This window comes from Rhamphochromis sp. 'chilingali', assembly GCF_963969265.1.
Source record: "Rhamphochromis sp. 'chilingali' genome assembly, chromosome: 6".
In the NCBI taxonomy this organism is placed as follows: domain Eukaryota; kingdom Metazoa; phylum Chordata; class Actinopteri; order Cichliformes; family Cichlidae; genus Rhamphochromis; species Rhamphochromis sp. 'chilingali'.
Genome location: NC_137933.1, coordinates 15,975,040 through 16,263,397, shown reverse-complemented (window position 1 = coordinate 16,263,397; position 288,358 = coordinate 15,975,040). Strand labels below are relative to the sequence as shown.

General features: G+C 40.6%; 9 protein-coding genes and 2 long non-coding RNA genes across 20 annotated transcripts; 4 read left to right on the top strand and 7 right to left on the bottom strand.

The window, feature by feature from the left end:
* Positions 1 to 104,029: 104,029 nt before the first annotated feature.
* pou4f1 (POU class 4 homeobox 1) lies at positions 104,030 to 107,639 on the bottom strand. Its single transcript, XM_080885423.1, has 2 exons — positions 106,755 to 107,639; positions 104,030 to 106,295 (listed from the first exon to the last, which is right to left on the bottom strand). Exons 1-2 carry the CDS (start codon positions 106,875 to 106,877, stop codon positions 105,312 to 105,314), a joined length of 1,107 nt encoding a protein of 368 aa, XP_080741549.1. The 5' UTR covers positions 106,878 to 107,639; the 3' UTR covers positions 104,030 to 105,311.
* A 503-nt stretch (positions 107,640 to 108,142) lies between these two features.
* obi1 (ORC ubiquitin ligase 1) lies at positions 108,143 to 114,984 on the bottom strand. The gene is made up of 6 exons (XM_080885421.1): positions 114,822 to 114,984; positions 114,528 to 114,663; positions 112,153 to 112,244; positions 111,761 to 111,982; positions 110,934 to 111,022; positions 108,143 to 109,901 (listed from the first exon to the last, which is right to left on the bottom strand). The coding sequence occupies exons 1-6, from the start codon at positions 114,891 to 114,893 to the stop codon at positions 108,566 to 108,568; spliced, it is 1,947 nt and encodes a 648-aa protein (XP_080741547.1). The 5' UTR covers positions 114,894 to 114,984; the 3' UTR covers positions 108,143 to 108,565.
* LOC308398674 lies at positions 114,901 to 156,824 on the top strand. 3 transcript variants are annotated; one of them, XR_013972000.1, is made up of 7 exons: positions 114,901 to 115,020; positions 121,534 to 121,681; positions 122,345 to 122,540; positions 136,080 to 136,196; positions 136,899 to 137,014; positions 145,599 to 148,665; positions 152,110 to 156,824. It is a non-coding gene; the product is annotated as an uncharacterized lncRNA (long non-coding RNA). The 3 variants fall into 3 exon arrangements; XR_013972001.1 differs by lacking the exons at positions 114,901 to 115,020; positions 121,534 to 121,681 and having other exon boundaries at positions 122,159 to 122,540; XR_013972002.1 differs by lacking the exons at positions 114,901 to 115,020; positions 121,534 to 121,681; positions 136,899 to 137,014 and having other exon boundaries at positions 122,160 to 122,540.
* Positions 156,825 to 166,590: 9,766 nt separating this feature from the next.
* Positions 166,591 to 176,909, bottom strand: rbm26 (RNA binding motif protein 26). Of its 2 annotated transcripts, none has more exons than XM_080885417.1 (22): positions 176,405 to 176,909; positions 175,365 to 175,483; positions 175,136 to 175,254; positions 174,914 to 175,005; positions 174,544 to 174,803; positions 173,927 to 174,205; positions 173,561 to 173,803; positions 173,198 to 173,338; positions 172,947 to 173,087; positions 172,683 to 172,794; positions 172,318 to 172,474; positions 171,086 to 171,268; positions 170,510 to 170,611; positions 170,321 to 170,389; positions 170,131 to 170,235; positions 169,970 to 170,044; positions 169,619 to 169,786; positions 169,246 to 169,350; positions 168,875 to 169,078; positions 168,405 to 168,491; positions 168,132 to 168,245; positions 166,591 to 167,372 (listed from the first exon to the last, which is right to left on the bottom strand). In XM_080885417.1, exons 1-22 carry the CDS (start codon positions 176,461 to 176,463, stop codon positions 167,283 to 167,285), a joined length of 3,024 nt encoding a protein of 1,007 aa, XP_080741543.1. In that variant the 5' UTR covers positions 176,464 to 176,909; the 3' UTR covers positions 166,591 to 167,282. The 2 variants fall into 2 exon arrangements, with proteins under 2 accessions (XP_080741543.1, XP_080741544.1); XM_080885418.1 differs by having other exon boundaries at positions 172,683 to 172,791; positions 176,405 to 176,908.
* Positions 176,910 to 179,341: 2,432 nt separating this feature from the next.
* On the bottom strand, positions 179,342 to 187,881 carry cyp27c1 (cytochrome P450, family 27, subfamily C, polypeptide 1). The gene is made up of 9 exons (XM_080885422.1): positions 187,399 to 187,881; positions 186,107 to 186,297; positions 185,584 to 185,783; positions 185,047 to 185,256; positions 184,316 to 184,479; positions 182,017 to 182,183; positions 181,824 to 181,902; positions 181,385 to 181,588; positions 179,342 to 180,511 (listed from the first exon to the last, which is right to left on the bottom strand). The coding sequence occupies exons 1-9, from the start codon at positions 187,687 to 187,689 to the stop codon at positions 180,374 to 180,376; spliced, it is 1,644 nt and encodes a 547-aa protein (XP_080741548.1). The 5' UTR covers positions 187,690 to 187,881; the 3' UTR covers positions 179,342 to 180,373.
* A 1,257-nt stretch (positions 187,882 to 189,138) lies between these two features.
* On the bottom strand, positions 189,139 to 197,442 carry ercc3 (excision repair cross-complementation group 3). 2 transcript variants are annotated; one of them, XM_080885419.1, is made up of 15 exons: positions 197,277 to 197,442; positions 196,756 to 196,955; positions 196,390 to 196,626; positions 196,230 to 196,279; positions 196,009 to 196,144; positions 195,696 to 195,866; positions 195,153 to 195,357; positions 194,647 to 194,961; positions 194,325 to 194,509; positions 193,582 to 193,784; positions 193,405 to 193,501; positions 192,863 to 192,980; positions 192,661 to 192,779; positions 190,238 to 190,387; positions 189,139 to 189,887 (listed from the first exon to the last, which is right to left on the bottom strand). In XM_080885419.1, exons 1-15 carry the CDS (start codon positions 197,302 to 197,304, stop codon positions 189,750 to 189,752), a joined length of 2,352 nt encoding a protein of 783 aa, XP_080741545.1. In that variant the 5' UTR covers positions 197,305 to 197,442; the 3' UTR covers positions 189,139 to 189,749. The 2 variants fall into 2 exon arrangements, with proteins under 2 accessions (XP_080741545.1, XP_080741546.1); XM_080885420.1 differs by lacking the exon at positions 189,139 to 189,887 and having other exon boundaries at positions 190,250 to 190,387; positions 192,661 to 192,781; positions 192,864 to 192,980.
* Positions 197,443 to 197,839: 397 nt separating this feature from the next.
* gpalpp1 (GPALPP motifs containing 1) lies at positions 197,840 to 200,710 on the top strand. The gene is made up of 7 exons (XM_080885424.1): positions 197,840 to 198,028; positions 198,142 to 198,268; positions 198,348 to 198,428; positions 198,537 to 198,786; positions 199,190 to 199,354; positions 199,437 to 199,538; positions 199,655 to 200,710. Exons 1-7 carry the CDS (start codon positions 197,944 to 197,946, stop codon positions 199,871 to 199,873), a joined length of 1,029 nt encoding a protein of 342 aa, XP_080741550.1. The 5' UTR covers positions 197,840 to 197,943; the 3' UTR covers positions 199,874 to 200,710.
* Positions 200,711 to 204,398: 3,688 nt separating this feature from the next.
* Positions 204,399 to 217,654, top strand: LOC308398672 (general transcription factor IIF subunit 2-like). Of its 3 annotated transcripts, none has more exons than XM_080885425.1 (9): positions 204,399 to 204,533; positions 205,004 to 205,077; positions 205,308 to 205,332; positions 211,961 to 212,099; positions 213,288 to 213,347; positions 215,409 to 215,490; positions 215,656 to 215,755; positions 216,802 to 216,945; positions 217,063 to 217,654. In XM_080885425.1, exons 1-9 carry the CDS (start codon positions 204,468 to 204,470, stop codon positions 217,183 to 217,185), a joined length of 813 nt encoding a protein of 270 aa, XP_080741551.1. In that variant the 5' UTR covers positions 204,399 to 204,467; the 3' UTR covers positions 217,186 to 217,654. The 3 variants fall into 3 exon arrangements, with proteins under 3 accessions (XP_080741551.1, XP_080741552.1, XP_080741553.1); XM_080885426.1 differs by having other exon boundaries at positions 205,308 to 205,385; XM_080885427.1 differs by lacking the exon at positions 213,288 to 213,347.
* Positions 217,655 to 218,699: 1,045 nt separating this feature from the next.
* On the bottom strand, positions 218,700 to 220,494 carry LOC308398673. 2 transcript variants are annotated; one of them, XR_013971998.1, is made up of 4 exons: positions 220,347 to 220,494; positions 219,761 to 219,896; positions 219,382 to 219,468; positions 218,700 to 218,925 (listed from the first exon to the last, which is right to left on the bottom strand). It is a non-coding gene; the product is annotated as an uncharacterized lncRNA (long non-coding RNA). The 2 variants fall into 2 exon arrangements; XR_013971999.1 differs by having other exon boundaries at positions 219,761 to 219,893; positions 220,347 to 220,489.
* A 767-nt stretch (positions 220,495 to 221,261) lies between these two features.
* Positions 221,262 to 269,329, top strand: LOC308398665 (protein TANC1-like). Its single transcript, XM_080885416.1, has 28 exons — positions 221,262 to 221,365; positions 222,690 to 222,893; positions 226,098 to 226,190; positions 227,742 to 227,872; positions 229,810 to 230,110; positions 230,822 to 231,103; positions 241,277 to 241,393; positions 244,855 to 245,145; positions 245,933 to 246,060; positions 249,230 to 249,461; positions 250,218 to 250,384; positions 253,026 to 253,334; positions 256,379 to 256,579; positions 256,737 to 256,840; positions 257,569 to 257,677; positions 258,009 to 258,131; positions 258,224 to 258,460; positions 258,753 to 258,962; positions 259,172 to 259,253; positions 261,265 to 261,398; positions 261,476 to 261,599; positions 261,694 to 261,869; positions 262,277 to 262,406; positions 264,507 to 264,536; positions 264,628 to 264,719; positions 264,809 to 264,955; positions 265,981 to 266,081; positions 266,210 to 269,329. The coding sequence occupies exons 1-28, from the start codon at positions 221,290 to 221,292 to the stop codon at positions 267,561 to 267,563; spliced, it is 5,685 nt and encodes a 1,894-aa protein (XP_080741542.1). The 5' UTR covers positions 221,262 to 221,289; the 3' UTR covers positions 267,564 to 269,329.
* Positions 269,330 to 269,387: 58 nt separating this feature from the next.
* LOC308398407 (WD repeat, SAM and U-box domain-containing protein 1-like) lies at positions 269,388 to 282,150 on the bottom strand. Of its 3 annotated transcripts, XM_080885024.1 has the most exons (14): positions 280,948 to 282,150; positions 280,081 to 280,185; positions 278,928 to 279,339; positions 278,262 to 278,449; positions 277,731 to 277,817; positions 277,116 to 277,209; positions 276,470 to 276,503; positions 276,308 to 276,348; positions 272,639 to 272,745; positions 272,493 to 272,510; positions 272,019 to 272,045; positions 271,549 to 271,728; positions 270,133 to 270,267; positions 269,388 to 270,048 (listed from the first exon to the last, which is right to left on the bottom strand). In XM_080885024.1, exons 3-14 carry the CDS (start codon positions 279,323 to 279,325, stop codon positions 269,897 to 269,899), a joined length of 1,461 nt encoding a protein of 486 aa, XP_080741150.1. In that variant the 5' UTR covers positions 279,326 to 279,339; positions 280,081 to 280,185; positions 280,948 to 282,150; the 3' UTR covers positions 269,388 to 269,896. The 3 variants fall into 3 exon arrangements, with proteins under 3 accessions (XP_080741150.1, XP_080741152.1, XP_080741151.1); XM_080885026.1 differs by lacking the exon at positions 272,493 to 272,510; XM_080885025.1 differs by lacking the exon at positions 280,081 to 280,185.
* Positions 282,151 to 288,358: the final 6,208 nt, after the last annotated feature.

The following is a 288,358-nucleotide window of genomic DNA, read 5'->3' as shown; positions in this document are numbered from 1 at the left end:
TTTGTTAAAGCGGTTGCTTTTTGAAAGCGGATAAATTAGAAAATGCAGGGTTTTTCTAGCATTAGATGCCCCCACTATATCATTGCCACCCACACTTAGATTCCCTGGCACTTTTAATCTTTACGCCCTCTGAGACCAATCAACTGTACGTGTAATTAAGGTAATGGTGAAGTAACTACGGTGCTTACCCACATAAAACATAATCCTGTTCAGCTTAATGATATAGCCATCAATAAAAGGAAAGAAAAAAATGCTGAAAATTACAATTCTTGGATGACACAACTTGTGATCAGCATAATGGTCTATAGTGTAATTATAATTAGACTATTTTCAGAAATTAACTTCAATCTATATCAGCTACTTAGATGAACTCACAGAAAACGTAGCGATAAAAAAAGTATAGAAATTATCTTTCAGACTCTTTATGCATTTGCATTTCCCAATTTTCCAGTTGAAATCTATGGAAGCCCATTTCCGCCACTAAAAAAAAACATTTCCTTGTTACCCAGAAGGATATGGCGCAAAGGGGTGCGCACTCAAAACTGGATCGTGTCGTGAGCTACTGTATAACAACAAATTGGCACCAGGTTCTTCAGTTTTGAATGCTTTCCCACAAATGATAATTGGATAAAAGGTATACAACAACGGTGTGACCGATTGTTACACACAAAGTTGACTAGAATGCAACGTGAGGGTTAACCAAAGGTACCTACAAGGTTTCTGTTACACGCTAATGACACCTGTTACGTCTGGTGAAACTTATTTAAGACGATGTTTTGCTGAAAGCGTGCGTAAATAATAAGTGTACAGCACTGTATAAAAATCACAAATCACCCAAAACAGGGAATATGACTGAAAACTCCATAAATAAGGAACAAAACCAATAAAAATGCAACCAGACAACTGAGAAAATGTGGGATTGACTGTATTGTGATGCAGATTGTAGTTACAGTGCAAATGGACACTTAAAAATGCAATTCCTACTTCTCCACCATAGCTCATAAAGTAGGCCCAGATACTTTGATGATAATATGGTGGCTTTATAATAGGTCATTTTAATTTACATCCTTTCTTACAGCATGGGAGACTTGATGGAATTCTTGAAACAAAGAGAAATCTCTGAGGAAATTATACAGACCTTGGAGAATGAGAAGGTACTTAATTCCAACAAGATACTGGTTGAAATGCAACTTTTCCTCATTGTTTTTAAGTTAAAAACAGGATTGTATTATCAAGGCTGGTTGTTTTAATAAATTAAATTATTTTTCCATCTTTAGATTGATGCCAGTGTCATAAGTCCAGTGTAGGGACTAATGCGTTATTAAGTAACGTGTTACAGTAACTACGTTATTATTGTGGTAACGAGCACGGTAACTAGTTATTATCCAAAATCAGGAACGTGTTAATCGTTACTGGGATTTAGATAGGGTCGTTATTCGCTACTTCTTGCGGTGGCTATCGCGGAGCTTCCACAGATTCAGTAACATTAGCAAGTGGTGGAGGCCAGCAGGTGGATGAGGGAAAGGGGAGGCAGGAGGAGCAGAGACCCGAGGCTGGGCCGGTCCGATTGCCAGGCGAACTGAACTTCAGGTAAGAAGTTATGACCTGCAGTCTATCTGGGTCAGATATAAACCAAGTTTAGGTGTAGTTTATTTTCGTTATGCTGACTTTTTCGTACTGGGTACTGGCTAGCATGACGGAGTTTCTAGACAGCTGGGTCTTCAGCTGCAATGAAAAAAAAACACAAAGCTGGAGTTATTCTGTGCCTTTGCTGCACAGCTGCCTCTTCTTCTCTCATTTTCTCCACTCCCGCTCCTGTTTCTACTTCAATCATGAAACTGAAACACCGTGGACCAAGAACAACTTGTAGACATACTTGATAACCACAGCTGCAGAAAGATACCAACAGCCTACAATGCCACTGAAGTCCTACTGGAGCTTGCACACGAAACACTTGTCCAAGAGCCTGCCTATGTTATTGAACAGTGGGCAAGAACACTCAGCACTGCATGGGAAAGCCTTTGTGATCTATCTTCAGTTTATGAAACCCTCCGACCAAATGTGAGAAAAGTTCTCAAGTGTCTCACTTTCCCTGAAACAATGGCAGCTCACCAGAAGCTGATTCAGAAATATCTAACTACATATGTGAAGAATGCTGAGAAGGAACATTTGTGTTTGTTCCTCAGGTTTTTCACAGGTTCAGATTTACATCTTGGAAAGAACATTATCATTGGGTTTAACGAACTTAAAGGTTTTCAGAGACGGCCTGTGGCACACACATGTGGATGTGTACTGGAGCTGTCGATAAATTATGACAGCTATCCTGACTTCAGATCGGAGATGAACAGTGTGTTGGAATCAATGTGGGTCATGGACATTAAACTGAGTTCCAATAAAGACTCTTTGGTGAAATACCACTGTAATCCAATTTGAGGTACTTCTTTGTGTTTGTGTGTTTTCTTATTACAACTGAGGCAATATCTTTCTAAACACTTACATATACATACAGATCCACTGTATGAAACACATCATCTGAGAAGTCCAGTCCCAAATGGCTACAGCTTATCGTAGCCGTCGATATGCCACACATAGTTGGGGCCTCTGCTATGATACACTCGCCTCCGCAGTCGTCTACATGACCTCAAATCCACACCTTCTCCATCGAATAAACGGAGCAGAAGACGAACGGTTTCTCTGTCAGTAACAATGCCATTCATCCAACACCTCTGGTGCATCCAACGATACCCATGACGCTGTCCTGAGGTTGGCAATTGTGCTTGTATAAAAGCTGCCACCTCTCCCACCTCTGTTTTGTTCTTTCTGCGGCAAAGTTGGTTGTTGTGTAAAATCCTTTGAAGTGTATGAAAGCTGATAGTAATGCCATGTGATTCAGCTAATAATGCAAGAATCTCCTCATTTTTGAAGCCACGCTGAAAATACTCAGCAATTTGTGAATTCATGATGTGGAATTTATTTCCTTCTTAGTGGTGTTGGGACCATCAGTTATGTTGTGCAGAAGTCAGGTTGTTACACAGCTGACAGCCCTGTCTGACAACAAAAACCATTGAGCGCTATGATGAAACTGGCTCACATAAGGACTGCCCCAGGAAGGAAGACCAAGAGTTACTTCTGCTGCTGAGGATAAATTCATCCGAGTCACCAGCTACCAGAATCGCAAGTCAACAGCACTTCAAATTAGAGTCCAGATAAATGCCACACAGAGTTCAAGTAGCAGACACATCTCTACATCAACTGTTCAGAGTCGACTGCACCAATCAGGCTTTTATGGTCAAATAGCTGCTAAGAAACCACCACAGGGCAACAAAGCAACAAGCAGAAGAGATTCATTTGGGCAAAGAAACACAAGAAATGGACATTAAACCAGTGAAAAACTGTGCTTTGGTTTGATGAGTCCAAATGTGAGATCTTTGGTTCCACCCATCGTATCTTTGTGCGACACAAAAGAGGTGAACAGATGGTGTCTACATACATGGTTCCCACTGTGAAGAATAGAGGAGGTGTGATTGTGTGGGGGTGCTTTGCTGGTGACACTCTTGGGGATTTATTCAAAGTTGAAGGCACACTGAACCAGGATGGCTACCACAGCATCCTGCAGCAACATGCCATCCCATCCGGTTTGCATTTATTTGGACCATCATTTATTTTTCAACAGGACAATGACCCCAAACACACCTCCAGGTTGTGTAAGGGCTATTTGACCAAGAAGTGATAAACAACAACGTAAATACTCATTAAAATAAAGAAAAAAACATTAAATGAGAAGGTGTTTCAAAACTTTTGACTGGTAGTGTACATCAAAACTGGTTTAGGAATTGATAAAGCAGGCTTCACAAAAGCCAACCTCAACCCTGTTGAAAATTTCAGGACTAAACTTAAACACCAGGTCTGTGAAAGGAAACCAACCAATTTAAATTTACTCTACCACTTCTGTCAAGAAGAGTGGTCAAATATCAAGCCAGAATTATGGCATAAGCTTGTTGATGGTTACAAAAAGCATGTGGTCAAGGTGTGACTTGCTAAGAGACAGTTAAACAAATATTAGTGTGGGTGTATGTATATTTGACTCTTTGTGGATTACAGAAAACAGAAAATCAATTTAATCCATACATGGTCAGAAGAAAAATCCAAATCAAACAAAGTTACAAAAATATTTACAGGCATGTGAGTTGGTGTGACTGCAAGCTGTTGTTTGTCTGTTACTGTTACTTAGCTAACATAAACTTTTTTAGCACTCAAGCAATATTTGAATAAAAACTTTAAGTTTGCACTTGTAGTTAGAATTCTAACTAAGTAGAGACAAAGACAAAGACTATCACAACGTTTCCCAACCAGAAGCCGTGGGTGGATAAAACCATCCGCAACGCTCTGAGATCCCGCACCGCTGCCTACAACACGGGACTCACAACGGGGGACATGGACCCGTACAAAGCCGCGTCATATAACGTGCGGAGGGCGGTGAAAGAGGCGAAGCAGCGCTACGGGAGGAAACTAGAGTCACAACTCCAACAGAGTGACTCTAGGAGCCTGTGGCGGGGACTAAGGACAATAACGGACTATAAAGCACCAACAACCGGTATGACGAACGCGGCCGTGACTCTGGCAGACGAGCTGAACACTTTCTATGCTCGCTTCGAGGCTGCAGCTAAGGACTCCAACAATGCTAGTGCTAGCGGCGCTAACGGCTGCAGACAGGAAGATACTGCCAGCACTGGAAACGTGCTCGTCATCTCCGAGCATGAAGTAAGGAGAGCCTTCAAAAGAGTGAACACCAGGAAAGCAGCAGGACCAGACGGCATCCCAGGTCGTATCCTAAGAGACTGCGCATACCAGCTAGCTCCTGTGTTCACTGAGATATTCAACATCTCTTTATCTCAGTCGGTGATCCCCACATGCTTCAAAGAGTCCATCATTGTTCCTGTCCCGAAGAAACCCCACCCTGCTTCTCTCAATGACTATCGCCCTGTAGCCCTCACCTCAGTAGTGATGAAGTGCTTTGAACGCCTGGTCAGAGACTTCATCATTTCTTCACTACCAGACACACTGGACCCACTACAGTTCGCTTACCGTCCAAATCGTTCCACAGACGATGCCATCTCTCATCTCCTCCACACATCACTCACTCACTTGGACACTAGAAGGGGGAATTATGTTAAAATGCTCTTCATAGACTACAGCTCTGCATTTAATACCATAATTCCCTCCACACTCACCACCAAGCTGGAGCATCTGGGACTCAGCTCATCTATGTGTCAGTGGATCTCCAACTTCCTAACTGGCAGACCACAGGCAGTAAGGATGGGCGGACATGTCTCAGCCTCCACCACTCTCAGCACTGGAGCCCCCCAGGGGTGTGTTCTGAGCCCCCTGCTGTACTCTTTGTACACATATGACTGTGTGGCCACTACCAGCTCCACCACCATCATCAAGTTTGCTGACGACACCGTCGTGGTGGGCCTGATCTCTGATAACAACGAGACGGCCTACCTGAAGGAGATTAGGAATCTGGAGAACTGGTGCCAGAGGAACAACCTCCTTCTAAACGTCAGTAAGACAAAGGAGCTGATAGTGGACTTCAGCACTAAGCAGGAGAGGAACTACCAGACCCCCGTCATCAACGAGTGCCCAGTGGAGAGAGTGGACAGCTTCAAATACCTCGGAGTTCACATCACGCAGGACCTGTCATGGTCCTGTCACATCAACACCGTGGTGAAAAAAGCCCGACAGTGTCTCTACCACCTCAGACGCTTGAGAGACTTCCAACTGCCCTCCAAGGTGCTCAGGAACTTTTACTCGTGCACCACAGAGAGCATCCTGGCGGGAAACATCTTAACCTGGTTCGGGAACAGCACCATGCAGGACAGACGAGCTCTACAGAGGGTTGTGCGGTCAGCTGAGCGCACCATCCGCTCCGAGCTCCCTGACCTGCACTAAATCTACAGCAGGCGGTGCCGGACCAAGGCCAGGAAGATCGTGAAGGACCTCAGCCATCCCAACAACAGACTGTTCTCTCTGCTGAGGTCAGGAAAGCGATTCCGCTCCCTGAAGACCAACACAGAGAGACTGAGGAGGAGCTTCTTCCCGCAGGCGATACGGTCTCTCAATCACACCACCACACAGTACTGACCCACACATACAGTTCTTACACACACACTGGACTTTCTGGACATTGTTTTTGCACACATTGTTTTTTTGCACAACACTGGTCACTATATTCTTCATTTCCGGTTAATACTTGTACAGCTGCTGTTATTGTGTATATATTTATTTATATTTAGATTTCTTCATACATTCTTATATAGTTCTATATTGTGTATTTTGTTGTACAGTTATTTTATTTTCAACTTTAATTTATATATTTTATCTTATTCTTCCCAGTTAAATTTACCCTTCATTCTAATTTGTGTTGTACAGTTATTTCATTTTTAACCTTAATTTATATTTTATTCCTTCTTAGTTAAATTTACCCTTTTTAATTTTTCATATTTATTTCCTATCTTATTCATAGCCTTTTCCTTTTTTTGTTTTCTTTAGGTCACGAGCAGTTGTCCAAGCATTTCACTACATATCGTACTGTGTATGACTGTGTACGTGACAAATAAAATTTGAATTTTTTTTTTTTTTGAGCAGGCTAGGCTTGGTTTTAGTTTTAGCATATGCTTTAATTTCATAGATCCTTTAGCTGAGATGTTTGTTTTTTGTTTTTGTTTTTACTATTTTTGCCTCTGATTATGGTTGACACAGTTGTTTGGCAAGTAGAAGGTAAATGGTTTGATTCCAAATGGAGGGAGTAGCTAAAGGTTGATTTTTCAGTTCATGTATTATCACGGAGTTGTCATACCCTAAATTGTACCTATCTGGTTACATTAGTGGTTACAATTAAAGTGCATGACCATCTAACACTTTGACATGCTCACACGTGTTGTAGATTTTTTTTTATTTCCCACTTTACTGTAAGCATATGACTGTTTTCTGGTGTATTTTGGTGTCACTTCTATCTCATAGCCAGCTCTGGATTTAAAAAAATGATTTAATCCTATTACAATGAACAGTTATTCATATGGTTCTATGAAATGTGAGCAGCAACATAGCCTTGAGAGGGAGGAAAGTTATCTAAAGGCAAAACACGACCCTGAAAATTCAGAAGCATGAAAACTAGCTTAGTAATTAGATGCTAAATTAGTCCATGTGGACCAATTAGGCAAGACAAGACATGGGGGCTCTGTAATGCTTTGTCAACAGAAATGAAACCAGTACAAGGAGACAGACGGGTTGAGGATGAACAAGTCTGAATGAGAGACAGAAAAGGGAGGGTGGCATGAGAGCATGTACCCTGATTAAAGGGGAGAGGAGGATCAAAGAGATTTTATTTGGCATGTGTGTGAAGATTAAACAAACCTTTAGAAGAAAAAAGGGTCCCATCATTTCCTGTATTAAGTTTGAATTAAATTTTAATACAGAAACATTGCTTGATCTCTTTTACAAATGATGATGCTTTGATTTGGATGCTTTAAACGTAAGTGGAGTCCCATAGCCCAGTGCTGGCTTGCTAGAACTTCTTTACATTTCTTTCTACTCTCTTCTCCAAACTTGCCAATGTTTTTCTGCTTTTTAATTAGTGAGTGATGCTGTGTTTGGAAATTCAACAAATGATAAAAGTGAAATGTTGGTTCATCCAAATTACACAAAAAAAGACTAATGACTGAATGCCTGATGAATGAAAGGTTATTTGCTTACAGAAATAAACTCCCTCCATCCGATTTCTGCTGCTTATCTGTTGACGGGTTGCGGGGACAGCAGTCTGAGCTGGGAAGTCCAGATTTCCTCCACTCCCACCACCTCCTTCAGCTCATCATTGAGGGTGGGGGTGCACACATGCCGAGGTGTTCCCAAGCAACAACAAGTAACCTACAACCTAAAATTTTATTGCATCCAAAAATAGTTTCTGTGCAAATGGTCCAGAGTGAGGCTTGTGGATTATTCAGATTTACAGAGGTCCTGATTTGGGGGAAAGACTGGGAGGAGTCTAGATACATGGCTTAAGGTTGTCTGTTGATTTGTCTGACATCACTTTGGTCCAGACTTGATCGTAAAAAAATATTGACAGCTATTAGATGACTTTCTATTTAAAAACTTTAAAAAAAAAAATACATTTAATAAAAGAATGAAAAGGTGGATGTGAGTGAGCAGACTTCAGGTTAATGATGAAATACTTGCAAATTAATGGCAAAAATTGACTAAACCGAGATAGTAAGGAAGGCAAATATCAGCAAAAAACAAATATTTGCATTTTTATTTACTTATATGAATTGCAACTATCTACTTACACCAAATACAAACACAAACCTTGTGCTGAAAACATAGTGCTTAAATATTTAGTAGCATGAGTTTGTATGTATCTTTTTTAAAAAAAAATCAAATTTCATTAAACTTTCATATCTACAAACAAACATATCTACTCCAAGATGGTTATAAACGAAAACAATATAGGTACAGCGAATTCCACATTGTTTACACCACACTCATGCCCCTGTGCTTTTTAATAAAGCAACAATTATACCATTTTAATTTATTCTGCGATATTTTAAATGTCGGTTTCTTATCTATCTTAAGTTGATCACCTGATTACCGCTACATGGATGCTGCACTAGGCCATAAAACCTTGATTGGTATGTGCAGGCTGTTTTCGTTGTGTTGGTGCACCTGCAAGGAGAAGATAAGGGCACTGATGATAACAACCTGTCTGCATTCTGACATTATTCTGGACACTCAGCAATGAGCTGCTGGCCACAACTCTGTGAAAAGGACGGAGAACCACAGTTTGAGAGGATAAAATAGGGCTTTGTCACCTATGCCTTTGCAAAATGGAAAGCAACACATACTAAAAATGTAATGCCTATTTTGCTTTGGAAGGCACGTTATGGATTTGCTCAACAAAATTATAATACACAGCAAGCAAATGCTTGCACTTAATCAACAACAGCAGAAATGAGAAATACTAAACTATATTATGTATGCTCTACAAAAAATAATGAAATAAATGTTGATTAAGAAATTATTATTTGACAGTACATTCACTCACCTCATTTAAATTTGCATGTTAAACAAGACCCATAATGAATTTAATTGCTCAACTAAATGTAAATGTCACTTTAAAAGATATTGCTGTTCAGCTCTAATCTATTAAATGTTTCATTTACACCTAATTAAACACTTTGGATGCATGATGCAATTCTGCAAAATCTGTTACATTTTAAACATTTTAGAAATGAGGGGAAAAAACTTAACTCGGCCTCAATCATATAACAACTGACAAAGTAGTGCATGTGACAGGTGTGGTGACAAATATCCTAAAATTCTCAAAATTGCTTCCTTATGAAAAGGTGAGTAAATAAATTTGATAAATAAACAGCAATAAAAGTTTTGTTCTAAGATGGATACAGGTTCCCGGTCTGTTGTTTTTAATATAGCATTACTCCAACTTGCTTAAGAAGTACACGCTAAACATTTGGTAATGTTTGTAACCGATTTCCTGTTAGCTCTGTAGGGAAAAATAAGAAAACATTCAGTGTATGTCACTTTTGGAGTAAATACACATTATAAACCTGTTGCTGACCTTTTGCTACGTGGTCTCAAAGTGCAGAAGTACACAAACAGCACAAGATAAATACAGTTGGGTTTGATTTCTACATTAAAAAAAAAAAAAAAATTTGATGACACCGTTTTGTAACATCAATCCTGGCCTATGACATCCGTCTGCAGTGTGCCAGCCATGTTGAATTATGTGAGTTGGAGGTGTTTACATTAATTTCAGGTCAGGTCTTGACATTTACAAGGTGAGAATTTCCCAGAAGTATTTTTGGTAGAATTGTGCAGTATTGGCAATGTTTTCCTCTACAAGTGCAGATTTATTATTGCCTTGCATTAGACTGTCAAGGAAGGTGATAAATGTATTGAGTCATCAATTACAAATAGAGGTCTATGCCAATGAAAACAGAACAATATGTATGTTTTACAAATGAAAGATAAAAGATCAAAGAAAGAAATTAATAAGTGTAAACTGATCGAACAAAAAATAAAGCAGTGAATCATAAAAGTTGTAAGAAATGTAAACCTTTAAATAAGATGGAAAACGGTCAATTGAAAACTTTTTCTAAATGCAGAATGAATACGTCCATATTTATTTGCTGAATCTAACTTGTCAACATGAGTAAAGCAATTGAAATTAATGACTATCCCACTAAGCACTAGCATTGAAACAGCATTCACCAAACCTTGGATGGTAGCTGTCATAAATGTACGTGTCCACCAATACCACAGTTGGGATTAAAGAAAAATTAAGGAATACAGATACTCACAAAAGTAAAATGAAATGACTTACACCTTGGGAATAACTGCCCAAGTTTATCCTCCTCACTACTAAAACTTCCAATGTGAATAACAATGACTGTGATTATATGAATGTTAATTGTTAGAATTATTCAGGTGAGGTATAATCACCTTGAATGCTCCTGGGTTACTACACCGCTGTCTTCTTTCCAGCCCAGTTGCCAAAGAAGATAAGAAAGCAAGCATTGAAGCACCTGCTCTTATCATCGAGATAATTTGACCAGCTCTTATCATTTCTGTCACTTAGAGAGTTCCAGGCAATTTCACTCAGGAATCTTTCTAAGCAAAAAGAGAGACAACCAGACTGTCTCAGTGGATAGGCAGGTGAAGTTTCAGTCGCTCTATTTCTAACCTAAAGCCAAGTTGAGTCATAGCAAAAAGTGCTTCCACTGGTTTAGTCTAATATACATTCAACAGACATTTCAGTAGTCACAACTTGCTGGTACTTTGCTAGACCCATTTCTGCTTTCAGTCTCAGTTCTTTGTAGCGTAGATTCAACATGGTGCTGGATACATTCCTCAGATATTTTATGATAGAATGAGATTTGGTGACTGTGGATGGAATTCAGAGTACAGTGAACTTATTATACTAGTCAGGAAACCAGTTTGAGATGATTTGAGCTTTATAACATGATGTGTTATCCTGCTGGAAACAACTAACAAATAGGTACACTGTGGAAATATATATAAGTTTCATTACTGTATTGCAACTCTGGAGTATAGAGTCTCTGCAAAGAGTAGCCTTTTCTTTTGCTTATTGGAACAAATTTGCTACACCTTAAATATGTTACATTAAGACAAAAACTGGACTTCATTGCTAAACCCTGGTTACAAACCTGCTTGAGAACATATATTCATGGGTTTTATAGGCAAATATATTCCTATGGTAAACTCTACTTGCTTCTTTTATGAATGCAAGTAGTATGAAAGTAATTTTCAGCTGGCTTACATCCCTGTTTCAACATTACATCACACAATAAATTGCCACGATTTCTAAAACAATATAGTGATAATGCGATCTGCTGCAATTTAAGCAAACAGAGCATTTGTCTGGGTCCACCAAGCTCAGTCTTAGATCCAGCTATCTAATAATTCCTCGAATCCTGGAACAACTTCCAGACTCTGCCAGAGCCCTCTTTGTACTGGCTGGCATTTTGCGTAGTAAAAGGGGCTCCATTATGATTGATCAGCATATAGAGAGAGCAGCTGTCCTTTTGTGTTTCTGCAGCTACCTTGGGGGCTGTAGGCATGTGTAAGAAATAAAAGACATTTATTGCATCATCTTAAAGCATCATTTCACAGGGGCATACCTAGTGAAACTGCAAAACCATTTAATTACTGTGGGTCTGTGGAGCTTTTGTGCAGATGTGCACTTCATTCTTTTAGGGAACGGATCTTGAGGACACAGTTTTATTACTGCTGGTAAGCAATTTAATGTGCTTATGGATTTCTTTTATTTTTAGACATTTGATATGCTAGGTCCTTTCAAGAGCATCAATCAATCAGTCAATCTTTCCATCTATTTAACTTGATCTGTCTGTTGGTGTACATGCATGTCTAATGTTTGTATCTCTTGATGAAAAACAACTACTTGATAAGACAGCCATTCCTCGCTTCTGGCATGGCACGGAGAGTGGCACTGACAAATTTTAATACCACCTAGAGTATGTAAAATGAAAAGTGAAATGCAATATTCATGTATCATGATTTCATAGTAAATGGAAGAATAGAGTGGCATGCTGTTCCATAGCACTGGATTTTTAAGGATGAAATTAGCCCAGTAGCAGTCCATTATCTTACACAGCATGGTGTACATATATTTTTACTTATTTATTTATTTATTTTGTTCAGACATCAGTCAAGGTGACCTTCCTATTTCACTGGTGTGGCCTCCAGCCTACATAATATCAGTGCAGTAATCTAATGGAGGTGGAGTGTCAGGGCCAAAAATAAGCACTGGGGATAGTAATCGTGCATTTTATCCCACATGGGGTGACATGATGAAATACAGTTGACGGGGAGTCTGAGAGGCCTTGCTGCCAATGTGACAACATTGGACACAGACTTTACTGCACCCACACAAATTTTGGTCTGACCAGCTAAAGAAAAATGGACTTTAAAAAGTCTTATTCATGTTTATTTTATTTTGTTTGGAGGCAGGGGTGATTTTTCCTGTTACGTGTGGCTGAATTAGGAAGTCGTTACATGTAGATTTAAAAATAAAAGCGTCTCTAAAATATAAAGATGCACTGATAACAACTGCACTTTTGAGGCAAATCAGCAAGTCCAAAGTCTTCTTACTGCTAATTAAAATAGGGTAATTGCTTGCTGTAAGCTTAGGTGTCGATTACCTGTTTCTTCATCAGTTAACATTATACAGGGAGTGCAGAATTATTAGGCAAGTTGTATTTTTGAGGAATAATTTTATTATTGAACAATAACCATGTTCTCAATCTACCCAAAAAACTCATTAATATCAAAGCTGAATGTTTTTGGAAGTAGTTTTTAGTTTATTTTTAGTTTTAGCTATTTTAGGGGGATATCTGTGTATGCAGGTGACTATTACTGTGCATAATTATTAGGCAACTTAACAAAAAACAAATATATACCCATTTCAATTATTTATTTTTCCCAGTGAAACCAATATAACATCTCCACATTCACAAATATACATCTCTGACATTCAAAAACAAAACAAAAACAAATCAGCGACCAATATAGCCACCTTTCTTTGCAAGGACACTCAAAAGCCTGCCATCCATGGATTCTGTCAGTGTTTTGATCTGTTCACCATCAACATTGCGTGCAGCAGCAACCACAGCCTCCCAGACACTGTTCAGAGAGGTGTACTGTTTTCCCTCCTTGTAAATCTCACATTTGATGATGGACCACAGGTTCTCAATGGGGTTCAGATCAGGTGAACAAGGAGGCCATGTCATTAGTTTTTCTTCTTTTATACCCTGTCTTGCCAGCCACGCTGTGGAGTACTTGGACGCGTGTGATGGAGCATTGTCCTGCATGAAAATCATGTTTTTCTTGAAGGATGCAGACTTCTTCCTGTACCACTGCTTGAAGAAGGTGTCTTCCAGAAACTGGCAGTAGGACTGGGAGTTGAGCTTGACTCCATCCTCAACCCGAAAAGGCCCCACAAGCTCATCTTTGATGATACCAGCCCAAACCAGTACTCCACCTCCACCTTGCTGGCGTCTGAGTCGGACTGGAGCTCTCTGCCCTTTACCAATCCAGCCACGGGCCCATCCATCTGGCCCATCAAGACTCACTCTCATTTCATCAGTCCATAAAACCTTAGAAAAACCAGTCTTGAGATATTTCTTGGCCCAGTCTTGACGTTTCAGCTTGTGTGTCTTGTTCAGTGGTGGTCGTCTTTCAGCCTTTCTTACCTTGGCCATGTCTCTGAGTATTGCACACCTTGTGCTTTTGGGCACTCCAGTGATGTTGCAGCTCTGAAATATGGCCAAACTGGTGGCAAGTGGCATCTTGGCAGCTGCACGCTTGACTTTTCTCAGTTCATGGGCAGTTATTTTGCGCCTTGGTTTGTCCACACGCTTCTTGCGACCCTGTTGACTATTTTGAATGAAACACTTGATTGTTCGATGATCACGCTTCAGAAGCTTTGCAATTTTGAGACTGCTGCATCCCTCTGCAAGATATCTCACTATTTTTGACTTTTCTGAGCCTGTCAAGTCCTTCTTTTGACCCATTTTGCCAAAAGAAAGGACGTTGCCTAATAATTATGCACACCTGATATAGGGTGTTGATGTCATTAGACCACATCCCTTCTCATTACAGGGATGCACATCACCTAATATGCTTAATTGGTAGTAGGCTTTCGAGCCTATACAGCTTGGAGTAAGACAACATGCATGAAGAGGATGATGTGGACAAAATACTCATTTGCCTAATAATTCTGCACTCCCTGTAGTTGTTGGATAGTGATAATCAAGTCCAGCACTTAGTAGACAGTAAAGTCATTTCATTTGTATTTATATAGCACCAAGTCAGAACAACAGTCACATTAAGGTCCTTTATGTTGTAAATTAATTCCAGGACAATACTTAGATTTACATCTGATTTGTTAGTCATTTGTAGCTGTATCTACACCAACAGTGCCATCTTCATCTAGCTGAACACACATTTTCACATTACACCTCTGCAGACAGGCATGCAAACAACCACTTCCTTCAAGCTGAACATTTATTGATGTTCACACCACTGAAGAATACTTTTTGACAAACCTTGACAGGTCAGCAAAGCTCTTGTTTCAATGAAACTGAAGTATTAAATGTTATTTTAAATATCAATGTGGTGTCTACGTACACAAATGTTAGCCAGTAGGCTGTTACTCAGTGGATACATTAGCTGTAAGCTATGATTAAGGCATTTCCATATACAGTATATCCACAGTGTAGTGGTTAACACATTTGCCTAACAAGTTGAAACCCTGGAGAAGACCCAAATCCCAGGGAGGGTTGCATCCGGTGAAAAGTCTGTGCCAAGTCAAATATGCAGATTCATCTGCTGTGGTGACCCCTTGCGAATAAATGAGCAGTGGAAGTACGCACATTGTCATATTGAACTTAGGTTACTTCACAAAGTGCAAATATATTTTACATATGAAAGAAAAAAAAAGAGTATGCTGTCTTTGCTATATTATTTCTTCTAATACATTTTTATCTATAAAAAAGTAACCAGTGGGTGTCATGAGCTATTTTCATAGGAGGTATATCTCTGTAGAGAGAAAGTGAGAGAGCAAGAAAGACAAGCAGAGCAAAAACTATGTCTGCTAAAGAAACTGCTTCTGTTTAAAAAGAACCTAAAGTGGATTATTTAACTACTGTGGAGTTTGGATATTATTGCAGAATAGTTGCAGCAAATTTTAAGCAGTAGGGTGATCTTTGGAGTCCTTTTACATTTTGACATATATTTTAATAACAGTCATAAAAGTGCTCTTACTAATGCTCTGTTGTTATCTGTTTATCCTTTCATTTATAGATTTTGTTACCTACCCCAAAGATTTCTTAGAATAAAGCCTGGAGCACAAGTCTTTTTCTTTGTTGCTGTTTTAATTATTTTTATAAAGCAGACAGCACACCAATTAATTTTTCTTCCTTTAGCAGGACTCACAGTTAGCATATGACTACATGTTCCATATTCTGACAGCATGCTTTTAATCCTGCTTACTCAAAGGTGGAAAAACTCACTATAAAAAAGCTTCAGAAATATCTCAGTAAAATAAATAATATATTTTTTTATTATTGTCGAACTGCCATTGGTGAATGACTATTCTGTAAATGGAGAAAGAAAAAAAAAGTTTAGTCCTGGCCAAAGGGTTCACTTTACTCTGAAGGGTGCACTTCACTCTGAGTGCATCTCCTACTGTGTGCACAATATATTTCATTAAGAGATAGAAATCCATGCAGGTCAGGGGTTCTATTAATGCCTCCACTTCCCTGAAGACTAACAACCACGTACAGCTTACTTGGAAAATGCTGTTTAGTGCCCACCTACGCTGAAAGAAAGAGGAATTAGGGACCTATTAATGCAATGCACAATAGCACGGCATGGTACAACTTTGATTCCCCTGACTCATTACTCTTTCCTCTCTTTCTGTCTTCATCTTTAGCCATCACTCAGGAGAACATGAAATTATGGACATCACGTGTACATGTACAATTTGTATTTATTATTAGCATATGGGCATATGGGCAACATAGATCCCTATGTTAAAATGCTGCAGAGGAAATGCTGTGATCACAGTATTACTCCATGGCAACTTTTTTTTCAATCTGAATGATCTGTTTGATTTAGCGTGAAGAGCCGGCAAAAGAGGCAAGCAATCAAAAGCCATATATATATATATATATATATATATATATATATATATATATATATATATATATATATATATATATATATATTCTTATTGTAATTGTAAGTGTCATGAACAGCACCAGGCTTTAACGACTTCCTCCATGGAGACTGTAAAAATTAACAGTTGCTAACAGGCCAAAATAAAACCTGGCTATTGTTGGTTTTGTGTGCCAGCTGCAGTTTGCATTCTAGCAAGAACTGTTAATGTGTTGAAGAAGAAGAAGAAGAATTTAGTAGAAGACTGTACACCACCGTACACTTGCAAGGCCAAAAAAGAGTGTTTCTCAGGTAAGTTAAACAACTCAAACAGCGTGAGGCTCCTTCTCTGCATTTGAATATCACAGTTTCAGGAGCAACGTTCCTTCCAATTGAACTTTCATTAATGTAATATCAATCATTTAAGATTGTAAACACTTTAAACCACGGACTTTGATAATCTAAACAAGCAGCTCATAAAAATTTGGTGTGTCAAATTTAGAAGGCTACAGCTGTCGTGTTGGCTCAGCAGTAATCTGTATAAACAGATAACTGGGACCGGATTTTTGGTACTGGAAGCTTTGTGGTTTCTATTTGTCTGCTTGTAGTCTTTCCATGTTCAGTGAAAAAAAAAAGGAAATTGCATTTGCCAGAAACAATCTTGAAAGTAGTTTAAAGTTGGTTTAGCTTTTTATCCTCTCTTTTAATAATTTGTCTCCATTTGTAAAGATATGCCTCACTTACTCCTGGTGCAAGTTTCCTAATGGTTACACTACATGGCAATCAGATTGAGAGCATTGTTAACATTTATTTAGAGTCATGTTATGGTTACCTGCCATCTTCTGCCTACATACCTTAAAATTATTTCAGAGATCCTAGTAAATTGTCCAAAAAAAGTTTTGTTGATATTGTATTTAAACTTGTAAAAATCTTGTTGTTATTGTGAATGTATGTGCTTCAGGATCTTCTCAAAAGACATCATTACATGGATCCCAACAGTAGTGCATGATGGCTGCACAATCAGCCTGCACAGACTGATACATTTAGTTTTTAAAAGGTTTTTAGAATTAGAATTAGAATTAGAATTCAACTTTATTGTCATTGCACATGCACAGGTACAGGGCAACGAAATGCAGTTTGCATCCATCCAGAAGTGCTTTAGTGATATAGATATATTACAATATATATTAGCAATAATATAGATATGTAAGCACCCCCTACCCCTAACAATTTGATGTCACTAAATGTAAATACTAATATTCCCCCGATTACTGAATCTCATTAGAATTTTTATTTTACCAAACATACATTTCCTGTTTGCATGTCAAATGCTGTTGGTTGGTTATTGTCTCGTCATAAAGAAGAGAGCATAAACATAAAACATAATACCCCAGTCCTTACCTCCTGCACTGCCTCTGCTTTAAACACTAAATTGAATTCCAAGTTTTACTACAGATTTTTAAAGCCCTGCATGTTCTTGGACCTGTTTACAATACAGATCCACATACACCCTATAGTACCATTAGCCTCGTATCCTCCAACCTGTTAACTCGTAACAGTCTCATATAAAGGTTCTGATATCAGAGTGAAAATATTAGACTGATTTGTACATTTATTTTTTACTAGTTGTCTCAAGATCTATTTTGTAATCTGCTTTAGTTGGTTATTGATTTTATTGAACTCCTAAAAATTACACTGAACAGCACAGTTGTTTTCTTCTTCTTGTTGGGTTTTTTTAAATATTCTTGTGACTTTTTGTGGTTTGAGTCAACAGTATCACGGAGATCAAATAAGGACATGCAACAAAAGTGGTACAATTCAAACTGCAAGGCTTGTGTTCATGGTCAGGATTTTAAATCTTTAAACTGTTATGTATTAGCACAGGGAAATGCAGGTGATGCTGTCCTCTTTGTTCTCTCTTTTATGAGGTTCACTAAATCCTATTTATGTTTCTTAAAATGTTGAGGGTAAAACTCCGTACTTCCATTTCACTGTCAACAAATCTATGAGCCACAGGTTAAATTTTTAACATGTGATTTCGGTTTACGAGAGTTCAACATAATGCGCAGTCATAATATTAATAATTTCAGTGTGTAACAATAGCTTTCCTGATATTTAATAAAGCAAACCGAGATTGCCAATGCATGCACTGCCCCTAAAACGCTACCTTGTGCATTTATCTAAAAATTACAATATAAAGGACCAGTGAACACAATAAAGCGAGATCCTGAAATATAAATTGAAAACATCTGTGGCATTTGCTGTCCCTGTTCCCTATTGGTGCACAGAAAATTGAATACGAAAATAAGCATTTATACCTTGAACCAAGGGAAACAAGCTGTCAAGCAACACAATATTTATTTCTCTTCAAAGCATTACAGGAGGTTTCATGACATGGAGAGGACTAACTGAATATATTTTTGAAACTCAGAGCAACATTTGTCCCTTATTACCACATATTTTGCTTTTTAAACAAGAACAAATAAACAAGAAATTATAATAATTCTGTCTGATCCAGACAGTTTTGACACATCTTACTCGTGTAAGCATCCAAGATGTTTCTCTTCAAATTTTTAGGTGTCATTACTGAGCCGTGTTATTACTTTTTTTTTTTTTTTTCCTTTGGGATTTGGGTTATTTGAGTGTTAGTGAATGTGTCTTTTTGCTGCACAAAGCAAGCGTCTTTTCATTTCGACTCTAATTTTTGTAACCACAGTGTTTGCGGTTTGTACTGTATTGATAAGGGGCTGATTCACACTTTCCATTATTGTTGTGGACTGCACAGCGAGTTCTTCAAGGAGGTCTATATCAAGGTTCATGGCACTACTTAATAGAGCTTTGCATTTAATAGACTCCCAAGCTGCTTGGCTGAGATGTTGCCAACATTTTATAGATTTTTTTTTAAATTCCACACAAAGAAGGACAGTCACAAATCAGCTTGTTGGAAGTATATCTATAACCACACCATGTTTTAAAATGTGACTATGTGAACTTTAGTAAGGTATGTACAATGCAAAATGACTGGTGGAAATATGGATCACTTCACATAGTATTGGGCTAACTTAAACACTGTCTGACATCATGGAAACAGATGCATTGCTGAAAACAGCCTACTTTAAGAGACACTACTTCAGCCTCTCAGTAATGTCTGCTGCAGCTGCGGACTTCATCACCAGAACCAAGAACGCTGCCCCTAATGTATCTATAACGCAATTACAGTATGCTCCGAGGACTAATGAATACAACTTGCTGTTTTGTTTTGCTCTGGGTTTTTTTTCTTCCTCATTAGATCAACCCAGCTATTAGTCATAATGCTTCAGAATTTGATAAGATTCATCTTGCACCATGGCATGCACCCGAGTATTAAATAGTTTTCAAAGGATGAAAAATAACCCAGGAAGACACACCCGGTCATAGACTTTTGTAAAGCACCATCTTTTGGATGAGAAAATATGTTTTTAGTGGTGACACTGATTACTACATGAGATGCGTTTGTGAAAAAGGCGAGCACTGATAGCTGGCAATCACACATTTACACTAAAATAAACCAAAATAAAAGCTGTTTAAGTACTTTTCATGATTTTTGCAGTGGTACAAATTTGTATCAATTACATTAAGCTTGATGTCGTTCATTGCCACTATAGACACACAAAGACTGGGTTTTCATGGGCAGAACAATCCAAAATGTACTTACAGAGCGATGCTGTGGATAACTATTATGGGATATGGTTGTCTTCTTGAATGTCTCACTTAACGACTTCTACTGCCGTTTTGACGAGCCATCAGGCAGCCTTCACACCTCCAACGGCCCCAACAATAGAGACACTTTGGACACTAATTCCCCCACCTCTCCCCCCTCCATAGAGCCATCACCACCTTCAAACCGTTCACCTACAACACCCCCCTCCTCACCCCACACAAAAGAGGATTTCACACCACCTCCTCCCACCACAACTCTTCATATTCACGAAGCAGATGTGAGGAAGCAGTTTAAGAACCTGAATGCTCGGAAAGCTCCCGGCCCAGACGGTGTGTCTCCTGCCACCCTCAGACACTGTGCAAACGAGCTGGCCCCAGTGTTTTCTGGCATTTTCAACTCCTCACTGCAGGCATGTCATGTGCCTGCCTGCTTCAAGTCCTCCACCATAATCCCTGTCCCCAAGAAACCTAGGATCACTGGACTAAATGACTACAGACCCGTGGCTCTGACATCTGTGGTCATGAAGTCTTTTGAGCGCCTAGTTCTCTCCCATCTCAGGACCCTCACGGCCCCCCTCCTGGACCCCCTGCAGTTTGCATATAGAGCCAACAGGTCTGTAGACGACGCCATCAACATGGCCCTACACTTCATCCTGCAGCATCTGGACTCCCCAGGAACCTACGCCAGGATCCTGTTTGTGGACTTCAGCTCTGCCTTCAACACCATCCTTCCAGACCATCTCCGAGACAAGCTTTCCCAGATGAATGTGCCTGATCCCATCTGCCGGTGGATCACTGACTTCCTGACGGACAGGAAGCAGCACGTGAGGCTGGGAAAGAATGTCTCGGACTCCCGGACCATCAGCACCGGCTCCCCTCAGGGCTGTGTTCTTTCTCCTCTGCTCTTCTCCCTGTACACCAACTGCTGCACCTCCACCCACCAGTCTGTCAAGCTAATCAAGTTTGCAGATGACACCACCGTTATTGGACTCATCTCGGACGGGGACGAGTCTGCCTACAAGGAGGGAGGTTGAACGTCTGGTGTCCTGGTGCAGCCACAACAACCTGGTGCTGAATGCCCAGAAGACAGTGGAGATTATTGTGGACTTCAGGAAGCACACAGCCCCACTCCCCCCCATCATCCTGACTGACACCCCCATCACCTCTGTGGACTCATTCCGCTTCCTGGGTACCACCATCACCCAGGACCTGAAGTGGGAGCCCACCATCACCTCCGTCATCAAGAAAGCCCAGCAGAGGATGTACTTCCTGAGGCAGCTGAAGAAATTCAACCTGCCAACACGGACGATGATGCAGTTCTACACTGCAATCATCGAGTCCATCCTCACCTCCTCCATCACCGTGTGGTACGCTGGAGCCACTATCAGGGACAAACAGAGACTGCAGCGTGTTGTGCGCTCTGCTGAGAAGGTGATTGGCTGCAGACTCCCATCTTTGCAGGACCTGTACACCTCCAGGACATTGCGGCGTGCAGCTCGGATCTCAGCTGACCCTTCTCACCCTGGACACAGTCTGTTTGACCTGCTCCCCTCAGGCAGGAGGCTCCGGTCCATTCGCACCAGAACCTCTCGCCATAAGAACAGTTTCTTCCCCTCTGCTGTTGGACACATGAACAATAACCATATGACTGTACCCGCCACTAACACATGACCCTACGCTGTGTCACTGCATCATTCCATGTTTGGCACTGATCACCACCTGCACTCATGTATATATCTTTCAACGTAGCACTCTTAATTCTTATTCTCATGTATATATCTCATGTATATCTCATGCACATATCTTTCCACGTAGCACTTTTAATTCTTATCCCTACTTTTATTTTTTTCCATGTCTATTTAAGTGCTATTTATGACACTATGTTTGCACTGAAGCACCGCAGCAATTTCCTAATGTTGTAAACCTGCTCAACATTTGGCAATAAACCCCATTCTGATTCTGATTCTGATTCTGATTAATGCAGGAACTAATTTTATCCCTTTTCACACATAACTTCCGTTGTTGACTGTCATTTGAACATATGCTGCATTTTAAGGACACCACAATGCATGTGCTACGTTTGACTTCTCCCAGTTTTTAGTATCTCTGCATGGAAGGGAGTTAATATATCTCATGCCATGGGAGTTAACAGAGTGACTCCAGTTTTTGAAACTTCACATAAATTGTCCTCACTGTTTAAAGCTGCAGCAGCCTCGGCTGCTGATGTGTGAATAGAGGTCTCACACTCCTCATGAGCTTTGCTTCTGGGATGTCTAGAATCCAAATAATTTCCTTTTTCCTGCATTATGTGCTCCATTGCTTGACACTGAACTGCATTTCAAGCAGTCCGGTAACGAGGAAGCAGGATCTCAGTAGAGAGGCCAGGATTTTTTGAGTGGACTGATTTTTCAAATTATACACTGACTTGATTGAATAATCACTTGCTGCAATGTGATTTTCAGAATAAACAAATGGATTTATGGTTAAATTTGCACAGTCAAGCTTGGCATGCTTGAGCGCTCTTAGTGCCAGATCATAAGCACGCCCTGAGTCACAAATGATAATTACAAACTTTCCCACAAATACTCAGCTGTAGCAGTAATCTGCTATCTTGTGTGCTTTATTTATGCTCATTTTACGACTGTATTTAGTTTAAACACCACTGTACGTTCACTCAGAGAAATGTGAAAGAGAAATAAAGAGGCATCAGTGATTTGTAATCCCCCAGGTATTTAGATCAAATTCTTTTGACAACACACTGTTGGCTAATGTGTTTTCTACATCAAAAGTAATTGTATAATCTGCACTGCAGTCTGGTAACCCTTGTTAATGGCCAAAACATGTAATTATTCCAAGATATTTTCTTAATGAAGACAGATGTATCATGACTGCAGTTCTCGGGTCTCCTTCTGGTGTGGTTTCAGCAGAGAGTCAAGCTGAGATTAGGGGGGTGGGGGGTGGAGGGGGGGGGGGGTGAGTTGTCAGAGAAACTTCAGAGAGAGAGGGAGACGGTCTGACAGAGACTGATGGAAGAAATTCGAATTTACGATAAGTGCCTCTCTGAACTTAGGATGTAAATTGTGATCTGTCGTGATATTCCCTCAGTATTCCATTGTTTTAAACCACAGGGTCAAAAAAGTGAAGTCAAATGAATGAATACCACTGAGAGGTGAATGAGGCCCGTTTCAATAAGACATTATTCAAGAGAACAAGGCTTGCAAATTGCTGTCATGTCGTGTCTTATAAATAGGCAGTGGTACCTTTAAAATTCCCTCAGACACAAACAAATACTTCTCTACTTGTGTTCGTCAACCATCATCTGAATAACAGTGGAACAATTTGTTTCTTTAAAGAAAGGAATCCAACCATGAATGCTCTAACACCCGTTTCATGGGAACAATTTGTGATAGTCATTATATTCAGTCCAACACTTTTCTCTTTTTGGGCATATGCACCCTAGTCACTTCCACTTCTCCTTCTGCTCAAATGCTGTACTCATTGTAAAGACATTTCAGCATCCTAACAATTTAAACAGGGCGTTGTGTTGTTTCTTCAGAATTTGTATGCATCCTGCTTAGCAAGGCAGCATAAATCAAAAATAATTAGACTTTATCTCTCCAGACAGGGCTGCTCTCTCAGAGAAATGTTTGACCTTCACATAACGATATATATGATATAGTATACATACAGTATGACTCTCATTAATTTGATAGTTTCCTGCATAAAAACAGGAAGTTCATGTCAAGCTTCTAATACTGAATCACAACAAATATTTTCCAAGATCTCTTGCTGCATGGTTCTTTATTTTACCTGTTAATAAAAGTACAGCTTTAAAACAGATTATTGGTTGTAACAAAATATAAGTAAAATACATCAAATCTAAAAGTCTGCATTTGCAAATTAATAATTTCCACCTTGCTCCTGTCCTTAAGTTTAACCTTGAATTTGATGAAACTGATCAATCTTCAGCTAAAATAAGCCAGCAACAATACTTGCTGTGTTGTGCACCTCAGCCTGCTGGTGTTGTGCTGTTTCCCCTGGATGCTACAGTGAGTATTTTCTTGCTGAGAGCAGAACTGTGAGAAATGATTTGGTCACAGTGGTGTTTGACTCTGAATTTTCAAAATTTGATAAACCTCACTGGGAAAAAAGAAAAAAAATCCCCATTCTCTGAGTGCACAAAAACATCCAGGAAGCAGCCTCTCATTATAGCTCTTTGCTAATCATTGCTTTCCATGTTGAAAATAACCGTAAGGTGAAAATAACAGTAAGGTGACAGTCACTTGGTATATCGATGATAATATCGCGATAACAGTTCAAAATAAAAGAAATTGCTACTGTTATCTATGTGCGCTATCAGCAATTTGTATTCTACCAAAAATTGTTTATAACTTAAAGAAGCAGCTAAAGTATAATCATAGGAGGAATGAGGTTTTTTTTCAGTTACCTCCAACAAACTTCAGCGCTACTTGCGCACAGCTAAACTTTTGTGAAAGTAATATCAGCAATTTAAACAAGAGCAACTTAACAATTTTGGACTGTGGACTTTTAAAGAAGCAGGTCATAAAAATGTGGCACATCAAATTTAATGGGCTACAGCTGCCATGTTAGCTTAGAAGTAAGTCTATAAAGAAACAAAATTCATGTGTTGAATCTGTAAGCAATGAAGATTTCTGGTACTGGAAACTTTCTACTGAGTTCTACTGACCAATCATGATTGAGCAGGCGCTGGACTGAACATGACACAACTGTATCCTTCCACAAACTGAAAGGCTGTTATCAAAATTTATATTTCTTAATCATCATCGTAAATCAGATCACAAACTTACAGCATCGGGACAAACCTTTGACCAAGATTAGATGACAGAACAATATCAGTATTATGTGTCAGGTCATAATTTGCATTGTTTAATATTGTATTTGTTCCTCCCTGCCTGTGGGGGGTGCTGTTAATTCTGAAAGTCAGAAAGTCTTATCTGATTGTCTTTCATCAAATGCCAAAAAATAGTAAAACACGTACCCCTTAAACATGGAAATGTTGGAAAGCTAAGCTAGCCTTTTCCCCTGTAAGCATATTTGTTTGTAGTGTTATCACTCATTATTCCAAAGTTAGAGAATAGTAATCTTCTTTTCTTTTCTTTTCTTTTCATAGAACTGGGGGAGATTAGAAAAGTCCATCCCGCTATATTCAGTAGTTACAAGACTGCTGGATTTAAACTACTGCAGCAACATGAGAATGAAATATTGACTAACCAGCTTTGCTACCACATGGTCTAAAAAAAGACAAAATAAACTAGTTTGAATTAATTTGCCATGGCACCTTGCCATTAGGTTGCAACCTGTGGCAACTAAACTATGTCAGAGTCTGCTATGGATGTGGACACAATGAATTCCTTTAGCTGCTGAAACAGATGTTACATTTTATCTTTCAGCAAAAAGAAAAAAAAACATTTAGGCCACACCGTTTTGTGTAGATGGATGGTTGGGATATGGTTGTGTTTGTTCAGGCATATGAAACCCAGCTGCAAGCTTAATAGAAAAAAAAACATTTAATGAGAGTGGTGTTTGCTGTGAAATTACTACAAACAAACCATGTAGAGCAAATGCATGCAGGCGCTAAGTTTCTTACAGACCCCCCACCTTATTTTCTGGATTATGTGGTTCTGTAAAAGACTACACCGTATTTAGTAGAGCATTAACTGAGAATTACATTTTGGGGTTTTTGTCTTAAAAAACTTTTTTATTAATTCACAATTAATTAATAAACAGGACAATTGACCTACTGTATGCTAATGTGAGAGATGCATACAGAGCCACCCCCCTCCCCCCACTAGGGAAGTCAGACCACAACCTGGTTTAACTACAGCCACAATACACACCCCTCGTCCAAAGGCAGCCGGTCACAACGCGCTCCATCCGGAGATGGACCCCAGAAAAGGAGGATGCTCTGAGGGACTGTTATGACACCACAGACTGGGATGTGCTCCTGAGCCCACATGGTGAGGACATAGAGGGGGCGACACACTGTCTTACAGACTACCTCAACTTTTGTGTGGACACGGTCGCCCCTGCTAAGACGGTACGGTGTTATCCTAATAACAAACCGTGGGTAACACAGGAAGTCAAAGCTGTCCTCAACATGAAGAAGAAGGCTTTCAGGAGCAAAGTGAAGGAGGAGATGAAAGCAGCACAGCGGGAGGTGAAACGCTGCCTGAGGGAAGCAAAGGACACCTACAGGAGGAAGGTGGAGCAGAAGTTGGAGAGGAACAATATGAGGGAGGTCTGGAATGGTGTGAAAACCATCACAGGCCACAACACCAAGAAAAGCACAGTGGGGGGGACTGTGGAGAAGGCAAACGAACTCAACAACTTCTTCAACAGGTTTGACCAGCCCACAACCCCCCCACCCTCACCCTCACCTTCACTACAGAGTCCAATCCCCACTCTCCTACCTCCCTCGCTTCCCCCCCTTCCTGACACCATGATACCCCCCTCCTCCAATCCCTCTCTCAGCAGCAAGACATCCCCCCCCCCCTCCCCTTCTCCCAAACATCTCCCAGTGTCACAGTGGATCAGGTCAGGAGACAACTGAGGAAGCTTCGCCCCAGAAAGGCAGCAGGCCCAGACAAGGTGTGTCCTAGGATGCTAAAGGCGTGTGCTGCTGAACTTGGGGAGCCGCTACAACGAGTCTTCAACCTCAGTCTGCGACTGGGGAGAGTGCCCGCCCTATGGAAGACATCCTGCATCGTCCCGGTCCCCAAAAAGAACCGGCCCAATGAGCTGAATGACTTCCGACCGGTGGCACTGACGTCACATCTTATGAAGACTCTAGAGCGGCTCTTCCTCAACCTCCTCCGACCACAGGTACAACATGCCCAGGACCCACTACAGTTTGCATACAAGGCGGGTGTCGGAGTGGAGGATGCCATCCTGTACCTCCTACACAGAGCCCACTCACACCTGGATGGGGGGAAAGGCACGGTCAGGATCCTGTTTCTTGACTTTTCCAGTGCCTTTAATACCATCCGGCCCTGTATGCTTCAAGAAAAACTGAACAGGATGGAGGTGGACCCCTGCCTGGTGGCTTGGATCTCCGACTACCTCACCGACAGACCACAGTACGTCAGGCTGAAGGACATCACGTCTGACACAGTGGTCAGCAGCACAGGAGCACCACAGGGAACTGTGCTGTCCCCTCTTCTCTTCACCCTGTACACCTCTGACTTCTGCTACAACTCTGAATTATGCCACATTCAGAAGTTTGCAGACGACACAGCCATCATGGGGTGTATCTGGGATGATCAGGAAGAGGAGTACAGAAGTCTGGTGAGGAACTTTGTCGCATGGAGTCACACAAACCACCTGCAACTCAACACCTCAAAGACTAAGGAACTGGTTGTGGACTTCGGGAGGTCTAGAGCAGGTCCACTGCCGGTTCAGATAGAGGGGGAGGAGGTGGAGGTGGTCAACAAGTACAAGTACCTCGGGCTGTGGGTGGACAATAAACTGGACTGGTCATGCAACACAGAGCACCTGTATAAAAAAGGCCAAAGCCGACTGTACTTCCTCAGGAGGCTGAGGTCTTTTAACATCTGCAGGAAGCTCCTGAGGATGTTTTACCAGTCGGTGGTTGCTGGAGTCCTTGTCTATGCTGTGGTGTGCTGGGGGAGCAGCACAGCAAAGAAGGACTCATCCAGGCTGGAGAAACTGATCAGGAAGGCTAGCTCTGTGGTCGGCATGAAGCTGGACACTCTGGTGACAGTGGCAGAGAAAAGGACATTAAAGAAACTGATGGACATTATGGACAATGCCAGGCATCGTCTGCACACGGCCATTAACAACCAGAAGAGTCTGTTCAGTGACAGGTTGCTTCTCCCCAAGACAAGAACTAACAGACTTAAAAACTCCTTTGTCCCACACGCCATCAGACTGTTTAACTCCTCTCTGGAGGGGAGAGGGAGGGGAAACAGGAGGACAAAGGAGGGGGGAACAACTAAGCTGTAGTGCCTCTTCACCTCACTGTGCAATACCTTTTGTGCAATACTTTTGTAAATAGTCAACAGTGCAATAGACCTCAATACTTGAAATGTGCAATTCACTTGTATTTTTATTTTTTATTCCTATTTATTCTATTTATCCCCTTCGTATATTTTATTTATATTGTCTCTGTATTTATATATGTGTGTGTGTGTGTGTGTGTGTGTGTGTGTGTGTGTGTGTGTGTGTGTGTGTGTGTGTGTGTGTGTGTGTGTGTGTGTGTGTGTGTGTGTGTGTGTGTGTGTATATATAATATTCTGTAACTCTGTAACTTCTGTCGGTGCTGTGCTTTTTTGGAAATCGAATTTCCCAGAGGAACCCACCCGAGGGATTAATAAAGTTCTATCTTATCTTATCTTATCTTATCTTATCTTATCTTATCTTATCTTATCTTATCTTATCTTATCTTAATTATTATTTTTTTATGATTGAACGAAAGTCAAAGCCAAAACATAAAATATGCAATTATTTATTGAAATTATAATAAATAATGGAGTACTTGTTTTCAGTTGTTGAAACCTTGATATAAAAAAAAACTTTATAGGGAGGAATTTAAGTTTTATGTTAAGTGTGTGTTATGCAGTTTGTTGACTAAAATACTGGGTCATCTACAGAAGCTCCTCGGCCATGGAAACCCATGCATTGAAGCTCCCATAACACAGTTTTTGTTTGATGTTACTGCCAGAGGATGTATGAAACTTTGCAGTTATTGAGTCAGCAGAGTGTTGGCAACTTTAATGTACTGTGTGCCTCATCACGTCCCCGTTTTGTGGCTGAGTTGCTGTGGTTCCTAAAAGCTTCCGCTTTGCAGTAATATTTTATGGAATATCTATAAGGGAAGAAATATCACAAACTTACTTATTGTAACTGTGGCATCCTATTACAGTACCACTCTCAAATTCAGTGCGGTCATTACAATGACTCTGTTTGTACTGTAAAGGCAAACTGCATCCAATTGCCTGACTTTATATATCTGTGGCAGTGAGAGTGGTGTTTGCTGTGAAAAGATCTACATTTGTCCATATAATGTAGCATTACATGAAACTCACCCACCACTGGCTAAATCTGTCAAATCAATCAGAAAGAGCACCATGGAAAAGTGCCACCATACCTCATAGTTTGAAGTGAAATTAAATAAAAGTGTCACATTTCTAGACACTGATCCTGTAAAAAAGAATCTGAAATAAATTACCTGAGAAACTTTAAAAACCATTCCCTTCGGCAGTGTTACCTTGATGCTGTTCAGTAAAGGCAGGGTATGTACTCGAGTCCCTGAACCGTAGCCTTGTTTGACAGAATACATTTAAAACTTAAGCTAGTTATGTTTACTGTGGGACTCATTCAAGTGCTCCTTGAGGTAATATCATGGCTTGATAGCTACTGTAGCTGCATAAGAAGCACTGCTTTAGACAGCTGAGAAAATGTATGTTCATATGTTTATTTCTATGAATGTTGTTATATGTGGACACATCAAACCCCTGGTATGGCTTTACAAATGACAAGAATGTTTCATTTGATATTTCTATTAGAACCATTTGTTGACTCACTGCAACAACTCAAGCAATTGTGAAATACCTTATAATTTTATATGCTAAATTTATGACTGCCTGCAGTGTGAAAAATAATTCATACATATAGTGAGTATACAGTCATCTTGCACTATTCTTCCTTACAGAGTTGTCACCGTGGTTATAAATCTCTCATCCAGCAACTGTTGTGATGTGAGCGTGTGCAGTGGTAAACAGGTATATTAATTGCCAAAATAACTGTTTAACAGCTGTTCATAAATTGTAACAAAAACAAGGGTAATTTCATCTCTTAGCAGAGAGCTATGTCACTGAAATGCCTCACTTTGAGGATTCGTTTTAGTAGCGCTTCCAACAAAGATAAAACTGAGGAAGTATCATTTGTCTATCACTAAGCCCACGGTCGAAAAAGCACAAAAGCTTTTAACCTTACAGAAATGGTAATATAAAAATGTAAGCTGCTGATAGCAAAGCAACCAGACAGGCAGATCCTAAACTTAGAGCCAACATTCTTGTCCCCTGAGTTGAAAGTAGACTGCCTAAAACCCAGTACCCTTCAGTACCCTTCCCATTGATGTGCTGACTTTGAGCATGAAAAAGTGATTTCTAAACAGAAAAACATCTTCGCAGATTCAAAGGTTTGAACTATCTAGGAAGTGTAGGAAGAACATCTGCTTCGACCTTGTGTGGCATCAAAAAGCCCATAAATATTAAAAAAGACTGTGTCAGATCCTTTGCCCTCAGCAGTGCTGGGAAAGGTCACAGCCCAATCGAGTCTAAATCTGTTTTCTAACACCAAGAATGACACCTTGTGTATAGCATGTGAGGTCTCTGCTAGAGCAATGTTATCATTATCATACTGTACAAAATAACTACAACAAGAGCTGAATCTGCACAACTGTGTTATCAAACAAAGTAGTGTCAGTGAAATAATGATAATTAAAAATCTAGTTGCACCTTAAAAACATATTCATGTTTTTTATTGTGCACAGTGTATTATTATGCATCCTCAATGGGTAGCGGGAAAGAGGCTCCTATATAAAACATCAGCTATATGGCTTTGAAAATTGCAAGACTTGGACCATAAATCATGAATGTCTGTCACCACTTGTCATAGCACATGTGCATAAATTCTTTTAAATTTCATTAGTGCAGTTTTCTTTCAAGAATTGATCTTATTCTAATCTAACACTAGCACAAGCCACTTGAGAAATTCCAGGGACATAGAAGAGAGGAAACAAATATTACGAGAAGCAGGAGCATCTAAGTCCATTGTCAAAACCAGTAAGGGCTAATAGTAATTGATCCTCACGTAGCAGCAACACTCAAGAAATCCATCCATTGATAAACACTTTGTTGAGAAAGTCACGCTGTGGCTCCAGCAGTGGGTTTTCGTTTCCATTTGCGAAAATGAGCCAGCAATTTATTTCTAATCCAAAAAATGGTGGCAATGGGCTAAACACAATAGTGTCTGCAGTGCTCTCTCAATATGATTTATGGGACAGAATCTCTGTGTATTTCTTTGGCGATAATAAGAAAATACAGCAATAAATCTGGAAATGTCAGGCAATTTTGTTATCACCTTGTTGGAATATCTGAATACATTATCTGAGGAGAAGAGGAGAGAAGAGAGGGAAGGAAAGACGAGGAAAGGAAAGGAGGAAGCATGTTAGACAGAAATCCAACCATCTATTCAGTGGGATGGATGGATGGATGGATGGATGGATGGATGGATGGATGGATGGATGGATGGATGGATGGATGGATGGATGGATGGCAAAATAAGAGTATTGTTTTTCTTGATCTTGATTACCTTTAGATTATTTTATAGACTAAATGAATAATAATTTAATTGAAGAAATAATCAATCTTTAGATTGATAATGAAAAATAACTGCTAATTGCAGCCCAAGATAAATATCTTCTTGTTACTGACGCAAAAGATTTGGTTCACAATAACAGAATCTGTTCTATTGTGCTGTATACCATCATATAATTATGTATAATTATTGTGCAATTATATAATTAGGGTTCCTGCTGGAGTGACACGGGATAGAGGCAGAGGGATTCTTGAAGAGGTGCGAGTTTTTATGAGCCTGCCTTCCTATACAGCAGCAATCAGTAATCACTTAGAGTAAATAAAACCCACATGCACAGTCTTGTTCCTGGACATGCTTGTCATTACCGCAAAGGTCATTGAAGCCGCCATCTCCCACACCTCCCCTCTGTCACTCGCTCCCTCACACGTACACACACACTCACTTGTACACACAAGGAGGAAAGAGCACACTAGGAAGGAGGTTGGTATGGAGATCACTAGCTCATTTGTCTCTTTATCAGACTGTGTCTCCCTCTCTCCAGAGGAGGTGTCTGTTTGAAGAATGTGCCACGGTTGGGAGGATGAATTTGCATGATGAACTTGGAATTTATTTATTTATTTTCCATCAGGCAGCACCCCACCATTATCCTTGCTCCTAAAACTGATTTCCATTATACTCAGGGCAGCTACAGATTCTTTGTCAGTTAAAGGGAACGTTGCAGATAATGATTGTGCCCCTTAAGCTGTCACACATGGAAAAGCAAAGATTTGTTACACTTCTGCCGACTATTCAAACATAAATTCTCAGTGTAGCTTTGTAAACCATCATAGCTTTAGAGGCAGTACGCATTAGGTTAGCTATCCACTGGCAATATCCATAAAATGTGGAAGAACATCTGAAGAATGTAATATCGTTAGCTTCATAGCATAATTGCCTAAGTCATTTGACTAAGTCAATGACTTAGGCACTTATGCTATGAAGCTAACGATATGATGTAGGGGCAGTAAGTGAGTGAGATACAATCTGATTAGATCGCACTTTGTTCCACTTTGTCGTGGGATAAACGCGTCAAATACTGGCGTCTAAGCTTAACATCTCCTACTTGCTTCATTAAAAATTGATACTGTAGATGGAAGAACATTACTCATAGAGAAATTGTTTTCATGTTCCTCTCTGAAGGCCCCTTCAGACCTTGCATGATTGCTATGGAGTTATGAGATCAACAAGGAATTACTTTGTCATAGCAACTGCAACTATAAATTTAGTCTTAAAAAATAATGACAGCAACATTTTGAGGCAATGTCAAAATCAAAGTTGAAACATAAAACACGACATTCGCACACTTAGTTTACAGCAGGGGGAGAATCTGGAATCTTAATCTTAATAATCTACTACTAGGGACATTAAAAGGCCAAAATCGCGGGACCAAAAGAATCCTGTAAAGAACCTCCAAAGATTTTTTCAGTTCTCCTGCAAAAAGGACAAAGTGAAAAATGATGCAGCAGGCTAGTCCATTTCACCAGTAGTTTGTATGGCCATCACATGTTTATATGCATGCTTGACATTGTCGCGATATGTTCCTATTGAGAGGGCAGATGGTGTCCTGGGGATCTCCTCCCAGGTCTGGATCAGGGCATCACTGGACAGCCTGACGTGCAACGTGGGGTCATCAGATGGATCGAAACACAATGTCCCAGAGGTCTTCTGTTGGATTTAGTGCAGGCAAGCATGTGGAACAGTCGATGCTTTCAGTTTCTTCAGACTTCAGGAACTTCCTGCGTACTTTTGCCACATGAGGCATTGTTATGCACCAGGAGGAACCTATAACCCACTACAGGGTCTGCAGAACCCAAGGCAGTCAGGGTGCTGTTGCATAGCCTATAGAGGTCTGTGCGTCCCTCCAGGGATATGCCTTCCCAGACCATCACTGACCCAAACCGGTCATGCTGAATGATGGTACAGGCAACATAATGATCTCTACAGCTTCTCCAGACACGTTCACGTCTGTCACATGTTCAGGGTGAACCTCGTCTCTTTGTAAAAAGCACAGGACACCAGGGGTGAAGAAGCCAATTCTGGTATTCTTTGGCAAATGCCAATCAGGCAAGAAGCAAAAGTCCCATTAGAAGACACCAGGCCCTCAAGCCACCCACATGAAGTGTGTTTCTGATTATTTGGTCAGAGACATTCACAGCAGTGGCCTGCCGGAGGTCATTTTGTATGACTCTGGCAGTGCTCATCCTGTTCCTCCTTGCACAAAAAGTGTAGTTCTTCTGATGGGTTACTGTTACATTTTTTGGTTTATTTTTTATTTAATCCTTACATACTTTTCAGGTCAAATTGTATTATTATTTATTTTAAGTGTAATAACCTTCCAAAAAAAACTAAACTAAACAAAACTTCAAATATTTTAAACTTCTAAAATGAATTAACATACAGTTGTACATGTGCTTGAATTTTTTTTTTAGACCTATTGATGTGCCTTAAACCAAGGCAAATGGTGATTTGGGGGAATTTTGAAACTGTGACACTACCATGCCTGTGTGTATTTTTTAATGAGATAGTAGACAGAGTTCTCACTGCATTTGCCCAGGTTTGTGCAGAGACAGGCACCTGCTGCTCCTTAAGGGACCATGGGGGAACCTCAGAACTGTGAAATAGTAAGGGCCCTTCACATACAGTGTAACAAGGGCATCACTGCACTTTGAAACCCATTATTTCCTGTGGCTTGCGTCAGATATAAAAAGTTTGTCACTGCACAAACACATGCACACCGTGATATACGTTTTTTGCAACCAACAGACATGTACTGGACTAGGACTGGACAGATAAAGTACACATAAAGACCACAAGCGGGTGACATAATACCTGTACATGAGATAGGACCGAGAGAACACTAGCACAATGCAAAATTTGGTCAGTTGCGCAGCCTAGCAGCGTAGAACATACCAAATTCTATGTGAATGGTGCCATCAGACTGATCGTACATGGAGTACAAAAGGAGCAGAGGTCATGCAGAGGTGAGAGGTGATCTTGAAATAGACACAAGTTTTCCACCATATATTATTTAGTCACCTGCAATATGGCAATATAATACAAAATTTAACCACACTTTTCTAAGATAAGCTGGGGGATGGGATTATACTAGTAAACAAAATAAATACTCCCCTTTGTCTCTGTAAAATGAATTAATAGTTAATCATCCATTCATTGATTGCACATAGGCTATTTATACATTTTTAATCTGCATTTCAAAATTTCATATAGACTTTTATTATAAGGGAATTCTTGTCCCAGATCCAAAATTTCCCCAGACTTTGATGTGAAGGCATGAAATATGAGCAGAATGTAAGGTTGAAGATAAATGAAAAACATTTAATGTCTCCTGAAAAGTTTCAGCTTGTATCTGTCTTGTATATTAGTAGCATGATCCTGCAATGTTAGCAGTGTATCCATTACATGAATCAACATGACATTTGTTCAAGTGTTCTGGTGGGGTGAGCCAGAGATGCTGATTGTTTGGGCACTTAGTAACGAGCCAATGAGCCATAAATGAAGCAGTAGTGTTGCAAGTGCATAGTGCAAGGATAAGCTGTGAGGAATAAACGTTATTTAAACCTTATGTTGGTGTAATGAAACGCTGTGCGGCAGGCAGGAGTTGGACCCCAAATGCAGGCACTCAGGCACGAGGTTTAAACACAAAGAACTCAGCTTTATTCACTGGCAGGAGAAAGTCGTAAAAAGCAAACTAAACCCACAGAGAGACACAGGGAGATCCACACAGCATGAGGGGCGACGCAACACTGACTCAGAGAAACACAGGGTTTAAATACACTGGGAAGTAACGAGGGGAATGAGACACAGAAGGAGGGCACAGCTGGGAGAAATCAGGACTGACGAGACAAGCAAAGCAGGCCACATTCACATAAGACACGGACCATCAAAGTAAAACAGGAAGTATCACACAGAGACACAAACTTGACACAGTGGAGACAGCAACTAAGAAACACAGAGACATAAACCATAAGGCAGAGGACTAAGAACCGAGAGACACAGAGGGGAACTCAAACATGCAGACACAGACTACACAGAACAGAGGGGACACAGAGAAACATCGGGATCGAAACTAGAAGCCATAGAATAACTCACACAAGTACAATAATACAAACATCACAAGGAACTAAAAACGCTGGGTCAGGAGACCCAGGACCGTGACAGTACCCCGCCCCCGTAAGGGCTGGCTCCAGACAGCCCAAAACCAGAAAAACAAAACCAAACAGAAAACAACCCAGGGCGGGCGGCGGGGGTCCAGGACGGAGGGCTCGGAACAGAAAACAAAAGCAGAGCACAGCAAACACCGGAGCCCAAGAAAACAGCCCAAACACAGGGCAGTTCAGGGGGCCGACCATGCGGACGGCAACGGCGGCGGGGAAACAGTTCAGGGGGCCGACCGCGCGGAAGGCAGCGGCGGCGGTGAAAGAGACGGAGCAGTTCAGGGGCCCGGCCGCGCGGAAGGCAGCGGCGGCGAAGGAGACGGAGCAGTTCAGGGGGCCGGCCGCGGCAGCGGCTCTTAAGTGTCAGGCATACTGGCCGAGGCTCAGTGGGCACAGGACCAGTCGAGGCAGGACCAGACGGGGATGACGAAGCCGAAGCGGAGGCTGGACCAGGCGACGCTGAAGCTGATGAAGCGGAAGCTGGACCAGGCGACGCCGATGAAGCTGAAGCAGAAGCTGGACCAGGCGACGCCGATGAAGTTGATGATGCTGGAGCTGGACCAGGCGACGGTGTGGGTGGAGACACGGAGGCTGCAGCTGGGGGCAGCGTGGATGACGCTGGTGGAGCAGCAGGAGGCTGAACTGGCCCCTCGGACCCTCCAGCGGAGACGAGGAGGTGCTGGCCGGGCTCACTGGAACCCCCAGCGGACGAGGTAGATGGCGGCGCGGGAGCCGCGGAGTCCTGGATGAGCTCATCCGAGCTTCCAGCAGGAGCTGATGTAGAGCCAGAGAGGATTGGGACCCCCGGCTCAATGGTAAGCTGGCTAGAAAACTGCACTGCTACGGGGAACTGGGCCAATGGTTCAGGTGCGAGCTGAGCTGCTGGACACACGGGGACCTGAGCTGCTAATGGTGGTGAAGTAGATGACTGCACGGGAGACTGAACCGAGAGCGTCTGCACTGGCACAGGGGACTGAACTGATGTCTGTAGTAACGGTGGTGGTGAGAGTAGAGTAGGTGGTGGAGTTGATGACTTCACAGGGGAATGAACTAGAGGTAGTAGTGACGGTTGTGGTGCTGGTGGTTGAGGTGGATGACTGTGCTAAGGGAGGCTGCACTGGGGACACTGGAGACTGCACTGGGGACACTGGAGACTGCACTGGGGACACTGGAGACTGCACTGGGGACACTGGAGACTGCACTGGGGAAAGCCGAGCTGCAGGAGACTGCACTAAAGACTGCAGTGATGGTTGTGGTGAGAGTGGAGTTGGTGGTTGAGTAGACGACTGAGCTAAGGTCAACTGAGGAGGTAACTGAGTGGCAGACTGAACTGAGGGAGACTGAAGTGATGGTAGGGGTGAAAACGGAGCTTGTGGTGGAGTTAAAGACTGTGCTAGCGGGGACACAGGAGACGCAGCTAGAGCTTCTGGCTGGGCAGCTGAGTGAAAACAAACGGCTCCGGAATAAACAGTCCCAAATCCAGGAAACTCTTGACTATTGTCTCTTTCTTTTACCACAGCTGGTAACTCAGAGGACTCGGGGTCCGGCTGTGGCGATGGATGTCGGCAGCGTGATCGCCGCTTCTTTTTTGATGATGGCTCCGATGGGCCGAGCAGCTCCATGTCCGGCCCTTCAGGCAGGTGGGCAGTAGCAGCTGGGGGATGAAGGTGGAGCTCATTTCGGATTAAATCCTGTTCGAGTGGGTGGAGCGCACTGAGTAGCCAAGGAAGACCAGAGATTAAACGCTGTAGTCTGGTTTCCACAGCCCCGTGAAATTCCCTCCCCTCATGTTCGAGCCACAGATGCAGGAGTCTTTCCACGGAGTAAATTATGTCCAGACGCAGTTCTTCTGGTGGGTTGGGTGCTGCTGGGTCCATGTCTGGTCGCGTCGTACTGTCATGAAACGCTGTGCGGCAGGCAGGAGTTGGACCCAAAATGCAGGCACTCAGGCACGAGGTTTAAACACAAAGAACTCAGCTTTATTCACTGGCAGGAGAAAGTCGTAAAAAGCAAACTAAACCCACAGGGAGCTCCACACAGCATGAGGGGCGACGCAACACTGACTCAGAGAAACACAGGGTTTAAATACACTGGGAAGTAACGAGGGGAATGAGACACAGAAGGAGGGCACAGCTGGGAGAAATCAGGACTGACGAGACAAGCAAAGCAGGCCACATTCACATAAGACACGGACCATCAAAGTAAAACAGGAAGTATCACACAGAGACACAAACTTGACACAGTGGAGACAGCAACTAAGAAACACAGAGACATAAACCATAAGGCAGAGGACTAAGAACCGAGAGACACAGAGGGGAACTCAAACATGCAGACACAGACTACACAGAACAGAGGGGACACAGAGAAACATCGGGATCGAAACTAGAAGCCATAGAATAACTCACACAAGTACAATAATACAAACATCACAAGGAACTAAAAACGCTGGGTCAGGAGACCCAGGACCGTGACAGTTGGAGCAAATTCACAAAAATGTGCAGTCCAAGTGAGCGTTAGATAGGGTCTCAAAACTGTAAGCTTAAAATAATTTTCCAGATTTATTAAGATGTCCCCAAGTGGAAAAAGTTGTATCAAGATGGACTTTGATAGTGCAGACTTGCTCCTTAAAGATAAATGAATGTGATAAATAAACAGTAGTTTGCTCACTCTTACATTTTAAATAGAAACTTTGCTCTATGTGGATGTGAGCTGCTGGAGAGTGACATGATATGACACAATGGGGCACACTAGCTTGAGGATTATGAGCTGAAGTCATTTGGTTTCCTTGACAACAATGTAGAATTTTAGCAAATGTGGTGACAGTGTTGGCACCAGAATTTCCTCAACTGGAGTGAGTCAAACTTTTATTTTTTTTCGCTTTTTCTTTTGTTTTGCTTTCCTTTAAAGTATGACAAATTTGATTTTTGCATTCTAGAACACCAGTTTATTCAGCTCATTGACTTGTTTACTTCTGCAAACTTTTAATCCTCAAACTAAGGGTGAAGTTGCATGTGCCGCATATGAGAAAACGTGACAGACACACCATTACACCCAAGCACAGTGTCAACATCAACTTTCATCTATTCATCTGAGGACTGACTGTGTTGTTCCTGTAAGCAGCAATAAGCAATTATAAAAAGAATTTCTCAAGGTTGTGAGTCTGTCAAAAAGCAGGTATGCACAAATAAAAAGGAAACTACAGCCTGATCGCATCATTAATGATTAATCCTTTCACATGTGCAATCCATCTGCATGTTTACATTTGCATGTGTATGCATGTCTTTCCTCATCCAAGCAATGTTGGCGTCTCATGAGACCTAATTTATAAAGCATTGGTTTGCAAAAAAATAAATAAATAAAATTCAAAATCCAGATGGCTATTTCTATGCATAAGTTATGGCTTGTAGAATTTACGGGACTTGACATTGTAATGTGTCTTATTCACAAAGTGGAAGTTGATTTGAGAACATGAAAACATTTGTGTGTGAACCACATTAGGGCAGGAATATGTATGAGATCAATGTTATTTTCGGTTTGTAGTAAAGTAAAAGGCAGCATAATGTAAATGAGAAAGTACAGCGCTTAAAACCAATACATGAAATACAAACATGAAATTGATTTGGTCTTCCATTAATTACACTATTCTAACATGCATTTTATTGCATGCATTGATTGCATATAACATGCACTGATTTACAGTATCTCTGTGTGGAATAACATCAGTGCTCAATGATTGCTTCTTAGAACAACATTTGGAAAAAATACAGTAAAAAACATTTACACATATGTTAACATAATTCTAATAATTATAATTGACATATACAGTATACCTTTACATATAAATATTACTTACATTCACGAGACACTTTATTAGGTACAGTGTATCTTGCTAGTACGTGCAAGCTTCAGAACTTGCCAGGGAACAGATTCAACAAGGTGCTGGAAACATTCCTTTGAGATTTTGGTCCATATTGACATAATATCATACGGTTGCTGCAGTTTTGTTGGCTGCATATCCATGCAAATCTCCCATTCCATCACATCCCAAAGGTGCTCTGCTGGATCTGTTGACTGTGGAGGCTATTTGAGTGCAGTGAGCTCATTGTAATATTCAGGAAACCAGTAACATCAGTAACGTCTTTCATCCTGCTTGAATCATCCATCAGAAGATGTGTACATTGTGGTCATAAAGATATGAAAATGGTCTGCACCAACACTCAGGAAGGCTGTAGAGTTTAAATTAATTGTACCCAAAGTGTGCCAATAAAATATCCCCCAGACTATTACACCAGCAACAGCAGCCTGAGCCCCTGATGTAAAGCAGGATAAATCCATGCTTTCCTGTTGTTTGCACCAAATTCTCACCCTAGTATTTACTCTCAATTTCTCACTTCTGCCTTCAAAAATTAAAAGTCTTCATACCATGCAGTCTTCTGGTGTTGTGTTTTTTAGTGAGCCGTCTGCTAATTGTAGCCTCAGTCTGGTCTTCCGTTGCTGCAGGACACCAGAAACTCTGAAAGACTGACTGACTGAGGTTTGACTGTTCGTGCATTCAGAGACACTATTCTGCATACCTTGGTTGGAATAAGTGGTTATTTAAGTTACTGCTTCTTAGCAGCTCGGAGCAGTCTGGCCAGTCTCCTTTGACCTCTGCCATCAACAAGAGAACTGCTGTTCACTGGATACTTTATCTTTTTCGGGCCATTCTCTGTAAAGCCTAGACATTGCTGTGTGGGAAAATCCCAGTAGATCAGCAGTTTCTGAAATGTCACTTAAATCACCTTTCTTTCCAAATTTTAATGCTCAGTTTGAATTTTAGGATCTCTGAGGTGCTGTCATGTGTTTGGCTAATTAGATATTTGTAGAATTAAGCTATAAGTGTGCTATTCAATAGGTGTACTTACCTAAGTGGCTGCTGAGTGACAGTTAGAGTTCTCACCAAAGTATTAGCGTCATTTCTGCATTGAAGCATCATCACTATAACCAGAGCAGCAAATATATAATCAACATGTTTTGTTTGTGTGCACAGTATAAGAACTAGAAAGACTCCGTCACTTTACTGAAAATTGGTTGCCTGGCAAGAGGTCTTCTTTACCTCAATCACATATGTGGATTATAATTATTCAAGGCCACGGTCTACTCGAATATGTGGACTTGAATGTAAAAGAATATGCTGGTGAAAAGTTTTTGATTTCTTTTTACTTTACCTACTTTATAGCTAATTCCCATTTTATAAGTAAGGTTTATCTTTGTTATAGCACAACTGCTATGAAAGCCTTATAGTGCCCAATTAGAGTTTGTATAATGGCTCTGGAGTTTTATGTTATGATAGTCTTTCTAATGTCCCTGCAATTTAAAATAAACACAACAACCCAAAGTAAGCAAAAGAAGGTCCTATTTAGATTGCACAAAATGTGACTTCAACTAAAAAGCCAGTACAATAGCTTATGTAAATTATGTACTTTATGCAAATTTGACTTATTGCTGTTCGTGTTCATGGCTGTGGTTTACTACATGGGACCAGAGTAGAAGATAATCTGTCTATTTTTGGAGGTGAGACATGTGCAGAATATCAATTACATCTTATTTATCATTTCTTTGATGCTTCTCACAATTTAATTTACTGTAACAAGTGTGATAAATGCTTATTCTCAGAAATCTATCATTTTATTAATTGTTCAGCTCCTTAGCCATATGCAGGGGGGGGGAAAATCCATATATGCTGTAACTAAAGTCTATTGTTGTCTACAGTCTATTGTTACTGCGACTGTTTCCCTTTGTGCGCCATAGCTGTCCCTTTTTTCCCGTTGAACACCTTGTTATCTTGATTGTGTGAACCTGGCCTTAGCTGAAGTCAGCTAAAACAATAATTGGACACAGAGGAAAGTTCCCATTTCTTCCGCCCATGCATTGCACACCTTTCTATTATTTATGTTCCCTTATGTGAGGAATTCCCTTTGATAGAACCAATCAATGAGCACTTTGAACACTTTCTACACTCAGATTGATGGAAAAGACAGTATTGAAAGAGCAAAAGAATAGGCAATCCTAAATTCTGTTTGTGTGAAGGTACCCGCACAAACTAAGGGGATGAAGTCTCCCTGCACTGTGAGACATAGATCTGCTGACTTTGATCCACGCTGACGTTCTTGCAGCCTGCATGTTCTCACTGTGAGGTAATGTTAAAAGATTTCACTTACAGCAGGAGTATCCAGCAGTGTTTCGCTGTAATGCTCAACTATATCTGGATCCACACAAACTATGCATTTTTAAATGGCTTTTTTCCTTTTGTCCCATTTTTACATACGGCAATAACAATCTATAAAAGAAAAAAAAACTACGACAACAGCCTGTTTCTATGATGATTCAGAAATCCTTGCTTGTTTTGATTAAATCTTGGGTCTGAAAAGCTTTAGTTACTTGAAAGTAATGCTCAGCTCTCAATATTCTGTTATTTGGACTATAGTAACCGAGGATTCAGACTCTCTATAGCCAGTTGTGTGAGTGCAGATATCAAAAATTCTCTTTTAATGTCATTTGCAAATAAAACATTCTGTTCGGTTAGTTTTGATTCCCAAGCCTCTGTGTTTCTTTCTTTAAAATGTGCTTGAACTGATACAGCCTACCCTTATTGATCATCTCACTAAAGCATTCCCTCTTGTAGCACAGCAAGGACTAGATCTCATGATTTAAGAAAAGGAATTTAGTTTTAGGCTTATTTTATGTTCCTGGGGCTGAGAAAAGTACTTTCACTGATTGATTCAAAGAGATTTCAGGGTGAAGGCTGCCCATTAACTAAACAAGTAATGGTTTAATGGTACCTGCATTCATCCCCAACATCCCCAGCCTTTACTTAACAATGGCTTTGATAGGAGCCTGTCTTCTTCATTCCACCTGTAATCCAATTACTCTAAGAGGTTTACCTCTAAATACTGCTGCAATGAAACTGAACGTACTCATGGAAATTTCACCTGGAAATTTTTGTCAGTGCGCAAGTTGTTGTCTGAAAGAATTTCATTGAACATGTATGGTGTGTTGGCCCTCCTTGGCTTTTCTGCACAGCCAGGACCTTTAACTTTTCTGCTCACACTGTACGGGTCAATTACCTGGAAACCATGTGGAGCTCAAACTAAAACACCAAGCCCATGGGCACTTTGACAATTCCAATAAGGTTATTCAAACAAGACAGCTGTGTCCAATTGTTATATCTTCACTCCGGGTTACTAGTATAACAATGATACTCGGACCACGACGTAACTTGCGGTATTTATTATAACGGAGCAACTTAACATGGAGCTAGCCCGAGCAACAGCCGAAAAGCATCATTTCCCCTAATGCATCGGGGCAAGCCCACTACGGATCCTGTTATAACCCAAAATACACAACATTTCCTCCCCTCTTACAAAGGATGTACTATGAAATAAACAGGTGATCTACTCACAAACTTCAGTCTTCACTGGCACATTACAGTAATAGCCTCACAAACATTTCACCTCTTATTAACTGTAAGGTTACAACACCAACTCTTTTAATTGCTATCTTGGGGAGTGAGGGTGGACTACCTCAACCTCCCCCATGACCCATGGGGATTATTCTGCCCCGTTCATTTGGGTCAGGTGCCATCTAATAACTCAGACGAACAGGAGGCCGCCGCTCTCTATTGGGGTATCGGCGGTCTGTGGTAACGTCAGTCTGTGTGCTCTCTTGTGGAGCCTTTGTTCCTGACACCGAAGATGTCTCAGTCTCTCTTACAGTCTCCTTTACAGGTGGAACCACTGTTCCTGATGTGGTGGAGTTCTCTACTTGTGTGTGTGAAGGGGCTGACGAGTCGATGAGTGCATTTTCAAGATCTCCGCAAGACCCTTCTGCAGACACTGGTGCGGACCGGAGTAGCTGATCCACGTGTCTTCTCCAGACTCCATCGGCCACCTGAACTGTATATGAAACTGGACCAGTTTGAGCAATGACAGTTGCAGGAACCCACTTGTGTACTCCTCGGTAGTTCCTGGCCTGCACTGACTCGCCGGTGCTGAAGACTCTGCCCTTGACCTTTTGACCCCTGTACATGATTTGTTTCTCTTGTTGTTTTTGTACAGTGTCCTTCACAGTTGAGGGTTTCAAAAGATCAAAGGTAGTGCGCAGATCTCTTTTGAACATTGCGTTGGCAGGAGATGTCCTTGTGGTCGCATGTGGACTATTCCGGTAGTTAAGCAGAAACTTGTGCAGTCTCTGATGCAGTGTTCCTTGGCCTTGTGATGTTTTCAGTGCATGTTTCATTGTCTGAACAAACCTTTCTGCAAGACCATTCGTTGCAGGATGGTATGGAGCTGACGTAATGTGCTGCACTCCATTAGCCTGTAGGAAAGCCTCCATTTCCTGTGAAACCAGTTGAGGTCCATTGTCAGAGACTATCTGAGTAGGAGATCCAAACCTACTGCACATTTCTCCTAGAGCTTCTATGGTCTTTTCAGTGGTGGCTGATTTCATGATGGTCACTTCAGGCCATTTACTGTGTGCATCAACAGCTACAAGAAACATTTTGTCCTCGTATGGACCTGCAAAGTCAATGTGTACCCGATGCCATGGCTCCTGTGGGAACTCCCAGGGATGAAGAGGAGCAAGTGGTGGGTTGTTCCGGACCATCTGACACGAAGAGCAGTTCTTAGCAATCTCCTCGATCTGTTTGTCCATATTTGGCCACCAAAAATAGCTTCTCGCTATTTCCTTCATTCTCACTATTCCACTATGTCCTGCATGCAGTTGCTTCAACAGTTTTGGTCGCAGTGACATGGGAATGATGACTCTCCTCCCCCACAGCAAACATCCCGCCTGAACAGAAAGCTCCGCCCGCTTTCCCAGGAAAGCCTTCAGGTCTACACCCTTACTTGCAGGCAGACCCTTAATGATCCAGTCCAGCACTGCTGCCAACACAGGGTCATTTCTGGACGCCTTTTTCACCTGCACAGCCGAAACAGGTGCTGTCTCTACCTCCCTGAAGTAGAGGATCTCAACTGTGTCAGAGACGGGTTTTTTAACAGGAAGGGGTAACCTGGACAACCCATCTGCATTGCAATGAGACTCCGATTTGTGATACTTGATGTCATAAGAATGTCCTGACAATATCAACGCCCACCTCTGGAGACGTGAAGCAGCAAGAGATGGAATCCCTGTATAGGGTCCCAGGATGGTTGTGAGAGGCCTATGGTCAGTAAACAGTGTAAACTTCCTACCGTACAGGTACTGGTGGAATTTCCGAACACCGAATACAATGCTCAGCGCCTCTCGTTCCAGCTGAGCATAGTTGGACTCTGCTGTGTTTAATGTCCTTGATGCGAATGCAATTGGCCTTTCTTCGCCATTTGGGAGAATGTGGGAAATCACTGCCCCCACCCCATAGGGAGAAGCATCACAAGCAAGCTGAATTGGGAACTTGGGATTGAAGTGGGTTAGCACCTCAGATGCAGTCAGTGAATCCTTTGCCTTTTGAAAGGCGTCTTGGCCGCTTGCTGTCCACTCCCATGCTTCTTCCTTGCGTAGCAGGTTGTGCAGTGGTTTCAGGAGTGATGCCAAGTTGGGTATGAACCGTCCGTAGTAGTTCAACAGCCCTAAGAAAGACTTTAACTGACTGACATTTCGTGGTGGGGGTGCATCCACGATTGCTGTGATCTTCGAAGGTGCAGTGTGAAGTCCATTTGCATCAATCACGTGCCCTAGATATTCCACAGATGACTGGAAAAAGTCACATTTCTCCTTACGGACTCTCAATCCGTATTCCTTCAGCCTCTGAAGGGTCGCATCCAAGTTGCGCAGATGCTCTTCATCATCTGCTCCTGTACACAGGATATCATCCAGATAGCATTGCACACCAGGTAATCCGCTCAGGATTTGATCAATCGCTCGTTGAAACAATGCTGGAGCTGATGTGATGCCAAAAGGCAACCTGCAAAATCTGAAAAGTCCCTTATGTGTGTTAATAGTCAACATGTCACGTGACTGCTCTTCAACGTGCATTTGCAGGTAAGCTTGGTTGAGATCTATTTTGCTGAACTTTTGTCCTCCACTCAGACCAGCAAATAAGTCATCAATCAGTGGAAGGGGATACTGCTCTGCTGTTAATACAGGATTCACGGATACCTTGAAGTCTCCGCAGATCCGGATTCCGCCGTCCTTTTTGGGAACTGGAACGATGGGCGTGGCCCACTCGCTGGTCGTAACCGGCTCCAGAACACCATTCTTGACCAATGCGTCTAAATTAGACTCCACCTTGGGCCGAATGGCGTACGGCACAGGTCTAGCCTTCATAAAGACTGGCTTGGAGTCAGGCTTGAGATGCAGCTTCACTGTAATTTTTTTCATGCTGCCCAGCTCTTCACGAAAAACCTCCTGGTGTTTTCCCAGTATGGCCTGTAGCTGAGAGGAACCATGCGACAGCTTTCTCACCTCTTGCCAGTTGAGTCTGATTGTTTTGAGCCACACACGTCCCATTATAGCAGGGCAGTTCTTCTGCGTAACATACACAGGCAGCTTAGCAGTTTGGCCATTGTATTGAACAGTCACCTCTGCCATTCCTTTCATAGGCACTCGATGTCCAGTATATCCTTTAAATACTGTGTCGGAGGGTTTGAGTGGAAGGTGCTTCAGACATGTCCTATAGACATTATATGACACTAGTGATGCTTTTGACCCAGTGTCAATCTGCATTTTTACAACATGTCCCTCCAGTTTGGGCGTGACCCAAAAGCCGTCTGAGGTTTCGTCCACCTTCAGTATTCGCACAGTATTTATTGCAGACAACACTTCTTCATCTGAGGAGTCATTTGCTCTATCCTCATGAAGCTTAACTGTGTGAACATGTCTTTCTTTTTTGAATCTTGCAGTGCCTCTTTTATTCCCAGGCTTTGAGCCCTTATCCTTGCACCTTTTGTTCCTGCATGCCCGTGCTACATGACCTTTTTTTCCACAGTTGTTGCAATCCATTTCTTTGCACCAGCAATCACTAGCAAGGTGTCCTAACTTGCCACAGCGGAAGCATGGTCCCTGTGCATTTGCTTTACCATTGTCTAGTTTGTGTACTCTGTCTGTAGCATGTAGCGCATGGGCTTCTTTTGATGCCATTTCCATGGTCACACTGATATTAATTGCCTTCTCAAGAGTCAAATCACTTTCCGTGAGCAATTTCTTCTGTGCAGCTTCATTTCTTAAACCACACACGAGTCTGTCTCTTAATGTGTCATTTAAAACATCTTTAAACTCACAGTGTTCAGCTAATTTGCGTAACGATCCAACGAACATTGTGACAGACTCACCCTCTTCTTGGTTTCGCTTGTGAAACTTGAACCGTTCAGCGATCACGAGGGGCTTGGGCGAGAAGTGTTTGGTCAGTGTGTCCACGATCTCTGTGAAACTTTTACTGCCTGGCTTTGCTGGCTGTAGCAGGCTCCTTAGCAGGGTAAAAGTCTCTGGGCCTATCACACTCAAAAAAATGGGCACCAGTTTAGCATCCTGTATGTCGTTAGCCGCAACGAAATATCCAAAACGCTCCGTATATGAGCTCCATTGCTCCGTGCTTTCGTCGAAGGGACCGATAGGGCCAGTAACTCCAGCCATTACTCGGCTCCTGGTTGAATGGCACTCTTCCCCTCACAACTGTTCCTTTTCGTAACGTCTCTTTTATCCGTTTATGTTTTGGTTAACGTCACTTACGGAGTCTGCCCTCGTCGTCCTGTCCGCTGTACATTCCTCCCCGTTTCGCTGAGGAGAAAAAAAAAAACGGCATCCACCTTCGCACACCGGTAGCGTCGTCCTACCTCCGGCGCCGTCTAACACCAGGTTAGCGCGAGGCATCAGCAGGAAAAAAAAATGTAAAACTCCAAAGCGGACTGCAGCGTCGGTCCAGACGTCCTCGTCGCCACTTTTGTTATATCTTCACTCCGGGTTACTAGTATAACAATGATACTCGGACCACGACGTAACTTGCGGTATTTATTATAACGGAGCAACTTAACATGGAGCTAGCCCGAGCAACAGCCGAAAAGCATCATTTCCCCTAATGCATCGGGGCAAGCCCACTACGGATCCTGTTATAACCCAAAATACACAACACCAATGTTGACAGAAGCAGAGAAAAGCATTACTTTGTGCTGTTCTAAAGCTGAAATTGCACTGCTGGCTTTAATTGTTCATTTGAATAAATTTCAATTATTTGTGCGTTTGTTGCAGCCTTTAACTGATTTACAAAAAAATCATTTAATCAAATATACAGTGCAGAGTCTTTTGTTACTGACAGTGCACTGCCTTTGAGTGACTTTACTCTTAAAATAAAGATTGCAGATAATTAGGCAGTTTTGAATTTTATGAGGTTTTGAAAATCCTGCTGCAATGAGCCAATAACTGCAAAGCTAATGCATATAGATAGTTACATGCCTATAAAAAAATAAAAATTGCAGAAAAGGCTTTTCTTTATCCCTTTATTTGAATGTGAAACTGAAAGTGTGTTCAAAATGTTCATTATTTCTCACAGCAAAGGAAACTTTTTGCATACACACCATTAAGTATCTTTCCATGAATCACCATGTTACTGTGGCAGTAGGAGCTTGAGTGCCTGACTCATCCTGGTAGCAATGTTTCTGGAAGAACATGCCTCTGTCAAGATCTATCAAGACAAATTTTTCCCGGGCCACGGGCAGACTAAGTGGCCTTCAAAAGACACATTTGAGAAAATGAACAAGGAACCAATTTAGTAAGGAGAAGATAGGAATGCCAGAGCCCAGCCCTGGAGCCAGGTCTGTAGGTGCCACATGTATCTGCCCTTCTGTAGGCCCACCATTGCAGATGAAGTCATAGGGGTCTGGCGCATTGTGTATGATGTGGCAGTGGAAGGCAGAGGCTTTGGCAGGCTGACCCTCAGCAGCTGGCTTGTGAACACATTGGTAACCCTCACAAAAGAGCTGGAGGCAGCAATTGGAGAGAGGGAGGTATGGGCAGCTCTTTTTAGTTTGTTGCCTGCGGCCCAAATAATTGGTAGAAAATGGACGGACTGACGGAAAGATGGATGGATGGATGGATGGATGGATGGATGGAAATAATGAAGAAATGTAGAGGATATCAATTCGTATTCATTGCATCCCCAAATTTTAGCATGGACCTCTGTATGTGAATTGCTATATTTAGCAAAAGGAATAATGGCAAAGCTACTCAGAAAGATGCATGTTTTAAAAAACTGGTGCAATTTTTCACAGTAGCACATGTATTTGAACCCTCTGTCCTAGTTTTGCATTGCAGATTTGAACTGTGGACTTTGTGTCTAACACTTTGTATTTCTGAATCACTTAACACCGCCCCCCCCCCCCCCCCCCCCCAAAAAAAAAAAAAAATCTCTGAAAAATACAAGCACTGGACAAAAAGGGAGAAACAGCCTTCTTCAAGTGGCCTCCTACCAGCAAACACTGGTCTTAGGTGATGAAACACTTTTCTCTGAAAAAGTAATAGCTCTACAAACCTAATATTGTGCCTTTGCTTTGCATGCTTGTTACAGAAAGGTTTCAGACTGCTAAGATACGCATCTGGTTTTTGTCAACCTTTACAACAGTGAAACCTGTTTAGTTAGAGGCATTGTATCTTTATATTATACCCTCTGAATTCTCATTATATTACACAACTGTGATCACGTAGGCCTTCCATTTTTTTCCTTCCTGTTATGAGAAGTTCTGATACTAGGTGCAGATACTGTATTACAAGAATATGCAGAAACATAGTCCCAAGTGTTATCTCTCCTACTCAGTGTTGTAAAAGTGTTATAAATGTTGTTTTGCCCACATCTCTTAGCACCACATTCTCTTCCCTATGTTTAGAAGCAGATCCAGGAGGACTTCAGGTGGCTTTGCTGTTGTAATCCTCATATTAGTGACACTTCATTTGAGCCCTTCTGACTAATCTCAGGTAGCGGTTACACTTAATGATTCTCCGGTGCCCTCATTCTGCTTAAGTAAATGGGAAAAGGGGAATGAGACAGACAAAGAGGCAGAGACATAGAGAGAGAAAAAAGAAGAGAGACGGTGGTGAGAGTGCTGAAGTCACTTAGCAGGGAAACAGTGCCATCTGTTGATACTCGTGGAAACAAAAAAAAGATGCAATGCACCAAAGAAACAAATTAAAGGACAACTTTTATGCATGCACCTGAAACACACTTATCAATTTTTACACAATCACAAAAGAAGCTCATTTATTTTCAGGCCTCTTCTCTGAAAACAAATGCAAGAGAAATGCACAGAAATCACATTCATCAGCTATAATGAAGCAAAGGAAAAGAGCTGCATATGGCAGAATGAAAATGAGTCACCAGTGAATTCTTTTTTAATTGATCAGTCTCTTAGCAAAGCAAAGGGAGAGGGGGAAAGAAAACAAACACTCCAGAAATGTTGATTTGAAACAGACACTTCAGAGAACAGATTAGACTATCTAATTATCATCTTTGCCTTCAGATGACGCCTTTGATGTGAATGTGACTGCAGAGTCTTTCCCTTCACTCTGTAAATAATGAGAATTCTAATTAAGGGATGGAATAATCGCAGGGCTCATGGCCTTGGTTTGCTTGTTATTAGGGCCGCTTAAATCCTGGGGGATGGACAGCGGGCATTTAGAAGGGCAATGTGGAGGGATGTTTGTTGTGTTTTTTCAAGGAATTAACAGTGTTGGCCGATTTACTGGCAGGCAGGCTTTTATGTTGTCAGTAGCTATGGAAAGGACTGTCAATCATTTTAGTTATTGAATAAAAAGGATGTTACTGTAGATTTTCAACAAAGAGACGAGGGCAGTGTTTGCACTGTGACTTGGTTTTTAAAAAGGGGGTGACTGGGACTTTGTATTCCTTCTAAGCCCTAGTTCACATGATTAGTATATCTCATTAGTGTGTACTCAAGGATTAGGGCTGTAGAAAAACACAGAAACACCAAAGTTTGTGTATAAAATGTATTTGTTGTATGCATTTACTGGGAGTCATTATTTAATCCAAAAAGAGTTACGTGCATCATTAACTTTCCTCCGATAGATTGGAATACAGTGCTCATTCAAATCCCAGGATCTGAATTGCTCCAGGTCATTTACACTATAATGAAACCTGACGATGTGGACGTGCAGTCCTGTGCAGGGAAGCTGCCGCAGGTGAGCAATATAAAACAGGTTTCACCTTCATCAACCGATTGCGTACATCATACCATTATTTCCTGCATTTGTAGGTTTTATGAATTTTATATTTAAGTGTAAAAATGTGTGATTTTCTATCTAGATAAGAATAAATGTGTGTATTTTTAGAGCAGAAATCCAGTTTTTAGTTCAAATTTATTTTTTTTCACTTTGATGACTTATCAGACTTAGAGAGGGGATTAAGGATATCACTTTTTGCATGAAACAACACAGAAAAACCTGATGTGTTCATATTTTGTTACTGAAATGAAGAGAAAAAAAACAGTGTAAAAGATAAGCAGAGTGAAATTCCATACAGGTATTGTAATGCAGTGGCACCCCTTTATTTTTCATCGTACAGGGCAGTCTGATTCAGTAGATTCACTAGCAGACCACAGGTAAAAGTGCTTTGCTGTCATCAGTGTTATGGGATAAGTAACCATGGCAACCGAGAAAATGTCACAGAAGCTTGCTGCAGATGGAAGAAGTTTGCCTTTTAACATGTCTTTTACATTGTGACAGGGTGTATTTTAACCCAAGCCATGATTGTCCTCCTAAATGTAACCGTCCAGTAGTTTTTATGTCCAAACTTAGCCACATTGCTATGAATGCATTTTATTTCATTTCTGCTATAATTTTAAAGTGTTTAATATCACACTTTGAACTGCTTGACTGATACTTTCAATGGAGTAAGGATCTGAATTCTGCTTCTTCCACTACTTGGTGGAATGTCGCATAACCTGCAAGGGAGACGAGTGTGAGTCATATGCATTAAATGAATGAACTAATGACCTGAACTAAATAAATTAACCTTAAATCAATTAACCCTGTGACCTCACTGACCTGTCATGCAATTTAGTATGTACGACATGCAGGAATTTAAATACCTGGAGCTTTTCACCATCTAGTTAATGCTAAAGAATCGTCAGTGCATCAAGAGAAGTCCAACAGGAAAGTGGCTAATTTAGTTTCAGTATGTTGAAATGACACTAATACAAATGGACAGCAAATGTGTAGTATAGTGTTGATGGGGAAAGTTAACTGATCTCAGTAGACTGGCAAACAACAGATTGTTTACTTTCAGAATGAGCCAATAGAGAAATCATTAGTTTCATCCCATGTGTATATCATATTCCAACTAAATCTGATGCTAAAACATTTTTCCCCATCAGTATTTAAGCCTGACGCTAATAACTTTGCATAGTGAGACCAGAGTGAATTTGCCTACCTTTTAACTAATTGAGGACTGTTTATTATTATACATATTATAGCAAAAACATGGACTTGTGTTTTGGAATCCCTTATACCATATTCATGATTTACTTAAAGTTTAATTATGTCAATGACATGTCAAAACTCATATAACAGGTTTTGCAACGTTGCAGAGTTCATTATAAGAATCCCTTAAAGCTACTCCCTGCTTTTTGTTATCTTACCATTTCATTCCACCTTGAAATGCATATAACTATGCTTTACTATGCATATTTATAATATAAATCACAGCTCTTGATGAATGAGAATTCATTATGTAAATAACAGTCAGCTATGAAATTTTATTCAAAACAAAGCTATGGTTTTTTGTCTCCTTTTGATTTCTGTATGTTAAATTAAATGAATAAATTATGTTTCCCCTACAGGATTTGTCAGTATGTTAACACGAATAGTTAATTGGCCAACCAGTAAATCCTGTCAGCTGTACAATATGGAAACATTATATTTGTAGTAACACCTGTTTGAATTCTTTTGATATTGTCTACCATACTGTGCTGTATAATGGTTAATTGTAAGATTTACGCACAAGCACACACACAGACAAACACACCTACACACAGTTCATTTTGAAATGAGTTCTGTAACCAATGAGCAGCTGAATGACAGAATGACATTATTAATAGTGTGTTTTCAAACAATAGTGGTGCTTTGATTTTTTTTATATAAAAATATATATAACTATAAACATTTGTACAAAAAACGTACAAAAAGGTTAATGTCATCTAAAAGAAGAAAGAAAATACACTTTTGGGAATGATGATGCAGACACCTACATTTTCTGCTTTACTGGGTCTTATCTTTTTCTCATCACATGTATATATATCTTTAATCTACATTTGTTGCCTGAAGCACCTCTCCACATGGCTGCTGGAGTGACAAAATCAATTATTGCAGGTTTAAGTAAAGCAAACTGTGGGCTGCTTCACAGTCCTGGAAGGCATTACTGTTAAAACCACAGAATTCAACAAACCACACCAGAATGTGTTTAATTCAATCCAAACAAGAAAGTGTGAACACACCCAGAAGTCTTTGGCAACTTCATTTACCAAACTGTACAACCATCTGACAGCACCCCAGCCCCCTTACAACCACCTACTTAAAGGCAGACAAAGTGTAGAAAGCATTTTACATCTTGATAAAGGTTTAGTTTAGAGTTTTGATTTTAATTTTTTTTTTTTCTTTTTTGCTAATTATTACTAAACCATTTGTTGTTCATGGTTGTTTTATGTATTTTATGAGTTCAAATACAGAAGCTACACTATGTTAACAGTGAAAATAACATCACCACCAAGCTTTTACAAAATTTTGAAAATTTTGCGCACTGTGCAAAAAGACATAACACCAGGTTTTCACAACCTATTATTGTGCTGATGTTTTGTTCTGTGGTGGTGGACAACAATTTAGAAATCCACGGCTAAGTATGTGCTCCATGTGTTCATGTGGGCCGAGATGCCAACTAAAACAGGTACCATATATACGCTATCACTCATGTTCTTCAAACAATCAAGTGACAACTCATTCTCCCAGGCAGCTGTCACCTTTGAAGTGGCTGCTCATCAAGAGTGTATGTGTCTTCATGGAGGGAAGATTGTCATTTGCACTGACTTTCCAGCTTATTACTGAGTGGAAAGTCAGTGACACCTGTCAAGATACAGGGTGAGGAGGTGGACATGGTGCAATTCTACAAGTACCTTGGGAAGCTACAACAACAGGCTGGACAGGACTAATAAAAAATTGTACAAGAGGTGGCAGGATATTGTTCTTCAAAACTATCACTTCTATCAGCGGTGGCCAGAATGCAAGGGTCTGTGAGGCAGACAACAGCATAGTGAAGGAAGGAGGTAAGATTTCTAGAAAAAGAAAGCATGTCTCAATGGAAGCTGTGCTGAAACTGTTATATCTGTAATAGCATTTTTGTATAGATTTAACTGAAATTCCCGTATGTGTGTGTGTGTGTGTGTGTGTGTGTGTGTGTGTGTGTGTGTGTGTGTGTGTGTGTGTGTGTGTGTGTGTGTGTGTGTGTGTGTGAATATGGCATTTACAGTTATCCCTGCGTATATTATTTAGCTGAGATAAAGAGTACTGTACTGTATATCTCATAAATGCTGAAATATTAAGCAATAAAATATTGGAAATCAGAACAATGTAAAACAGAAAAACATCACAGTGTTTACTAAACGTATACCAAATGTATACTATGTAGATAAAACTGTATTACTGTTATAACTCAATACTTCCAGTAAAATAATTCAGTGCAACCAGCCAAAAATAGTGGGCTGAGGTCTGTGAATGGGGTCACAGACTACACAAAGAAGCATGCTGATGCTCTACTTTATGCTGGGTTATAGCTACATGATTTCAGCAGAGAAATATCCCAATATTGATGAAGATGTAGGATGTGTTCACTAAAACTGGGGCACTGGACAACAAAAAATGTAATAGTTAATGACAATCAGTGATGAATCTTGGACTTTGCAACCAAAAGACATGTTGAAAAAAAACATGTTACTCCACAGACAACAAAAATGACGCTAAAGGATACGCAGTTCATATTGCATTCTTTGTGAGGTCCATGGACAAGTCAGCAGTAATTTCCTCTTTCCTCTCTGTCTCTATGTTTCCCTTTTTTCTTCTCTTCCAAATACAAGATTACAGTACGCTTCTCTATAACGTTTCTGGTGGTTTTTTTGGACATGGTCAATCTGAAGACTGCAAGAAGAGACTGGAAAAAGAATAAACTAAATTGCATCCTCAATAACATTTTACACCCCCTCTACAGTGATATTTTGTGTTTGCTTCAGCACCCCAAGGTGCAACATCAAGGTCTCATGGTGATCATTTTCTCCACCCACCAACAGACTACTTCCTTTCTCTTTAATCTCCACAAACTGCAAAGGTGTTGAAACAGGCAATCTGCACTGATCTAAAATTACCAAATATCCTGGATATTCACAGGAATGTGGTTGAAACAATGGCTGTACAGCCATAAACTGCTGCAATTTTCCTTTGGATTTTTTTCTACATATCATCTTCCATATTATGATCATATTTTTACTTTAAACATTTACCAATGCAGATTTTGCATAATTCCATGTTTTTAAATTCTATGATATCATAACTGAGAGCTTTTGTGAAGGTGACAGTTGGCAATCCTCAAATCTAAGCAAAAATCCAAATGCAAACAGGACAGTCTGTGAAGTTTCCGTCGGCATCTTTGGAACTGGATATTGAGTTTAGTTGTGAACTAGTATGCAGGATCTCGGAGTGTCTGTAGCATCTTATAATATTTTCTTCTGAGGAATGAATCAATTTGAATGTGAAGATGAATGTTGCGGAAATCAAGTGTGGGTCCCACTTAATGTCTGTTTTTAACTGTCCTCAGGACTAAACAAAAGTTAAGTTTTATGTACTTACCATATAAATATACATACACTAACAGAAGATACATCTCGTTAGTATCAGGATGGATGTCCTGTTGAACTTGATTGAGATTAAGATTTGGATTGAGATCTGGAGTGCAGTGAACTCACTGTAGCATTCAATACACCAGTTCAAGATGATATCAATTTTTTTTATGTTGGTCATTATCCTTCCTCAAGAAGCTAACACAAGATGGGCATCCTTTGGTCATACAGGGATAGTCAGCAACAATACAAAGGCAGGCTATCATATTGAAACAATGCTTAGTTGGTACTGAGGGGCGCAAAGTGTGCAAAGAAAATATCCCTCTAAAATTATGCCACTATCATCAGATACAAGACAAGATTGATCTGCCCTTTCATGTTGTTTACACCAAATTCTGATGTCTTAATGGATTCACCAAATGTGACGAGTTCTTCTGCTGTAGCCCAGAGGATTCAATGTGTTGTCCATTCAGAAATTCTTGTCTGCATAGTGTTGTTGTTTGAGTCACTGTTGATTTCCTATCAGGTTGAAGAAGTCTGGCCATTCTATTGTAACCTCTTTTTGACTAAAGAACTGCTGCTCACTGGATATTTTCTCTATTTCAGACTATTCTCTGTAAAATGGATACGTGGGAAATCCCACAATTCATTAGTTTCTAACCCTGACTGTCCCATCTAGCATCAACAGCCATGATACGTTCAAAGTTACTTAGACCATCTTTCTTTCTCATTCTGATACTCGATTTGAACTCCAGCAGGGTGTTGTGACCATGTCTACATGCCTAAATGACTTGAGTTGCAGCCATGTAATTGGCTGAATAGAGATTTCCATTAAGTTGAATGGGCACTCCTAATAAAGTGGTTAGTGAGTATATGTGGTTATATCATTTTCTCATGTACAAACTTCTGAATTAAGGCCCTTAAAGTAAGGATATTGTCTGTACTCAGTATGTATTTCTATATATCAATAAGGTTTCACTTTAAATAAAAGGCACTTATAAATAAAACCCCCTCCACAGTAACAAGTTTAGCCATTTTCACCACTGTCAAGACAAAAGGCATCATCCAGCAGCTGCCAGCAGTGGCAAACACTAGATTTTACTGTGTTTTCCACAATATCAGATGTTAGGCCTTGGAATGGCAAATTGGGAAATGAACTAAACAGCAGTCGAGAGATTTCTTCAAACAACTGTCATTCAGAAAGATCAAAACTGCAGTGATCCTGTAAGGAGATTGAGTTGTACAACTCCTGTTTGTCAACGCTGTGCAGCTGAAACTGAAAAGCTGTTCAGGGTTTCTGTGAAGTTAGTGTCACTTAATCCAAAGATGTGATCCTGATCTGAGTTAAGAGTTGAGGTTTTTTTCTGCTGGCTCCCAACTTTAGTTTTTGTTTCAAATGAATGACGAGTTAGAGTGAATTAAAATTTACCAGAATTAAACGTAATGTGTCCCCCGCCTGAAGTCCGTATGGACTGCCAGACACACAGCTCTAAATTTGGTTTGAAATGCTTCACAGAAACTCCATTTAGTTACACAGGAGAGTAACTTCAGAATGGACACAATTATTCTTGTGCTTTAATAATAATTTTGAATAATACCTGTGCAAACACTATGGAATATACATTTATACATCTTTAGATCTGAGTGTCATTTTTTTACATGTTTATTGGTTATGTATTTTTGTGGATTTTTCATTGCAGTTTGAGGAGTCTGTGTTTCATAAAGTTGTGACAGATAAGTTAACAGTGGCACTATAAAATACAGAGCCTGTAATGAAAGAAACTGTCCTTTCAACAAAATAACTTCCAAAGCCGGAGCTAAGGTCCAATTGATTTAAAAGGTAGGCCAGAAATTAATTAAAGCTCGCTGACATCACTAAGGGTCCATAACATTTTTAAAGATGCAATAAGTCATTTTAGCTGGAATTTTTAATCGCATTTTGAAGATGGTGACTACATCCCTGATAGGATTAGCCATCAAACTCTTAAAAGATTCATCCATCTTTCTGTCAGCCATTCTCTAGGACATCAAGACTATGATTGGATAAAAGAGGAAAAATGTTCCCTGCCCTGTTGTCATTACCAATCCAACACTGGCAGATCTATTTTTACTTCAAGTAATGAGGAAGGAAGTTGGTTAATACTGCCTTGAACCTTCTTGAAAGCCTAGCAGGGGTTTCAGCCTGTTTAAACAGGAAGTAGGGCGTCTAATGGTTTCTTTAATGTGAAGTTTAAATATCTCAGTGAGACCTTTAAAAAAAATTACTGTTGAACAAGTATGGATATTATCCTGTCATTCTTTTCAAAGCTTGAACTTATTTTTATGTGCTTAAGGGAGTAGGCTTGCTTGTGTTCTGATGCTGTTTTGTTGAGTGCACTGAATAAAATTGCTGAAATTCATTGGTTTTAAACGCTGCTCACTTCGAAGATAGCATAAAATTGCTTTTTTTTTTAATATAAATGTTACTTTAATAGTCATAATAGGGAATCAACAAATTGCACCTATTTTACTACACAGAAATCCTTCATAACATACAAACACTAAAAACAGAAAGCACAACAGTTGCCATAATATCAAGGTTTTTAACAGCCAACAAATTAATATCTCTAATTGCATATTGTTATATCTTTACCCAGTGAGTGGTCTGTCATTTTTGTAATTATATCATCTTTGCATTCTAGCTTTGTAACCAGTGGTATAGGTTCTAGAGTCTTTAATATTTGTCTGAGCTTTTATTAATTCTAGTCCTATTATGGCACCACTGTGTCTTGCACTACCTTACACTCACCTGTAAAGCACATCTAAACATTTGCCACAATTGCAATGGCAATGGGAAATAACTCTGCAATAAAAGAGGCCTTCCTGCAGGTCTGGAGCCAGGTGTTAGCTGTCGATATACCAGATCATTTGGAATGTCTGTGTAGATTCTCAGCCATCCTGCTCACCCTATCATGTGACCTGCTGAGGTCCTTAGATCCTCATTGCCTCTATTTTCCATGTTTATGCTACGTACTTACCTTGATCTCTTTGTGCCTTCAGTAACCTCGGAACTTAAACAACTCACAACTCTCACCTGCCTGTCCTCCTGCCCGCCGTCTTCTCAGGATTACAGGAAAAACCAGGTCAGAACTTCATTCCTTCACCCACCACACGAGCCAAACGCTCTCCACCTGCAAGTAAGTAGCAAATTCAGAAATCAACTTCTCACCAGTTACCACTCTCCCTGCGCTCAGATCCTAACCACACTCTCCCTCTGTTTTAATGCCTCAATGTCAGAGATTCCCTGCCACGTACCCTCTCCAAAGAAGTGTTCTACAGTGAGTGCCCTCTCCAAGGTGGAAAACCAGGTGGCTCATCTGGAAGTACTGGGATGCCCAGTCATCAGTGTATCTCTCTCTGCTGCACTGATGTGATCCAAAAAGCAAAGCGAGACATTTGGCATGAGCTTGTCTGCAGGAGCTGGAGACAGCAAGCTAGTGAAGGCATCCAGCCACCTTAGGGAGTCTATTTTCTATTCAGGTTTACCCCAAAAACCTTTCCTTGTGCCAAAAGGTGTCCACAAGTCATTGGAGCCCTGGCCTTTGGCTGCCTAATGCACCACAGCCACCCAATGATACAGTATAAATACCAACCCTCGCACGTGGTTTAGCCCACCAGCTGAAGCAGTGTACAAGACTGTACAGGGGATGGATCAGAACCAATGATCCATCCTTCCTAACAAGTAGGGTGTAAAAGAGCCCTTACACCACAATAGGGGGCTCTGGATACAAATAGTATGTAATTACCAAACCCTAACCAAAAAGAGAGCCTTAAAAGACAAACAAACAGCAAATGAACAGGATCAATAACAGTGATGAAAAACTACAGCTGAAAGAAGAGGGGTCACCAAGTCTTCATGACATTCACAATATTTCATTCACGATCATGAATCTTTATAGAAAATATAACAGTAATTTGTCCCATCACTGGCAAGATATTTTAGTGTGGGCGAAAGTGGTGATAAACTGACTAAGTGATGTTGCCATCTCCACAGCCATGCGCATACATTTCCCCATGATAACTATTTACTTGGCCCGCCACACGCTCCTAATTACATACTTCAGTTTTTGTGCTTTTTTATGGTGTGTGAGGGGGGAAATCACTAAAGCGAGACTGAGAGACAAACAGAGTGAGACAAACATTATGCATGGTGTCTCCACCCTGCAGGGTAGTAAAGCATATCAAAGGTTGGCTAGACTGCACTGGGCAGCTGCTGTGGCATAAAGATGCGCCACACTGCCAGACACACAGATGTAGAGTAATGAGTCATTATGTACTGGAATTTTGTCAAAAGCCTGCTTCTCTCTTTTCCTCTCATGTTCTTCATCTCTGTCCTGTCATCTTATGCTTTCTCCTTGTACTGTGTTTATAATTTATTAAACTTAAATTAGATTTTAATGAATGCCCAAAACTGTTTCCATTTTTAAAAAAGTGTAGTGATGTGCCTCACTTCCAGCCATGTGCTTTATAATAAAGTTTAATAAGGTCAGATTACACAAAGCAGTAACAAAGGGCAAAATTTGTAAAGGTCGCAGGCAGGGGTAGAGTGGTCTCAGCATGCAGCTCAGTTGGAGAAAAAGGCAGAATATTAAGGCAGCGATTAATAAAGGTGGAAAAGAACACAATTGCATTCATTCATTTGTGCCTTTTCTTTCCTTCCTCAGAAATTGCTTTGAGATCAAAATCATCTGTCTATTGCTCAAATAAATTAAGCATTTTATCAATTTCATTCATGCATATGTATTGCGCATATTTGCATAATCCATAATTTGGTGAAGCTTTGAGAAACACTCAATATACACTCAGTGTATAAAGTCGACAGGCAGAGAGTGAAATAATGCTGCTTAAAAGTTTGAATGCCCACAACAAAAACATACAGCAAAAGCTCTTTTCGCATACCTGTAACACTGGCAGAGTAGATCTGTGATCTCAGTATAACTTCCTGCTCACCACACGACGCTGTTGAAAGCTGCATTGGCAATTATAAATAGGAGTTTGGGTGGAAATTCAGGCGGCATATTTGAGCAAGTTCAAATCAATCAGAAGAGTGAACTCTCAGGGATCATGAGATAGATGACCTGGCAGCATCCAGTAAGGAACATTTTGCCATCTTTCAACAGGCTCAACACTTACGTGGCAGCATATTAGTAATGACTTGAGGTCTGTTGCTGGCCACAAGAGATGACAGTAAATTTGACTACACAAGCATAGGTGGGGACTCCCTAAAGAGGCTAAAGAGGATACATTCCAATGCTGTTATGCCAAGACTAGCAACGTTTGATCGGATCCTCACAACATCATGGTTAAACCTTCATATGTTTTAACATGAAAAAGGTGGGTTAGAAATCTCATTTAAGCTGCTCAGATCTCTCAAACTAAATGCATTCAAAACAACCATCTTCAAGGTTCACGTTTCACTTCAAAAATTCCAAAAGGGGAAATGTGCCTTGCATCCAGGTCCACAAATGAATCAGCGATCAAGCACGGAGGTTTCTGTCAAGCCATGCAGTTTAGCAACTGACAGAGAGTGAGAGCACCACCTGGCTGTACACAGTGCAGCTGGGTGAACAGGTCGCTGCATACCTTTCAGCTGCAGTTAATTAAATTCACTATATATGTGAGCTATAATTAGATTAATAAATAACACAGATATCAGTCTAATTAGAAAAAAAGGCATAATCATTCTTCCACAGTATTTGTAGGAATTTGTCTTCGCACAGGTGAGAAGGCGGGTCTATCTACTTCATAAGTAACAAGTTAAAAACCATGCTGGTAAGCAAACAGAATCACTAGTGTGACTTAAAAGGGGAGTGAAAACAGGCAACTCCTTCCACTTAAGATTAAGGTTATCACAATGTCTGGTCTCTGCCAGTGGGGCCGGCTTTGAAATCAGCTTTGAAATACATGGAGGAAACTTTAGAAAACTAAGCTAAGATTTGGGGCTGAGTATTAGCGTCTTAATTCTTACTGTTATCATTTGACTCTTCAGATCTGAAGGCATTGGGTTGGAGATGTGATCTAGGTGGAAGAAGGAAAGAAACTTAATGCAGAAAGAAATAATGCTGCAATGTTTTTATCTTTTTGTGGTGCTTTTTAAATGATTAATAATGTAGGAAATGTATCTGTTTCAGTCCCAGTGTTTTGATTATCATATTTTTGTTTGTTTTAAATGATTGTATTGAACATTTGACTTTTTTATTAACTTCATTGGACTAATCAATCTAAAGACCTTGAGATGTACAGTGTTTTTAATTTTCTTTCACATTTCATGGAAAAATAAGCAACTGATTAAAGGACAATGAAAATAATCTTCAGCTGCAGGCTTATACTTTATAAAATGTCTTTATAGTCACACAAAAAGCTTAATGATGAATGGGATTCTTAGCTTTGCTGTTGTCTCTTTCCACACACACGCACCTCTTTCCACTCAACAAGAGCTGTAGTTGGAGTTGCAGCAGGAGTCTGCAGCCAAGCATGTTTCAAACTCAGACAATGCAGTGTGTTATCGCTAGCTACAGTGCCATCCGCTGGCTGTCTGGACTGATGTGTGGGACTGGGATGGCTGGATGTGGAGGAGAGATAGGGCGCTCTGATAGAGCCCAGGGCTAAAAAAGAGCATTATGCGTTACAGTGTTGTCTTAGTTATGCTTCACAGAACTGGATGCTTCTTCGCAAATCGTCCAATTTCAGCTCCCCGATTCCCTCAGTGTCTTCTCTCACCCTGCCAGTTGCCTTATTTAGTAAAACAGACATGTCTGTGCGTACAGGCTTAAATAGTGGAGGTGGTTGCTGTCTCACATCCTAATGGCTGGTCTTGCTTTATTTGAGGTGTCCTTATGAGGAAAGGTCCCAAAGGACTGACTTCTGGAAGAATGTAGGAGTGAGGGGGGTGGGAGGGTTGATTGCTGGTCTGGTTCAAGTGAAGGAAATTTAAAAGTGAGTGATGCAGAAAAGATTTTTAAAGGTCGCAATAAGTCAAAAATGGAAAAGGGAAAGATGAAAAGTGCATTGATTGGATCACTCAGCAAACCATAGAAAGAGTCTGAGAGAGGAAATGGCTGAGAGATCCCAGTTTAATAGTATTCTCTCAGAAAGTGTGAATGACTTTGAGTTATCACCCCTTTTATTGTATCAAAATTGATCACATTATCTCCCATCCATCTCTGTATATTTGTCTCTGCTTAAAGTGGTTGTTCAAAGCACATAATGGACAGATTAGGAGAAAACCTCTGTTCTGGCAACACTCAATATTTTCCCATTAGTGTGGTGGCCACTGGGATTAGACCTTTGCAACACATTAAAGTTGTCAATACTGCTAATATTGTTTTTGGAAGTCCTCCACCTTCTTAGAGCTACAGCTTGTGTAACCAGATCTCTTTGATAAGATCTATCGAACAACCGTGAGAGTGGTAGCAGGAGACCTATAGGTCTTATCTATTAGAGAACGGAAGACTGCGGGATAAAATGGCCAAAGAGTATTTTTCTTCGAAGCAGTTCTCCTCAGACTTTGGGAGATTGTAGAGTCTTGATGCAAACTGTTGTCAAAATGCAATTCAGTAAAAAAGAAATACAAAATATTGCGTGACGATAGCTTGAATTCCTCATATTTGCTGCAAATACACCACGAGAATGTTCATGTAAAGAGTTTTGTCATTGCATGTTTTTGTGCAGTTTGAATGAGCCATTCAGCACAGTTTTTTTTTAACTGTGTATCTTTTTGTAAAATAACAGCAAAATTAGTACAGTAACACAGATGACAGATTGTTCTAAACAAAGGTGTAAAAAAGCACCTGCCTAATAATTTGTAGGTCTGCCAAAACTAAAGCTGCCATGCTGCCAAATCTGTTTAGTCCATCGGGGCATGGATGTCCTAAAGTGCCCTGTGGTATTTGGCACAGACACCCAGTTGGTTGTTGGGTATAGGGCCTCGATGGATTAGCTTGTTCCGGTAAATATCAAAGATGTCTAATCAGATTCTGATCTGGGGAATTTGAAGGCTGGGCTGTTACTTGGGAATCTTTGTTGTGTTTGTTGAGCCACTCTTGAGCCATTTTCGTTGTGCTGCAGGGCACAATATCCTGCCAGGGAGCCCATTGCTGTGAAGGAGTGCAGTTGCCGCAGAAATGTACTCTCAGTGTGCAAAAACGTTTAGGTGGGATGTGTGTGTCAAAGTAACATCCACATGAATGCAAGGACATTGTATTATTTACATCACTTGTCATAAGTTTACATTATTTTGGCCAATCACTATAAGTGGTGCAGTATGTGCAGAAATCATTCAGACAACTTTTACATGTTTCATGTTGCAATATTACTCTTACATCATCCAAATTCACTTTCACCCTCATTATTATGCATTTAATACTCCATAATAACAAAGCATAAAAATTTATTTTTACAGGTTTTATAAAGGCATTCAAAAGGAAAAAACCTGAAGTCATGTTGATATGCCATTTAACTCTGCACTTACTTACTTACTATAGCCTTGAGACTTCTTGTGGTTGCATGGACTGCCATTGCTTTTAAGTCTATCCAGAGATGTTTGATTAGATTCAGTTTAAGGTCCTCCCTGGGCTCTTTAAGAACAATCACAGAGCTGTCCCTAGGCTACTCCAGTCTGAGGTTTTGCAATTTGGAGCAGGTTTTAATTAAGGAAATATTCCACATTCTTTGTTCAGCTGTCCTCCAAACCAGACCTTTCACTTTTTCTGTGCTGCTAAAAAATCATCCCCATCTCACGATGCACCTACCAGCACCGGGGCAGACGATGAGCAGAGCCCGGTTTTCTCCAGATATTATGCTCAAACAATTCAATATTGGTTTCATCTTAGCAAAGAATCTTGTTTCCTCACAGTCTGCAAGTACTTTGGTTGCTTTATTTGCAAACTCCAAGCGGGATTTCATCTGTTTTTCACCTAGAAGAGGCTTCCATCTGGTCCCTCTGGCTATAAATCCCCACAGTGATGTTAGTCCTTCTAAAGTTTCTTCCATGTCCACACAGGATCTCTGTGTCTCAGGCAGTAATTGTTCAGTTTTGCTTGGTGATCATTCTCTAGGAAGAATTTCATTTTTAACCAAACTTGTGTAGGCTGCTTTGCTCTTAGAAACCTTTAATCTTTTAATATGCTAATGTGATATTTCAGTTTGGGTTTCTTTTCTTATTAAATCATTTGGAAACACTTCTATAATTCAGTCTATATTGTGTGATCACAGTGGATATTATGCATAGATTTCTGGTCTAATTAACAAAAGGCTACAACATAACTTTGTGTGAATGAGAGCACACATCTGTGTGTATTGTAATGGGGTTAAAGTAGCAGAAATGAACAACAAAAACTAGCAATGATGCTTTTTCACCACAAGAGTGCACCATTGTGCTTTCTTATAACAGAACAAGGGCACTACAGCAGGTGTGTGCCCTCACTCTGGTGTTTTGTTGACATTGGAAGATAGAAAAACCTGTCACACAACAAGATCAGCATTACCAAAAAGTCATTTAATAGAATTACTGTATTTGTGTGTACTGTTAAGGAAGGGCTGAACCAAGAATGAGGGAACAGAAAACAATTCCATCAATGCGTTTTGTTTTCTCAGTCTCAGGCTGTCAGGACTGAAGGAAAAGCTTGTAAAATTGGGGACTTTCTGCATCATGGTCTAGTTTGTTGGAGCTGGTTATTAACTGTGAAGCGGTTTGCACTGTCCTGTGTGCAATTTCAGTGGTAAATGAAAACATACACTCCTGCATGTGTGAGAACGTCCTCTTGGTGAGGCAGTGCTGAGGTCATATCCACTGGGATGGCCCGGCCGTGTGCGGACAGGATGAGGAATAGAGCCTTACTTTCTGAGTTAGATAAATACCTCCATCTGCCTTACAAGGCCATTCACCGGGGACAACACAAAGACCAAAATCAGCAATACATAAGCATCAATAATTAAGCAGCCACACACAGAGTGAGACACTGAAGGCTGGGTGGGGTCCTGGATGGTGCTCAGGGTTTAACCTAAATGCTTTTAAACGTCTGCAAAGCTTGTCATAGAGGACAGGATGGAGAAGGGTCCATTTTTTTTCTTTTCCCTAAATGACAGGGCTATAATGCACCTTAATGCTCTGTCTCATTATTTTTCCTCTCTGCCCTTTGTTGTTGTTTCATTTCCATGTGCTGTTGGTTTTCTTAGAGTTCCCTCAGACGACGAGACGTATTAGGTCAAACCTATCCTATGAACAAGTACATCCCGTGACCCAGCCTGGCTCAGCTCGCGCCTTATCATTTATTTATGAGAGCCACTATCAGAGCGACGCTGAACACAACAACAGTGATGTCATTGCTTTTATTTCTTTCAGTGCGTTGACTGACTGATACGATTCTTTTGGCCACCGGCAGCAATCGCCTGCAAAGCTGAAACTAAAACCTTTTAAAAGTTTTAAAAACTTGTCAGAAACAATGATTAAAAAAATCTATATTTGTTTCTGCTCTGCAAAGGTTGGAAAGTTTATTTGTTTAGTCATTTCTTTCCAACACACAAGGGGTGTTAGTGTGGTGAGTTCTATATGAGGATTGAGTCTGCAGGCAGTTTTATTTTGGAAGGAAAAGGGGCTTTTGGTGTCATGTTCCTGTGGGGGCTCTGAGGCGAGTAGAGGTCTAGGATTTCTTCCAGTGTCACTTTGTCCTTGTGGAGTATCCATCTCTAGCTCATTTTTTCTCCTATCTTTTGTACATCTCATTTGCCCAGAAACAGGAATGGCAGTAACTTCAGGGACTGCAATGAAAATGAGTTTGCACCGAGTCCACTGTGTGATTTATGTAAAGGCCACTAGGGGGAGAGGTAGAGCTGACACAGGAGACATGAAAGAAAGTGAAGGGTGAAAACTGGAAATATGAACACCTGAAAAGGAGGAAAGGTGAGAAGGCCCAACTGAGACTGAGAGTTGGAGACAAAAAAGGAAGATTTGAAGTGGCAGAAAAGGAATTCAAAAGAGAAATTTGTGAATTATTGTAGAAAATATGGAGGGGGGTGGGGGAGGGGGAAGGGGGGGTTAGCGATACAAAAGACAAAAAATTGTTTGGGGTTTTTTTGTGTTTGCATGCCTCAGAGAGTAACCTGTGTTCCTTTCCAGTCATCGTTGGCATTTCGCTCAGCAGTGTATTTCCATTCGAGGGGCATGGAGAGAGCAGTGACCTAAGGGATACCCTGTAATTATCCTCCGTGTCTATGACAGGCCCAGATAATCAGTCTCACTGGGAATACTGGCATACCCCGTGGATGAGTGATTCTGAAAAACCTAATCCTCAATGAAGCGTACTCATAGCTCTCACACTGGCAACTGGAGTGCTCTCACAAGATGCCTTTTTGACACACTCACGGGTCAGTGTGTGTAATCCCTCTCTTATTTTCTTCTGTCTCTGTTTAGATCATGTTATGTAGGATTTCACTGAGTTTCTTTGGTTATACAAGACCCGAGCTGTGGCCAATGGTTGTGCTGTATTCCACCAAATTTTAAAATATATGTTTTGTTGTTGTTGTTGCTTTGCAAAAGGTTTAAATACCATTTTCCCAAAGTAACTTCTCTGTTTAGCTGATGCATGCAGCTATGAGCAAAAACAGCCCTAATGTGCCTCTGGCTCCAACCCAATTATAGCTGTAGCTCTTTTGGAGAACAAAAGTTAACTGATATTGATGTTTAGAATGTATTTTCAATTAGAGCAAATGACATTTCACATCCCAGCAACCCAATGCTCTATCTATTTTTATTTATTTTTTATTTTTTAACAAAATCAACAATGAATATTTGATAGTTTAGGTCTATACGATGAGCAAATAAAACAAAATAATAAGATGCTGCATGTCACGATACACTGAGTGTTGGGGCTTCAGGTAAAAAGCAGAAAAGTAAAGGTTAACATGCACAGTTACGCTTTGAAGTACGCAAACACACACATCAGGCTCCTCACACACAAACACAATGGTTCAACATCTCATAAATCTTTCAAAGAGGCTTCAGAAAGAAGTCAGTGATTTGGCACAAGCCACAGATGCACACAGAAAACACACAGTTGTGAACACAAATAGCTTTTAAAGACACACTTTCAGTATCCGGTCAAAATGTATGCATGCATACATTTTATGTTCATATGTACATATATAATTTTCTCTATATCTACTCTCATTGTGCAACAGGAGTTCTTTCACCTCCAAAGCATCCTCATTCAGACTTTGAGATTAAATTACACTGTGGATGTATATACTCCAGAAATTTGCACTACTAGCTGTACCTCAGTATCTCATGCAGGAAGAGCAAAGCACGATTCCCACAGGCAGCCTGGGAATCAATTACAATTCTCCTGAGGCAGGGGATTGGCTACTGGGGAATGACAACATGCCAGACAGCCTCACGGTCAGGCTGTCATCATTTGATTCACACATAATCAGCTCCTAATTGTATCACATTGGTCTGCAGGTACATGTAATTTAGAACAGAACATGAATTCACAAGGGCTTTTGGAGGCAGAGCTCTGATAATGAAGGGGATGCCAGCGCTTTTATGTGCTTGGCCCCTGGTAGTCCTGTGCTGGAGACTCGGGATCCAGATTTTTGTGCTTTGACAGTTTGATTGACAGCTGACATGACCGGCTCTGGAGTTGCCAGTCAATACAATAATACTGAAAGTAGCCCCAGTGCAAGTGTCTTCTGCTCAGAAAAAACTTCAAAAGATTTTTTTCCCAATATATAGTATTGCTGTGTTCTGTCAGAGTGATCAACACCATGTTGCAACAGTATCCTCTGGACTGTGGAAGTTTGCAGTTTGGAACTATTCTTCACAAAGTTTACCGGAAGAAAAATTGTGTCACTGTTTTGCTGCGATATAATATCGGACAACTTAAATTATGAATTATGCGACACTCAGTGTGCTCTTACATTAAAAGAGACGCAATAAATCATCTTAGCCTCACAAGGAAGCAGACGCTTCGGTGTAATACGCCCTCTTTCTTAAAGCATTGTCTAAAGTTAGTCCTGTCCAGCATCCATGACATCAGAGAGAAGGCAGCAGACTCCCCTGAGCATCAAAACACAGACAGACTAAAAAAATAATCATGACTGCTCTATTAATCTACTCTATTATGGCTCTTGATCAATATATATTTTGCTCTTGTTCAACAATAACCATTCATCAAGTCAACCTCATTCTGCAAAGGCTAACCTTTTAAGATGTCAAGAGGAAAAGGGAATTCTGTTTAACATGCAGTTCATCTAAGCAGATAAAGGGGAACAAAGAGGGCACGAAGATCTGTGAACAATATGTAAGACAACATTAGTCACAATACATCATTGCTCTAGAGAGACTTGTGGGCTAAGTGTATAATTTAAGGATATATAATTAATCTTTTCTAGTTTTTTCAAAATAGGTTTGCCTACGTTACATTTTCTCATTACATATTTTGTCAATACAAATAGATAGACTGTTACGCAAAGCCATTTCAGAAATAGTTCCCCCAAAACAACCCAACAGTTTGGATCCAATAAAAGTTTCATGTCTTATGTTGTTACTGTATATTTTGTTGCTGCTGATGCGTTTTCACTTCTAAAATTTAGCCATGAAGAAATAGAAGGGTATCTTAACATGATGTATTTCGGTCAGAATCCATTCCTAAATGCAAAAATCAAATCTGTTCACAGAATTTGAAATAAATCTTTTTGACTTTGCAAAAGTGTTTTCAAGCTATCCTATCAGAATCAAGTTGTGATGAACATGGAAAATCCAGAGCCTTGTAAATCGAAACCCAGAAACCAAAAAAAAAAAAAAAAAAAGACTGTGTCGACTGTTTATTCAAGTGTTTATCTAAATATTTTTGAACTTTTTTTTTCTTTTTTCTTATTTACTATAAAACTACTTCTTGTCCATCTTTTTCTTTAAATGCATCCGGCACCATGTATCTGTTTGGGTCCTTCAAAGAGATGAAAACTGGAAGTCATTATAGGAAAATAAAAGCAATACATTCTCAGACTCTTATACACTTTCTGGCTCTTAGACTGTGGCTTACAGTATATAAATTCAATACAATTTTCAGGGTTTTACAGCACCCAGAAGGAATATTCACAAACGTGGCAGCATTTCACACATTTGCAGACCTAGCCAACGATAGAAATGCTTTTTGTAAATAACTCTCAATAGTTATAAAACCGACTACTCAATTATGTTTTCCTTTTTCATAAAAACGTATGAACAAAGTGTAAGGAGGGGGTTTGGGGGATGGTGGAACAGGCATTATAAATGTTCTCCTTTCCCAACAAATTCTGAAGAAAAAAGTCAGCAATTTGTTCATTTTGATGACAGTATGGTGTCAATACATGTGGGAATTCCAGTCATTTTCTAATCTGAGTATAAAACGCATTCTGATAAGGGTTTCAGCATTTCTTTTGTAGCCTGCAGCCTTAACCACTTTGCGCATCATAACTCATGATGGAGTCACAGTGGTGAGCAGGACACAGACATGCACCTTGGCTAAAAGGATTTATGACCCTGAGTGACTTTATTCATAAATAACTCTTTTTTTTTCTTAAATCATCAAACTATAAAATAGGATTGAAAGCAATTTAAGTCTCTTCTTAGCTGGTTGTAGCCTGCTGCAGCATTAGCTACACAGCTCAACAGAAACAAAGGCCCATATTAAAAAAAGAATCGAGGAAAGGATGTCATCTTTTTAATTTTATTAGCAGCGTTTTTATTCTATCAATTCAGTACTTCAACTATGTTGTGTGAGATTTATTTGTTATCAGCAAAATGCCACACCTTTTTCAGTTTAAGAGCCTTAAAATTGCCTTTAGAAAAAACAGAAGTTTAACATTATTTTAACATCCAAAGAGACACAAACAACCTACAAAACAGGAAGTCAGGGCAGCCAATGGCAGCTCTGAAGCCAAAAGCCACGGCAGCTACAGGTGTATCTCATTCTTTACTGCCTGACTGAGATGGATCTCAGCAATTTCTGGTGCGAGCGTTGCACTAAGTTGAATCTAAATAATTCAAGACCTGGAATGATTCTCAAATTGCTTTTATTTTGAACAGAATACAAAACAGACAATGAAAAAAAAACCTTTCCTCCCCCTTTGCTGCGGGTGTAGAAAGATTTCCCTGTCAGAAAAAGCCACGGAAAACACCATGTGCTAAATGATTTCATACATCTCTTCTCCATGCTGTTCTATACACTACACACTGTAGATTCAGACTTTTACAGAGTGCAGTGCTATTTTTTTTAAATGGCGCCTTTATTGCAGCTGTTGTATTTTTTTCTCTTTCTTTCGTTTTCAAAGAATGGTGCAGCAGCCTCGACATTAGTCAGCATTTGTGCGGTCCATAGCTGCAGCTTCTGAGAAACAAATTTACAAAGCAAGTTGTTTTGCACGCACACACACATCTACAGAACCTCACCACTTAACAACTCTCCCCCTCTGCCTTCTTTCTCCTGTGTTTTTGCAAAGTAAACAAACATCATTTCGAGTGATTCCTCACAATCCATCCTTCTGCCTCTGTAGTGTGTTTGAGCCTGCCTCGCTGTGCTTGTCAGAAGAGCTCCTTTAATCGCTCAGTGCCGTCATGTGATGTTCAAGGCCCACTCCTCCTCCCAGCCTTCTCCTTTCTTTATCTGTCAATCATCAGAGCTTGAAAAAATAAAGCCCCTATGCCTTTATTTCAAGAGGTGCCTGATCAATATCATCAATCCATCCACCTCCCCTGCTCACACCCCCCACATGTTCTTTCTCTTCATCTCTCCCCATCGTTCTCTTCTTTTACTTCACTCCCTCCCTCCCTCTCTCTCTTTCTCTCTCTCTCTTATTCTCGCTCTCTCTCACTCTCTCTCTCTCTCTCGGTTGCTGCAGCTGTATCCATTTCCTCCTGGCAAAAAGGGACTTTATGAATAAATGATACTGAATTGCTGAAGGTTCAGATACTAAATAATGAATTTCACCACCAAAAACACAACAACTTCTCCAATCATAAAATAGCTCTCCCCTTCCATATTGATTGTGCTTGTGCAACCAGATGCAGAGAGCACAGTCTGCATCCGTGCAAGGTAGAAGACCATACAGGGAGAAAATGCATAAAATGATAGGGAGCCACCTGCTTTTTTAGCTATAGATATCTGTTAAGAGAGGCTAACAGATGGGTGCCGATGGCGGGTACACTTTCTCTGAGCTCCTCTCGCATCTTTGTCGAAGCACTAAGAGCGGAGTTGGTCTGAGGGAGGTGGAGGAGAGAAGAAAAAAATCTGAAAACTTTCCTTCACGGGACATTTAAAGTAAGTGTGGTCATCTATTCTGTGCAACGGGCGATGGTGTGTTGCTCTGTTTGTGAGAGAATCTGTGTATGTGTGTGTGTGTGTGTGTGTGTGTGTGTGTGTGTGTGTGTGTGTGTGTGTGTGTGTGTGTGTGTGTGTGTGTGTGTGTGTGTGTGTGTTTGTTGCGTGGGTATACGTGCGTGTGTCTGTGTTGGAGCTGGCTTGAAGGAGAAAGAGTATTGGCTGGCGAGGCCATGATTTTTTTTTTTCCTCAGGTCATTGTTGGTTGAGGTGCAGCTGTAATAGTGAGCTGCTTCTCACTGATGAAATAATATTCTGATTAGCGATCACATTGTTTTCCTGCAGTAATAACAGCAATGAGATGGGAAAAACACCTCACAGGGGCAACAGCGTGTAAATGGAAATGTGTCTCTTGGGGTAACGGAGTTATTGTTTAAAAGCTTTTCAAATATTGTGTCCTATTCTCACCTAATATAAACATGCATATAACACATGCTAAGGGAGAGCAATTCAGTTGTAAAGGAATGCGTGTGTGTGTGTGTGTGTGTGTGTGTGTGTGTGTGTGTGTGTGTGTGTGTGTGTGTGTGTGTGTGTGTGTGTGTGTGTGTGTGCGCACAAAGGCTAAAATTGATTAATAAAAGAAAATCTTTGAATATGTTTTTATCGTTTTCTTTCACTGTTACGTTTATTTATTTTGGCTTAAACATAGTGGAAAACAATGAATTTATACATTTATACAATTAATATATTTATGTAATTACATTGTGATAATATTGTTTATGTGTTTTTATCAAGTAATTATGCAGTAACTATGAATCAACACAAATTCTCTTTATATATAATTCCTAACATAATTTAATAAATTATAATATGTTTATATAATAATAATAATTTTATATAAGTCTGTATTTTCACAGTATCCTGCTGTTATTTGGCATTTTTACATACTGATTTATTCCACTCGTCACATTATTCAGAATAATGCATATACTGCTATGTTATACAGTGTGGAGACACATACTAATGCAGCAAGTCATTGTGGCGAGGGATAAATAATTGATATCTCACTGAATATGCAAATGAGAAAGAAGGAGCAAGGGAGAGTCATAGATGATGGCGTGTGGTGTGTTCCCGGTGCACGGAGCTAAACAAAAGGCCCGTGTGATTTCCATCATCCAATTAAGAAATATTACAGCCACCATGTTGGGACTGAAACCGTTTAGAGTTGTTTGGGGTCCTGCTTTTATGCAGCTTTGTGTTGTGCTTTTGGGGGAAGCCTTTGAAGTAATTGTGTTGTGTATTTCCCCAGATAGGATTTTTATTTTTACATGGTGAGATACAGTTTAGCTCAATAGACGATAATTCAGGGAAGAGTGGGAATTTATTTTAATAATGTTGGGTCTATTAGTATGTAACAGATGGATACGGTATTCACAAATGTACAGTTCATTTCAATAGCACGTGTAGTCATCAAGAAAACAGACGTACAGGGTAAAGATTTTTTTTCCCCTCTCTTTCTCTGTGTTTTACGCAGCCACACGTTCACCTCACGTCATATTTCTTTTCCTTGTTTGCATTAGCCTTATAACCTACAGACTCTGGGAGACAAGCGCTTGTGCATCAGGAGCGTAACAACCTTTCAGCCGCAGCTCGGAGAGAAAAATTAAAATTTGATGTTAATCAAGGAGACTGGGAGCTGGAGATGACAGGTGTTTTCTACTCTACTTACCCCAGTCTCTTTCCATTTGGCATCACCACTGAATTTCAACTCAAAGTTGCCCATTTCAGTCCCATCAAATGGAACTTGCCAATCATTCACTTCATGTTTTAGGAGCATTCGTGGTTTGACCAAAGTGCACGACTGTGGCTGTGAATAATTTAAATTAAAAGTCCAGAAAAGTCATAAGAAGAAAAGGCAAGATGCGAATTTTGTGTGTTTCAGTTAAGGAAAGAAATGCAATTCATTTTAGTCATTTATATATGAGGTAATGATAATTTTAACTATATATATATATATAGAACTATATATAGAACCATCAAAAAGCAGTTTGTTTCCTATCCATTATTTTTAAAACTATGACACTAACATTAATGCATCAATATGACATGTCAGACTCATAAATCTATCACTACTTGCTTTGGTCTTTTTATCCACTGCACTTCTTACCCTTTTTTTAACATGACTGTGTTTTAGGTTATGCCCTGCCAGCACACACACATACACACACCACAAAAACACACATATGCTCATATCTCCCCCAGGGACCTGGCTCTCAGACACGAATCACAAGGTTGAGTTGGTCATTATGGAGGTCCTTGACTAGCTCAACGTAAACTTACAATCCCTAACATTGGCTTCCTACATTCCCCAGTGAGTGATACATGGAAACAAGTGTGCATGCATGTGTGCACACATGTGTGCCTGCGCGCGCGTGTATGTGTGTGTGCAACAAGGCCAAAAACCAGCCCTTTAAAATCCAAAAATCACCATATCCAGCTAACTACAATACAATATGGCATCAATAAAATTTTCCCACAAACTCCATCATGCTGTAATCTATACGGTCTGAACTTCCTTGTGCATTTGTCAGTGATTCATAACGACTAAATACGAGAGCAGAAAAAAGCTCGGAAAAGATGGATCTTCAATGCATTTTAGGGCCATTTTAAATCTTTTTTCCCTGCTTCCTGGGCAAGATCTGAAAGAGAAAAAAAGATTTCTCCTTCACTCTGTCGAGCCCCTGAATTATTAGGGGCATCAATATCTTTAGCATATTGCCAAGGGCTTCCAGACAGTATCTGCTTTCATTATTAGTGTCAGCTCAATTATAGCTCACACCCAACTGTTTCTCAACATCTAATAGCATCAATCGACAGGGATGGCTGACGAGCTCGCACTCACACACATGCACACACTCGCACACACAACCGATATTCTAACACGTGTGCGTACACGCATCCGCGCCTCACATCCGTCTGCGCGTGCTGTTGCGTTCTGTCATCTTGCTAATGTACGCGGCTGAGAGGAAGCACAGGGCTCATAATGGAGGCCATGTTCTTAGTGGCGATGAGCAGCTGATGCAGCCTGGCCCATTTTCATCAAATATTAATGGCATGGAAAAATACACCCGGACTGAGGCCTCGTCCAAAGCCAAACTGGAGAGGCTGGGGGAAAAGAGCAATGGGGAGAAAGTGCAGTGAGTGTGTTTAGAAGTGCCGTCTGATGGCCATAATTAGGGCTGCTCTAATTAAAAATTCAAAAGCCCCAGTTTATTTGAGCGCATGAATCTTCCACTCACTGCAGCATTTATTCGCCTTTTACAAAGTATTTTATTTTACAACATCAATTGAAGTGGGCTTTCCTCCCTCTGCACTCCATCCTCTGTCTCAAGCTTTCGATTTCTCGCTCACTGCCTCTTGAGTCAGAGAGCTGCTAAAAGAAGAAAAGAGAACATGCTCAGCTCTTCTTCTTTTTTTTCAGGAAACTCGTGCAAGGTTATGCAAATGATTGGCAGCCATTAAAAGAAAGGTTAAATGATAAAGACACCAACCAACAGGAACTGGTGATACTGCACTCAGTGAAGGAATGCACTTGATTTCCCTGAGATGTTTTGGATATGAAACCTAAAAATCAGGAGAAATTCTTTTTCTTTTTTTGTCTTTCTTCTCTTTCTTCTCTCTATAAGCACAAAACCATTGCTTTCAGCTCACAGTACAACCTTTGGCACGAACAAAGCCTGTAAAATGTACAGTTTTGGGCATGTGCTTTGTTTGATTATACACACAGTCACTTCACCTTTTGTGTCAGTATCACAAGGAGAAATGAGCTATGAAGAGCAGTGCAAAAAGAGCAAGACTTTGTGAAAACACTGACTTCTTTTCTTTTGTGTTTTTTCCTCTATTTACTCCCTGTGCCCTCTATCCTTTCCTCTCTATAACCCTCACTTTGCTATTTATCTCTGTTATCCCTCCGTCTTTTTACACCCCTTTCCTCTCTTTTCCATATATTCCTTCCTCCTCTCTGCCTCTCTGAGCCATGCGCACACACAAACATGACACACATTTGAGCAGTCTATTCCTCTTTTGAATAACACCTCTTTTATTAGTTTGGGTCTTTTCTCTCTAGCCTGCTTTAAACAGAGAGGGGAGATGGGATTCTAAAGAGCTGCCAGGGGCTCAGTTTGCACAGTGCTTTGATGTCACTGAGATGCTCTGAGAGCAAATGCACACACACACACACACACACACACACATACATAGAGACGAGACACCTCTACATAACCAGACAGCACTCAACACCCCCCACCCCACCCCATGCACACGCATATAAACATGCATACAGTACAATTGCGCTTGTGGCTGCAGAACCACACATGGATGTTAACATTTTCCTTCCTTTTTCTCTGTTTATTCCCTCTTGTTTTCCTCTTTCTGACCCATGGCAACATTTACTCTTTCATCTGCGCTTTTTCATGAGTAAGGTGTAGCATTTGAAGTAAGCTGGGGTTTGAAAGTAGAGGTCAACCAATTGGTTCAGGGCAGATACCAGATTATTCATATATAAAATGCCTTTATTTATCGTATTGCAACATGAATAATCACTCATCATACAGTAGTTAACTTCATATCACTACATTATATTCATGCACAAGATGGATAACTTTACATCTCTCTGCAACTTCAACTCCCTCATGTGTTGAGAAACACCTTTGAAACATAAAAAACTACAAAGTAAATGCATAGATGCAATAATGAGAAAAAGAACATTTTCATAAGACTACCTGCAGCCTTGTGAAAAACTAAATACACTCCACCATCCATTGACTTGTAAAACAACCTTTAGTAGCAATAACTGAAAGTAATAGTTTGCCGTTTGACTTTTTCAGTCTCTCACATCAGTGTGGAAGAGTTTTGACCCACTCTTCTTTACAGTGTTGTTTCAGTTCATTGAGGTTTACAAGCGTTTGTTTCTGAACAGCTCTCGTAAAACATCTGAATTGGACTGAGGTCTGGACTCGCTGGGTGACAGCTAGGTGCCCAGGTCCTGTGGCTGCAAAGGAAGCACAAATCGTCACCACTCCACCACCATGCTAGACCAGGGGTGGGGAAACTCCATGCCTCAAGGGCCGGTGTCCTGCAGGTTTTAGATTTCACCCTGGGTCAACACGCCTGAATCAAATGATTAATTCCTTACTAGGCCTCTGGAGAACTTCATGACATGCTGAGGAGGTAATTTAGCCATTTAAATCAGCTGTGTTGGATCATGGACACATCTAAAACTTGCAGGACACCAGCCCTTGAGTCCTGTAATTCCCCACCCCTGTGCTAGACAGTTGGTGGAGTCGTGGTAATCTGTGTTAGCTGTACATCACATTTGCAATGTGTATCACTTCCAAAGAAGGCTGTATACTGTGTTTTTCACAGGAGTGTATAAAGTCCCGTGAAAACTTTTTTCATATGGCTTTCATAGATATAGTGATCGCTTAGCTAATGCTAGCCAGGTAGATTATAAAGCTGCATCCATAAAGTGTATGAGTGAAATGATACAGATAATCTGTAATCAGTGATAAAAAAAAAAATAGGCTAATAAAACAGTAGATTTTCACTCTCTAAAACCGCAGCAAAAACTTCTCGGATGGTTATTAAAGGATCACACATGTAGCTTAGTGACTCTAGTTAGCAGAAGTGAGGCCTAGCAGATGTTTAAGCTGTGTGTCTGGGCTCATGTCAATAAAAACAGCTATGCCCATAACCCCAGCACGCAGATAGATTGGTTATAAACCTCCTCTATGGACTATGCTACCTGAGGTTGCTAGCATCAACCAGTAACATCAACCAGTAACCAATAATTCAGCACTCAGCCTTTCTGTCATCTTAATATGATATCTTCTTGTTCCATAGATAGATAGATAGATAGATAGATAGATAGATAGATAGATAGATAGATAGATAGATAGATAGATAGATAGATAGATAGATAGATAGATAGATAGATAGATAGATAGATAGATAGATAGATAGATAGATAGATAGATAGATAGATAGATAGATAGATAGATAGATAGATAGATAAAAATGCTAAATATTGGATTTGATCTTGAGCAAAGTCAGTAATCATTCAATTCACATTTAACAGAAAGGCCTCTAACTGCAGAGACACTTGATAATGTGATAATCATGTAAAAAAAAAATAAAGTCTTGGATTTTCTATTGGTGAATAAATTGGCATAACTCAGCTTATATACACAGTGATTCTCATCAGTTATCCTGATAGGTTAAACAGATTCTATTTATCTTCTTACTGAGAGGTCAAGAGCCCTGGGAAATTGAGGGGATAATCAGAAGTAGGGGCATGTCTTCATTATGTCCAAATGAGGTTGGGAGAGATTGGACAAATACCACACATGCGCTATCAGCACTTCATATTCATGACCCTATTAAAGTGGTCTGGAGTCATTTTCAGAGCAAATTTGATCAGACTTACCCTTGGCACTGATGCTGATAAGTGTTATTTGAACTCAAAGAAAATGAAAGAGACTGCAGAAATTAACATGTAAGATAATGTCCTTAAAAGTGATTGACACAGCGTGATTACTTTGTAAACCGAGCCTTTATGGCTGTTACTCTTTTGCTTGGTGTTTTACAACTCACAGTGTCTGCCTCATTTGCCTCTAAGTGAGAAGCAGAGCTTTATTCTGGTGTGTGTGTGTGTGGGGGGGGGGGGGGGGGGGGGGGGGGGTCGCAGAGCTTCCAACCAACCTTGACTAACAAGCATATGTTAATTATGGAGAAGATCACAGGCAGGTCATTCAGCCCTCTGCCACTAAAAAGGAGTAAGATACATTACTGGAGGATATATTTAGGGTTTGGAGAGTATAGCACCATCCTACACCACCACCTCTTTCTTATCCCAGCCTCCTTCTTTATGCAACATGTTCCTTTTCTTTTGCTGTTCCTTTAAAAACACCTGGCTTTAAAGTTTTTATTTCACTCTTTATGACAAGATGTAAGCAGACATACACAAGAAGAACTGTTATATTCCACACTTCGGGTTTTTAAAGTTTCTATCAAAAATATTGATAGAAACTTATATTGATAATATAAAGTATTTCCAATTTGTTCTAATTTGCATATTTGTAGTTTTGGCTATGGTTCTCTTAGTGATGGTACTGTAGTCTGCTAAACAAAGACGTTTTTGACATTTTACAGCACTCCACCCTTGATATACAGAAGAAGCAGAGGCAATATTATTATATCTAAGTCAGCTAAGTCAGGTTTAGTAATGAAAGTGGATTTAGCTGAAAGTGGATTTTAGTCAGTCTGAACAGACTGGCAGGCTGTGTTTAACCCCTTAATTGGGCTGGCAGTTGCACTTCTTAAAAACTGTTGGCTGTGCAGGTTGTTTGAAAGGAAGACTCTTTAACCAGTTGACCAAAATGACTTCCAATTTGACAGTGTTGTAGTGTGAGTTGGAACATCTTTGCAATGAGCACAGTTCAGTATGACTAAAGATAATGGTTCTGGTTTTGTGTAACACTAGCATAGAACTGAGTTTTCTTCATTGGGCTACATGTTATATAACCAGGAGTCACAAAAATATTCATTAGTGTTAAAACTGATTTACTATTTCTTTGCAGGGTACTTGATATTACTGTTACCTCTGCTATTGATGGCCCATCCATCCTCTTTCTTCCACTTATCCAACAGGTAGGGTGAAGCCAAATAGCAGTCAGTCAAAGGGTCAGAGGCTGGGTATACCCTGGACAGGCCACCCATCTACTGAAGGATTGACAGAGAGACACCGATAACATTTCACACTAATGGCCAATTTAGACCAGTTAATCTAACACGTATGTCTTTCGAAGAAAGTCAGAATAACCGAAGACAACCAGCATAGAGAAAGGCCCCAACCAACCAGTGGATTTAAACCCAGGACCTTATTGTTATGAGGTAATGGTGCTAACCACATACCACTGTGTTCTTGTTATTGGAAGACTGATGGGCAGATATGCATGAAAGTTGTCGAGATTTTACTAGCCCCTGCTTACCAAGTGATGAATATTTGAGTCAGTATTGATCCATATCATGAGTCAGGAATTTTGGGGGAAGGACTTTCCATTGTCACATGTGTCAAAAATGGATAAATTGTTCACGTCTTCAGAAATACGTATCAAATTGAAATGGGGTAAATTGGGGGACATTATTTTGATGTTCTCAAGACAATATCACAAATTTCAGTCTCGCTCTTGTTTTAACATTTGGAAAAAAAAAAACTCTGTAGTCTCCTTCAGTTACATGACTTTTTCTCTGTGTGGTTTAGAAGAATCCCATTTATGTCTGTAAATTAATTTTATCTTTATCATCTTTGTTTATTCACTTTAATAATAAATTGCTCCTGTTGTTTACATTTGAATTAGGTTTTTTTTTTACTCTTTGCAAAAACCTTGCAAATCCACGTAGTGACTACAATGTTGCCAGTATGCCCAGTATTGGTAACATATATTCTTTGACAAACCTTCTGTGAACAGCAGACAAACCCATTGCCTTGCATGCTTCACCCCTCCTTTCTCTACCCATCTATTGCTTCTCACTGACACCCCCTGCTACTTCCTTCCTCCCCCTCTCTCTCCCTCACACAGCCTTCTGCCCTACACCCCTACCTCCTACCCCACCCCCAGGTCTTGCCCCAGAGCACATTGATTTTGCTGTATACCTAATTACTGCTCATAATCTATTCATTTCACCATTGCCAAAGAGGGCAGCAGCTGTCACACAACACACCACCAGGGGACTGGTGCAGGGATACTTGAGCTGGGACCTAGCAGTGAGGGTGAGGATAAAAATTTGGAGAAAAGACAGCAGAGATAACAATCCCTCAATTGCTCAGAAATCATCATGCTGAACATGTTATGCTCAAATTCTCAGAAAAAATGATACAAGTTTTGATGTGTGATGGAGATTTTTTTTTTTACACCTGCGAGCTGCACTTCATTCCTCTCAGGCTGCCACTGAGTAAAAATATGCTGGTGAAGGTAAAGTGTGTTGTTTTGACAGTTAGAAGCAAAGGGGCAAACGCTCAGAGTTCAGTTTTGTTGAATGTGTTTGTTGCATGGAGACTGTTGAGAATTAATAACTCAGAACCAGATGTGCTCTGCCTGTTATTTACAACTTTTTTGTCAAGCACCTGACCATGTCTTTCCATCTTATGTGTATTGTCTAAAATAGAAAATGTACAAGAGTTAGAGTCACGTGGAGATCAGCAAATATTGGTGAGATGAAACCCTGATAACATTTGTATGCTAATTTGTATCATTGCAAATATGAAAGTCTAAGTCAGAGAGGACATTTTCCAGCTTTCATGTATTATAGCTCTGTGATAGACAGATGACCATGTGACAGCTGGGATAGGCTCCACCAAATGAATGGATGGATGGATTATACTATAGTTATTCCTTTGGAATTCTAGTACAAGAAGCTAGTTACATAGACACATAGACACAATTGCAATCTCATTGCCTTTCATATCACTGCTTCAGAATCAAGTCTGCAACCCCTCGTAGTCAGTTGAGGTCTTCAAAGCAACTTTCTATCAGCCTGCAAACAATTTGCCTGATTGAGGTTGTTGGCAATTACATGTACAGTGTGTGATACTGCAGCAATTAACTGTGATGCAAATGCAAATCTTTTTCCATCTAGGTGCACAGAAATTCACATTTCACTACTTACTTTCAGTGCAGCTAGAAAATCTTAGATTTTAAACAGAAGTTCTAAGAAATTTAGAGACTTTTAAACAAAATTATACTCAGCACTCAGCATGCAGCCACTCTTTTATTCAGGCAGCCTTTATATGGGAATATAAAATATGAAAACTCAACAGTCCAGACTGATTCAGATTTATTCAGCGTTTTATCTACTCTCCATATTCCTTACATTGTGTTGTTTGGACAACACACAGAAATGAATTGAGATGAACTCAAAATTAATTTGATTATTCTAGTTTGTTCTTATTAAAAGCCTACTAGAAAGTGGAAATGAAGCAGAAATGTGAAAAGTAGATTTCTACATAATGTAAATATCCTGAAACATTTATCCATCCGTGCACCAGTTTTCTTATCCAGCTTAAAGTTGGTGGGTGGGGACTGGAGTCTATACCAGCTGTTATAGGATAATAGACAGGATACACCTAGTATTCTACGCCAGTAGTAAAATTTATTTATTTTTTCTTCACATGGACAATAGACACATTGTTAAGCTAAGCAGACCTTATAAAGGGTGGATTTGCACCCTTTTGTCCATTTGTTTGTCAGAAAACTTGCAAAAGTACCAAGCTTAGCATGTGCAGTGGAAGAGCCCATTAAACTCTGGTGCAGATCTGGATCACTTCCCTTAAAATTTCAAAATAACATATTGTCTTTGGTGGTTCCTGTTTGTCACATCTCTTCATGAACACTATATGTAACAAATTCCCACTTCTCAGCAGGAGGCATTCTGGGAGACATTAGAAATGATTAGAAGAGGAATTTGTTCAGCAAACGAGCACCAAAAATAAACAAAATCACAAAAGAAGTGCAGTGAAGATGTCGAATTTAAATTTGTGTCAATCGGAAGAAACTGAACACATTTCAAAGAGAACAAAGCAAAGCGAGATTTGCATAATCTGTTCAACAGGACTTGTGTTTTAGTTTATTGTCCAATAATATCCAGTTAAACCGAGAGCAGAAATGACTGTGCCACCATTGTTTTCAAAATTCCTCTGCCTTGCTTGCTCTCACACACACTCTCTCTCTGCCAAGTACTTTTGCCTTACATTAAATTAAATATTTATGTCAAAAAAATGGTCCAACATCCACGCTTATATCTCCCTACAGGAGGAATCTTATTGGATTCAGTTATTTTGTGTATATTTTAGCTGCACTGTTACGCCTGAAGATTTTATGACTCAAGATGTGTGCGGTACATGACAGCTGGCACCGAATGCTCGGTCTGAACATACTCCTCATTCTTGTAGAGAGCTGCTGTATCATACATATCATGGTGTATAAACCTGTATTATTGAGTGAGATGCCGCAGAAGTCACAAGGAAACATGGCGACAATACCCAGAGAAAAGCACCTCTCAGCCCGCCCATGGGTAATCAGCATCTGTTTGTTTAATCTGCTTAATCTGCTGGTGAGCTCCACTGGGCGTGCCTAATTAGCAAAATTAATTTGTTAAGACATTAGCGTCGTTAGAGATGGCCAAATGAAGCTGCACTGTTTTATGCAAATCGGGATGTGGATTTGGCTTGCTGTGTTACCTCAATTAGTCCCTTCTTTGATATGTGCCTCTTTTTCTCTCATCCTGTGTCCCTTCTCTTTCCTCCCCTTTCATCTTTCCGTTCTCCTCATTATCACTGTCAGATTTCACTAATCATGAAATACTGCTATTGTATGACAGGGTATGAAGGGGGAGGGGGAGCAAGGCTCTGAAACTGCTAATCATCGCAAAAAAAAAAAAAACAGTGGATCAGGGTTTTCATTTAGGGCAAACACTCTGGAGCATCTACCACCACTATCTCTGTTATCATAAACTCCGCCAGCACTTAGTGGTGTGTGTTTGTGTTTGTGTGACGGGGCAGGCGCACTTCTCTCAGTCAGTTGGATAGGTAATTAGTCCTGTGAACGTCACACCCTCACAAGCCTGTTTAAGGGTTAATGAGGCCCCAGCAGCTTCCCAGCATGTGTTGAGGGGGTTATGTATGTGGGTCTGGGTTGGTACAGGCCTAGCTTCAATAAGAAACCACCCATAGGACTTCCCTTTGAAGTGTCAGAGGGTCCCCCCTTGTTCCGGGTGGCTCCTGTTTCATTTGTCTGAGTGGCAGCATAAAATATAGATGAGCTGCCAGACAACACAATCTAAGCATCTCTCCACCTAAATACCCCACCCTCACACATCACTCCAACCTCACCCTTGACATTATTCACAGATTAACCGATGCCTCCCCCGTCACCCAGTAATGACCTCCCTTTCTGCTCGCAGCTTTGAAGGGCGACAGTAAAATTAGACACACCAAGCTTTATTTGTGTGTTTTTTTAAGCCTCACCGCGGAAATAAATCAACCTATTGCCACCAGAGGGCTACTTAATGCAAACTATTATATAAGATGTGGGCGCAGATAAAGTTTACAATGTGTATCTTCTAGTTTTGCCCTGAGGTGGTGTTTTTGTAATGAGGGGTAATGCAATAGAAATGCGAGTGATACTGCAGCCTTGGGGATTTGTAGCTGTGTACTCCATTGTGGATCAACTGTATTTTATCTTTCTTGGTCCCAGTGGGCTGTCCAGCGGTCCATTTGAACCCCATCTCTAGTGGAGAGAGTGTTCCTGCCAGCTGCTTCCTCGGAAGATAAAGCCCATATAGTTCTGTGGTAAATTAAAACTGTGACAACTGAGAAGGGAATTGTTGAATTTACTAGCAATCACATCAATAATTAAATTTTGCTTTGTTTTTGTTTGTGTTTTGCATTCATCCAAAGCTTAAAATATAGACACTATTTTCTGGTGCTCTCTTATTCAACAGAGGTCACCAACGTAGGTCCCACCGCATGTTTGTTTTGGAAGATTTTTACGCTGGATGCTCGTTCCTGAGTTGCTCCTTGCTTTTATAGATTTTGAGTTTTTATACCCACATTTTCTGTGTCACATCGGTGCTGATGAAATCACAAGTTCAATGTTGTTTATCGGGATCCTTTTTATTTGTTAGCTTATCTACATTTACACTAAGGAAAACAGCAGTTGAAAACCGTGGCATGTCCAACATTACTTCAAATTTATGTGCCATAAATTTGCAATCTCACCTTTGAAATGGTTGCGTCACAGACAACTAAGGTGCTGTCTTCAAAGCAACAAGACAGTGATGTGCAAAGAGACAATCTGCAATAAGTTTGAATTGAATGGGATCAAGTTGCAATTACATGCAATCTGTGATAATATGGAGACTTAAAAACATACCACATATCTGTCGTTGTCTGCACCAAATCTGTTTCCATCAAACCACCACAGATTTTCAACACAAATTTGGACATCCCACCACAAATAAAGTAACAACCCTTAATTGTATTGTAGGAATTTAACCAAAATAAAACCAATTAGCAACCAGTTGAGTCGGGCCCCCTATTGCAACAAGATGCACCAGAGACAAGTTGAGCTTCTTGGTGCAGACTGACTCAGATTGATTGCAAAGTGCTGGCAATTTGTTTGCATTTAAAAAATTAGACAGCAATTATTTGCAAAGCTTCACCAGCCCAAGTTGAACCACGATTGTTTAGAGACAGGACATGTCCACCTGTGCCTGTCACCTTGTGATTGAAAATAGCTGTCCAGAGGTTGGTCACAGCAACTGCTGGTGTTTGGTCTCCAACAGCAAAACATTAAAAAGGTATTTTTTCCTAGCAACAAAGAGTTTGTCATCCTATTTTTACTCTAGAGCGAAAAACTCACTAGATTCAACTACTCTCTTTGGTTATAAATTATAATGAAAAACATGTTTTTGTTTAACAAAGAAAAGCATAATTAAATGTTTGCATCTCATGCAATAAAATTGTGCATAACATAACAAATCTTAATGCAAATGTTGGCCTGTCTCAGTTAATATAATTCCAAACTATAATAAGTCAATAATTGACTTCACATTCTGTCTTTTTTTTCTTTTCTTTTTTTGCTCCATAACTCTTCTCCAATCAATGACAAATCAAAAAATCAAACTCAAAAGCTATTCTGTTATCATTTTTATTAAAAGTTAATTTCACCTGCAAGTTACAGAAGATGTCAGGTTTGTTTATAAATTTAATTTTAGCTGTTCAACTCATACTTTGTCTCTTAAAATTCATAATGCAGACTGGACAGCAGTGTGCAGCTAGAGTCCTGTGATGTTTTTGCTTGTCTTTATTACTGGAGCCTTCATCAATCAAACGAAAGTTGAAGAAGAGCATTAATATATCCAAATGATGACAAACTGCATTAGAGTCACAAGACACCACATTTCATTACAGGCTACAGGGACCTCTAATTTCATTCCAGTCCACTTTGTGGAAATGACAAAATGTTATTATGTTCAGCGGGTGAATCAAACATTACACAGCTACTATTTATTTTCACTTTATTTGCATATGGGGCATCTGCAGGTAATTGTTTTAAGCTTGAGAGAATCTCGGTACATAATAAATCATCTTTTTTCTCCTCTGATCTCTAGGGAACCTTGATACTGGCCAACTTTAAATGGTTTCCTTGAAACAACTTTTCTGCAGTCAGTGTAAAACTTTCTCATCCCATTTTTTAGCAGGCTATTAGAGAAGGAGGAAGATTGCCTTGACCCTACATTTGTTCACATGTCGCCTTTAAAAGTGGAAATAGATACCTGTGTATGGCTGGGTGGTCTGATTGTCAATAACGTCTCTTGTAATTACTGCATTCTTTATGTGAAGCTTGAAAATGGTACGGTACGAGATCAAAGACAACATATCGATATTAGAAATTTCAATAGGGCTCCTTGAAAGACAGTGTTCGCTTTTTTTTCTGTATAACTTATAAAATCTTTTATTAAGGTTAGAGTAAATTTAACTTGCACTCTGGGAATAAAATATTATTATGAAATCGAATTGGAGTTTTTTAGTTGCGTGTTTTCAGAGGAACACAGAATACAAATGAGTCTTGATAAGGTTTGGTTATCGCTCTTTGACAAATGTTCAGGACATGGAGATAGGCTGTGGCTGCGCATCAGCCTATTGAGCAGCAACTACAAACATGATAACAATTTTCCTGTCTTGCTTGAACTTCAATGAGGGCATAAAAGCTGAGAGGAGGTCCAGGGATGAGCCATAAGGAGGAGGGGAGGGACGTTTTTAATCTGGAAATTATTATATCTGGACTACTGACTCTTCAAGCATTATCAGATTGCTTTTCCTGATCATTGCATTCGGTGTATGTTTGATCTCCATGATGAACAGATGATTAGTTTTTCATGAAACCGTTCAAGCAAAACACTCCAACGCAAGCTGTGGCGAGACGCTGTTGATTTAGCTGCTTGAGAGGCAGCAGAGGCCCCCTTTGCCTACCGCACACCAGCCTGAACAGGAAACCACATGGGAGTAGGAAGGGGTCAGGTAGGGTCAAGTCTATGGGTAATGATATATCACCTGCCATATATTTAAGGTTTTGCTAATTCTCCCTTCAATTATGACCATTCCTCTGCCCTGCTGGCCCACGAAGCAATGAGGCGACACATTCAATTTGAGCAGGGATATACATTTTTGGCAGAGAAATGACGCCGTCCAGATTGTGCAAATTACAGGCGGACAGCCCAGATGATCCCTACTACTGACTTGACATTCATGACTTGCTATTCCTCTGACAGATCAATAATAAATAAAAAAGAATGGTGATTTATGAAAGAACAGGAAAGAAATATTTAAGGATTGAATATCTATGATTATACACATCCCTGCAATACTACATTGGAAAAACAGTCAGGAAAATATATGGCTGGATTATAAATATAAGTAATCACTTAAAAATCACTGAGAAAATGCAAATCTTTTGTTAACTGTTCCAAAATTCATTTACAGCACCACTTCAGTCAGATATAAATAATAACTTACTTCAAATGTTCAGTATTTTTTGACGCTAACTCTTTATTTGTTTGCTGACTGACTTGCTTTCATTTAATATTAATCTAATGGGAATGCGACATACATCTATGTCACATGTTGCTCTGCAGCATTTCAAGCCATCTTTTGTTTCATGTGAACATAAATTGAAATGGAAGCACTTGAACTTTCATTATTTTTCCATGTTTCATAGACCAAAAAAATGTGCAGTACCATAATCAGCAGATTGTCAGATAATTCAGTGACTCCAGGATTTCCCAAGACTATATTAGTGGTAAACATTGTTGCATTTTAAACGGTAGAATATGTTAAATTCAAAGGGATTCTAGCGTAATTCAAGAATTCTTAACAAGCACAGTGTTTAATATCTGTTGTGCAATACTTGACTGACGTAAAGGATAAGAATTCGCCTCAGAAAAAACCCCAGAAACACTCGACATCTCAGCGTAATGGAATGACAGCTCGTGTGAGCAGATCGAGGGGGGTGAAAAGAAGGTGAAATGGCTTATTTAACCAACAGAGAGCAAAAAACTGCAGGGGGGGGTTCAGTTCAGTAACTTCATGCTTCCACAAAGCAGAAAGGAGACAGGAAGTTATGTGATCACGCCTTTGCTCTAAACACTGTTGTGTGTGTACAAGGAACACAGAAAGACGGCTGCAGATAAAGGCTTTACATCGCATTCAGGTTTGGAAGGACTGGGTTCTCAGACAGCAAATAACAGTCCTGGGCAGATTTACACTGCGCAACTAGTGAATGTCTTCAGAGCATGTGGTTTTTTTCTCTGTGACGAGGTGGGAGGTTTTATTTAGTCACAGTGGTTATAGCTGTTCCTTTAGCAGCTCTTAGTTCAGCTCTTGTTTAGTACAAGGGGGGTGCATTAATATTTTCTTTATGACTGTATAATTTGGTCATTTAGTCACCACTTCATTGAAATATTGTGTGAAATCTTAATGCATTATATTTGTATGTTGAAATAAAGTGAAGCGATTTAAGACTTAAGTTTAGTAATGTGGCTTTCACACCCTTTCAGCTTTTTGAGGGTGCTCGGGATGATATTCCTACAAATTGATCGTTTTTTGGTAGTTAGCTGTTAAAGCTAGCTGCTTAGTTAGCTTAGTTTAAAAGGTGCATTCAAATTTCATGACACTTTTTAATGGAATGCTGATTTGGTTTAAAAATAGATTTAAAACAAGATGTAAGCTATTTATTGGTGAGAGCTAAATTCAGTCCATGCATTTCAACCTTAGATTGGTGTAGCTTCTAGTTTTATAAGTGAAACAAATCCAGACATGCTTTAAAACTGCATTCTGTTTTGAGGCCACCAGGGAGGTAATATCTGTGGTTGCAAAAAAGATGTCTGCCTGGATCCCCCGAACACTTTGCTGCTGAACTTGTGCGCTCAGCAGCTACCGACTGGTGTTTGACAGTTCCACAGATGTCGAAGTTCAACAGCAACTCAGAAATTCATCACTTATCTGATCCTATAGTTTGTTACTGCTGCACAAAAGGATTGTTTAGTTCAGTTTAGTTTAGTAACTAAATCTGTGTAAAACAAAATGACTTAAGCAAGGTTGGTATCATAAATCGTGCATATTTTGTGTACTTTAAGAAAGCAGCATGCCTTCAGTGTTCTCTTACAGTTCTCTTGGACAAAATATTATTATTATTATTATATGTGTCACTGTTACTGGATGCATATCTGGTCTGTACTTAACACAGAACATCCTGTATATGCATATTTGAGTCTGGAGTGTACTTGGTTCTGCCAAAGTGATAAGCTGGAATAATACGCTACTGCTGGATTTAAGTGCCAGCTGTACAAATAAATCTTCAGTGTTGTGGCCTTGAGATTCCTTCAGTAGAGTGGAGTTTTTAAGTTTATCAGCCAAGAAGTAGAATACAAAAAGAATTCTTTCCACAGGTCAGTACCTGTGGATTTGCAGTTGATTGCATCATTGCAAAGAAACCTAAAGAACACAAAGGTTTTGCCAGCATTTGAAGAGCAAATTCAATTTTTTAAGAACCTTTTTTAAGAACTAATTAATATATACATATATATATATATATATATATATATATATACATATATATATACATATATACATATATACATATATACATATATACATATATATATATATATACATACATATATATATACATATATATATACATATATACATATATATATATATATACATATATATATACATACATATATATACATATATATACATATATATACATATATATACATATATATACATATATACACATATATATACATATATACACATATATATACATATATATACATATATACACATATATATACATATATACACATATATATACATATATATATATATACACATATATATACATATATATACACATATATATACATATATATATACATATATATATATACATATATATATACATATATATATATACATATATATATACATATATATATATACATATATATATACATATATATATATACACATATATATATACACATATATATACACATATATATATATACATATATATATATACATATATATATACATATATATATATACATATATATATATACATATATATATATACATATATATATACATATATATATATACATATATATATATACATATATATATACATATATATATATACATATATATATATACATATATATATACATATATATATACATATATATATACATATATATATACATATATATATACATATATATATATACATATATATATACATATATATATACATATATATATATATATATATATATATATATATATATATATATATATATATATATATATATATATATATATATATATATATATATATATATAGTGGCTCCAGCAGATCCCGGGAATAACATCGGAGATCTCTGTCCAGAAGAGTGCAGTCCTGGGAACAGCTAAGATACTGCGCAGGACCCTCAAGCTCCCAGGCCTCTGGTAGAGGACCCGAGCTTGAAGGATAAACCGCCCGCAGGGGCGTGCTGGGTGTTTTTTTTTTTTATATATATATATATATATCTAATAACAAGCAGATCCAGATCTATTTTATCAGGCCTCCAGCTGTCAGATAGGGTTTTTTTGTTAATGAGCTTACTATTCCTGTTTATGTGCTGTTTTTCATATGTATAATGTTACCATTATAACTATAAAAGTAAAACTGCTATTTGTTTATAGAAGCACAGCATGTTGTATTGCATTAGAGACAAACGTTTCTTCTTTGTGTCCTTCGGTTGCTCAGCTCTCTCAACGTTGTGTTTTTCATCACCAGCTCTAGTTTACATGAAATAAATGCACTGTTGTTTGAGTGAGAACTGTATTCAAGAGCTTTTTTATAGATATATACAGCATATAGTTTTTACTGGTGATATTTCATCTTTTTGTGAGTCTGGAGGCTCTCCAGCTTGTTGTTTTCATAGGAACTCTAGCAGGATGAGAAAAAAACTAACAAGCACTTGTCAGTTCTCAGCCATCACACTCTCTGACAAGCAACTGTTGTGGACTTCTCCTCTTATCTTCCCTCTCTCTCACCTTGCAGTCATCTGAGAGAGCACATTTCATTGCATTTGTATGGGTGTATAGTTTTGTGTGTATGTGTGTGTGTGTGTACATGCTTGCCTTGCCATGCATGTGGTTGTGTGTTATATGTGTGTGCTTACATGTGTCAGAAACTCGACATGATCTTGTCTCCGGTGAAGGCCTTGGATCACCCGGCCCTGCTCACTCCAGACCTGACAGTGCAGCTGAACTAATCAATATCTCTCTGCAGTCAAAGGTGGGTTCTGCCATGAGGCCGCAGGGGTGCACTAATTGATGGAAACTCACCGCCGGCTAGCTCCATGCCCTGCGGCGCTGGAAGAAGCAAGATAGGGCCTTCCACTGAAATGGAAGGGGAAATAGAGGACAGAAAAGGCCAAGATCATAATCAGGAGAGAGAAAGCTGTTTAGTTTGTGCTACTTTTGTCTGTGTTCTTATGTAGAACAGGGTTACATACATGGAGCATGCTGCTTGTTGGGTGACATATTTTACATTTTTGCAGTTTCATCTCTCTTTCCTTGTCTTCTTGTCAAGGCCAGTGATGTTCAGCATTACAGTGACCTTTCGATATACAGGTATCAAACCTGTGGTGGGATTTCAGTGAATCTATTGGTTGGGTAAGCTTGTCTTTAAAAAAATATTAACCTGTAAGACATAATAAGATAAGTCTTTTTTTAATTCTTATTTTTATTGTCAGATATCCCTCATTCCTAACTCTTTTTCTGTTTATTTACTGAAAAAAAATGCATTTCTTGTTTCAAAGGAAATAAATAAGTAGATATTTATGACAAAATAATACTTACATAATTTTTTTACTTACTAAATTAATCAACATACTGCAGGCTTCTCGGAGCAATCCTTATGCAAATTTCCTGATGTTATCAACCTTTGCTTCTTAATCGTGTCCCCTCATTTGATCATGTGACTTTGTAGCCACTAAAAAAGATCATATGCAAAAAAGGAAACAAGAAAAAAAACAACAAGAGTGGCTCATAAGGAAAAAAGATTATTTGAGAAAATGCCCACAAACTTGTTTCTTGTTAAGAATATATTGTTATGGTGCAGACTAAGCACGCCATGATAATTATCATCAATAATTGAGTAAGGGGAAATGGTAGAAAGAGCTGCATTCAGTGCTTGCTAAATGTGCCTGAGAGATGCTGAGATGGACAGTCTGGCTAGCTAGCTAATTTGGCTCCTTTTTATGTGGCACTGAAGATTATCTTTATGTTTCCACCCGCTTAGCTCTGGCTCTTATGAAACCTGGGAAGAGAACGCGTAGTGTTTCCTGTCATTGCCGTTTATCTGTTGTTTGGTGGTACATATTGATCCCGGAGAGCAACAGCACAAATAAAATGTCCTTGATAATATTTGGTTGATAGGTAACTTGCCACAGGTCGTTACAAGGGGGACTCACAAATATTATGTAGGTGGTTTAGATATTTTGCCTGAGAAATGTATATATTCCAATTAATATTTATTCATTCATTCATTTAGTCAGTCAGTCAAAAAACTCTCACTGACACTTACACCCACACCCATGTTGTAGGCTGTGTCTCCTGAAGCAAACGCTGTAGGATCAAGAGAAAGTTGCTTCATTTTCACGTGTTGAGCTCTGCGTATTATGCTGACGATTACCTTTCTAAAAATCTTGAAACTGAGATAACCTTAATGCAGAGCTAGCTGGAGGGCAGTTGTTGGCAAGAGCTTTCTGCTCCTTTCTTTAAAAGAGGAAGCTTGCCTCTGAAATGGGCCATAGATCGGTTGCAGTCCAATCATGCCCAGGAATTATGTGTTCAGCAAAAAAAAGAAAAAAAAATGGAGTCAGACTACAGAGGGAAAACCAACCTTGAAACTTACTGCCTTATTGAACTCAGGCCTCCTAACGAACATGCTTCGCTGCAGTTTATAGAAGAAAATGGAACAAACTGGCTATTATAATTAAAATGCATTAATATTTCTTAATATTCTCCTAATGCTTAGCATTTTACTACCATCCATGCAACCAGTTCATTCAAATTCACAATCTGGATTCGGACATGTGTTTTTAACAGGACACTAGCTGCATGAAAAAAAATAGCTAAGCATCCACAATGCAGCCTGTGTGTAAAGGACCGGTGAGTCATTCACAACAAAGAAAGTTCAGAGTTAGTATTGGCTGAAAATGATAGGCTGATCCCCCGGGAATAAGGTGCACTTTCCAAAATGTAAATTAGGCCTTCCCTGAGACACACAGGTCTCTTTCTCCCCTGCTGCTCGGAAAGCTTTGCCATTCACCTTTAAACAGCAGAACAATAATCAATGGAGCATTATTAATGCTGAAATCATTCATGTGCTCTCCTGTGGTACCCTGCTGAGTGTAAAGCCACTGAAGTCCTGTAGCTCATATGGATTGCATTGTAGACGTTACACACAAAAAACATCATGGCTGCAGATATTGACCTCTATATTTATCTACAAATGATATGATATGTGCAACCTTAAAGATATTTTTTAATAAACCAAATCTTACAGTTTGCACCAATTTGAGATTACCAACAAAGATGTAATCCTCATGAGGCCATTGATAGCTTCCAGTATCATGTTTTCTATTAATCCCTATTGTTTTGGGGGGTACTAGTATCAAGAATTTCAACTTTGAGACCAAAAGAAAAAAAAATCATATATGTACGTCATGTGTGCTTCAATCTTTAATAAGCCATGTTTCCTTGCCGTGTTACACACAGGCTTGTCCTCAGTCCTCTAAGATCCCGGTGTGAATTTTTCATAAACCATGTCTATGCGTCTTGTTCACGAGCTGTCTCAATACACAAAGGTCTATAGCTTCCATGTCCAGTCTGGCTTACGTATTGGACATTAGAAGAGTGCAGGCAGAGCTGCAGCAGAAGGAAGAGGAAGGAACGAGCGATCTCCTTCATTACAGGAGCTAGATATAAATCAAACTAATTATGGCGCCACTACAGTATCGAACCCATGGAGGGGAAATGAAACGATCAGAGTCAGGTCGCAGCTCAACAGAGAGGGAGTTAATGAAAATATTAATTACCTGATGATATATTGGGGATCTGGAGCGCCCCACCCATCCCTGTCTCTCCTGCACTCTCAAGCCCCCTACCACAGAGAGCATTTGTTTTAATTGAGTAATAATAAGGCTGCTACATTTGGCTGAGTCACTTGATTTGAGGGTGTAATTGACCAATAAAGGCCCATGATAGGCAATTATAAATCCAATGTACTGCTAATTACTTAGCAACTCTTAAGTGTCTAACTAACACAGTGAACATTACACTTCAGTGCAGATGGTTATTTTAAAAGTCATAAAGTGAAAGCCAAGTGAGTTCACAAAGTGAGTGTGATCCACATGGCACGCAGTAAATTAGTCACCTCCATAACTCTCTTAATGTCTGTCACACACACATGCACCACCCACCCAACATTATAGTGTAATCTGCTATTAATATCAGATTTTGGTCTTGTGATCGATTTCCTCTGTGTTTTCATTCTGAATTATTCAGTGGTACACTTTATCTCCTCACCTTTCCCTCTCCCCAGACTGCTGAACCTCTCCCCACCCCCCACCCCCGTCGCTATTTGTCACATTGGTCAATAAGTGGCTGATATTTGGATCCTGACTTTGTGGGCCAGGGTTCCTTCCAGATTCTTGATGGGGGGGGGGGGGGGGGGGGGGGGGGGGGGGGTACCCAGACGGATAATATTGCACAACAGTCAATCATGGTAATTAGAGGTGGTATCAACAGTAGTCTGGTCTGCTCAGGTTTGAGATAAAGGATGTGTTAAGGTACGTGCTAATCTTAGGATCAGTTCATCTGTTTTCTTGGATTAATTAATTTAGACATTTTTAAAATGTTCATTTGTACATGTCTAATTATATTAAATTACAATTTGACAAGGTGAACAATTTTCAATTATTACTTGTCAGTTGTCACTTGTAAGCCCCACGATGGTGTAACTGGCTCCTATATGTCATAGACTGTATACAAAAGATGGAAACGGTGCCAGTTGGTTTGTGGTATCCTAATTTAATGTCTCAAGTCTAATGTTTGTCAAATCACCATCTTGGTTTTTAGTGGCATGATCTGTGATCTGACTTTGAAACTGAGGGCCATGGGCATTTTTTTTTTATTTTACTCTTAATAAGAGCATCATTTACAAAATGATAGTTGAGTTGTATTAATGAGACTTAAAGCTTTCAGGTGAGACCCTAACCTTATTGCAAAAGTATTCACTGAATTAACCGTAGAGTAAATTGACGTAAAGTTATTTTCTCGTAGGCTTCTACAGAAGAGTCGCCCCCTGCTGGCATTTAGAAAGAATTTAAGATTAATTACAAAACATAAATATAAAAATATCAGTGACATAATTTCACATTCCATACCACATCCATCCATCCATCCATTCGCTTCCGCTTATCCTTTTCAGGGTCGCGGGGGGCGCTGGAGCCTATCCCAGCTGTCATAGGACGAGAGGCGGGGTACACCCTGGACAGGTCGTTCCATACCACATGTGGAAAAAAATTACATTTCTTTATAAATTTTAGTGCATTTTATGTACTTTAATTGGCAAAGCAATGTATTTAAACATTTTAACAAAGCTTCTTGTAAGCCTTTTTCGTGGTTTTTATATGTGTGGAGCTGTCACATCCTTTTATTAATGACTGTTCTCATGTATGCACATGTGCCTACCACATACACATGTGTAAAGAACCTGAACTAAGTGAGAAAGTTTTATGGGTTTGTCAGGTATTTGTAAAACATTCAGTCATCAAAAGACAAAAAAGCTGTATACAGCCGCATAAAAATCTGATGGGTAAAACAAAACAAACTTAAACAGTCAAGAACTGAATTTATTTTCTGCTTTCATGGAGAACTGTAGGACAAACTAATAATCCACATTGTTAATTCACTAGATAATTACACCCCATTAATTAACAAACTGGCGTATAATTACTAAAATGCCAGCAAAACTATGCAGTGAAACTCTTGCACAGATGCATCAATGTGATCGGTGCTTATAACTCAAGCATAATTAGTCATCTCTATTTATCTAGCTCAGTGACATAATGCAGTCAGTCTGCTTGCAGGAAGTGAGTGAATGAATTTTACATAGTTCGCAGCTTTCCTCCATTCAGAGTGACAGGCTAATCAGTACTTTGTCAAAGTCGACTCCAGCTCCACCTGTCAAAGCTGTCAGTCTTTTGAGGAGCCAATGAGGTCTCAGGAGTAACAAACTGGAGAGCTGATTTCACACTGTGTGACCTGCAAGGTGCGAAGTCGGGACACTGCGGACATAACAATCAATATTAGAACATGTGGTATTGATGAAAGGTATCAGAAATGGCTGGAACTTACATGTGATCCTCGAGGCATCCAGTGACTGTCTCTTGGGCCTGATGATGATTACAACCCAATGTATTGTGTGATGGGGATGTAAGGTAGTAGCGATGAGTCTATTGACTGTAGGAGAAACTTTGTGCTAAAAAGTTATCAGTTCCTGGCGAAATGCTTCATTGAGAAAAAACACCTTTACTTGCAAGCTTTTGATTCGTTTAAACTCTGCTAAAGAAGATCTGTCTTGATTTCTCATTTGAGCGACATGACCACTAGTCAGTGGTGCAGCCTTTTTCATTTTTATTCACTGCCGGCTGGTCGATCGGCGACATTCGGGTTGAGGTGCTGATCTAACAACTGTGTCATGAGTTGGATATTCCAGTAAGGGGATCCAGAGGATGATATTCCAGTCTGGGTAACAAGAGGCTAATAGGATCAGAGAAAGGCGATCAATGGCCAGTAAGCTGAGCTCTCTTTTTGTCTTTTCAGTCTTTCTCTGAGACGCTACCGCTTGCTGTCAAATGCTGACTGTTTTTGCATGGTTCTATTAAATGTCTTCTACAGCGCATGACACAGATGTATTAAACAGAAAAATACAGATACCTATTAGTGGCCTGACCAAGCATCTGTGCACATTAAAACATTTTACCTTGAGTCACTTTATTGGAATCCAGCCCTAGGTTAGCTCGGTGGTAGGTATAATAGCATTAGAACCTGAGCTCAGTCCTGAGTCAAAGTACCAAAGGTTACTACAAAATTAGTTATCTGACATTTTTCTATCTATCTATCTATCTATCTATCTATCTATGTGTACCTTTGTGTTGTCAAAACAGTTGGAAGTAAGAAAATCATGCTTTTTCTTCCTGTTATGGGAGAAGTGAGAATCAAATTGCCATCAGTCATCCAATTAGATGTCAGTTAGATGCTAAATGAGCCGTGGAACTTTGAAGTGGCACAGCTAAGTGGAGTTTTCACCTTTAGAGGCAGAGAAAACAGAGGAAAAACAAGCGTGAGCAAGGACTGTCTGAAAATGTGCTACTAGTACTACTGCAATTGTCCTATTTACATTGTCACTGGCTTTCAAGAGGATGCCTATTCAACCAATAAAGACTGTGTGTGCGTGCGTGCGTGCGTGCGTGTGTGTGTGTGTGTGTGTGTCAACATTTGCTCCCCCTCCATGCTTCCCAGTTCGAGTTCAGCAAATGAGTTGAACCAGCCTTCCTGGGCAGTCTTTCCTCTCTACTCCAACCTCTAACAACTCATGAAATATTTAACGTGCCTCACAATAACCTCTCTCACACACACACACACGCACACACACAAACACTTTTTTCTCTCTGCTCTGGCTGATGGTCAGGATAAAAACGCTTAAGCCCTGCTATATTTTAAGAGTGCCACTGATATTCCCCCACGCACACTTTGGCGTACATACACACTTTGTGAACTATTATTTCGTGGAACATTTCAGAGTGCAAATCCATTGTATTCAGCCTGGCTGAGTAGCGAGGTAGCTGGATACAAATTTGACACCCGGCCGATCGGCAGCTGCCGGCTGTTTAATCAACAGTGATGAATATTTGATGGCGTGGCGGCGGGCAAACGGTGGCCGACACTCCTCATTATCGAAGTCTATGTGTACAGAGGAAGATATTCAATATCTACCAATGGGGAACTGGCCACTCACAAGAACATGAAATACCCTCACAGCTCATGCTCGAAGAAGTAGATCTGTAAAATTTTTGATCTATGTAGGACAAAGTTTAAAAAGAAGTCTACTTCCGTTAAAATTGTGGAACACCAATTTTAACGGAAGTAGACAGTTAAAATTGAGAATTCAGAATATCATTATTGTTTTATATTGGAAACTGGAAACGTAAAGGGTAAATGCATGAACCCTAAAATAGCTCAAGCGTTTAAAAGTTTTAGCTGAACCCTGAGAAGACGAGTTAGTTCCTCGAAAGACAGCCTGTTTTAACAACTTGTGGCTTTAACCGGATGCGCAGCAATTATTTCTTCAAATAGTCTCACATTTATGAAGATGCACATTATACGATCTCCCGAAGGCGTTTGAAGTGAGCCAATTGACTACTTTGAAGACATCAGTGTCCAGTTTATTTTTCAAGCTCAGCATATTCCTAAAAAGAAAAACATGCTATTTTTCTCCAGAAAGCCTGTTGTTATTGTGGTGTTCAGCACCAAGGTCAGCGACAAATCAGTAGGATCATTTCTGTGTATTTCATTAGTACGATAAGAAGTGTTGCACTTCTCAAACCTATTTAGGCTACAAGTTCAGAGTAAACTGAAGACAATGTTTCTATAAAAGCAGTAAATACAAATAAACGAATTCAAAAACCTTTTAGGATTTTTTTTTTTTTTTTTTTGCCGTCGAAATGTCTTGTGACGAGTAAAAAAAATGCGATACGCTGTTTGTCTCTTTGTTGGATTGATGTTGGGTCAGTCAAAAAAAGCAACATATGTTTGCATTGCGGGAATATTTAACTGTGTTTCACTTTAACGATGAGCCTTTTTTTTAGTGACTAAAGACAAGAGGGGCATGAGAACCTTATCAAAAGTTACTGGCCATAAACAAATAGGCTAAAGGAACGGGTAAACATTCTTTAATGGCAAAATTATATTTTATTTTATCATTTTTACCGTATGGCAGGTTATGACAACTTGTAAAACGTTTTCGTGACTCGAGCAGTCTATTATGAAATATTTAAAACACGCGACGTCGATTTTCGCGTCATCAGAGCACTTTTTTTTTTCGAGAGTCATTCAATGCTATAAGAGGAGAACACAACCCTGACCTGAGCGCGAACCCTAACCCTTTCGCTTGTTATTCATGACTGTCGAAAAGCTTAAAATATTGTCCACTTAGAGGCATCTCAAGTAATAGGACGTCAACCGTGCTCGTGCAGGCTCTCCTTTCGTTTCCGGTCGCGCGCCCCTCTCTTTACCGCGCACTTTCTATCTGCTGCACGTGCGGGTAAAGACGAGAAGGAAAATAGGTTCAATACTAGGGTTCAAAGAGCACTCCGCCCGGGGCCATGGCGGCTCGGGAGGCAGGGATTGGGAAATAAATGGCATTTAGGTGAGGCAGATTTTGCATAAAGTGACATTTAGGTGGTAATACTTTCTGAACGAGGTGAAGAATCCCGCAACGAACCATGCAGACACTGACAAGTGTTTTGATGTTTTAGTGATGCACTTTGTCAGAATAGCTGTCAAACGCTTGGGCCAAGAAGCTACGAGGCTAAACCATATAGTCAGCTAGATTTGTGTTGGATATGCCTCTGGGTTTCACAGTCATCACTGCAGGTAATTTGTAACATTTGGAGTTATACCAAAGCTCACAAATATGACAGAAGGATCATTTTACTGTAAGGAATACAGGCTACCGTCGCTAATCTCTAAATTATAATAGGTACCAAGGTACTCGGTTTAACTTGAGCTTTTCTTGGTTATGTGCCAAAAGGTTTGGGTTGACATTTGTCTAAGTGATTTCAGGTATTTATTTTAAAGTCACGTGTACATTTTGTTGTTGTTTTTTGTTGGGGGTTTTTTTTGTTTGTTTTTTTTTGGTTTTGTTTGTTTGTTCCGGTCAACGATAACAGCGGGGCGTTTCATCTGTTACACCGTCTAATTGGTGGAAATGTGCCCATTAAGATCAGTGAGCGGGAGAAGCAGTAAATGTTTGAGCCATGATGATGAAAGGAGTGGCAGTGTGGACTCTTTTAAGCCGTTTAAAAGCCTGAGATTCCTGTTTGCTTGTTCAAAGAGTTTAATTAAGGGGTTTTAAAATTTTAGGTTACAAAAAACAAAACAAAAAGAAAAACAAGCAGACTGATTTGAAAAACCCAACACATGGTGAACTTGGACAGTGTATGAATACAATGAAAATCCCTACTGAGAGTTTTTATTTCACAACTTTGAGTCCAACAATACTAAAACTTTTCTAATGACGCTCTGTACTACCAAGACGACAATTTGGCACTCCACACAGGCCAGCTGTTCTGATTATAATGCCCCCTATAACTGAAGCCATCATACTTTTATAGCTTCCAAATTCAAATCGTTGGCAGTGTCCAAGCTGCTTTGTAACTGCGAACTTCATCTAGCTTACGTGTGTGTGTGTGTGTGTGTGTGTGTGTGTGTGTGTGTGTGTGTGTGTGTGTGTGTGTGTGTGTGTGTGTGTGTGTGTGTGTGTTTCTATTATTTTTATAGTTTGTTAAATCAAAACAAACGTTCAGTGTGTTAAATGTTTTATTTCAGAGCTATAAACACGTGATTCATAAGAAACTATGAAACTGTAAAAACTTTAACAAATATATGTTAAAAATAAATAAAAATTAGTCAGTGTCTGGACTTCTTAACTGGTTCACCTTTCGTTTCTCCTCAACACTGAAAAAAAAAAAGTTTCCGTTTTCCAACTCTAGTTTCTGACAGCAAATGCCACAATAAGTGTGTGTGTGTGTGTGTGTGTGGGGGGGGGGGGGGGGGGGGGGGGACTTTGACTGGGCGCCATACAAATATGAATCTAAATTGCGCTTTATGCTATGCAGCCTACTTGCATATCCGTGAAGCATACATAGGCTGCCCATTTTTATCTGTCAGTAGCTACATGGCAAGAGGTCAGCCCCTCAAGATCAAATATTTTTCTTACTAAATGACGGATTTATTAGACAAATAAGTTGTGCGTCTGACTCTGAACCCTCTGTGATTGAAATATACCCTTGTGTCAACAGCATTGCCTCTCAAACCAGGTCCCGGGCGATGGAGGGCTGCCACAGCGGATTACTGAGCAAATATAAGTGGGAAATGAGTGCAGATCTGGGGGATCTACGCATCCACATCCCCGGTTTGACATTTCCGTCCAAAAGGGCCTCCTTCTTGCTTATTGTTAGATCAGCGGGGTCCCTCCTTGGGAGCTCTTATCTTAGATATGTTTTACTGATGTTGTTTTAAGAAACTCTATAAACTGGGTGTAACAATGTCAAAGCAAGAACAAAGCATAAGCCAATTGGGGAAGAAAAAAGAAGAAGGAAAAAAAAGCTTAACCAACGCAGTATGTTAGAGCTTTCCATTTCCTTTAACTTTCAGCTCGAAGTGTTGTAATTCTAATGATCTAATCCATCTTAACCTGGGCGTCTAACAGCTACGATTAGGGTAGGCCCACTCCCCTCCGCTCAGAGCTATACTAAAAAGTCGTGCTCTCATAAATCTAAGCGCCTGCGTTACCATAACGTGTGGTGAAATCATTATTTGCCAACGTGGTGTCAGAGAGTCTCTCATTTCGTCTGTCAGGAATCCAATTTCCTCTTATTTACATCCACGGTATAGATTAATTACTCCCCTGACTAGAAGCCTGAAGGAATTAAGTTATGAGATCCTTTGGTAGGCTCCGTGATTAATCCATCGCTGCCTATGCAAGAATACAAAAGAGGAAAGAAAGGCGGTGATTAACACTGTTACATAATAATAATAATAATAATAATAATAATAATAATAATAATAATAATAATAATAATCTAGTTTTTCATTGTAACAAGGCTCAAACGGGACACCTGAAGTGAAATGGGACGGGATGGGGTAACTCAAACGATCTAGACACGATTATAGGAGGACGGCCCTTTTAGGCCCAGGCACTAAGGATACCTATGATCGGGCGCCGGCACGGTCGACTATTGATAGAACTTTAAGGGTTATGATATCGGTGAGGTTGCTGATGAAATATCCCCCTGATTAATAGAGGACTCTGTCGTAACGGGCTGACATATGGTAGGCGAGGCAGCTGGGGATGGTACCTCAGGCATCCCCTACGGCCATTAACATATTAGAGGCTATTGTGCAGGCAGACAGTCCGACTTCATCCAGAGCCCCTGTGCAGAGAGACAGCACCCCAGAGCTGTTTGATATAGGCTTTCAATAATGTATTACTCTTCAATCCGCCAACGGAGCTGTTCGTGGTGCTGAAATGATTGCCATGTGGCGTGTGCGGTGCTGCGCGTGGAGTATGTTCAGTGCCAGCGGTGTTGCGTTACTCTCAGTAGATAGTATGAGGTGGTGAAACTTTTAAGCCATTGTGTATACATATACACACACACACACACACACACACACACACACACACACACACATATATATATATAGATATATAGATATATATATAACAGCTGTACTATTTCGTAACAATGCAACAAAAAGGACTCTGTGATAGCGGCAACCTCTAACAGGAAATTTGCAATATCACTTAATGAGCAAATAGCTTTTTTTTTTTTTTTTTTTTTTTTTTTTTTTTTTTTTTTTACATTTCATTCATTCTTTTCTTTTTTCCTAGAAAGTCTGTGTCGCGAAAGAACAGCGTTTGGAAAAATATTCTCACAACGAAAACAAATTTCTTATTATTTTTTTCACAATTTTCCTCAATTTTTAAATTAGATTTACAAAATTATGTTTAACAGAATTGAACGAATGAAGTAGTGGAATAAGGCTAGCAGTGGGGAACGCCACGAAGCAGGCCTGTTACAATTTAAATGGGAAAGCAATTGCAGAAGAAAAAATATATATATTTTCATTCAAAATGACATACGTCTATGCTAATCTTTAAAAAAGAAAAAAAGTTACAAATGACCAACAAAATTTCTTAAAAATTCAACAAAAAAGTATTTTACTTACGTTAAGGATTCGCTGTCTTCTGTCCGTGTAGCCAAAAGCTAAAGAAAAGCAATAAAGAGCAGCTTTCTCTGCTATTTAACAGCGACTTCCTTCATCCGCCTGCTTCCCCTGAAACCCCCGAAAGCTGTCTGAAAATATTGCATTTTATATCAGCAAATCGCGATTAATATTGCATTACATGCTCTTAAAAATTCCTCTTTATGAATGCAGCCGAACGTGAAGCCCCACAAAAAAAAAATTGATATAGCCTATCTGCAAGTTAGGAGTGAACAGAAATATTTGGAGGGGGTAGAGGTCACACAGTGGTCATTTTTAAAAAGAAAATCAACTTTTCTTTTTCTTTTTCCCTCTCTCTCATTCTCTCTCTCTCTCACCCTCTTTCTCTCTCTATCATCTCTCTCGCTCTCTCTGGTGTCAGTGCTCAGTTATTCTACATTAAAACTTCATTAAATGTTGATTGTTGGGCCTGTGTCAATATAGGAAGAAAACTTTTTCCTTTAACAGCCTATTACTTATTAATTCATCCTATTTTATGTTCAGATGTTTAAATAAAAGGTAAGGACAACTAAAATACAGCCTCGCAATTTACTTACTATACCAAATAAATATTATAATATAGAAAAAATAAACAAACATTTTAAGTAAAATTTATATTAGTTTATATAATAATAATAATAATAATAATAATAATAATAATAATAATAATAATAATAATAATAATAATAATAATAGAGAAACTAACGGCGCAAAAATGTAAAATTATACGTATCTAACTTTCAAAAGTTAAACTTTAAACTTTAATATTATCCTCTAAAATTAGGCAAATGTATATACAACCATTATAATGAGTTTTATATCGCTGATTAGAATAAAGCTACGCCATTTAAAACCATACCAAACGCTTTATCACGTGGCCATAGTAATGCGTTAAACTATTGCACCAGCAGTAACATTGATAATCGTGTGCCGTGCAGGCCGAATCACAACCAGGAAAAGCACAGTTTTCTTTCTTTGATTTATTAGAAGATTGCTGGAACACACCTCCCTGTTGGATTTGGCTTACAGGATGAATAGTACCAATGAAAGTAAGAGGACAACAGAGGAGAGTGGAGAAGTTGTGAAAGAGGGAAGGAGACAGTGGGACATTTTCTCCATGATGCACATGTCGCCGCAGTTTTTGTAAACATACTTTTGTGCACAAAGTAAAATATTACTTACACAACGTTTCCGTAACAGTTAACACGACAAACAACGTGGTGATCTCAATGTGAAAACAGGCATTAAACAGTGACTTACACCATCCACAAAATAAGGTCTAGCAGTAGACAACTCTGCTGTAGGCTATGCAGTGATTCTTCTTCCAATGCATAGAGTGTTTGCACTGCAAACTGAAACACATGAAAGAACGAAAAACCCCTTTTATTGATTGCGATCTCTCCTTAATGATGTAGACAGAGCTATCATGCTCTGATCTGTCTGAAACTTTTCCCAGTGATGCCAATGGTGCAGATAGACCCCCTCCCCCTTATTAATTTTGTTTCCAGAATACAGGAGCTCACCTCTGGTAAGTGATAAAGTGATGTCTGTATATACAAACGCATTTCGACATAGCCGATCTAGAAACCTAAAGGGTCCTTTGTGCAAATTCAAAATAAATATATCTGCAGATGTGACAGCCCACACAGGCTAAATTACTTCCCGTGAATTAGGATTTCATGCAGGCCTGAAAAATTATTATTTTTCCGATAGCCATAAAAAGTTTGCAACTAAATTTCAGTTCGTAGCAGCCTCCAAATAAGAATAAATGAACGGATGAATAAATGAACAGTCATGACTTAGTCTATATCAACGACAGAAAAGATCAAACCCAAACCACATTTAACAATCAGTGAGGTAATTCGTAAATGGCTATACTTCAAAATAACAGGCCTATTCGGAGAAAATAACTCGCTATAGTATCGAGCAAATTACCTCTTTCCACAAGTTTTTTTCTTTTGTTTTCTTTTATTTAAAAGGCAATGTCGACGTCGCTAAACTTTTCCCTGGTAACATCTGAGCCAAGTTTGTGTAATCTGTTATTTGCATACTTCACATTCACCGATAACGTGAAAATAAACAGGATATATGAAGCCTCATAAAATGGGTATCTAAAGTCCATTGTGCACCAGCGTGTAAAATCGCTGGAGACAAAAGACTGAAAATGGTGTCTCGGTGTCCCTTGGTCCCCAAATTCAGTCACACAACTTTTTTTTTTTTAACTTTTTTTTTAACTTCTCTTCCTCGCCCATCAGTGAGCCGCGGAAAATTTCAACCGCTTCTGCTTCTGTCTTTGGTTACAAAACCACACTCGTACCACATTTTTTTTCAGGTCCAACTTTTCAGCTATAGCTGCTATTTTCTCAGACGACGGTCGAGGTTGTACAGCGAAGTAAGCCTCCAAAGACCTCTTTTCTGGGGCTGCTATCGAGGTCCTCTTGCGTTTCTTTTCTCCTCCGCTAAAAATGTCAGGTTTGCTCATTTTTTCCCTTTGGGCCCCCTCGGCCTCTTCTAGCCAGGCCTGGAGGATGGGTTTGAGCGCAATCATGTTGTTGTGGGAGAGAGTTAAAGACTCGAATCGACAAATTGTACTTTGGCTCAGTGATCCAACGCCGGGGATTTTGAGATTAGCCAAAGCGCTGCCCACGTCCGCCTGTGTCACCCCCAGCTTGATCCTCCGCTGTTTGAAGCGCTCCGCGAAAGCCTCCAGCTCCCTTGGGTCTGTGTCCGAGTCATTAATGGAGGGAAGTCCGTTGTTTGTGAGCCCAGGGCCGCCTTGACCTCCCCCGTGATGGCCCGGTAAGAGCCCGTGGTGGGTGAGAGGTGAGTTCATGCTCATAGCTTGGTGGGAGAGGTGACTCAAACCGTGCATGTGAGAGTGCGGGTGAGCAGAGGTGGAGATGAGCCCACCACCGCCACCTCCGCCGCCACCGCCACCTCCGCCGCCCGCCACGTCGTGCGCACTGGACATTAAGCTGAGAGATGGCGAGCTGATGTGGTCCATAATGTCCGGTGGCTCCAGGTTCTGGTGGTGGTGGTGGTGATGGTGATGATGGTGGTGGGCTAGTGGCACGGTGGATGTCGACGAGCATGGCACCGTGCTCATCGTGTGGTAGGTGGCGTCGGGCTTGAACGGGTGCGTCTTGCCCTGGGACACGGCGATGTCCACGGCCGCCAAAGCCTCAGCCCGAGCCAGCAGCGTCTCATCCAGGCTTGCAAATATGTTACTCTGTAACTGCAAGAGGGGGGGATAAAAAAAAGAAAGACAGAAAGAAAGAGAGGGGGAGAATGAAGGTTTTCAAAGTGAGTAAGAAATGGGAAAGGACGTGAAGAAAAAAGGAAGGCGACAGAAAAAAAGAAAAAAGCATAAATGAATCTGTCAGTCGGGACTTTTGGCGACACATAACAGAGTCGGAGTATTCCTTCAGAAGCGGCAAGTCATAAAAATTAATACAAAAACAGTAAAGCCCGGCGTTGCGTGAGCATGCTTTCAAAAAGATCACAGACTCTTCCAGTGATTGCTGTGGAATACATGAAAAAAACATTAAGTGCGCGTCTTGGCTGAATGTGCCTTGGAGCAGCCCTTGTTATTAGGCACAGACAGCGCTCAGTGCTGCAAGCAGCTTAGGCAAGTAACAAAAAAAGAAGAAGAAAAAAAACAAGGACAAAGCGAAAGTTTTCGGGGATGGTTTACCTGTGGAGTTTGCAGACAGGCTCTCCTTATAGCTTCCGAGCTGGAATGCAGGGTGGTATACTTGTGTTCGGGTAAAGAGGGATGCATGGCGAAGTGCGGCTGTTTGCTGTTCATGGACATCATCTTGGCGAGCTTCTCCAATTAAAGTGCACGGAAAGAAGGGGGATAACGGCTACAAGAGCTAGAAAACAATCACAGACACAGAGTGATCCTTTGCCTATCCAGTAATGACGCAGTGTAGTTCGCTGTATAGTGCGCCGAGTGCAGCCTTGAGCCCGGAGATCACAGAGATGCCTGCAGTCTCTCAGACGCACTTATCTGTCTACTGTTTCCCACTGCTGGGGATGAGAGAGGCTCTTACACCTGAGCGCCTCAGATCTCGTCAAGCCCGTGCTCGGCTGCTCTCGCGAGACATAAACTGCCAGAACAGTGAACAGGCTGACAGATAAAAACTGCTCACAGGGCAGGCAATAACATCTGGAGACTGGATGCCTGCGTTTTTTAAGGGCTCACTCCTCTCCTCCCAGCCACAGAACCTCGCCGTTCCCAGTGCCTGTAGGCCTTATCTTTTAACTGGAGGCCGAATAATATTGACTTTATGCCGCAGAATTGAGCATCTGTCTATTTTAGGCTGGACGTCTGATTTCAGAAAGTTGTTTCCAATCGAGTATTAGGGAAAATATACACACAAAAACACGAGGTCTATATTTAATATGAAATTAATAAATAAGCAATTTTAAGCTTGTAGGCATCGGTATAGACATATTAAACTATTTTAATAATGTATTTTTTGTTGTAAAAGTTGTATGGTTTTCCAGTAGTTCTTGGCCCACAGTCCCATTTCTCATATTAACCCTTGGAAATACTGACACCGCCCCCTTTATCATTAGAGCCCATCATCGCCAGATGAGCACTAAACAAATTGATTTAATACACCAGTGTAACCTTGTACACAGTCTTTACCTAAATTAATTAATCCCAATGAATTAACACTTCATTTATTCAAACCACAACGGCTCCCCAATTAAAATTTCATGCAGCGATTAGAGGTATGTGAAATATACACGATATCGTTAAATTTGCATAATAAATAAGGCGCTTTCTGCGCCAATGGATTTAGTGTGCGTGGGGTCTCTAATGTGCGTCGTTACAGGCAGCATGTTTTGCAGTGTTGGTTCCACTTTCAGTGGCGACAAATTTATTACTGGTTTAATGTGTTGCAAAATTACCAGCAAAAATAGAAAAAATATGGACAGTGTGAGGAAAAAAAACAAATGTAACTGGTACACAACATATTAATCCCCAATGTCAGTGATGAGTTACTGGACCAGGCAATGCAAACCATACAGAAAGGCAAAATTAATTTTCATAATTTTTTGACTATTTAATGCATTCCCGTTTCATTTCCTAATATACATTACAACTACTAATTCAGCAATTTTTAATGACAGTCATATTCATCTGTCTTCAGTATTACAAGCCATTAGAAAGTCCAAAGACCACATTAGCAGAATACAGAAAACAAGGCTGAAGGTATACTTGGAAAATGTCTCAGCCCCAACTACAGTAGAACAAAACAGCATGGGTTAGGACTACAATGCGATCACCAGTGTGATCAGTGTGCATTAGCACATCACTAATGAGGCCTACAAGCACACTGCACAAAAACTATGACATTCCTATCTCGTTTTAGCTTAATTCTTGTAATATTACAAGAGACAAATAACAATAAGTTACACCCTAGCATCACACAATCACCATAACACTGTACCAAGAGTAGTGCACCAGGAACACGTTTGTTTTGACATTTTTCACATGAGCTTTGAATGTTTGGTGGGACTGCTTATGGTAAAGGGACTGTGGGACTTTCTCTTTATTGGCTGACTGCTGTTCAGCGTGTGTCTGTCTCTTGTTGTGCTCACAGGCTGACCAGCAGTGTAGCCAGAGGAGGAAGAGGAGGGGTTTACAAGATCATGATCTTGTCTTGCAGGAAAGCCAGAGGGACCGGCCTTATTCTCATCCGAAGGATCAAACAGCAAATCAAAAGATAGCTCTTCGGTGTGAGAGGCCCCTCCACAGACGCCACTCTTCCTACCAGAGACTAATGCAGCACAACCTTCTTCTGCTGAACCTTTTGGAGTTTCTTTGTCGTTCAAGATGCTCTCCTTATTGTCACAAGGTTGGTGATTGTTATGCTTGTTGTGCGTCACTGGTTTACCAGCATGGCTTGACAAGGCATTAGGGAATGTTTGAGGCTCTGGAACTAGGGTGTTGTCCATATCTGTGGAAAGACAGGAATCAACAGAGAGCCCTGGACTACAGGAACTCTCACCCTCCAGCATCATGGAGTCCAACTCTGAGATTTTGTTCAGGTAGGCCACATCCATACAGGCCTCACTGGACATGTGGAAACTATCTGACTCATCAACCACAAAATTAGTGGATCCCTTGATAGAGCTTCCTTTACTTGAACCTGTACATGACTGGTCAGAGTTGGATTTGTCCCAGCCTGCCCAGAAGACAGACTTTGAGGGCTCCAAGTCATTTGGAGGCAAGCCTTTGGGGAATTTCTCAACACTGTTGAATTGGTTCTCCAGTGTGGTACTGCTCTTATCAGGACTGGGAACCTCTTCAAAATCAAGCCTCCTTAGATAAGACCCAGGTTTAAATGCAACTTTCTTCTCACGGATGCCTGGGCTTCTCAGAGTCAGGGAGCGGAAAGCAGATGATGGAGTACTGGGCAAAAAGTCAGAGGAGGTGCCTTCCGAGGCCTCGTTTTTCTGCTTTCCTGTCAGATTTTTACTGAAATCTTTGTGATCTGCGGATGGCATCAACATCAAACTGTGATTTCTAGAAAATGTGCCACATTCTGCCTCTGGATTGCTGCAGATCAACTTCCTCTCATTGTCACTCAAGCTTCTCATCATCATGTTGACTTTCTGCTGCTTTGTGAGAGTTTCCTTAGCAGCCTTGCAACTCCCACACGCTTCCTGCACTTCAAGAGATTTCTTCTCAGACACCCTGATCCGACTCTCCAGCTCATCAATGTACTGGTCACTGCGCTCAAGAGCCCTTTTCAAGTGGTCCACATCGCGCTGATACTGCTGAATTTTAGCTTCCAGTGCTGCGACTGTGTATCGGCCAAACCTGGCGACAGATCATTTAGTATTTAATTTAGAACAGAAAATTCAATACTTTTCAATATTTTTTTTTGTTAATCTTTGAAATGTAGTCTATTTAAAAAAAAAAATCAAATGTAGAAACTCAACAAAAACTGAGATATAAATAAAAACAACCTTACATTTTTCTTTTGGGGAGAAAAAGATTGTAAATGGCGATTTCACAGAAAAAAAAAGGGCATCTATGTCACATAGGAGTGACTAATGTCAGCCTGGCTCTGGCTACAACATGAATCAAAAACTCAGTATTCAACATGCAAATCCTCATTATTAAAACAGAAGTAATCATTTTAAAATCTATAATAACAACCCAGTAAGCCAAGAACACATTATTACTAGAAGATGCTCAGCAGCAAGAGTGGCTGCAAGAGTGGACCTTATCGACTAATGGCAGCAATTGAGTATTACAATGAGAAAAAAACCAAGGTTCCTCAATTGCAAAATTGACATAGAATAATATTTTTATCTTAACTGTGACTTAAGAAACCCACAAAGGTAGTTATTTACAAAACCTTGCATTGATTTGTAAGTCATCGTATCTTTAATCAAACTCCGGGCTTGGCAGATGTGAGCTTCTTGGTGGTTATGGAAAGTATTACAGTTTAGGATGCATATGTGCTCAAGCACTTCTGTCTGACTGCGCCACCTTTATACTGCAGCAGCAACTCACACCCAAGCTGCATGCTGGGCTATTTCTCAACCTACTATTTAGTCAATGGCGCAATGTGTGTTGTCCGTCTTCAGTCTGCTCTGATCTGGTCTTGCCTTCCAAAACGTTTCCTCGCCTCATTTGTACCATAGCTACTCCTAACGCGCTGGTGTTACACAAACAGAGGTGCCATCACAGTTCCAGTTGATCTGAGCTGGATTCCAAATTGACTTATTTTAACCTGCTTATGAAAGTGTGATTTTTTTGTGTGTGTGATTTTAAGACTATGCTCAAGTATAAACCTAAAAAGATTCTTAGATATTGAGGGCAAAGGTTATACATGATACTTACTTCTGAGGAGATCTGCTAGCCACCTCTGCTTTCAGTCTCATGTTTTCTTGCACAAGGTCGACATTTTGAGACCGCAATGTCTTATTTGCCTGAAGGTGGTAAAGTAAACATTATCAAAATATTTCTATTATTCCAAAAAAAACAAAAAACAGCAAGTTACATTATATGGACAAAAGTACTGGACCACACCTGTTAATCTCCATCTAATCTAATTCAAGTATTTTCAGTCCCATTGCCAGAGGTATATTTTAAAAAATACATACAAAATAAAGCACCTAGCCATGCAGACTGCCTTTACAAACATTTCTGGGGAGAGCAAGAAAATAAAAATAAATCGTAAAAAATTGAATTTGAGCGTGATACCATAACAGGATGCCACCACTGCAGGAAATCAGTTTGTGAAATTTCTTATTTCCTGCATATACAATCGGCACAAAATTTGTTTGACGTGGATTTCAATGGCTGAGCAGCTCCCACATGTGTAATATGTAGGTGGTACAGAATTTTTGTCCATATATTGTGTGGTAAAACAAGTAATCGAGCGCAATAAACTTCGAAGCAACATCCATTTAGCTTTACTTGGAATACAAGAATCAAGCAGGTAAAAAAAATAATACTACCAGAACGCTTTTCCTTATATAAAGTAATAAATCGGAATAATTACATGCAATTAATATGTCTACTTTCAACTGTTTCATTAAAACACTCTTTAGACAACTAAAATACCGAACAGTGAACTAACTGCATCTATCAGAAAACAGTGAATTCCTGCTTTAAGGGTCAATTTACTGAAACCTGTAATGTCCTAAATGTTACAGGCTTCATACCTCTTTGAGCTTATCCATGTCTTTCTTTACTTTATCACAGACATCTGTGGCTGCTCGCAGCTTGTTTGTCCACTCCTCCAGGACAAATGGAGCGACCCTTTGTTCATCCAGTTGCACTATATTAATGCTGCAGGGATCCAAAGCAGTCTTCAGTTGCTCCTCCAAGCTTTGATTTTTGGTTTTCAGCTCCTCGTTTTCTCTCATGAGCCCTTCAATTTCCTCCTGTTAGAGAGAGAGAAAAAAAATGAAAATATCATTTGGAAATAATGATATCGAGTGAGATACTAATACAGCTGTGATTATACTTTTATTAACTTTTTTTTTTCTAAACGGCTGTAAATAATAAACATAGGAAAGCATACTAAACATAACAGAGCACGTCAAACCAATACCTCATACTCGCGTAAAATTAATTCCCCTCTCGTTTTTCTGAGACATTTTCTCACAGAAGGACTATCACTGTGATCACCCTCATTTGTTCCTCCTGTAACACAAGCACACAAGTACAGTAAATGATTAACACAATAGACCACAAAACACATTTAAGTAATGTTCCAAGTAATATCAGCTGGCTTTTATGTGGCTTTGTTGTTACCTTAGCACAACATAAGAGTAATAAAGAGGCAAGCGTAAAACTGAAGAACATTCAAGGCTTGAGGTGCTGCCATGTAAAATGCAGGCAAATTTATAGTGCACAGGGAAATTGTGACTGATTTTCACAAGAGAAGACCATCATTTGTAACATTCCTTTTAATAATTTGCTTACATGTTCTCTTTTTAGCACAAAGATTGTTTATTTGGTAAATACATCTTAAAAACAAAAAAAAACAAAAAAAACAAGACCAAATTGGGTTAAAGGAAATCTCTAAAATGATTTATCTCTTTATTTTAATCTTTTCACACGTTCCTGTCTCACGTCTTTATGGTATAGCTTCAACAAGGTGCTGGAAATATTCCTCTGAGATTTTGGTCCATGTTGAAATGATAGCATCACACAGTTGCTGCAGGTTTGTTGACTGAACATCCATAATGTTAATCTCCCATTCCACCACTTCCGAAAGGCGGATTAAGATCTGGTGACTGTGAAGGCCATTTAAGTACAGTGAACTCATTGTAATCTTTGAGAAATCAGTCTGAGCTTTATGACATGGTGTGTTATCCTACTGAAAGCAGCGACCAGAAGATGAGTACTCTGTGAGTACTCAAAGTGGTGCACTTATCAGCAAAAACACTCAGGTAAGGCTGTGATGCTTAAACAATTCTCAGCTGATACTAGGAGAGTCAAAGTGTGTCAAGAAAATATCCTATGTGCATTTACACCAACGGCAGCCAGAAAACAGTTTATACAAGGCAGGATGGATCCATTCATATTGTTTTCACCAAATTCTGACCTACCATCTAAATATCAAAGCAGAAGACTCGAGACTCAGCCAACAATTTCCCAGTCTTCTGCTGTCCCGCTGTGGTGAGCCCATATCAATTGTTGCCTCAGTTACTTATTCACAGCTGATAGGAGCGGCACCTGGTGTTTCATCCGTTTCAATGTTGGACTTATTGTGCATTCAGAGATGCTCTTCTTCACACCTTAGTTGTAGCAAGTGGTTATTTGAATTACTGTTGCTTTCTTGTCAACTCTAAGCAGTCTGGTTTTTCATCTGATCTCTTGCATCATTATAGCATTTTTAATCAGGGAAAATGGGACTCACTGGATATTTTCTCTTTTTCAGACCATTCTCTATAAACCTTACAGATGTTTGCGTGGGAAAATCCCAGCAACCATGTTACATTTAAAGTCACTTAAATTACATTTTCCCCCATTCTGATGCTCTATTTGAACTTCACCAGGTTCGCTTGACCACATCTCTGAGTCTAAATGGATTGTGTTGCTCTCATGTAACTGATTAGATATAGATATATGCATTAGATAAATGCATCAACAAGTGTATCTAATCAAGTGGCCAATGATTGATATTAAAATTCCAACGGTACAGGTGAAACAACTGCAATAATAAAGTCTTTGTTTTTGCAAGAAACAGCTCCGTGAATGACTGAAACAATCAAGTCTGAATCAAGTTTTTGGGGCTAAGCTTAGCTATATGTCTGCATGTCAGTGAGTACTGTCTGGTATTGTTACAAAGAAATCCAAACTGATCTGCCAACAAAAATAGAGAGTAAACGCTGGAAAACAGCAGGGTTGTATGATTAAAACTAAATACATAAAATTCATATATTCAAATATGCCTCACACAAGTTCAAAGGAAACCTAAAACATTTATTTTTCAGTACAACTGTCTTAGATATATCACCTCGTGCTACCTTTGCCTGCATAAACTGTAGCCAGTTTGTTTTATGGATAAGGGAATACAGTTTTACAGACTGCAGGTAAGCCTGCAGTAAGAAAATCAACAGTTTTCCAATAAGCATTTGGAAAGGATGGATCCCCCAGCCCCTGTCAAACGCTTAAACACTGCAAACAATGCTTGCGTTCATAAAGGAGTTATTTTTATGCTGACTTACTCTGAAGCTGCAACAAGCAATCTCACTAAATATGATCCAACTTGCTTTATTAACTGAAATCGTCAACTTGGGGATATTGCTAACAAAACAAACGTCACGGCTCATAGAAAGTTGCCTGCAAAACTTGAGGCCGTGCTTTGTTGGGAGCACAATGAAAAGAAGACTCAGCTGTGAGATGCTGCAGGCAGGCAGATCACCTCTTCTCTTCTGCTTCAAGCCTGCTTTCCTTTGTTTGCCCGCAACTACTCACCGATGATTTCCCTGCAGGGGTTCTCTGTTGTGATGGGGACTCTGCAGGTGGGACACTGGTTAGCTTTCTTTAACCACATTTCCATGCAGGATGAACAGAACACGTGGTGGTTGGAACAAATAACCGGCTGCCTAACCTGCACCGAGAAAAACACGAGCAAATTAACCCACTAGCACAACCAAACACAACAAACAACGGTCACCTCCGTTTAACTCATGTAGGAAACAGTTTGCCTAGTTTGTTTACCAAACCATAGGCGCTAACGAGGAGGTTAAAAAATCGAACGACGCTTACCTTTCCGAGGCATATCTGGCAGGAAATTGGCAAAGTGAGAGAGAGGGTAGATGCCTGGTAGTTCAGAGCCATTTTTCATTAAAAATGTAACTCACTTCCCTGAAGAGGTACAAATCTCCCACCAAACCGCTGCGTCGCGCGCCGAGCCTCACAACTACAGAAACCCAGAGGGGTCAAAAGGCGGTACTTCGCGAAACAGGTACAGTTGCCCTTCACCCGTAATTTTATAATACTAAAATTATGTCTTCTTCACTGGGTTTGACAGTGAAGAAGACACACACAAGTATCTTGTTGTAATGTATTCTAGTCACGGCTAAACCAGGGCACAATAGCTTTATCACTTGCCAGTGTTTAAGCAAACTATTGTTATTTTAAACCGGAAATAGAAAAGCGTTAGGAGTAATGTGGACTCTATTTGATAAATGTACGTCCAATATTGATGAAGGCGATAAAACCAGACATTACACCTGTCTGTGGTTCATTCAGTATTGTATATACATACTTTATACATTTTTTAAAAAGTATTTTCCTTCTCCTGACTTTATTTTGCATATTTGTCATGCTTACATGTTTTAGATTTCAGAGACGTTTTAATATCAGACAAACATAAACTAAGTTACTACAAAATTCAGTTTTAATTGATGAGTTATTAAGGGGAAAAACTATCCAAACCTACTTGGCACTATGTGAAAAATTAACTGCCTGCTATCATAAATTAACTGTGATTAACCATTTTTTTTAAACATGCTCATGTTCAGTTTCACTAGCCACTGCCAGGCCTGAATGCTGCCAGACCTGTTAAATACACCACTTAAATGGAACCTTTCTGATAAAGTTGACCAAAAAGGCTCACACAAAGGCTCATCTCACAGTATCCAAAAATATCTTGATGATCCCCAAGACATCTGGGATAATATTTGAACTGACAGGACAACAGTTGGAAGTTTAGAAGGTTTTATGCCATTAAATGTGGCATAAAACTAACACAGCATTTCATAAAGAGAACATCACATCAACACTCTGCCTAACATGGTGGTGGTAGTGTCATGGTCTGGGACTGCTTCCAGTTCCATTGATGGAACCATGAATTCGGCTCTCTAACAAAAAACCTACAAAGAGAATGTCCATCCATCAGTTCACGCCCTGAAGTTCAAGTTCTCTTGGACAGTGATCTAAAATGCAACAAGCGGGTTGACCTCTGAATAGCTTTAAAAGAAGGTTTGGAGTGAGCTAATAAGAAGTCTGGACCCAAATCAGATTGAGATGCTTTGACAGGTCCTTGCTGCTTGAAAACCCTCCAGTGTGTTTGAATTAAAATAACTCTGCAAAGAAGAGTTGGCCAAAATTCCTCCACAGTGATGTGAAAGCTTCATTGACAGTTATTGCAGAGGCTTGATTGCAGTTCTAGGCGCCAAGGGTGGCACAATCAGTCATTAGGTTTCCGGGGGTAAATACTTTTTCACACAGAGCTAGGTAAGTTTGGATATTTTTTTTCCTTAATAAATAAAGTCATAGTTTAAAAACTATGATTTTTTATTTTTTTACACAGCTTATATTTGTCTGATATTAACCTCCTAAGACCCAAACTCTTTCATGGCATGCATATTTAATTTCTCTTTGCTTTTTGGGCTGTTTGGGACCTGATGAATTTAAAAACAAAGAATTACCAGTTGCTGTTTTTTACTTGATTTTTGTTTCTGAGAAAAATGAGATCCACATATTAAATTTCGATAGAACAGTGACAGTATAATGTCCTCGTGAGTGGATAAGAGCAAAATTTTGTATTTTGGTCTAGACATCCCAAAATGTAATGTCCACATATGTGGACACCAGATCCTAGGAGGATAAAATCTGTTCCGCAAGAAAAAGAAATAAAAAGAAATCAGTAACATGGCAAGATGGATGTGCCTTCCAGGCCTGAAAGATGAAACCACGGTTTAATAGCCTTAAACCTTTGTTGTGGCAATAAGGAGACCTCTCGTCAGGTTTTAAACGAAGTCCAGTTGTACTAAAGTCTGTGGGAAAATGACAGTTTGGGTTCTCATGTCTGTGACCCCAGTAAACACTTTCAATCACTAGTTTCAGGTCTTATTAAATACATTATCTACACTATCTACAATATGTTCCCCTTTAGAGCCAGGAGGCCTATTGCTAAGTTGAGAGCAATCTGCTGGTGCCTTGATACAGTATCTTTACTTCACATAACAGTGTGTTTAAAGGATTCTTTTAAGGTTGTACTTTATTAATTCCTTCTTTAGTTTGACATCATGGAAACCATGATGTCAAACTAAAGAAGAGAGATTTAAAAAATGCAATGTATTTTTTTTTACATATTACAAAACATGTTTTACAAATGTTTGTAAGAACTCACTGTGGAGACCCCAAGCAATGAGTCCTAATGACTTTAGGCCTAACAGAAATGCATTGATTATTGGTGCTCCAAATAGAGAGCTCATTTAAGAAAGCTTGTATGTGTTGAGGATCCATTGATGATTACAACAACAGTACTTAACTTTTTTTCACATATTATAGGTCTTCTGTCTGAATTAATACATTGGGGTTATCATCAATAATTAGTTGGGAAAGCAAACCCAATTTAACATATCATCATTTTTTTTCCATATAGTTTAAAACGTGATTTCCTATTTTCAAGTTTACTATGTTGTATTTGGGAAAGTTGCACATCACTGCATTTTGCAATGCAAATATGACCATGTGTGCATATGATGCAAACTACAACATTTTTCTTTCACAGAATACACTCCTGGATTTGATGGGCAAGGCAGCTGTATTCCCTATAAAAATCTATAAAGCTACCTTTCATCCAGGGGAATGCTGAAATTTTGGATGTATAATTTGCATGCCACAGATTATACTGGTAAATTATTTTAAAAATGAACTTCCAAAATAAAGTCCTGAAAGAGGCTTCAATGGTTCAGTGTAGTAAGAAAAATGTAATAATAAAATATTAACTTTTCATACACACAGCAGCACAACTGCTTTCTATTTGGGTTACACTGTAAACAAATATAGCTGTTCTCTAGTAAACTCACTACACATTGAACTTCTGGCAAAACTTTAAGTAAAGAATGATTAACTGGGTAGAAATTATTAAGAAAATTGGTCACTATAGGTCAATACACTCCCAGTAAAAACAAGATATTTAGCTTCGAATTTCCATCTTTATAGTTTTTGTAAAATGATAATTTACAGCAACGTACAAAGATCAAGGGGGATGCATGACAGAAACTAACTGCAAATTGAAAATCTCTTAAATAGATGCCACAAATATCTCATTCATTCAGTTAGAAAACGATTGCATTGCAATATTTTGTGATGCCTAAATGATCTAATTTATAAATAACAATACAGAGTGACCAAATATTAGCATAATATTCACTACAAGTATTTCAAATTACATCTGCCCCACAGCTTAGCCCCACAAAGCCATTACTCATATCTAAACCAACATGTCCTGTGCACATTGCATCTTAAGCCAGGACATCTTCTCAAGATCTAATATGATTAGAATTGACTGACTTCAAAATAACCTTGTACACTGATCCCAGTTTGAAAACATCACCAGTACTTGTTTGATTGTTTAGTGGTCTATTAGGTGGATCACAGGCTTCCATGTGTTCTCACTCATTTTTCATACCACCAGAGAACATTTGGAGTAAATGTACGTAATGAATATGTTTAAGTTAAATCAGTTAGAGAGCAACATCAGTGTAGAATCAATTTAAATGCCATTATTCAATGTTACTCTTCATTATCCCTAAACAATGAGAATATTTTAATGTATACAGACTTCTGAAGGAGAGGCAGCAGGAACATATTCAAATATTTTTAGTAACTGTATCCGATTGGACTGAAAAAAAAAACAATGTGGATGTTATGTGCAAGCTTTCATATAATTCTATATTAATCCCTGCATTGAAAACAACTTCAAAGTACGCCTTACACACAAGATGCTGTCAGAGGCACTTTCCAGTGTGCCACAGCAAACCTGCAAAACTGTAAAAGAAGTGGTTAATGAATTTACTTCAGGGCAACTTGTCCTAAAATAACCAATATCAGGCCAAAATGAAAGAAATACCCATTGTCCCACTGCGATTGCTTTGCTTTGCAACAGGCCGGCCATTAATTGGTGACAGTCAATTAATCACAGCCGGCACAGACGGCTGCATCTATTGATCTTGTCCCAGCACTTATTTTTCATCCCTAAATGACACCGATTGCCATATTTGACCAGCATGTGTAATGGACAGTGAAGAACCAATGACCCAAGTGTCATTCTTGTCACTGGTCGGGATCTCGATCCCTTCCCCCATCTCTGGCAAATAGCATCTTTACCATTTAGCTGGGAAAGGTTTAGACTGCCCTAAGAGCACAGCAGCGAAACAGTGTGCTCTGGTGCTCAGATGACCTTTTCTGTTTAAGGCTTAATCTCTGACAAATGCTTGCTTTAATTAGCCTGATACCCCCTGCCTAGACTGCCTCCCCACCCTCCCTCTCTCCCTCGGCATGTAGTGTTCTGCTTTTCTTTCTCTCTTTTCAATTTGACTTTTGGAAATCCTCAAACCTGAAAAACCTTCCCTCTGTGTATTGCTATTTTATTGGAAAAATATTAAGTGTCTTTTTTCAACACATAATTGTGATCATGGGATTTCAGGATATCTTTCAGGATATTATTCAGCACACTCTAGTTTATTTAGCTCAATAATACGAAATAAGTGCACATAATGAATGTCTAGGACTTGAATTTGAAAGTGTGTCCACAGAACAAAGCACAAGGAAAGCAGTAGGTTTCAGGTCAGGATTTGTTGGAGTAAAGATTAGCCAGGGCACATTAGGAGGCTTAAGATAACACACAACAGCAACCTGCATGCCTCATCTATCGATCAGGCTCTATCAGAGACGGGGAGTGTGTGTATGTGTGCAAATTCAAGAAAACGACAGATGGTTTATGCTTTCAACAACCGTAAAGTACTCGAAAGTACCCCTAAGTAATGTCATAATTTAATATAGAAATTGTGTAATATTCGTAGAAAATGAATATGTCAATTGCACAAGAAGAATCTGATGCAGAGTCTTCTGATTGTCTAGATTAAACTGGGCAAATGTTGCTGAACTGTTTATAATACTGTTGAAATCAATTCCTCTCACAGCCTCTGCTTCACCCAGAGACTGCACAAGACCATGCATCCTTTCCACTGCAGGAGCAAACACAAGAAAAAGAGATGCATGGCTACAAATCCCTGTTTTATTGGAAAGGGGCCTAATTATTAGGATGTAAGTCAGGCTGTGACTGGAGGGCCGTCTCCTTGATGCGGGCCCGGTTTATATTTATCCCCTTCTCTGCAGCTACAGCAGCAGTGCCACCATCACTACCAGCAGTGTGTGGCGCTTTTATTACATCGCCCACAGGCAGGTTCAGCCCTGTCACAGTCACACACATTCAAGCATACACTCACACACACACAGCCTGCAGGACCGGCAGCCAGTTGAGTCCCCTCCACAGCAGAGTTGCCCTGCATCCCCATGCAGAGCCCCACATGGGCCCATGGGACAGTGGAGGGAGGGAGCGGGTATTATGGTAATACTATGGCCTGCTGCTCCCTTCCCCTCTCCTGCAGCACAGCTGGGAAAGACCATCATTACAAGTATTGTAGCAATCTGTTTAAGAGGGACACATTGGAGAGATTGGGTGACAGAGAGAGGATGAGTGCTGCATACATAGATCACATAAAATATGATTTAAATGTGTGTGAGGGGACCAGGAATAAAATGCAAAACTTGTTATGAACACCTTATATCAAGTCTACTGTCAGAATGGCCAGCTGTAAATCTCTATTTTCCCCTTTTTTACTTTTTTATTTTATTAAAGGTTTCTCGTGTTGAGCTGGTCATATCTCAAGATAGGGGGCCTGTGGCACATAAGGAATAAATAGGACATAAAGTACTTGAATCTCTAATGCCTCATATAGCTTTACCAATCCATATTGTAGTGTGTCACAGGCTAGAAATCCATTAGAAAACGTCTGAAATCAAACAGCCCTGAAATGGTGCGAACACACTGCTGTTAGGGTCAAATTACCCTGATTTCATGTACAAATTCACTAACCAATTATTTAAGGACACAAATCGAGTACAGGAGGTATTCCTGTGAAGGTAACCCCTTACATCGCATATCTCACCGCATCAGTTTGAATAGCAATAGGTTAATGATTATATATCAAGGACGTCTGATCAGAATAAACAGCCTACTCCACTATTCTGGGAGAAGATTAGACCTTTGACAGAGCAGTCACTCACTGTCGGATTAGGCTGCTCAAAGCCATCCATCTACTTGTCTTGTTTTGGAGCAAAAAAGAGCAGGCTGTGAATCAGAGCCTTCCTTAGACTCCATCATCCTCACAGCATTTTTAGGAAACAGAGATATCCATTACATCCTCTTTCTCACCCCCCCTTCTTCTTCCCCCTGCCCTCCTTCTCGTTCTATTTCCAGCTCAGTTTTGAACAGAAAGTTCGATTGATAAAGCGCAGAATCTATAAGCGCACGCACAGAGGTGAAGGGTTATTGAATATTCTGAAGACGAACTATTAAAAATGCATATTATCTCATTATTCCTGCTGCCAAATAACTCGAAACTGTATATGCCAGAAGATGGAAAATGGCTCTCCTTGTCTTCTTTTCTTGACCTGACAGAGGGCGCATGAAGAGGAGACAAGGGAGGGAGCAGAATGGTCTTTTAAAAACTGCTTCACTGCACTAATGTTCCTGAAACCTGAGCTCTTATTGGATCTGAAGGGCATTATAAGACAAGGCATCCTCCACCCTCTACCCCTGTTTAAAGGTGAGTGTATTACTGACTTCCTCACAGCAGCAGTTGGTGAGAACGCGCTGTTTATTGGTGATGTCACGTTATTTTCTTTTGTAAAAACAGCCACTGAGAGGGCTGGTGAAATAATGTTCAGAAAAGACATTTGTCAGCACTTACCCTCCCCCTGCGCCTCACTCTTAGCACACACACACACATTCACATACTCTCTCTCACATGTGCACATACACACACATACACACACACCAGGAGGCCTTATTAATTATTTGTAGCCACTTGACTTCATATTGTGCTTCCAGTGGCTTGGTCAAAGATTATAATTACCACTTCCCTGTTTGTATCATTTTCCATCTCCTGTGCTTTTAGTGCAGTATTACTTCTCTTGTCCCCCTCTCTCTCCCTCTCTTCCTCCCTCTCTCCCCGTATACACAAGACCAAAAGTGCAGGCACATCATTTATTGATAAGACAAAAAGAATGTAATGAAATTATCAATGTTCTTGAATTAATTATGAACATGATTAAGAAAGCTAAAATCTCAGGAGCCAGTCTCTCATTACCCATTCACTCTTAGGGATTGCTTTCATTCAGGGAAGGAGAGGCGAAAAAGCCTTCCAGCAGAGCCCACTCCAGCTCAGCTCTTCTCCCCGTGTGCCTGTCCCCTTGTCTCTGCTTGCCAGGCCAGTTGACCAACCCTCCAACAAACCAGCCACCGGCCCGCCTGGACGGCTCGCTCGCGCCCAGGCTTGTTACTGTGAGGTAGTCAGACGCAGCTAGCTGCCTCGTGGCCTCTGACATTTGCGTGGAAAAAAAAAAAAACGAGGATGTGCTCAACTTTCCTCTCCTACACCTGCGATCGCGCTCTGGGGTCTCAAGGTAAGTGAAACTTTTGTCATTAGACTTAAACGGTTTAAGTTATCAGTTGTAGCTGTGTTTTCCACACATGTCTATGTGTCTGTTAACTGCTACAAGAAATAACTTTCACTATATCATATCAGTGAGAGTGAGTGCTTTCTTCATCTTATTTTACAGGGAAAATTAGAACAACATAACTATATTGCTAACTAAGAAAATACATTATGCATTACTTTCAGCAGACTTTCAGCAGCTTGACTAGAAAAACAGAATTTGTAGTAAATCATCACCTGTGTAAGACAATAGTAAAATAGACATTATAATGCATATTGGATATTACAAGTTAAATTAAGAATCTTTTACTTCAGTCCGTTCATTTGATTCTGTTTGATTTTGTCACACCAGTGTTACAGTGGCAGTCTGTAATGCCTTCTGCAGTGATTTAATTTAAGAGCTGTCTATTTCCACCGTGCAGTTTATGGTTGATATGAAGTGAACTGCTCTACCTCTATCACAAAACTATGCGCCCGAATAAATATGACATCCTGGTGACTAAAACAAAATGTAGTACATGTAATTTTTACCTTTTAAATAATCAATTGTATTTGCAATGATGCATTTGTGATTATGTTTGTAGAGCATGCCCACTTTGTATCAATGAGTGTAATTTCTCATGATGTTTAACTCATTTCAGCAGCTATTTATCCATTTATATTCAGTGAGAGCAACAGAAATGCTCAGCGAGAGCTACGTATATTTGGTTCACTCGAGCTTTCTTTTGCTCTGTCACACGGGACAGTATATGGGGCAATACTCCCCAAAGTATTGGGAGTTTCAAACAAAGTCTCTCTTTTCTGTCTTTCTAGCTTTCACTACATGTGCACACTCTTACACACTCTCAACTACAACCCTGCAAACACACACACACACGCTTAACCATACTGTAGATATAGAAATATAAACCTAAGCCTTTTTTTTTCTACTCACACCACAGTCCAAATAGAAATCAGACAAACCTACATATGGAAACACCACAGTATATTCACACTAATGTGCACACAGCTTATTCATCTCACAATGATTCGTGTTATTTTATGACACTCTGAAGTTAACCATTAAGTGATAACCAATTTAAGGTGAAATACAAGAGATATTCAGGCTTATACTTTTTACTGACAGCGAGAGCTTTGTGGGAAATTTTAAAAAAAATCCTAAAGTGAGATATGTGGAGCATTCCTTTTTTCTTTCTCAAGAATTAATATTATTCTTGACTTCTCTGTCAGAATTAAAAAAAAATAAAAGACCCACTTGAAGGAAAGAAAAACAAGAGAGAAAAGGAGAGACATCTTAGGGGTTAATGGCATTCCTCCTGTCCTAGCGATTGATCCAAGTATTGGATCGCCCATAAAGCTGCAGTTACTGGATATTACCCGCTATCGGCCTGCAGTGATGGCCTGGATAAGAAGTGCTTACCAAAGAGGATGCTCCTTCAGGGCAGATACAGTTTCCCAGCCCTCTGGGAACAACAACCACATGCCTGCTGCTTGCTCAGGAACTTTCTTCCTCATTGAGTAAATCCAGGGCTCTTATCAAGTTACTGGCCTAGTGAACTGCTCAAAAAAATGTTTAAACCTCCTTAAATTTTTGAGCTGTGTTGGGAAAGAGCAGTAATCAAAAGGCACCTGTGTTTCATAGATAAGGGTGTTGATTGTTTGGTTTGGTTTTTATGTCGGATGAAATGGGGGTTATCGCAGATTCAGATCTGAGCAGAATGCACTTTTGCTGATTTTTACTGGGTTCACTTGCAAAGTTGCTGAGGAACCCATTACAGAACTGTATGTACTTAAAAGAAGTTTACTTTGTTTCCACCAGACATCGTTAACCTCGTCTTTAGTAATTACTGCAGTTGGTTTAGGAAAAAAAACCCTAAAATGGGCTTCAAGAAACTAGTCCTGTCTGTTGTAGTCTTCCTCGAGACTTGTATTGTGAATAGCCGATTCCAAGTCTGTGCCAAGGTGGGCAGCACTACCCATGAGCATCTGCTGTATGTCTCTCTGTGGTATTACCCATGAAGCACCTGGCTCACACCACACACAAGCAACCAGAGCCCAGATGGCAGCTAAGCAGGCTAATTATTTCAACACAAAACTCCACTGTCCCACACCGGCACTGTGGAGCTGCTTTGGCATTCTGCATCTCTGTCTCTAGATCTGCTGAAGAGGATGTCTGCCATGGAACTATAAAGGCGTCAAGTGGGTAATAATAGTCATAGACAGGCCCCCACACAGTGCTTGGCATCCAGATGTAAGGTTGGTCATAAGTGGTCTCCTTTAGAGGAACAGAGGCATTTGGCAACGTTTGATAGTGCATTGTTTTCGCCCTCATTGTTCATTGATGCAAATTCATGCTCATAATATTCCAGAGTTGATAACAGCATAAGTTTTTTTCAGTCTTTTTTTTTTTTTTTTAAATCCACTCATAAATATAAGCACCTGGAAAATGCTGACTCGGATTCTTAACAGTATTCGATCGCAGTGGAAGCAACAGTAGCCAATTGTTTCCCCTCAAAAACATGAGCACAATAAGAATCTCTATTGTTTTGTGTATTTTCTTTTCAGCCACGAAATAACTGTGACATCTCCTTCAGCCTCCCTGTTCATTCATTTATTTACGGTTATCCACTGTGTCCCCTGGTGGCCATAGAGAGGTGCTGTGACGTCTTCAGATGCCGACACCGACCCAAAATCATTCACTTACCTCCTCTGTAATGTTGCTGTATCATCGAGGACACACTGTGTCCTTGTTTCAATTACAGCAGCACTCCCAGCGCATGCACTACATCCTGTTTGTGTATGGCATGACAGGCTTAGCGCTGTCAATTCAATTTTCAAGAATCCACTGACACTTACAAGCTCTAAACTACTGCAGGTGTAGTGCACTGCAGGCTTTAACCAAATTACAGCTGGTCTGGTAATCAAGCTGTGTCAATGTCTTTATCTAACATCAGAGGCTGCAGTTTCACTCTACATCCTCTCAGAGGTTGATGAAGTGTTGCCATTAGTGCGCATCTCCTGCCTCTTCAGCCACATCAGAGGAAGAATAGGTTGTGCTAGATAAAGCTGTCACTTAGAACAAGGTGCAGCGGCCACAGTGATAACCTACTGACTCCATCATTACAAACTCCACTAGTGGGAGGACGGCCAGTATCTTTATCTACTGGTTCTTGTTGGAGAACTATATTGCTGCCTGTAGCCATTGTGTTTTGTATTTTATAGACATGAAAAATATGGATTGACATGCAAAATAAGTAAATCAGGAGAGCGGTTAAGCTACTAGGCATCCACCACATGCTTCTCATCTCACATTATTTATTGGAAACATTAGAATTTCCTGCAAACTCTGTGCTGTGTGCTTTTTCTTATGTTTTGCAGTGTTTGAGAACTGAAATATTTATAAATGTCCAGCACAATAAAATATTTCACTATCTTCTTTAATGGCTAATACGATGTAGATATCTGGAGTTGGTTGTCAGAGAAGTCAGAACATTTACATTCAAATAAATACATTTATTGTTATGTCCAGCCACTAATTACAGTTTTTTACGTGGAAAGGAAATTGCTAAACTATTTTGTAGACTCAAACTCAGAGGCAAATTAGCTGAAGTAAAGCAATAAAGACTCTAATTTGTCCCAGTACAGTTCTATCTCATCCTTTCACCCCCCCCCCCCTCCCCCCCCCCTCCTCCTCCTCTTTCCCTCTCCCTAAAGTGTATCCCATCTGCTTTGGGGACCTCTCGCCAGCATGCGAGAGCAGGATAAGCACACCATTTCCCTGTCAATACTTTGCTATTAGCCTCTGCAGATCCATATATCACTGAGCTGTAGGGTATGAGCTGGTGTAGGTTGTGTTCTTCTTATCTGAATGGCCAAGGCTGGGGTTCTCCTCTCTGCCCTGCACTTTGATTTATCCAGTCAGTAGGTTAATGAGAGATAGACGTTGGCCCTTTACTCTTACCCTGGGTGGTGGAGGGGCATGTACATGTAGACCAGTAGGATAGAGTAAGAAAGGCACCACATAATGTATTGTAAGAGAGTTTTCAATAGCAATTGAACAGTGGCAAGAAAATGTATGTTAATCCTTGGAAATAGCTAGTTTTCTAATTGAACTTTTATTCATATTAGACCAGTTTTACTTTAATCTTAATAGCACACAAAAGCAAACATCATGTGTATCACTTAAAACGCTCATTGAAAAATTAAGTAAATTGCAAGAATCTGTGACTCAGATGTGTATTTTCCTTATAGCTCTATCTCATTTCTGCCATATTTAAAAGTTATTCTTTGCCGTTAGCCTGTACTGCGTCTTTATCTTTAGTTTTAGTCTCACTGAGCATTCTGATGTTTAATTCATTTGGACTTGTTCAAGTCCAAGATCCAAACTTTTAACCTTTTTTTTTTATTTAACAAAAGACTAAGTCAAGAGAAAAATAAATGCTTAAACGATTCAGCTGTTTTGTTTATTTGTTTGCTTTTTGTTTTGTTTTTTATGTACCATTTGTATTAACAGTTGGTTGGCTGGTTTGTTTGTTTGTTCATTCATTGGTTGATTGGTTTGTTGGGGGTTTTGTGTCATTGGTCCAGTTGTTTGTTCATTCGTTCATTCGTTTGTCTGAATGGTCTAAAGTGGAGTTTGGTGAATAGCTAAGTGTACAAGTCAACTATGATATTTGTGCTAACAACCATGATGGTACCTGCTCACTTTAAATGCTGAAAAGAGTTAATGCAAACTATATCTATAAAATGTAATAACTATATATGTTGTTTCGACAGCAGATATTGGGGCTGACAAGAGTGTGATCTATGGTGTAATTACAAGCCACCTGCAGAGAAAGGAAAATTATGGGTCTCATGACAACACCGTCTGTGGCAGCTTACACCTTAACTTAAACGCTATATTTATTCATATTCATGGACAAGATGAGTATGATAAGTAGTGCCAACCCTAAAATGAGATATGTTGCCTTTCAACACTTCCCTAGATATGTGAGTTGCATTGCCTGTTACATCAGTGAGTTTATGACCTGCAGATATTTGGCCTCAATCCAGTAAGAAACTGCCTAATGAGCAAGCTGTGTCAGTGTCTCTTACAGCTCCCTCTCAGCAGTCTGCCTGTACAGTTTGTAGTGTGTGTGTGTGTGTGTGTGTGTGTGTGTGTGTGTGTGTGTGTGTGTGTGTGTGTGTGTGTGTGTGTGTGTGTGTGTGTGTGTGTGTGTGTGTGTGTTTAAAAACAAGTGAAATTCTCTATGTTGAAGGCATTTAGCTGTGGGATAGAGGAGGAACTCAGGAACACACACACACACAAGCACAACAGGGGAAGACAAACCACTGCCAGATAAATGTCCTACTTAACTATTACAGAACATTTGAACAAGAAGACAGAACCCACCCACCCCACCCCAACACACACACACACACCTTACATGAAAATATTCAGCATATGGTTGTATGCTTCTAGCTTGTTTCCCAAGGCCAGTTTCCCAGCTGGCTCCCTGAGAGAACAGAAAAAAGAGGGGGAGAGAAACAAGGGCTCAAAAAATACAGGACAAGTGAAAGAAAAAGGAAAGAAGGAGATGTACAAAAATAAGAAGAGCAAGAATGAAAAATGCGGGGGAAATGAGAAAAAGTAGCTGAAGCACTTGCATGTGCCTCCCATCCCTACTCAGCCTCTGACAGATGTATCACAGGTTCAGACTGTTAAGTACCTGATAATTGGTTTGCCTGTGAGGCATTAGTCATTACAGTTCTGTAGCAACTAACAAGGCCCTATAGGGGATGACAGCTTTTCTCTGTGATTTATACAAGGTCTGAGAAAAGTGGTCCTACACCCTCCCAGACCTTTTTTTTAAACAGCATCAGAAGATCCCGAAAGAACTTCTAGTGTAAGAACTGTAAGTGACTGGCAGCATATTGTTGCACGTCAACTGCCAATATTGATCCTGTGAAACAGCAGTTTACTCCAAAAGCTGTGGGTTATAAAATGTGGCTCAAACTGCATTTGCACACATTTTGAAGGCCTGGACGTGCTGTATTATTCCTACTCGTCAGTGGATTGATTTGAAATGAATCGTTCTAGTTCAGGTCTTTGTAATGACCAATCCACAGGTATCTTAGTCACAGTTTGTTTAGAGTGGCACACAGGAGACAAGTGTAATATAGGTATGCTCAGTAATGCTGTTGACATCAAACACGTCTCATTAATAAATCAGGGAATCGTTTCAAGTCTGTCTCGCTGTTCTCGACTGTCAGCTTCAGACTTTGATAAGACCAGAGTAAGTACCGCGTTTAGTTTGAAGTTGTTCACATAAGCGGTGATCTTTTCGGTTTTCGCTGTTGCTAGGCGCCAGGCAGTTTTGTGACCTCATAGGCGATGTCACCAATCTCCACGTTGCCTAGCAATCCGTGTAGAGCATCATTATCTGTGATCTCACAGTTCAGATAAGAGTCAGCAGTTCAGATAGCATAGTTTATAAGTAAGCCTCTAAAAGTAAAGAGCACTAGATGTGATGTCAGATCACACCAGAGTTTAACTGCTAACAGTGACATCTGCCTTTGCTCGTGCTAACTTGCCTTTAGTAACAAGTAGTGCACTAAGATTTAAAGCATAGAAACACATATAATAGTGCAAGGGAAATCATTTCATACCAACAGAATTGATTGTTATTGTCTGTCTGGGAGAGAAAGATTTTTAGGCAGTTTAACATAAAAGACTAGAAACAATTGTAGGAATCACATTATTACAATAGGAAATAGTCTTCTTAGATCAAGGAAACTAAATTAAAAACCTTCATCTCACCCCTGACATCTAAAAAGCCCATAAGAAATCTAATAAATACATTTTCTTTACTATTTTGTTTTAAACCAATATTCCTTTTTGCCATCACTGTTCTAGATAAGAAGAATGACAATGTTGTATAAAAATATTTTTAAAAAAGACTTTTCTCTGATGAAAGTATCTGATATATATTTTGTGACTTTGTAAAAGCATTCTACACAACATTTCACAAGATAGATGTTATTACTTTCTTACAGCCTATGATATATGTTCCTGTTGTAATTTGTAACAGCTGGCGGCTTCAAGAAACCCTTCCTGGACTGATTCTCATGATCGAATGGCCCAGTGCACGTCTTCATTATTATCACGGTTGTGCTGCATTGCACTTTAACGAGCAATAACAATAATAATAGCAAAGCCACCTTGCAATCTGTCTTGAAAGGGTTAACATGACTCGCACGTGCCGCCGCCTCAACATCCATCATGGTTCTATGTAACCAAATCATAGCTTCAATCACAAGGAAGATTAGATAGTAGTCTATTAATCTCCCATATTAGGAAAGATCCATTTGTGAAAGCAAACGGCCCAGAGAGGCCATCCTTTCACTTGTTGTCTCTAAATCTGATTAGCAAGTATAACGACATGTTGCTGAGGGTCACAGGAGATATAGATTGGTCCTGCCTGCATCTTACTGGCTTGTGTGTTGGAAGAATGAACCATTTTATGTTCAAGGGCTCTTGGGATTCCTGTTGTAGACAGCATTGTATAATGGTGGTGTTTTGGAGGGGGGGGGTCATTTTGAGCAGTGTAGTATGTTTTTGGTGAATCATTTTCAATAGGTTTGTCAGTCTTTCTAAACTCTCAGATACTTTGAAATAAAATGCAAATATTTGTTCACGTCTTGGTACTTCCTGAGAGAAGACTAAGAGAGAAGACGTGTTTGATTAATAAACAAACAGCGCATATTTCCAGCATTGTCTGGACAGACTGGCTTTCCAGCTGGAGGCCTAAATAAAAGAGCAGAAGTCTGGCGTGTGAATCTGTGCTTCGACGATAAATACTTCTGTCCTTTCACAAACACCTGCTACAGTGTGAGAGCTGTGGTACAGCAGCGCAAGAAGTCACTTGTTTAATTAGAGGCGTGGAGCAATACCAAAGCATACTTTACTAAGTATAAAACATTTCAAGACCACAGAAGTCCATAAAGTACACTTCATTTTCAAAGTTAAATTGTCATATCGACTTCATAATAGTGCTACAGTAGAGCTCCTGAGGAGACATAGATCGCTGTATGTTTGATCTATGACCCTTTCAGAGGTCATAGTGTTAGTAATAACCACAATGAGGAACATGTAATGATGTCATTGGTCTTTATTTAGCCTGCTTCCCTCTGCACACACTGGAAGAGGGCTAGCAGAGTCTGTGTCTGTCAGGTATCTGGTTTCTCCTACTGTCTTGGCTGGGACGAGGAGGAGGAGGAGGAAGAAGAGGAGGAATATCCGGTTACAGCGGGGAGCAGTGAGCATGGGGACAGATCTGTTTACTTGGGGAAGTTAATTGATTGGGTGGAAAGGTGGTGAGGGGAGAGAGGAGGAAAAGTAGTTGAAGGGGCAAGGATTAGGACGATATTGATCATGTGACCGCTCCTGCCATAACCTCCAATATGCTTGTGTGCTTTTTATTGCACTGTAATGTCAAATGAGATTGTTTCTTGTAAAAACAGGACAGAAAAACAACATGTGCTCAATGAGGAGGGCAAGGCAAGACAGTGGATCGTTGATGTGAGGATCACTCATTAAAAGATCAATTTTTATTTTTTTCATTAATACTTTGGCCTAAACAAAGGGTATGTCACAGAAAATATCCATGTATACCAACTCAACAGCTCAGTAATATCTATATTTAAAATCATTAATAACACACACAAATATCTGAGATAAAGGCAGAGAGCTTGTGTATTACCTTGGAGCATGTAATAGTTTTATTGTATGCAAGCTGCTTGAGCTGCAGTTAGTGTAACGTATATTAGCTTTCTTATTAGCTTTATTAGTGTTTGTTTTGAAAATCAGTCTTTATTACTCTTAGGAAATGTTTTTGTTGTCTTTTATGAACGTGGAGCACTAGGCAGAGTGCTAAGAAGACAAACAAATATAAGCACGGTCATGCGCATTGTGTCCGTCAGGGGAAATAGAGAATGAGATGGTGAACTGCTGCCTGCATGCCATCCACTTTGTACTGGATAGACCACATTAATTATTTAACAGCAAGGCTGCTAGCTATTATTACAGAAAAACAGTGGACTGCATCTGGACCCTTTCCTGACGTTTCTATGTCAAATACACACCTTGCCCTTGTGGGCACACCAAACCGCTGTGGAGCATGCATCTTAAAACAAGGGCATGTACGAGGCATGGTGCAAAACTCGCTGTCTGCTTTGTTAACAGTTTAATAACATGAGGTGCAGTATGTCTGAATGAGACAGTAAAAGTGAAGCACTTTGTGGTGTGAGTGCCCCACCGCTACAGAAATATGCATGCCTCTGTGCAGGTTGCTTACCTGTGTTTTTGCATGTCTAAGTATGAGTGAGCCAGACAGGTGTACAACAAACGCCTGTTTAAAAGAAGCAGGAAAGCTGATGGGGGGGGGGACAGCTGCACGGATTTGTTTGCCATGACTGTACAGGCTCCTTACCGTCAGTCCGTCCTGCCTAGATGGGCATTTCTGTTATTCACTCAGAGGTTATGGTTTTAGATTGAGGGCAAAGCTTTCCAGCCTCTGGACTGTTTTGAAGGAATCCATTGTCAATAGAGATGCAGTGGGGCTAGGATTGTTTGCAGAGTTAATAGTAGTTTGATGATGTCTTTCTCAGTGACCTGAAGAGAAATTGACCCCTGTTGTGTGAGTATTTCTAAAATGTCACCCGCACAATTATGGTTGGAGTGTCCCTGGGCTGTTGTATGTAGGGCTTGTTTTATCTGAGACTGAGTCGTCCTCACAAAAATACACACACACACACACACACACACACACACACACACACACACACACACACACACACACAAGTACTGCTGCAGTTTAATTTGCTGACCCATACCTCTACATCTTCTGAAAACGTGTTCCTTGAATGTCAGTAGAAATTAGTTTCCCCGTGGTGAGGATGAAATAATTTATTCATCATCAGTGACTTAAAGTGTTTCAACACGAACCTTTTACAGATACAGTACGTATTGGTTCTTTTTAACCACAGCAAAGTGGGATATTTTCAGTTGTAGAGTTGTATGGATACATTCGTTCATTGTACAAAAAAAAAAATTAAAAGGTCTCGGTTGCATTTACACATGCAGACACAAAAAAGGAAGAGATGATGTAGATATCGACAGAGGTGTCCATGACAGGGTAGAATTGCATTCATCAGTCGCTGTTGTTACTCCCGCTCGTATGTCTTGGAAGCAGCTCGTTTAAAACCTTTTTTGCTGACTTGTAAAGTTAAACTAATTTAATCCTCATGTTGTTGTTAATTAATACAGCCAGGGAAGAAAGACGAAAAAATAAAACAGAGGTTAAGGAAAAGAGAAAGAAGGGGGACAGAGGGAAGAAAGCAAATCCTCTAGAGAGATGTATAATTCATGCTCACGACTGTGGGAGAGATTTTGTATGTGTGTGCGTGTGTGTGTGGTTCCTTCTGTTCTGAACAGTGTTTTATACTGTAGGGTGATCACTGTGTATTTGCTCAATCTCTGTCCCCGTGTCTTTGGGGTTTGGATAACCAGCACACTGAACTGAGCGCAGGCTGAGACCTGAGTAAGTCACGGTTTCTCTCTTTCTGCATCTTGATTTAAACTGTGACTTCCACTGTGTGCATGCAGTGTTCACTCTAATAGGCAGGGTTAGCAGTGATTCTACGCACCCATCATTTTTCAGTTTTTATTAGGTATGTTAGAGCTATCTTTTTTTTTTAATTTCCTGGAAAATTATTTATGAGAGGCAATAATAGTGAATCATCGTGCATGAACACTTTTGGGAATTAGCATGCATGCAATTTTTTTCTTTTATTGGTTAACTCAGTATTATTATTATTATTATTATTATTATTATTATTATTATTATTATTATTATTATTATTATTATCATTATCATTATTATTATTATTATATGTACTTATACTGTTACTTTATTCTGACGTCACAGGTTTTAGATGTTACTGTTTAAATTTCCTTTGAGTAAATTTAAAGTAACTTGCACATTAGGACTTACTGTTAGCCTCCAGCTCAAGGTAGGAACAAACGTCACTCTCTTATTTAAAAGGGGGAGATTAGTTTGATTACACAGGAATGAAGACACACCTAAGTAACTGTGGACATTGAACCTTTGGGTTGTGTTCAGAGACGTGTGATCTTTCTTTCAAGGTTTTTCCGCCAGCTGCTTTGTGTGATCAGTAGCTAAACGAGTGAAAGCTAAGCTCCAAAGAAACTGACGGAATTAACTTTCTTAAGTTTGGATGTAGCGGCTGTTACGATGTCGAGAACAAACTTTAGGGCGCGGCTGCAGTCTTCACCTCATCATAAATTATAAAAGTAGAGGATTCCCATGCGTGTGAAATGACTTTGTTCACAGTTTGTGTCACATCAGTGCATGTTCAACTAGGCAAAACAAAAGCTTTTCAATATTTTAGTGCACAGGGACCGACAGAGTGAAGAGAGACATTATTGTACTGCTGTTCCTGCCTGTCTCGTCCTTTCCTATCTGGTGTCCTGTCCTCTCCCATCCTCTGAAGTACTCTCCTCTTCTCTAAGATTACAGCACCCCCTCTCCATGTCAGACTAACTTTTGCACAGCAAGTATTGACTCACATCCATCCCTCTTCCTCATTTATCATTGCTCTCCATCTGCCCTATGTCATAGGCACCATAAGCTTCAGTACAGCCTTTTTTTTCTTGCGCAGTCAACTGAGTTTGAAGTGTGTTAATCAAATTTCCTACAGGTACATCAAGATTTTGGGTCTCAGAGGTCCAGTAAAAATGCAGAACTGTAAAAATGATCAACAGGGGAGGGGCTATTGAACAGATGTGGAAACAGAGATTCTGAGAGTAGATTACAGAATAATAGAACAGCTTCCCTTCACATTTATTTATATTTCATTCGTATTTGCAGTTAAACGAGTGGACTTTCCATCAGATCGCGAAAGTATTTTTTGGTATACTTTCACTGAGTCCATCGGGGGAAGGTTTCTACATCTCCCTACGATCCACTTTGTGTGCTTGTCCAAGGATTTGTCTGATTAGGCGCTGCCTAATTAGGTCTGACTAGGCAAGCTTTTTAGTCACATGCCATCACGCATGAGATATGGTTAAAAGATAGATGGGCAGGACATTAACTGTCAACATGGAGGAACACTGCTGGTGGGACTTTCACTTCTTGGTAGTAGTGAACTCCACCCTGCTTGTCCTGATGGGAGAAAACATTGAAACAATATTTAATTGTTTGTTTTTTGCAAAAGAGTGCAGTTGATCCTTTTGTTTTAGCAATGTCACACCTAGGATGACAAACTGAGATTCCTTTAAATGCCTCAAAAGGCCAAGTGGGCGTCATCTTTTGATTGTGGTTTACATTTTTCTGTGTATTACTGGTTAAATATATTTAAATGACACAGTACTAGGCAAGCGTTAAGCAAACTCCTCATTTATTTATGTATTTTTTATTTAATTCAACAACATAATTTTTAGGATATATCTACAGAAGCATCTTTATCAAAATGTACCATGAAGCAAGTCGTCACAGGTGCAAAGGAGCAAAGACGGGTTCATCAGTTCTTATGAATTAGGTCTTCCCACTGGTTGAATCTTTTCCCCCGCTGATGCAGCAACACTGCACAAAGCTGGAAAAGCAGCTAAAGCAGAGACACAGATAAGTGACAAAACAGCCGAGCGCTCAGATATTAATCGAGACATTTTAACTTTGTCATGAGAACATTTGCAAGCTGCAAGGCGCTCTGCTGATGTTTAGCCTGAGGCTGTGACAGACAGGAGGGGATGTTATGCTATCACAGCGTTTGATCACCGGCATCACGGGAACACAGGTATCAGAGAGAGACTCGTATCTCTCACAGCTGTTCAGATTCTGTCGTGGGGCTTGTTTAGATATTGGTGTAAATGGGATGAGGAAGATTTAACTTTGAAGATATGAGATTAATTATTTTTTCTTCCCCCTTCTGATCTCTTTCAAAAGCTGTGCGCTGTGAGTCTGAGCATTTTTTATTTTTTTTTGGCTTTTTTTTTGCTTTTTTTTAGTGAAATAAATGGTAGAGGCAAATAAATTTGCATGACTCAACAGAAAAAATATTTTCCAGAGCTCTGTGTGTTAATAGGCTTCACAGTACAATTACTTGGCCTGTACATAATGGAAGTGCAATCAATGTATGGATCCTGCCCCCTACTGTCAATGATGGAAATGGCATCTATAATCAATTAGTGGTGACTCAATGTTAGAGGGCTGCAGGCTAACAGCGATTAACAAAAACTTTCCTTTTTGGTGGGGGAGATTTGTTGTCCATTGCCGCCAATTATCTCACATGTTACAACACACTGGGGTTTGCTTTCGATATTTTGTTGCTGGTTTATTTTCAGCATGTCTGCTTCATTGTTTCAAGGAGCACAAAGCACAGATCATTTTCTTCAGTTGTAGTATTTTTATTATCAGCTCCTCATTGTTATTTCCTCTTTCTCTCATAGAAACCCCCCCACCCTGGAACCAGTGCAGGCCTCATGTTATATGCAGGGAACACAGCAACCTCTTCTGGCCAAAAGTGAACGCAGCAGAGAGTCTGTGCTGAAGCCAGAATATAACAAGTGAGTAACACCTATTATCACTGTTGACAGCGGTACTTGACAAAACTAGGTTTGCAGAAATTATGACGCCTCGGGAAATGAAGTGGCATTTTATTGTCAGTGCCACATTGTTGCCAAACAGTTAAGAGTTTGAAATGGAGCCACTGACTCTAACTGACATCTCATAGGAAATGTTAAAACCCCAGATGCCTGGTATCACATCTCAACAGATAACTGACTAGTAATTTGACTTGAGAAAAATCATATTATTGCCTGGGGAAGCATTAAAAAGTATTCCATGATCAATGTATCTGATTAGTTTGCTTTGACGGTACACTGGTGAGCTAATCAGGCCAAAGGGATCAATAGAGCACTTGACACTCTGTCTTTCATTCCTTCTGTCTTTGGATAACTACAATGTAAATGACTGGGTACTAAAGGAAACCCTACTGGGACGAATACTAAACTCTGCCTGTGCTGCATTGTGCACAGGGGAATCTCTGCAGACACTTAGCCGGTTCTTAATCAGTAGCGCGCAAAAAGTAGGTCCCTATTACACAGCCCTCTCTGAGTCTCTTATCATCATATTTGTCAGAGCTGCTTTATTCATTTCCAGATCAGTTTCCTCATACTGTAAACTTTTCAGCCTTCATAGCAAATCCTTGAGGTGCAATCCTTATTGTTCCTGATTGGCTCTGAACCTCTTTTTTCCCTCCTTTTCAGGCTCTGTGTTCCCATTTCTCTCTGTGTCAGGCACTGAGAGCTACAAGGATACCAGATGCCGTCCCAGCCTATTTGTCTTATCCGTTTTCACAGACAAACTAATTGCTATACAAAAGGTGCTGGCGTGTCCTGTCGAGGACCCTTGTAAATGCTTTACATCCACCACTCCATTCTGCCTGCCAGTAAACTGGCTAATTATAAAAGGATCACAAAAGAGTGTGATTAGGGATACAGAAGAGGGGGAGGAGGTGCGGTCCCACACCAGTGTAAATGGAGCACCTGAAACTGTTAGCTTAACATTAATGAAAACTCATTTTTGAAGCCGCCCAAATAGAAACTTAAGAGGAGAAAATAAACGTTTTATTATTGTTGGAACATTAATGTTTAGAGGTTCTAGTGCCACCTGTTAATATAAGACACACACACACACAGGTAGAGCAGATCCTTGTTTTTTTATTTCAAACACAGTGTAATAAATTATTTTAACTTAGTTTTTTTTTAATGATTTTTCCATCAGTTGAATAAAAAATTCTCAATAAAATGTCTTCAAATTCTTTGATTTTTTCAGCAACTATTAAAAAAAATATATACTGTACTAAGCAGATCTTATTATACTAAAAGCTGAAATATAGATGTACTCCATAACAAGTAAAAGTACTCATGATACAAAAAATGTGTGTTACAGTATATAAAGTGTGTCTATATATATATATATATATATATATATAGGTTTAACTAATGCATTAATGTGTAAGCAGTGATTTGCTGTTGTTTGTTGTTGGATCTTCTTTTATCCTGTTTCAGGTTTTATGAAGTGATGGTAAGTTTTTCTTGAAAAATTAACAATTAAAGAAATATGTGCATAAGAAATTTTGCATTTACAAAGCACTATCGGACAATCTTGTTGGCTCTTAATGTGCTTTTTTAAGCCCCCCCCCCCCCCCCCCCCCCCAAAAAAAAAAATATATATATATATATAAACAAAAAAAACAGCTGTGCATATTTTTAAATCCAGGCAGGTATATTATGAGCATGGAGATAAAGCGGGGAGGCTCCTTGCACTTCAGCTCAAACAGCGGTCAGCCGAGCGCGTGATTTCGGGAATTGAAATAGGTGCTGATTCGATATCTCACGACCCCCGAGTCATTAATGACCAGTTCAAATATTTCTACTCTACCCTATATCAATCAGAGGTGGGCAGTAATTCATCCGAGATCTACTCGTTTCTTGACTCGCTGGATCTTCCCAAGCTCTCTCCGGACGCTCAGTCGCCTTTGGAACAGCCGTTGTCGATTGAAGAGATAACGAACGCTATTAAATTATCTCAGACTGGAAGGTCGCCAGGTCCGGACGGTTTCCCCATGGAGTTTTACAAGGAATTCTCTTCGAAGCTCACACCTATTTTAGAATCAGTTTATGCTGAATCTTTTGCTACTGGCAATCTGCCGCAGACGCTTACCCAGGCCACGATCTCAGTCTTACTAAAGAAAGATAAAGATCCTGTACAGTGTAGCTCATACAGGCCAATAAGTCTTTTGTGCTGTGACTATAAGATCTTAACCAAAACTCTTGCACTACGGTTGGACCCTATTATTTCCACCATTATTAATGAGGACCAAACGGGCTTCATTCCCGGACGGCAGTCATTTTTTAATGTGAGACGACTGTTTAATGTGGTATTCTCCCCCCATTCGACAATACAACCGGAAGTTATTCTGAGCCTTGACGCTGAAAAGGCGTTTGATAGAATCGAATGGTCCTACCTTTTTACAGTTCTGGAGAAATTCGGCATGGGACCTACTTTTTGTAGATGGATTAAAGTCCTATATTCAACGCCTATGGCTGCAGTCAGGACAAATGGTCTGATTTCGGAATATTTTTCACTCTACAGGGGGACGAGGCAGGGCTGTTGCCTGTCACCCTTCCTGTTTGACATTGCGATCGAACCGCTGGCAATTGCTATCAGATCTGATGAGAGGATTAAAGGTATATCCAGGGGTGAGGTAACTCATAAAACTCTGCTTTATGCTGATGATCTCCTTTTGCAGATATCAGACCCAATTGGGAGTATGCCCCACCTTTTCCGCTGGCTGCGGGAGTTCAGCAACATATCGGGGTATAAGGTTAATTTATCAAAATCTTTACTGTTTCCATTGAACAATCTGGCAAAACAGACCACTTATGACGATTTGCCTTTTAAAATTGAAAATGACAAATTCACATATTTGGGACTGGAAATAGCTGGCTCGATTAAGACTATTTTCCAGTATAACTACAGGTCTATTCTGGACAGTACTAAATCTGATCTGGGTAGGTGGTCAAAACTTCCACTTTCGCTGGCAGGACGGATAAATGTGGTGAAGATGACTGTAATGCCCAGGTTTCTTTATCTATTCCAAATGATCCCCATCTTTCTCCCCAAATCCTACTTTGCCCAGCTGGATCGCTTTGTCTCTTTGTTCATATGGAACAAAAAACCTGCACGCATAAGGAGAGCAAGCCTGGAGAGAGCTAAAGCTGATGGTGGTTTGGGCTTACCTAATTTCTTATTCTATTATTGGGCTGCTAACATTGTCAAGCTGACATATTGGATAACCATGTTTGCGGATGGGGAGGGTCCAGTCTGGGCAGATATGGAACTGAGAGCTACACTCCCAATCTCTCCGATTTCGGTCTTAACTGCCCCTCTCCCACTGACTGTCAAAGCATCTGGGCTGAACTCCAATTTGGTGGTTCAAAATTCAATTAAGATCTGGGGTCAATTCAGGAAACATTTTAACTTGACAAATACTTGTAGCTTTTCTCCGATAATGTTCAACCATCTTTTTACACCATCTCAAATAGATCATTCATTTGCAGTCTGGCACAGAAACGGTCTGGTTTTCTTTCAAGATCTCTTCACTGAGGATGGCTTTGTCTCATTTAAATATTTGTGTGAAGACCATAACTTACCACAGTCTCACTACTTCAGATACCTTCAGGCTCGGAGTTTTGCTTCTAAATTTCTCCCAGGGTACCCGTCTCTGCCCTCTAAGGACCTACTGTATCTAGTTCTTAATGTGAGTCAGCCCACTAAAAGAGCAATATCGAAGATTTATGCATTGATTCTTGAAAGCTGCCCTCATACATGGGACAAACCTAAGGCGGCGTGGGAAGGGGAGGTTGGAGAACTCATGTCAGAAGACATCTGGAAGAAAGCCATACAGCGTATACATACGTCTTCTCTCTGTATTAGACATGGCCTGATTCAGTTTAAGGTCGTCCACAGGCTCCACTATTCTAATGACAGACTGTCTAAACTGTACCCTGATGTTGCACCGAATTGTCCTAGATGTGATTACTCTCCTGTTTCTTTGGGGCACATGTTTTGGTCATGTCCCTCCCTGTATGGTTTCTGGACATCAATTTTTCAATCACTGTCAGCTATATCGGGTGAAACACTGCGGCCTGACTCTTTGATAGCTATCTTCGGTGTACCTCGGGAAGAGCTGAGACTCTCTCCCCTCCACAAAAACGCAATAGCCTTTGCCTCGTTGCATGCCCGCCGTCTGATACTGCTGAGCTGGAAGGCGTCGAACCCTCCTTCCTACGTCCATTGGATTAGAGAGGTGATGTTGGGATTAGCTCTGGAAAAAATTAGGTATACCGTGCGCGGCTTGGAGAGTAAATATGACAAAACCTGGTCACGGTTCATAACTCATGTCAAGAGTCTGTCTTTTGCCTGATTTATTGTTCTTTACTTGTTGGTAATTTATGCTCTTGCTCTCTTCTCGGACTGCTGTCCATAGTTTCCTCAATGCCCGTACTTTGACTGTTGGGATTTCTTTATTCCCTTTTTCTTCTTTGTTTCTTCTCTCATGTGCCGGGGTCCGGCTGTTGGTGCTATAATGACTGTCACAGATTGGTTTGAGTGTTTCTCCCCTTTTTTTTTTTTTTTTTTTTGTGTTGTGTGTATTGTGCTTCCTGGTTGTGGGGATGCCACCTGGATGGGGGTGGGGGGTAGGGTTCGCAACTTTTGTAAGAAATTCTGGACTGTTTTGTTGGAAAACTATAAATAAAGTTGTAAAAAAAAAAAAAAAAAAAAAAAAAACAGCTGTGCACATAATATGCAGGAGCATTGAAGGCAGTCCAGTAAAATAACACTACTAACTTTGGCAAACAGATTGAAGAAGGATGTTGGGACTCACATGTAAAGTTCAGTGAATGTCTCGCATAGCTGTGCTGATCATGTTAGCATCATCTGTCCACAGACAAAGAGAAATTAACAAGAGCCTAAGCATTCTGCTCAAAACTGCCTTTGTGTTAGTTCCAGCGACTGTAGGTGCCTCCCAGATCCTGCTAAGCCATTAAGAGACGCAAAGGCAGAGTCTCGTGGCAAAAACAATGCAGATACATTGTCGCTGCTGGTAATAAAAACCTCTCTATTTGCCAAATGTCAACAGAGCTATGGACAAGCATCAGAAAGATAGTATTTCTTTCTGGGCTATTTCGTTTCATGTTGTGTTGCTGTAGAAATAAAAACATTTTTTCTAATCTGTGGTCATATAAATGCTTTGTCCTGCCTCCAGATTTGTGAAAATGTATCGAATCATCTGATGTGTTCAAGCATGTGTTTCTGTGTGTGTGTGCCCGTGTGAGCCTGTCTGTGTACAGACCGAGAAAACAGAGAGCCCTTGACTCCCCATCTTGACAAAGTTGGGTAATTAACGACAGAGCCTATTAAAGGGAGAATATTCAGCCAGTGATAAATGGCTTTAATAACAGGCCCATGTTCTCTCTAACAGAGATAGATCCTGCCGCCACAGTCTCCCTGCCCACCAGATAAAACTACCCATACTCCCATCTCACCACCCTCTTCATCTTGCCTTTTCCCATCGGCAGTCTCGCTCTTTTTCTGTTTTCTCTGGCTTTGTGGTTTCTTTCTCGCTAACTTTTAAATCATTTTTTCTTCTATCTCAAAGACTCGCATTGCTCTGTCGGACAATGCAGCTTTCCGTGAGCTCTGCTTGCAATTTCAGGCTAAAGCCACGTCAAAGCAATCGTATCAAACAAGCTCAAATGTTTTTCCTGTGCGCACAACAGGCATTCTGTGCATCCTCCACATTACGCGGAGCTCTACGATATTTAATAAGCTCAACCAGGTCATCTACCTGCATGCATGTTTGTGTTGCTGCAGTTGCGCTTATGCATGTTTGTCTTGTAAAACATCGTTAGCCTCTTTGTGTAGGGGCCATGCAAATTGGACAGTTAAAAAACGCCAGGGCCGATTTATGTTCCAGTGCAGCCCTTTAACAGGGGCTGTGCTACGGCTTTATGTGTCCTGGTGGGTTTAGGGGCAAGGACTGACCACAGGGGTCACATTCGTCAAAGCCCCCGTATTGTGAGATTGGTCCAGATGTCGGTCCTCATTAGAACAGGCCACGCTGAAAGAGAGGAAATTCAAATGGGTTAGAGTTAAGCAGTCCCACTCCCATCCACAAGGCTGAAAATGTGATGATTGTTGATTGTTTTCTATGCATTTCAGCTCCCTTTAAGTACAGAAAAAAATCATTCTTAGCCAAAAATGGATTGTACCAGTTTTGTCTGTTTTATTTGTCAACTTTTGAGATATATACCTCTGGGTGAACAGAATTTCAATTTCAAAATTGTGTTTCACAGTGCCCCTATTAGTCTGGATGATCCACATGCCTCACTCAAACTCCTTTTCCTGCAGAGGTGCTTATGAAAAAATGACAAGGTTTTGTGATTTGCACACTGTAAATGAAAGATCCTGAAAGACATAGTCTGACATAGAAGTATAAACTATTTGCCATTGAAATGAAATTTAAATATGAAAGCGATTTTAAGTGGAAATGGATGTGTTACAACTTTTTAAAAATGATCTAAATACTGAGGTTCTGTAAGGTCGAGGGAAAAGAAAAATATCATTTGGTTTAAAAAAAAATCTTCTTTTTAAAGTAATATCAACGTAAGGTCAGGAAGGTATGCATGATGCATGTATAATACTTTTAGACTCACTGGACTCTAAAAGTTTGGCTTCAGGTTTGGGTCCTGTTAAGCACACACTCCTTGTCTCTCTCTTACACACACACACAGATATTACTTGACATGTCCCTCTCCAACCTTCATACAGAGGTTGTAGCATCAGGCACTTTCTGTCTCACAGAACTAAAGGCAGCAGGTCCATTAAATACACATGAGAGTCTAATTAGGGCCCCCTTTGTGCAGCTGACTTGGAGGTAGGAGTCACTGGGGAGCGACTTTGCCAGGACCCTGACACCCAGAGAACACACTGTGCAAATTAATAGAGAATGACCAAGGAGTAGCTCTGTGACTGACTGGGACCTCTGCTTCCTTGGAGGCAAAATTGTTCAGAGCTGATTGCTCTCATTAAATTTGTTATAGTGATATAATTATGATAATATGCCTGCGAAATGTGATGACTCTTAGTGTGTGGTGAGTTTGCGTACCATGGTAAATTTGATATGAATGTTTAATATTTATATGGTCCATGTGACCTTTAAATTAAACCAGGGAGAAAATATTGTCAAACTGTGTGTTTTTAGTTTGTGGCCTCAATTTTACGAACTTTCAGTGGTCATTAAAAAAGCAACACGATAGCTTTGTTGTCTCGATGTGACTAATCGTCACCCCCTTTGAGCAAAATTAAAATAACTGATCATTTTGCCTATTTGCTCCGAAATTCAAACAGGAAAGGGGATTTAGCTAGCTTTCCTATTATAATTAGGTTGATAATAATGTTGAGTGAATTATTGCACTTTTGTTATTCAGGGGGAAAGTCTTTCCTCTGCTGTGTCACATGAGATATTGGTGTGGACATAATTCTTATTCTGGCAGCAGCACATTGACTGATATTATTTAAATTACACCTCCTTGGGCTAAGTATTCGGAAATACTTTGCAGGGAATTCATCACCAAACGGTGTTGAGAATAAAAGGGACATCGACTCTTGATTACACTGACAAAAATGGCTTTTTTTTCCAAAGGGAAATGACTAATGTTGTTAAGGACAGATGCAGGTATACTGCACACTAAACACTGGTTGAATTTAATCTATAGATGATAAATGAAAGGAAATTGAATGTGGCATTCCTGGCACAAAGCAGGAGAATAGGCCCATGATCTCAAAATAAGTGTAACATGCACACTACTTGTTTTCAAAGTATTTGCTACCCCTACATCCCTATTTCATTTAAACACCTTTAACAAGTGTAAAAAAAAATAAAAATAAGAAAAGTTTAGTGAAATTGCCCATAAAAAGCCTCACCTGATTAAATTTGGATGATCTTCCCTTTAATCTTGTCTCTAACTGCACGACTGCTATATTTCTAAAGCACACCACACCACTACACCAGTCACATCAGTTTCTGCAACCTCTGTCCCTATCCTGGGTCAGTCCAACTTTTCCTGCACCTGGCACGTCTCTCTCTCTGTGCTGTTGGTAATTTTCTTCTTAACGCCGGACTTGAGGCTGCTGTTTTTAAGGCAGAGCCTTATGAGGTCCATTTAAGTGATGACCTATACTTGTGCTTAGCTTCTGCTGAAACCTCTCTGCTAGGTCTCTGTTATCAGTCAGTGCGACTGCCTCCTAGTCTCAATTCCTAGTCATTCTCATTATTGCTTCGCTGACTCCCCTGATCCTGATGCAGGTCCCATCTGAGCTGTGTTTCCAGTACTTCTTCCCTGTCTAATACCTCCCACTTTAATACCTAATACTTTTTCACCAACATGGTGGTGATGCCAGTGTTGAGCTGGTTCTGACTTGGCGCCTTTTGAGATCTGGCTCAATTTTACTATATTTGAGAACCAACTGGATCATTTACATGCAAAGACAAATTACAGTAGACCGAATCCATTGGTTACATCTTCAAATCGTTGGTGACTTTTTTATTGTAGCACCTCCTGTGGCCAATGATGTCAGTGAGACACATCGGCTTTTTAGTTTAGGAAATATATGGAACTACCTGTACATTAGACACTACATTGGTGGAAATGAGGTACTAATAGATCAGCCCATCTCTGATCAGCCTGCCTCAGTCTGCCTTCAGGCTCAAGGCCATCAGCTGAACCAGCCTTGCATCCCTCTAGGTTGGCTTCTGGTCCTCACCTGAGCAGGCTATTCCTCATCCCTCTTCCCTGTCTTCCTGAACTTTGCATGATATCAGTTTGTTCTCTCTCAAGTCTTACTGGCATCTGCACCTGGGTTTATGTGGGGGAGGGAAATACCGTCTGGTCAGTAAAATTAACCCTGTGCATGTAGACAGCCACAGTTTCCCTCTTCAGCCAAACAGCCATGAGCTGCCAACAGAACAAAGGTTTACACCATCCCATGGAGCACCTGAGGGACCAAATCCTCCACAACCTGCATAGTCTCACTCACATCATGGGGTGACAAGATCCAGCAAAACTTCAAAGACAATGTGGGAAACATTAGTAATGTAATATCTAACTTAAAAAGTAAACATATGGAAACAATGCAGGTTACAGGTTTGCCATTTAGTGTGTATACAAATATATTTCATTTGAATTCAACTTTCCATCACTGTTTCTACAGTCAGAGGTCAAAGAAGGCTGAGGGTCAGCGGGACGAGGCCAGTCCCAGCTCCAAGTAACAGGCTCCCCACCTCCACCCCAGTGGAGTAGCCGACTAACTTCTTTCTCCCCGATCTGTCTCCACAGGTCCCGGCAGCGGTAGGCGCTGTTCCCGACCCATGGAGGGCTGCATCAGTACCATGGCAGGATTGTGATGGGAGTGTCCTTTGATGGATGTTGGCCAGGTGTTCTTCATTGCCAGGACTCCAACACCCTCTTCCTGACCAGGAGGGAAATACAGCGTACCAGAATGATGCCAACAATATGCATTGTTGGAGTCAGAGTGGGTGGTCAGTTGTGTGCATGGGGACATTCAGCGGCATCCAGTAGTGCTGCTGCAGATAACGTTTAAGGGAAAAAAACACACAGAGTAAAGGTTGCAGCCCAGCAACGTCAGGAGCTCTTGTACAACAGAGGGACTAGACTTAGGCAACTGCTCCCTTCTTTCAGCTCAAAATTACTGTTGCTGAGTGGTTGACGTCCACTATGAGGTGGTGCGGTCGGACAGGGGAGGAGCCACAGAGATATTTCACCTCAACCTCCTCAAAGCCAAAGTAGGCTGCATATGCTGCTGCCTACTTGATGCCGACATCAACTATTTTCGCTATTACCTCCTGGGACGGTCATTAACCGCATGCTCAGACCACACCCCGCTGTAGAGGCTCCATCGCTTTATGTATGGATGCCAACACCCGTATCAACCTGTGATATCTGGCTTTGCAGCCCTTTAAGTTGAAGGTAATCCATAGGCCAGGGGCACAGATTGCTCTGGCCAATTTTCTCTCCCACTGGTGGGGGGGTGAGTAGGCTTAGCCGGATGGGTCCCCAGCATCAGTAGAGGTGGAGGTGTGTGGCGAGATGTAATCTGCGGCTCCACTGCAGGGAAGGGGTGGTGCAGTGGGGTGGAGGGCCAGTGGAGGCTGGCAGGACAGCTGAAAGCAATTCATTAATTACGCTCTCCCTATTTTAGTGACGCCAAGACATGGAGGAAAAAAGAACAGGTGGAGACAGGAAGCTGTTGGGACGAGGGGCACAAATAATTGTAAATAAAAAACACTGTCACAGGTACACTGACTGTCTTAGCTCCTCACTGAGGTCACACAGTCTTTCAAAAGTCGTTTTGCAGACTTATTCAGTTGTAAAGCCTCGCCTAGAAGATTTACAGCTACATTTGACAAAATCAATCTGCCGCTTAACATTTAGCCGTACTCCAGGCAATGTGGAGTGTTCTTTTGTCTTACACAGGTGTAGCACAGTCAAGTGAAATCCTTTGACCACTGAATGAGAACTTAATGTTGTACCCAAGTGACTGAAACAGCAGTGATTTAGCTTCTGTCCACTGACATATTGAAGGGACTAAATATGAATTTTACATTTTATACTTGTACTTGTATTTCACCTTGGGGAGATGTTTTTTCACTCTGACATTAAGGGTCAGTTTTTGATTAGTCATTGCCAAAAAGAAGAGCCATTATAATATATCACTTATATATTTTGTACTGAAAAATGATTATGTGTGATATTACAGTAAATCATGAAAACCTTTAAATTAACCTTTTTTTTTAGTAAGGAGTGAGAAAGAGAGACTCGCCTGACTCACCTGTACAGCTGGCATTGAGTTCTTTGAACTCCAGCAGCCTCCCACACTTCTCTCCACTACGCTACACTTTTCTCTTCTCCTGCTGTGACAGCTTTGGCCTTTAAGCTCAGCACTGTTATCACATTTTAACAAGCGCGTCATTAACGTTGTCTCGCCGAGCTTTCTGTCGCAGTGACAGACAGCTGTTTTGACACACCCTGCCTCTTGCAGTTGCAGGGCTGACTTACAATAATGCATTACTAAAAATGTCAGTGGCTCCATTTAACTTTATTCGTTTTAAAGCCAGTGGTAAAGGTTTTTATTACCCACTTTATTGAACACCTTACGGTGAGATGGTGCTGTCTAAATTGTATTATATATTATAAACTTCTACAAGTATGTGGCAGCAGCTGCACAGGAATGTAGAGCACACATTTGCTCTTTATGGTACACAGTCCAATGGAAATGACTGTACAGATAATGTTCTTGTTCTTATTTGTGGATCACTGCGCACTCACATGTATGACCACGCTGGCCAAATGATAGTCTGCTCTGTTCACCTTTTGAATGCCAATATTTCTTAAGCATGCCTTACCTGAGCATAGAGTTACAGTGCACATTAAGTGATCTTTAACCTCAGATTTCTGGCCAACAAGCAATAATCCAACACCATCTTACTCTTTTCAGTTTCTAATGCTGTTCTATAACAGTTCCATTTCTGAACTTACTCTAATGTAATGGTAGGCTGTTAGTTTTTAACATAAAGCTACCATTCTTGCAATATTATAGCCACTTGTGCAGAAGGTTTATGTGTCTAGGCAGTTCTACACTTTTTGATAATACCCGTCCTCAATCTTGTCTGTGTGTTCCTTTTATGTAATGTAATTATGAACAGCAATACCCATCAATGTACCAGCTGTCTCACTACAATATCTCCTTAGTCTGGACTTTCTCACTGACCCTGAAGATGTCGGTAGTCTAAAAAAAAATAAGTAAGGGTAAAATGGAATCATCAAACAAAATCCTCTTTAAAAAAGCCACAAAGCATGCGTCATCCCATTTCAACAACATATTAAAGATTTTGCTATGGAGCAAACTCCGTTTCTCCAAGTACCCAAAATGAATTACATTGTGGATTATCGCGTAATTATGGATCTTTCCAAAGACTGATAGAACCGGAAAATTGAGTTCTGAATATTTCATAATGCATAGCACCATCTTTGTAGAGGAAATTATTTAGGGATAGCATGCTCATTTGCAGAATGGATAAAGGTTCATTGCGAGTCACTAGAGTGCAGTAATTGGAAAGCTCCTGTGATTCAAAGGAATCATTCAGAGATGAGCGTGTCTCCTGGATAGCTGTGTAGTACTCCATTAATCTTCAGTCACACACCCAAAACTATCAGCTACCATCCAAACCTATCAAGCTGTTGGCATATACCATATTTGTGCCGCATATAAATCACAGTTATACAACAAATGTGATAAATGTGCACTTTATCCTTTTTTTATCCCTCTGCAGATGAGCTCTGGCACCCTCCCAACCTCAGCCACCATGAACACAGCAAGGAAACGGTAACTCTTGTAACCTTACATATGACGTTTTTTTTGTAAGTCTTTATTTATTTATTTCTCTTAAGTGTGGATCCTTTTAATGCACAGACAAGTAGAATTATCACAATATCAGCATTACATTACATGAAATATCGTCATCACCAAGGACAAACCAAACAATTTAAGGTTGGATAAACTACTCACTTAGGTGAACACTCTGACTGGGATCTAAAAGGATAATTTTGTCGCCTCTAGAAAACATATGAAGAAATGCCAGTTTTGAAAAATGTCATCTTTAAAAGGCAAATCTAAATGTCAGAGAGATAGATCCTTTACACAAAGAGAGCACTGCCTTCTGGGTAGTACACAGAAAGGCTTGAGAATAATATATTTTTCCCCCCAGTTGAAATGAACTACAATTACCCATCATCAAGCATATAAAGCAGTACCCTCGCATTCACAGTCTCATAGCCTGGGGAGGAGAGTGGTCACTGTTTGCAACATTAGTCAGGGAAAAGAACAAAAGGAAAATGTGTTTTGCTTTGTCACAAAATTGACTTTGCTGTGTTGTGATGTGAAGTATGTCACTGAGATGTTATGGAATATACTGAATTCATATAATGGACCAGAGGCAGGTAGTGTTAGGTGCTGCAAAGTTTTAAATAGGATGTTAGCATAGGCTGGAGGAGCTTTAACAAAAGTTAAACAAAATAAGCTCCAAGCAAGCTTCTAATAACTGACCTCCACCTATCAGTCCTTGTAGTTATGCATTTTCTATCACCTGCCCAGGTTAGGAAGTGGGGATAAAAACTCAAGTAATCAAACAATATTTGCATTAATTGCAAAAAGACTAAAGGTGAAACTTTTTTCCTCTTCCATTCACCATAAATATGGAAACATACACTGTGCATTTGTATTTTCATCAATGTCAGTGACTGTAGCATCTCCTACCCCATTCTCCCACCCTGTGCCTGCTCAGGAAACAGTCATATATTTATGATTGGCAGCTGATTTCCAAGCAACAAAGTTAAACTGCAGAAGGAAAACAGGAAAAAATAATTAGCGAAACAGCAGCTCAGTCCAATTTAAACCTGATGACACTAACATAAAGGAAAACTCATAATCTGATCCATAATCAAGCAGAGCACTTTTAATGGGAGCAGTATGTCTGTGAAGGTTCTCAGTCATCCAGGTCATCATAGTCAAAGGAGCTTGCAAAGAAAAGCGTCTGGACTTCTTTAAGTTGCTTGAAGACGTTTCACCTCTCATCCGAGAAGCTTCTTCAGTTCTAAGGTCAAATGGTGGAGAGTCCCAGATATAAACCTAGTGGGAGTGACCCCCCACAGAGGGACAAAAGGACCCCCTGATGATCCTCTAATCGCCTGAGCCAAGGTGTGAAACTGGGTGTCGGTCCCAATCAGCCAGGGTTTCGGGTGTGTTCATTGTGAAACCTGGCCCCACCTTATCATGCGAATTCCTGAGGTCAGATGGCCCAGGATGTGAGTGGGCGTTAAGGCGTCTGGGAAGGGATCTCAAAACTGGATTATAGATGGCAGAGAGTTGGTGTCGTAAACCCCCGCCTCTGTTCAAAGATGGTCGCTCACAGTGGACATAGATGGCTTCTTTCACTCCTCTTTCAAACCATCTGTCCTCTCTGTCCAAAATGTGAACATTGGCATCCTCGAAAGAGTGACCTTTATCCTTAAGATGCAGATGGACTGCTGAGTCTTGTCCTGTGGAGGTGGCTCTTCTGTGTTGTGCCATGCGCTTGTGAAGTGGCTGTTTGGTCTCTCCAATGTAGAGGTCTGAGCATTCCTCGCTGCACTGTACAGCATACACCACATTGTTAAGTTTGTGTTTTGGCGTTTTGTCTTTCGGGTGAACCAGTTTCTGTCTGAGCATGTTGCTGGGTCTGAAATGCACCGGGATGTCATGCTTGGAGAAAACTCTCCTGAGTTTCTCTGATACACCGGCTACATAGGGGATGACAATGTTGTTGCGTCTGTCCTTCTTATCCTCCCTCGCTGGTGTCCGGTCTTCTTTTCTTTAGAAAAAGACATCCCGGTGCATTTCAGACCCAGCAACACGCTCAGACAGAAACTGGTTCACCCGAAAGACAAAACGCCAAAACACAAACTTAACAATGTGGTGTATGCTGTACAGTGCAGCGAGGAATGCTCAGACCTCTACATTGGAGAGACCAAACAGCCACTTCACAAGCGCATGGCACAACACAGAAGAGCCACCTCCACAGGACAAGACTCAGCAGTCCATCTGCATCTTAAGGATAAAGGTCACTCTTTCGAGGATGCCAATGTTCACATTTTGGACAGAGAGGACAGATGGTTTGAAAGAGGAGTGAAAGAAGCCATCTATGTCCACTGTGAGCGACCATCTTTGAACAGAGGCGGGGGTTTACGACACCAACTCTCTGCCATCTATAATCCAGTTTTGAGTTCCGTTCCCAGACGCCTTAACGCCCACTCACATCCTGGGCCATCTGACCTCAGGAATTCGCATGATAAGGTGGGGCCAGGTTTCACAATGAACTCACCCGAAACCCTGGCTGATTGGGACCCACGCCCAGTTTCACACCTTGGCTCAGGCGATTAGAGGATCATCAGGGGGTCCTTTTGTCCCTCTGTGGGGGGTTACTCCCACTAGGTTTATATCTGGGACCTTAGAACTGAAGAAGCTTCTCGGATGAGAGGTGAAACGTCTTCAAGCAACTTAAAGAAGTCCAGACGCTTTTCTTTGCAAGCTCCTTTGACTTTAATGGGAGCAGGTCACAGTAAAAAGGGGGAGGGAACAACCACTTTTGCAAACATAACACAACATTTGGCAGGATAGAGGATGAGTTTGAGATAGAGAGAAAATTAATCCCACAATACTTTGTGTAATTTCAAAAAAGAAATTGTTGTTCTAGTTTTTGAATTGCATGCATTTGTTTGATATTTAGACTGTTTGTGATCATTCTCATGTGTCTGCAGAAACAAAAGTTTTTCACAAGGCCATCTCTTAAGATTTTTTATGTAATTTTTGTTTGTTTTGGTTTGGTTATTTTTACATCCCACTCTCCTTGTAGGGTGAACAAGGAGAAGTTGCTTACAGCAACATTGCTGTGTGTTTTAAACTATAAATTAAATATTGCATTTTGATACAAAACAGAGAGTGTTGGCTTAAAGTGGTTTACATCTCTGGGCCTAACTGATTCATCAAAGTTTGCAGCTAAAATATTTCATAGTACAGAATTTTCTTTTCTAGTTTTTTCTTCTTCTTTTTTTAATCTGATGCATGAAAGCCATGTTGTGTTTCTTTTTTCTTTTCTTTGTGTATATGGTGAGGTGGGGGGGATCACAGCTCAAGCAAGCAGAGCAGCATGCCTTATTTGAGTTTATATTTTACAAATTGACAAATATACAAATGGTAAATGAATACCTGACTACATCTTTCTTTGGTCATCAGTTTCAAAGTTGGAATCCTGATACTTCTCAGTGGGAAAATATCTGAAAAGAACTGACTGTCAGTCAATGTAGGTAAGTAACTGAATGAAGATTTGGAAAAAAGGCAGAAGAAGAAAAAATGCATGAAGAAAAGAAAAGTGAGGTGCAAGTGGAGATGAAGACGGGAAAAGACTGGAGTCAAAGACTAAGACGGGAGAGATGGCGATCGAGGCGAAAGAAAGCAAGACTCTGCTCCGACTGTCCTGGGTCACATGTTTTTATATTAATGGTTGAGGTCTTGTTTCAGGTCAGGGAGAGCTAATCTTAACTCTCTTGCTGGAGGGCACCTTCAACCCATGGGGCATCTGGGTATCTCGTCAACCCAACAGTGAACCACCGGGCTCTTCTCTTAGCATGCAAATGAGACAAGAACAAATGTCCCATCACTTCTGGGGCTCCATGTCCCAAAGTGCTTAACACTCTTCCTGTCAACCCCCACCCCACCCCACTCCAGCTGCTTCAAAAAGCCCCTCCTGCACATCCTTCACTCTTTTTTTCTCCTCCCTCTGATGTTCTTTAAATGAGCTTCCCAACTCCACTTCTTTCTCACAATTCAATTTTACAAGGCCATTATCCTGGGTGTAATGTGGAGGTTAAATATATCGGGGCAGACATTATGTGAAAATAATTAGTGCTAATGAATAATGCACTCATTCAGCTGATGAAGGATGGTTGTCAGGGTAATGGAGTACAAGGGAGGGGCCCCTCTGACAAATGAAATTAAAATATTTAAACACTGTTTTACGATATTATCAGGCCCTCACACTCTTTCCCTGTTACGCACTCGCTATATGGAGCAGGCAAGCCTCCATGTGACATGATAGTTGTGCCAGTACTCACGCACAACATCTGTCTCACCAGAGGCCCTGATACAAGGCCCATGCTTTTGCAGTACCTCACACCACAGCTCATCATCCCTGCCCTGATAATCACGCTGATGGCTTTAGAGATGGCGCTCTTATTGACAGTCGATGTCACCCTGCCAGATTATATTTTCTTCACTTTATTTATTGCCACTGCACTCATTCTGCCTCTTAGGATCTCATTCTGCGCCCATCATGTGACAATGAAGGATGTAGGTTTTAAATTGCCTGGTTTACAGCGCTCTCCCAGTCAATTGGCCTGTTCCAATCAATAATGGTAGACTAAGCACTCCGTGACAGATAAATGGTAAAGCATCAACACAACCTTATTAGACATAATGGGTAGATGAAAATATAGGAAAGTGCCTTTGACAGAGGACAGAAAGTGCATGAACTAATAATATATATTGCTTATTTCTTCATGCACCAAACTCTGCTTGATGAACCTTCAAACACCTATTTCCACCTACACCTACTTGAACTTCAGCCATTCTAGCATTTTGGTTTACTCTGGTTTCAACATAAAGTCTTTAAGATTGTGGTCAGTAATCCAATATATCAGAGTCGTCAAAGGCTGACAGAAAGTGGTGTATGTTTAAATAAGACTCCAGCCTATCCCCATTGTTTTGATTTAACCATGCTCCTGTGTAGTGATGAACACATTCCCCTTAAACACAAAAGATCCCTGGTTCAAGACCAGGACAAGACGCAAACCCAATAGTATACTCCCATTGCTGGTCCCAAGACCAGAAAAATTGGAGCATTGCATCAGGAAGGGAATTTGGTATAGATCAAACTTGCAGATCCACCACTGTGGCGATTCCCTCCAGAACTATGCAACATCTGTTGTACAGTAGGTGAAAACAACAGTGGTTGCTGGTGCAACTAATGTCAGTTAGTTGTAATGGAAATGTGAATAGGCTCAGGCTGTACTTGCTGACAATGACAACACTATCATGCTGATGTGATGTGATCCCTCCTAATTTATTTTCTTTGTAAGTATGCTAAACATGTAAACATTACACAATGTAAACATCATGTCACAGAGTAACAAATTACAGATTCAAATTTGGACCTGGAGATGTTATGAGGATTCGTTCTAAAGAAAGCAGATATATTTACTGCAAAACTTTAAACCTGTGGGTGCTAAAAGTTGTTATTAAGTTCAACAGTCGAAGTGAATGGGCTTATCTGCATTCTTTCCTGTGGTCACACGTTCTTGGTGTCAACTGAAAAAAAAGATCAAGGATGTAAAAACTCACAGGTTTTCCAAACTATCAGAACATTGGAGATGTCATCAGATCATCCAGAGACAGATAGATGCCCTGGTCATGCCACACATGACAAGAAGAGCTGCTGCTGCTACATTGCAAGCCCCAATCTGAGCAGCAATGACCCTCCTGGGAGTGATGGAAAACTCACCTGCTGATGTGACGGTCCAGCTGGAACATCCACTCGACAAAGGTGTTACTTTCCTGTTGAAACACAGACAGGGAGGAAGCAACTGTTTGCTCCTCCTGTCGTACGCCAGCATGCCCTGAGCATAGCATGAGGCAAACTGTGTGTTATAACTGCATGTATGGTGTGTTTACCTTTAGCTGTGTTTAGTTTTTTCCATTCCCTGTACAACCATGGTTGGTGATCTCTGCCAGGGCTGCCATTTGTCTCTGATTCTTTTTATAACTTTTAGGACAATAATTTCTAGGTGTAGCCAAAGGGTGGAGGCTGGTTTAAGGATATGATCTCTGTTTTTCTCAGATGATGTGGTTTTGTTGGTTTTACACTGGGGCATTTTCCAGACAAATGTGAAGTATATGGGATGAGAATTAGCATCTCCAAGTCTGAAGCTATGGTTCTCTGTTGGCAACGAGTGGAGCACTGATTCAGGGTTTGAACTGCTGCCCCAAATGGAGTAGTTTAAGTAAGAGTAGTTTAAATAAGTATTACTGATGATGACACTGCGCTGGTTGGTTGTGGTGAAGAGAGAGCTGAGCACGAATGTGAATCTGGTGATTTAACAGTTGATCTGTGTTCTTGCCCGCCCCTGTGGTCACAGGTTCTGGGTATCAACTGAAAAGAAAGATCAAGGATGCAAGCAGCAGAAATGATTTTTCTCTCAAGGGTGTTGGAAATAGAGGCATTTGGCCATTTAGGAGTCACTCAGAGTAGAGCCACTACTTCTCCTCATCGAAAGGTGTTTTGGGCATGCAATGGAGGTCCCAAGTACACGCTGGAGAGATTATATGCCCAAGCTGGCCAGTTGCATATTTATTTCAGTTATTGTATATTTGACTGATATAATCCACGAATCCAAGACAAATAGTGTTTAATTGAAATTATTTTTAAAAATTGTGATACTTCAATAGACAAAAGCTAAATAAGCTGATAAATAACAATGTAGTTTGTATTTGTAAATCTGAAAGTAATATTACATAAACTGTGCAAAAATACTGGCAGATAATAAAAAAGCTACTCTTTTTTCTTCTTTAGATTACATTAATTACATAATTAATAAGACTTTAAGAAGAAATAAGGTTTGCTATTATTATTTTGGTGTTATATTTAATTTCATACAGTAAATTGTTCTTGGATACCTCCATCGGTCGTCCACGTATGTTAACTATGTCAGTAGGATGAGTGTTAACAAATTAAAGGTGGGTCTGTGGCTGAGTAGGAACAACCCACACACACCATACCCTGCTACATCTTGCAACTTTCTTTTCTTAACTCTTATTTTGCATTTTGGCAGCATATACATTTGACTTGCAAAACAGACCTAATTACAGGGCCTGCAGTATGCAAGCCACACATCAAACATTAAGTTACAGTAGAAGCCTGTGATCCCAGTCACATACTCTCTCCCTCTTTTTTTCTTCTGCCCTCCCTTGCCTCTGCACACCAGAAACACTGATTGTAACAGGGACATTAAAGGGGAATTACAGCGAAACTATTTACACTTAATGTAGCAGTCGTATGAACGGGGAAGAAAGATGGACAAAGATATAGCCGTATTAATAATACATGTTTTAATTAAGCAGCTGGGAATGCAAGGAGCAGGATCAAGGGAACAGACAGACAATGAAAGAAGAACTCGAAAGGAGGGTGAGAGAAAGACGGACGAAGAAAAAGAACTGAAAATGAGAGAGCGAATGACAGAGAAAGAGTAAAACAAAGCGGAGCATAAAAAGTAGAGGAGGGAGGAGGATTGGAATATGGTGCTGCGCGTTTCCTGCAAACCGTGATTCATGGGCAGTAAATATGCAAAGCCTGATGGCCATAAGGCAATCAGAGGAGCGCCACTCATCTACATGTTGCACAGTGGGCTATAATCCATCTGAGGGGCAAGGAATAATGATACCAGGAAGCAGGAATAAGAGCAGGGTCTGTTTATTACCTCAGACAGATCCATAATGCATACAGATGTGAGGGAGGCACACAGCTGCCTCTGGCCAGAGAACTCTATTGAAAAGTAGAGACAGTAATATTGTGTTTAGTGTAATGAAAGACAATCTGATTGAAGCACCTATTAAGGCAAATAAGACTGCTGTCGTATGAGGTTTAAGTGCCGGAGCTGTAACGATCACTGACAGGGTGGAGAAGAGCTGGGGTGGATACCAAAGGAGCAGGAGGCACCGATCCAACACCTCAAAGGCAACAGCAAGGTCACCAATAAATAACATGGGTAATGCAATATGAATGTGCACTCATGCAAAGTGAAATGTAAGGTAATAATATGGTCCAAATATGCACATTTAAGACCTTGCTCGCTGTTAAGAGCATACCAGCGCAGATAAAATGTATGACCGGCAATAAAGCAGTAATTTGAATTCTTTGGTGTCATTGTGTTTACTTTTCTTTATTTGCAAAGACACCCCCACATTCACACGCACTCTTGAACACAAAGGCCTTCTTCCCCGTCTCCTCACAGAGGACATTAACACCAGGATCCTAGTGGTGCTAGAGTAAAGTAATAAATTGTGTTGAACATTGATAAACTAATGCAATTACCTGCAGGGCAAGCCAGTCAGCTAATTTAAAGATACCAGGTTTGTTCATGGGGTGGGAGGCACCGAATAGGCCCCAAGGGTGAAAGATGGCGCCTTTATTACATCTGAGAGGTCAGCTTGGTAGCAGTGTATTAGGATTGATCTTTTGATCCCAGCCTGGAACCCACCCCCTCCAAAAAATGTACCAACCCCATATGGCTGAGGAAAAACACAGCTTATCTGGCGCAAAGGGTTAACTCTGCCAGCCAGGCAGCCTAATTGAGCGCCACACATCTCAGCTACACAGCAGAAACAGGAACCTGGAGGGTCGTAACAAGCCAGGCGTGACTTATTCACATAATAAACCAAGCAGATATCTAAATGAGCCATTGAGCCAGCCAGAGGGAGGGAGGGAGGCCATTAGGCCGCGCGGACCATGGGTACATATTTGTATATCTACAATTGCCCAATCATTTGCATATGTGGCTGGCTATAGACAGTGCTCGCACCCAAGGGCCCAATGACACAACATAAAAACTTTGTACTCATTCACAGCATCATAAACAAGTCAGAGACTCATTTGTTTTATCAAAAAAAAAAGTACACGGAATTTACAGGAGACATTAATTGAGATATTTAAAACCATCCCGGCTGCAAAATACAAAGACACGGTCTTTGTTGGTCTCTGAATGGATATTGTTTCAGTGAAGCCTTACTTCATAGAGTGATGTTTCATTTAATCTAGCAGTTAAATCTAATCTACCACTCGTGTAACTCTAGTGTTGGTTACCCTCAGATAAAAGCAGACCTAACCTGTGAGGCTCTCAGTAACTTACTGTAACATTTCCATTTCATTTCAGTTTTTTTTACCAAAACACTTAGCTTCTCGTTAAGACTTAAAATCACAGTCATAGCTCAGTCCGGCTCTACCTAAAGCCAACAAAATCCAACAATTCTGTGAACACCTCAACAGTAAGCTGCTGAAATGCATTACCAATGAGCAAACACAATGACACTGCAAGGGTCATCCTCAAACAGAGTATTTCGATTTTATAATATTAATGAATGTTGGGGATGAATGAATATTTTTTTGTGTAAAAGTACAAATACTGATAATGGTTGGGTGTCAAAGGTATCAGCAGCAAAAGTGCCCTCATGTTCTGGTGGACAGCCATGAACTGATGACACTGCATATAACCAGCAGCTTAGAGCAGCATATGAGTAAATATTGTCCACACTCCAGTGACAGGTACACACAGGCCTCTCATTCACTGTGGAAATATCTGAGTTCAGCAGTGTTACAGTTTTTTGCAAAGAAGCTGTTTCTTCATCTGCTGTGAGGGATGACCTGAAGCTTGCCTGATAAGAGGAGCACACACAGATGGTTATCAGAGTGTGTAATGCACTTAGGCACTAAAGTGTAGCAGATGTTATGTGCCCGACTGTTTCTGTTTTGGGTTGAGTTTTTTTTTTTTTCTCGCTAGTCTCACTGCTAAATTAAGCTATCCAGTCCTGATTGTGACATCAGAGCCAGACAGTTATGTTCACACAGTTGTATTGTGTGGCTTAAAACTGTGATGGTAACCAATAAATGTACATTTAATTAAAGCTGTGATTACAATTATTGAGCGATGTCTTTCATTTCAACATTTTGTGTGATGTTTATTTCTTTCAGATAATACTTTTTATGGATTCCTAAATGACAAACACAAAGAAACAGATGTAGAACAGATTTCCAAATTACCAAGCAAATGCAAGATATTCACACATACTTTTTTTTTATATAAATAATGCAACAAGCTTGTAAAACTGTATTATTCCAATGCATCCACTGTAGAGTGCTAGTAAAAAAAAAAAGTCAGACAACAAAAGCTGATAATATAACATTTGAATTCTCATTTCCTCTGAAAATCCAATTTATTGCATCACTTTACTGCGTCCTCCTACTCGCCTGTTATGTTGCTTAGTTTAAACAATAACAAAAGGTTATCACTATCATTCTTGGTAATGGGTCAAGGGGTCAGCCTTTAATATGACCTCTGACACATAATTAAATTGCCATCTTTAACCTCAGTTACAGCCTGTCACAGAGCATTGGATTACATGCTGCAAATCACTGTACTGATCAATAGCAGAAGAGAATACAGGGGGCGTGGCCTGCCCTGTCCGAAGGAGTCTGCGCAGAGATTATCTTTAATGAAGCTGAACTGTGCAGTGATCATGTTAATGTGTAGTCTTATTAGATTCTGAATGACGTACTGAAACACACAGTTATCCTTGCAGGGATGAGAAGACTGCAGGTAAGGCATCAAAGAGCAACTTGTAGTGTCCAGGCACATGACTAGCTTTCACTTTAGCTGTTAGTCATGCAACTTCTTATGTACTTATCCTTGTGTCTTAGATTTGGCCTCAAAGCATGCACTACATACAGGTTTTGAAATATGAGTATGATCAGATTACATTGTGACTGAGAGGCCTTTTCTATTGAAGGAATTAAGAAATTTCCCAGTAGGAGAAGCACAGGTTTAAATAAATTGATGACAGTGTAACATGAGGGTTCATTATATGGTACTAAATCTCTCTAAGTTATTAGAAAACAGCAAGATGAAGACCTTTCCTCTTGCTACACTTAACAACACAACCTTGTTTAGACTCCCCATGTAACTTCACTAACCAATGAGAAGCCAGGAAGTCCTACAATTAGGTAAATATGGAAAAATAAACTAGGTAGATTCAACACAATTTATTATTACTGATTTAAAATAATATGTGTAAATGTATAAATATCAAATCATTAAATATAAACGTAAATGTGTATATAATTAGCCCTGTAACATGAAAACATAGATTTACTTCTGCGACTTGCAACAGTTTCAGGTGAGGTCAGTTTCAGGGTCCTAAGTAGGACTTTTAGTTAAACTCACATCTCTCTATGCCAAGTTAAAATGTGAAATACATACATACATGCAAACAATATTTTTTTAAAAATCACATTTTATCAGTTATCATTTAATTACATTTAATTTGTATGTTATTAATTAGTTATTGATATGTGGATGGTAATGTGTATTTGTCAATAACAAATATTGTGAAATTGAAGAATAACAGGTAATTATCACCCTTGTTTATCCTATATCATTGAGTTGAGATCTTAATGACCAGATCTTAAATAGGCTTGTCGGTATGATGTAAGGTAAAGAGTGTATGGAAGAAAAAACATACATAGGTCTAAATTTACAGAAACAAAGAAACAAAGCAGTTCTGTTTCAGTGAAACCAAAAAGCAAAAGTTCAGCTCCAGGTGTTGCCTTGTTTTCACATGTAAACAGATTAGCTGCAGCGCTGCAATCTCAGCACAGTGACTAAAGGATCAGCTCTTTCTGATCTGCGGTTTCGGGGCAGCTGTGTCTTGATTCTGTGTTGTCTGAGAGAGTGATACCTGTAATCTGCTGTCAACAGATGACGTCACAGGGCTTTGTTAAGTCTAATACAGCAATATTTCTGAAAAAACTGGCACTGATGGAAAGCCATATCTAACAAAAACAAAAGTTTTGTCTTGTCTGTGGCTTCCATCCACAAACCCACTGATTCCACACCAGAACTGCAGCTGCTGTTACAGAAAAAAATGAGTCCCCAAACTCAAATAATCCTGAATGACTGTGCTGATTATGATTTAGAGGCTGCTAGTTTTGTTTCAAACTGTGCCTTGCTTTGTGGCCGGGGGCCTTGTGTTGTTTAAAGGGTTGTCGGGGTATAAATACTAAATTAATCATGCTTTGGCTCAACTTGCTAGGGACTGAAATTTGCTTATGGAAGCTCGTGATCGCATAAAATATTAATAGTGTTACAGAGAACTGGCATTGTAGCAATAGGAGCGAGGCGTGTGAAAGCTCAGAGCAGCAATGTCGGGAGGGGTCATAAGTGATTTAAGATCAGAAACACTTTCTACAGATTGCCACCTTAAATTGATAAAGCAACACACAATTAATGACCAAAAGATTGCATTTGCACATCCATTAGGATCATTTTTGTACATCTACCAAATTGGCATTGTAGTAATTGGTATTAGCTGGCATGCAGCAGTGTTTTTGTGTTGTAAAAGAGGCAGGAATATTATTCAAATTAATCTGAATACATTACAAGTCACTAATGTGATGCATTTTCCTAGATGATTCATATCTGTGTGACCGACTTCTTGAGGCCCTTAGGGCTTCAAAAAGAAACTACAATCACTTTCACTGACAGGCAGCTTATCTCCAAGCAAACAAAAGTGGGGCTTTCAACACATATCTTGCCTTTTTTTAAGTTACACATTCAACCCTATTTTTAACAAAAAAAAGTCAAGGCATTGTGTAAAATGTAAACAAAAAGCAGAATCAAGTGACTATTTTATTATTTTAAGTCCATATTTCACTGAAAATAGTACAAAGATAATGTATCAAGTGTTGAGAATTAGAGATGTGCCATTATTGTGGTTGTTGTTGTTTTTTTTTTTGGGGGGGGGGGGGGGTTGTTTGTTTGTTTTTTTGTTAACAAGCCAATATTATTGGCCAACATTAATTCATTGCTGATCTATCTGGATCGGAATTTATAAAACCTGATAAATAAATAAAAACTGATAAAAAAGTAAAGTAGAGATGAGGAAAAACACCCTTCAACAAAGTTATGAGTGTTGACATTGCTTAGTTTATCCACCAGAGGGCAGTCAGCAACATCCCTGCTGGCAACACTGTTCCACAAATACAACAACAGGCTAATCTGAGAAGAGGAAATGAGCAAAGTATATATATAACTACTGTAATAAATGTTAGAGAAATCGGTTACTACTAAACAATTTCCAAATCTCCTATTTCGCAAAAAGCTGAAGATGATTTTTTTTAATTAAGGTGCCAAAATACAATCATTACTACTTGCATTCCTGAACAGAAAAAATATGATTATGTGTTATGTTTGATTAATTTCTGACTTCTCTGAGGAGTCCAGTGTGGCCACTCAAATTTGGCAATAAAAACTGTTTTGTCAGTAACAGTTTGTTACTGAATTCAAATTATTATATGCCTGAAAAATAACAAGTACATTTTAACAGTTTCTACACAACTGTTAAATTCTTACATTTATTAACTTTGTCGTGCTACAAGATTTATTATTAGTAGTAGTAGTAGTAGTATTCTCTAAGCAGAAGAATGATCTTGCAGTTGGGTTTCACTGAACAATTCAAAAGAGAGCATCTAGAATCATATGGAGGAGCATTAGTGCATTAGGCATTGAAAGCATGTGAAGGCACCATCAATGCTTCACTTTCTGCTTGTATTTGGTAGTGGGAGATGTGCTCAATGGACACATCTGTAATCTGTAGGCGTCACATGTTAAAATCATTTGAGGAATTATAAAAGAAGAAGACAAAGGAGCCAAAATGTCAAAAATGAAAACAATGAATATTTGTTTCCACATTTTAAATGTTCTCTGTTAAATGTTCTATTTTAATTAGTAATATTATTAATAATATGAACAATAATGTAATTGACAATATTGTAATTAATTGGAAAGCTTTGCAAATCATTGCCACTGGTTTTGCATTTTGCACATCACAGTAAAAGGATTTTATTTTTCCATTTCTATATAGGAGAAAGAAAAAAAACACGACGGAGTTTATTCCAAGTTTTGATGCCATTTGTCTCTTTGACACAAATCAGAAAGTAAAATTGTATATAATGGATGACATCGAGGCTGTAAACTTGTTATCCCATATTTTCAGAGCTCACATGGAGTGTATAAATAGACTCTTCCGACTGAGACACAATAGGGAGGCAGGTTCGGACATTTCTGCATGCTGGTCACAGCTGCACACTCCCTGGGACACAAACTCCAAATTTTCATTCATTCATACAGCTCTTCCATGAAGTGCTATTAAATAACTGTCAGGAAAATCTATGTCAATCAAAGCAGTAACTTCACAAGTTAGATCTACCAGGCCTTGCTTCAAGAACACAAGTGTGCAGGTCAAAGCACAGCTGGTTGTGTTATCAAAGAATACGATTGCACGAGTTTTGGTGGCACCATAGGTAAATGAGGGCAGGAGGAGGCGGAAGCACTCCCATACTGAGAGATCGAGGGATGAGGGAACGTGTTTCTGGTGGTGGCACAGGGGGAAAGGGTTTAAATGATGAACAGCAGATATTCTAAGAGAGCAAATCTGATTTCTCACAATTATCTCTGCAAGCCTGACAGGCACCGGGGGTGGCAGAGGAACAATGAACTAGAGAACGCTGATTGGGTTATTTGTCCCATCTCATTCATGGCTGAGGGATTGTGAAGTGCCTCTCTGCAGGTGTAGTGCATGCTACAAACACCGTACAGTAAGCAAAATTCCTGTTAGCCAAACACCGCCACTCACATTCATTGATGTTTAAAATGAAGGGTCTAAGTAAGCACACATTAGCCATTATTTTCAAATACTTGATGTAGTTTTTAGCTTCCCAACATTTTCTGGCCTTCTTTCATATAATGTGTCTTGTTTAGTGACAGGTCTGTGTCATCTTGATCAATTAAGCAAGACCTACCCTGAATACAGTTTGGTCTGTAACTGTTTGGTACACCGCCACAGTAGATTTTTCAATCAAAAAATCGAGGTAAAGTGCAGCCTTTCAGCTTTGAATCAACTTTTATTAAGTTTTTATTAGAGATGGCACGATACCACTTTTTTATGTCCGATACCGATATCATAAATTTGGATATCTGCCGATACCGATATGAATCCGATATAGTGTTTTTTAATCAACAAAACTGTTTTTTAAAATATCTTGCTGCATTTTGCAAGTCTGCAAGTTCATACTCAAGTTTAAAACAACAACTACACTAAAGCTATTCTGTTATACCTGTATACAAAAAAAATATTTCATAGTTCAGCAATACTGATCAATCTAATAAACTTAGACCTACACCATCCTCCCTATTCTGGTATTTTAAAGAGTACTTAGCGTAAATATTAAGCAACCTAACTAATAGGGTTCCAACTCCCAGCAACAACAAAATTAAATAAATAAAAAATAGGGAACCACCCCTCACGCGCCACCTCATGATGCTTAATCGACGTAATCAACCTTAATTTGATGCAGTGTGAAAAAAAATGCACAGAAATCAATTATTTTTCAAGAAATATTAAATAGATTCAACATCTTTCTTCAACAAAATTGCAGACTGCACAGATGGTACCTTCCCAAAGGAAAAAGTACTATAGCTTACTAGGGTATATATATTAGACTTAATAGTCACTATGTACAGTAATTGACTTCTATTCATTTTACATCAAATTAAAACTTTGGGTGTCAGATAATTATTTATTAAAAGCTCGACATTTTAAATGAGAATAAGAAAGAAAAGTATGTCTTTGTGCCCCCTTTTCCCAGTTAATGCCCTATCGGCCCCCCTGGCTAAACTTTGCTAGATCCGCCCCTGCACAGTTACCACCCGTCAGCTACGTAGAAAAAGATCCTGGAGTAGAAAGTAATATTAAATAAATTCTAACAACAGCTTATCAAGCTTAAACGTGCTGCTGTTGTTCAGCCGCTGGTTTCCTCTTTCTGGCGCAAAGTGGGCCAAAAACAAACGAGAGACAGACTCGCGACAGAAAAGCCGATCAGCTGATTTAAGCAGTTTCACGATTGAAGTAGCAGCCGGAGAGCGAGAGGCAGTCGCTTGTTAAGCTTAACGCAGGAATGCTTTACAAACATTCAGAGATGGACTTACACACTTGCTTTACTTCTCTCAGGGATAACTTTGTCGGAGATGAAATGCCAGGTTGCTAGCGAAGCTCCAAATGCTATCCAGACCACCGACAGGTCCTGCATGCCACAGCTGCTCTATCACGTGATGCATACGTTCTGAGGTGAGTTACGGCGTGTTGCAAGTTTTGTGAGGTGCTTTCGTGATATTTAATGGATCGGATTACATTTTTTATTTTTCTCCGATATCCGATCCAGTAATTTAGGTCAGTATCGGACTGATACCGATAGGTAATATCGGATCGGTCCATCTCTAGTTTTTATACATTGCTTTCATTTTCAGAGGCTCAAAAGCAACTGAACAAAAGACAATAATCCTCAAATATAAGGATTTGTATCAATACTTGGATGAAAATCCTTTGCAGTGAATTACTGCCTGAAGTCTAGAACACATGGGCATCTCCAAATGTCTCACTTGAGATGTTCTGCTAGGCCTGCACAGTTGCAGTTACCTTCAGGCGCTGCTTGTTCGTGAGTGTTTTTGTCATCGGGTTTGTCTTCGCTAACTGTAAAGCATGTTCTTTTAAGTTGGGATCAGGTGACGATTTTTTTTCCTCCTACAGTATGTTTCAGGTGATTATCCATCTGCACTGTGAAGCACTGAAATGTGAGCAGAGGGTAAAGGCCTATGCACGCCACAGCTCATCCCACTAGTTCTATCAGCAGTTAGATCAATAAACAATAGTGACTTGATTCCACCAGCAGCCATACACACCCATGCAATAAAAATTGCCTTAGTTTATATGATAGATAATGTGGCATGGTTCTTGTATCATTTTTATCCATTTCATTTATCATGAAATAACAAGGAAACAGGACTCACCTGACCTTTAAACTGTTAACCAGTCAAGTGTCTAATTTTTTTTGTGCCTCTAAAAATGGATTTGTTACCTTAAAAGTTAACGTAATGCTTTGCTAAACCCCTAAATTAAAGCAGAATGTTATTCACTTTGTTTGATTCAAAGCCCACTGTGGAGGTACAGTGGCAGAACTACAAAAAATGTGTCAGCCCAAAAACTAACCAACCAAATTATACGACACTCTCTTATGGCCCACGTTGCTCAAAGACTTTTGGTATTGAGGCTCACCATGAACACTGCCATGGTTTAAATGGATACCTGCATTTGACTGCTACTATCAGTAACAGGCTCTTCATTTAACAAAAAGCACAAAAACCTCAAGTGGAACAGACGACTGCTCTGAAAGTTTTTTGGTACAAGAACAAAATCCAGAATTACACGTAAAGTCAACACTAAGCTATTACACAGATTCACAAGGCTGTTTCATCAAAATGATGCATCATTACAGAAAACAAAACTGTTACTTAATACTGTTGTGTTCAATTTTTAAACACAATTACTCCCGTTACAAACAGCACAGCAGTGTGCGATGTAAACAAAGTTCTGTCAAACTCGAACTTTTTGCATATATCTTAATGTCACACAATAATCAATCCCCAATTTATAAAATATTTCTGTATTTTAATACAGCATCACATTGAGCTTGGCACCAAATAAAGACTGATACAGTCGATACAACATGACAAGATTAGCGTAAAATGTTGACGCTTCTTAGAGAAGGATGTGTTGAAGCTGCAGCACACTGACAGCTCCTACAAAAAAAAAAAAAAAAAGATTGAATTTTAGATTGAATCAGTTTCCAAATGTTTTGGTTTTTTTGCAAAAACAGATATACAGCATGATGTCTGCCTTACCTTTATATGCCATTTGGTGCTACATGGCACTTACCAGTTCCAGTTAAAGCTGTTGAGTTTGTTTGGGGTTTTTTAGGAAGTTTGCTCTTAGGTGAAGATGAAGGTTTTTTTTGGTTTGTTGAAATGGTCTTTTTTCAGCTCTTTTTTTGGCTGCTTTTTTTTTTTTCCCCACTGCCAATTGTTTTGTTTTTTCTTTTGGGAAACGGGGGAGGGATTTTTTTTTTTTTGGCAGCATGTTTTAGACCATTTCAATTCTTTATTTTTTTGTACAATCCAAAGTAAAGCAAAGAACTTAGAAGCCAAGCTTTCATACAAATCAATTAAACTCATTCATAAAATATTTACACACAAGCGTTTAAACCAGTCAACCTAACACTATTCTGCAAAAGCTACTGTCATTGGTTTAAATTATAACACAGCTTTTTTTTTATTTTTAGGAACTCAAAAAAATGTGTCTTTCAGTGATCAGCTGTCATATGTCCCAACAAACTAATTGTATTCTGTGAACCCAAATATGAAAGAAAAAAAACAGTCTACATTAAGAGCAATAAAAAAAAAAAATCAGCACTGTTGCATCTGGTATACACAATGAAATTCATTAAACTTGTACATGGTTTTTCTGCCAGTTACAGCAATTCTAGGGGAAAAAAACACATCTAGCCAAAGTGAAATGTGTCTTGCTGATTTATAAGCAAGCATTGAAATCTTCTCTAAAGTTCCACTTGTCCTCCACACCAGTGTAACCACAGGAAGAAAAGAAAACAAACAAACAAAAAAACATCTGAGTGAGCCTCATCTGCGCCAGGGGCGAGGCTCGTTGTCGTCTTCTTCCTCATCGTCGTCCGCCAGCAGCGCATCATCGCTTAGAGACTCTTCTGGGTACTGATAGGACAGAAGAAAAGAAACTGAGATTACTACACGTGCTTAAAAAGTGCAGAAAACTCCACAACACATCTGTTTCTTTCTAAAAAGGTCCTAAGACAAACTAAATTCTCCATCTGAGAGTAATCAAGGTATGAGGGGCTGTGCGAATTTCACTGACCAGCACTGTTATTGTGGCTGATCAGTGTGATCAGCCACAATATTAAAACCACAAACAGATAAAGTGAATCAACAATGATCATCTAGTGAAAATGCAATACTCTGATGGGAAACCCTGGGCAGTCAGAAGCGTGACATCTACAACAACATTTTTTCATCCCCAGAAACGTCCAAAATGATGTCAGCTGGGCCGAGGAGTATGGAATGGAAGAAATCCTGATCCACAAATTGCCATTGCCATTGAATCTGTAGCCCAGTGCCATGATGGGTTAAGTATGGGAGAGTAGGGGTGATGGGATGCAATATTAAGCAGCTGGTTTTAATATTTTGGCTGATCAGTACAATCCTAGTACAGTTCCTGCATTGATGTGTAAGAGCTCCCCCTTGTGGCTGTTAAATACAAGAAACATATTTGATAAGTTTTACTGAGATGAGCACATCTAAAAAAGTCCTCACTAAAGAAAATATTTCCAAGTGGATTTAATAGCAGCATGAGGAAGAAATAAGTCTAATGCTCTCCTCGTGACTCACGTGTCAGAAAATCCCCCACACTGAATCAACAGTGCCAACACTAAGGCAAGGTGAGAAACATCCACAAACCTCATCTTCCTCAGGTTCTGCTTCGTCAGCATCCGCAGTAGTGAGAGTGGTGACAGGCTTATGCCAAGCCAGGCGCAAAGTCTGGTTATTAAATTTCACTCCGTGAAGAGCCGCCTGCAGGTGGACAACATAAAGCAGACAGAGGGGGGGCAGGTGTCAACATCAGGCTTAGCTGCTGGTCTTTGTGCCTTATCCTTGCTAATCCAAGGACGAGCCATAATGCAGAAAAAAATGAAACAGACATTTCACTGTTTGAATGTTAAAGTGCATCACCTGCTCTGCTTCCGCTCTCGTCTTGTACGTGATGACCGCGGACAGGTTACCCTCGTCAATCCGGCAATCTTCAATTTCTCCAAATTGCTACAGGATTGGGAAAGCAAAGCATTTTGGTCATTGAACAAACTAATACATCACAACAGTGAGGAAAATGTTCCTAACAAACCAGCAACGTGGCCTGCTGTTAACCTACAGTTGGTTAAAATGCAGAGGAAGCAGTGTAGACAGTGTTAAGCTCACTGGAAATTATGAATATGGAATATTTTTTACACCTTATATAACACAGCTATATACTAAACAGTGTCAATATTTTTAATATCTTCTCTTAAATGTATTATTATGATTATCTTTAGATGAGCACTGTATGCTCACCAAACGTAAAACTTTAACATCCTGTCATTTTACACTGTTACACAGCACAGTGGCTGCTATCAAATGTCTGTTTTTTCCGTTTTAGGTTCACTTACAGCAAAGTGTGGTAGCAAATCTATGCGGTCTGTGTCGTTGAAACCAGAAATTTTCAGCGCTCTTGGTCGATGATCCACGACTGCGTGCAGCGGCACACCTCTTCCTCGCCCCCTAGAGCCCCTTCCCCGAGCCCTGACGGCACCGCGGCCCCGAGGATGGACACCCCGGCCCCGCCCTGGTGACAGCAGCCCCCGTTTAGCTGCCTGAAAGAAAACAATCAGAGCACATCAGAACACAGCTGGAGTGGAGATTATGTTTCATCATTTGAAATTCCAAGAACAAGTCTGCCCTCAAGTGGCTACTGTGCAAGCAGCATTTTTATACATGGTTTCAAGCTTGCCCTCTTTCTTTTTTTTTTTAAATTCAATACCTCAATTTGCAGCTGGGTATATTTGATCTTCAACAGGGCTGTGTCCTCTCCAGCCTGAGTCTTCTTATACAGATCCAGCTGTGCATCCAGCAGTTCTTTCTGTGCCTGTGAGTGAAAGCAGATTTAATAAAAATAAATGCTGGCCATCAACTAGAATTTTAAATTAAAACAGAAAACAAGCAAATATATCAAGTGTGGGAGAATCTAACAGCAACAGCAAGTTACAACCATTTTCTGTGATATACTAGAAGAAAAAGGAGAGAAAAAACTCAATCACTGAAATCAAGATCAAATCAATAATAATCCATCAGGTTCTTATCAGTTGGCTTTTGTTTGACCATATCGGTGTATTTCTTCTTTTAGGTAGCACTACCTGGGCCTTGCTTTTTGCTATCCGCAGTGGGTTGCTGTTGCTTGAGATTAATTTTATCTCCTCTTGCAGTTTGGTGATGCTCTTTGTTAACATGTCCAAAGTTTCCATGATCTTGGCTTTATCCTCTGCCTTCATTGATTTGTTCTTCTCAAGTTTGGATATCAGGAGCTGCAGCAGACATAAGCAGAGAAATACAAGTTTAACATTTGCTGATGTCTCCATATTTGAATAATTACACTTGAGGTGAAAATAAATGTTAAAAAAAAAAACCATAATAATCTTACTCAAATCATCCAAATCTATGCAAATTAACACTGAGCAACAGAAGCCTTTATTCCTTCTGCATCTTACCTTTTGTGTCTCAATGTGCTTCTCCAATATTTCCTGCTTCTTCTTCCTCACATCTTGCTGCAGTTTTAGAGCTTCCTGTGTAATTAGAAATGGGGATAGGATACAGTTTTTTTGCTCGACTTATAAATCACTGCCCCTCCAAATTTCCATCCATTTCTCACCTGTTTCTTCTTCAAAGCTTCCTCTGAGGTCCTTTGTGCTGTCTTCAGGACAGCAGGATTGTACACAGTCTTTGTGAGTCCCATGGACGTTGAACACACCTGAAACTGAGAGAAAACAATTACATTTGCAAGAGAAGGAGAACATTTTAAAAGGGACGCAAAGACTTCTGAACACAGAGTGGAGACTTACTTTTTCAATTGGAGCTGCTGGTTTTGTACAGAAGCCTAGACGATCCTTCACTGACAGCTTAGTGGGATTCTGCACAAAAGGGGTGTGGGGAGGGGGTCAAAAAGGGGGGAAATGTTTATACAGACCTCGGGCAAATTTTGACAAGTACACGCAACAAAACACATCCTCAGCAAGACCGCCTACACACACCTGTGAGGCTGCACCGGATTCCTGACCGGGCCCTGAATTCTGGGGCAGCATGGGTCCCAGACGGTCTTTGACAGACTGCTTCAGGGAAGTGGCTGGAGGCTGCTGAAAAACAAAGACGGTGTACAATTGTGAAATGGAAGGCATTTTAGCGGATAAATAGGCTGTCCCTCTTCCAGATTCGCTGCATTTATTTTTTTAGACAGCAAAACAAGTTCTTTGTGCTGTACGTGCAGAAATGACAGGTATTACAGCCGCCGAGTTTTCTACATTGCAAAAAGAGAGCCAAGAGAAGACAATGTGGCACAGTGTCTAGTTCTTGCAAATTATCAAAAAATACCCTTAAAACAGGAAATACATTTCACACCTTAAAACATTAACATTGGCTGTGGTGTGTTCTTGTTTAAGCTGATTAAGTTAGAGGAACTTGTATTACTGTGAATCTGTAATCACAATGAATCCACTGGTTTGCAAGTGCCTCCTATTTTAAAGAAAATTAGAGGAAAAGCAGTTGCTTGTGTAAAGATAACAGTCTGCAAAAGCGTGTTATGAGAGACGGCTGACTTTAACAGTGGCTACCTGTGGCTGTAACTGCTGCTGTAACTGAGACTGGCCCTGGGCATCGTTTCCATCCTCACGAAACCAGTGTACCCTGATGAAACGGTTGTTGAGAACCGCCTCAGTGCTTTGCATGGCCCGCTTTGCCTCATCAGGAGAGGAAAACTGTATCAGTGCCCCCTCAGGGTCACTCTGGTAGGCCACCTGTAAAAACATTTAAAACCATTTTTAAAACAGACAGAGGACAACACATTACAATCTGAAAACCACGGTCACTCAAGGGGATAACAATGTGTGTGTGATGAGCTGTGGTCAGCTAAGTCACTCGCAAACATCAGCTTCACTCATGACACAGATTTATCTTCAGCTTTAGCTGAACTTACAGAAATATAGCAGCTTAAAGCCAATATCTGGATATTTGCCTTAACAGTAGCACATAGACACGATCAAAGTCAGTTTTCTTGCAAACAAACCTGATAACACAACGAGGGGCTTTATCGGACTCTGAAATTTTAACTCTTTACATCTTGAAAGCCTAGTAGGGCTTTCAAGATGTAGTGAGTGGTTTCCGTTATACTTCAGGCCTCCTTATAAAACAAAATAATTCGGTGTGCATTAGAAGTTAGCGAGGGTAGTTTCTGCCTATGCTGCTTCCAGGAAACGTCTTGATTGATATATACTGAGGTGTCAAAACTTGTCGTTAAGGGTAGAGGGGAAGTTATCAAAAGTCATCTTTATGAGATAAAGAGTTAATTCAACATTATTTGATTCCTAAACGGACACAAGAGCAGTTACATGGTGTTAGTTCCACCTGATCATCCCAAGAGTCATTATGTTTACCTTTTACTGTCCAATCCTTCAAAGCCTAAAACTACATCAATGTATTTTGTAAAAGAGTACGCAGTTGTTTTTGAAGATACCTTAGCAGTCAATCTCTTATTTTGACATGTGATATCTTTATTGATATTGCCTGTCAGATTTATGTTGGACCAGAGCTGTTGCAAATCATGTTACTCAAATAGCTTTATGGCATAATTTTATATTTTATTTCTAAAAGACAACCTAGAAGATTAATCTAAACCACTAGACAAACCATGTGTGACTCTTTAACCTTTTAATACCAGATCCATGCATGCATACTGTTCACACATCAATCACCAACTGAACAGCATATATGATTGCGCTATACTGTGGTTACACGTGTTAATAACCAACAACGATCAAAGCCGGGACATCCATATCCGGAAACTGACCTGCAGGTTGACGATGGTTCCAAACTTGCTGAAATGCTCGTTGAGTTTGCTGATGTTGTTGAGCTCGGGGGGAATTTGCCGAACAAGCAGCTTGGCGTTAGGAGTAAACTGAGCCCTTTTGTGGCTGCCCTGGTGGTTGGGTTTATTAAAGTTGATTCTGAGCAGAGAGGAGAAAATTAACCAATTCACATGTGTCAAATTATACCCCTCTTTACATGTGCTGTTGTGTGAATGTGTGTGTGAATGGGTGGATGACTGAATGTGTAAAGCGCTTTGGGGTCCTTAGGGACTAGTAAAACGCTATACAAATACAGGCCATTTACATACTATAGAAAAAATACAAACAAAAACAAAGTGTTTCTTACTTGTCAAACCAAGGTTTCTTGGTGGGCAGCCCTCCATCATGAGATGGAGCGGGTCTCTTCCTCGAATCAGATTCCATGACAATTCTCATACTGTTGTTGGGAATCTTGTCTGCTGGAACAAACACTGATAGGTTAATTTCTGAGACCAACACATGTGGCTCATAAAAGGAGAATACAAGTCTAGAGAAACACTTCTGATTGCAGTAGATGAAATGCACATATAACTGAGGACAGTCTTTTCAAAGTTCAAATGGTTTAAAATACCTCTGTGTGGCTGATCGACCTCCCCCATAGTGAGACCAATCAGGTTGGGTCTCTGGGCATTGACCCGGTGACGATAGATCTGCCTGGAAGTATTGGTGATGCTGGGGGCCTCGGGATTGTACACGTCTATGTCATAGTGATCTGATCAGCAGAGAGAGGATCATTTAGCTCATAAAATACTGGGGTAAAGTACAGCAACCAATTTATAAATCTAAAATTATATAGACTACATAAGAGATTAGAGACATTACCAGAGTTGAAGAGTGGCCTTGAGAGTGGTGGAAGCGAGGAGCGCATCCCAGAGGTGACAATGGTGGGAACGGAGCTGGTGATGGAATTGGGAGGACCATCCATGCCTGCTGGTTGCAGTGGAGGAAGAGGAGGGGGGGGACCTGTGCCAGATAAAGCAAGAGTTAACATCTTTGGTAGCCCTTTTCTGTAGCGATATATCACTTTGTAGTTTTAAGCATAAAGAATTTATTTGATGACTTAAAAAAGTCCCTAAACTTTAAAATTGCTTTAATGCTAATTCAACCTATTAGTACTTTTTAAAACCTTGAATCAAAGTGTCAGGAAAAAAGAGGAAATACAGCAATTATTATCTGAATCTCTACCTGCAATGGGTGGGAGGCTAGGTGGAAGGGCACCTGGAGGGGGCACAGGTGGCCGAAGGTTCACAGGTGGTGGGTTCATGAGAGGTGGTGGTGGTGGGAGGCCTGGGGGTGGTGGTGGCTCCACACCTGGAATTGGTGGAGGTTGGAAGGGCAACATACTGGGCAAATTGACATCCTCCACTACAACGGGATCACTTCCGTGATCGAAAGGACACAGATCCCCCTGCATGCAGAATCCCTTTTCTGCAAAAGGAAACAGAGCTATGTAGAACAAACAAATATACAACGTCCAAGAACAAAACAGAACACATTTAATATATTTTTATATACATATATATATATATATTTAATATCAGCTGTCCTTACCGTCATAGTCACGGCATCGATTTCTCTGTTGAGGGGGAGGCCCCCTGTTGAAAGGGACCCGATCCATAGGGTGCTCGGGATGGAAGTCTGACCAGCTCTCTGTGGTGTTGTTGCTGTGATGATGTGTGGGAGCAATGACTGTAATAGTGCTGCTCAGTGTTGGCACAGGGAAGTGTGAAGTGGTTGCAGTGGAGACAAGAGCAGCTGGGGTATATCCATCACCACTCTCTGACCTGTCCCCTCGTTCATGGTCATACTTCAACTTTCCAGAGTCTCGTTCTAGAGAGAAAAGAAAGGCCACATGGCTTTAAATCACTAACACATATACAAAAGTGACAAATCAGACCTGTGAATCAGGTACACCGTTTTTAGTTTGATCCTTTTTCTCTTTAACTGCTCAGCACTGGTAGATCATCATATACAGTGAACTATTCAGGAAATCCTATTGAATTCTTAAGATTGGGTAAATTCATACCAGAGGAAATACACACCTATACCAAACAAATACATCTCCAGGAAAAATAAGATGTTCTAAGATCTGTAATGAAGTTGGCATGTTCGCACATTAAAAAGAAAAATACTGATATTTTTACAACCTGAGTTAATCAGGTTCTTACCTCGACTTCTGCTTCTCGACCGAGTTCTACTGAGGGACCGGCTCCTGGTGCGATCTCGATCCCTGTCTCTTTCCCTGTCTCTGTCACGGTCTCGGATACGGTCTTTGCTCCAGCTCCTGCTTCGGCTACGACTACGACTGTAACTGCGGCTGCGCCCTCTTCTGCGATTGTAGCGTTCACGGTAAGAGTCCCTTCTCGGCGGGTTGCGATCATAATCCCTCTTCCTGGAGCGATCGTCTCGCTTACGGTCATCTCCTCTCCTGAAAATTTTTTTTTTTTTAAACAATGAGTGAAATGAGTGAAAGAAAAACACATGTTGACATGGTTTTTGTTTTGTTTTTTCTAAATGAGAACAGGCAAATGCACACACCTGCTGTCTCTGCTGTAGCGAGAACTTGATTGTGGGGGGCTGTGATTCACGCGTCGCAAAAATTTCTTGTCTCGTTCGTCTTCACGATTTGCCTGAACAAGAAAAAAAAGGTGCCTATTTAAACTGGTTGCTCATACTGTTTAGCAAGTGTGCATTTAACTGATGTTAATAATCTTTGGGTACTCAGGCTGTTTGAAATTCTTGACATTAAAAGAAGATAACCTCATCTTTCTTCTGCTCTTCTTTCTCAACTTTGATCACAGAGGGTGGCTGCTCAAGCTGTGGGAGGTAGCTTTTGTTGTTAACGGCTTCAAACAGCTTATCCACAAATGGCTGGGTTTCTGGAAAGAAAAAAAAAGTAATAGAATAATATTTTAAACCAGAGTCAAATAACATTCAGGATCACATGATAAAGGTAATGGGGCTTGGAAAATAAAGCTTTAATAATTACCTTTCTGAAGAAATACATCCAGCTGGTCTATACAAAGGGCTTTAAGTTCCTTTTCACTTTTGTCCTTCTTCACCAACGCAACAACATACTTGGCGAGCGCAGAAGGGTCTGCATCACAGCTGCAATCGTTAAGAAAGAAATCCATATAACACTTGAACAAGATTTCCTTTTAAAACCAGACAATTTGTCTGTGACAATACGTGTTGGGAGGACACAGTCGTTTATGAAAGCTGCAAAATGCAGGTGAGTTAACTAACTGTATCCACTGAATTTACAATACACCACAAAAGCAGGCAGTAGCTTTGCTGTTGTTGGTAGGAAATGTTATTGGTTCTGGCTCATTTAAAGCTTAAATAACATAAATAAATAACTGACTCAGTTAGTACTTTGTTTAGCTTTTCTTGTAAGTGATACCAGGAATTAAGAGTTAACAATATATTATTTGCAACTCTGTGCTGCCTTGATTTATTACATCTCCTTATTGTTCTTTATAAAGCTGCTTGGTTATGTGACGTGCATTTTTAATGTTGCTGAATCAAGTTTGGGGACACAGTGTGACAGTTTTGTTATTTAATCTGGTTATTTCTAGGCTGGCTGTACTGAGGAAAGCAGTTATATAATTATATATTTGACCAGTGGTATTTTGCACATGCAGCAGAGTTTAAGCAAAAGGGACTTAGTACTGTTTCGTATATTAAGGACACTTTTTCGTAGACTAAGAATGTTCTAATCATGTATCTTATATTACAGGACATGGTTAACCACCATATTATCACCACATTATTACCATGTAACAGCTTTTCCTCTCCCTTACCCTTTTAAAGGCGCAACACATTATGTTTACTCGGAGTACATTTTAATTTGGCAACTTTTTTCACAACCAAAATTAATTTTTACTTCAGTAAAATGTCAATAAAGCAACGGGACCTTTACTGGAGCAAAATTTACTCTTTCAAGCCCCCATTCATTTAAGTAGTTTGTGTAACTCCGACTAAACTAAATTTACTAAAGCCTTTTGGCTAATGGCTAACCATACTTACATGGGCTCGAGGGTTTCAGACAGCCATGTTTTCAAGGCATCGAGGTTTTCAATGATCATCTTAGATCCAAAGGAGCCTTTCCTCGACCACCGCCACAGTTAAAGCTAATCGGGGCTGATGCTGTTTATCTGTGTAAAAGCACAGCTGACATTAGCTGGTGAAACTAGCAGCTTCAGTGGACAGACTGTGATGCTAAACGTGACGTTAGCTTGACTGCCGCGTTAACGCAGCGTAACGTTGGCTGGGCTAGCACACGTCTTTCCAGGCCCCGAGCGTGCTGCACAATCCCGCCACCCTTCTGCTGTGTTTATTATCGAAACGCCGGTGGTGGAGGGAGGTCTGTTGCCTCTCAACGCTGAAGCTGCTAACTCTGAAGTTTACAAACGATTTCAGTTCGATGAATTAAATAGCATCCGCGCTTAAATTGCTATTTCGTCCCCTCTCACTAGTGGTTACTATGCCATGAATACTATTTACTTCCGGTTGAACTCTCGTTGGAAAAATTCTCGAAAAATCGCGAGAGGGCAACTCTGGGAGCCGTGTCCGTCGATGTAAAAAGTGCGAAATTTCTGCTCATTTAACCGCTGTTTTTTGTTTTCAGTGTGTCCCAAACGAAAGAAATATGCAATTTATTATTATTATTCCAAGCTCAACTTCCTTGCCTGTGGTTCACTTTCACAACATAGACAATAACAAGTTTCCACTTACTTCACTCTGCACCTCCCCACCCCTGCATATTTATATTGCACATGTGGTCCACTAGACTCGAGGGTAGGTGCTGTGTCCCTTCACTCTCTTCTCCTCCTCCATGCCCTACTGTGTGTGTGGAGTGATGGGGGTGTGTTTGTGCTTCGTCTTTCTGCTCCTACTTTTTCCACACAAGGTCCCAACATTGTTTGACTACAAGCACCTACACCTGTCCCCTACAATATTCCTATACATTTTTCCCTTCAGTACAGGAAGGCTAGACTCTTTGACAAAGTAAAACCTCCTAATTAGAGTCTGACAGTCAGTTTGAAAATGAGGAGGAGAATGGCTATAAGATGGCTGTAACACAGTTGCTAACAAGGGGAGGGAGAAATGTGGATAAAAATGGTGAACCGGAATGCCCTCCTTCCCCGAGCATCGAGGCACACCACATTGCTCCCAGTGTTGCACAACCAAGGCCAAGACAAATAGCATTTAGCCTTGTGCAAGACATCACGTCTGATTTTGTGCTTTTCATCTTTGATGCCATACAGAAATTAATCCACATCAGTAAATATACGCTGATCTAAGTTATCTTCCAGATTCTAGATCTTAGATGGACGGGAACACACAGTATACAGGCATCAGATCCAAGATTGACAGGAAGCTGGTTAGTTTAGTTTCCGTTCAATTCAACGAAGTAAACATTAATCAGGATCAAAAACCTTGCTTACTTGTTCAAGATTAACATGATTGTTTCCAGGTCATTTACTTTTTTTGTTTTGTTTTGGGAGGGGGGGGGGGGGGGGGGTTCTCCACCTGTCCCGTTTGGTTCTTTTGCCATCAGAATTGTTGCCTGAAGTCCAAGAAAGATGCTCAACAGATTTACTATGCCAAGTGGACCATATTGGTCCATTTGATTGACCTTTGTTATTTATTTGATTTGATTTTCAGTTGTTACACATGGGACAGACATGACTGGGGGAAAGGAAAGGGAGAAAGAAAGAGAGGGAGGGAGGGAAAGAAAAAAGATGTGGGGGCAAAAAATACACACACACACACACACACACACACACACATATATATATATATATATATATATACGCGCACACACATATATACGTAAGATTGACAGAGCACAGTGTGCTTTGAGGTAGCAGCCAAGAAAAGTGTAGTTTGTGTCTGTGAACACCGTGTGTACACCTGTGAGCATGAGCGCGCTTGTATTCAAAAGGTTTCTTCATGTAACGACCTGCCAGAGGGAGTGGGGAGCCATAGCCCCGTCCCCCAGGGCATGAAGCAGGTATGGAGGAGATCCAGACTCCAGACATCCAGAGACCACCAGAGTGCAAGAGTCCAAGGAAGACCAACGGAGGGGAAACCGTGAAAGAGCTGAGGAGAGCCCCAGACAAGGGGTCCAGGTCATTTACTAACAATAAGAAATTCTAGATTTCAATCAAAGCATTCATTTTAATCTGTTATTCAAAATCAGTATTTCTAAATCTATTGCCAGGGCTTGTTTCACAAAGCTGCAAACCTTTGCTGATTAGCTTAGATTTATAAGAAATAATATTACATGATACAATAACATGGTTTAAATCTGCATACTATCGCTTAATGTGTGTGTGTGTGGGGGGGGGGGGGGGGTGTTTTGTTTTTTCCTTGCTGTCATTCATTTATTTTATTGACTTTTTTATCTGTAGTTCAATTTTATCTTATTTCTTCCTTCTTCTCTGGCTGGGTTTTTGTTACACTGTTCTGGATAGGTGGTGGTGGGGGGGGAGGGGGGGAGTTTGTTAATACTGCTGTAATTGTTGCTAAAAGCAATTTTTTTGTTCAATAAAAAGACCTTGATCAAAAAAAAAATTTCTTGCATGCAATAGTACTCTGATTAAAGATTATGATTAAAAAGCTTGCAAATACTAGTGGATTAACCATCACAGAAACAAATGATTTTGGTCAGTATTTTTAATCTAGGGGAGCTGTTTGGTTGGGTGGTGGTCTAATACATTTATAAAACACTAAACATGTGTGCAAACATGAATACATGGGTGTGGTATATAGAGTCATGTGAAGAGTCTAGTTATTAGTCATATCAGTCATTCATTGCAACCATGCAGCTTTTACATGTTCTTTACAAACTGCAGTGAAAAAGCTCAGTTTAATCATTTCTTGTTCTGTTTCTATAAATTAAAAGATAAAACTCTGAAGTGTCTGTATATTAAAATATTGCCCAAAACAACAACACTGTTTGTTGTAATAAATCATTTTATTGTTTCCCAGTTTCACTGGAACTACAAAACAAACAAAAAAAAATACAGAGGCAAAAAAGCAGATAAAAATTAAAGTGTTTTTTCTTCATTGCCGACCAGTGAGATTCTTCATGCTGACGCACGCAAACAACTTGCCTCTCTCCTTTCCAACTGTACTGTAACATACCTTTTTCCATCTCGAAAACAAACAAAAGAAGCAAATGCCAACAATAAAACATATGCGAGTGAGGACTTTCTCACAAATAGCAAACAAACCAAAGTCTAACCACATTCTTTGATCCAAACCCCTGAAAACGTAGGCAGTGGATTGATTAATGGAAAATGTGCACTTACATTCATTGCTTGTAGCTCATGAGATAATTCAACTAGTAGCCATGTTTTTTGTTTTTTGTTTTTAAAAGGTAATCTATTTTAAAACATTTCTTGTCTGTACTTCAGAGATATACAGTACACAGATTAAAGTCATGTAATGCCTTTTCGGTATATGAATGCACTTATTCACTAGAAATTAAAGCAAAAAAATAAAATAATCAAATAAAAAAATAATGATGCTAGTTTTAAAGGGAAAGAAATTAACAAAATTTGGTTCGTAACACAGTCTTTGAGTAAAGCTTGTTATAAACAGCTGCACTAACCTAGCTAAGCTAAGTCCATTCACAGCTGCCCTAGCTCAAACGCAGAGGAAACAGAATGTCTACATGCATTAATATTTGTGATTACATTATATGCATACATGCACAATAGTGTAAGAGGCTACAATCAGTTTCATTTTTCCATATTTAATTGAATCACAGAAGTAGTTACAATCAAAAAACAAAACAAAAAAGGGGATTTTCAGTCCAAATGTTATTCTTACAGCTTATATTTGTCCTGGATTTGTGACCTAGTCGCTAATGAACACATTTCATTCCTGAGTAAAACCTCATTCTCAGCTCAGAATCTAAAATATAGGAGTGGAGAGTGTGTCTAAAAGCAGAGTGTTTAAAAACTTCCAACAGTACAGCGGATTTCACGGAGAAGAGAGTGCGTCCACTTCCCGGTCGATGAACTGCAGGTGGATGGGGGCACCGGGGCAAAGCAGGCCGTGGGTTTTGGCTTTGATGTCAGCAGTGAGAGGAGAAAGGCAGATGTGGAACTTCTGAATGAGCTGCACAGCGAGCAAAAAGACAAAGAACAGACATCAAAGTTAGCTTAATTCAGTAGTCACATTATCTAGCACACTTTTATGTAAAACCATAAAAATAAGAGGATAATCATTTAAATAAATAAATAAATAAATAAATAACAGGGAATATGAGGTGTGTGATATAGAGAAGTGAAGGATGAATCATCTTTCGACAAACTCCTCAGTAGATCTGAGGAAGCGGAGGTCAGACTGAATGATAATGCATTTTTTGTGCTCAATGATGATTCAAATTTTCCAGGAGTGTCTTGACAAAGCTTTGCATTATTCTGATTTTGCATCAGTAATTACTATTTGTGTTCATACTGTCTCAAGACACTTGGAAAATACAATATGGAGCAACAGTATGATACATTAATATTTGTAGTTTAGTTTCATTTCCCCCTGTGCTCTTGTCACAGCACGAGCCTGAGAGCAAGAGAGAAATGCTAACGACAGCTGGGTTTCTGTAGGTTTAAATAAATTACTTGTAAGATGTTTTTAGGATTATATAAAATGGCATTTAAGATATTTTCCATCCATATTGTACCTCCCAATTAAATTAACATTATTTTACAAAAATATATATTTTTATTATCAAAGAAGACAATACACAAGCTCACATGCTCACATAGGTGTGTTCAGCTAAGGTGGTGAGGTTGCATTAGTGGTTATGGGATCTTTGTTTTGTTATTGGTTGCAGTACACATCTTTTTCCACTCAAAGCAAACGCTGAGGCCCGTCAGATTTTAGAGTCTTTGAAATCCTATCATATTCCAGACTTTTTAAAACCTTTTTGAGAACCCTGGACATTTTTTTAAATGAAAGTGTAGCACCACAAGCAGAGTAATCTCTTACCCTTATGAGAGCTAAATGCATCTCCAACTCTGCAATTCTCCTCCCAATGCAGCTCCTGATGCCATAGCCAAAGGGAATGGAGCCAAAGTTGTCAACACGATCTGTGGTATCTTTCCGTATCCATCGATCTGGTTGAAAGTCTAAAGGCTCCGAAAAGTTCTCTTCTTCCAGAGATGTGGAGTAGTGGCACAGGGCCAGCTGAGTCTATTAAAAAAAAAGAGAGAGAGAGAGAGAGAGAGAGAAAGGGGAAGAATGTTGGTTGTGTAATGAAAACAGCTGGGCTATTGTACATGGGTCCATACATGAGGGAGGAACAGAGAAATGCCTGAGTAATAGTGTATCATGTTACATCTGGTTTGACTATAATGTTTTAGCCAATTCTTATTGTCACACTTTCTTGTGCCCGTGTCTGATGTGGAAATGTGACCATCACACTTACTCCTTTGGGGATGAAATATCCACCAACTACCAAGTCATCCTGGGTGATCCGTCCATTGCCTGGAAGAACTGGAAAGAGCCTGATCACAGTGTGGGACATACAAAGACTGTTATTCACACAAAGACTGAAAAGATTGCTATAATACTAATGTACACCAAAGTCTTGATCTAGGATAAACATAATACATACTGACCTGAGAGTCTCTTTGACCAGCCCTCTGATGAGCGGCAGGTTAGAGACGTCCTCGGCTGTGGCGACTGCTCCGGGTTCCAGGGTCTTTTTAATTTCTTTGTGGATTTGATGCTGTACATGAGGGTGTCGTGCTAACAGGTAGCAGGCCCATGACAGGGTAAAGGATGTCTAGAACAGAAAATGGTCAATTTAAATTTTAAAAATATGCTTACACATTGAGCATTTCATGAATATTGTACTGGTGTTTTTATATTTGTGACTATATCGTTTCTTTTCTTGATGCGCTGCAGCAGAGTTGACTGCAGTGCAAGCTGATATAAGAGTTTCTATAATGTTGAGTAAGTGCCGAGAAGCAGCAAGGGAATCTGAGGGAGAAGCGGCCCAATTCCAAATGCTGGGCAAATGCTCAAGGTCCCTCCACCAGCTGTGCTCCCAACAATTTTCTCCCATGTCTTACACCACTCACCCATCTGATCCATTCTTATCCCACTGTACCTTGATTAAATGACCTCAGTTGGCTTTGGCAAGGCATTTCAAACAATTACAGCAAGAAAAATGAAAATGTGGCTGAGATTATTACCATGTTGCACAAACAGAAATCCAATCCAAACAAGTTTAGCCTTGTACAACTTTTAACATTTCCATTGGCAAATCCTTCTGTTCATCTCACTTCACAATGGGCTCCTTCTGCTAATGCATTCCAGACTTCTTACATTTTTGCTTTCCATATTAGCAATGCAACTTGATTTTTTTCCTCCAGTTCATCCTTTATTGCCAAATCACTCTAATTACTCATGAGTTATCTGATCAGTTGGCCCGACTTCCTGTTTCCGACTTATATCCACTGACATTTTATTTCAGTGAGCTGGGCGGTTGACCAAATGATATGAAAATGTCATGCGTCACTTTTCCTAAATTTACATCTTTTCATTTGTTTAATGAGGGTCTTCCTTGTTGATCCAGCCCACTCCTTCTCCATCCACCCCCAGTGCATTTTTGACCTCAGCCCTGGTTTTGCCATAACTCTAAAGGCCAATCTAAGGTTAGTGTCTCCCTGTGGACCAACTAATATACCCTGCCATTCTTTTTCACTGTTGTTCCTTCCCACTGCTCTTGCATTCTCCCCCCTCCCTCTCCATTAGCACCCTCTTTCCATGCAACCAACATGCTCTTAATCAGCCCCAGCTGGCACAGACACTGGCAACTCCTCAGATGCAGCCTGAGAGGAATCATATGACAAAGGCTCCTCCAAGCAAAGTTTTCAAAAGGCTGAGGCCTCTCCCCCTTCCATTCCCTCCATCTTCCCCTTATTTTCCAACATCCATCTCACACCCTGATCCCTTGTATTCCTCAGTATTATGCCATCCACCCCATCACCCCCCCCCCCCCCCCTTACTCCCACCCAGCCCCTTATTCTCCCCCTGGTCTCACCTCTGCCCACTCTGTGCTATAACTCTGGCTGTGGCTAATGTGACTTGACAGCTCTTGTGTGTACCAACTAAAGGCAAAATGCACCATGGGGTCAGGTAATGGCTGAGCTTAGTGCACCCCCTACCAGGACATGCCTGATTCAACAAGTTCACCAAAACACACACACCCTTTTATCCCGTGGCCCCAAGCTCCACACAAAATACTCTACCCCGTTATTCTTATTAATATGACAGGACCCCAAACAAATTAGGCAATAACTAGGAACATGTGCACGAGGCGCGCATACAGTTGCAAATGCATGTACATCAACACTACTACAGCGAGGTAGAAAATCAGTGTAAAATGCCTCCTTCCTGTGTCCCAATTTCTGTATTCTTTAGCCTGCCAATAAAAGATTCATGTTACACACACCCCCCCCCCCCCCCCCCCCCCCCCCCCCCCCCATAGTGGTCCGTGGATGACATTAAACCCACAGCCTTAATTATTTGCAAGTGCATACAAAAAGTTTGAATGTTGAAACATGAACACAGATGTCTACCTTAGTTATTTAAAAAAAAAAAAGAGAGAGAGAGAGAGACAAAAGGCCCCCTGTGCTGACTGAACAGACAGAGACAAATGACAAGAAACTAAATCTGAGTGAGAACGAGTTTGTCAGTGGGAAACTGTAACCCGCCCGATACACTACTCTGACCTGACGCTGGCACAGCTTCACAGGCATGGACATGGCGCCAGAAACACAACCTTTGAAACTCAACACTGACTCTGACACTCACACACACACACAGATGCAAACACACACACCTGCAACTCTTCACATACATCGAACCCTTCTCTGCACAATGTTTATCACAACACAGACACACACGCACCGTGTCGACCCCAGCCAGTAGCATCTCGGTTACGTTAGCGTAGATCTCCTCGACGCTCATCTCCCTGGTAATGAGCATGTGTGTGAGCAGTCCCCCCTTCACCTCCTCTCCCCGCTCCAGCTGGGCCTTGATCTCCGAGAGTCTCTTATTGACGTGAACAATGCCTGGGATTAACGAGGGGTAGAGAAGGTGATATGAATGGGGGAAAAAAAAATGCGGGTCATCGTGAAGGAAGGTAGTGAAGGGAAAGCAAGAGAAAAAGGAGTAGGTTATGTAAGAGATGGACCTGCATACTCTCACTATCCAATGGTACAGCAGTGGAGATTTAAATGCAAATCAACATCAACATTCCCTTCTATTGAGCACTACCGGTTTCAAGCTCTACTACTTGGCGTTTTAATGAAAGCATTAGCCAAATAGGAAAGCTAAAAAAAAACTAGATCTTTCTAGAAGTTCTGGCATCAAGGCAGAACTTGATTAACAGCCTTTGTGGTCACTCTAAAAAGAAATTGAAGTCTTAGACAAGAGTACCACAAGTCTTAGCATAAATTAGGCCTGGATATACTTAGGAAATCTCTCCTTCCTGTGTTCCAGTATCCTTTTTATGTAGTAAGAAATTACTGGGTTACCATCTTCTGGACTAAAACACTGTCCAGGCAGTTCAGCAGAGCATACAAGTATGAAACTAATCTGTCTTCTTTGATCACAATTTCAAGCTATAAACCACTTACTGAATTTGAAAAGACCATCCCAGGACAGACAGAACTCCTCCCATGGTTTGGGGATAATGGGTCGGAGCCACTTGGGGATCGCTCCAGCATACATGGTCATCTTGAAGGAGCTGAACATGAGGTTCAGTGCAGCGATGTAGTCCTGGGTTTTCTGGGGAATATTATTTTCCAAACATCCTAGTCTGCATTCATACAAAATAGCAGCCACTCCTGTAAAAACGAAGGTAAGAGAGAGAGAATTTTACCAGTCTAAGATGTTTAACACTGGCAACCATCAGTGGCTTTGACTTTTTAGTACAGGGCCACTTTAATAACTTTCTATCGAAAATTGGTGACTAAATTTTAGAGAAGTGAATAACGTGGTTCATATATTTCTCCCTTGGTTACCTCTTCATAGCAGTTTTTCTGTTATTTCAGTTTTTCTCATTGATTTTATTTCCTGCCATCTACACTTCGCCTGCATTGAGCCACTTATAAATCCTTTTTGACCAACTGGTATTTGCTTCACAGCCAATAATCTACAGACTTGGTACCAACCTTCCATGGCATATTTAAAGAAGAGGTCATTCACATTGAGGACAGTTGCTCTATCCGGCTGCTGGGTGCGCAGACTGTACACCCTCTGGATGAGGTCGTCCACCACGCCGTTTACATCATCAGAGAAGACTGCAACATCACGTGGTCGCATGATGAGCTGCCTGAGCACGCTCCGCATCTTCAGCCAGTCTTCTCCCTCACTGGGAAACAAGATACAAAATGATAGTTAAAATTCCCTTGTATTCACTTATTTGAGTCATTCAGAGACATATGGGGGGGGGGGGGGGGGGGGGGGGTTCTCAATTTGAATATTAAGGGATGTTGCTGTTGGAAAAACTGCAAGTTCTGATGCTTTTTGGATGCTAAAGTGGACTACTGAGTAGTAAACGGAAGTGTGAAATGAGGAGATAAATTAAGGGACGGGTAATGGAAATCTAATCAACACATCTGCTCAGATCAAGGTATTATTTCCTGAGGTTGCCAAAACTCAAAACTCATGGTTTGAACACTGAAGGGGACTCACGCTGAGATGAGCCCAGTGGCCCGTCCTCTCATGTCTCTGTACTCCTTCCAGGAATCCATGTTAGCCCTCTGAGGGGCCACCCCCTCTGCCCTCAGCACCTGAGCCACCATGTCACGATCTGCAACGGAGACCACCAGCTGGGGCCCAAAACGAGACTTGAAGATCTTTCCATACTTCTTCCGGTGCTCCATCTAGAAAGCAACAGTGACAATCAGGATATCTAGAGATATTTGTAAATTACTTTACTAATAGATTTCAGCACTGAATTTATTTTACTGCTCTCCTGCCATAACGTAATGATAACTACTTCCTTATTTATTGTTCTGATTATTTTGAAGACCTTTTTTGTATAATAATGTTAATGTGTAACATTCAAATAATAAAAAAATAAAACCAAGTTGCAGATGCTATTGAAGAAGACTGCCAGTGTTCACATCAACTTAAAAAAATGTTTTAATGATCTAAATTTAGAAACGATTACGTAACCTCGAGCATATTTCACTACAAACAATTAATCTATATAGACACATTAAGAAATGATGACCCTTTTGTACTCGTTGTACTCACGCTGGCAGGCGCTTATTGTGCCCAATTTGCATAGGCTACGTTTCAAAACGCTGTGTAAAAACTGCATATGCTGCATCTGAAAGACGACACTTAATTAAGCTTTCATTTATGCTGCCGCGGTTGTGCAGTTTGCGGAGGTATTCTGCCCACGGACATGCTCCCCTGAACTCCAAAATCACAGCTGCACGGCGCTGGACGTGGAGGACGCGGTGCCTCGGTGGATTGGTTGATAAGATTCTGTTTAACTTCAGCTCTTTGTGAGTTAAAACTATCCCATTACTTTTCTCTGGGTCCGGCCGATGGACCGACCGGTCGTGCCACACATTTTTTCAGACTGCCCCCATTTGCGGGCAGGCTCTCTCTTACGGTAGACGGACAGTCTGAAGGTGACCACGGACTGCCAATGGAATGCCAGCGCGCGTCCACTCGCGACCACGACTGAACCATAATTTACCCCCGATTATTTCAAACAAATGGGGGGCAAATTATGTTTGGCAATAAACGGGGGCGGGTTAGCTCATCACATCTCAGTAGGACTATTACAAAACTCTCGCCTTGTACCGGAAGGTCGACCAGTGTCCGGACTCCTGGTGCGCTACATTGCCATTTTACGCATAGGTGACAAATTTGGCTGAGCACTGAGAATACGAGGCCAAGACATTTTTTATTTATTTTTTAACCTATGAAAAAAGAACAAAATGAAGCATAAGATTGAGCACCATTACCTGAATTTCATGGATTCTGCCAAACCCGTCCTTCCAAAAGAACTCGATCAAGTTGGACAGGGTGTTCGGTCCGGGCATGTCGTTCAGGGTCTTGATTTGAGTTTTCTCGCTGACCTCCTCCGGTTTGATCATCCTGTTGGGCATGGTCTCTTCTTCTGTTGCAGAGATCCCCAAAGCCTCGCTGGCTGCTGACTTGTGTAAGGAACGCACAACGTAGAACAGCTGCTTATTCAACTGGTCGCTCTGAAAGTTCTTCCAGCATATCTTCGTGAAATTATTGAAGACTGCCATTGTTGAGATGCTTTTTTCCGCCTTTGCGTGACCGAGAACTATGTGTGAGAAAAAAAAATTAAAAAAACTTTTGCAAAGTCTTTTTTTGTAACTTCACATCTGCAGAAAATGTACGCTCTTGGCTCGTGCAAACACAACACTCCCTGTGTGGTAGTGAAATGTTAGACAAGGACAGTATCGTGGATCGCTTTTAAATAGTTGCTTGTACAACCTCAGAAGAAGAGGATTGGACGATCGCCTCAAAAGAAGGGAGGGATAACTCTTTATTCGGAAATGGGCGCAGTACAACGTGCTAAAAGTTCGTTACATCACACCAATCAATCATCCTCTGTGACTGCGCACACCACCTTCCCTCCGAGCGCGTCACTCAGCCCCCCCACACACACACGCAAAATAATGTGATAGAATTGCAGAAAATTCGTCTCAAATAAAGAATAAACCTCACGTACTGCTGATGTAAGCGCATGAGAGAGCCCCACAAATCATCAGCTGCTTACAAAAGTGTAAGCGCTTTGTGTTCAAGTCCAAAAGTTGTGTTTAAAACAAAGAAAAATATGAGAAACTTTATATAACTTTGTGCAGACAGATTGCAAAAGTTGGACTTTACAGAGGCATGAGATTTATAGGCGTTTTTGCATTTGAACCCTGCAGGCAGGCTAAACCTTACAGCTGGTATATGAGTGCCAGGTGGCATTTGAGCAAATGGAAACATTTGATTAGTTCTCAGAAAATTTTAATGTTTAAAAACTTAGGAGCAACACTTATTAATGCAGACTGTCCCAGCAATCGCGCGAGTTTCAGAATGAAGGACATAAATCTGTAGGCTTAGTATCTTGATGTTATCTACATGTGTGATTAATGTACAACAGTCAGATGGCCCATCCTCAGTTTTCTCAAGAGACACGTGAATTCCAATCTATCTAATTACTTTTCACTCTCTCCAAGCCAATAAGCCTTGGGTCAGCGGAGGTCACAAAATAGCAATTAAGACCATGCCAAAAACACAGCCATTCAAGGCACACGTGTCCTGTGCTCCAGCAGAGGTTGGGTGGGCAGAGGTGGATATTTTCCCACAGTCGCTCCTTTTGCAGCTTAGACACTGCATCAGGCTCTAGATGTTCTTTTTGGAATATCTTCAAGTCACCAACAAAGAAAGAATTATCCCCCTCCTCTCCACGCCTGGCTTTTATCCAAATGGAGTTTTTTTATTCCCTTTATTCATTCTCAGAAGAAATCATGGGGACATTGCTACACAATCATGAGTTAGTCCGATTAAATAATGTCTTCTGTAGCAAGTGGGTGCTATCGTGACCTTTAATTGCTGCCAGAAGAGTATTCACTAGATTTCTTTAGATTTATTGTCCTGCTTCGTTTTGTGACTTTGAGACTTTGTCTGTTGTCTGCTGTGTATATTACTGCTAGTCTAAGGAGAATAAAAGTCCAAAAATATTCATTTTACAAAACATATTTAATAACATTTTACAGAATTAACTGACATAAAACATATTTGTGTGGTTGGCTTTCAGGAGCAGCTTTATACACATTCTAGTCAACTTTACAAAAAGCTATGCTGTTAACCAGCATATGAGAATTAGCTACAAAATAACAAACGTGTCCTCATGCAGGTCAGGGCAGCATTAGTCTAATTGTTTACCATTAGATAACCTGTGTTATCCAACAGTAAATAAGATGGTTTATTCATTTAGATGCCAAAAGACTAAGAGCTGATCTTTTGCTGCTTACAAAGTTAATGTGATTTATATGTCATATGCAAGTAGCCATCCAATTTACAGACATCGAAAAGCTTTACCACTTAGTGACACATTATCCCTGATCATTGCTCCATTCAGACGCGATGGAGTTCAGCTGGGCTTCAAACCTGCTTGTTCGTGTGACTGCTTGGGTCTTGGGGGGGAAGCGAGTGCCTCGCTCATGTTATGGCCTGGCCCTAGACGGGTCGTAACACTGCTCTTTAATGCATACTTCAATGCCCCAGTTTTGTCTTACTGCCCATTACAGCACAGAACGTTTTTAGGTATCAAGGTGTCAAGCACGTAGATCTACTTTCTGAAGCGCTTGAACAGTGGATGAACGCTTTTGCCCGCTGCAAGGGCTTTGCTGCTTCTGCTCTGATATTCCATGTAGATGGTGTCATCTGCTCCGGACATGGAGCTCATGGTGCCGGTTCGCCTTGAGAACTGATCAGGAAACAGAGAAAGAAGAAGTGAGAGTAATCAAATGTACAAAATACGCAAGTTACCAACAGCAGGGGTGGGGAGCACAGAGTAACTCATGACATAGTGCAAAAAAAAATAAAATAAATAATAATAATAATAATGACAAAGATATTATTGTACAGCAAATCGGTGAGCATTACAGCAATACAACAATATTTGTGTAGGGAAGAGGGGGTGGTGAACTTTCATTAACCTTCATTTGGTAGGCCCATAAGGAGTGATTTCAAAGAGACTCTGCAGTGTCAATATTTTGTTGACCCTCCAAACATCCTTTCTCTACAAATGTCTTAACAGCTGGTGAAATTCCTCACCTGAGGTCGTGCGCCCACCTCCCCTGCCACCACCTCCTCCTCGGCATCTATGTCAGAAGCAGCGAGGACCTTCTGAAGCAGCTGCTGTTGCTCATCTCTGGTGGAGAACATCAAGTCCTCTTCCTCCATACCTGCCAGCTTTGTGATTACCTGTCAAAGTCAGAGAAAGTCAGGAGAGAATGGAGCCAGCTAAGAAGAGGAGGATGTCCTCCCCTGTGTGGGAACATTTTGATCTTATTCCTCCCAACAAGGTATGCAAATTTCTACAGAAGATGTATTTTCATAATACTGATGGTGCAATACAATTTATGTTAAGCTGTCTTTACTTTTGTTCAAGGTGAAGTGTTTGCTATGTGCCAGGGAGCTGGGATATAACAACAACACCTCATCAATGCTCAGGCACTACAGAGCTTTGCATGAGAATAAGGGGAACACCGATTGTGGAGCAAGACCAGGTGAGCCATCAAATGCAATGATAATATAGCATGCAGTAATGTTACTAAATGATATAACAATATTATACAACTGTAATAAGTTGTACGTGTGTGATATTTATATTTGTGCTTTGTCTTTGTTCTCCTGAGGAAAGACAATAATCTCAAATAGATGAAGACCTGGTTAGCATGGTGATCGAGGACTCCCAGCCATTTAGCATTGTGGAGGACAAAGGATTTAAAAGATTTGTTAAATCATTAAATCCTAGCTATGTTCTCCCCACTAAAAAGGTCATAAAAGCAGTGAAAATTTTGTTTTTACTGAATAAAATGTGAACAGGCAGGACTGAGGCCTCAGTCTGTAGCTGTCCATACCTCAACGTTACAAAAGCACAACCACACCTCACCTCTCATATTTTTACGTCCAGTCGATGTCCTACTAGAGCAAATGAAGCTTCAAGACGCTTTGCACTGGGGTGAACCAATTGGATGAAAAGCTTCAGTGCTTCATGAAGCTTCATCTGCCCATCACTAGTGATAACAGTTAAGGGACTGATTTTCCACTTTACTGTGAACCTTTCAGCTGCTGTAAGACTTTGCAGGCACTTTGTTATTCAAATACAATTCAATGAATGTGCCTCTACAGTCAGAGAAGTAGTCTTTTCTCTTGTTCTATCTTTGTTTTGTCCATGTAAACCAGGGGTGGGCAATTCCAGGTCTCGAGGGCCGGTGTCCTGCAGGTTTTAGATCTCACCTTGGGTCATCACACCTGAATCACATGATTAGTTCGTTACCAGGCCTCTGGAGAACTTCAGGATATGTTGATGAGCCATTTAAATCAGCTGTGTTGGTTCAAAGACACATCTAAAACCTGCAGGGACACCGAGGCCTGGAGTTGCCCACCCCTGATGTAAACAAACCTACGCATGACTGCTGCCAGAATTGCTTAAAGGTCTTGATTTTCAGTGTGTGTCTTGGAATTCTTCTCACAACACATGCCACCAGACAGACGGGAAACAATGAAACCAAATTCTTTAAAAATTCTTCTATGACAAAACAAAATGAAACTGGGACATTCAGATTTTGTTCCATAAGTCAAAAGTCTTCATTCATATAAGTTTAACTGTACAATACTCAAATGAGAATTTCCACTTTGCAATATTCAGTCAGATAACAGTTTACATCCATTTTTGTTCAGACTAGACCATGATATCATGATTTTGTCTCCTTAAACTGGATAAGCAGGAGAAAATGGTTGGATAAGGGGATATTTGTGCCGAAGTTTGTTAAAATGGTCAAAATAGAATCCATGAAATGTTTAGCAAATGTGTTTTCTGACGCCACACAAATTATGTTAACCACAAAATTCTTTGAGATGTTCAAGAGACAGGGATGGACGTACCCTAATGGACCCTCTCACAATCGGGTGGCTTTCCTATGTTTTGTTAGGCATAGCAGCTTTTTAGAAGACATCATGATTCATTCAATATTTATTTATTTTTTAGCAGCCATTTATGAATGCCGTTCCCCATAAGCCCCAGTTCTTTGAAGGCGGTGGCTTAAGAGGATAGAGAAGAGTGATCACTTAAGAAGGTTTTAGCAGGTTAAGTCTTTCAGTGAGACGGTGGTAAAATCAAATTACAGGGATTTAAACACTTAACTACTTATTCGTGAGAGCTGTAGTTTTGACTATGCTTGGTCAAAGAATTCAAATTGATATCAGGATATGGAAATAAAAGTCAAGGCTTAATATATTTCAGAAACAGTTGGACTCACTAGATTCAGGAATTGGGTTTTTAAAGGTTAAGTGGCATAAACATTTACCAGCTGTGAGCGCTCATCCTCGCTGTAAACTATCCTTCAAGCTATAACAGTAAACTTCAACAGGAATGGGTCATGACCTTCATGAAAGAAATGTGCACTATGACCATGGTTATAATTAATTATGCACAAATCATATGAGACCGTGTTAAGAAGTTAACAGCACACCTTAAAGCTGTATCCCTGGTCCACGAGAAACCTCTGCCTCTTGGTGGAGTAAGCCATTTCCTGGGTATCCTGGGACACCAGTGAATAGAAGTATGCATTGTACTCTTCTGCCACCATTCCTAAAACGGCAGACAGGGACATTGAAATAAGTGATTTTGCTCACAGACACCAGAAGACAAAATGGTTAGATAAGCAAACAGACCTTTTTTGGCTCTTAAGACTCTCCCAAGTCTCTGGGCCTCCTGTCTGCGTGATCCACCGTGGGACGAGATCTGGATCAGCACATTTGCTTCTGGCAAGTCAAATGAAGTGTCTCCAACCTGCAGAAGAATTCGCAAACGTGCAATTTCACCACGCTGTCCTATTGAGATGCTTTGGCAAGACCTTAAACAGGCATTCATACTCAAAAGCCCTCCAGTGTGACTGAATTAAAACAATTCTGTGGGACAAAATCCTCCATGTGAAATATTCGTTGCCAGTTATCGCAAATGCTTAATTGCAATTTTTGGTGCCAAGGGTGGCAAAACCAGTTATTAGGTTTAGAGGGTAATTACCTTGCCCTGTGTAAAAAAGTAAGACAGCTTTCCTTCCTTTAATAAACAAAATCTTAACTCAAAAACTGCATTTTGTATTTACTCAAGTAACTTTTATCTGATATTAAAATTTGCTTAATAATCTGAAACATGTAAGAAACCAGTAAGGGGGCAAATGCTTTTTCACAGCCCTGTAGACTGACTGGTTTACCTTTGAGATGAAAATGGTGTTGATCTTGGGGTTGTGTTTGAAGTTCTGTAAAATCTGCATTCGCTCCCCCTGAGAGGTCGGACCATAGATGTAAGGCCTTGGGGAGAAAGTGAAAATTTGTTAAAACAATTGCAACCTGAAACACAGAAGGAGCTTCTCTTTTTGTCAGTAACTTACTTGTTGAGACGAATGGCATATTCTTTCAAGGCAAACACGTTATCAGCAAACACAATGATTTTGTCATTCCGTCGCTCATGGAAGCGAATGAGAAACTGACACGCACGGAACTTATTGGGGTTCATCGTGTAAAGCAGGATCCGCTTCTTTGTCTTAATGGCAACGTACTCTCTGTAAAACTCCGGAGACATCGGGCACCACACCTGAAGAACAGGCATGCCAGTCACACTGATGATGATACTCAAAGCATACTGTAATATGAATACAGTTAAAAGGCTTTGCTTTTACATTTGAAGCTGCCCTAACACATTTAGTTTTGAATTTGACAAGTGACATCATAATCAACAGTGACAACTAACATCAATCAATGTGCGGGGGAATAGATGTGCAAATTTGCACATCTTGAGCACATCATAAAGTTGCAATATAATTAAATACGAAAAAGACACAATTGTTACCATCTTAAATTGAACTTTACCAGAAAAAATAGTTTTATTAGTTTGTATGATGAAATGATTTATTAATTACTTTAGATTTTTTTGCTTTATCAGTTACATAATGACAATTAAAATTAATTTTGAATTACATCGGCCAGTTCTAGACCAGAACCACAATGTATATGTCCATAATATCGCATTACGGATTCATCTATAAAGTGAATGCAGAAAAAAAAAAGCTGCTTATTTATTAAATCTATTTTATAATCTAATATCTTATTTCTACTGTTATACTGCAAGACTCACCTCTGCACACTGGACTTTAGCAATGTAGCCATTGTTCTGCAGTTCCATCCAGTTGGCCTCGTATAGCTTTGGTCCAATTAGGAAATTGAGGTCCACAATCTTATCATCCTCTCTGACCAATGTGGCAGTGAGGCCAAGTTTGCAGTGGGCCTGGACTATAGTCAGGACACGACGAAACATCCTTGCTACAGGCAAAGAAAGTTTTAAGTTAGGATGGAGACTAATCGCGCCAAAATATTCTGTCTGGTTTACTGCATGTAAAAGAAATACTTATAAATATACGGATATATTTAGGATAACACAAAAACCAAAAACAACTCACCAGGGATAGTGTGAACTTCATCCAGTATGATGAGACCCCACTCTTGGCTCCGCATCCACTCCATGACCCTTTCAGCTTCCCAGGAGCGCTTGGTGGTGTGACCCAGCATGGAGTAGGTGCTGATGGCCACCGAGCAACCTATAGGCTTGTCCTTCGCATCAGAAGTGAAGCGGCAGATCTGAGAGTCGTCAATAGTGGACCACATCTTGAACTGGGACTTCCACTGCTCCACAGATACAGAGGAATTACCCAGCACCAGGCAGCGTTTGCGCACCGTGCAGGCCGCTGTCACCCCGACCAGGGATTTACCCGCTCCTGTAAAACAAAGATAGGATAAACATTATTGAGACACACGAGTGTCTTACACATAGGTTTGATGAAATGAAAAGATAGTCTCAAGTGTCTTTTAGAGTATACTACAACGCTGGAATAAAAATTTGTGTCTTTATATATATATTATACTAAACATTCTGTCCTTTATGACAACAGTAAATCCACTGTCTCACCACATGGCAGCACAATGACTCCTGAGCGGGCGCGACCGTTTCCAAACATTTTGCGTAGACTCTTTTCCTGATAGGGCCTCAACACAGCCGTGGGCTTAAGGTCTATGTTGATGTCGGGGTTGACTGTGTCATTGCGGAAGTCGTACTCTGCCAGGAGGGGGTACTCCAGCTGAATACAACGCTTCTGCAGCTCTTCAATCATCTCCTGCACCACAATAAAAAAAAAAAAGAACAGAGTAGAGTTTAGTGTGGGGATTTAAAATATTTCATTGGCTTTTTAAAGAAATGATCATACTTTGTTAAAATGAAGTCATGAAACATAAGCTTTTATTGATCAAGCAGTTCCCAAACTTCACCCAGTTTTATAACCTAATAATTGACTTACTTCTGATGATTTGGGGACCAATAGCAAAAATTTAAACACCAACACTGTTGCAAGAAAATACGTTTAAATCTGTATGTTTAAAAGCTTTAAATATGGGCCGGCAATAATATTAAGTATGTGGCAGCATTACAGGGGGAAAAAAATTATCAGGTATGCACCTGGCGAATTTCAAAGGACACAGTCTGAGTCTCCTCTTCCTCCTCTTCTTCTTTATCCATCTGCTCATAGTAGCTGAAGATGTCCTCAGGGACCTGCTGGGTTGAGGTTTCCCCATCACTGGGCTGCTGTGAGCTGGAAGTGCCTTCTTTTTCTTGAACAGACTTAGAAATCTGTCAGAAAGAGGAACTATTTAAATATGTGATTGATCAGAGAAACTTTTCTTTATTAAACATATGAATATAAAAGAACAGTCTTTTTTATTAGTGCTATTTTACACATTAGTTTGAGCTTAAAAAATGTTCATTTGCACACCGCTGACTTGCTGTGGATGACTTCAGTAATAAGCTCAGCATCTGTTCCATCTGCAGCGCGGAGACGACATTCACGGATCACATTGTCTTGCAGAAGTCGCTGGATCACATCAGGGAAGGCACTCTCAACAAAATACCTGAGCATGGATTGTAATCGGAGTTTATGAAAAGTGCTAAGAGTGCTACTGATGCAAAGCGTGAAGAAACCATTTTTAAAATTACCTATTGTGCTTGAGCACCAGCTTGACTTTGCCGTAGCTCACTGTGCAGAGCTGAGAAGAAGAGAGAGATCAGATTTGCATATCACGACAAAAAACAGTGCTTTCAGCAATGTTCAGTCTTTGGCAGTATTCCTCAAAACACCAAATACTCCCAGTAAGACCTTTATGAATTGCACGATTCCATCAGGTACAGATGTCTTGCTGAGCTTCTGCAGATACTCCACAATATCAGAGGTCTGGAGCCCCACACTGACAGCTGCATATAAGGAGTAGGCAGTTAGCTTGTACTCATGGATATGGTTAGGTCTGCATACTGGCTCTGCAATGGCCACCAAGAAATCCTGGGCATATTTATACACTGGAGAAAAAGCTTCCAGAAAGATGTGTCCATCTGGAGCCTGCAGGAGAGAAAGGAAACAGAAAAAACAACATAAGAGAGAAGTACATACATCTCCCACATAAAAGTGGAAGGACACCAAAGCTTTTTAAATTTAAGTGAGGAAATCAACAACCCAAGCACATCTTACCACCCAGAGTGGACGTGAGGAGTGATCATTTTTTAACAGCATCTGAGCACGGTAATCTTTGGCTCCATATTCATCTAGTTTTGTACTAGACTCGTCCACTTGTTTTCCTGCAGCAGCAGGTATGGCCTCTTGAGACTCGCTCCCCACCGCCTCTTCTTCATCATCTTCTTCCTCATAGAAACGCTTCTTGGACTTTTTTTCTGATTCACAAAGGATACAAACATGAGTATGCAACTATTCATAGGCATAAAAAAAAGGTTCACAAACGATCAGGCTGAAACAGGGATGAATGTAACGATATGAGAACTGAGGCAGAAAGTGTGGCTGCAGACGTGCTAATGTCCTAGCTTCTACATCCTTGATCTAATGGTCTTTATCTGGAACTGTTAACCTTTACAAAAGCACAGAATAATTACTGGAAATGTTCAGAGTCCAAGAAGAAAAGTACAATGCTTCTTATCACTTAGTTAGCTAGCTTAATGGCTAATTATATAGGTCAAAACACAGGATTAGCAACGTACCCCGGTCTCCTTTGTCCTTTTTACCCATTTTAACCGCTTTTAAATGGGTAATAGCTCAAACTAAGCCCGATATGACTGCATAACAACCAAATATCCTCCCGAAATTTCTAAGACAAACTGACCGGTGTGGGTCAGGCTGCTGGTGTTGCGCGTCAAAACTCCTGCAGAAAACACTTCCGGTTTGAAATGTCAAAATAAAATCCTCTTCGTATCCTCTTCGTACAGTTAAAAAAACAACTTGAGAAATTAACTGTTTTTAGATGATATGAAAGATTTTTTTAATGAGTTCTGAGATTTCTTGATGTCTCCTTTTCTGTGTTTATGTGTGTTTTTTGTTTTATTTTGTTTTGTTTGCAGGGATGTTACACAAAAAACACAATGTTGACTCAGTATTGAACGACACAATCAAAAACAATCTAGAAAAGTTTTTCATGTCGAATAAATGACAGAAACGTTCATGTATTTCTGATTTATGTCCTCTCTAGGTTGATACCAATAAATTATTAATTAATTTATTTTTTTTAAAAAACTAGCCACTCCGTGTTTACTTCCTCGGTCAAAGGTCAATCTGATTCCTACGGGTTTCCTCAATCTGTTGGAAGGTATCTGTCTGATTTAACCAGAAATTGCTGCAGCTACGTGACTGATTTATTACCCAGAGTTGAATATGTCGTCTGATAAACAAATTGGACCCGCTTTACCGCCGACGTTTAGAAAGGAGAGCCCTGAAGACTATGATTATGAAGACGAATGTAAGTGAAACTATATGTTTACCACTCGTTTACTTTGACTCCTGCATTCGTAGTGCTTTTGTCCGATTGTTTTTTTTATTGCGGTCTTCAGTTTTCTTCTTCAAACTCTGCAGTGGTTGGCCCTGCTTTGCCGCCCGGTTACAAACGGGGAGAACCGTCGAGCTCCTCTGATGAGAGTGAGCAGGAGGTAGCGGTGAAAAGAGTCAAAACAGGACACGCCGGTGAAGAAAGAGCCGCAGAGTGGGTTCCCTGCTGAATTACAGCTAAAATACAGGAAATGTCTCGATAAACAAAACACTGACATATGTCTTCTGAACAGGGTGAGCACAGAAGACGATGATGGTTTCTTTGGACCAGCTCTGCCGCCAGGATTTAAGAAACGTCCGAGTTCACCAGATGTGTGAGCAAATTTATCCTATAAAGCACCATCCTATAAAGAAAAAAAACGGAGTGGAATCAATAAGCTGAGGATCATCATGAAAACTGTAACTTTACTTTGTTCTCTCAGGCCGCCTGTGCTGGGACCAGCTCTACCTCCTGGGTTTCGCAGAGCACAACATGAAGACAATGATGGTGAAGATCCAGACAGTTGTCCAGGGCCTGCCTTGCCTCCAGGCTACCAAGCCGAACCCTCCAGCAGCGAAGGAGAAGATGAGGATGTAATTGGACCAATGCCAGCCAATGGGCCAATTCAGGACACTATGGCTCAGGACATTGAGCGTAGAGCACAAAGGATGAAAGAGAAGCTGACAGGAGACGTAAGCCCTAATCCCAGACACTATACACCACAGGTGTCGAACTCCAGGCCTCGAATGTCCTCCAGGTTTTAGATGTGTCCTTGATCCAAGACAGCTGATTTAAATGGCTAAATTACCTCTTCAACATGTCTTGAAGTTCTCCAGAAGCCTGTTAATGAACTAATCATTTGATTCAGGTGTGTTGACCTTGGGTGAGATCTAAAACCTGCAGGACAGCGGCCCTCGAGGCCTGGAGTTTGACACCCCTGCTATACACTGTACGGTTCAATCAGCTTAATCCATGCATAAAAAGTGACAGAAAGACTAACCGTATTTTAAGGTGTTAGGATTTCTTCTTTCTCTGATCACCATTTTAAAGTTTTAAAGTTTTTTTTTTTTTTTCTTTGTGTGTGCATGTCAACAGGATGCTCCTGAGGTGCTGAACAGAGAAACATGGATGACTGAGCTCCCGCCAGAACTGCAGCATATTGGCTTGGGGGCTCGAACTTTTAAGAAAAGGTCAGGTCCCGAAAATGCTGACCGCTCAATTTGGACGGATACACCAGCAGACAGGGAGCGCAAAGCCAGGGTATTTAATGAAAACAGGTTTACTTTTTATTTGTTACATATTTTTGCCTCTATCTCATTCGTCTGTTGGCCTTTACCAATAGGAACGTCTTGAGGGAAAGAAGAAGGGTGAAGCAGAGAAAGACAGTGTCCCACATGTTTCTCACAAAGACTTGGAAATGGCAGAGAAAGTGTCCAAGTATAATGTAAGTGGTTGTACTTTATTTTTCACATCTCTTAAATGTTCCCGTTTAGCAGAGTATGCATTTTTGTTCACATTGAGTTCAGGACTAAAATTTCTGTACATGTCACTAATTATTAGGATTCTAAACGTGCGGAGTCTCTGATGAGCCTTCACACAAAGAAGATGAAGGAGAAGGCGAAGGAGAAAGCTGACCAGCCAGTCGAGAGGAGACCATTCGATCGTGACGCAGACCTGCAAGTGAACCGCTTTGATGAAGCGCAGAAGAAGCGGCTGCTGAAGAAGTCTCAGGAACTGAACACACGGTTCTCCCACAGCAAGGAGCGAATGTTCCTCTAACACACCGAAAATGTCAAAAATGTGTAAAAATACATTTTCCTTTAGACTTCATAGAGTATGGTCTAAGCTTTGTTGGTCTATGAAACTGGAGTTTAACACACAATAGTTTGTGTAAATGACAGGACGCCATTGTTATAACAGATGTTTTATAGTCATTCAATCTGTTATAAAACAGCAGCTATTTGAGCTTTTAGAGTTATAGAATAAATGCAAACAATTCAAATGTTCTTCCTGCAGAACATCAGCTTATATTTTTAGATTGGACCGTGTTTGTACAGGTAACATCCAGATCAATCACATGTCTCTTGGTAAATTTAGTTGCTATGAATGGTGTCAGATTGAATGTCATTTTCAGTTTTGGTGTGCTGAAATTTTGTGTAAAACTCAGACTTTGTACTTAGGGATGGTAAAGGAGAGATGAGAAACAGTTTAGCCTAAGTGTTTATGTGTGGTTTTAATTAAAATGGGGGATAGTGCAGTATAATACTGGGTTAGATAATGTTTTATTTAATGCCATTATACAAATATATTCAGTCTGTTATGGACTACCTATTAAAGAGAGAAAAATACTTTCTCGATTCAAAGTACTTCATTTTTTTGGCTCCTTAAATATTTTTCTGTTTTTGCTTTTGTTTGTTCTAAATGCAAAAAGTGAACATTTTAAACCAAACTGCCATTTTGGCATCTAGATATAAAAGGCTCAAATCTTTACATTAATGCACTCTACATCTGTGATTGATTCCTTTTAAGCTTTTTCTGAAACTCCTATAAAATGTGTTGTACTGCTATTGCAACTTTAAACTGTATATTAAACTTTTATAAACTCCAAACTTTTACAAAAACACTTTCTTGGCATGTTGTGTTTCTTTATTAACACACCTATTTTTAGTAACCAGCATTTAAGTCCTACGCCGTAGTAATGGTTGTAAAAATTGGGGCTCTTCAGAGTCGCTATATATGCATATTGCATTTATGCATGCGTTTGGCGGTAGCATTGATCGAGATCCCAGTCATCATTTTAAAATATTTAAAGCAGAATGCAGGTGTGTGGCTCATTAAAGTACATATACACTCTCTGTAATAACATTAGGTAATTGGATGTAAGGAGAACGACTAATTTAATGTCTAATGTCTGAGCTGAGAGTGACGTCACTGCTAAGTTGAGCGTGATCCAGCATTAAAGTTCAAAAAGCATGAAAACAGGATTTGTTTGACTTCTTAGCCAGGTTAACCCATTTGTGTATTACTACAGTGTTTCCATTTTGCACTTAAACACTGCTGCACGTTCATTTAAAAGAGTCTGGTCAGTGCCTATGGCTTTAAGTTGGGGCAATGAAACAATAAACATACAGGCTCAAACATATAGATTGACTCACTTAAAACCTAATAAGTGATACTGACGGTTCTACAGTTTCATTTAACTTGACAGGTTCCTATTAACTTCTTATTAGTGATCGTGATTGACTGATTGACAAGGAACTCTGTCAGGCTCCAAAGAGGATAATTGTAGATTTACACAAGTAGGAACCGTTTCTAAATACCTACAGATTCCAAGATCATCAGTTCAAAAGGCACACAGCTAGAGGCTGCTCGGTGTCAATCGGCTCTCTGAAATTATTTCACTGCCTTCTCTGATGTGGACCCAACTCTGCCAACATTAGCTCAAACTTCCTCATTGACATCCTGAAATAAGAAAGCAGTTGTGATGCAGCGTCAACTTCTGGATCAAACCATGAAAATCTCCCTGCTGCTGCCTTTTCATGAAAACTAGACGAACCAACAATCTCAGTTTCTTCCTTTTCTTGTTTAGAAACATCAGGACCACATCAGAAAACATGAGGAATTTTATGTTGTCTCTTTGCACTGCGTTAGGTGTGTAATGGCCTTTTTTTCAGATATGTAACCATGGTGCCAAGGTTTGGAAGAAAACTGTCACACTCATGTGAGCAGAAATTGGTTAGGATGCTCCATGGAGGAACCATGGAGCCACCAAGGCTCAAGGCTGCCACACCCTATCACATGCTTCCTCTAGATCTACAAAGACACAGCACAGCTCATTCTGACCTTCTCTTTATTTGTCCATCATCAACTCCCGAAGCAAACAGTGCATCTGATCATGTTAAACAGTCAGGATGGCCACTGTCCTCTCTCCTAGACAGCACCACAGGTTTGGCATTAGGACCAAACACCTTTCCACTCTTCATCCTCTTCATAGCTGCCCTCGCTTTCTCCTTATTAATCATCTGCACTTCCTGATTCACTAATTATCTTACTTACATACTCTTTCTCTGATTTTCTTAATTGATGAGCTCCTCAAAAGACTCATTTCATTTTCTCAGCACACTCCCTTCACTTGCTAATACATATCCATCTTATTTCGATCTCTACCCTTTACCATCCTAACCTGCTGTACATCCTTTCCAGCTCATGTGCTCTGTCTAGACAATCAGTACAAGTCTATTCTTTCTCTTTCCTTACTAACCAGGTTCACATGCAACTCACTATACAAGTGTTTTCTCTTGCTTTTCTTGCATACACATTTGTCCATAAAAAAGGGGAAAAAATGAAAAAAGTTAAAAAGAAAAAGCAAAAGAAAAGCAAAATATGTGTATTGTCATTTTTCACAAAAGACCAATAGACCATCAAAAACTTAATATAAAAAATGGGGGAAAATTGGATAGTTTATAATTATGTTTCAGACCGAATTACCCATTGACCTCAAGTGGGTTGGTCAGGGATAGCCAGCTGGCCAGATGTGGCCAGCGAGTTATACAATACACAGCTCCAGTCTAAAGTGTAATACAGATGACTATTATTATTATCATTGTTATTATTAAAGTGTTTTATACAGCCAATGCTTCTAGTACAAGGAAACTGGCTGGCAGCCTGACAATTGCATTACTGTTCAGAGTCATGGTTATAAAGATGTAAACTTTTTATTTTGTTACTCCCCCCCCCCCCTTGTATTCTTAGCTGTCAATACATCTGTGACATATTTGCTTTTAATCAGTCTTTGCACTGACTACTGATTTATCATAAAAGCTATATACAAAAAACTGTCTAATGGGGATTTCGGTAAATTTAATCAGCATGTCATGCAGCTGGTTTACTTACTATAGGACAGGAGATGTTAGAGGGAAGTCCGCTAGCGAGCTGTTAGGTTTTGTACCTGATGTGACTACTTTTTTCTCGCAGCACCAGGTATGGTCTCTTGATACTAAGCTCTCACCATTTCATTTTCTTCTTCCTCTTAGAAATACTACTTGGACTTCTTCATAAAAGCCATTAAAAGTTGACAAAAACATCATATTTACAGAGGTACATGTAAATGTAATTATAAAACAATGGAAGTACAAAGCGTGGCTGCAACCATGCTAATATACAAGGTTCTACATCCTTGAACAATTGTACTCTTTAACTAGGGTTGTTACCCTTCACAAAAGCATTGGATAACTATTGGAATTGTTCAGAGTCTTAGAGAAAGAAAGGTTGATTGTTTCTCATTGTCTCTGAATTAGCTAGCTAAATGCCTAACTATCTAGGTCAAAAGGCATGATCTTGTTTTCCCTTTTCACTCATTTGAAAAGCCTTTAAATGGGTAATAACTCAAAACAAGCCCCATATGTCAGGACCAGCCTGGCCACCAGGATTTAAGTACCTGAGTTCCTATCCTATAAAGGTTTCCCAGTGAATGAGGAAAAATAAGTGAAAATATTCAGTTGAGGATAATTGTAACTATAAATTGTAAATTGTAACTTAATTTTTTCCTTTAGGTCACCTGTGCTGGGACCTGCTCTTCCTCCTGGATTTTGCTGTGGAGCATATGAAAACATTGTTGGTGAGGTTACCAGACTGAGCCCATTGGCAGTGAGTGAGAGGATGAGGATGGTGTGAGTGGACCCATGCTGGCAAAAGGTCAATTCAGGACACCTTGGCTCAGGACTTTTAGCACAGAACAAAAAGGATGAAAGAGAAGGTGAAAGACACAAAACAAGTAGAATGTTTTTCTTGCAGCACATCAGCTTATATTTTCACATTGGACCATGTTTGTACAGGTAACATCGAGATCAACCCCATGTGTCTTGCTAAATTTAGGTGATATAAATACTGTCAGATCGAATGTCATTTTCAGTTTTTGTGTGCTGAAATTTTGTGTAAAACTCAGACTTTGTACTTAGGAATGGTAAAGGAGAGATGAGAAACAATTTAGCCTAAGTTTTTATGTGTGGGGTTAACGTTTCAATTTTAATTTGACGTTTAACTAATTAGATTAATGGCATAACAGCCTGTAAAATTTGCATTAATGATCCCTTTGTACATCTGATTTGACTTTATGCTAAGCTTTTTCTGAAAATTGCTGTAAAATGCATTAATATGTAAAAAGTATTTGCTTTTAAGTTGACTAAACTGAAAAAAAAAACTGTCATTGTGTTGTAATTTTTTAACAACTCTTGTTTTTTAGTAGTGGCTAAGCGTAGTGAAGGCAGTAGTAGTAACGAATATGGACTTTCAGAGTCGCCATACTTCCATATTTCATTTACGCATGCGTGTGGCGGTTGCCCTGCTAGAGTTTTAACAGTCGTCATTTTAAAATATGTCAGAAAAAGGAGAGGTGGATTTGACCGGTGCCAAACAAAATACAGGCGTGTGGCTCGTTAAGGTGCGTATACACTCTTTGTAATAACATTAGTTAATGGGATGTACGGTGAGTTACTAATTTAAACACGGCTAAAGCTTACGGTCTGGTAGCTTAGCATCTGCTGCTAAGTTATCTAACGCTGGCTAAGTTTATCATCTGTAAGCTAGCTCGGTTAAACTGGCATAGTACAATATTTTGGGAGCAGAACACACTATAAACAACTGGTTTAATTAGATGCTATCACTTAGTCTTCACAGTCTTGGTAAACAACACCCTTAGTTAGAATAATAGCAGTGCAAACAGTGACGGGATGTACATTGGATAAAATCTTAAGATATACACAATTAGCTTAGCGATTTAGACCAAAGTATGTGACAAAACTGCAAACGTAACAGTTTCTTTTTAATAGTGGGAAAGGAGTGTAATAATGATTATTGCTTATATTTTGTGTATGTGGATAGTTTAACTATAAATAGTGTTTCTTCTTCCAGGTGCCCAAATACCTTTCTCAACAATGGGCAAAAGCGACAGGCAGAGGAGAAGTTGGAAAGCTCCGGATCTGCAAGTATGTGAAGTAACTGAGCATTTATAAAAGTAGTAGAAGCCAACCTGCAAAGTTTCTTATGTGTGTCATGTGACATGGGAACTGAGTCTGTGTTGATCAATGGTAGGGGTTAGCTGAGGCTAACTACATATTTAATAGAAACAATATTTTGGTCATATGCCGTACATTTTAAATATTTTTTTAGAAAGGCCCCTCAATTGTATTTTCTTTTCTTGTTTTTTATTTCCAAGGAAAGGAAATCAAGGAAAACCAGAGGTAAGGATTGCTCTGCATCCCAGTACTCTGACATACAGCAATGGACTGTTTTAGTAAGAGCCAAAACATTAAATAATCTTGATGTGCTCACAGGTTGTTGTCAATGTATTCATAATTGGGGAAACAAAATATATAGTTTGAATTTCAATTATTGTATTTAATTGTAGGGTGTTTAAGGGTAGAGATGGATATGTACTACCAAGTGAAGGGAGTGTGTTGAGAAGATGGAAGGGGTATTTTGAGGAGCTCATCATTTAAGAAAATCGGAAACAGAAGAGGATGGAGAAAGGACAGTTAATCAATCGGAAAGTACAGAGGATTAGTAAGGAGTAAGTAAGGACAGCTTTGAAGAGGGTGAAGAGTGGAAAAGTAGTTGGTCTTGAGCTATGGAAATGTCTAGAAGAGAAGGCAGTGTACTTTTTGACCAGATTATTTAACACAGTCTTAGAGAGAGAGAATATGCCTGAGGACTGGAGAAGAAGTGTAGTAATAATAATTATTTTTGAACAACAAGGGTGATGTGCAGCGCTGTAGCAATACCATAAAAATATGGGGAAAAGTATTTGAAGCTAGGTTAAGAAGACAAGTGATGATCCATGAGCAACAATATGGTTCTGTGCAGAAGTTCTTTGCTTTGAGTGTGTCGATGGAGAAGTATAGAGAAGGTCAGAAGGAGGCTACCTATGTCTTTGACAATCTGGAGAAAGCATATGATAGGTTTCCAAGAGAGAAACTGTGGTACTTAATGAGGAAGTCAAGATGTGACAGGGAAGTAAGTGAGGGTGGTGCAGGACATGTATGAGTAGGGCAGGGCAATATAGCCAAAAATATTTATCACGATATATATTTTAAAATTTGCAATAACAATATACCTGACGATATAATTGACACGAGACAAAGTACTTTACAACTCCACAACTTTATTAGTGCAAAAAAACCCCCACATCAATGTATTTTCACTTAAACAAGCAGCTGTTTTTTATGTGCATTAAATCTATATAAAAACTTTAACAGTGCAAATGCAAATTCCTTACTGACAGTTTAACCAAAAGGCATTTCCATGGAAATTGGCCGATATATCCTGAGCATAACCATATATAATATCTACAAAACTTAAAAAGAGGTTATAAACACACAATACGGTAATATTATGTTGAAGCACAGTACGTATCACTCCGCCAGACTCCTGACTATAGTAGCCGTAATGCTCCGACAGTCCATTAAGCGGTGCGGTTTGGTAACTTACGGAAGTCGTACTAAAACATTTTTTTCAATAACAACGGCCCGCTAGCATGCTCTACCAAAATTTGTGCTTTGGTGTGTATCTGACGGACGAAAGCCAAACTAGTTCCACACCACTGAAGTTGCACCATTTTTACAAACCAATTCTGGTTCTTCTGTTTCATTCAACGATCCGCTTTCACCCTTCTCATTCACCGTCGTCGCCATGTGCGGATGAAAACAAAGGCACTGTGCATGTGCGTTTTACCCTCTATCGCAGGGGTCACCAACCTTTTTGAAAGTGAGAGCTACTTCTTGGGTACCGATTAATGTGAAGGGCTACCAGTTTGACACACACTTCTCAAATAACAAATTTCCTCAGTTTAACTTAATTATGTGTTATCAATAATAATTAATGATATTCATCTATGTACGGACACTAATTATGTTAATTATTTTTCACCATAATTATAAAGAATGCAAGTAGGAAGGTAGGAAAGGTAGGAAACATAAATATCAATATGCAACACTTTATTTCTATATATCTCTGCAAGTATTTACATTTTGAAGTGATCACTTCTACAACATTTTCACTTACCACTAACAAATTTTAACAAATCATGCACTGTTACATACATTATTTTTGTATGTATGTAACATACAAAAAATCAACTTTCAAATTTTGCAGAACTTTTCACCAAATTGGCAGCATTTTAAAGCAAATTGTCACATGTTACACTTAACAAACACATTTGTTTTTCAATAATTAAATTCAACTTTGACATGACACTGTAATGTTGCCACTGAGAACATCTAATATGGCTTTCTTTGTTTGTTAGTGGGAAACCTGGCATTGCATGCTGTTCACCAGTGTGTTGTAATCTGGGGTATAACTTGACACTGCAACTCTGAGTGAGTCTTGCAGATGTGCATCGAAGAGTTCTGTGTTTGTTCTTGATGAAGTTCATGTCAGAAAAGGCTGATTCACAAAGATAGGTTGAACCAAACAGGCTGGCAACCTTCATAGCTGCTGTGCACACACCACTGTACTTTTCTGTGTCAACAAGGCACCAAAAGTTTGGTGCACCCAGATAGGCTTTGAGGTGGACGTTATTTTGCAATGTTACAATTTCGATTTCCACCTGTCCAGCATCCAAGCTGAACACTGAACTTAGTTGCTCAGCAATGCATGTTGTGTCCACATTCATGAAAGGATTGGAAACAAATGAGACACATGGCTCAAGCTGATCAAGGTCACAAAACCTGTTCTCAAACTCTTGACCAAGTCGGTTTATGACTTGAGTGTACTTTTCTGCAACTTTGTCAAAAGTCTCAGATGCAGAAGCATTGTCTTTCAGCACCATCTGCACAGAGGGAAAGTGCAGCACCTTTTTTCTCTGTAAATGCACAGAGAAAATGTTCATCTGGGCTTTAAATCCATTTAAAGCACTTATCATGTCAGCAACAGTCTTACCTTTGCCTTGCAGCTCACAGTTCAAATGGTTCAGTTTCCCAGTAATGTCTGTTAAAAACGCAAGGTCAAGTGTCCACTCAGTGTCCTCCAGCAGAGATGTGTCTTCCCCTTTGGATTGCATGAACTCCTTGATTTCACCCAAAAGTGACAAAAAACGAAGCAAAATCCGTCCCCTGCTGAGCCATCGGATTTCCGTATGTAGTAGCAGGTCACCATATTCAGCTGACAGCTCCTCCAATAGCACCTTGAATGTTCTGTGCTGTTTAGCTCTGGAGCGGATGCTGTTTATGATCTTCACGACGGGAGTCATGACGTGCTCGAAGCCGATCACCTTTGCGCATAACGCCTGCTGGTGAATGATGCAGTGGTAATGCATGAAGTTTGGGAACTCTGTGTCACCTTTACAGTGAGCGATGAATCCCGTATGTCGGCCGATCATAGCAGGAGCCCCGTCGGTAGTCACTGATACCAGCTTTTCCAACGGTACCTTTTTCTTCACGAAAAACTCCTTCACCGCATTATAGATGTCAACTCCCTTCGTAGTTGTCTTTAGCGGCAGTAGTGTCAGAAGTTCTTCTTTTGTGGAGAAACCATCAAATACCATCCGGATAAAGACCATCAGCTGTGCTGTACTGCTGCTGTCGACAGACTCGTCACACTCGCTCAAACCTGCCTTTAATTCGCGGGCCTTTTCCGCTCACAGTGTGCTGCCCTTTGGGTAGTTAGCATGGTAGCTTGTGTGACACGTTTGGAAATGTCTCTCCACGTTGTGCCGCTTTGCCGTTGCCACAGTTGCCCCGCAAATGAGACACACGCATGAATCTTTCACAGTGGTAAAAAAGAACTCTTCCTCCCATTCACTGTGAAAATTATGTTTTCTTCCTTTTTTCCGCCATGTTTTCCTCATCTCCTCACCTTTGCCTTTGCTGGTCTTCACGGCAACTGTTTCCGTGGAGACCAGCTAGCACTAAATATTAGATCATGATCTAATATTTAATAATAAACATTTTTTTTACTATATTATCTCTAACAAATTAACACCAATGCAATTGTGATTAAAAAAATAGCAAGAAAAAATAAAAATAGATGCAGCTTACTGGTAAGTTGTTATGGTGAGCTATTTTTAGAACAGGCCCGCGGGCGACTCATGTGGTCCTTGCGGGCGACCTGGTGCCCACGGGCACCGTGTTGGTGACCCCTGCTCTATCGCGATATTTCATTTTCTTATCATTGCCTAACATTATACCGGTATTACCGTGAAGGTTATGATATGGCCCAGCCGTGTGTATGAGGGCAGTGTTCAGGTGTGTTGTCTCTGAGCCCCCCCCTTTTTTTTTGATGTGATGATGAACAGCTTGACAGATGAGCTCAGGCAGGAGTCTCTTTGGATTATGACATTGTGATCTGCAATGAGAGTAGAAAACAGGCAAAATAGAGCCTGGAGAAGTGAAGATGTGCACTGGAGAGAAGAGGAAAGAAAGTCAATAGAAGCATAATCGAATATGTGTGTGAATGATAGGGTAACAGTGAAAATCCAAGGTGTATAGTTAGTGATAAGTTTAAATACTTAGGGTACACCATGCAAAACAGTGAACAAAACAGATTAAGAACAGTTAGTGGGTGGAAATGAGTTTACAAGATTATAGCGACGAGTTAAAAATGTTCACATTTTCATTGGGAGGATTGGAAATGAGTGTATCAGATCCAGTTTTATTGTCATATCACAGATTCAAGTAAAAGTTGGTGAAAAAGTTTATATTGCAGAGCTCTAGCTTAGCAGATCATGATAAAAGAAACACAATGCAATCCAGTGTTTTCTATATGTGCAAACAAAAAGTAAAAGAGCATATGTCTGGCAACAGAATAATAATACTACTAATATTAATAAATCATAAATAAATAGAAACTTCATAATTTGTTCAGCAGCCTGATAGCGATTGGACAATGTCTCTTTTGCATCCAATTTCAATTTTAGACTGAGGATTAGAGCTGGGCGATAGAACGATAACGATATGTATCGCGATATAACTTTTACTCGATAGAAAAATTAAACTATCGTGATAGACCTCGCCGCTCTTGTCCTCTTTAAAAAAAAAAGAAAGAAAAAAAAGAACAGCCAATCCAAATTACGTAGCGCAGAGCCGAACCAATCACAGCCACAGCGTCACGTCACGTGACTTGTTACATACAGCACAAGTGCCAAGCCGCACATGTGTATTTGTTTGGGAAGCAGCCAGCCACCGCACCGCCCGGGTAATGGAGGAAATGAGTGCGCCGACTAGAAAAATCAACCGAGCGTGACCGAAGAGAAAACAGATGATGGTTCCAATGCCGGAGAGATTGTCGAACGGAAGAGCCATAGAAGTTCCGTAGTGTGAAGGTATTTCGGCTATTTCAAGTCTGACAAAAAACAGAGTAGCGCGCACTGTAAATTGTGCCGAAAGCAAGTCTGGAAATACAATAAACTGGTGCATGCGCTACGTCCACACTTACCCGGGTATTTTTGAAAACGCAGATTTTTCTATGCGTTTGCACCTTTCGTCCACACGTAAACGGCGTTTTTGGTCACTGAAAACGAAGATTTTTGAAAACTCAGTTTTTGCATTTACGTGTGGACTAGAAAAACGGAGAAAACGCAGCGTCAAAGGTGTGCACATTTTTTGACGTCACACTGTGCGCCACGTTATTGTTTCAGTGAAATGAATTTCTACAATACTGTTAATTCTACTCTCTGCAGTGTTTAAATGCTTACATATACACACAGTTACTGTCCCTCCACACATACGACTCGGTTCTGCTTCTATGCCCCAGCTTTGTTTACTTTTTCCCACCGAGGCTTCTAGACTTCTGATTGGCCAACATTTCTGCACGGTTAGGAATCTAGCTCCACCTGCTGCTTTGGCATGTTCATAGCAGCGTTTTCCTTCATTTCTCCCTTTATGTGTGGACGGGATTATTTTTTAAAACGAAAACGGAAAATCTCCGTTTTCAAAAATACCCGTGTACGTGTGGACGTAGCCTGAGTCTCTGACTGGAAGCTCTAATTCGTCATTCGGCTTTTGTCAGACTAAAGTAACTGTTAAAACTGTTTGAAAAGCTAAGCTATACAACAAGGAGAGATTGAGAATTTCCTTTTAGTTCTCAGTTTATTTGATATTGACAAAAGTTAGTCAGTTTTGTCTGTTCTTCTGTAAAACAAACTAAGATTTATTTTTAGAATTAATATTTTGTTTCTAAGTGGAATTGACAATTTAGTCTGTTTCGTTTGTTCTATTTTGAAACTTAAACGCTTTAGCGGCTGCCTTTTGTGTAGTTTGCAATATTTGCCTTTATTTATCTGAAAAAGTCTCATGTTCCTTAAGTACATCTACCCTGTTGAACTTATTATGGGAAATAAATATTTAAATAAAAACAAGCTGCTGATTATTTCACATTTTACTTGTGAGCAACTGCACATTTAAATTTTACAAATATAGTTATTTGGCTTATATCGTGATATATATCGTTATCGCCTGAAATGAAAAAAACATATCGTGATATGAAAAAATCTTATATCGCCCAGCTCTACTTGCCATATTCCTCTTGTTTGCCCACTGTTGAACTGGTGTCATGCACTAAGTTTTGGCGTTCTGATGGACCTCTGGACAACAGCTTGACTGGCTCTGATATCATCAGCCTGAAAGGCAGTGTTGCTGGCAGTGCTGCCTGAACCTTTTATTAAGCTAGGGATACTGGAGGGGATAGGTTTGGACAAGCTTCTTTGAAACAATGTCACTAATGCAAATTCATGTACCTGGAAACTGCATTTCTTGTACTCAGTGGCATCACTTCTGTGAGCCCTGTTTACTACCTTATAAATGGCAACTAGATCCCAAGTGTGTAAATCTGTCCTGCTGCTAAAAAGAAAAAAATAACGTGATTGACTATTTACAGGTGTCTTTCACTTTGAATGAAGAGCTGACTGTGATTGACGGTATAGAGGATAAGACGGTGTCTGCACCACGCGAACACCCGTTCACCATGCAGTCAGTGGGAGGTCAGACATTGGCAGTCTTCACAGAGACTTCATCAGGTGACTTTCTGTTTTCATCTACCACTGCTTTTTCTCTGCTTTCAACCTCTTTGCTGCAAGATGAGCTTGACCTAATTGCAATATCAGTTTTCTGTGTTAACTAATACCTCATTAGAATCACAGGTAAGTTGTGATTGGGAGATGGAGACGTCCATTTTGCTACTCGTTGTACAGTTTGCTGTCTTCATGAAGTTTTCCTGTTGCTTGCCCTTTTTTGTCTTTGTGTGATCTGAACTTTTTGTAGACTTTTCCTAGAGTGTCACATTGTCCACAGTCCTAACAGTGGGTACTCACAAGAAGTGTACTCTACATCGTGGATTAGTGGACACTCAGTGGAAAACAGAAGAGTCTTTTATCTTTATCCAGTTTAATTTGTGTTTGTCTCTACGTGTTTCAGTTTCAGCGTTTGATCGTCTGTCATTTGTTGGGGGTTGACATTTTCAGTTCACTGCCAATCAGCACAGCCAATTTGGGAATCATTTAACATAGCAGGGACGCTTATCAACACAAATCATTGCTGAATTTGGAGTTGATTTTGTGCATGGGATTGTTTGGCTCAGTTTGAATTTCATCAGTCTCTTTTGTTCTTTCAGTATAATTAGGTTTTCAATTTTTGCATAATTAATTACTTTGCTATGGATGCCGGTGATTTTGAGCTGCAGTGGTTACTTTGGGACAGCATATTATATGTGTGTGCATTTTAGGGCTGCACAATTTAAATGGTTCATTGAGCGAGGCATTAAGTTTGAAGAACTTAGACGTGATCAAGAAGACAGCTGCAAAAGCAGTGAGAGGAAGTCATGAGGTAGTAAAATCTAAACATTTTAGTAGAGCAACAGAAAAGATGAGAAGTGACTGTGTCTAATTGGAAAAAAGTGTATAGTTTAAATTAGAAAAGCAGTTTGGTAATATTTTCTTATATTTAGTTTCAAATGAGATTCATTTGTGCAGCCCTGCTATGCATGTGTATCAGTGGTGGGACAGGGCATCCGTCCTCCCTTGTTGTGCGGCCATGCTTGCTTTGCTCACGCGCACGCATTTGTATTTGCCAGAGATCGTGATGAGAAGCGTTGTGTAATTAAAAAACATTTTTGGTGTGCGACTAAACCCTGGGTGTGGTTCTTACTGTTGGATCCCTTCCATCCCTCGTATTTTTCATGTTCACCATCCCTCCCTCCCTTCCTGTAGGCCAGTCAGAAGAGAGATCTGATGGCAGCAGCTCAGGTTCGGGGGCAGGGACAGGCCCAGGTGAGTCCTCCGTTTACCTAGCAAGTGACAAAGTTGCACAAAGCAGCTCATGAAGTCAGTGAAGTGATTTAGGAATCAGACGCGAGGGTTTATTTTTCTCGTCAAGGGAAGTTTTTGGTATCACAGTAAAAAGCCATTTACATGCTAAGGAGAATGGCGCTGTGTGTAGTGACGATTGTAATGTCTGTCCAGTTGTATTTTTGGCAGTTATTTGATGTGTGTGTGTGTGTGTCTGCATAATCATTCATCCTTCAAAACTACTTGTAAATGTAGCCAATTTTAAGAACTTTGTTAAATTTAAAAAAAAAAAAAAAGTGTCAGTTTTTTATAGCACATTTCATTCATCACTTAAACTCAGTGTTATAAGATATCTTTATTGCCATTGCACAGTCATACATAGTACAAGAGTACTATGTAGTACAATGAAACTGGAAAATCGCCATATCAATTTATCACCATAAAAGATAAAAACCTGTGTAGAGTTACAGTACCTTAAGGCAATAAATATAACAAAATGTTACAAATAAAATAAAACAGAAGTTAACACACAGTTATTAAGTGTAAAGCATGATTTTGACTTCTGGAAGAAATCTACGTAGTAACTTACAACGTAGCAGAAAACTCCTCTTAACCATCATCACTGCAACTCAGTTGTGGCAGGCTGTGTTTACCTGACATGTGGCGTAGGGATAAAAGGAATTTCCGGTTGCTTCATAAGTTACAACCTAGATTTCCTGCAGACGCATAATTCAAATTCATGAGCTTGAGAATCAAAAGGGTTTTGGGTTTTTTTTAATGTAAACAATTGTTATTACAGTTAAGTGAAGTTAAAAACTAAATCTAGATATAGAAAAATTGTTTTAGTTAACTGAAATAATAAATAAAGTTTTGGAGGAAAAAAAAACAAACTAACAAATTATTTTGTGAGTCTTGTCTAATAAACTAATAAAAACTAAACTAAAACAAAGAGATTTCAAACAAAAAGTTAAGTGAAAAAAGAAAATCCATTCAGGAAACTAAACTGTACTTAAAACAAAAAGTCAAAATGAAATAAAAATGTAAAAAGAAAATTGAAAATAAAAACTATAAATGTGCCCATAGTGGTACCTGACTGTTGGTGAACAGACAGCTTGTCTGAAGAATAAGACCTCAGTAATAGGACTTCAGCACATTTAGATGTAATTCTGAGAATAGTTTAAAGATCTGCACGTGGTGACCTGACAGGCCTAATCGGGTTATAGACACTTGAGAGCTTTATTAACTATAGGAAGGGTTTTAAAAGATAATTCTGATTGCGATGGTGCAAAACAAACGTGATTATTTACAGTACAGATGTGTGCATTTTTCCGACTAAAGCAGTAAGTGAAGAACTATTCTGAGCCTTGGTGAACAATGTAAAAACAGTGTTTTTACAGAACTACAAGCACAAGAAATGTGGTGATTTAACAAGAATTAAGTGTGGCCAAAACATGTGTGCATGTATAAACTCTAATATTTACTAATTAGAAGTGGCAGAGGTTTTTGGTACTGGAAGCTTTTTGTTTTTAGTCTGTAGTTTGGGGAATTTTGAGTAAGAGTGGTTGAGCGGCCTTCGGTCTTGTGCACGTAAATAGTCTATGGAGCACACAAGATTATTAGCTTCTTATGCATTTGCAATAGAAAACGGTACGTGCTGGCTACACTGAAAGCCGCTGCCTCGAAGGGCTGAGGTATCAAATAACTAATGGGTTCCTAGAAAACCAGGAAGGAGTTCTGTTAACACTTAAGCCAGGATTATACTCTCCGTATCCACAAGTCACTTTGGTTTGGTTTGTTTTCTTTGGGGGGGGGGGGTGTTTATGTCCGCAAACAATGGCATTATGCTGGATTCTACTCTGATGTAGTTTCTCATACAGCACCTAGCAAAGGATTTTTTTCTTTCTTGTTTCTAAACTGTTTCCACTTATTAATTTACAGCATTTGTTTCTATCCCTTCTCTCTTAAAAATATGCCGTAAGTGCAGTGGTGCACATGGACTAAAAGTCTGTATCAAGTTTTTTAATTAGCTGCACTCTCTTTCAGATAAAATAACCTTGGAGGGAGTGGTAGTGCAGAGAGCAGAATGCAGGCCTGCTGTCAGTGAAAGCTATATGAGGCTGAAGAGGTGAGCATTTAACACTTAAAGTTACATGAAATAGCATGGATTGTCTTGTATCAGAATGTCTTAATACTGCATACATGTGGATGTTTTACTAGAAATTTATTTATATTTGTTTCATCTATATTTTATACTTACCAGGTAAAGTACTTCTCCCTGTCTCTCTAACAGGTTACAAATTGAAGAGTCCTCCAAACCGGCCAGGCTGTCTCAACAGCTGGAAAAAGCTGTGACCAACAACTATAAACCTGTGGCCAATCACGATTACAATGTAAGAAACCCAACAGAGAAATCTGTTTATTATTACACTCACTTTCTACACTTTTCACGTTAGGTTTAGTTCACGCAAGAGACACAATTAACTGACATCTGGCCAAGAATTTTCTTGTTACATTTTACTGCCTTTAGTATGTTCTTAGTTGTTTTTGACCACATGCTCTACAGGATTCACACACAAGGTGACCACATGTCCCACTTCACATAGTACTTCCCAGCACGATTATTTCATCCCTCATTAAATATGCATATTTCATCAGTGCCCCATATTTTTGATTTCTAATTATAAACAAAATACGGGAGATTGGAGTATCACAAAAAACATACAGATAAAAGCAGTTAATATGAAAAAAAAGGAAAACCTATTCTCATATTAAAATTCTGTAAACTGGCCCCTAATTGTTAATCTTTTCACATGTGTTGACTTTCCATGGATATAAATGGAAAATGAAGGAAAATCTACTACATTTTTTAGAAAATGAGTGCAAATTATATATTATCTCACTTTGCTGTTAAATCTTTAGTCTTCTCTGACTAAACTTAAAGGCAGACAGAGGCAAACAAACAGCTGCAGACACACTCTCTGCTACAATACAAGTCAATAAGCATTGTTTCAACATAGAATATAAAAGATGTGTTATTTTTCACTTTGTGACTTACTGTCTAAATCCCTTCAGAACGCATTAAGCAGAACTGATGACCAGTTTATCTGTTTGTGTACTTTTGGTATCTCCTCGTGGTTCTAGACAGCTTAAGTTGCCTTTCAAAGTAATAAATTTAGCATCAATTAATTAATCCCTTGAGATCTAATGAAGCACTTAAGAGATATTGTGCAGTATTTCCTTATTGAATGTATATAGAAGTTGAGCTGTTGCTATGGGGAGCTAACTTTGAATTCTCAACAAGCAAATTTGCCAAGTCCCACACCTGATCAATTTAGATGATATATGGTCTTTTCGATAGCCCAGAGTATTATCAGTCTTCCATGCGCAGTAATTAGATAATTGTTGTTTAGCTGACTTCTGCCTGTTTTTGCTGCAGCGTGAGTATGAGAGGAAGAAGAAGGAGGAGGGCAAGAGAGCCCGAGCTGACAAGCAGCAAGTGTTGGACATGTTGTTTTCTGCTTTTGAGAAGCATCAGTACTACAACATCAAAGACTTAGTGGATATCACCAAGCAGCCTGTGGTAAGACTTGAGAGCTCGGTTATAACTCATTTGAAACAGTACTATTGGCTCAAAAAGCTACTTTTACATTTAGCTTTAATTCTCAAGAATATTATCTCATATTGTTTTTCTTCTCAGATTTACTTGAAGGAAATCCTGCGTGATATTGGCATCTACAATGTGAAGGGGACACACAAGAACACCTGGGAGCTCAGGCCAGAGTACAGACATTACCAAGGCGAGGAAAAGACTGATGAATAGTTTTTGAATCCAAAGGTCAATACATGCTTTCCACTCAGAGGAGGGATTTCCTCTTAGATCAGAGCTTGGTTTGACCTGGTTTCTGTACATCAGGTCTGAAGATGCACTGGACAATGAGGTGGAGTTTTGCAGTCCCATCTCATTCTGTAGGAACAAAAATAAAGGGCACTATGGAGAAATCAGAGGTTAGGCCACTGCTTTTTCTGATGTGGTTCCCTTTCACAGCTTGAGTGTGCTCATTAGTGTTTTAAGAAGTAAAGGATCTATGACTTGAGGTTGAAAGCAGTGGATAATGTTTTTAAGTGTTTTGTATATCCAGAAATATGGGGTTTAATGTGGAGAGGACAAAATTTTTTTAGAAGAGAAACAGTGTTACTATTGGTATAGGTTCCACTCAGATTTTTGTGACGTTTCTTTTACAAGTCCGTTTTTGTTTTTTTTCTTCAATGAAACATGGCTCATCAGTTTTCCACACCACAACAAATTGGATCCACAATTTATTGTGATCTTTACTCCAGGTGTCTTCTTATAACCCACCTTTTGTATTATTTTAGGTTGTTTTATATTTGGTTGACTTATGCAATAAAGTGTTTTTTTTTCAATAGAAAACTTGTTTTTTAATTATATTTTCATAGCAGCCAGCTTAATACTTGATACAAAAGCATAAATGTGAAACCACAGTGACGACAAATCAGCATTGACCCAACGCAGCCACCCACTTTGGTCTTTTCAGTCTTTCAGTTACTGTCATCTTCCTATCACTTCTAAGTAGTCTGGCCATTTTCCTGACATCAAGATGTCAGACCTGTAAATCCTAGAGATGGTTGTGAAGAATCATCCCACTGGACCAGCAGTTTCACTTAAAACAAAACAACTTTACATTTCTGATGTTTGAATTTCAGTAGGTAATCTGCATACCTAAATGCCTCGACTCATTTTGCGATTGGCTGGTGTAAAAAAATAAAATTTACCAAAAAGGAAATATGAGTATGAACATATTGAGATTGACTGTTAGTTCAGTGAGTTATTTGTAAAGAAAATTATTTTCACTAGCAATCAAACTAACATGTACACACATCTGCATTTTTATTCTAAATACTAACAGAAATATAGCAGAAGTGCTATACTTCAGTGTGGACTACAGTAAAAGGCATTCAGTACATTTATATAAAACTGGTAATAGGTGGTCAGTTTGATATTACTCATTACTGACATTGACTACCCATATTGAAATTTATTCCCCAGTGACAGGTGGTACCTGCCTTTGGGAATGGCTGTAGTTCAGCTATATGGCAGCGCAGCCACCAGTTTAGTATTTTGAAAGAGAGTCAACTATAGTTACAATAATCCAAGAAAAATTCCTAATTGTCACTTTACAGTGACTTACTGATGCACGGTTTTCTGTATTAATGTAGGGTCTTTACAGTATGAAGCCCCATGAGGCTGGAGTTGTAAAGTGTTGAATACTTTCCCACAGACTTAAACTTTTACTTTCACAAAAGTACTCATGAAAATACGGTTGAATAATTTTATTTAAATAAAAAAATAAAAATAAAAAAAAGAGTCAGGTTTATACAACACAAATCTTGCTGGCAAATGAAGACCTGCTATAAATGCAGCACTGAAACCACAACATGACAATTACAAACTTGCTCTTCGGTTTCTTTGGCAACAGAGGAAGTGAAGATGTCCCACTGGGCCAAGCTCCATTTGCTTTTTACAATGCATCCCACTCATTATCTGTAAGAAGGGGTAAAATATTAAATAAAAATATTAGAAAATGTAAACATCCAACTGCATAAAGATATCAGCGATCCTGCAATAAACAATTTAAAGTAAGATCTCATCAATGCCTTCAGTCAACAGTGACCACCACAGTCTGTCTAGAAACCACTACCCTGTAAATCTGTCTTGAAAGCATGTGCAGGTATTAATGTATTTAGTGGGTGAATACTTAAAGCTGTCACGTCACACCACGTATCCCCATGTGAACCCAACCTTTGACCATTCCTAACAAGCTTAAAATGTATTCCTCTATTCAATCTGTGCTGCTATAAAAATGAAGCAGTCAGAAAGCGCAAGGAAGGCTCAGTTTAGCATCTCTATGCAAACCCAGAAGCCAAAGAAGTCTGCTCCAGGTCTATCAGTGGATGCAAATTCATGTACAACCCCAGTTAAAACATTTTAAGCGCTCACCAGCATTCTCAGCGTTGGTCCACAGCTTGTCAGCCTCTCGCAGCTCTGGTTTTATTACCCCGTGCCTTATACATATCCTTCATACGTCTGAAGGAGGAAAAATTTTTTATACATGATACAGTCTCTTTACAAGAATATGTAATTAAGGTTTTTGTGTGCTGGCATGTTAAAACAAACATTTTATCCTCCCTTCTTCAATCTGAGACGCCATGGAAAATGAGCGATCAGAAAGCGCAGGGACATTTAATATTACATCTAAATGTTATAACCCAGGAACTCACAGCAGAGAGCCCAGGCTGTCAAAGATGTGGTCCGAGGACAGGCTTGGTCACTTTACTAAACAGTAGCAAAGTCGTTACAATGTAAACTCAATACATACATGTTCGCACACTGCTTGTCAGCTGTCGTCTCAGGTCATGTAATACACAGCTACTGGCATCACTAGTGCATCATGCTGAAACACATCAGTCATCCGCAGCTGGCTCATACAGGTATTCATCCAGCGGGATGATCTGCTTTAAAAGTGCGAAAAAATACGTTAAAAAACGCTTTAACACTTAATCAAGGTCAGAACAGGTTTAGCAGATATGCGCATGGAAAATATTAGTTACAAAGCTCATGTTAGAATTAACATGAGCTAACTAGCAATAATGGAGCACATCCGGTGCTATGCTAAAGCTGGTATCGTTAACGAGTATCCATTAATCTTTCTTAAAATCAGCTCTCTCTCATGGCACGAGGCATCATATTTAGCCCCGTGTTACTGCTCATTTCGCTCACTTAGCCGTTAGTCTGGGGCAAAACTAAGAAGCCGGGATTATTTTGCACAAAATATTTTCTAACTCGTGACACAAAATGGCTCGAGCTCATTTTACACGTGTCCGTTGATTCACCATAAAACTCAACAGAACAGACGTCACTAACTTAGCTGTCTTTAACTCGACAGGGCGCCTGAATATACTTACAGTAGGTCATGTCAGGTAAGGTGAATGAGTCGCCGAGGTTACGCATTATAAAGTTCACAAGAACGCCTTTCACTTGCTGCAACACACGAGAGCACAGGCAGCGAAAGGACTGCTCTGAGGTTATCATCCGGATTATAAAGGATGCCGGTGGCGGCTCATTGTCGCCCCCTTGAGGCCGGTTAGGAACTTGTAATTTGCGCTGTCGTCCCCTGGTGTTCAAAATGGATCACGGCATGTATTTAACGTAATGTCCGAGTGCGCTGCTTTGATATTCACTCCAGCTTCCTTAGAAAATTACACGAAGTTAGGCTACTCTTAAAATAATTATCAAAAACTAATTTAAATGAGTTTGAGCACAAACTATTATTAGCTGGCCTGGCATAGTATGAGAGATATAGATTACAGCGAATAATAAAAAATAAAAAATGGCAGTTTCATTAAGTTCAAACATCAAAATGGGATAAAGACACAAAAAACATAAAAGGATAGGATAAGATGTATCAAATGCATAGACAGATTTCCATCAAATGTGGAACACAGGGCCAATGCGCATGTGCAAGACGACCCGCTTCTCCCATCATTTTCGGGAGGTGAAACACTTTTTAATTGGACTCCGCGAGTTTAAATGCTCCTCCATCAGCTTCCTGTGGATATATGTGAGGACATGGAGGCATCAAAGAAGACTTAAGAGCAGGTAATCTGAGAATTTTGGGATGCTAATTTTTTTCATATCTAGCTTACTATAATAATTCGTGCAAACTATTTGTTAAAGACTATATATATTGATCATGGTATTAAAATAAAAACACCATTTAAATGTGGCAGCTGAATTAAGAACTAACAGCGGGGGTAATTTTGTCTGAATAATGTGCCCCTAATTCAAATGAACATTTAACTTTTTTTCCCTTCCACAGTCAGTAGACGGTGAAGCAACAGCCCAGCTATGTTCAGAGCAGTTTTTGGAAACAAGAGAGATGGAGGAGGAAAACGAGGGGAGAAAAAGAGCCAGAGGCACTCAGGTAGAAACAAAACCACTGGAAGTACCAGTGAAGCAAAAACGAGGCATGCATGCTGAACAAAATAATATTGCAACTTTTAGCAGATGTTTTTTTTTTAACTGTATGCCCCTTTTGTTTGGAGGTCACAATACTGTAAATGGAAAATGTATGTTATGTTGTGCACACTCATTCTGGTGTTGTTTGATGGTAATATTCAGGTTCTCTCTTCTCTTGGGTGATTTAAGTAGAGTCATTTCAATTAGCCTAATTCATCAGTGTTCCGTCCTTCACACAGTGTCCCGGTGCTTGAATTTAAAGTGTGTCAGACGAAGTTAGAGTGGGTTAAGCAAACATCCTGACCTACTAAACACACGTTGAACACCAGAAGAATTTGTGAGTCCAGCAGATGTATCTGTGCACTTGGCATGAGGCTGTTGTGTCTCCTGTACATAAGTTCAGTGTTCTTTAGGATTCTCTGTCGCAGATGAAATGAAGCTGTTTGTTTTTTAATTTTTTTTATTTTAAAAGTGTACACTTGTCAACTCGCTGCAGTAAAGATGTGATTCCAGAGTGTGTTGCGGAGATACATAAACATAAGTAGAGCTGGGTATTAGAGCAACCATGTTGCCCATCAATATTTGATAGTGTGCTCCACTGGGTAGAAAGAACAGAGAGGCTGATAGAGAACTGTGTCAGTCTCATTAAAATGATAAAGTGTGTTTACAGTACACTGGCTCTTCTCTGATCATTTGCAGAGAGATGCCACTTTCTGCCTCCTTCTTTAAAGCTTGCCATTAAAAGGCTATGATCATTCCACACTTTCAGGGATTATGCAACAGCATAATAGATGAATTCATAGATTAGGCAATGCAGTTCTGACTACTTATTTGGCTAGTGGTAAAACACACTCATTCAAAGAAGAAGGTAGTAAATTGCTTAATTTTGCTACAGGGCAAACTATGGCAATGATATATAATCAGTATATAAGTGAGTCTCTCTAATCACATGGCTTTGGGAATTATAATGTCTCTTTAAAGGCTGTAATAAGAGTGGATATGAAAATGATTGAAGTATTAAGAGAGAATAACTGTAGCCAGTTTAATGAGCGTGATCCCAATTCTTTAAATAGATGATCCAGCAATGCCAACTTTCCATTACCTCACTGGGAAATATGCCTGGAGACACGATGTGTTTGCTGTGTCGCAGCCTTCTGTGAGACATATTTAATAGGCTTATTCTCTTCTTGTGATATCCTAGATCTACTGTAACTGCACTAACTCTGCTTTTACCTCAACACCTGCCCACCTCTGTCTTCTCTCTACACCCGCCTATGCGTTCCACGCAGGTGACGAGGTGTATGCCCACAGCACCTTGCAGAGAGGCAGCGGCCAGCGTGCCTCTCACTTCCAGGACCACGATGGCGGCTGCACCAAAAACTCAGCAAAACAGAAGAGACTGACCAAGGGCGTGTCCATTTCTTTGCCCTCCTCACCTCTTCTCCCTCACCAGGCCGACATTGTTCCCTCCCAGTCGTGCAGCAAGTTCCCAGGTGGGTTCACTTGAGATGATCATCCAAACAAAAGCGTGGTCTGGATGTGCTGTATGTAACTGAGAGTGACAAGGAGGTGTGCGTCAGGGACTAGCTGCAAAAATAACAGCATGCTTTCACGGGTTTGCCTTGATTAGCGGGGATCGTCTGTGCGTTCAGCTGTTCCATACATGTGACAGAAAATCCAAGTGCATACAGACCGTGCCTCTAGGGCTCAAAAGCATGTTGACAGATTGTCAGAGTAAATAATTAAGTGAGATAACTTAAGGCAAGAAACCTCAATTAGGTGGGTCATTTTTGAAATATTGTACTATTTTGGATCAATGTGTAAGATATTAAGTCACATTTTTGGTCACGATGAAAGAGAAAATAAACCAACCATTAATTTGAGGCCAGCTTATTATCACATGCATCACATCTACTGTTGGCATGACAAACAAAATGTGTTTTTACTTATTCAAACAACTGTGAATTGGGGCACACGTTAGCCGACAGACTGAAATCCATTTCATGTGATCTGTGTTTGATTGTTGCAGAAAAGCATTGTTACCTGGCATTGCCTTTTCTCTTGATTCCCATATTTCCTGTCAATCTGTCTCATCAAAGCTTCAATAAACCAAAAATGACAAAAAGTGCAGAAGCAGAATCACGTGACGTGATTCAGTTATGTGATAAAGAAACTACGTCCTCTTTGAATTCGAAGGTTTTACGTATCAGGATATCCTTTTAAAAATGACCTTGTCGTTAGCAGATTATAAAATAATTTACACGCAGCAGCAACATGTGTTACACTGTGTATTTATTGTCATATAGCAAAAACTGAGCCAGAGTGCAGGAGCAGTGTGTGAAAAACTAAGTAAACCCCAGTAGCTTGTAAAACCACTTCTACCAGCAATAACTTGGTATGACTTTATCAGGCTCTCACATTGTTGGAGCAATTTTGTCCCACTCTTCTTTACAGCATTGTTTCAGTTCATTGAGGTTTGTGAGCATTTACTCGCAGACAGCTCTCCTGCTGCAGTATTTCAGTTTGTTTGCAGACTGGGCTTTGACTGGGGCATTTCATCATCTCGATTCTTTTCTTTTTTAAGCCATTCTGTTGGAGATTTGTTGCTGGGCTTGGGATCATTGTCCTGTTGCATGAACCAGCTTCAGTTTTAGCTGTCAGAATGGTTTCACATTTGACTCTTGAATACTTTGGCGTTCAGAGGAGTTCATGGTCAATGACTGCAAGGTGTCCAGCTCCTGTGGCTGCATAGCAAGCCCAAATCATCACCGCTCCACCACCGTGCTTCACAGCTGCTATGAGGTGTTTGTGCTGATATGCTGTGTTTGGTTTTCTCCGAACGTGGTGCTGTGATTCATCTCCATGTTGGTCTTATCTGTACAAAGGACATTGTTCCAGAAGTCTTGTGATTTGTTCATATGTAACTTTGTAAACCTAATCTATGCCGACATGTGCTTTCTCCTGTAGACCCTTCCCAACAAGTCATGCTTATTTAATCATTTTCTAATTGTACTGTCATGAACTTTAACATTTAACATGTCACCTGAGGGCTGTAGAGTCTGAGATCATGCAGTACTCAGTTCCTCTGAGTGGATTTGTCAGGGATGTCCACTCCTGGAAAGACTGCCCTGCATGTTTTCCACTAGTGGTGTTCGGTGTAGTATAATCGACTTGAAGGGCATTTATTTAAGTGCATTTGATAGCAGCACCCCCTGCTAACAGATGCACTTCCTATGGAAGCACTAAAGGTCTCCTTCACAAGACTGCTACTGTGTTTTGCCTTAGTTTATGTTACATAAATAATGACATATTGTAATATTTATGTGATGTTGTTCTTCTGAGAATGTATTCATCTACTTTACTTTCTTCTCATGATATGTAAAACCTTAGATTTTAAAAAAGGTGTAGTTACTTTTTGCGGATTTACTTTTTCAATGTCATTAAAGTTACACTGTGATTTATATTAAGGTACCACTTAACTACCTGTAAAATGCTAATGCTCAGTGTATGCAAACTGGTACTTTCAAATTTTCTTTATTGTTTTTGAAAGCTCAGTTGTAGGTCACAAAGCAACCTGCTTGTATATACTGGTTAATGTCAGGTTTAAGGTGAGCAACTCTGTACGTACAGCATTCTTCATAGTAGGTCAATCAAAAGAAATATTAGAGCACAAATTTTATAGTATCTTATACGGAAAGTTCCTTGATTTGCATATTCTTTTGTGAATTTTAAATATTTTAAAGCTTATAAATACATGGAACAAAGAGTAAATATTTTCAGTAGTAATAATCTTTAAAAAAACCCTCATGTTCTGCGATATTTTCCATATTTGAATCCATCTAAATTTGCTGCATGTAAGAAAGTTAACTTTACATTTACTGACCTTAGAGGGAACACCAGGTGGCAGTGTGCTGCAGTAAGTACAGCCATTCAAAAAAAGGTGCTATTGCATTTCATTACATGTAGCACTGCCTTGTTTTCCCACCCGAGCAAATATGAGATTGAAAATTGCAGTAAGTGAAAAAATATATCTAAATCTATATTAGAGTGTCATGGCTTTTGTTTCTTTGGCGATCAAATATTGAACGGTATGTTAGACTTCCGAGTGTTTCTGAGTTGATTCACATGCGTGATTCAAACACTAAGAAGCCTTGAGTATTAAAAAAAAACATGTCAGTGTACGCAAACATCTCATCCTCAAACGGGCTCCAGTGCTGAAGAATCTGCACCTCAAAAAACACTGAGATATTGCATAAAGTGAGACACACCCACACACATCAGAGTGCACCGCTGTCCCTACCACACACACACACACACACACACACACACACACACACACACACACACACACACACACACACACACACACACACACACACACACATACATTTGTGGTGTTAATATATTATAGATATCCGCCCACAGTCCAGTGAATGTTGCACTGTTTGTATTCATGGCTTACACTGTATACATTCTTCTTTATACTCATGGGACACAATTCAAATTCTGCACCACAGATCTCATCTGAGGAGGCTTAATTTCTCTCTCTCTCTCTCTGTGTCTCTCTCTCGCCCTCCCTCTCTCTCACTTTCTTTCATATCCCTCCCTACCTCCACCCTCAATCCATCCCCCCTCCCACCCTGCCTGCTCTCCCTCCCTCCCTCCCTCTCCCTTCTGCCTCTTTGCTGTGGCCAAAGGACGGGTAAGGAGGCTGGAGTATGTGGATGGCTCTTCCAGCGCAAGAGAGCCACTCGTCTTTGCCTCATGCCGTGGCAAAGCAGACCACAGAGGTGAGAACGGGAGCGTGTGGGCGTGGGTATAGCATCGTCGTGTGTGTGTTTTGTTTTGTTTTGGCAGGTGTTGATCAGTGGAGCTGAATGAGAATAGGGCTATAGGTGAGAGAGAATGAATGAGAAAGAGATTCAAGAGAAAATGAGGGCAGGTTAATTACATCTAAAAGGCTTTGCTGAGTTTTTTTCCTCTGTAAGATGTATATAAGGATAGTGGTGCCTGTGTCATTTTCATGGGATGGCTGAGAGTGGATTTGTTTTATTCCAGTTTCTCTTGAGTCGTTGCCCTGGCTTCTTTGTATGCTGCTTTACACAGTTAAGGTTAGCAATAATGGTGTAAACACTGACCTCTCTGCCAGCTTTCTCTGTGTTTCTGGCCAGAGGGCTACCCTTGGGCTAAACAGATTTCACGAGGCATCTTCCATCCTGGTTGCCAGGCACCTCTCAGCTTCCCGTTTCCAATGGCAACTGCTAGGTGGTTTGATGAATAGAACTGGACATTCGGTGTGTCCTCATGTTACTCCAGATTGGATCGCAGTGCACTGCTGACTAAATGCAAAGTTTTCCCTCCTCCCCCCTCGCTGCAATACACATCCTGCCCAAATATTCAGCAGATGCCCAAGCTGTGAAAAAAGTACCAACAAAGGCTACACTAAGGAAGGTTGTAACTGGGGCACCTTCCAAAACAAAACAAAACAAAAAGCAGACAAAAAAAAGACCACACTTGATTCTCAGAACTGACCCTTTTCCTCTCAGGGTTTGACTTGTGTTTTGTACACAATTTGTTTGTCTGTAAGAGTGATGTAGTGTCTTTAAAGCGTGAGAGTGAGCCAGAAAGAGAACGACTGAGTGGAATGTGATGTCTAAATGAAAAGATGTTTGCGTGGAGGAGTGAGCTGTTCCTGTAATCCATGATGTCCTGTCATCCTGTTTATATGCCTACTCAATATGCATGTTACTCAGCTGATAACAGCACACAGATGAGGTGCGAGAATGAACGAATGTATCGCTCGTCCGGGTAAAGCGCAGAGACGCGAAAACTGTTTACTTGCTGAAGTAAGCATGGACCTTAAAGGAGCAGGGGTTGGAGGTCAGAGCATAGGGGAGCCTTAAACAGTGATAAATGAATGCTGCACATGGCCTTTGTCAGCCAGTCTCTAGGAACGACAGTGGAGGCAGAGCCGAGGCACTCCTTTCTGCTCCAGAGTCGACGCCGAGCTCATTGAAATTCACAACCCGTCTCTTAACCGAGAGCACCTGGCAGGCGTGAGCACGGGCAAACTCACAACCTCACAAAACCTCTCGCTGCTGCTGCGTCAACCCGGGGACTGGAAAGCCACTGTCTGTGCATCCGTAATCAGTGCAGCTGGGGCTGCGCTGACCTGTGGATGCATACATTTCTTTCAGTCCACTGCCTGATGCTGCTGGGTGGGAAGCTCTAAAAGGGAGCTGTGCTCAATCTGCAGCATCGGTTTGTCGGTGGCTTCATTTGGCCCGCTGTGTTTTTTCATGCTTGTTAATCCCTGTGTCCCGAATGTGTGTATGCTCCAGACCTCCACGTGGAGCCACAGCCTGGCTCCTCCCTCTCTAACCAGGAACTAATGACCAGACTATGCTTCTTATTGGGAGAAACAACGCCCGGTACTGCTAGCTCTCCTATGGAGGACAGGAGGGAAAAGAAGGTAAGGCCACATATTGATTAACTGGCCCCATACTGCCATGGCATAGAAAAGGAGAATGGATGGTGTAAAAGAAAAACAACGATTGCCCTCACGATCTTCTTTAAACATTTGAATCAAGCTTATTAAAGATAATTAGACTGCATTTTAAAATGCAGTTGCACAGAACTCATTGTGTACTGTGTGAGTGTGTGCTTTGAGCACTCAAATCACTCTGTATGTATTTTGCATCATTATTAATTGCTTTGCCATGTGTCCGCATGGCTTTTACACTCAGTGCCTGATTAGTTTAAGCTCTGTGTATAAAGAGTTATTGTTTGTGCGAATGTCTTTCGATCTTTTTGCCTTTGCATGCTTCAGCCATGGCCCATTTTCGCAGCCTCATTCCACCACCTGAGCTCCAGATTCAGTCAGTTTCACAGAGATAGCAAAGCTCATATGAGGAATGTGGGTTGTCCTGGCTAAGATAGATGAGGCTTTGGTATAAAGGGAATAACAGTGAGCTGTTTAAACTCTGCTGCCTTGTCTCCATACATTCTCTGTGTTGCAGAAAGGTTGCATCAGTAATGAAGAGACCTGAAATGCACGTGATCAAATGAAAGGATAAAAGACTCCTTTTTGTTTTTTGCGCCCGTCTGTTAAAAAAATGTGAATTCAAACATTTTTCAATTCTCGCTCCCTTAATTGGTAAATGCTATGAATTTTTATATGATGTAGACATGTATTTTTAAAGACCAGTGGAGAAACTCAATAGATTAAAAGCATTCATTAAAATGTACGAGCTAGAACCAAGACCCCTTTGACAACCTAAAGAAAAACGTCACAGTCTTTCTTATATAATGTAACTCACCGCAGTGCTGCTGTAGTGATGTGCACTTGCTATTATGTGTGCATATGTGTTTTCTGTTCTCTCAAAAGGTGAGTTTAAAAGTTGAAGGCTTTTTTATTGATGGGTATGATAGAAGATTTGTTTTCATTACTGCATCCATTTTTTCCAGCCTGGCCCTTAGCTTTGTAATTTTTTTGCACTATTAACCCCTTAATGTCCAATGTATCATATTTTACACATTTTATACAGTTTTTCTTACTTCTGCATCATAAATATGATTTTTTTTTCCTAACGGGAAAACTTAAATTCCACAATATGTTTTTAAATGATAAACTGCAGAAAAATGCTGAATGTAACAAATATATAACAAATTAAAACTCCTATATTTAAGGTTTAATTAACACTCAATTTATACATTTAAATAAAATAGAAATTTCTGGCAAGTATTTCATGTTGCAGGCTTTAAAGGGTTAAATACTTACTTCCCATGTTATAGTTATTGCATTGGCAAGTATGCGAAGTCAGGTCTGAGTATCTTGAATTTACTCATCAGAGGTGACTTAAAAAAAGTTGCGTGTTCGAAAAGCGAGTATAATACTTGCCTTTTTCGATTTCCCTACTTAAAATTTAGGTGTGCTGTTTTAATCAGTAACATCGTTTAGACTGATGCCGTGATTTCTTTTTTGCACTTTTTTGTCTTTCCTCTGTGTGGTACATCGCAAAAAACCCCAGAGCGTGGTAAATTCTGAATGTCTGCAGTGATTGATTTTAGTTTTGACGACAGCCAGTCATCTTTAGAAAAAAGGAAAAACTGGGAAATGACAGCAAGGATGAAAATAACTGGAATTATCTTTTCAATTCCCATCTGCATGCACGCTCAAACATATTCACTCACTATTGCAAATAACGCTGCGCAAGAAGGCCAACAGTGTCACGAGGAGTGAAGTGCTGTTAAAAGGTTTGAAATTGGCACTGCTAATTTACTCCACTTTCAACATAGAGGAATTTCACTTAAACATGCTCAAGTATTGTTCCACAGAGCCTTTTTTCCACCTTTATTTATGGCTTAACTTTTTCTAACCCTTTCTCTTCTCTGGTTTTTTTTCCCCAGTATGATTCCTCTGCTCAGGGGGGGAGTCCCAGCTCCACCCTGACCTGCAGCACAGCCTCACCCTGCTCAGAGAGCCCCTCGTCCACCCTGAGCACCAGTGCGGGAGGCCAGTCTTTGCCCCAGCCTTTACCTTTACCTTCTTCCCACTGTGGCTCTAGCAGCAGTCCCAGTGGAACCCTCTCTAGCCCTGCATCCAGCCCAGCCCCTTGCCCTCCTTGTGGACTCATGACTGGGAGCAGTCCAGGGCCTCCATCTCAAAGCCCCACCTCAACGTTGGAGAGCAAGGATAGTGGAATTATAGGTGAGAGCTGCTGCTGCTCTGTGTCTCCAGATGGTATCTGTTCATATTACAGGACTTCAAATTGTGGTTTTTTTTTCTTCTTCTTCTTTTTTTTTTACACATAGTGACGCACGTCCAACACAGATGCCTAGTCGTGCATCATCAGAAGTTTAAAAAAAAAAACGGTTAGCTAAACAAACATGGGCTATAATATGGAATCGGGAAATGAAATATGACTCTCCTGGTGTTTGCCACACCTTCCTACAATCTCAAAGTTAGGGAGATGCAACATCACTATCTATGTAAAATGTGCACCTCTACCCCACAGCCAGTTTCTCTGTTTGTCTGTGCCACTTCAGCCTTCAGGCTTCAGCTCCCTCCTGTCAAAACTGGGACACTGCTGTCTTTGTTGCTTACGGGTCTGATTCTCCCAAAATAGGACACTTTTTTTCTCTTTAAATAGAGTTTGTATTTATAGTTGAACACAAAAAGGTAGAGGGCTCATCAAGTACAATGAAACTTATTGATTGATGACTTGTGAGTAAAACAAAAAAGGGTGTATTTCATTGTAGATTGAATAAATGTGTTTTTGATGATGTTGAAGCTATTGCTTAACTTTTTGTCTTTAGTCATTTATGAGGATGTGCATATAAGCAGTCACATGCCAGATGTTGTTGTTTTTTTTTTTCTTTTCTTGGCTCTGTTAACCATATTTTTCTTTCCGCTGCACAGCAACAATCACTAGTTCTTCTGAGAATGAGGAGCGCAGCACCTCCACTGAGGGTCTGGGTAAGGACGAAGGCCCAGAGGGAAGTGGCGGCGTAATGGGCCATACAAATGAGGACCGCCATCCCAGGCCAACCAGGGACAATCTCACAACCCAGCCAGATGAGGCCTTACCTAGAATGGACATCATGGAGCCCAGAACTCCACCAGCACCGAAAAGGCCCCTCCCACAGCACCATTTGCACAGCACCTCCTCTCTTGCGCTGCCCCGTCCAAACTCAGTAGCAGGTACCCAGGTTCTCGTTCTTTCTTATTCTGCGAATTAAGAAGCGGTTATGACTTTGAGAGAGATTTGGGATTGTGCACCTTCTCAGCTGCTGATGGATTAATACGTTTCATATCTCCCAGTTTCATATGAAGCTGGCTGTCTATGAGCCAAGCTAAGGGAATCTTAAGGGAATACAGTTTGGCTAATTACTGCGTATTTCCTAGGGTCTTGCTGTCACCTCTAAGTTGTTAGTCAACCAACAAACATTCCAGGAAGTTAATTTTCCCGGCCAAGAAATAGTCCCACTCATTACCCCCAACACGCAAAAGCAAAAAAAGCAAAAAAAAGCAAAACGTGCCATTTTTACACCTCCATTCTTGCACACATTAAACAAATGATTCATAATTAGTGAGCTAGTGAGTGAGTTGTTAAAAGATGCCATTATACTGTAGATGAAGTGGGCTAATGAGAGTATGAATATGGCAGCTGTGACCCGAGTGATTAATTAATGGACTGATTAATATTGACTGAATAGCAAATTGATTAAGTTGATTGTTAACTTGATACTCTCAAACTGTTCATGCAATGCAGTAGAAGGATAATTTAGAAAAGTGCCTGCGATGCAGAACTGAACTTCACTGCACCGTGTGCTGGTGCTCCACTTACCACGGAGGCTGGATACACACAGTGAGCAGTACCAGTTAAAAGTCCTGGGAGGCCTCTAGTTGTCATAAAAATACCCCCCCTACATTCACGATCTTTGCTAATGCATGAGGCTCTTTTTCTTCCTTTAGATGTCAGTTCATTTGTAGTGGGAGCAAAAGAAGAGATTCCCTAAGGAGTGGATTCACAGTAACGCCTGCCAGTTTCTTCTGTCAGCTGGTGCTTTCATTTAGACACTCTTGATGAAATTCAGTATCAAGATGAAACAAGCTGCATGTAGCGGTTAGGATTTTACTTCATCTTCATGAACGATTAGACATAGAGGAGCAGGATGAATATATTTATATATGATATACATAATAAGACAAGAAAAAATGAAATCTAAAACTTAAAATTTAGGTGTTTAACGTATTAGTGTCAGGCATTAGTGTCAAACTGTAGACAGATGCAACTTGTGATAAAGATAAACTTGTGCTCCGGTTAGATTCAGATAAAAACATTGAGTTGCATTTTGCATTCACCCACAAGTCATTTTTATGGAAATGTTCCTCACAGCTTTATTATTAACCACCAGTTATACATGAATCCATATTTACATGATAGCATCACACAGTTGCTTCAGATTTGTTGGCTGCACGTCCATGATGCGAATGCCCCGTTCCACCAAATCCCACAGGTGCTCTATTGGAGTGAGATCTGTTGACTGTGGAGGCCATTTGAGTCCAGTGAACTCACTCTTATGTTCAAGAAACCAGTTGGAGATGATTGAAGCTTTGTAACATGGCTTGCTATCCTGCTGGAAGCAGCCATCATCAGATGGGCACACTACGGTCATAAAGGGATGAACATGCTCGACAACAACACTCAGATAGGCTGTGGTGCTGAAGGATGGTACTAAGGGGCCCAAACTGTGTCAGAAAAATATCACCCACACCCTTTCACCACCATCAACAGCAGCTTGACCCCTTAACAAGGAAGGATTCAGGCTTTGTGCTTATGCCAAATTGTGACCCTGGCTTCTGAATGGCTTCTATGATGGTAGCAGTAATCAGAACTCATCAGACCACGCAACATTTTTATAATCTTCTATTGTCCAATTTTGGTGAGTCTGTGTGACTTTATTTCTCTCTATTATTGTAGGGTCTTTACATTACAATATAAAGAACCTTGCGATGACTGTTGGTGTGGTTTGGCTTTATATAAATAAAGTTGTAGCCTCAGTTCTGTTCTTAGCTGACCAGAGTAGCACCTGGTGTGGCCTTTTGGTGCAGTGTTGTGCATTAAGATATGTTCTTCTGCATACCTTGGTTGTAACAACTAGGTATTTGAGTTACTGTAGCCTTCCCATCAGCTTGAAGGTGATTCTGCCATTACCTCTGGCATAAAGAGGACACCTTTTGCTCAGAGAACTGCTGTTGCAAACCAGTGTAAATCCTAGAAATTGTCATGTGGGAAAATTCAAGTAGATCAGCAGATTCTGAAACACTCAGACCAACAGCAATGCCACATGTAGAGGCACTTAAATCACTTTTCTTACTCATTCTCGTGGTCAGTTTAAACTTCAGCAGGTCATCTTGACCACATCTACGTGATTACATGCCCCCACTTGCTGCCATGTGATTGGCTAATTAGATTTGTGTCTAAACAAGCAGTTGAACAGGTGTACCTAACAAAGTAGCTGGAGAATGTGTAGATTTGAAGAAGTATAATAGCTAAGAAATTAACAAAGTTGCCAGTGTTGTAGCATGAGCATAAATGTATGCAGCTCTCTTTCCTTTCAGAGAACACTCTTACATGGATCTTGCTACTTTATGATGTTGAAGGTGTCATGGTCCTGGGCCATGTTGGCCCAGTATTCTTAGTTTTCTTGTATGTTTGTATTTTGTTCCCTATTTAGGCCATGTTTCCTGAGTTGCCCTGTTGTGTTGTTCCCTAAGTGTTTTCCCTTCGTGGCTTTTACCCCCTGTGTGCCCCTCTGTGTATCTGTGAGCCCTCGTCTCTCCTTATGTTTTATTCCATGTTTCCCCAGCCCGTTATGTCTGTGTTTTCCCCGTGCTCTCTCTCCTCCTGTCTGAACCGCTGTACTTCCTGTTTGACTCTGCCCGTCTCCCGTCAGTGTTATGTTCACCCCGCCCTGTCTCGTTATGGTTATCTGTGTCAGCTGTGTTCCCCGTGTGTTCCCACTTTCCTCGTTAACCCTCTGTGTATTTCTGTCTGCGTCTCCCTCTGTTCGGCGTCGCGTTCTCCCTCATGTTGTGTGTAATTCTCCCCGTGGTTCGGTTCCTTGTACAGCTCATGCTTTAGTTTTCCCAGTTTTAGGTTATTTTGTATTACTTCTCGTGGCCAGCAATAAAGCTGTGTTTTTTGAGTTTATCCCCGTGTCTGTGAGTCTGCATCTTGGGTCCTTCTCCTGCCTGCCACACAGCAAACCATGACAGAAGGTCAATCAATTCAGACAAGAGACTCTCAGAAAACAGCTAGAAGCATCAAACTTTAGATCATGGGTTGGATTATATCCACAACTGGTTATAAATTTGTCCTCATCGCATCACAGAGTTTACTGTAAACATCCATTCTGTGAAACTGTAGAGAAGTGTGTGTGTGTGTGTGTGTGTGTGTGTGTGTGTGTGTGTGTGTGTGTGTGTGTGTGTGTGTGTGTGTGTGTGTGTGTGTGTGTGTGTGTGTGTGAGTGAGAGAGGCATTTGTGCTCTTTAGAGAGGTCTCATTGTCTAACCCTGGCAAGTAAACACATGCAAACTGTCTGTTTTAGACTCTGAAGTTTATGGAGCTGTGTTAGTACTGAAATGTGGACCTAAGGAGCAGCTTTGGGGCTTGTTCTGTAATTTGATTAGTTCTCAGCAGAGTAAATGGGAGTCTCATGTCAAAAGTTTGAAATTTGTTCAGTCTCCAAATCATTCATCCTTAAAAAAAGCTGAGTAACTCACAAACACAAGAGACATCTGTAGACAAAAACAGAAATTGTATCTTTTCTGTGCCCATGCACGTCTGTCCTGTCCACCACTGAAAGTGATATCTAAATGCTGCTAGGTCTGACCCTACCTCTGTGGCTTCTGTTCATTCAGACATGACGATAAAGCTAATGGATAGTAGTGCACGACTGATAGAAGCTACAAAAAAATGTAAGATGCATCGTGTGTAATGAATATGAAGTCCATCCATTAGTGTATGCAAAGCAGCAAGATTTAGTAGTGAGATAGCATCACGTAGCAAAGAAATGAAAAGAATATGTAGATTACAGTCTGGGCATATATAATCAGATCTATTCCAGTGCAGATGCTAATGTTTAATTGTGCAATTAGTCCATACATAATTTAAAGTCCAAACCAGAGTCCAAACTTTATCACCATTTGTGACCATCTATCTGTTCCTATTAATGTGATCGTAGAGATAATTTGCAGAATGGATGAATGGAGTAACTTCTCACACTTTCCAAAGATAAATGCTGATTCTTAGAAGCAGGAGGGCAGGCTAGATTCAATAAGAGTTGGCTGCTTCATTAATCTTCTGGTGGACTGAAACCGGCGCCATTTTGGTGGGCAGCGCTGCGCAGTGTGGTGGCTGTCGGCGCAGTGAGTGCCTAAAGTAGTTTGTGTTTTTGTTGCAAAATCAGACACTAAAGATGTATGAGTGAATTAGCTGCATCAACTACTTGTGTCTTCAGCATATTTCCCAGGTACCTGTCTCTTCTTAACACATAGCCCATGCTTTTAAATGTGGTTTAAGATGCTTCAGTGGCAGTGGATCAGCGTTCTTTGTTATGTGAGAGATTAATACTACTGGCTAACAAGGATACTGGAGCATCATGGTTACGATAACAGAACAGTACAGGACGTTTTCTGTAGCTAGCGAGATACTAGGAGAGTACATCCTGTGCTGAAGATAGTGCCTTACTTTACTGTTGTTTTTTTCTTCTTTTTTTGGAGAGTGATCCAGATCCCCACTTTAAAGACTTCTTCTTCTGCCAGTGCGCTGCCTCTCTGCTGAGCTTTCTAATATGCAGCCTGGTAGCTTTTGCTTAATGTTGCAGTGAGCAGGCAGTTAGCTTAGTTTGGCCAAAAGAGTGGAAACAAGGAGAAACAGCTTGTGTGGCTCTTTCAAAAATGAGACTATTTACAGCATCGTGGTTCATACTTGAGGTTGATCGTTTTCAGCACCATACTAAATCCTCTTTGACTGTGTAAGTTTCCTTCCTTCCCTTCCCCCCTCCTTGCGATGTGGGTGGTATTGGAGAGTACATTTGCCTGTGGTTCTGGGTCAGGTTTGTTAGCTGGGCACGTTTTTACAAATTTGGCAAAGAATCAAGGTCTGATTGCAAAACTGAGTAACATAAGTGTTTAAATTAGCTGCTTCGAATGATATTAAAACTCCAGATCATTTTTTGTTTTTCACCTTTTATTTTTGTTGAGAAAAAAAATCAAATTTTCACACAATTATCTGTTGGGAGTTAATAAAACTCTTAATCTGGCAAAACAAACAAACAAAATGGTATATGATGTTTGTGTAATTTATCTAAAAAAAGAGTGTAAAAAGAACAGTTCACTTTTGTGTTATGGGTTAGAAGATGGTCTTCACCAAGAAATAGTCAAGGACACGAGTCACTATAAATCTTTTCCATTTTATGAAATGGAGCGTGCTTTGTAATGGCACCCAGCACACTTCTTCCCTTCCTGTTCATAAAAGTCTTGTCTTGCTGGGCAATGAGGGTCCATAAATTGGATTCAGACATCATGCTCTGCCTCTGAAACAATCTTTACTTAAATATGACCGTTTCAAAAATTCATATTGGGAAAATGAGAGAGAACGCCGTAACAGATTTTGGATTTAACATTAACAGAAACTTGGTCTTTCTAAGAAGCTGAATTTGAATTCGGTACATGCTGTCATACCTGGGGAATGTCACACTGAAGTTGGATGAAAATGAGTTGGGGGTTTTTCAAGTATTCAAGCTTTAATATCAGTGAAACCAGTAACCTGATTTGAACCGTTTTAAAGAATGTTATGTTGCTTGTATATGAGAACCTGTACATAAGGGACTTCCTACAGATCCCCAATAATCTCTCAGAGATCCAAATATTTTATCCAGATATTTTAGGGACTTCAAGCATCCATCATTCTGTGTTAACTTCAGCTGCACTCATGAGAATCCATATTCACAGAGCCACAGTACCTAAAAGATTTGAAGGACCTATCTGAAGCACTTTTCCAGATAATGGAATCTTTCAAATAGCCCCTGAAAAAACGATGCCAGAAAAACATCTCAAACCAGCTCTGCCTTCATCTCTTGAAGTCCTTTGTTTTTTTGAGAAAACTAATGAAAGGAGGGACCTGAAATCTTTTCTTAAAAACTACTAGCATGTGCATCTTTACCCTGGATGTTTTTTTTCCAGGAAAATCTGTAAGATCACTTGGGAGGCATTTGACGAACACACATAGAATGACCCATTTACATTTTCAATGAGAGAGCTTCAGAGGTGCTAGTAGTCTGCTTTAGTTACTGTTAAAAAAAACATTTTAAAAAATGAAAAAACAAAGGAAAACAACTGGCTTGACTGTGTTCAGTCATTGTGACGATCTAACTAGCTGTGGATCTTGGGCGGTTGGACCAAAAATGGGTGTCGTTGCCTTGGTACCACTGTATGTGTGCATATTTCCTGATGTCATTCCTCCACATCACCCTCTTGCTCTTCCTCCTCCATCTCTCAGGTCATGAAAGGCAGCAGCTAAGGATCACCTGCATGTCATTCAGATTTTCACTCTATGTGTTTATCCATGTCTTTTCATTTAGTCAATAGCTATTATTAATTTCTGGCTATCTTACACAATTTTATCATGTCTTCCTCACCCTCAACAAACAAATGGCTCCCCCTTCCTGAGCCTGGTTCTGCAGGAGGATTCTTCCTGTTAAAGGGAATTTTTTCCTTCCCACTTTCGCCAAGTGCTTGCTCATCTGGTTGTTGTTGTTGTTGTTGTATTATTATTATTATTATTATTATTATTATTATTATTATTATTATTATTATTATTATTATTATTATTGTAGGGGTCTTTACCTTACAAGACAAAGCACCTTGAGGCGACTGCTGCAGATTTGGCACTATATAAATAAAAGTAATTTGAATTGAAATATCAGTCTTAAGTTTGTCATGTCCATGGCCGAGTTACATCCAGAATTTGTGACTTTATAATTTTCTGACACACTTGATATCAGAGGAAAATCCTGTGAAAATAATTTAAACCTGGCATGATATTTCCTTCACAGACTAATTTTATTTTCTGCCAGAAAGCAATTAAGAGTAGCGATACCTTTAGCGTTGAAAAGGCTTTTAAACAGGTTCTAATGAGCTGCTTGTGATTAAATTGTGTAAGTAATGCCATCAGGGACACTGGAGGCTTGACCTTTAAAGTGATGAATGATCAAAGGGGGCTATAATCAGCTAGACTTTCATCAACAGGGAACATATAGATGGTCAGTGAGTGTGAGATAGGTTGACCTGTCAAAACGTCCAAGAGTTTCTGTGTCAAACTGGCTGAAAAACATGTTTTAACTCTTTAACTGTGTCCCCTCAGCCATTTGGCCAGGTTGTCTTTAGCCAGCAGTCTTTCTCATCCCACTCCCACACCTCCTTCACACTGTTTTGCTGCAGACTGTGTTCCATCCTCTCGCTGTGGATGTTCTTTCAATCCTCAGTTTTCACCACTTGTTTTCTTGCTTGATATTTACAGTCATTTTATGCATGTTCTTTGTCCCGAAAGCTCCCTCCCGCTTCTGCAATATCTCATGCTGTACTCTTTCACAGTATACTAACAGCTCATCCCCCACACAACTTTCTTTTATCCTAATTGCAGTGTTCACACCGTGATTGATATTTGTTGATCCAGAGAGCCCATCATTGTTTACTAGGGAGTCCAATGAACAGGTTATATGTGTTTTTGATGAGCCTGTAAATTAGAATATCAACAGGCCTCGGCAGCTTTCACCCACACTCGCTCACTCTGCTGCTGCAAGCTGATGGACACATGTAGAGATAGTAAATGTGTCAGAAAGGGATCTGATCAGCCAAGTGTGAGCTGTATCTACTGGAGTATTTTCAAAGAAGCAAGCTCAGTGTGTCTTTCTCGCTGTTCCACAGAAAGCAAAGCGAGCGATGGTTTGGCAGAATGACATGCAATAATGCAAGATGCAAATATATTTTACATTGTTTGGCTCATGTCTGAGTGTAGAGAAGTTTTTGATTTGTTGTGTTGAAGGATGCTGCAGCCAGGATCTTCAGGATGTGATTAAAACTTCTGCTTTAAAGCCTGTCAGCCCATAACAGTGCAGATCTATGCTGATATGCTCTCTCACATGCTCTGAAATTACCAGTGATTTCATTTAATGTCATTACATGATTATAGGAAGTTAATGTCTTGCCCACTGCCTAATTTATTGGTCTGTGTACAGTGTGCAACGTGACTTGAGCCTTTTTTTTTATCCCTCTCCAAAGGGATTAGAGACAGCAGTAATGCCAGATTTTCAGATTTTACAGAGGACTTTTTTTTATTTACCAATGACAAAGAGCAATGAATGAATGACATGAACCCGTCTGCTACTCATTGAAAATAAACTCTTAAAATAACAATGGATTCATTTCCCAAGCCATGCAGTTTTTCGTTGTAAAATATATATGCTATTTATTCCTCCAATAGCAGACAATCCAATAATATAAATAGGAGCAAAAAAAAATACTGCATAGAAACAATATTGGAAGATGGCAAAGGTCGAGCACAAGCATTTATGCCTGCAGTGGCTGTAATCTAGTTGATTTCCTGTCTGGATTTGTGAGCCACTTGGATTAAACGGCCTGATGTTAAAAGGGGAAAATAGAAATAGGAGGAGCTTGAGATTAGACTGGAACAGATTCTTCACTTTTTTCTCTCCAGCTGCTCTAAAAACAGACAAAAACCAGGCTTTACACTGCACTATTTAATTTTTTTTTTTTTTAAATTAAGCAACATTAAGTGAGTTACAGAAATGTGCAATTAATTATTAAGTTATGCAATTTATAAGAATAAAATATTTTCAGGTATGTGAAACGCTTACTTGCCTAGATGTACTTTGAAAGTGAAATTATTTACAGGGACAAGACAGCAGACGCTAATAACTATTTGCTTTTGCTGGCACTCGAATACGTTAGTATTGTTTTGAGATGCGAGACGGATTTTGTTGTTTTGTTTTTTGCTTAAATTGCAGAATCCAGAAGTGACTTTATTTTTCATGAGATTAATCATTCTTATGATCCTTTGTGAGGGTCTTTAACAGTTCTTGCACTGTAAGAGACCCTCACATAACTTAAAGGACGCGAGGGTCTTTCACAGTCCAAGTAATGCAAATGTCATATTCAGGTGGCTTATGTAAATCTGTGTGCTGATGTTCATGCAGAAACTGCACTGTAAGGGCACGCTTCCTCCAAACTTCCTCCAAGTGGACCAAAAAGTAGCATAATTAGAACAAGTCAAAGTCCCTGATGTCTGCAGCTGTGTGCATAAGCAAGGCAGTATATGCAGGACAATACCAGTGAAAACATGTCTCATATATATATATATATATATATATATATATATCTCTTTTGGGTCCAGTTCAGTTATAGTTGCTTGTGTGTCGACGGGTTGTCTGCTTGCTGGACTGAAATGTGTAGGGATGTTAACAATTATTCTTTCCTTAAATCCATCAGAAACCGCCAAGCTGCTTAATGAACTTTGTGTCTTACAGTCGGGTTCATTTGGCAGCTCTCGAACAGAACTGCTTCACTGACAACACGAGGTACTATTTATTAATGGACTGTTGTGTCAGATTGCATTACAGTGTGCTAGGTCTTCTATTTCTATTGTTTCTCTGTTAATAATCCATAGAGATGTATCACAAATACACTGTTTATGTGGAAAATCACATTTAAGGAACTGCAAAGTGCATACTTTCTTGTGTTTCACAGTGGACTAAAGACTACATTTCTCAGAAACTGCAGATGCCTTGCTGACCTGTAAACTCAGTGGTGTGAGTAGGTGGATGGATAGGCAAATGTAGGAGTAAAGAACTCTATCTGTTTTGTTATTTGCCCTTCAGTACAACACGTTCTCAATTGTATGTGTCATGTTGGCTTTTATGTGGCTTATTTGGTCATTAGAGGAATGCGTGTAATCCTGTTATTGACAGCTGATACATTTTTGCATTACAGCCGGCGACGTGTTTCTACTGATTATCGCAAATTTGGTGTCCTGACGCGTGAGACACTATGAAACATTTGGTCATTTCAGACTCATGTCAGCTTGATATTACAGGATGTGAGAAGAGCTGTTTTCTTCTCTTCTCTCTTTTCTCCTCAAGGTCACTGAGCACGTATCATTAACAGCAAAAATTGTTTATATTTCCTGTCTCCATGGATACAGTAATTGACTGGAGTTTCTGCTGTGCATCTTTACTGGATCTCTCTTTCTCTCGCTGAATTCAACCGCCTCCCATTCTCTCCTTACAGCAACAAGCTCCACTCGACTAGAGGATTTGGGTTATCTGGACAGTCAAAGGGCTACTGGGCACAGAGGCTCTGTTCGCAAACACAACACATCTGGACGCACAAGTGATGACTCCAAAGGTATTTTTTGAGCAAGTACAACTGCATGCAGCATGTAGCCACTATAGACTGCTACTGCATACCACTGGTTTGCGGCATTTTGTAGCCCCAGCTTTTGAATCCAGAAGTGGCCATATTTAGAGAAGGAGGAGAGTGGAGTCATCAAGTAATGCTAGCCAGATTAACAAGGTGCTTCTATAGACTATAGACCAGGGGTGTCAAACTCAAATACACAGTGGGCCAAAATTCAAAACTGGAACAAAGTCGCGGGCTAACATTAATATTTATTGAAAAAAAAAAATCTTCCTCCAGATATAAGAATGACTCTTTTCTTATGGACTCAAATAAGTTTTGCTGGAAAACTGAATATGGAACAAGCAAAGCTTAATACTAAACAATATATATATTAGCTGTATAATACCAGTAGGCCAGCTCTAATAGTAATTTGGTATGGCTTCGCGGGCCAAATGTAATTAGGCTGTGGGCCAAATTTGGCCCGCGGGCCAGAGTTTGACACCTATGACTTATGGCAAAGTTACAGTCTCAATGTTATTCTTTATTTTTTCTCAGTGTCTTCTTGAGGGACAGTATGTGTATATGTGTACGTGATATTAAATGAATGTTTAAGTGCAGGTTATTGTGCAGACTCAGCACAGAGCATCAAAGAGTTGATTTGTAGTGTGTCACATCAGTGTGGTGGCAGCTGTCCTGGCAGCCATTTTTGGAATTCCATAAGATACTATGATTCATATCAGTATGTCAGACATAAACACATTGTATTGAATGACACAAAAACAGAATCTTATGAGAATTATAAGATTCTGCTAACATTCTGTCCACATTTGATAACCTGCTTAGTGATGTGAAATCATCATCAATGTGCAACTTTGGATTTCTAACTACTAGTGAAAATAAAAAAATAAAAAAAGCCAAAGTGATATTTATTGGAGCAGCTTAATTAATATTTCCAGTGTAATTTGCTGTTAATATCCTTTTCCAACCCCAGTTTGTGTTTTTATCACTTTTGTCCAGGGTGGAAGATGCCATGCTAGAGATTGACTCTGTATGGTTTTTCAGTGTTGATACTTGGGAACCTGTTGGAGAGGCCAGGGTTGAAAAAGGGATGCCGTAGAACCTGAGAGGGTGTTATCCGCTGGTGTGCATCCAAGGCCAACATCTCTTTAATTAGGCTGACAAATAAGCGTTGGCCATCTTCTGGTCCTCGTCTAAACATCATTATTTGTTCGAGGTCATCCAGACGTTTAAGTTTCATGTATCTTGTCTCCAAAGATTCATATCCTGTCTCGTATTTAAATTGTTGGGCGGTCTTAAATGTCCAGCGCTGTTGGTTGTAGTTGTAGTTGTCTTTTGTGAAATAGTCTTCAGTGTACACGCCAGGATCGAGAACATGATCTGGTGGCTGACCCTGAGTCTCTATGATGAATTTGAAAACATCATAATATTTTTTTCCAGGGTAGAGTGGCACCCCTGTAACAAGCTCAACAGCCACTAGCTACAGAGACCACATGTCACATGCTTCGTTATAAGGAAGGCCAACCATAACCTCAGGTGCACTATAACCAACTGTCCCCACACGGTCACCAGGCATCACTGCAGATGCAGGACATGCGAGGCCAAAGTCTATAAGTCTGACTTTGATGGGAGACTCATAGCGATTTACAACCATGATGTTTCCAGGTTTGAGGTCAGCGTGCACTATTCCCAAAGAACCCAGGTGGGACAGAGCATTTGTGAGTTGACCTAAAATTGGCCTGACTTCGCTTATGGGGAGACGCCGGTTATCCGGGTCCCGTATGTAGTCCCACAGGCATTGATCTAGGAGTTCAAATTTCAGGCAAACCCGCTCTCTGTCAAGGAAAAAGCCATTCCATTGAACAATGTTGGCAGCATCTGGATCCAACCTTCGCAGCTGCTCCAGGATGAAAATTTCCTTTTTTGCCTGTTGCAGAATATCAGTACGGTTCTTGTTCACCTTAATAGCCACAGCTTGGTTGGTTTTGGTATCACGACATTTGGCTACAATACCAAAGCCCCCTTCTCCGAAGAAAGCCTCTACCTTGTAGTGGTTTCCCAAAATGCTCCCTTCAACTATTTCAAGCTCATCTGAGCCAAAGGATGGGCTGGCTGACGTGCGGACGAATACTTGCTGAGAAAATTCAACCGAGTTTTGAAAACTGCAGTTGATTTTCTCTGATCTCTTGCATTTCAAGTGTGAAGGGTGCTGAAAGACCACAGGGTTTTGTGGTCTTTCAGCACTCATGCCAATGCAAGGGGAACTCTTAGGGTTGAAAAAGGGATGCCGGAGAACCTCCGACAGTGTTATGCGCTGGTTTGCATCCGAGGCCAATATCTGTTTAATTAAGCTTACAAACAAACGTTGGCCATTTTCAGGTCCTCTTCTAAACATCATTACTTGTTCGAGGTCATCGAGACGCGTCAGTTTTATGTATCTTGTCTCCAGGGACTCATATCCTGTCTCGTACTGAAATTGTTGGTCAGTCTTAAATGTCCAGCGCTGTTGGTTGTCGTTGTCTTCAATGAAATAGTCTTCACTGTACACGCCAGAGTCTAGAACATGATCTGGTGGCTGACCCTGAGTCTCTATGATGAATTTCAAAACATCATAGTCTTCATTTCCAGGGTAGAGTGGCACGCCTGTACCAAGCTCCACAGCTACCAGCCCCAGAGACCACATGTCACTTGCTTCATTGTAAGGAAGGCCAAGCATAACTTCAGGTGCACTATAACCAACCGTCCCCACACGGTCACCAGGCATCACTGCAGACGCAGGACATGCGAGGCCAAAGTCTATAAGTCTGACTTTGACTGGAGACTCATAGCGATTTACAACCATGATGTTTCCAGGTTTGAGGTCAGCGCGCACTATTCCCACAGAACCCAGGTGGGACAGAGCATTTGTGAGATGACCTAAAATTGGCCTGACTTCGCTTATGGGGAGACCCTGGTTTTTCCGGTCCCCTATATAGTCCCACAGGCATTGATCAAGGAGTTCGAACTTTAAGCAAACCCACTCCCCGTCGTGGAAAAAGCCGTTCCATTTAACAATGTTGGCAGCGTCTGGATCCAACCTTCTCAGCTGCTCCAGGATGAAAATTTCCAGTTTTGCCTGTTGCAGAATATCAGGGTCGCTCTTGTTGACCTTAATAGCCACAGCTCGGTTGGTCATGGTATCACGACACTTGGCTACAATACCAAAGCCCCCTTCTCCAAGGAAAGCCTCTACCTTGTAGTGGTTTCCCAAAATGCTCCCTTTAACTCTTGTTTTCCCTAATAAATTCTATTATTTCTATGTTTTCACATTTAAATAAATCAGTGTATATATTTCCTATTTTCTCACTAAAACATAAAGAAATGAGTTGTGGCTCAAGACTTTTGCACAGTACTGTACATGGGGTGATGAGTTCTTACATACTTATCTCGATTGTTTTCTCTCTATCCAGGGCGATTGGTACCATTCAAACAAGCTGACATCATGCTAAAACCGCTTCTATTTGAAGTTCCCGGCATCACCACGGAAACACCTTTTGTTGGCCGGGATTGGCTCTTCACACGTCTGGAGGAGGTCCTTAGAAAAACACGCAGCTGTGAGGGACGCGGTGCTGTCATTGTGGGTAACGCAGGATCTGGCAAGACCGCCGTCATCTGGAGGCTAGTGACGCTCAGCTGTCACGGCATGCGTACATCACTGGGAGGTCCCAGCATCCCTCACAGCCCCGGCTCCTCCCCTAAGTGTAAGAGCTTTCCTTTTTTTAAAAAAAAATTCAGAGCACTGTAATTTGTTTTTGTATGCATCTGCAAGGACTGGCATAATTCATAGAGTATCCAGTACAGTCTAGTAAAAGTGCTTTTTTTTTTAAAATTATATATATATATGTATATGTATGAAATTTAAGGAAACATCACTTTTTGAGGAGTTGGTAACTAGGTCAAACACTCTTCTTTCAAGTTCTCCCCTGAGGTTTCTCTGCTGATTGCAGTTGTGTAAGGGGAGTGAGGTTGTTGTTGTTTTCCTCCTTTCATGAGTGGCACGGCTCTTTTATCTGAGGAGAGGAAAAAAGAAAAAGATTTTGCACATAAATCCGCGTTACACACTGTGACATGCACATTGTTTTTGAATAAACTGTGTTACTCTGTGCGATATAAAAATGTCCATATATGCACCTTTTGACTGATCTCAGGCTTTTTCTGTTGTACAATAAGAAGCATTGTTAAAATTACAGGCTGAGAAAACAGCAGTGTAAAAAAAAAAAAAAAAAAAGCAGTGTAGCATTCATTTTTCAGCACCGTTGCATTATTTATCCATATCTGCATTGTATGTTGTCATTTTAATTTAGCTTTAAGACAGCGTTAGTTAGCATGAGCTCAGAGAAATGCAGGCTTTGCTCAGTGCCAAAGTTTCCCGTCTATCTTATGCGCTAATGAATTGCAGCAGTTTAACTGTGTTTCTTTATAGGCTCGTGACATTTCTTTGCTTACACCTGAGAGTTTGTTGTTGTTGTTGCTCTGCATGGTGTGCAGGTGGGGATAGGCAGGGAAAAGCAGCCTCCAAGCAGCCGGCTGATTCCCATCCCAACCAGGGCAACGTTTCAGGCACAAGCGATAGCACACCGCCGAGGAAGGAGGCTGTCAGATCCCTGGCTGCCAGGGTAACTCAAAACACACACACGAATGCACTTCTAGTACTTCTGTACGTGTGAAGATCCTCAGTTACAAATGTTCCCTCATAGTTCATATTCTAACCTGAAAACAATAGCTCCACACTCCAGGAGTGTGCATTTTTGCTCTCTGGGGGAGTCGGATGACAAGATCGATGCCACTGTCAAACCATAAAGTCGCTGAAGCATAAAAGAGTGGGGGAAAAAGGGGGAAATGCATAGTCCCAAAAACTGCCACCATCTCTCTCTGGTACCTTTGATCCACATGAAAATGTACACGTCACAGTTCGTTTCTTTACCAGGTTCATGTGCTATACTGTACAGCCCTATGGCAGACCGCCAACCAGTCCTGGGTGTTGTAGTGCGACTGTGACAGCTTGAACAAGCTCCCGCCTCCCCACAGCGCTGAATAAGACTGGTTATTCATCGCATAATTGTGATTTTTATGTGTTAAAAAAACCACATATATGTGTGTGTGTGTGTGTGTGTGTGTGTGTGTGTGTGTGTGTGTGTGTGTGTGTGTGTGTGTGTGTGTGTGTGTGTGTATAAATTAATTCAGCAAAATGAGCTCAAATGTGTCATATTCAGCAAACAGGTTTGAGACTTGTATCAGTCTTTTCGTCTACCTGCAAGAATACAGGTTCACATTGACACTTGAACCACGAAAACTACTGGCTTATTAACTTAAACCTAATTTTAATGTTGGAGGGACCTATAGTTTACCCAGTTTAAATGTGCACCGTTTTACTCCCCTAGTTCCCCTAATCTCACTGTCTCTATCCAGTAAAGGCAAAAAGCCAAAAAAACGTACATTTAAATAGTCATAAAATGAATTTCAACCCAAATGTTATCCACCAAACAAAACATTCTGATGTTCAGGACTGATGTTCACTCCTGACAATGATAGGAGATTGCATACACATATAGCTGAAGAACACACTCATTTATAGCTATTTATCCTGTTGCTGAGCAGACTACTGTGACTCACCTGCAGGAGAAAATTACATTTACATCTCAGGAATGCCTTTAGATATATATTATTTTGTCATGGTGCTTTTGGTAGCCCAGTTCTTTCTTGTTGTTGTTGTTTTGTTGTCACTAGATTTGTAAGTATGGTAATATAATGCAACATCTCAAACAGTCCTACGGAGAGCCATGACTGTAAAACAGCCCTTCATAAAAAAGATCGAAGCGATAAACGCAGAAGCAGCATTGTTCCTCTTTTTTGTTAAAGAGCTGCACATTTGTGACACAAAATTTTAATGTCAGACTGTTCCTCTCTGTTTTTTTGAACACGCGCAGAACATGCTGCTGACTGCATCACATAGATGACATGGAAGCTTCTAAATTTACTAACTTGGCCTCAATAAGAGTTTCCATGGGAACTAGTCAGACTACTTGTGATGGTGAAGATGTTTGCTCAAAAGTAAAATCATTGGTAGCATTATATGTGAACCACTCATAGCCTAGACTGGCACCTTAACAAGATTGCACATGTTTATGCTTCAGCAAAACAGTTACCACATAGCTGCTGATTTTTTAAGTCACCTTTATTATTAGTGATAAAATTAATACTTCTTTTTTTTTTTTTTTACAGTATTTAGTGTGTTTTAGAGAAACTATTTCATAACTCAGCCACCTTTAGGATTTCTGAATACATTTATGTGTGTTTATATTTAATTCTATTGTGTGCTTATAGTGTTTGATGCATTTTTAGCTGTACATACATTTGTTCTGAAATCACAAAGAAAAGACACTTGTTTTAATTTCAGATCATGGCTCGTATTCGTCACATTTAGTTTTATTTCTTTAGTTTCACAATATTTAAGATTATTGTTTTCTGCATAGGAATTAACTTTTTATGATTGCAATTAACCAAAATGCAAGAAATGAATAAATAAATGCATAAGTAATAATCTTACTATACAGTAAGTATCTTACTATATCGATCTGGATGAAACTTGCTATATAAACTGCCTAGAGTACCAGGATTATCAACATCTATATAGCTTTGACGATTTTTTTTTATAACATTTACAATTTTTATAAATTATTTAAATAATGTGTAGCAGATGACATTGTGTGTACGTTGGTCTTTGTAAACACATTTTACGAAAGTATTTTTAGTGCAGTGGCACTGGGGATGTTGTCATGCACATAAGTGTTCATCAAGCAGTGACACTAATAGTGCCTGTAATTGATTACTCGGTCTCATACAGTGAAAATGTAGCTTGCAAAGAAGAAGAGCAATAAAATGTGTTTTTATTATTTATTTGTTTGTTTATGAACAGCTGTTTTTGCCATTTCACTACATACAATGATTTAATGAAGAGCAACAGAATAACATGATAAATTAACATACATGTCTTTGTTTTCATACATAAGCAAAGCGAACAAGTGTGAACTATACGATAATAATAATGTAGGTTACAGTTATATATAAATATATTTTTAAGTACAGATACAAAATGAATCCCTGCTGGCGTGTTCGTCTTTTCTTCAACGTTTTCTGTGCATTGGATGTTTCTGGGCTGAGGAGCCTATGAGCCACAGGTGTATAGCCCCCAGCCAATAACAGCATGCAGGGTGTGAGGACATGGTGACCGGGTTAAATTGCTGTTTCTATGTCTTCTCTCTCTTGTTCTATTTATCTGTATGGGGGAAATATGCTCTTGCAAAAAATAACCACTTCTGCTCTCTGTTTCTCATTCAGCCAATTTTGAATACAGTGCATAACCAGTAACCCACAACTAATGCATATTACACAGATAGTGTACAGAAACTGACAAGATGCCTCAGAAGTGACAAAAATGGTGTTTAAGAATAAAGGTGGTCATGCCAAATATTGACTTTCACGCTATCAGGGAATACTCCAGTTTCCCTGATAGCTGTATTTCCATGTCTGCACGTTTCAATAAATCAGTGCACCTATTTTTCATTTAGCAAGATATAAGAAAGAAATGAGGGGTGGCTGAAGACTTTTTTTTTTTTTTTACAGTACTTATTTTTTTATTAAAACAAGAACCAGCTTTCATCTACGGTTCCATCTCATGTTTTGGCTCTGTGCACTTCTACTTCAACTGCAGATATTGTTGTTGTGAGATAAACAGATACAGATTGCAGCATTTGTCACTTTTCACCTGCTTCTCCCTCCTTCCAGGTGGTCGCCTACCATTTCTGTCAGGCCGACAACACATACACGTGCCTGGTGCCGGAGTTTGTGCACAGTGTCGCCGCCCTGCTGGCCAGAGCGCCACAGCTCGCTCCATACAGGGAGCTGCTAATACAAGAGCCTCACCTACAAAACACACTGAGCTTACGTTCCTGCGTTCAAGACCCCATTGCTGCCTTCCGAAAGGGTGTCCTAGAGCCCATAGCCAGCCTGCGCAAGGGTAATTACACACATACGCACACACTCTAAGATAAATGGGATTTAAACATTAAAAGACATTTTAAAGATTAAAATAGCTTCCGTTTCAGGGTGGGCTGTTAATGACTCCATGATGGGCTCATTGATGATTTTTCCTAGTTAAGATCAACGATTTGAAACACTGTAGAGTGTGTAACAGATTCTTGGTCATTTGCATAGGAAAGTAGGAGGATGTTATTTTGTCTTTGTAATTTGTGATTCCAAGGTCACAAAATACTTAGAAGAAGGCTTTGAATGTTAGGGTTAGGCTTTCTCGTAATACAATCAATCAGACAGATGGATGTGTTATTATGGCCGGGCCCTCCATGCAGTCTGAGTAGAGAAGTGTTTTTCTTGTTTTCTTTTTTATCTGCTCCATCTCTATAAACCAGGTTGGAAAAAAATGGAGAGCACTTGTGTGAATGTGATTGTACTAGACCTAAAAGCCTTGCAGATCTTTTTTTTTTTTTTTGACAGCTTAGGTGATGCAAAATATGATGGATATGTCCTGTTTCAAGCTAATAAACAACAATGGCCTCTGAACTCCTTTCAGTACAAAATAATCAGTATAGGCAGGTGGTAATTTTCTCAGCATATCCTGTGCTACAAAACCAGGATGCACCAGTCTTCTTCACACGCAGCATAAATCTTTTTTAGAGTTTGTATGTTGTGGCCTTTGCAAAGTTAGTGATATAGACACTGTTTCATTATTTACTCTCTTTTTTATGTGTGTAATCAGAACGGAGGCTACCTGAAGAAGACTACATCATTTTGGTTGACAGTCTAAATGAGGCTGAATTTCATAAGCCAGACTACGGGGACACCATAGCCACCTTCATCACCAAAATAATCCCCAAATTCCCCCACTGGCTTAAGTTGGTGGTCACAGTCAGGACAGGCCTTGTGGTGAGTGAGAATATTTATGTCTGAAACACAGCACATGTCACACATTTTCCAACTTATCTCAGTTGGGGTAGCTGTAGCTCAGGAGGTAGAGCAGGTCATCAGGCTGGGGTCTACCACACCAGGCAAAACCCCAGGTGTGCAAAGATGCCCCTGAGACAATCCAGCACATAACAACAGGGTACAAGATGCTAGCAGGCAGGGTATACATGGAATGCCATAACCAAGTCGCCGGCGTAGTATACAGGAACATCTGTGGTGAGTATGGCCTGGAAAGTAAAAATGGGTTGCGCGTCCTAGAGTGGTCGAGAATGACCCAGCTAAGACCCTGTGAGACTTCCAGATAAAGACGGACAAACTGGTGATGGTTAACCAACCGGATATAGTAGCCATGGACAAGCAAAGGAAGACGGTTGTAGTGATTGATGCAGCTATACCGAGTGAAAGCAACATCAGGAAGAAGCAAGATGAGTAGCTTGAGAAGAACCGAGGGCTGAGAGAGGAGCTCGAGAAGTTTGGAGGGTGAAGGCAACAGTGGTCCCAGCGCTCGGGACAGTGACCCCTAAACTGTGCAAGAGGCTCTAGAGATCCCAGGAACGACAGCCAAGATCTCTATCCAAAAGAACGCAGTCCTAGGAACAACAAAGGTACTACGCAGAACCCTGAAGCTCCCACGCCTGTGGTAGAGGACACAAGCTTGAAGGACAAATAGTGGGGAAAAAGTGGGAAATTCTTTTTTAAACAAGAATATTCTCAGAGGTCTTAAATGTTTAGTGACTCACGACTTACTTCAAAACAATACTCTGGCAGTATTAAATGACCACAAGCCAAGAAAGTTTGGCAGGGCCTGGCTATCAGACATCTGTGTTTCTCTCCTTGGCCCCACCCGCTCAGTGATTAGGATGATATCATGCATATAAAAATAGTTTTTTAAGAGTATCACAGTTGGCTGAGATGAATAGGCAATATATCTATATCTATATGTATACATATATATTATATATATATGTCAATTTTCTTATTCTATTTTTATTGCCTCTAGTTTGTGGAATAATATGTGTGTGTCTTTGGATAAAAGGGTCAAGAGAGACTGCAATTTTCACAATTAATCCTGTTTCTAATAAGACTCTGAGATCATAAATAAAGTGGCAAGTACCATAATTTTCCCATAGTTTACTATACAAGTGGACCATTAGAAATAATGCAGCGTGAGGAACATCTGCTTTGGCTTCACTTTTCAAACCTGGAGGCTACATTCATTTTTTAAAAATATGCAATCTATGGTGATACCACTGGAACCAGTTTAATTAATATTTAAATGGGTGTACCTCACTATTCATCGAGCTTTAGCTGAAAAAAGGCTTCATCCTTCTTGATCACTCCGTGAGGACTTCTGATAACATGGATGAAAGTATATTTATAGACATTTACCAGATACTGTATAATTGCTAAATCTTACTGTGAAGTATCACAGCTGCTGTTTCTGAAAAACAGATGTTGCTTTTGAATAATTGAAAACTTATTTTCTAACACTTCAAATACAGTTCCATGTGTCTCGTTTGTAGCACGATGTTTTGTGTGTTTTACTTGTTACTGATCAGGCGAGAACTCTTTAACTTTAACTAGGCAGAAATCTCCTGACCTATGCAACTATTTATATATCTGGCACTGTGAGTTATTTTCTGGGTGAACTAACTTTTTAGATTTCACCTTGGCTCACACTACGCAAATGATAGAGGTATTACCAAATCCTGCTTCTTTTGTGTTTGCTCCCTGTACACACTGTGTAGTTTGATGTTGTGCTTTCACTGCGTTTAGTATAGACAGTGTGACGTTTGGCACGGTCGGTCTCTCCCGTCTGATGTATTTTCTCAATCCGGTTGGTAATCCCACCAAACAGCGGACGCATCTGTCCAATGCCAAAGCCAAGCTTCCAAATGTTGCGAGGATTATGCCTTGAATGGATGGTAATACTACTGGGAGTCTGCTGGGAGTCTGGAGCTTGACAGCCAGCCAGTCGGTTGCATAATTGGATTAGTGTTTGGGAATACACAAAACACATTCGGGGTTATTTTCTTCATGATTCACTAAAAGTCAGTGAGCATTAAATATCAAAAGTTAAGGATGAGCAGTACCGCTCCTCTCTTTTTTACCACTTCAACCATTTCACAGGTCGCTCTTGTATGACGACCTGAATATTTCGCAGTGAAGTGTTGTGAAGGGGTTAAGCGAAGCACTGTCCGCGATCACATGTCCGCTGCTTGTCGTTGAACCAAAATGTCAGTGATGGTTAATGAGGAACTGAGCTGCAATAACATGGATTTTTTTTTCTTTTTTTTTTTTTGATCAGTCATAGCTGGTTTTGGCCGGTGTTGAGCAGCTGAGGATGGCAAGCAAGGAGATGAAATGCGAATCTGAGAGATGCCTGTGAGCAATGTTGGAGCTTGAGTCATTGTCACAGTATTTACTGTACTGTATCCCATGGCTCTGCGTGAGTCAGAGGCAACAGCATCTGAGGAATGGGTCCTGATTTTGGTGCTTTAAATGTGTCCTTTGCTAATACACCTCAGACTGCAGCTCTTTAACTGTTGAATTGTGCCTTTGTGTGGTATCAGCAGTAATTTAACTGTTTCTTCTCCTGCAGGATATCACCACCCTCCTTCCGTTCTCTGGTATTTCGCTGGACATCCTGCCAGACAGCAGCGATCTGGGAGCCGACCTGAGTGACTACATCCATCACCGGGTCAGCAGCAGCACCCAGATTGCCGCTAATGTCACCACGCCAACAGGTTCCGCCCCTGATCCTCTGCTCCTGAGCAAATTCAGCAGCCATCTGTCAACACGGAGCCACGGCTCCATCCTCTATCTTCAGCTGACCCTGGATCTGTTCCACAAAGGCGATCTGGCACTGAAGGGAGGAAACTACCTGGTCGTGCCTGTCTCCCTGTCAGAGGTCAGACATGTAGAGCATTGATTTGTAAAAATGCTCATTTGAAACGTCTTACTGAAAGGTACCTGGAAGCTCTACTAATCTGAGAGTGCAGAACAGCAAAGCACTGGACAAGCATAAATAAAAGCGTGCACCGAAGTAGTTCACATTAGCCTAAAGTAATGGATAAATCTCCCTGTAAATCAAATAAGAAATAAACATTAGCTGTTCTAAAAGTTCTGCTTTACAGCTTATCTGTGTATACACAGGGGTAGGGTTTGTGGTGAATACTCTCTTCCACATTATCTTTAGACTAATAGAAACTCTAATTTGATGGTGGCTGTCTTGCCAGTCTGTTGTGAAATCACTCGCTTCTCTCAGGGTGCAAAAAGCATTTCTTGTTGCTGGAAACCTAGCCAGCTAGCTGCCTGCAGGGAGAAATATCTCAGCAAGTCCTGTAGAGTGAAAGTGTCTTAGAGCTGCATACTTCTTAATGGTCTGTAGGGGCCGACCCTTTTGTCAAAAAGGCTTCCATTTGTATAAAAATCTGTCGACAAACAATCCTTGGTTCCTTTGCTCTGGGACTTGGGATGGGTATCATTTAGATTTTAGTGGTACTATTTCGGTACTTCGAATTAATAACAAAATTAAAAGGATATCAGATCAGAGATCATTTTCTCATGTATCATCTGTCCAGGATGCTCAAAAAACCAAAAATTACATTTGATGTATTCCACCCATCCAAAACAAATGAAGTCTATATTAGCGTATCCAGTATGCAAGAATTAAAAACCTCCACCTTGAACAGATGTTCAGCATTTTTTCTGACAACATTTACTGTGCTGTAATATTACTTTACTTTTTACTAGCCTCCAAATCGCTGAAGCTGAAATTGGGAATTAAGAGCAACAAATCAGATGATGTTTTGACCATCTCAGACTTAATTCACGCACCCATAGCAGTCAGTTATTTGAAACCCAGTGACCTGCGTTCATATTTTAGATGAGATACCCAGTCATTTAGATATTTATCTGTGTGCGTCAGACTGCTAGCATAACATACCTGAAGCAATGACAGACAAAATTTCTGCAGTACCAACAATAACACGAGAGCTCGGTGATTTTTCAGTCTTTAATAATTTAGCCCCAGGGCCAGTTTGGCACCTGTGCCTATTAGTGACCATAGCAAACACTTTTCCAGGGGCACTGATGGAACAACAGGCAAGGCAGGCAACTGCTTGGGCGTCCCAAGCCAGTTGGGAGGGGGCCCCTAAGGACCTGACAAACTTTAAACTACAGCAGCGGCAAAGTGCAGAATTTTCCCTGACACTGGTGGAGGCCTGACCACTTAGGGCACACCTGGATCTGCTGACTCCTGTTGATCCTGCTTAGGTCTAACTTTAGTAGAGTAGGTCTTTGGATCTGGAGGGCATAGAACAGCCAAGACACATAATTACCATTGGTACAATAAGACCTCTTACATTTCATCATTATTATTATTATTATTTTTAACTGTTGGTGTCATAAATAAGATAACAGTGATGTTCACTGGTTGACGGTGTCTCCTGTGAATGTCTGCCTACAGCCCCAACAGACTCTAAAGTAGCCGCTGCACTTTCTTGATAATAGAGGGCTCAGTCTCTAGCATCAAGTCATCGTGAAGTTCATCATGTAAATTATGGTCAGAAATGAAGGTGAACCAGAGTCCACCTCTTTCCCTAATGACTTGTAAATGGCAAGTCATTAGCTAATGAACTAATGACTCAGCTCATTGGCTAATAACACGCATTGTATAGTCTGATTTCAACTGTAAAGGTGGTGATGGAGAAAAGCTCATCTCAAGCCTTCACAGCTACACTTCACTAACCAATGTTTGCTGTCATTGCATCTACAGCAATCTTCAATATACAGTCTGTGGTCAGTCCGCTTTGCTAAATCCGCGTCAGGATGTATTTGGGATCTTTAGAAAATGTTCTCCCCTTTAAAGGGCTCTAAAAAGTCTGACACTGTAAAATCAGCCAGCATCCGTCACTCCAGCTGGTGTAGTTTGTTAAATTATGCATGACAGAAAAGGTTGTGAACCACAGATGTGGAATAATGTGCGTGTCACTGAGTTATCAGTTCAATAAAGAGGTAATTTGCAATTTTTTAATCTTCCAGAGTTAAAAAGACATATTTTACCTGAAGTGCATTGTTGGAAATGTTCTCCTCCTCCACATTTGGGCGAGTTCACAGTCTAGCACTTAACAGTTATCAGTCATCCTGTTGAGCTGTCTGTCGTGAAATGGCATCTCGCTCCAGGCTGAAGTAATAATCACTCTTCATAAAATCTACACACAATTAAGGTACACGGGCAACAACATTCAGGGATGTGTTTCAGGAGGAAGAGGAAACGGTACCCGCACACTGCTCAAATCAATAAACGTGACAGAAGGCTGAAACTTCATAAAAAGTGCCAAAAATAGCTCTTGGTAAAAATGACATTTTATTGTTACATAATCATTGGTGTAAAGTCAGGCAATGGATGACTTAGAAATGCAATTACACAAAGATTGGATGATGCCACAAAAAGGAAGCATAAATGTGAGGTAAGGATGTGTAGGCCAAGGTTGTGGACGGCAACAGTTATACACAGAAACAACTGGAGTGCCCGATGAATCTAATAACAATAATAATAATAATCATAAGCTCTTGAAATACACTGTACTTTTAGCTTATTTTACCTTTGACTCACACTTACATGTGTTTTTACCATCATGATGATGCGTGCAATCCTCCGACCGGCTTATTAATAGGTGCAAGATGGCATCGAATCCAGTACTGCAAAATTATAGAAGCTGTCATGCAGACTAGCTTTACAGAAGATGTTTACGTTGGTCCTGATAATGTGATTAATATTTACCATAAACCCACCACACAAACATCAAAAGCACATCAAAGCGCTACCTGCCAGCTACATTTTGCCAAACAGTGTTGTTGTATATTTTTAAATTGTTTATTGTTTCATTATTTTAATGTAAAGTAAAGAAAATCCACTGCAAATGATTAACAGCATGTGCTGTCTGTTAGGTGTACCTGCTGATGTGTCGTGTGAGCTTTCCGGATAAAGAGCTCTTTGAGCGGGTGCTTCCGGTGCTAAATGTGGCACTGGCGTCTCTGCACCCACTGGCTGATGAGCAAATGTTCAGAGCACTGAACGCAGGCAGTGTCAAGGGGGAGCTGGAGTGGAAGGACTTCCAGCAGAGATTAGACAGCCTGGCTGGGTTCATGGTAAGATTGTTGATATGGTGGCGTGACGGCGTCCGTAATGAGTCAAACTTTTGTCTGGTTTGAATAATGTGTGAATAAAATCCAGTGACATCTAAGAAGATCTGGTTGGACGCTAAGGGAATCATTTAAGAAATGTAACTATCACTTGTGTTCGTAGGTGAGACGCAGAGACGGCACACGGATGCTGTGTCATCCCTCCTTCAGAGAGTGGTTGGTTTGGCGAGCTGATGGAGAAAGCAGCGACTTTCTCTGTGACCCCAGGTGAGACTAAAATGGTCGCGCAGCAGAGGACTCTTAAGATTCATGTATAACAAATCAGTTTAAGATTTAAAAAATTCAGCTCATTAAACAAATGTTATTATTAGACAACCTGAGTAAATACAAAATGCAGTTTTTAAATTAGGATTTGATCCAAACCTACCTGACCATATGTGAAAAAGTAATTTTCCCTGTTGTTAAATCATGGATTAACTGTAATTACCCACATTTTGTAGAAAACGAAATTACATTTTATTAGCCACACCCAGGCCTGATTACTGGAAGACCTGCTGAATCAAGAAATCACTTAAATAGAACCTGTATGACAAAGCGAAGCAGGCTAAAAGATCTCAAACAGCAACACGTTCATGTCACAATCTCACAAAACAGCTGAGAAACAAAATCCCTGATGTCTTATCAGTCTGGAAACGGTTTACAAAGTCGTTCTAAGACTTTGGGACTCCAGTGAACCACAGTGAGAGCCATTATCCACAAATGGAGAAAAACTGGAACAGTGCTGAATTTAAAATCATTAAAAAATTGCATTTTGTATTTCCTTGGGTTATTTTTGCCTATAATAAAATTTGTTTGATGATCTGAAACATGTAAGTCAGATAAATATGCAAAAAATAACAAATCAGGAAGCGGCAAATGCTTTCTCACGGCACCGTAGATTTATTTGATTAGAACTTTTGGTAATGTATCCTGTTTCTTATTTGTAAATCGCACAGGAGCGGCCACGCTCTCCTGGCATTCATGTTCTCCAGACAGGAGGGAAAGCTCAACAGGCAGCAGACTATGGAAATGGGGCACCACATCCTCAAGGCTCACATATTCAAGGTAATAGGAAATGTGATACTCTGTATATAACTTGTTAAGTAGGTTTATGAGCGTAGCTGAGGAATCCAAAAGCTTCACATAAACAAGGTCCCATACTTTACCGTGTTTAGCTGCATGGAAACACATGAGTAAGAGTGAACCCAGGTTCCTACTGTCACCCACGCATATTAGCACTACTCATAAACATAAACATCAACAGTGAATATTGAACTGTCTTATGTGTGTGAGCTACACTCTGCTGCGTTATCCCGAGGAGCGATTCGAATTCTCCATCAGAAAAATGTTTTTAACTCTCGGCATCTCTCTGCCTGCGCCTCTGTCACACTTACAGGGTCTGAGTAAGAAGACAGGTGTGTCCTCCAGCGTTCTGCAGGCCATGTGGGTAAACTGCAGCACCGACAGTTTGTCTGCTGCACTGGCCTCCCTGCGAAACCTATATACACCTAATATCAAGGTGACACACTGCAGTGCTCTATATTTAAATGTTCTCTTCATATATATATTTTCATACAAACTGATAACTCGGAACTTCTTTTCATTTTGTAGGTGAGTCGTCTGTTAATGCTCGGTGGCGCTAGCGTGACCTGGTGTACGGAGGTGATAGGACATGCTCCCATCCTGGCTGTGCATGCCCACCTGGGTCATGTAGAGATGGTCGCTCTGCTGCTTGAAATGGGCGCTCCTGCAGATGGTACCACCGACAGCGGCATGACGCCCCTGTGTCTGGCTGCCGCCGCGGGTCACGCCGACATCGTCAGCCTGCTCTGCAAGAAAGGGAGCAAGGTCAGTGTCACTTCTGTGCCAAGATGAAGACAGACAACTATGGGCTGGGAGGGCGTAACGGGCATAATTACCGTGAATAGATCAGATTTTAATCTGTGACAGAACACTCTGCCTCTCAGTATCTCTACATCACTGATGTCCGGAACCGCTCCAGTTTTACATTCACCACAGCTCCGGGATCTATTCTAGGAGAAGGATGACACACAGTATATTGGGCTGATCTAGGCCAGCGTATTACAGGCACTAGCCAGGGTCAGTGTTCTAAGTCCTTCTGCGTATCCCTCTGCGCCAGGTGAGCCATGCTGATAAGAGCGGCCAGTGCGCGCTGGTCCACGCCGGGCTGAAGGGCCATGTAGAAATCATCAACATCCTGCTGGGCCAGGATTGGGGAGAGGAGATTCCCACTGACCCACAGCAGCACCACAGCGGTGAGACTGTGACTGGAAAAACACAGGCAGCACAGCAGGCAGCTACAGCGGCAGCCGGCGTGGGGCACACACAGGTATGTATCAGATCAAGGTCCCGCTGACAGAAACATTTTTAAAATTGCTGAAATTCGTCTCTATGTGGAACGTGGTGCTTGTCCTTGGCTGATGCAGAGGATTCATTAGATGTGGTTTGTTATTTTCTGTTCAAGGTCTGTGGGTGCTTTGCTCTGTTTTGTGTGCAGCAAGCCAGCAATAGAAGACTGTAAATTGTGTTTTCCTGCAGGTGGTGAAAAGCTTGCTGGACTTGAAAGATGAACAGCTGGCGGTGCAGATGGACGCTCACGACTCACTCTGGGGAGAAACGGGTGCATTTCTGCTACCACTCAGATAAATTTAGCTTTCTCACCTCTTTCTGTCAGTCACTGTGGTCCTAGAGTCATGCTCAAGGGCTTCGGGGTTGCATTTCATGCACATTTTAGCTCTGTGCAGGGGACACACAATAAACTTACCTGTATGTCAGGGGGGCTGCAGGAGCTCATCGTAACAATATCCATTAGCTGCTTTTAGTAGTACGATTTATTTTTTTTTAAGATGCTCTGGTTGATATCAAAAAGCAGATTTGATTGTAAATCATATTTGTTTTTTGGCATAAATGGAGCATCACATTTATCGTCTGATTATCTTATGTCCAGTCGCATTCGTAAAATCTAAAAGCAGCTGCTATTCAATTGTAATACGTTTACCTCTGTCATGGATGTGATAGTGCAGCTTGCAGAATTCTGTTAAGTCCATTTCCTGAAAGCATGTCAGACACACGGCCTGTTTCTGTGCCTACAGCACCATTATGCTATAATTCTATTACACAGTCCCCTGCAGGACCGAAGCAGCAAAAAAAGGAAGCACAAAGTACCCTTGTGAACATTCACCTTTGTGTGGGCACTGCTCTTGCTTTGTTTTATGTTTAGTGTTGGGATGATCAGATTAGAGTCCATTAGCAAAGGCAAAGTGGTCATTCGAGGTACATGTTAAAGTCTAATTACTGAACCAAGGATTTCCACTTGTTTGGGGAGTGAGTGATGCATATCACATTTTTTAAATCTTCTTTTTAAAGGGGACCCCCTATTCTACTTTCAAACTTTAACATTTTAGACACTAAAATGTTAAAGTCTAAACTTTATTTATCTTTGATGTGGCACGTGGGTGCAGTGGTCAGCACTGCCACTTCGCAGCAGGAAGGCTGTGGGTTAGAACTGGCCTTGGCGTGTGACAAAACCCCAACAATCATGAGCGAGTACTTTAGCGACCATGGGAAGGATAAACTCCCTTTTAACAGTAAGAAACCTCCGGTAGATCTAGTCTCCTCCAGCTTCCTCCCACAGCCCAAAATATGCTTAATGAACTAATCGGTGGTTCTGAATTAGCCATAGATATGGATGAGTGAGTGTGTTGTTGTCAGTCTCTCTGTGCTAGCACTGTGACCGACCGCCAAAACTGCAAGATAGGCTTCAAGCCCCACACAAGAAAATGGATGGATCCAAATAAAGCTGTGTGCCTGAGAGGATCATATTAGGGATATCCCTGCTCCCCCAGTGAAATCATAAATAGCCTAGATAGGCAAAAACTGAATCCTGAGCTTTCAGCCCATAATTTAAAATCTTTGCCATGTTTAACACGAGCATTCACCATTGTAACAGTGCAGAAAATAAAGCAAATCTTAATAGGTCCCCTTTAAGAAGAATATTTTCACCTGTTCACTTTAGTTTGTATTGAAAACAGCAGTTCCACTGATCCCGCTGCTCCATTGTGCAGCTCCACAAATTCGTCTTAAACACAGGCAGCTGCACAGCGAGGGGGTTTGTTGTTTTTTTCTTTGACTCGTATGGCAATAACTCCTCCTTAAACACAGTGTTATATAATAGATTTGTCCACTGAAGCATGTGGACACATTAAACAGAATGTCATTTATCAAGGGTACTTGGAGAATATACCAGTACAGCATCAATACCGTGCCTCTGTCCCCAGCAGCTCAATTAGCTGAGGGACTCGCATACTGGGGAGGAAAAAATGGTCAGTGCCCACAGTTTGTCAGAATAACACTGGCTGATTAGGGTGGGGTGCAGATTGTTTGGTGTGTCATCATTAGAAATAACTGTATGCTGCTTGCTTTTTTTTATTGCGTTGTGTAACAGAAAGTGTGTTTCTCAGATATCTACATTTAAAAGCAGAAAAGTGTTAGAATCATACAGATTATGGAAATAACAGGCCTCTTTTTTTGTCTCCTTTCTGTTTCTCACTTCGGCTTCTACTTCTCTCCTAAATGTGTCAATTACATATTCTTCTCTTCGCCTCCTCATCTCTATGCCGACCCTCTGTCAGTGCTCAGTGCAGCAGCAGGGAGAGGGAGGCTCGAGATGTGCGCCTTCCTCCTGGAGCGGGGGGCAGGGCTCGAGGAAGCAAACCGCAGAGGAATGGTCCCTCTGCTTAGTGCTACCAAACATGGACACACACAGGTGAGGAGGTTCTTCTCCTTACCAGTTCTGTCTTCTGTTTTTTCAATTTTTAAAATTATTTATTCTCACTTTCCCAGGTTGCCGAGCTGCTACTGAAGCAAGGTGCAGACATCGACGCCACTGATAAGCAGGGACGCTCTGCGCTGATACTGGCCGCCTCTGAGGGCCACGCAAGCACGGTTGAACTCCTGCTGTCAAAGGGTGAGAGTAAGCACCTTTTACAGTGAGATCCAAGGTTGTTTGAAGTGTATATATATGAACTGGAGAGCAATACTTTTATTGTTTGTGGTCCCAGGTGCTTCTCTGTCCTCTGCTGATCAGGAGGGGCTGACTGCACTTAGCTGGGCCTGCATGAAGGGCCAGAAAGGTGCAGTGCAGGTTCTGATGGAGGCAGGAGCTGACCTGAACCATCCAGACAGACAGGGGCGGACTCCGCTTGACCTAGCTGCCCTTAACGGGGATGCAGATACAGTGGGTTTAATGGTTCTTGACAATATTCTGCAAAACATGCAATTAAAAGATGATTAGCAACACGCAACACATAATTGCAATAAATTGTAGATAAATGTTGCAATTACTATAATAACCATAACAATCTTCATGCGGCGCTCTGCACAAGACCTCAGATTTCCACAACAGTTCATGCAGCCAGCCTTCAATCCAAGCATTTTGGCTTTGATTTGTTCCGCTGATGAGCAGGAGAGTAATCAAAGACTTTGATAATCAACAGTTTTCCAAAGTCAGCAGCAGAGCGCCCGTCTGCTAATTTAGTGAGGCTTACTGCTCATAATCAATGAGACTATTTAAAAATCAGCATTTCATCGCTGAAGTAATTAATTTAAATATAAATATGTTAATATTGTTCAATGACTGTTCAGGTGCATTGCCTGGTGGAAAATGGAGCGGTGCTGGAGAGAGCTGACAACAGTTCCAGAGTTTCGGAGAGAGCGACTGGCTGCCAGAACCCGGCGCTGGTGGCGTCGCTGCTTAAGAAGGGATCCAAAATGGGTATGAACCTTTTTTTTGTTTAAACTTTAGCAGGCCTGCAGTAAAGGCCACATCTTTAAAAAAAAAAAAAGGTTTTGAAACTTGTAGGTTTATCTGAGTGCAGTGGTTTACAAATTCACTTAAAGAGCAAATGATCCCTGGTTTGATTTCAGGAGGAGACACAAAGAAATGTTTAATAAGGGTGCAAAGTAAATGGTGTGCAAAATATAATTGTCAAGCTCATATGCAGCCCTGTATCATACGCAGATTTATTATGTGAAAAGTAAAGCTGCACAAGTATTGCTTAAACTACACAAAGGTGATCATGTGATAGAAATGTGTGGAAAAAAATATTTTAACTTATTATTTAATTAGTTAAAATTCTAGTAGTAAGTAGTTTACTACTTTAGAGATTATATATTCAAATATATTTAAAGAACCTGAATCTAAATTAAATTTGCACATTTGAATTGATGCTTTTCAGAATCATGACTTGATATTGTTGTATTATTATTATTGATTTGTTGATGCATATATCTCTTTATTGTTGCAGCTGTTGGTAGTTTAATTACTTATATGTTGCTCACTAGCTTAAACTGTAACAATGCAATTACTTTGTAAAATAATAAGCAAGTAAAGCTTAGTATGGAGTAAAAAACATAATGATTGGACTCAAAATGTAGTGGAGTAAAAGCAGTATAGCATAGAAATATTTCAATATAGTATAAGTATCTCTGGAATTTAAAACTTGGTAGAACCTCCTTTAGCAGCAACAACCTCCACCAGGGGTTTCCTGCAGGGATTTATGATGAACCAAACCAGGCTATATTTTCCAAGAAGAGCAGACTTAAGCGTTTATAATTAACCACATTTTGCTTGCCTTTATTTTATTTAATCGCAGAGTTTCACTTACCTAGTATAGTCTATACTGTACATTTTTCGCATTGTGTGCAATGAAAACACGAAAAGCACAACTTTATATGTGTTTGCTTTGTTAGGAGCAAGGCAGTGAAGATGCATAGGTACCCGTAGCGTTCCAACTTTACCCATTCATCGTCTTTCTCTTCTCCTGTCACTGAAGTCTGCCACACTGATTGATTACAGGCTACTGATTCAGTTTCACGTCTGCGTCTCAAGCAGTCTTACACCCGTGAAGGGGTTTTGAACCAAAACAGAAAGTGGGGTTATCTGAGTAACGGCTTCAAATGCAAGTTGTCTCTTTTTCCTGTGGGATTAACCTTGCAGTCATGTCTTTAGACTGTGACCCACACAGGCATGGATGAAACACCCAAACCTCACACCTTAAAGGTCAACACCGACCAGGCCTTCTTGCTGCCATGAAACTAAAGAATAAAATACATTTTTCTGCATCTTTGAGGCATAAGCAATCAGGCAAAAAAAACGAAACTACATTTAATAAGCACAAACAAATGTTGTGTTACTGTAATAACAAGAGCATTTGGAGTAGAGAGAATATTGCACGATCATCAGGATCCCTTAAATCAGTTGTCTGAACCACATTTGTCTCAAGGCAATGCTGCGTGCCCTGACTTATTGCTTTTTAGAGAAGAGCTACTTCATTCAAAAGGGAATTATTTATCAGTCCCACACATTATGAAAAAAAATGTGAGATTTCCTTCCAAACAGTTATGAATGAAGTATTTGAGAACCAACAAGGCTGTGATAAGACACAAACACCCGACAAGATAGCAGTGGTTCAGAGGAAGAGGTAACTCCTCCTACATGGTCCTAACCTAGTCACCTAGTTGAGTTTTTTTTTTTTTTTTTAAAGCAATGTATGAAGACCAGGCCCCAGATCCCGTTGCCATGACAACTTTGCTCCCATCATTGCTCCTCTTCAAAACTAATTATTGTACAACAATTTTTCTTCACTAATTGCGGCACGACGTCTAACATAGCATAAAGTTGAATCGACGCGTCTCAGGCTAAGCCCATCACTCAAAGTGCGCTCGTATTCGCCTTAAACTAATCAGTGGCTCTTTACGGCTTGATAGATATTTGATTACTGCCACACACGAGCAGTTTTACATCCACTTGTCTAACTCCCTTCTCACCTCTCTCTCTCTCCATCCCTGGTTGCTCCCCGTTATCAAACAAAAGGCTATAGAACGGCTCCGCACGATCGATCAGGTACCCGACATATGTGACATATTTAACATCCAAAGAACAAGAGATAAGGTGAGGCAGGATAATACAAAAAGTTTTTGTACCCCTCCATCAGGTCATGCTACGTGGGCTATGGCTTCCTCCAAACCAGACATTCTCCTCATCCTGCTGCAGAAGCTGATGGAGGAAGGGAACTTACTTTACAAGGTGCGGTATAGCGAATGTTACATGTTACATGTGGTGGGAAAACGATTAGTTGTCAGTAACCCCCTTTGAGTTTTTCTCTTCTTTCACAGAAGGGACGTATGAAAGAAGCAAGCCAGCGTTATCAGTATGCCCTAAGGAAACTACCACGTGAGGGGCAAGGAGAGGAGCTGAAAGGCTTGAAAGACCTGCGAGTCTCCCTCTATCTAAACCTTTCACGGTGCCGCAGGAAAACCAACGTAAGACTCACAGCTGTACCAAACCACTTCTGCACTATTTAACATCTGCAGGTTTGTTGGACACCTAGGGAATGTCAGTTAGGGCGGCCGAGGCAAGATACACGGTTTCTCAAGATGTATTATTTATCTGTATCAACATAAAAAGAACATGTCTCCGCTGGTATAGCGCAATGCAAAAATATAGCTGCTTTTCAGATCTAATTTCAGGCCTCCCTGGTAAACAGAATGTACTTGTAAGACCTGGAAGCAGGTGGTGACATAATGAATAACTGTGTGCCGTTAGTGTGGAGATAGATGTGTGTGTGGCCTGCAGCCAGGGCTGGAACCCACCCTGGTGATGACAGACGTCCTAACAGACTGTGTAAAAATGCCATCCTTAGGGTCAGTGTGGCCGATGAATAATGGAGCAGATAATGTGATGTGATAAGGTCACTCTCTCTGGCAGGCTAAGTCCACTCTCTTTCCTTCTCCGTGGCTCTGCAGGGGGTTTATTTACAGTGGCCGCACTAACGCGCTGGCTAAAATCCACATATTACAGCTGAACGCAGGCAGTAGGGGCCAGCAGGGAGACTACATGATACCGTCATTAAACATTCAACAGCGACGCTCACAATCTCACATTCAAGGCTGTCGTTTTGACCTCACTCTGAAGGACAGAATCACACTGTGTTGGTGTCATTAAATATTCACCTGAGAGTGATGATGGGAGCAGTAAAAACCAGCAGGAAAGGCAAGCCACTCTCCTTCTGCTCCTGGTCAATAAAAATGATTGCAGTGCGAGTTCTGTTTCATTAAACAGGTTTTGATCCTCAGCTCCATATAATGAAGCGGCAAACAAACAGTATTGTTCTTTTTTTTATTACTGGAATGGCCTCAAATTATTTCTGCAGAGCCGGCACTCTCCAGGCTAGGCACTTAGAAAGGCAGCTGATCATACAGTGGGGTTTATTTGTTGCTGCACGTCACAGCGTCACATTTAATTTGAAATACAAACAGCGCGTGTCACTAAATGCATTTTTCTGCAGGACTTTGGCATAGCTGAGGAGTTTGCAACAAAAGCCCTGGAACTGAAACCAAGGTCTTATGAAGCCTTTTACGCCAGAGCCCGGGCCAAGAGGAGTAGCAGGTACAACAATATTCAAGTATACTTCGAGCCGAATCCTTTTGCTTAGAGGAAATTCTTGCGAGAAAAGGCCCGCGTCCTCTCTGTATTTTTAAAAAGTTCCTTTTGTTCGTTTTCTCGGTTCTCCCCAGGCAGTTTGCTGCAGCGCTGGCAGATCTCCACGAAGCAGCACGACTCTGCCCGTCCAACCGGGAGATCCGACGCCTGCTGGCACGAGTAGAGGAGGAATGTAAGCATCATCAGAAGCTTTCCAGCAACAACTCGGCACAGGGTTACAACAGGGACCCTCACACCCACCATCATCAAGCCACAGAGGAGGAAACGGACATCTTTTCACAGGGAAGTCTGGAAAGGCACATCCCAGCAGAGCAGGCCAATGCGGAGAAGGAAGAAGAAAAGGAAGATGGCGAGGAGGTGAGCCTGCAGTGTGGGAAAAGTCCTGAATTTTGGCCTCTGAATCCATACGCTCCGAACAGGACTCTCCCCGGAGCTGTGGCCTTTGGATTAGGAGATCAGTCGCCGAGCTTTCATCAAGAGGAATATGTACAGAACCAGCTGTTTGTGGACATGCCCGAGCCAGTTCCTGCTGTTAACAGGCAACTCCAGAGCCAGGGCAGCAGGACTCATCACCAGTGCCACTCCCTCCAGTCAGGGAGCAGAATTGGGGGCAGGCCTCTGTCTCTGTGCGGTCCTTCTAGTCCTTTGCCAGGTAGACACATCTCCACCTCTCTGAGGCCTGCACCTGTTATGGGTATCGACATCGGCCCTGGATCCTGTGAACACTCTGGGCTCAGTCCTACTGAGCACTATCACCCTATGTCTCCCAACAGCTCCTCCCCACCTGGACCTCTGCAGATGTACCAGCCGCGCTCCTCCAGCTTCTCCAGGGGCTCTGACAGGCTCTCTACCCACTCTGTGGCTCTGGATGGCCTGGCGCTCGCTTTAGGTGCTGGTATGGAGGTTAGGCGGGAGGGTGGTGGAGCAGGAACAACAGGCTCAAGGGGCTCCAGCTCCAGTCAGGCCTCCAGTGGGAACCTGTCAGATGGGGGCAGGCAGCAGGCACCAGATGCCCCGTGCCCTATCAAGAGCAGCGGTAGCTTCAAGACAAAACCTGAGTTAAAGCCCCGGCCCTTTATGGGGGTCATGGACAAAGCGGTGCGAGTCAGCCAGCAGGCCTCTGGCCTGAGCCGGCAGGGAGGAGGGGTGGAGAGCTTCAGCATGTCCGTGATGGAGTTCCAAGGGCTGAACAATGAGTTCAAACACGCATCATTCCAGGAGCAGCACTCTGTGAGCCACAGCAACAGCCAGCAGCAGGGCCGTGAGTTTGGAGACCGGCTGCACCAGCGAGAGGGCAGAGGTACCACATCCTCCCAGCTACGCTTCCCCGAGGGGAGGCACAGGCAGGCGAGCCTGACGAGAGACAACCCAGCTCTGCACATGGCTCCCATAAAGCCCAAACGCTCTTTTATAGAATCCAACGTCTGAGCGTAGTTTCTCAAAGCACAGGAGCAGGCTGGTTTTTTTCAACAAGCTATGTCCCACATTAGGTAGCAAGGGAGACGGGCGTGAGAGCGGCTCCCTTCCCTGAGCCTGTTTTGTAGATTTATGCTGCTGCACTGCATTTACAATCTAGAACCAGTGTTCAACTCAGGCTACTATGCTTTTGCTTACATGTATACAGCTAGTGTATTCAAGAAGACCAGACATACCTTAAGTAGGGATTTAAATTTAAAAAAAAAAAAAAAAAAGAGTAGTCTATTGTCTCAACTTTTAATTCATAATATCAAATATAGAAAACTGAGAAAGCTTTGTGCACGAATATACGAAACCTCACGCTGTTTGTTGCAGGATATGACCATTTCTATTGTGAAGTGTCTTTTAAAAAACATTTATATTTGTACGGTGTACACTATATTTGCAGATTATCTATTTCCCTGTAAGTGGTTATCTGTTAGCATTACAGGCTTCAGAACGGATTACTTCGTGTACCCGAGATCCTTTTTCTTGGTGCATTTGACTAGAAAAACACAAAAAAAAAAGGCACTGTACATGACATTGTTGGACAGCTTCTTGTCATAATCTTACAAGTGACTGCTTCAGTATTCACAGTAAATGTTATTTATTTTTGCATAGCAGAGAAAATATTCATATGAAGTGTTTATTGGTTTATTCAGACTTGAGAAAGAGCTTTTACAGAATGTGGGATAAAGAGAGAAAACAGAAACTTAAGACTTAATATATGTTCATAGTTGTCATATACACTTTTCAGAGTCATACTATGGATTACAGAATATTACCACATTAATATTGTGGTATAATAAAATATTCCTGGATGACTACATTTCTACAGCTCATTCTTTCATTTTACTCCATAAAATGTTGCTTAAAGCTTCCGGGTGTGTGGGTGGGAGAAAGGCCTTTCACAGGACCTTTCACATAACTCGCCTAAATTGACATTAAAACGAACCTTTGAAGTAAACTTCGTTGTTTAAAACTGTGGATGTTGCGTTTTCATATAAACCAAGAATGAGGGAACATCTTGCTTCACAAACGGCAGCAACTGATGCTGTTAAAAGAAGAGGGAAGCATGCCCCAACTTTACCTTTTCCAAGCATCAAAGTTTAAAGACATGCTATCATCATATGGTTTTAATGATCTGAAATTGTTCTGAAATGATAAAAAGCATCCTTTTTTGGAAAAGGGTTGTAATAAACATCAATATAAAACACGGACTATCTTTCTCCAGTCTGGACTTGAGCATTTCGGGTCTCACCATCTTGGCTTTTCTGAACCACAATTTCTCGTGTGAGGAGTGGAAAGGAGTTAGAAACTGCCAAATGCCACACAAATGAGCATCATCTTGTATTCAGCAAGACTTTAAACTAGTGACTGAGTTTATAAAGTCATCAGGAAGATGTTTACTGAGCCCATAAACGAAGAGAGCAGAAGGATTTCTATCAGGCTTCTTATGAATTTTGCTTCTTTGTGCAACCAGAGCAGTCGCCCCCTGCTGGCTAATAGAAAGAATGCAGGTGAAAGGCACTTCCACATTGGCGTCGCTGTTCCAACACAGCAGCTATGTTCATCTTTCACATACAGCCTAAGGTAAACAACAAGGTTACAGCAATCTAAATTAAATACACTGTAGATTCTTCTGATCTACAGTTAGTGCAAATAGTGTTTTGTGTGTGTGTGTGTATATATACATATACATATATATATATATATATATATATATATATATATATATATATATATATATATATATATATATATATATATATATATATATATATATATATATATATATATATATATATATATATATATATATATATATATATATATATATATATATATATAATAATGCTAATCAGTTTCACATAATAACAAAATAGTCACCTATTTGTAAAGTGAGGTTAGGGGAATCATTAAAAGCAATGCAGGTAAATAGTTTTCCTCATTCTTCACTGATCAAAAATCAAAGCAGGGATTTCACAGGAAGGACCAAATATGAGGAAATTGAAAACATGATCCAGCCTAAAAGTGACATATTTGCTGCAGCCAAAGCTAGTTGAATTTGAGTGAATAGCTAAGTGCATTCTTGAAAACTCTGGATACTCATGCTGGTCTTTTCCCCCCCTCTGTGTGATAGCAGGCAGCTGATTGTTGATTCGGGTTGGTCGTTTAAAATCTGGCTAACTATCATGCACACCTTTTCCTGAAACGGTGCTGTGGGCATTTATCTGAGCACTGCATTCTGCTTCTCTACACTTCAGTGAAAAATCATTAGCACGCCAGCTCAGATCCACAGATGTCTATTGGCTGGTCTTCCAGCGACCAATAGCCATCTTCAGGGTGTGGTTAGGGGTGAGCAGAGTCGTCAGCAAGGGGAGGTTGGTCATGGGGCTGGAGCGGTTTTTGGTATTAATCCAGCTCTCAATGGCCTCTTTTTCATATGAGTAGCCATCTGTTTGGGGTGGAAAAAACTGTGTAAACAACACAAAAAAGCACAAAGTAATGATGGAACACACGATCGATGATCTCAGCTCACCAGCAGCAATAACCGGCTCCTTCATCAGTTCTCTGGTGATTGGACACAGGAACTCATCGGGAATGCCTAGACACACTGAATCACTCTTCAGCTCCTCCACCTTCCTCAGGAGTTTACTGCGCAGGCCGACTGACTCTACAGACACACATCAGCCACAGAACAGAGGCACATAAAGACTCGGTGTGCAGTGATTCAAAGAAAGAAAGAAAAAAGGAAAAGGAAAATAGCTGAGCATCAAGTGGAACAAGCTGAACTGACCCAAACACTGACAGTAATATCAATACGATGAAGCCTCTGAGCATTTGTTATTCGTGTCTTTAGCACTTTGCGCTCTCGGGTGACAAATGTGAGCGTGGGTGAGGGTGGTGGGACCAGACCATGTCTGCTGTCTGTCCAATTCAAAGATAAATGCTCAGCAGCTATCCGGGGGCCAGTTTTACTTTGAAAAAAAAGAAATCATCACACAGAAATTATAGTTTACAAATAAACAATCTCATAAAAAATGCCTTAACTGCAAATGAACACAAAGGACTTTAAACATTGTGTGCTTTCCTCTCAAAGAGGCATTGATTTCACTCTCAGCTTTGAAAAATGCGTCAGGGCGCTCCGTCTCTGTCTCTCTGTCATTGTAGCAGATAAAACAGACTACTACTCTAACACTCTTCTCCAAGTTAGTTCTGGTTACAAGCAAGGTGGGATTCACGCGGCGTTACTAAGAACAGAACAATGTGAACGCGAGCTGCCACGGCGAGGAGTGATTGACAGCGACTGTGGGATGAAAATGACGGCACGGCAATGCAACAAACATTTGCTGACAACTACGTGACGAACACAGGCCTAGCTGGTAGACTGACATCGACAACATAACGCTCCGACTTTGCCGAGCGGTTTCACTTGATGGTGAAAGGGGGGAGGAAAAAAAACAAAAGCGTCTGATCAACTAAAAATAATACATTCAGACAGACTTGGAAATAACCAATAGGGCTTAGGTATAAATCCACTTTATACCGTATGGGGAATTCTGTTTTGATGATTGGGTTATGTAACTGAAGAAGCGCTCCAGATTAAACGTCCGAACCGCTAAGGTCCCTAAAGCTTAGTGGTTTCCCAGTGCAGCCTAATATTACATAATCTTGCTGAGTAAAACCCCCCCACCCCCTCCCCATCAGCACCCATTCCTTCACCCTTACTTTGATTTAATATGCCATCTTTTATCCATGTAAATAGGTGCAAAAATCCTAATCCGCACGCGGCCGTGCTCATTCTCACAAGAGACCCGGCGTGTAATGCTCATAAGACTGGGCTTTTATCCTTCTGTTCTGGACAAAAAGGAAAGTATTAGGACTGTGGGAAAAGGAGGGAGTGGGGAAGCGGCGCCGCTCTCGCTGAGCAGCGTGTGATGCTCGTCTTCCTCACCGACGTGCAGCTCTGACGCCAGTGTTTCCTTGGTGAGGCTGAGCAGCTCTGTCCCATCTATGTTATTGGCCTTAAATCTGTCCACCAATCCCTCGAGGCCTTCCTCCAGCAGCCACTCTGACACATCGTCCTCCGACCAATCGCTGACCAGCAGCTTCGATCGGCCTCCCGAGGCTCTCCCTGAGAGGGTGAGTCAAAGCAAGATGGTCAGTCCTAGACAGCTTTTGAAAAATGGACACATATTCTCCATGCAAGGCGAACCTGGAGTCCGGCTGACTGCTTATTGATCGTGAGGCTGTGGCTGTTACAGCGATATAAATAAATGTTTGAAAGATTAATGTGAAACCAAACGTGAATAGTGTGATTAGGACAAAAACAATCGCAGGCTTTCGTGCACACTTTGTCTCAGGACTGGAATATTTTTGTATAGAATATCTGCAACACATAATACAGTAAAGCTGTCTTATCACCTTTGATTGAAGTCTGAGCAGATTCTTCTGCAAGACAAACAAAACAAAGAAAAAGAACCGTAAACATGAGAAATGCAATGAAGTCTTTGGGCCAACTGCAAACACGTGAGAGTGGCGAGTGATCGAGGAAACGAGGGCGACCGTGAAACCAACATCTGTGCCCTTCTTTAGGAGACGAAGCTGCTTTAACATGTAAAATCTTAACACACACAAAAAAAGAGCCAATGATGCTCTTGAGCTGAAACACTGTTATTAAAGGTTATACTGATTCGTACTCAGCAGAGAATACAAAGGTTATAAGGTCTTTAAAAAATCCTCTGTTTTTCAGAGCTGGCAAAAAAGGAGCAATAAAAGCTGGCCTGTTACTGCTGAGTGTTGCTTGCTGTTGTACTCAGTCTGCTGTTGTTGTTGTTAAAGTGACATAAAAATGTGTCCAAACAAGAAAAAACAAAAAAAGATAGAAAGAAAACCAACCAGGCAACAGCTTCCCGCCTTTCCGTTGGACGGGGAGGTGCAGTAAGGGAGAAAAACAAAATCAGATTACAGGAACATTTTTACAACTCATCAAAACATAGATGTGACTCTTCTAAAGTGATGCGTGTGGGTTTTTCCCTCCCTACCGTTTCCACCGCAACCATCCTCCAGCCTCCAGATGTTTATGGTCTTATCCATAGATCCTGTAGCAATAAGCGGTGAGGTCGGAGAGAAGGCGCACGCCGTCACGTACCTGCAGCAGAGGATAACCACCTGAACGCTGCTTCTATTCACAATACAGGTATAATTTCTCTATATGGTAAAAAATAACAGACTGACAGAGAAAGGTGTCCGAACAGATTTACCAGGCAAACAGCTTATGCATGATTCACCGACAACAATTATGCCAATAACACAATCACATCGATGTCAATGGGCGGGATTACATTTTCAACATCAATGCAATCATTTCCAAGAATCATACACGAACGTAATGATTACCTTGGATTTCAAATTACTCCAGCAGCTTGATAATTGTTTTTATTTTCTACTACTTTTTTAAATTAAATTACACATACACATACTACTATGCATTAATAATTCTGAAGGAAATTCACAAAGTTTTACCTTATTTTAAACTACATGTAAAAAGAAAAATGAAAAATAAGACGTTGAGTAAACCTTTGTTATACAAGCACTCAAACAGAGTCTATTAAAATCAGTAATTCAGAAGTCAAAGTGGAAAGAACCACATCTCAGTCCTGCTAAGCAGCTCGATGACTTAAAGGGAATCTTTGATGTCAGTTTCCAATTGCATGTTTGCTTGTTTTTAATACCTGGACTTGCCTAGAGTAGCTTTGCATGATTCACAGTTCAGAATAATCCTGATTAATCTTACACTGGGGCTTGGTGCACTGTCTGAAACAAACCGTTTTAGCTCCTTTTCTTTCACTTTAAGGAAACTTTCTTCTGAATGTCTGCTTGGGGGAGGAGCTTGATAAGAGATCTGTCATGAGAGCTGTCATAAGAAACGGTCACAGCAGATGGCTGTCCCTCCCTGAGCCTGTTTCTGCTGGAGAAAGTGACAAAGGTTTCTTCCTGTTAAAATTGAGTTTTTCCTTCCCACTGTCGCCAGCGTGCTTTCTCATAGGGGGTTGTGTACTTGTTGGGGTTTCTTTACTTTACAATATGAAGCACCTTGGTGACCGTTGTTGTGATTTGGCCCTCTAATAAGGAAAATTAACTGAATTGAAGACATGAGCACATTCATGCTCTCTGACCTCATGCAAAAGCAAAGAGTAGGAAAAAGAAACCTCTCTGAAATTGAGTGATTAGGCTGAAGCCTAGTTTGAGCTGACAGGGATTACTTGGACACATCCTCGCCTCATTATCTGGAACTTTGACTCTTTAATATGAGCATCGACTATTCTAACAGGAAATAAGACAAAGCATAATAGGTCTGCTTGAAGCTTTAAAACTGCAGTTGCTTCCTAGATGGCCAAAAGTTTTTTTAATTCTGGCTTGATGCTACATATGTCACAGTGATAAAAATGCTCTCCATCAGGACCAATTCAGTGAAGGCTTACCATGCTGAAAGCCGCACTGAGCATCTCAATAAGGATTAAAATCAAATTCTCAGCGGATTCAGTAAAGTCAAGGCAGCGTTAATGAGTCCAATCTCTCTCGAACCTAAGCTGGATTGCTGAGAAATGATGATCCACAAAAGCTAGCTGGCTTCACACAAATATCTCTACGATTAAAAGAGCTGAAAGAGAGGCACGCACTAACCCGACCTAAGAGACTCTCACAATGTTGTATCATCAGTTTGTCTAACTCAAAGCAGTTTCCTGAAGACATTTTGTCAAGTAATGAAAAAACTTCTTCCCCATTTATCCACTTTTCCTCAACTTGCCGCTTGCTTCCTCTTCAGTTAGTGATTTTCCAAAACGACTTTCATTCGCCCCGCTGAAAGGAGTCTGCTGCCTTTCAGACACAGGTGGCTGGATGGACGTATAAATAGCATGCAAGTGTGATCGTTCAGCTGTGGGTTTTGCGTGGGTGGGAGGGACAGAGTGAGAGTAGTCTTACCTTTTTCTAAAAAAAACACAAGTTTAGGGACAACAATGCAACACAACCCGTTTTAATCATGTAGATCAGCGGCCCCCAACCTTTTTTGCACCACGGACCGGTTTATGCCCGACAATATTTTCACGGACCGGCCTTTAGGGTGTCGCGGATAAATACAACAAAATAAAACTAGTACCGGTACTGAAAAAAAGAAGATTTATTCATAACACACGTGAAAAGACCCAGGAAAACCGAGTTAACGATAAAAACGATAACAAAATAACGCTGAAAACCCTGAAAACCATACATTTCACACCTGAGCCTCAACTCTCGCGGCCCGGTACCAAACAACTCATGGACCGGTACCGGTCCGAGGCCCAGGGGTTGGGGACCGCTGATGTAGATCACATCATGGGCGGAGTTTCAGCTATCGCTTTCCCCACAAACATGGGACTTAATGAGTTTTGAATTTTGTGTTTCTTTTATACAGACGCGTTGTCCACCAGCAGGGGCGGAGCAGGGTGGTGGCCACGGGCAGACTTGACACCTGGTTGTGCACCAGTTAGGGGGCAAAAACATACTGCAAGAGATTTAGATCCAGTACCTACTATTTCCAGTAGAATATTCTTGCAGAACCCTAGCTACCCCTAACCCTGTTTTAGTGAGAAAAAAGAAAAGAAGTCAATAGTTTTTGATGTGCGTTATCTACTGATGGCCAACAGTCACATATTCTGAATAGAGATTAGAGTCAGAATACTTGTCAACAATGATGACTTGGAGCCCAAACGCCTGTTAAAGATGTAGATTTTGTAATAATTTAAAGGTTACATGAAAATATTATTATGAATCTGGCTGTCTCTACATAACTGACTGCCACGGAGAAACCGTATAGACCTCTTTCATCGCTCAGCCACACAAGATGATAAAAACAAGATTGAAACCTCCATGCAACTAGAAATGTTGGTTACCTGGTGACTGCACTCAACTGTTTACCGTCTGAGACTGTTTGCAAGTAGTTGTGGCAAACATCTGGTCATCCAGAGAATGAGTGTCCAACACCCTTAACTTCTGCCTGACCACTTTTGATCATGAAGCGACTGCACAGGTCGCAGACTGACTCCAAACACTTTTGAATAAGTCCAGTTTAATTCATAAAAACAACCAGATTGCCAACATGTTGCAATCAGGCTAAATGAGTCTGTGCTCATGATCACAACTCATCTGCAACAGGTCTCTCTGTAAAAACAACCACTTGGCTATTCTGGTTTTATTCCTATATAAAAGCAACATGGCTAAGTGCCTATGTCATTTCCATCAGTTACATCAGTGTTATGCAGCAACTACATCACTGTTTATGGAGAAATTTACAAATTGCTGCAAGAAGAAATTAAAAACAAGAGCTCAGGTCTGTATAAAACCACAGCAAGTAATATAGACAAAACCAATAGTGCAAAAATGATCACAGTAACTTCAATTATTTTATCATTAGCTTTAACTTTAGCTATTTTAAATATTCAAAATCTTATATTGTGGCCAATTTTGTATGCTGTAATTTCTAGTTTCATCAGACGTATCAATTTAAGAATACAGAAATACAGAATCAAATCACGAACTAAACAGAAAAGAATTCTGCCTGGCAAGTTGGGAGAAAATTTCAGTATCGTCTTTGTGACACAAAGTCGTGCTTATACTCAGTGTGAAAATCCAGCAAACAAAGCCTCACCACGTCAGTGAAAATCAATGTTTACCTTTCGTGCTGTTTCAGCCTGTAAAGCAAAACTGCATTCTCCTGCAGACAATATGAGCAAAAAACAAAACATGAGCTTTCTGTATTCAATCCAGACAGATATATTTTAAAATACAATTTAAGCTAATGCCGCTTGGTAAATCAGAATAAGAGAAGTGCTTACAGCATCATAAATTGTGACTGTTTTGTCCACAGAGCTGAAAGACATAAAAATATGAGATTAAAAAAAAAAAAGATTACAACCACCTAAAAAACATTTGTATTGCTTAACTGTTAAATGCAGCACAGTAGGCTGGACTCAAATTCGTGTTCACCCATTAAGAAATAGAGCAGTCCATGTCTCCCTCTAGTGTTTGCTCCTGAGTACTGCACCGTTATATTTGTGCAGAGGTGGCCTACTTACACATCCAGGAAAACAATCTATATTTCAAAGCAGACTTTTGATCTCAAATAGATCAAGACACGGATGCTGAGGTATTTCAGATCAAGCGAGGGGTGTCAAATATAGATTTAGCTTGAAACTATGAGGGAATCAAGCTGGCTAGAAATCGTGTAAATGTGCTGCATGTTTTGGCCCATCAAATACAATTTGAGTACAATTTATATGGCAGCTACCCTCACAGTGTACCAGATTTAATTAATCTCATTACTTTGAGAGAGTGGTGCATTAAGCCAACTCCAAAATCATAAAATAAGTCCTAATTTAATATGCAATAATTTCCCAAAGTAAAGAAGAGCAAGTATTATTAATTTAATTATTAAACACAATTAGACAGCAGATGTTTTGAAAAGTAAAGTTGAGCTCTCACCCAGACACAAGTAGCTGCCCATCTGAGGAGTACGCACAGGAAAGGACGGGAGCTGATTGGCCAGTTAATGTGTGCAGGAGCTTCATCTTATACGCTGCGGAAGATAAATCACATTTGCACAAAGATCAAAATACACAGCAAGCTGGACTGTTTTCAGTTTAAGGATTAGATGGTAACATCCAGAAATAAAGAGTCTCTTTAAGGTAAAAAGAAAGAAAGGTGGGGGAGTGAAGTACAAACAGTTCATCTGCAGTTAATTTTAATAACAGCATAAAAAAAACTGGTAGCTCGTTTGGACTTGCAGCACCAGTGATTTGAATCGTTGTGCCTCTGGAAATGCATACACATCAAACTCTGAACGAGTGCACACTGAGAGGCTACAGTTTCACCACAGTGCAGGCTTCAACGGGTCACATGACAACATGATAATCAAATTCTGCCTTAAATGGTATTACTGTGACAGCTGTTTAGCATCCGTGGAGTCTGGCATGTAGGAACAGAGGACGTGAAATCCAGGTTTGCAATGTTAGCTGATATGCAAAGAGGTCGTAAAAAATAACAACAGAAAGGGATCAAATGAGAGGAGATATACGGAGAGGGAGCGCCGCACTCTACCTCCAGAGCTCAACTTGTTTATGGCCCATATCTTCAGCAGGCTGTCCTGTCCACAAGACGCCACACGAAACTGCACAACTTGACCCCCTGAAAGACAAAAACAATAAAATGCAAAGAGAGTCTCAGTCTCTCACAAAGAAAATTACTAATAAACAATCAGTCCAAGTCCAAACAGAGCAGCAGTGTACGGATCACACCACCGATGGCATTTTAATCAAACAGCATTGCAGTAATTTGACCTTGTGTACTTTCTGGTGACTCTTCTACAAGGGATGGTGTGAGATCACTAAAAAAAATGTTATCTGCATTTTATTTAGTGATTTATTTATTTATTTGTGATCAATAAAATGGTTGTGTCACATCTATTATCGGTGTCTCTTTACTCACATAAAAAAAAATTTTAATCTGAAGAATCCAGTTTGATTTGAAAAAATACTAAATATCTGCAGGAATTGTATGCGTCCAATGTGTAAGGGCCTTTATTCCCAGAGGCTGCTGTAAAACACCCTGATGCACAGCAACAGTTCTCACCGCTGAGGATGCTCGGAGCGAAGGTACAGCAGGAGACGCCCAGGTCGTGGGCGTTCTTCTCTGCGTGGAGCTGGTTCATGCGCAGGTCCCACAAACGCAGGTCTCCGTATGTGGAGCCAGTCATAAACATCTGACTGCAGGGGCTAAAGGAGCAGGCTACCATTGTTGTGTCATTCACTGCCCCGGTCCTTCACAAAAACAACCGACAGCAGCTGCATGAGCAATTTATTTTTCACTTCAGGGCTATTATCATTCCCATTTATTAACACATGGAAACTGATAGTGACAGGAGGCCAGTGCAAACACTGGTGCAGACTCCCGTTTACATTTATGTTCCAGCTCATTTTTGTCATTATAACAAAAACTACAGACCTGTATAATGTTGAGAAGTCTTAATGTTAAGAACATCTTTAAATTTACCATCAGCTGATAACACAATAGCTTATAATAAACAACAATTATTTTAATTCTCAACTAATCTTCCATGTAATCTTGCTATCAAAAGTCAGAAAATTGTGAAAATGCTTGTCACGTTTTTTTTGTGACATTTAGAGTCACACTGCAAGATAGAGGCTTCCTAGCATTTAAGAAACTCCAGCAAGGGAAAGTTCCCTTGTTTTCCCCTTAAATAATTTAGCTTCAGAGATACTCGGTTAACAATTTTACCTTCGCAGCTGTCTGGAGGGAAAATCCCAAAGAGCCAAAGTGCCATCAGATGCACCAGAAACCAAGTGGAGAGAGTCAGGAGAGAAAGCGCAGATCCTGACGGGGCTACGGCCAGGATGCTCCAGCACAGCCTCGATCTCACCCGAGACCATTGACCAGATCACCGTGGTCGCATCTGTGGAGCACGAAGCGAGGAACTGACTACAGGTGCTGAAGCAGCAGCAGTGGACACTGTAGCCGTGACCTGTCAGCGGTGAAAAAGGCAGCTCGGAGAAATCACGGGCGTCGTATATCCTGAGGGTTTTGTCCCCAGAACATGTGGCTAACAGCTTGGCCGAGAAGGCGCACCAGTTGACATCGTCTTGATGGTGTTGTAAAGTGCAGATAAGGGATGTCATCTGGACAGCTGGACCTGAAGATGTCACAGATGGATTAAGAAAATAAAAAGCATAATTTGAAGAAAAAAAAAAGTGTATTTAAATCCAAAACCACGGGATAAACAAACAAATATCAGACCAGTTTTGATCAGTTTCATCTTTAAATTTGACAACCCTTTTCCACCCATCAGTACTTAAACAACTAGAGAAGTAACAGATTATTTCACAATTATAAAATGCAACGTTGGCCTTTTTTTTTTTTTTTTACACTTTTTTACAAATTTAAAACAGCCTACTGAAAAACCCCATTTTACATTTAGTTCCCAATCCGATGGCTTTACACATCCCATTATTATTTTATTTGAAGTTGGGCTCAGTTTACTTACATTTTTGTTTCCTTAAAATGGACAACAAAAAAACAACAACAGGAAAATGTGTATACTTCTGCAAAGCCAAGTAACATCCTCTGTCATGTGGACAGCCAAGTTTTTGTTCCTATCTCACCTTTTACAACACAGCTGGATACACACTGAAAGTTTAAACCACCTGAACCCGTTTTCTAGCATCACATGTAAAGCTAGCAGGATGCTGCTGATGCTGTAGTGGCCGTAAGATCCGAGCGAGCTAACTGCGCTTCACAGCCGTAAAAACAGCGTCAAACTTCATGTCAAAAATCAAACAGTCAGCCCGTCTGTGGCCAAAACTGCCTAAGAAGCAAACCCAGGCTGCAAATGTTAAGAAATCTTGTTGTAATGTAACGTGTAACGTCTCCTCACCTTTCCCCGTCGAGATGTCTACTGTCTTCGGAGTTGTTTACTTCCTCGTCAATCACCTGACCATGACGTAATGCGGCCGCGTCACCCTTTCTGTATCGTAACTTTCTGTTGACAGGACTCTAATAGTTAAAGGCCTAAAGCTTGCTTCACAGTCTTTAACGAACAGCCGTATATTAAATGTTTTATTAAAATAAATAATAATGATAATAATAATAAAATATCACAAATATTAAAAAAAAATAGGAAGCAAAGTTTCCAATCTCACACAATGTACTTTAAATGAATCCAGGTTTGAATCTATCTATCTATCTATCTATCTATCTATCTATCTATCTATCTATCTATCTATCTATCTATCTATCTACTATCTATCTTTTTTACAAAAGAAAAGCACATATGCAGTACCCAGCGGTGGTGACTTTGATATATGATGTGAGAAGACTCAGAGTGAACTCGTGTTACTTCATTCCATTCAACGATATCTCTTTTCTTTGGCTTGATAAACTCTTGGCGTGCTTTTGCAGTACGCTTTCTGTCATTATCCATTTGCACTGCAACAAGCGCTGTCTGATCAGTTTTGCAGCATTTGGCTGAATCTGAGCAGAGAGTAGAGCCCTGTACACTTCACATTTCATCCTGCTGCTTCTATCGGCAGTCACATCAGCAGTGTACCCATGCCATAACATTGCCTACAGCCTGTTTGACAGATAATGTGGTATGCTTCACATCATGAGTGGTTTCTCACATTCTCCATATCTTTCTCTTCCCAAGTTAATCTTGGCTTCATAGCGCTCTTTTAGAAGTTTCCGGCCTTCAAGAATGAAAACATCCTCTAGGCATTATAGACTTCCACAATGATAATCTTACCTCAGTGTTCTTCACTTGTTTTGATGTTTTAAAGACTTTCTTCTTAACCTAAGGAATTCTGTACCACCCACTGTAGCCATTTCCAATGATCATTCAGGCCTTTTGGTGTTGTTGAGCTGGTCAGCACATTCAGTCTTTTTAAGAATGAAGCAGCTTGTGGGTTTGTTTGTTTTCTACCTCGACTGGTTTATATTTGTTATTCAGCCTAATTATGGCCTGGACAGTAGCGGTTTTAGACACGGGCGGTTGCCCGGGGCGGCATCGTGGTGGGGGGCGGCATCACGGGCATCGGTAAAAATAAAAATAAAAATAAAAATAAAAAATTGCTCGTACTCATGCTGCCCCGATGTCCAGTGGCGTGTCCAGTGGCGTGTCCAGCGGGGTGGCCTGGGGGGGCACAGGCCACCACCCCCAACCAGCCACCCCAAAGCTAAAACAATAAATGAAATATCAAATGTACGATTATGGTTTCACAGTGAAGCTCAGATATCCGAGGGTAAGTGAATGCAGCACCGGCTTCTGCACTATGCGCATCATGTTAGCAAAGGTAGGAGAGCCAAGTGTAACCGGTGTGATTCTGCGTTGTGTCTGATAAAAAAGGTAAAAGAAAGAAAGACCTCCAAGTAAATAATTTGCCCACTCCAGCTCCTCTCCCACAGGGGAATTGTAGAAAAAGGGGAGAGGCAAAAGGGGTACACTGTATTTATAGTATTGCACCAAAGAAGAAGAAAAGAATGAGGAGGGGCTCTAACTGATAATGAACACAACTACAGGCTTGGAGGTCCTAAAAGTCAGGTATAAAAGGAGAAGTTTGGGGGTTTAGAACACATTTTGTGTAATTATAACAATGTTATTTATGACTCTGTTACATTCACCCCCCAAGAATTACACAAAATCCTAAAGGGTACACCAAAAAAAAAATATAAACCCACAATAACAGATACAGTGGCCTCAAACAAATTCACATCGCATATACAATGAATTAGATCAGCAACATAGCTTCCTCCAAGGAGGATAAGAGACCTGAGACCTGCTCGGCGTCTAGCAAGATCCCAGGACTTTCTATAGACAAAATGAGGTGCCATTTACACCACACAAAACAGGCCATAATATCTATGGGCGTCACTATCAGACTGCACAGACTGACAACATACAATGAACTCTGTGCCTGTATTATTCTTTTCCAAAAACAATAGCAATGAAAAACATACAGAAATAAGCAAATTCACACATCAATAACCGCTGCTTGAACAGGTTCAACACCAAGGAGTGTTTCAAGTTGAGCCATTGATTCAATCAAGCGACGAACTGGTTTAATGATTCTACCAAAACGTGTGGTAAGTCCTTGATCCACGTCCACATTTTTGGGTTCAAGAGAATGAAAAGTGTGGGACGGGAAAGCAGCAGGGGAGCCTGGGGAGGCTCCATCACCAGCCAGCCCACCAAGATCAGAAACACCCATTATGGGAGGGGTCCCATGAACGCCATCTTCGACCGGGTCAGCGGCAGATTGCTGATGGATCCATGATAGTGTGCGGTCATCACACTCGCCAATGCTGGAGACGGAATCCACAGTCCAGGTGGCAGGAGGTACAGCTCCTGTGCCCCCAAAAGATGTCACAGACCCATCCAGGTCAGACTCAGCGGGGCCACTGACAATGCTCACAGCAGGATGTGCAGCATCGTCATTCAGTGTTGTGTCCAAGGGCAAAAAGTTAACTTGAAGGAGCAGGTTGCGATGCACCACACGCTCATGACCTTCTTTGTCTCTGATACGGCAGATGTGAAGAGCAGGATCCAAGTCAACTACCGTGTACACAACAGGTTCCCATTTGTCAGAGAGCTTCCTTTTTCCTCTGACTCCCTTGTTTGCCAACAACACCTGGTCCCCTAGTGAAAGAGGCAGACCCTTCACTTTTCTGTTGTACTGGTCAGACTGGTGTCTCTGCTCCATTGTGCTGTGTTCCTGGGCTCGGAGCATGGCAGAGCGCAGGTCATCCATCAGTGACTTGACATAGGTATCATAGTCACAAATGGTGTCATCATGAAGGACATCCCGAAACATGAGGTCAACTGGCAACCTTGGCACCCTCCCAAACATCAGGTAGAATGGCGCAAAGCCGGTGGTCTCGTGTGCCGTACAGTTATACACAAACGTCATGGACTGTATCATCTGCGGCCATTTCTGCTTACATCTGGGGGGGAGGGACCGTAACATGTTTCCAAGGGTGCGATTAAATCTCTCTGTGGTACCATTACCCATGGGGTGGTATGGTGAAGTGTGGGATTTGGCAACGCCACCCAAAACCAGAAGCTCTGCAAGCAGCTCACTCTCAAAACTAGCTCCCTGGTCAGAGTGAATGCGCTGAGGGAAGCCATACACACAGAAGAATCCATCCCAGAGCTTTTTAGCGACTCTCTTAGCTGTCTGATCCTGGCATTGGAATGCATGTGCTAATTTTGTGAAGTGGTCAGTAATCACAAGGACATCCACAGACTTGTTGTTGCTGTCCTCAGCTGACCAGAAGTCAATGCACACAAGTTCCAGTGGAGCACAGGTCTTAATGCTTTCCAACGGGGCCCTAGCTGCTGGCTCTGGGGTCTTGCTGAGAACACACCTGCGGCAATTTCTCACATGACCGCGCACATCCTTCTCCATATCATACCAGAAAAAACGCTGACGAGCCAAGGAGAGTGTGCGAGGTTGACCTTGATGACCAGCATTGTCGTGTATGCCAGACAGCACCACTTGTTTTAGGGAGTCAGGTACCACAAACTGGAATCTCTTGTGTTTGGTCAGTGGGTCCCTCACGACTCTGTAGAGGACACCATTGAGGAATGTGAGCTTATCCCATTGTTTCAGGAGCCGCAACGTATGTTGGTTCTCATGACAGCGCTCACGTCTGGAGGGTCTGCGCTTACGCTCAACATAGCGGGCTACTCTGGAGATCACAGGATCCCCTGTTTGATGAGACAGGAGATCAGCACGGGACAGCGCATGAGTAACATCACAGTCAGGTGGACTGATGGAGGTTAGGTGACCAGCGAGGGATGTTGCACGCTGGCGAGAAGCAGACTCCCACTCACAGAGCGAAGACATGAGAGAAGACACGTCATCAGTTGACAGAGACACATCAAGCACAGCAGAGGGTGGAGCACTGCGTATCGATTGAGGTTGACAGGTCAAACGGAAGGCATCTTGGACACTGGCATCTTTCACACCACTGACTTGCTCTAGCAGCTCAAAGTAGGGCTCCGACAGGAGCCGCTGGGCCAACGGCCTCACAAACGGTTCCCTGCTCAGGGTGTCTGCCACAATGTTCAGCTTTCCAGGAACATATTTGATCTCAAAGCAGTATGGTGCAAGCTTAGAGACCCAACGCTGTTCACAGGCATCCAGCTTTGGCTTAGTCAGAATGTATGTGAGAGGATTGTTATCAGTCCAGACAGTGAACCGATGACCCTTGAGCCAGTGGCTGAACTTATCGCACACAGCCCACTTCAGAGCCAAAAATTCGAGCCGGTGTGCTGGGTATTTGGCCTGACTGCGGCTGAGAGACTTACTAGCAAAGGCTATAGGTCTTGCTCTCTCCTCACCAGCTGGCACCTGGGATAAGACAGCACCCAGCCCATCCATGGAAGCGTCAGTTGAAAGGATGAATGGCCTCTCAAAATCAGGATGTGCCAGCACCGCACAGCTGAGGAGTGCACCTTTGAGTCCCTCAAATGCTTTCTCACAAGCAGGAGTCCAATCTTGAGGGGTGAGCTTGCGAAAAGTTCCAGGTTTCCGACTCCCATGGCAGCCTTTAGTCCTCTTCTGACCGGCAGTTAGAGCAAAGAGTGGCTTCGCAATACGAGAGCACCCTGGAATAAAATGCTGGTAAAACATCACCATGCCAAGGAAGGATCTCACTTTCCTCTGAGAAGGGGTGCAACCGTCACCATCCATAAGGTCAGTCTTCTGAAAATTGGCGATAACCCTCACTTTATCCTGATCAACCGAGACACCACCAGCATCCACGACATGACCCAAAAACCTCACAGAGCGTCTGAGAAAGTGACATTTTTTCTGCGCCAGCTTCAGATTGCTGGTCCTCAGGCGAGAGAAAACAATCTCAAGACGTCTTAGGGCCTCCTCTTCTGAAGGCGCAAACACCAGCAGGTCATCAAGATAACACAGGAGGCTGGAAAAGTTCAAATCACCAAAGATGCTGAGCATCATCCGCATGAAAGATGCTGGGCTGTTGCATAGACCCTGGGGAAGTCTGTTGTACTCATACAGGCCAAGAGGTGTAGTGAAAGCAGTGTACCGTCTGTCAGACTCATGGAGGGGAACGTTGTAGAACCCAGATGTGAGGTCCATGGTGCTGAAGAAAGCATTCCCACCAAGGGCAGCAAGACAGTCAGCCTGATGGGGCAGTGGGTGAGCATCCTTAATGGTTTTGGCATTGAGCCAGCGGAAGTCAGTGCATATCCTCAAGTCACCTGACTTCTTCCAAACCATTACCAGTGGCGAGGCGTATTCGCTGGTGGACTTACTGATGATGCCTTTCATCTCCATGTCTGACAGCACCTCTCGCAACTTGTGATAGTGAGCCGGGGGTACTCTGCGATAGGGAAGCCTGAAAGGGCGGTCGTCAGTGAGGTGGATACGATGGACAAAGTCTTTCACCTCACCACAGTCCAGTTTGTCTCTAGAGAACACATCTTGGTAAGTCAACACAAGCTCCACCAATTTCCTCTTCCACCCATCTGACACTTCACAGCCCTCAACATCAATGTCAGCCAACCCAGCATCTTTGAGTAGCTGTGCAGAGTCAGGCACAGAGTCTGATGAGGGGGGAAAACTGGTATGCTGGTCAGTCAGAGTCTCGCAGAGACCTTGAGTGATGGGCAGGTCCTCCACAGCAATACAAGGAAAGACATCCGCAATCTTAGCATTGCGACGAAGTGTCACAGGGCTCTCTGTTGGGTTAAGGACTTTCATAGGGACCCAACGATCTCCCCACATGGGTGTTATAATGCGCCCCACCATTATGTTCTTTGGAGTGGAACGGGCTGACGTGGGTTCCACAACGACAGTACTTCCTGGAGACACGAGGGCAGAAGGTGGCAGCTTTCCCCAAACTACATATTCTTTTTGTGGCAGGAGAGTGACACTCTTCCGCAACCTGACTGTACCTACTTTATCTGGCAACACAGGAGCAGACCACCGTGAGATACAGCTCAGCAACTGCAGGAAGTCTTCACAATCAGTGCCAGTGTAATTGGAGTTAATAAGCTCCCAGTACTTTGTATCAGCCTTCATCTTCTGAATGATGGGCCGGATCACATTGCTCCCCACGATGAGCTCATCTTTTTGCCCAGGAACCACAAATGTTGGTACAAGAAACCTAGTCCCATATACTTCAATGTCCAAATCATAGATGCATTTCGGTTGTGTGAGAAGGCCACCGCAACCAACCAGCACCACATTTTCAGGGATATGCTGCGGAATCAGAGCAACACCAGCGGCTCTTAGCTTGCTATCAGCCTCTTCACTTAGTGTGCATGACATACTTCCTGAATCAAGCATGCTTGTCAGGGAACACCGGCCACTGACCGACACTGGAGTGTAAAACAACTCACTAGCCCTGCCAACTCTTTGTGAACCCATAATAACAGTCTTCTCATCAGAGAGGCTACTACAGCAGTTAACATATATGGCTTCTGGGTCTGTTGCATTTCTGAGGGTTTCATCAACACTGCCCATGCTACCCCTCTCGTTACATGGGCTGGCTAGTTTAAAGCAGCATCGGTGGGAGGAGGGACTGAAACGCTTGGTTTCTGGTGCAACTGTGGGCATTCACGCCTCATGTGTCCAGGGTCAAAGCAGCTGTGGCATAGCTTGTACAGCCTACAATGCACATGGGTTGTGTGTTCATGTGAGCCACACACTCTGCACGAAGCACGATGAGCATTGTGGTGCCCATGGGAATGACCTGTGGGTTGTGGGCACCTAGGACCAGTGGCTAGTGATGCAGTGCACATGGACAGAACCTTGTCAAACAGTGCTACCATCTGTTGAACACCTGGCTCAGCTGGAGGAGGGCCAGAAACTGGCAAAGATGGGGGCATGACATGTAGAGTCAAAGGAGGACAAGCAGAGGGCTGCTGCACACTTACCATGCCATCAGAAGAGAGAGGCTGACATGTGGCTGCAGAGGGAACAGAGGGCATAGGATACGAGGCTGGCTCATGTGTTACTGGGACTGCTTGAGCACCGCTGGAGTGGGGCTGGCTGTTAACAGCGACAGGGCTCTGATGCGGGATGGACAGACTTGCTGTATTATGAGACAAAACACTAGACTGTCTCATTTTCCTCACATAGTTGTCCAGACGGCTCTGAACCTCAGCTGCAGTCCACTCCTCAGGGGCCTTCAGTTGAAAAGACAACGTAAGACTGCGGTCAGGACAGTGATTAATGAACATCGAAACAACCTCACTACTGGGGTCCTCTACCATCTTGCCGCGCCTGCGGAGACACTCATCAGCAGCATCAATAGACTTGTTCAACCGGATCCAGTAATCCATGGCGTTCTCACCTGGACGTGGCACAGTACTGTAGAAATCTTTCATGGGCAGGCTGGAATATGTCAAGTCGCTGAAGTTAGACCTCAGTATGTCAAACACAGCAGTAATAGGATCATTCCGATTCAACTCAGGGCGGCAACGAAGTGACACCTTGACCACATCTCTGGCTTTGCCAGTTAGTCTAGACATTAATATGGCAAACATTTCTTCATCTGTGTCACAGCTGATTCTGTGCAGATAACATCTCATCATGTCCTCCCATTCACCGATGGGAAATAGATCTGTGTTGTCACCCTTGAAGTATGGTGGAGCTTTGGTGTCTGACTGAACAACAACCTTCAGCTGGGACTGGTCATTGCAGCTCGAGGGCACATTCTGGGGAGACTGTGGCTGGGTGGGGGCTGGCTGGTGCATAGAGTTAAGAGAGGATGTGATATTTTCCCCAATTTGCTTTGCTAAGTCAGTGATCAAGCTGCTCAACATGTCACTAGTGACAGCCTGGGTGTGTGTTTGGCGTTCGCAAGCAGCTGGTGTGGAGCTAGCTGCTGGCATTAATGGTGAGTGCATCACTGGCTGGTCTACAGTGTGGGCACCAATACCCGGGACTACTGGCCTACCCCTCCCAAAAAACTTTGGAGCAATCTGATGACCCCTCCCCAAACCAAAGGTCATATTACTCCCCGCAGAGAACAGATCAGGCAAAGCGCTATCCACAGTTTCCTCACTTAACATGTTGGCCCAAGTGAGATATCACTGTTCAACAGCAAAAAAAAACGAGCCTAACCCCCACACACAATTATGCAAAACTTCACAAAACAATGAAATGTGGGGAGAAGAA

Bases quoted from the DNA above. Each gene is read 5' to 3' on its own strand.
- pou4f1 (XM_080885423.1), bottom strand. From the start codon at position 106,877: ATGATGTCCATGAACAGCAAACAGCCGCACTTCGCCATGCATCCCTCT. The intron at 106,296-106,754 runs GTAAACCATCCC...CCCCTCTTGCAG, and splicing joins CCTGTCTGCAAACTCCACAG to TTACAGAGTAACATATTTGC.
- obi1 (XM_080885421.1), bottom strand. From the start codon at position 114,893: ATGGCTCTGAACTACCAGGCATCTACCCTCTCTCTCACTTTGCCAATT. The intron at 114,664-114,821 runs GTAAGCGTCGTT...TTCTCGGTGCAG, and splicing joins GCCAGATATGCCTCGGAAAG to GTTAGGCAGCCGGTTATTTG. The intron at 111,983-112,152 runs GTATTGGTTTGA...TCTCTCTAACAG, and splicing joins TAATTTTACGCGAGTATGAG to GAGGAAATTGAAGGGCTCAT.
- rbm26 (XM_080885417.1), bottom strand. From the start codon at position 176,463: ATGATCATTGAAAACCTCGATGCCTTGAAAACATGGCTGTCTGAAACC. The intron at 170,390-170,509 runs GTGTGTGTAGGC...CCTTTTGTGCAG, and splicing joins AATCCGGTGCAGCCTCACAG to AATCCCACTAAGCTGTCAGT. The intron at 169,787-169,969 runs GTAAGATGCAGA...TGTCTGCTGCAG, and splicing joins AGCACATTGAGACACAAAAG to CTCCTGATATCCAAACTTGA.
- cyp27c1 (XM_080885422.1), bottom strand. From the start codon at position 187,689: ATGGCAGTCTTCAATAATTTCACGAAGATATGCTGGAAGAACTTTCAG. The intron at 186,298-187,398 runs GTAATGGTGCTC...GTTGCTTTCTAG, and splicing joins GCAGAATCCATGAAATTCAG to ATGGAGCACCGGAAGAAGTA. The intron at 182,184-184,315 runs GTGCGTGTGTGT...TTTCTGTTCTAG, and splicing joins TACTGGCTGGGGTCGACACG to ACATCCTTTACCCTGTCATG.
- ercc3 (XM_080885419.1), bottom strand. From the start codon at position 197,304: ATGGGTAAAAAGGACAAAGGAGACCGGG. The intron at 196,145-196,229 runs GTAATTTTAAAA...ATCCATGCTCAG, and splicing joins CTGGTGCTCAAGCACAATAG to GTATTTTGTTGAGAGTGCCT. The intron at 193,502-193,581 runs GTAAGTTACTGA...TTTCTCCCCAAG, and splicing joins TATGCCATTCGTCTCAACAA to GCCTTACATCTATGGTCCGA.
- gpalpp1 (XM_080885424.1), top strand. From the start codon at position 197,944: ATGTCGTCTGATAAACAAATTGGACCCGCTTTACCGCCGACGTTTAGA. The intron at 198,429-198,536 runs GTGAGCAAATTT...TTGTTCTCTCAG, and splicing joins CGTCCGAGTTCACCAGATGT to GCCGCCTGTGCTGGGACCAG. The intron at 199,355-199,436 runs GTATTTAATGAA...CTTTACCAATAG, and splicing joins ACAGGGAGCGCAAAGCCAGG to GAACGTCTTGAGGGAAAGAA.
- LOC308398672 (XM_080885425.1), top strand. From the start codon at position 204,468: ATGTCAGAAAAAGGAGAGGTGGATTTGACCGGTGCCAAACAAAATACA. The intron at 204,534-205,003 runs GTGCGTATACAC...TTCTTCTTCCAG, and splicing joins CAGGCGTGTGGCTCGTTAAG to GTGCCCAAATACCTTTCTCA. The intron at 212,100-213,287 runs GTGACTTTCTGT...CCCTTCCTGTAG, and splicing joins CTTCACAGAGACTTCATCAG to GCCAGTCAGAAGAGAGATCT.
- LOC308398665 (XM_080885416.1), top strand. From the start codon at position 221,290: ATGTTCAGAGCAGTTTTTGGAAACAAGAGAGATGGAGGAGGAAAACGA. The intron at 256,580-256,736 runs GTAAGATTGTTG...TTGTGTTCGTAG, and splicing joins ACAGCCTGGCTGGGTTCATG to GTGAGACGCAGAGACGGCAC. The intron at 266,082-266,209 runs GTACAACAATAT...GGTTCTCCCCAG, and splicing joins CGGGCCAAGAGGAGTAGCAG to GCAGTTTGCTGCAGCGCTGG.
- LOC308398407 (XM_080885024.1), bottom strand. From the start codon at position 279,325: ATGACATCCCTTATCTGCACTTTACAACACCATCAAGACGATGTCAAC. The intron at 278,450-278,927 runs GTAAAATTGTTA...GTTTTTGTGAAG, and splicing joins CCCTCCAGACAGCTGCGAAG to GACCGGGGCAGTGAATGACA. The intron at 270,268-271,548 runs GTGAGGAAGACG...GTGTGTCTGTAG, and splicing joins GGCGTCAGAGCTGCACGTCG to AGTCAGTCGGCCTGCGCAGT.